Source organism: Schistocerca serialis, chromosome 12 (genome assembly GCF_023864345.2).
Source record: "Schistocerca serialis cubense isolate TAMUIC-IGC-003099 chromosome 12, iqSchSeri2.2, whole genome shotgun sequence".
NCBI lineage: Eukaryota > Metazoa > Arthropoda > Insecta > Orthoptera > Acrididae > Schistocerca > Schistocerca serialis.
Genome location: NC_064649.1, coordinates 11633880 through 11880337, shown reverse-complemented (window position 1 = coordinate 11880337; position 246458 = coordinate 11633880). Strand labels below are relative to the sequence as shown.

General features: G+C 43.3%; 1 protein-coding gene, 1 long non-coding RNA gene and 1 pseudogene across 2 annotated transcripts; 2 read left to right on the top strand and 1 right to left on the bottom strand.

The window, feature by feature from the left end:
- Positions 1-4038: 4038 nt before the first annotated feature.
- Positions 4039-4658, top strand: LOC126428406 (uncharacterized). The gene is made up of 2 exons (XR_007576827.1): positions 4039-4335; positions 4426-4658. It is a non-coding gene; the product is annotated as an uncharacterized LOC126428406 (long non-coding RNA).
- Positions 4659-17959: 13301 nt separating this feature from the next.
- LOC126428348 (aminopeptidase N-like) lies at positions 17960-191553 on the bottom strand. The gene is made up of 13 exons (XM_050090280.1): positions 191469-191553; positions 135464-135714; positions 130593-130763; positions 123876-123982; positions 109890-110039; positions 91819-92124; positions 87511-87694; positions 77193-77349; positions 59677-59758; positions 54115-54307; positions 42245-42440; positions 38546-38820; positions 17960-18151 (listed from the first exon to the last, which is right to left on the bottom strand). The coding sequence occupies exons 1-13, from the start codon at positions 191551-191553 to the stop codon at positions 17960-17962; spliced, it is 2349 nt and encodes a 782-aa protein (XP_049946237.1).
- LOC126428540 (5S ribosomal RNA) lies at positions 135876-135993 on the top strand (annotated as a pseudogene).
- Positions 191554-246458: the final 54905 nt, after the last annotated feature.

Below are 246458 nucleotides of genomic sequence, written 5' to 3'. Positions count from 1 at the left end.
CTCTCGGTCGTTAAGTGAAGGCCGTTACTCATTGCATGGTCCGTGGTGAAAGGAAATGACCAAAATTTGATATTCTCGGTACACTCTTGACACAGTGGATCTCGGAATATTGAATTCCCTAACAGTTTCCGAAATGGAACATCCCATGCGTCTAGCTCCAATCGCTACTCCGCCTCCAAGATATGCAAATTGCCGTATTACCGCCATAATCACTTCGGAAACCGTTTCACATGAATCTCATGAGTACAAACGACAGTTCTGCCAATGCTCGATACTATCACCATCTGTGTACGTGACTGTCGCTATACCTTGCTTTTTCTCACCTCAATGTACCGGGTGATCAAAAAGTCAGTATAAATATGAAAACTTAATAAACCACGGAATAATGTAGATAGAGAGGTAAAAATTGACACACGTGCTTAGAATGACACGGGGTTTTATTAGAACCAAAAAAACAAATGTCACAAAATGTCTGACAGATGGCGCTGTACAGCAAAACGTCAGTGACTGCGCATGACAATCGTGTGTAAAAGGAGCTATAATGGGAGAGAGAATCAGATGCGCCGGCAGTCGCAGCGTGTTGACGTTACCTGAAAAGGCGCTTTTAGTGAAGCTGTATTATGAGAATGGGGAATGTGCCAGTTCAGCGTTACGATCCTATCGCCATAGGAAGGTGATTCGAATGGGTAAAGGTCTGTTGAGAAATGCAGCTGTGGCGAAGTTCGAAGCCACGGGTTGTTTAGACGATAGACCCGTAGTGGCCGAGCGAGCACAAGGCGTAATGCTGCTGAGACAGTTCAGGAAGGAATGGAAACTGTAGCGGGTTCGTCTATGCACGGGGAAGTCAGCGCTCGTGCAGTCACACGTCGCACCGGCATTCCATACACTACTGTTTGGTTGGCACTTAGGCGTACCCTCCCATGCTATCCGTACAAACTCCATCGGCATGATGAACTGTTACCTGGCGATTTAGTGAAGCAGAGGGCATTTGCGTTTCAAAAGATGGCGGAAGATGACGATTGGTTGAGTAACGTGTTGTGGACCGACGAAGCTCATTTCACGCTCCGAGGGTCTGTCAACGCCCACAACTGCAGAATTTGGGCTACCGAAAATCCTAGAACTGTCGTGGAAACTCCATTGCACGACGAGAAAGTCACGGTATGGGTTGGAGTTACCACATCTACCGTTATCGGGCCTTTTTCTTAGAGGAAATGTGTGATTCTGGTTTTGTAACTGCTACCAAGACGGGTGAGAGGAACGCCGATATGTTACAGAGTCGCATCATCCCCAGCCTGGCTGATAAACACCTGCTGGAACGTACGATGTTTATGCAGGATGGCGCTTCACCCCATATTGCTAGACGCGTGAAATATCTCCTGCGAGCGTCGTTTGGTGATGATCGTGTGCTCAGACGCCACTTCCGTCATGCTTGGTCTTCCAAGTCCGTGCGATTATTGGCTTTGGGGTTACCTGAAGTCGCAAGTGTATCGTGGTCGACCGACATCGCTAGAAATGCTGAAAGACAACATTCGACGCCAATGCCTCACGATAACTCAGGACATGCTTTACAGTGCCGTTCACAACATTATTCCTCGACTACAGCTATTGTTGAGGAATGATGTTGGACATATTGAGCATTTCCTGTAAAGAACATCATCTTTGCTTTGTCTTACTTTGTTATGCTAATTGTTGCTATTCTGATCAGATGAAGCGCCATCTGTCGGACATTTTTTTAACTTTTTGTATTTTTTTGGTTCTAATGAAACCCCATGTCATTCCAAGGATGTGACCGAGCGAGGTGGCGCAGTGGTTAGACACTGGACTCGCATTCGGGAGGACGACGGTTCAATCCCGCGTCCGGCCATCCTGATTTAGGTTTTCCGTGATTTCCCTAAATCGCTCCAGGCAAATGCCGGGATGGTTCCTTTCAAAGGGCACGGCTGACTTCCTTCCCCGTCCTTCCCTAATCCGATGAGACCTCGCTGTCTGGTCTCCTTCCCCGAAACAACCAACCAACCAAGGATGTGTGTCAATTTGCGCATCTCTATCTACATTATTCCGTAATTTATTCAGTTTTCAAATTTATACTGACTTTTTGATCGCCCGGTATTTTAATGGCAGCCTGCTTTTACTGGTGATGTTTTATTTGTGGGGTGCTAAACTGCGCAGTCACCAGTGCCGTACAAAGTCCCATTTTTACACAGTGTAATGCAACCACTGTCACGAATGATGATGATGAGGATGAAACGATGAGGGAAACACAAACACCGAGTCCCCAGGCGGAGAAAATCCCCAACCCCGTTGGTTCATTCTTCTACTCTTGTTACTGCTGGGGTTTATTTATTAATTCGTTTTAGACCAATATTAGATACTTATAATTGTGGTTGATTCTTACTTTTAATTGGTTGTATAACTATGTTTATGGCCGGTTTGGGTGCAAATTTTGAATTTGATTTGAAGAAAATTATTGCTCTTTCTACTTTAAGACAACTTGGTTTAATAATAAGAATTTTGGCTATGGGTTATCCAAAACTTGCATTTTTTCATTTATTAGCTCATGCTTTATTTAAGGCTTCATTGTTTATGTGTGCAGGTTCAATAATTCATAATTTAAAGGATTCTCAGGATATTCGTTTTATAGGTTCAATTGTTAATTTTATGCCTTTAACTTCAGTTTGTTTTAATGTTTCTAGTTTATCTTTGTGTGGTATACCATTTTTAGCAGGTTTTTATTCAAAGGATTTAATTCTTGAGATGGTTTGTTTAAGATGAATTAATTGTTTGATTTTTTTTCTTTATTTCTTTTCTACTGGTTTAACTGCTTCTTATTCTTTTCGTCTTTTTTATTATTCATTATCTGGTGACAAAAATTTTTATTCTAGATTTTCTTTTGACAATAAGGGTTATTATATTTCTTTTGGTATAATTGGTTTATTGTTTGTTGCTGTTTTTGGTGGTAGCCTTTTGTCTTGATTAATTTTTCCTGTTCCTCATGTGATTACCCTGCCTTATTATTTGAAGTTTTTAACTATTACTGTGGTTGTTTTAGGTGCTTATTTGGGTTATCTTATTTCTAATTTTAATTTTTCTCAAAATTTATTTTCTTTAAGTATGCTTTCTTTTGTTAGATTTGCTGGTTCTATGTGGATTATACCTTTCATTTCAACTAAGTTTATTAGATATTTTCCTTTAAAATTGGGTTATTATTCATCAAAGTCATTTGATTATGGTTGAGGTGAATTATTTGGTGGTCAAGGTTTATATAGACTATTTATTTATTTAATTAGCTATATACAGGGTTGATATGATTCTAATTTTAAGATTTATCTTTTAACTTTTATTTTTTGAATATTTATTTTGGTGGTATTATTTTTCGTTTACTTAAATAGCTTATAATTAGAGCGTGACACTGAAGATGTTAAGGAAGTATTTTTACTTTTAGGTATTTATAAATATACATATATTATTTTTACAGTGAAAATGTAATGTTTTATTTAAACTATATAAATTTTAGAAATGTTAACGCAGTTTAACCGCTAATATAAAAAGTTAGCAGCTTTCATATTGGCTTTACATTTCCTTAATTGGAACTTTATAGTTCAATTATATTATTAACAGTAATACGCCTCTTTTTGGCTTCAATTAATAAGAATAAGGGTATTTTATTCACCAATCTTCCAGGTCGAAACTGACTGCAATATTTCGCTTCTTATTCTATTTAAGGTTGATTGATTATATCAATACTTTTTGAATGCAACCCAAATGTTATAGTTAACTACAACCCTTTATTCTGCTCATTGTAAGGCTCCTTGATTTCATTCATGGTATAGTCCACCTAATAATACTATAATAAAAAATATTGTTGATACTGTTCAGATTATAATGTCTGAAGTTTTAAAAATAATTACAATTGGAAGGATTAATGCGATTTCTACATCAGAAATTAAGAAAATTACTGCAATTAAGAAGAATCGAAGTGAGAATGGTATTCGTGCTGATCTTTTTGGGTCAAACCCACACTCAAATGGTGATCTTTTTTCTCGGTCATTAATTAATTTTTTTGATAATGTTGTTGCAAGGATTATAACAATTATTGGAATAATAAATCTAATAAAAATTCTTGTAGATAAGATTAGGATTGTTTTTCTTGATTTATATCAAGCTTTTTGATTGGAAGTCAAATGTACTATTTATACTAGAAAAACAATTATCTACCTCATCAATAAATAGAAATATATAAGAATAATCATACTACGTCTACAAAGTGTCAGTATCATGCTGCTGCTTCAAACCCAAAGTGGTGTCTTGGTGAGAATTGATTTATTGAATGTCGAAGTAGCAGCATGATACTGACACTTTGTAGACGTAGTATGATTATTCTTATACATTTCTATTTATTGATGAGGTAGATAATTGTTTTTCTAGTAGACATGTTGATAAGAAAATTGTTCCGATAATTACATGTAGACCATGAAATCCTGTTGCAACAAAGAATGTTGATCCATAAACTGCATCTGCAATGGTGAAGGGTGCTTCTCAATATTCATATGCTTGAAGTATAGTGAAGTATAGTCCTAGTAGTACTGTGAAGAATAATCCTTGTAATGCTTGAGTATGATTAGATTCTATTAGACTATGATGTGCTCATGTTACTGTTACTCCTGACGCTAAAAGAATAGCTGTATTAAGTAATGGAATTTGTATAGGATTAAAAGGTTGAATTCCTATTGGGGGTCATAATATTCCTAGTTCAATAGTAGGTGCTAGTCTTCTTCTAAAAAATGAAACAAAGAATAGTACTTCTGATGCAATAAATAAAATTATTCCTCATCGTAATCCAATTGATACAAATCCCGTATGTAGTCCTTGGTATGTTCCTTCTCGTACTACATCTCGTCATCATTGGATTATAGTTAGAAGTGTAATTCCAAATCCAATTATAAATAAGTTAATGTTAAATAGATGAAATCATTTTGCTAATCCTGATACTAGAACTATTGCTCCAATTGCTCCTGTTAATGGTCAAGGTCTGTAATCTACTAAGTGGAATGGGTGGTTTGAGTGAGTTGTTAACATAAGTTTAGTATACTTCTCTAGAATATAAAGTTCTTAAAATTGAGAAAACATAGGCCTGAATTATTGCTACTGCTGATTCTAGAATTAATAGAAGTATTTGTCCAATAATTAATAGTGAAATTAAGTTTATTGCTATAGATGGTCCTGTATTTCCTAGCAACGTTAATAGTAAGTGCCCTGCAATTATATTTGCTGCTAGTCGTACTGCTAGTGTACCTGGTCGAATGATATTTCTAATTGTTTCAATTAATACTATAAATGATATTAATGCAGGTGGTGTTCCTTGTGGAACAAGGTGTGCAAATATGTGATTTGTATGATTAATTCATCCAAATAATATAAATCTTAATCATATAGGTAAAGCAATTGCAAATGTTAATGCTATATGTCTTGTTCTAGTAAAGATGTAAGGGAATAATCCTATGAAATTATTAAATAGTATTATAATAAAGATTGAAATGAAGATGAATGTTGTTCCATTAAATGATTTTGGTCCTAGCAATGTTTTAAATTCATTGTGTAAGGTTAAGTTTAATTTATTTCAAATAATATTAATTCGTGATGGTGTAAGTCAAAATATTGATGGGATTAATAATAATCCTAGGAATGTTCTAGTTCAATTTAATGATAAATTGAAGATGTTAGTTGATGGATCAAATGTTGAAAATAAGTTTGTTATCATTTTCAATTTAAGTTCTTTATATCAATTGTTCTTTTTTCTGCTCTTTTAATAAGGTTTGGTTTAAATGAGAAAAAGTTTATTTGATTAAATAAAATTAATGTAGTCGAAAATATAATAAATAGGGAGAATCATATGAGAGGGGATATTTGAGGGATTTGGATTAGAATTCCCCATCAGAAGTAGTCGTTAATTTACTATTTTTTGGTTTAAGAGACCATTACTTACTTTCAGTCATCTGATGTATTTCAAGGTGTACTAATTATTTAGTTATTTTAGATTGACACTCTAATGTTATATATTTTAACTAACTCCTTAGATTATCTTAGATAATCACTTGATAAATAAGTTTACTGAAGTTCTTTCAATTACAATTGGTATAAATCTGTGGTTTGCTCCACAGATTTCTGAGCATTGTCCAAAGAATAGTCCAGGCCGGTTTATTGTAAATGTTCCTTGGTTTAGTCGACCTGGCGTTGCGTCAATTTTAACTCCTAATGCAGGCACTGCTCATGAATGTAGAACGTCTGATGCTCTTGTTAATACTCGTACTTCTGTATTTATTGGTAAAATTGTTCGGTTATCTACATCTAGAAGTCGAACTCCGTCGTTTTCTAGGTCTTGTTCTGGGGTTATACAAGTGTCAAATTCTACATCTATAAAGTCTGAATATTCATATCTTCAATATCATTGTCGTCCAATTGTTTTAATCGTAATTATTGCGTCTACTGAATCATCAAGTAAATATAGAAGTCGTAATGATGGTAGTGCAATAAAAATTAGTGTAATTGCTGGTAGTGCTGTTCAGATTGTTTCAATTAAATGCCCGTGAAGTATGTTTCGGTTTGTATAGGCAATGAATAATATGTAACTTAGGGCATAGCCTACAATTACTGTAATTAATAATAATACGACCATGGTATGATCATGGAAGAATGATAGTTGCTCCATTAATGGTGAAGCTCCATCTTGAAGGGATAAATTTGATCATGTTGCCATTAATTTTCTAATAAAAGGTCAAACCTTTATTTGTAGAGCTTAAATCTACTGCACTAATCTGCCATATTAGAATCTAGAAATTAATGGTAGTTCTGAGTAACTGTGTTCCGCAGGCGGGTTATTTTGCAGTCATTCTGTTGATCTTTTTATATTAGCTCTAAATATGATTGCCCGGTTTGTAACCATTCTTTCTCATATAATTACAATGAATAAATGATTCCTACAATAGAAATTGTGGACCCAATTCTTGAAACTACATTTCATGATGTATATGCATCTGGGTAATCTGAATATCGTCGTGGTATTCCTGCTAGTCCTAGGAAGTGCTGAGGAAAAAATGTTAAGTTTACTCCAATAAATATAATTGTAAATTGGATTTTTAATCATGTATTATTTATAGTTAATCCTGTAAATAATGGGTATCATTGAATAACACCTCCTATGATTGCAAATACTGCTCCTATGGATAACACATAATGGAAGTGGGCAACTACATAATATGTATCGTGTAATACGATGTCAAGTGATGAATTTGCTAATACTAATCCTGTTAGCCCACCAATTGTAAATAGAAAAATAAATCCTAGAGCTCATAATAACGGTGGATTAAATTTGAATTTAGTCCCATATAGTGTAGCTAATCATCTGAATACCTTGATTCCTGTAGGTACAGCAATAATTATTGTTGCTGATGTAAAGTATGCTCGTGTGTCAACGTCTATTCCTACTGTGAATATATGATGTGCTCATACAATAAATCCTATTAGTCCAATTGATAATATAGCATAAATTATACCTAGTGTTCCAAATGATTCAATTTTTCCTCTTTCTTGACATACAATGTGAGAAATAATCCCAAACCCCGGTAGAATTAAAATGTAAACTTCTGGGTGTCCAAAGAATCAGAATAGGTGTTGATATAAAATTGGGTCACCTCCTCCCGCAGGGTCAAAGAATGATGTATTTAAATTTCGATCTGTTAATAATATAGTAATAGCCCCTGCTAATACTGGAAGTGATAAAAGGAGGAGAAGGGCTGTAATAGCTACAGATCAGACAAATAAAGGTGTTTGATCTAGAGTTATACTTTCTGATCGTATATTGATTGCTGTTGTAATGAAGTTTACTGCACCAAGAATAGATGATACACCTGCTAAGTGCAGTGAAAAAATAGCTAGGTCTACAGATGCTCCCCCATGTGCGATAGCTCCTGCAAGAGGAGGGTAAACTGTTCATCCTGTACCAGCACCGTTATCTACTATAGAGGATGTAAGAAGAAGGGTAAGTGAGGGCGGTAGTAATCAAAAACTTATGTTATTTATTCGTGGGAATGCTATATCTGGTGCACCAATTATTAATGGTACAAGTCAATTACCAAATCCACCAATTATAATAGGTATTACTATAAAAAAAATTATTACAAATGCGTGAGCTGTAATAATGACATTATAAATTTGGTCATCTCCAATTAGAGATCCTGGTTGACCAAGTTCAGCACGAATAAGTATTCTTATTGATGTTCCTACTATTCCTGCCCATGCTCCAAATAAGAAGTATAAAGTACCAATATCCTTATGGTTTGTTGAGAATAATCATTTTTGCGGTAAGATGGCTGAATTTAAGGTGGTAGACTGTAAATCTACTTATGAGATGTTTCTCTCTTACCATACTTTAGGTCTTATATTCAATTATGATTCTAGACTGCAATTCTAGAGGTGTAAAATTTACTAAGGCCTAAAAGATTATTCTTTTAATTATAACTTTGAAGGTTATTAGTTTGTTTAACTTAAGTCCTTAGTATAATGAAATTAAGGTTGATGTTGAGATTAATCCTATTGTTGAAATTATTACTGTTACAGGAAGAATAATTCTTGATTTTTGAGACTTTATTTTTATAGATCACGAATTTTCTGTGTATGATATAATTAGGGCTGAGAATCTAATACGTATATAATAATAAAGCGTGATTGTAGTTAATACAACCATAATTGTTATAATAGTTGTTATGTTATTTTCCATCAATGATTGTATTACAATTCATTTTGGTAGAAATCCAAGGAATGGTGGTAAACTACCTAATGATAAAAGGGATAAGAATATTATGAATTTAATTTCAGTTTTTATATTTCTAGCTGAATAGATCTGATTTATAAAAAATAGATTTATTTGCTTAAATAATAGGACTATAATTAATCTTAATAGTGAATAAATAATAAAGTATAGTTCTCAAATGTTTTCTCTAACTGTTAGGGATCTAATTATTCACCCTAAATGTCTAATTGAGGAATATGCTAGAAGTTGTCGTAGCGATGTTTGATTTAAACCACCTATTGCCCCAATAATAATTCTTAGAATAATAATTGTTCAAATGAAAGTTCTTAGTTGAATACAATAAGATAATACTATTATTGGGGCAATTTTTTGTCATGTTATTAGTGTTAAACAGTTATTTCATCTTGAAGCTCCTATTACTTCTGGAAATCAGAAATGAAAGGGTGCAGCCCCAATTTTTAATAATAATCTAGATCTAATTATTATCGATGGAATAAATTCTGTTTCTCATCCTATTGGATACTTTATTTGAATCAGCAAAATTGAAAATAATAGTATTGTCGATGCTATTGCTTGGACAATAAAATATTTAATTGATGATTCATTTATTATTATATTTTTATTTCTTGTTAGGAGCGGAATAAATGAAAGTAAGTTGATCTCAAGTCCTATTCAAACTCCGAATCAGGAGTTTGATGAAATGGACAGGATCGTTCCTATCATTAATGTTGATAGGAAGAGAAGTTTTGTAGAGTTGTTGGTCATTAAAAAGGAGAGGATTTATACCTCTATAAATGGGGTATGAACCCATTAGCTTGTTTAGCTTACCTTTTTACATTAAGGTGTATGATGCACGTTAGTTTTTGATACTAAAGGAGGTAGTTTAATTCTGTCTTATGTAATTTTAATGAAGGTAATTTTATTTACTTGATTTACCCTATCAAGGTAACCCTTTAATCAGGCACTTCATTTATATTTAATATATAAATTAAAAATTTTTTTTAGAAATTTGTTTATGTATTATTTTGGTTATTTCTAATTAATTTATCTCGGTTAGGATAATCTAAATATATATTATATATAATAAATAATTTATATTAATATATTACATTTAATTAATTTTAAATACCTATAATGTTATTTTATAATTATTAAATGATTATTTTAATACATTTATTTACCTAGGATTATAGCTACTTATGTTTTTAGTTTTAAATAAGTTATTGTATTATAAATTATATAATAATATGTAAATTAATATTTAATATTATTATAATTGGATATAATAAATATAATTAATATTATTAAATATAAATAATTATATTAATTATAATAATATAATTTAATATATTATCTATAATTAGATTATTTAACTAATTAATATTTAAGTTAACTTAATATAAAGTTAATTTTATATTAATATCATATTTCATTAATTTACATAATTATATCAAATATATTTATTATATTATTTAATCTTTCTTTATTATTAGTGAAAAGAAAGATTAAATAAGAAAGAATATAATACATTTATCGGTATACATGTTCCATATTAATCTTTATTTATATATAATAGAGAAGTTGTTGTGGTCATTCTAGGGTGCGTTTCTTTTTTTTTTGTTATTTTTGTGTTTATTTTATTTTGTTTTTCTTTAAATATTTGAATCGTTTATTTTTTCTTATTTTTAAAAATTTTTAAATTTCTTATTTTGTTTCCAAAAGTTTTATTCTTGCTTATTTATTCACTTTTTCTTTGTATTATATGTAAGTTTTGTTAAACTAAATGTTCTATTTTGCAGTAATTTGATTTAATTATCAAGTGATTTTGGATTTAGCAATTGATTTAGTATCGGCATAATTCGTGCCAGCAGCCGCGGTTATACGATTGATACAAGTGAATATTATTGGTTAAAACAGTTATTTATATTTTTAGGGTTAAAATATAAATTTGTAAGGTGAAATGTTAAAATTTATTTATAGCTCTTTTTATGAATCTGTGAAATTTGAATAATAATCTAGGATTAGATACCCTATTATTTTAAGTGTTAATTATATTTACCTGGGTACTATTAGTTAAGGTCTTTAAACCCAAAGAATTTGGCGGTATCTCATTCCATTCAGAGGAACCTACCCCATGATTGATAATACACGATTTACTCTACTTAATTTATTTGTTTGTATATCTCCGTTATCAGAGAATCTTTTTAGAGTTATAATTCTCAAGATTTATAATTATAAAGTATTTCAGGTCAAGGTGCAGCTTATAATTAAGAGGAGGTGGGTTACAATAGATTTTTGTTTATAACGGATTTGATGGTGAAATACTGTTAATGAAGGTGGATTTGATAGTAATTTAATTTATTTAATTTAACTGATATTGGCTCTGAGGTGTGTACACATCGCCCGTCGCTCTCATTATTGATTATTCTATTTTATTACTTTAATTTAGCTTCAATTTAGATGAGATAAGTCGTAACATAGTAGATGTACTGGAAAGTGTATCTAGGAAGAGTTTCAAGATATAAATTATTAGTAAAGTGTTTCATTTACACTGAAAATTTTCCTGTGCAAATCAGGATATCTTGATTATTTAATTTATTATATTTATTTTTTGTATATTTAATTATTTAATAAAAATAATTTTGTCGAATTTTGTCTTAGTATATTTTGTAGAATTGATTTTTTATATTATAGTTTATTGGTAATGTATTTGTTTTATGAAATTTTATTTTAAATTTTTAAAAGTAGATTTTATTTATTGTACCTTTTGTATCAGGGTTTATCAAAATTTTAGTATTTACTTTACTTGTCTCGATTTGGGTTGATTTATAAATAATTTATAGTTAATGTATCATAATTATTATTAAATTATTTATAGAAATGAGATGTTAATCGTTTCCCAAGATATCTAGTTTCTTAAGAAAAAATTTAATTTTTTGAAGTTAATTGTTTTTATTTAATTTTTTAGGTATAAGTATTAACTTATTTATTCTTTAAGGGATAAGCTTTGAAGTTAATAACCTATAATTTGTTTTAATAAAATATAATAGTAAGCTTTAAACCAGCTATCTTTAAGATTACGTTTTAGTTCATTATTTTTATTTTTGATTTTATAATTATTTTAGGTTTTTTATTAAGATTATAAATTTAATTTTGAAATTTTTGTAATAATGATAGAATTAGTATATTTATTTGTATATAATTTTTACCTTGTTAATTTATTATAAGGAACTAGGCAAAATTGATTTCCGCCTGTTTATCAAAAACATGTCCTCTAGAAAATATTTTGAGGTCTGGCCTGCTCACTGAACAAATTTTTAAAGAGCCGCGGTATTTTGACCGTGCAAAGGTAGCATAATCATTAGTCTCTTAATTAGTGGCTGGAATGAATGGCTTGACGAGAAATCAACTGTCTCTTAATAAATTTTGAGTCAAAAGGCTTAAATTTTTCTTTAGGACGAGAAGACCCTATAGAGCTTAACATTTTATTTTTATATAGTTTTTTGTTTGTCTTTCTATATTTAATGATGATGTTTTGTTGGGGTGACATGAAGAATAAATAAACTCTTCATTATTATATCATTTATTTATGTTTGTTGTTTTGATCCATAATTTATGATCATAAGATTAAGTTACCTTAGGGATAACAGCGTAATTGTTTTTGAGAGCTCATATCGACAAAGCAGATTGCGACCTCGATGTTGGATTAAGAAAAATTTTGGGTGCAGTAGCCCAGTAATTAGGTCTGTTCGACCTTTAAATTCTTACATGATCTGAGTTCAGACCGGCGTGAGCCAGGTCGGTTTCTATCCTAAGATTATTAATTCATATTAGTACGAAAGGACCATATGGTTGAAATATTTTTTATTTTATTGATTAATACTAATTAAATTACTATTTTGACAGATTAATGTGTTGAATTTAGAATTCATTTATGTAGATTTTTTCTACAAATAGTATTGATACTTTATGATTTATTTATGTTTATTTTGAATTTTCTTTTATTAGTTATTTGTGTTTTAATTAGTGTTGCTTTTTTAACTTTATTAGAGCGTAAGGTTTTAGGTTATATTCATATTCGAAAGGGTCCAAATAAAGTAGGTTTTGTTGGAATTCCTCAACCCTTTAGTGATGCTATCAAGTTAATTTGTAAGGAGCAGCCAATTCCTATTATATCTCATTATTTACTTTATTATTTTTCTCCTGTTTTTAATTTAATAATTTCCTTGGCTGTTTGAGTGATTTTCCCCTACTTAACTTAAATATGTTCTTTTTCTTATGGATTTTTGTTTTTTTTATGTTGTACTAGATTAGGTGTTTATACTGTTATAATTGCTGGTTGGTCTTCTAATTCAAATTATTCTTTACTAGGTTCTCTTCGTTCTGTTGCTCAAACAATTTCATATGAAGTTAGTTTGGCTTTAATTTTATTATCTTTAATTATTTTAATTGGTAGTTATAACATGTTTGATTTTATAAACTATCAGCTTTATTGTTGATTTATTATTATTTCTTTTCCTTTAGCTTTAGCTTGTTTTGCTTCTTGTTTAGCTGAAGCTAACCGTACTCCTTTTGACTTTGCTGAGGGTGAATCTGAGTTAGTTTCAGGTTTTAATATTGAATATGGTGCAGGAGGTTTTACTTTAATTTTTTTAGCTGAGTATACTAGAATTGTTTTTATAAGAATGTTATTAGCTTTAATTTTTTTAGGTGGTGATTTTTATTCTTTTATATTTTTTATTAAGCTTGCTGTTATGTCCTTTGGTTTTATTTGAGTTCGTGGTACATTACCACGTTTTCGTTACGATAAGTTAATGTACTTAGCTTGAAAAAGTTTTTTGCCATTATCTTTAAATTTTTTTATTTTCTTTGTTGGTTTAAAGATTTTATTTATTTCATTTATTTAGTGAAATTTTTTAAGAAAAGTTAATAGAAGAGTTAAACTTCTAGTTTTATGTTTTCAAAACATATGCTTTTCCTAAGCTAATTAACTTATTATTCCTTAATTAGCTTATCTCATGCGTTTGCAACATGCACATTAATTAAGAAGTATGTAAAGTAAATAATTGTTAAGATTTGTCCTGTTATAATATAAGGTTCTTCAACAGGCCGTTTTCCAATTCATGTTAATAAGCATACAACAACTACTATAATTCAGAATAAAATCTGGTTGATAGGATAGAATTGAATACCTCGGAATGGTGTTTTATTATAAAATGGTAAAATTATTAAGATTCTAATTGATAGGAATAATGCAATAACACCTCCAAGTTTATTAGGGATTGACCGAAGAATTGCATATGCAAATAAGAAGTACCATTCTGGTTGAATATGGACAGGAGTTACTAATGGGTTGGCAGGTACAAAATTATCTGGATCCCCTAGGAGGTAAGGATTAATCAAGCACAATATAATTAATAATGATGTTATTAATACAAATGTAATAGAGTCCTTGAAAGTAAAGTATGGGTGAAATGGAATTTTTTCAATATCTCCATTTAGTCCTAAAGGGTTATTAGACCCTGTTTGGTGAAGGAAAAATAAATGAATTGCTGCTATTGCAGCAATAATAAATGGTAATACAAAATGGAATGTAAAGAATCGATTTAATGTTGCATTATCAACAGCAAATCCTCCTCACACTCATTGAACTAAATCTGTTCCTAAGTATGGGATTGCTGATAATAAATTAGTAATTACTGTTGCACCTCAGAATGATATTTGACCTCAAGGTAAAACGTATCCTATAAATGCAGTTGCTATAACTAAAAATAGGATTACTGTACCAATTATTCAGGTGTGTATGTATATATAAGATCCGTAATAAATTCCTCGTCCTACATGCAAATAAATACAAATAAAAAATATAGAAGCTCCATTTGCATGTAAGGTTCGAATAATTCAGCCATTATTTACATCTCGGCAGATGTGAACTACACTACTAAATGCTATTTCAATATTTGATGTATAATGTATAGCTGAAAATAGTCCAGTTACAATTTGAATTACCAAACATAGTCCTAGTAGGGACCCAAAATTCCATCAAAATGAAATATTTGTTGGTGCGGGTAAATCAACTAAAGAGTTATTAATGATTTTAATTAAAGGATGTCTCAATCGTAAGGGTTTATTCATTAGTAAATTATCTTATTTTACGAATAGGCCCCTGGTTAATGTTGGTGATTTTAACAACTGCTAATAGTGCTAAAAATAAATAAATTATTATTATTATTGTAATAATGAATGTTGGTCTATTATATAGTTTTTCTAAAGATATTGTTATTTCTTGATAATTGATTGAATTATCAATATTTATAGTTTCAGTGTTTTTGAAAAAGTCTATAAATATTGTTATATCTAAAATAATTAATGTTGATATGATAAATATTCATATTGTTGAGGTAATAATTATTGTAATTGATTTAGGTTGAAATATTTCGTTTGATGCAATTCTCGTAATATAAATAAATAGGACTAATATACCACCAAGAAATGTTAAAAATAAAATATATGATAACCAATATCTTTCCATTATTGTTCCTGTTATTAGTCCAACTAAAAAAGTTTGTAGGATAATGAAAAGCATTATTGATATTGGGTGTCTTAATTTAATAAAATTAATATTTATTACGTTTGATAGTGATATAATTATTATTTTGATCATTTCAGGGGTTAGTTTATTTAAAATATCGGTTTTGGGGACCGATGATGGGAAGCTTTCCACCTCTGAAGTTTTAAAAGCGGGGGCCAGACTTATCTCCGGTTTACAAGACCGGCGTTTTTTTTAAACTATTAAAACTAATGTTTATATTCTGTCTTTACTTCTTTATTGATTTATTTTGCTGGTGTCTATGTTTTTTCTTCTAAACGTAAGCATTTATTAATGGTTCTTTTGAGATTAGAATATATTGTTCTTTCTTTATTTACGTTGGTTATTGTTTTTCTTATTGAGTTTCATTATGATTATTTTTTTCCTGTTATTTTTTTGGTTTTTTCTGTTTGTGAAGGTGCTTTATGTCCTTCTATTTTAGTTTCAATAATTCGTTCTCATGGTAATGATTTTTTTAATTCTTTTGGTTTATCTTTATGTTAAAGTATTTATTTATAACTATTTTTTTGATCCCTCTTTGTTTAGTTAATAATTGTTGATGGTTGGTTCATTCTTTAATGTTTCTGTCTAGTTTTGTTTTTATGATTTGTGTTTATTCATATGCAGATTTAAATATGATTAGATATTATTTTGGTATTGATTATTTTTCTTTTAGTTTGATTCTACTTAGTTTTTGAATTTGTTCTTTAATAATTACTGCTAGAGGTTCGGTTTATTTAAGTTCTTATCATTCTAATTTTTTTGTTTTTATAGTTTTAATTTTAATGATTATGCTTTATTGTTCATTTGCTAGATTGAGCCTTCTTTCTTTTTATATTTTTTTTGAGGCTAGATTGGTTCCTACTTTACTTTTGATTTTGGGTTGGGGCTATCAACCTGAACGTTTGCAGGCTGGTGTTTATTTAATTTTTTATACTTTGGTTGCTAGATTGCCTTTATTATTAGTGTTATTTAGGGTTTATGATTTTTCTAATACTTTATATTTTCTTTTATTGGTTGATTTTGGTTCTTATTATTTTATGTTTTATGTTTTTATAATTCTTGTTTTTTTAGTTAAGATGCCAATATTTTTGGTTCATTTGTGGCTTCCTAAGGCCCATGTTGAGGCCCCTATTTCAGGTAGAATAATTCTTGCTGGTGTTTTATTAAAGATAGGTGGTTATGGTATTTTTCGTGTTATAAAGGTTATTTCTTATTTGGGTTTAAAGTTTAATTATTTTTGATTGTCTTTAGGTTTATCCGGTGGGGTTATTGTTAGATTTATTTGTTTTCGTCAGGTTGATTTAAAATCTTTAATTGCTTATTCTTCTGTTGCTCATATAAGAATGGTTATTGGAGGGTTGATAACTATGAATTGATGAGGTTGTATAGGTTCTCTTTCTTTAATGGTTGGTCATGGTTTGTGTTCTTCTGGTTTATTTTGTGTATCTAATATTATTTATGAGCGTTTAGGTAGACGAAGATTATTAATTAACAAGGGTATAATTAATTTAATGCCAAGAATGGCTTTATGATGATTTCTTTTAAGATCTTCTAATATAGCCGCTCCTCCTTCTTTAAATTTGGTAGGTGAACTTAGATTATTAAATAGAATTATGTCTTGATCTTCTTTTAGATTTCTTGCTTTAATTTTTTTGTCTTTTTTTAGAGCTGTTTATACTTTATATATGTATTCTTATTCTCAGCATGGTAATTATTATTCTGGCGTTTATACTTGTTCTCTTGGTTATTTTCGTGAATATCATCTTTTACTTTTACATTGATTGCCTTTAAATATTCTTTGTTTAAAGGGTGAGTATTTTTTTGTTTAGGTTGCTTAAGTATTTTAATTAAAAATGTTGTTTTGTGGAATCAATGATATGAATTTTTTCATCTTAGGCCGTGAATTTGTTTTCTATTTGTTCTTTGAGTTTTTTTTCTCTATTTTTTTCTAGAACTATAATTTTTATTTTGGGTATTTATTATTTAATAATTGATTATAGAGTTTTTGTTGAATGAGAGCTTTTTAATTTAAATGGTTCTATGGTTGTTATGACTTTAATTTTGGATTGAATGTCTCTTATTTTTATATCTTTTGTTATATATATTTCTTCTTTGGTTATTTATTATAGAGAGGATTATATATCGGGAGAAAAGAATATAAATCGTTTTATTATTATTGCTTTAATATTTATTCTTCCTATAGGGTTTTTAATTATTAGTCCTAATTTGATTAGAATTTTATTCGGATGAGATGGTTTAGGTTTAGTTTCTTATTGTTTAGTTATTTATTATCAAAATGTAAAATCTTATAGTGCGGGTATGTTAACTGCACTTTCTAATCGTATTGGTGATGTTGCTATTTTAATTTCTATTGCTTGAATATTGAATTTTGGCGGTTGAAATTATATTTATTATTATGATTTTATTTCTAATTCTTTTGAAATAAAGCTTATTACTATATTAATTGTTTTAGCAGCTATAACTAAAAGAGCTCAAATTCCCTTTTCTTCTTGACTTCCTGCAGCTATGGCTGCCCCTACTCCTGGCGCCCTCTCGGCTACTCACAGGTAGTTCTCGTCCGCGATGAGCTTGTCCAGCTCCTGGCTGGAGAACTCCAGGCAGCCGGGGGCTCCGGCGGCGCACTGCCACCTGGACACCAGCTCCCTGTGGATGCGGTCCACGTGAGAGTCGTCGTCCGTCTCCGCGTAGCCCAGCTGCGCCGAGATGTCAGCCAGGATGGTCCTCAGGTAGGTCTGCAGCAGAGAAAGAGGCGGAGCTGTCGAGACGCGGCCACACGTCACTGAGCAGGCGCCACACACCCTGCGACTGTAACGCTGCTGCTGTATCGCGACTTCGTGAGCTTCGCTGGCGAAACGGCTTCTGATGCTTGCTGGCCCACCGGATCGAACAGTAGGATTAGGAAATTTACTATTAAACTTCCAGGCAGATGGTTCAAATGGCTCTGAGCACTATGGGACTTAACATCTATGGTCATCAGTCCCCTAGAACTTAGAACTACTTAAACCTAACTAACCTACGGACATCACACAACACCCAGCCATCACGAGGCAGAGAAAATCCCTGACCCGCCGGGAATCGAACCCGGGAACCCGGGCGTGGGAAGCGAGAACGCTACCGCACGACCACGAGATGCGGGCTTCCAGGCAGATTAAAACTGTGTGTACGCGAGAGGCAAAGGTCCCGAGTTCGAATCTCGGTAGGGCACACAGTTTTAACCTCCCAGGAAGTTTCATATCAGCGCAGGTTGCGTCGGCCGCGGTGGCCGAGCGGTTCTAGGCGCTTCACTCCGGAACCCCGCGACTGCTACGGTCGCAAGTTCGAATCCTGTCTCGGGCATGGATGTGTGTGATGTCCTTAGGTTAGTTCTAGGGGACCGATGACCTCAGATGTTAAATCCCATAGTGCTCAGAGCATTTTTTTCTTGGTTGCTTTGAATGTCGGTATTTTTGTTTTCTATCTACATAAATGACCTTTTCGATAGGGTGGATAGCAATGTGCGGCTGTTTGCTGATGATGCTGTGGTGTACGGGAAGGTGTCGTCGTTGAGTGACTGTAGGAGGATACAAGATGACTTGGACAGGGTTTGTCATTAGTGTAAATAATGGCAGCTAACTCTAAATGTAGATAAATGTAAGTTAATGCAGAAGAATAGGAAAAAGACTCCCGTAATTTTTGAATACTCCATTACCAGTGTAGCGCTTGACACAGTCACGTCGATTAAATATTTGGGCGTAACATTACAGAGCGATATGAAGTGGGACAAGCATGTAATGGCAGTTGTGGGGAAGGCGGATAGTCGTCTTCGGTTCATTGGTGGAATTTTGGGAAGATGTGGTTCATCTGTAAAGGAGACCGTTTATAAAACACTAATACGACCTATTCTTGAGTACTACTCGAGCGTTTGGGAACCCTACAAGGTCGGATTGGGGGAGGACATAGAAGCAGTTCAGAGGCGGGCTGCTAGATTTGTTACTGGTAGGTTTGAGCATCACGCGAGTGTTAAGGAACTACTTCAGGAACTCGGGTGGGAGTCTCTAGAGGAAAGGAGGTGTTCTTTTCGTGAATCGCTGCTGAGGAAATTTAGAGAATCAGCATTTGAGGCTGACTGCAGTACAATTTTACTGCCGCCAACTTATATTTCGCGGAAAGACCACAAAGATAAGAGAGATTAGGGCTCGTGCAGAGGCATATAGGCAGTCATTTTTCCCTCGTTCTGTTTCGGAGTGGAAGAAAGAGAGAAGATGCTAGTTGTGGTACTAGGTACCCTCCGCCACACACCGTATGGTGGATTGCGGAATATGTATGTATGTAGATGTAATTTCGTTGCTACATGTTTATTTATCGATTGCCATTTTTTTTAGTTTACTGCCGCTGTTTGAGTTTACATATTGTCATTTTGTCATCTGAAAATAGTGAGCACTAGTAGAAAATGGAGTACACCTACACCTACATCTACATTTTAATCCGCAAGCCACCCAACGGTGTGTGGCGAAGGGCACTTTACGTGCCACTGTCATTACCTCCCTTTCCAGTTCCAGTCGCGTATGGTTCGCGGGAAGAACGACTGCCGGAAAGCCTCCGTGCGCGCTCGAATCTCTCTAATTTTACATTCGTGATCTCCTCGGCAGGTATAAGTAGGGGGAAGCAATATATTCGATACCTCATCCAGAAACGCACCCTCTCGAAACCTGGCGAGCAAGCTACACCGCGATGCAGAGCTCCTCTCTTGCAGAGTCTGCCACTCGAGTTTGCTAAACATCTCCGTAACGCTATCACGGTTACCAAATAACCCTGTGACGAAACGCGTCGCTCTTCTTTGGGTCTTCTCTATCTCCTCTGTCAGCCCGACCTGGTACGGATCCCACACTGATGAGCAATACTCAAGTATAGGTCGAACGAGTGTTTTGTAAGCCACCTCCTTTGTTGATGGACTAGATTTTCTAAGGACTCTCCCAGTGAATCTCAACCTGGCACCCGCCTTACCAACAATTAATTTCATATGACCATTCCACTTCAAATCGTTCCGTAGGCATACTCCCAGATATTTTACAGAAGTAACTGCTACCAGTGTTTGTTCTGCTATCATATAATCATACAATAAAGGATCCTTCTTTCTATGTATTCGCAATACATTACATTTGTCTATGTTAAGTGTTAGTTGCCACTCCCTTCACCAAGTGCCTATCCGCTGCAGATCTTCCCGCATTTCGCTGCAATACCAAGTGGAGAGATCGGAAGATTTCCGACATGTTCTTCAGTTTGAGTTGAACAGAGGGTTTACAGCAGCGGAGACAGCCAGAAATGTTTGCGCTGTGTATGGGGATAATGGCACTGGACAGAGCATGGCAATAAAATGGTTTTCTTGTCTTAACGAAGACCGTTTTGACATTACTGACTCACCACGTTCAGAAAGACCGTCTGATCGCTTTAATCCACAACTATCCACGTCCTTGCAGTCGAGAACTCGTAAATGTGATGAACTGTGATCATTCCACCATCTTGCGATGGGGAATGTTCAAAAATTGAATGTATGGATACCGCATGCTCTAAGCCCAAATCACAAAAATCAGCTGGTCCAAACAAAGACTTACGCGCATCCACAAAGTAATGTTATTCGTTTGGTGGAGCAGTGAGTGTGGTGTACTACGATTTGCTTCCACGAGGTGTAACCATCACTGCTGACTGTCAACAACTGTGACGTCTTGCAGACGCAGTCCAAGAACAACGATCAGGAAGACTGCGTAAGATGATGCTATTCCGCGATAAAGCCCTTCCGCAGTCTGCTAGACCGACAAAGGAATGGTTTGGGAAGTCATTGCGACCCACCTTATTCAACCTGATCTTCCGTATTCAGGTGTTCACGTTTTCCGCTCTCTATCTAACAACCTTCAAAGATCTTCGTTTCCGGATGAAAATGCTATCCGAACACGGCTCAACGAGTTCTTCGCCTGAAGACCTCTTGATTTCTACAATCGCGGTTTCGGGAGGGTACCCCAGCGTGTGCACACTGTTGTAAATACTGAAGGAGAATGGGTTACTGATGACTAAAGCCAATGTTATGTGTATCTCTCTTGTCTATTAAACTTATGGAAAATCTCTACAAACTTATGCACCAACCTAACACTTTCGGCGGGACCGTTACACTCATCGAATACCATGGCTTCTAGGAGTATTTGCGTACCTTTGCAGTTACCACTATCTTTAAGTGCAGATCTGCAACCAGTGAAACAAATACCTACGCCCAAATACCACTAGTGGTTCACAAGTTTGTACCATTCAGTCCTAATCTGCGTTCAACAAATGATCGTAGTAAATGCAGAAAAATCAATCGCTGCAATGAAAAGTGTGAAAGAAACATATCTTTTTTTGCACATCTTAGAGAGATAGTAAAACAATATAAAATATCACAAATATTAACATAATTGGTAGAAAGTTAATAGCATAATTGTAATAAATAATATACAACTAGAGACAGATATGGATGCGAATATTATAAGTGTGATAGTAGTTCTGTTTGCTACGTTTGATGACTGTTCCGTAGAACTGATTTTGATGAAATTTGTCAGTCAATTAGCTTGAACCCTGAGGAAGAGCGCAGGCTACTTCAGAGATTAAATAAAAATAATAACCGACCCCGCAGAGGCTGAAGTACGGAACAGAACATCTACTTTTACTCCAGTGAACTTAAACCATGTTAAAAAATTACCCAGGTGCGAGTAAGACTCGCACATTGAGGGTTCTGTACAAATCTAATTATGTATACAGGGTGGTCCATTGATAGTGACGGGCCAAATATCTCACGAAATAAGCATCAAACGAAAGAAAACTGCAAAGAACGAAACTCGTCTAGCATGAAGGGGGAAACCAAATGGCGCTATGGTTGGCCCGCTAGGTGGCGCTGCCATAGGTCAAACGGATATCAACTGCGTTTTTTTTAAAAAAAATAGGAACCCCCATTTTTTATTACATATTCGTGTAGTACGTAAAGAAATATGAATGTTTTAGTTGGACCACGTTTTTCGCTTTGTGATAGATGGCGCTGTAATAGTCACAAACGTATAAGTACGTGGTATCACGTAACATTCCGCCAGTACGGACGGTATTTGCTTCGTGATACATTACCCGTGTTAAAATGGACCGTTTACCAATTGCGGAAGAGGTCGATATCGTGTTGATGTATGGCTATTGTGATCAACGGCCGTGTGCTATGTATGCTGCTAGGTATCCTGGACGACATCATCCAAGTGTCCGGACCGTTCGCCGGATAGTTACGTTATTTAAGGAAACAGGAAATGTTCAGCCACTGTGAAACGTCAACCACGACCTGCAACAAATGATGATGCCCAAGTGGGTGTTTTAGCTGCTGTCACGGTTAATCTGCACATCAGTAGCAGACAAATTGCGCGAGAATCGCTAATCTCAATAACGTCGGTGTTGAGATTACTACATCAACATCGACTGAACCCGTACCATATTTCGATGCATCAGGAATTGCATGGCGACGACTTTGAACGTCGTGTACACTTCTGCCACTGGGCAGAAGAGAAATTACGGGACGCTGACAGATTTTTTGCACGCGTTCTATTTAGCGACGAAGCGTCATTCACCAACAGCGGTAATTTAAACCGGCATAATATGCACTATTGGGCAACGGAAAATCCACGGTGGCTGCGACACATTGAACATCAGCGACCTTGGCGGGTTAATGCATGGTGCAGCATTATGTGAGGAAGGATAATTGGCCCCCATTATATCGATGGCAATCTAAATGGTGCAATGTATGCTGATTTCCTACGTAATGTTCTACCGATGTTACTACAAGATGTTTCACTGCATGACAGAATGACGATGTACTTCCAACATGATGGATTTCCGGCGCATACCTCGCGTGCGGTTGAAGCGGTACTGAATAGCATACTTCTTTACAGATGGATTGGTCGTCGAAGCACCATACCATGGCCCGCACGTTCACCGGATTTCTTTCTGTGGGGAAAGTTGAAGGATATTTGCTATCGTGATCTGTGGTGTCACCGCCAGACACCACACTTGCTAGGTGGTAGCTTAAATCGGCCGCGGTCCATTTAGTACATGTCGGACCCGCGTGTCGCCACTGTGTAATCGCAGACCTAGCGCCACCACCAAGGCAGGTCTCGTGATACGAGAGAGCACTCGCCCCAGTTGTACGAGAACCTAGCTACCGACCAGATGTACGAAGCCTTTCTCTCTCATTAGCCGAGAGACAGAATAGCCATCAGCTAAGTTAATGGCTACGAACTAGCAAGGCGCCATTAGCCATACAGTGATTGTACTTAAAGTCTCCTGTGTATCGTCAAGATCGATGTACCACAATGATTGAGTAAAGTTAAGTATTAAACCTGCTCCGTACTTTTCTTCCTAACATTAATTACGTATCCTGTTCCAGTACTTCACGCCCGTCTGCGTTAGTCTAGCTTGCCTTTTCAGCCATCTCAACTTCACGGTGTCGGCCCAGCTACCGACACAACATTGGCGACGAGGGAAAAGAGTTCTTTCTGATTGCTTACATTTAATTGTGTCATGGCTTCGCCACATTCTCCAGATGTACTGTCCGAATTTTATCGCTTGCAGAATCAGCAGACGCAGGCGTTATTGGATGCCCTTGGACAGCTCGTCCAGGGTCAACGTGCGCTGCACACCGATGCGGCCGCCGCCGCTTCACCGCTACCGCAGCCACAACCTGCCGTTGCACCGCCTTTTAGGCACTACGACCCCAACCAAGAAACCTGGCACGAGTGGTCCCGCCAGTTTGCGTTCCACCTCGCTGCCTACAGAATTCAAGGTAAAGAGCGGCAGCCGTTTTTGCTTTCTTGTGTCGGTGTGTCCACATACCATGTGATAGTGAAATTGTTTCCCCGACGCGACGTAGCAACTCTGTCCTACGAGGAAATTTTGTCTGCATTAGATGCCTATTTCAAAGAAACAGTTAATGTGGTTGCAAAACGGTATACGTTCTTTCGTACAAAACGTACGGCCGGTCAAACTAATAGGGAGTGGGTAGCAACATTGCAAGGACTTACTAGGGACTGTGCCTTTGAATGTGACTGTGGTCTTTCTTATTCAGATACAATGGTGCGTGATGCAATTGCACAGAACGTTTCTGATGTTCGCATACGGGAGCAAATTTTGAAACTAGTTAATCCCTCCCTTCAACAAGTGATAGACATATTGGATAGACAGGACACACTTGACTGTGCTCAGGAATCTTTTGAAACTTCGCCAGCCGTGTGTAACATTAACCGGCCCGCTGGACGCGCTGCGCGGCCCGGTAACTGGGCCTCGCGCACGTCCGCACAGCTGCCGCCGCGCGCTCAGCCACGTGTGCCGCGCCAGCCCACAAATGTAGTGAAATCGTGCCCGCGGTGTGCTACTAGACATTCGCGTGAACATTGCCCGTCACGCCAAGCTATTTGCTTTTTCTGCAATAAGAAAGGACATGTTCAAAGTGTTTGCCAGAAAAAGCTCAGATCAGACAATCACAATCATTCCAGGCCCTTTGCTTCGCGCCGGAATCGAACCAAGGACACTCAGGCTCGTGGACCTTCGCCTATGGACATTCATGTCGTTAATTCCGCTTCGTCCAGTGACACTTTCTCTAACAGTAACTGTGTTCGTCCCACAAAAACTGTGCGTCGACGTCGCCGGAAATCACGTCAATTAGCAAGTGATTCTGTACCAGTGTCTGTTCCAATTGCACAAAACAGTCGCTCTTGTCGTCAGCAGGACAATAAACTTTTTGTGGACTTAGACTTTGAAGGCAAAGTGATACCATTCCAGCTCGATACCGGAGCTGCAGTTTCATTGCTCAATCATGACACGTACAAACAACTGGGCAAACCTCCGTTGCGTTCTGCAAATGTTAAGCTAACTACATATTCCGGACAGACAATTCCTGTGTTAGGACAGTGCAGCCTTCTTGCAACATACAAGGGACAAACAAAACTTGTGTCATTTTACGTTCTTCGTTCTTCTTCTGCAGTGAACTTGTTTGGTCTAGATTTATTTCAGTTGTTTAACATGTCTATTGTAAATCAGGTCCTCTCAGTGAATCAGACTGTGCCTACAGACAGTGTTTCTCAGCTGTGTGACGAATTTGCAGACATTTTTGCACCGGGCTTAGGTTGCGCTAAAAACTATGAAGCACATTTAGAACTGAAGGTAAACGCGCAACCGAAATTTTTCAGGGCGCGCAATGTTCCCCACGCATTGCGTGATGAGGTCGCAAGAACGTTACACGATCTCGAATCACAGGGTGTACTGGAACGTGTGCAAGCTTCTCTCTGGGCCTCACCCTTAATAATTTTGCCAAAACCTTCCGGAAAATTGAGACTTTGCGTGGACTTCAAGGCCACAGTGAATCCACGGCTAGTGACTGCTACTTTTCCTTTGCCCCGCCCGGAAGATCTTTTTGCTAAACTGTGCCCGGGAAAATATTTTTCAAAGTTGGACCTAGCCGATGCGTACTTGCAAATACCGGTGGACGACGAATCCCAGCGCGTATTGGTGGTTAACACGCATCTTGGATTGTACCGCTTCAAAAGACTGCCATTCGGGTGTGCATCCGCCCCTGCCTTGTTTCAGCAATATTTACAAACTATTTGTGCGTCGGTCCCTACTGCAGCAACCTATCTGGACGATATAGTGATCTCCGGACAGACAGAAGAAGATCATCTTGCGAACTTACGAACATTATTTCAGGTCTTGCGGCAAAATGGTCTTCGCTTGAGGAAGGACAAATGTGTGTTTTTTGCTCGTGACTTACCATACCTGGGACATGTCATTAATGCCCAAGGCATACATCCGAGTCCAGAGCACCTCCGTGCCATACAAGAATTGCCTTCCCCTCAAAATGTGAAACAGCTACAGAGTGTGTTGGGTAAAATTAATTATTACAATAAATATGTGCGCAATGCCTCTTCCATTTCAGCTCCGCTTCATCGCTTACGCCGTAAAGGTGTTCCGTTCGTCTGGACGACGGAATGTGAACGCGCCTTTCGCCAGTTGAAATCGGCGTTGCTTTCTAATACTTGCCTTACGCCATTCGATCCCCAGAAACCCCTTTTGTTGATGGTAGATGCATCGGATTTCGGGATCGGTGCTGTGCTTGCGCACAAAGTTGGCTCCCATGATCGCCCTATTGCCTTTGCGTCCAAATTGCTCTCGTCTGCGCAAAGAAATTATTCACAGATAGAGAAAGAAGCTTTGGCTCTCGTGTTTGGTGTTACTAAGTTCCATGATTTCTTGTATGGTCGTCACTTTACCATCATCACAGACCACAAACCTTTGACATCGCTTTTTCATCCGACCAAGCCTGTACCTCCACGTACAGCGCAGAAATTCATTCGCTGGTCTATTTTCCTCTCGCAGTACCGCTACGATATCTTGTATCGGTCCACTGCTAAGCACGGAAACGCCGATGCGTTGTCCCGTTTGCCTGTTGCTGAGGATAAAGCATTCGATTCTTCCGAACTTGCTTGCATGTTCATTGATTCGGAAACCGATGAAGTGGTCGAATCGTTTCCGATTGATTTTCGTCGTGTCACTACAGCCACAGCTGCTGACCCTGTCCTTGCTACTGTTTTACGTTTTGTTGCTACGCAATGGCCTTTGTCAAAGTCTCGGATCGAGGATCCGTTGGTTCGCCGATTTTTTGCTCACAAGGAGAGACTTTTTGTTCGACGTGGTGTTTTGTTGTTGCGTTCTGATAATGATCAGTCCAGAGTCGTGGTCCCACGTTCGTTACAGTCCTCTGTTTTACGGCTTCTTCACCAAGGACATTGGGGTATTGTGCGAACGAAACAACTTGCTCGTCAGCACTGTACTTGGTTCGGAATCGATGCTGCGATTACGAATATGTGTTCTTCGTGCCCGGCGTGTGCCGAACAACAATCCGCACCGCCGCGGAAAGTCTTTGCGTGGCCAAAAGCCACTTCCCCTTGGCAACGCTTGCACATTGATTTTGCTGGTCCATTCTGGAATGCTCGATGGTTGGTTCTGGTCGCCGCCTTCAGTAATTTTCCTTTTGTTGTCCGAATGTCTTCCACGACGTCCTCCGCCACCATCCAAGCGTTGTCTGCTATCTTTTGCATTGAAGGTCTTCCGCAGACTATTGTTTCCGACAATGGCCCACAATTCATGTCCGCAGAATTTCAGTCATTCTGCCAGGCCAATGGTATTCAACATCTGACATCCGCGCCGTTTTCGCCTCAGTCCAAAGGTGCCGCTGAACGATTGGTCCGGACTTTCAAGTCACAGATGTTGAAATTGAAAGAGTCGCATTCTCGGGAGGACGCATTGTTGCTCTTTTTGTCTTCGTATCGCTCTCAGCCCCGAGATGGTCGCTCGCCGGCTGAGTTGCTCCACGGTCGTCCTCATCGCACCTTGATGTCTTTGCTGCATCCGCCGCATCAGGTTCCTGTGCAGCGGCAGACTCCTGCTTTTGCTCCAGGCGACGTTGTATTTTATCGCAACTATCGAGGTTCACGGCGTTGGCTCGCAGGGCGCATTCTTCGCTGCCTCAGCCGCGCGATGTATTTGGTTTTGGGGGCCTCTGGTGAGGTGCGTCGGCATCTCAATCAGCTGCGCCTCTGTCGTCGCTCGGGTTCTGCCGCTCCCCGTCTGCTTTCAGCGACGGTGCCGTCCGGTCAGCGCCCTGGGGACCCATCTACTGGCTCGCCTCATCCCCAGGTGTTACCGACGATGCCTTCCATTTTGCCCCATGGCGACGCGCCGCCGCCGCCGCAGCAGCAGCAGCCGCCGCCGCCGCCGCTTGTTCTCCCGCCGGCGCCGCCCGCATTCGACGCTTCGTTGCAGCCGCCAAGCGCCTCCCAGGGTCACGCGCCGCCGATCGCTTCCCGTGACCAGCTGTCCTCCGCCATGGAACTCCCGCCCGCTCCGGACCACATGACGTCATCGCGCGTCGGCTACCCCGACGCAATGGAGGTTGATCCTTCGGTCCCTCCTGTCTCTTTACGGGCGCATACACCGCATGTTGACGTGCACCCTGGACTAGTTTTTCAGGCGTTTCCTAGCTCCCCTCGGACCGAATGGCCGGGTGCGGGTGGCACAGCCTCGCCTGTTGTTAGGCTCCCCACCTCATCGCATACGTCAACATGTGGTCCTCCCCACGGCGGGCGGAAGCCTTATCACACGACCGTTCGCCGATTTGCGGGGGAGGAATGTGGTGTCACCGCCAGACACCACACTTGCTAGGTGGTAGCTTAAATCGGCCGCGGTCCATTTAGTACATGTCGGACCCTCGTGTCGCCACTGTGTAATCGCAGACCTAGCGCCACCACCAAGGCAGGTCTCGTGATACGAGAGAGCACTCGCCCCAGTTGTACGAGAACCTAGCTACCGACCAGATGTACGAAGCCTTTCTCTCTCATTAGCCGAGAGACAGAATAGCCATCAGCTAAGTTAATGGCTACGAACTAGCAAGGCGCCATTAGCCATACAGTGATTGTCCTTAAAGTCTCCTGTGTATCGTCAAGATCGATGTACCACAATGATTGAGTAAAGTTAAGTATTAAACCTGCTCCGTACTTTTCTTCCTAACATTAATTACGTATCCTGTTCCAGTACTTCACGCCGTCTGCGTTAGTCTAGCTTGCCTTTTCAGCCATCTCAACTTCACGGTGTCGGCCCAGCTACCGACACAACATGATCCACCGACAACGCCTGACAACATGCGTCAGCGCATTTTCAATGCATGTGCGAACATTATGGAAGGCGAACTACTCGCTGTTGAGAGGAATGTCGTTACACGTATTGCCAAATTCATTGAGGTTGACGGACATCATTTTGAGCATTTATGCATTAATGTGGTATTTACAGGTAATCACGCTGTAACAGCATGCGTTCTCAGAAATGTTAAGTTCACAAAGGTACATGTATTACATTGGAACAACCAAAATAAAATGTTCAAACGTACCTACTTTCTGTATTTTAATTTAAAAAGCCTGCCTGTTACCAACTGTTCGTCTAAAATTGTGAGCCATATGTTTGTGACTATTATAGCCACATCTATCACAAAGCAAAAAAAGTGGTCCAACTAATACTTTCATATTTCTTTGTATCCTACACGACTATGTAATAAAAAAATGGAGTTTCTTATTTAAAAAATCGCAGTTGATATCTGTTTGACCTATGTCAGCGCCATCTAGCGGGCCAACCATAGCGCCATCTGGTTCCCCCCTTTAAGCTAGGCGAGTTTCGTTCTTTGTAGTTTTCTTTCGTTTGATGCTTATTTCATGGGGTATTTGGCCCGGCACCCCGTATAGACAGGTCTTCCCTTCTAGGAGTCCGGAAGCTCGATGATTTTTGCCTCTGATCGACATATACTGGCAAGATATCAGCCCGAGATTTTCGAGAATGTTTTAGTTCCAATAATACAAACCCCCATGCCTCATAGAAATCAGAGAAATCATTAAATACCTTAAGAACAATAAAGCACCAGGGGAAGACATGATAATTGCAGAAATGTGGAAAAGTGTGGATAATACAACTCAAGAAAAACTACTGGGAATAATCAATGAGATTTGGAGAACGGAACGTATACCGGAAGAATGGAAAACTGCATTAATCCACCCCATCTTCAAGAAAGGGGATAAAACCGATGCAAATAACTACAGAGGGATATCTTCACTTCCGGTAACGTATAAAATTCTATCTAAGGCCCTACAAAACAGATTGGAGAAACAACTTGATCAAGAAATTGGTGAATACCAAGCAGGCTTTAGGAAGGGAAGATCTTGTGTGGAGCAAATTTTAAACTTGAAGTTAATGATTAAATATAGACGATTAAGAGGAAAAGACATCTTTATCACGTTTGTTGACTTCAAGAAGGCGTACGACTCCGTTGACAGAACAACCTTGGTTAACATCCTTAGGGAGTTTGGAGCAGACAAGAAAACAGTCGCAATCGTCAAAGAAACACTTACGGATACCTATGCAAAAGTAAAGTTCCGTGGTGAGGTATCCAGACCATTCAAAATCAGAACAGGATTAAGACAAGGAGATGGGTTGTCACCTACCCTATTCAACTGTGTGTTAGAAAAAGTTATTTGAGATTGGAGGAAGAAAACGACTGAAGAAGGAATACAAAAAATCAGATTAGGAAGAATAAAGGATGGATTAGAAGCAGATTGCCTCGCTTTTGCGGATGACTTAGCGATTCTGGCAGGAAGTTTGGAAGAAGCAGTCAAGCAGATCAATATTCTGAATGAAACAGCAGAAAAAGCAGGACTGAAAATCTCCTTTGAAAAGACAGAGTACCTAACCAATGTAAAAGAGGCACCGAACAATATGATTACAAAGTATGGCCAGATAAAGAAGGTTTCTAATTTCAAATATTTAGGGGAAATCATCCAGCCCAATGCTTCAGATAAAGAAGGAAATAAAACAAGAACAAGAAAAATGGAAATGGCATTCCAGCTAACAAAGAATGTGTACAACAAGAAGTCAGTATCAATTAACGCAAAAATAAGGCACTACAACACTGTGATTAAGCCAGAGTGTCTGTATGCATCTGAATGTTAAGCAATGAACACTAACAAGGAAATGGAAGCTATAGCAAAAAAGGAGCGAAAAATCATTAGAAGAGTCCTTGGGCCGAGGTTTGAGAATGGGACTTGGAAGCTTAGAAGTAATAGAGAAGTGTATGACAAAATTGAGAAAGTGGGAGATACTATGAGGAAGAGAAGAGTAAGCTTTTACGCCCATTTGAAAAGAATGAATGATGAAAGGCTGACAAAGAAAATATTCATGTTTTTTGACAAGAACCCCAGAACCCAAATTACCTGGTTCAAAGAAGTCAAAGCAGACTTAGAGGAGATGGGTATAGGAGAAGATGATATAACCAACAGAGACTTAATGAGAGACAAAATTCAACATTTTGAAGGATTTGAAGTGAAGAAGAGAAGAACTGGAGGAACAGTGTGGACAGAAGACCGAAGGGAGCAGCACAGAGAGAGGATGAAGACATATTGGCAGAAGAGAAAAGAGGAGGAGCGCAATAGGAGAAATGTACATTGAAAAATAGTTGTTTAACGCGGTCCCTAGACGGCCAAAATCGGAATAAAAAAAAAAAAAAAAACAAACGTGACGAAGTCATGCACGAGGCTGCCAACCTCTACTATAATGATCAGCAGTTGTGCATTCAAGCTGACTAGACTGCAATGCTAAAAGTCAAACGTCAGGAAAGGAATGATTTTATTGCTCGTACGACGCCATTCGGAATTTATCTATCATCAGATATCCCGAAGCGATTGCTACACGTAGATATAGCGTTTGAAGTTATATGTGAAACTGCGAACGCTTCTTTCACATACAACTTCAAACGCCATATCTGCGTGTAGCAATCGCTTCTGGATATCTGATGATAGATAAATTCAGAGCTACTATCAATTTATAATATTGGCATCCATACCTGTCTCTAGTTGTATATTATTTATTACAATTTTACAATTAATTTTTTATCAATTATGTTAATATTTGTGAATATTTTCTATTGTTTTACTATCTCTCTAAGATGTGCAAAATAAGATTTGTGTCTTTCACACTTTTCATTACAGCAAATGATTTTTTTGCATTTACCACTATCATTTGTTGAACTCAGGCTAGGACTGAATGGTTCAAATGGCACTGAGCACTATGGGACTTAACTGCTGAGGTCATCAGTCCCCTAGAACTTAGAACTACTTAAACCTAACTAACCTAAGGACAACACACACATCCACGCCCGAAGCAGGATTCGAACCTGCGACCGTTGCGGTCACGCGGTGCCAGGCTGTGGCGCCTAGAACCGCTCGGCGACTCCGGCCGGCTAGGACTGAATGGTATGAACTTGTATTGTGAACCACTAGTGGTATTTGGGCTGAGGTATTTGTTTCACTGGTTGTAGATCTGCACTTAAAGATAGTGGTAACTGCGAAGGTGCGCAAATACTCCTAGAAGTCATGGTATTCAACGAGTTTAACGGTCCTGCCGAAAGTATTAGGTTGGTGCATACGTTTGTAGAGTTTTTGCGTCATATGAGCAGTAAAGGCTTGAGTTTTACCACTGCAACGCAGTCAGTCTGAATGGAAAACTACTGATTATATTAAATTCAAGTTTGAAATGACAAAAGTAATATTCTTTCCTGTGATACAAATTAACAATATTTTTATTTTTAACTTTTTTTGAGCTGTGAAACGTTGCTTCTTGCCAAACCTCGCAATTCTTGGTCGAACCCTATAGGTTCTGCCGAATTACCACGCAAACAAACTTGTTTTGACGAGTGAGTTTGCGAATATCAAAATATGTGGCATACACTACTCGCCATTGAAATTGCTACTCCACGAAGATGACATGCTACAGACCCGAAATTTAACCGACAGGAAGAAGATGCTGTGATATGCAAATGATTAGCATTTCAGAGCATTCACACAAGGTTGGCGCCGGTGGCGACACCTACAACGTGCTGACATGAGGAAAGTTTCCAACCGATTTCTCATACACAAACAGCATTTGACCGGCGTTGTCTGGTGAAACGTTGTTGTGACGCCTCGTATAAGGAGGAGAAATGCGTACCATCACGTCTCCGACTTTAATAAAAGTCGGATTGTAGCCTATCACGATTGCGGTTTATCATGTCACGAAATTGCTGCTCGCATTGGTCGAGATAAAATGACTGTTAGCAGAATATGGAATCGGTGGGTTCAGGAGGGTAATACGGAACGCCGTGCTGGATCCCAACTGCATCGTATCACTAGCAGTCGAGATGACAGGCATCTTATCCGCATGGCTGTAACGGATCGTGAAACCACGTCTCGATCCCTGAGTCAACAGATGGGGACGTTTGCAATAGAACAACCATCTGCACCAACAGTTCGACGACGTCTGCAGCATCATGGACTATCAGCTCGGAGACCACGGCTGCGATTACCCTTGACGCTGCATCACAGACAGGAGCGTTTGCGATGGTGTACTCAACGACGAACCTGGGTGCACGAATGGCAAAACGTCATTTTTTCGGATGCATACAGGTTCTGTTTAGAGCATCATGATGGTCGCATCCGTGTTTGGCGACATCACGGTGAAGGCACATTGGAAGCGTGTATTACCGGCCGTTTGTTGCCGAGCGGTTCTAGGCCCTTCAGTCTTGAACCGCGCGACCGCTACGGTCGCAGGTTCTAATCCTGCCTCGGGCATGGATGTGTGTGATGTCCTTGGCTTAGTTAGGTTTAAGTAGTTCTAAGTTCTAGGGGACTGATGACCACAGATGTCCCATAGTGCTCATAGCCATTTGAACCATTTTTTGAAGCATGTATTCGTCATCACTCATTGGCATGCTGGCGTATCCCTGGCGTGATGGTATGGGGTGCCACGGGTTACACGTCTCGGTCACCTCTTGTTCGCATTGACGGCACTTTGAACAGTGGACGTTACATTTCAGATGTGTTACGACCCGTGGCTCTACCCTTCATTCGATCCCTGCGAAACCCTACATTTCAGCAGGATAATGCACGACCGCATGTTGCAAGTCCTGTACGGGCCTTTCTGGATACAGAAAATGTTCGACTGCTGCCCTGCCCACACATTCTCCAGGTCTCTCACCAATTGAAAACGTCTGGTAAATGGTGGCCGAGGAATGCGTCACAATGCGCCAGTCACTACTCTTGATGAGCTGTGGTATCGTGTTGAAGCTGCATGGGCAGCTTTACCTGTACACGCCCTCCAAGCTGACTCAATGCCCAGGCGTATCAAGGCCGTCATTACGGCCAGGGGTGGTTGTTCTGGGTATTGATTTCACAGGATCTATGCACCCAAATTGCGTGAAAACGTAATCACATGTCAGTTCTAGTATAACATATTAGTCCATTGAATACCCGTTTATCATCTGCATTTGTTCTTGGTGTAGCAATTTTAATGGCCAGTAGTGTAAATTCCGTCACTTTCGATCCCATTGGCTTAGAAGTTTACATTTATTATACCGTCAAGGGGGGCCTGTAGATCTTAGCATGTGACATGAGTTGCTATTTGATACGTCCACCAGTTCCTCAGAAAAAGGGTTATAAACAGACAGACAGAACGACAGACCATGAGAGGGACCGACCGACCGACAGCCATACAGACAGACCGACTGACCTACCTACCGACCGACCGACCGACCGACCGACCGACAGACATGCCAACAGCAGACAGATCGATAGACCAACTGACTGACTGTCAGCCAGGCCAACAACAGATAGATGGATGGACCAATAGACCGATAGACCAACAGACAGACCGACCAACCAACCAACCGACCGACCGCCTGATAGGCCAACAACAGATAGATAGATCGACAGACTGACAGACCGACCGAGAGAAATATCGACCGACCGACTGACTGACAGACAAGCCGGCCGAGAGACCGTCAGAAGGACTACAAACTGATCCTATAGGAGTTCAGTTTTTAGCACTTGAGGTACAGAACCCTAAATATCTTAACTTATCTGTGCTATTTGTTTTCCTACAAAATCCATAGCTGCACTGTGGATAATTTTTGACTTCTCCTCATATTTCTATACGTCTTCCAGCATCAATAAAAATGTCTGGAGAAAAAAACAACATTGTTTACTTTGTAAATGACGCTCGTACGTCCACAACTGTTGTGAATTTTAGAGAAAGCCAGATAGATAATCGACCTTTATGGCTCAACATCAGTATCAAAATACGAGGGTAATGCCAAAAGTATGGTCTTTTTTGTTTCAGTACATAGACCTGTTTGCCGCGCTGGATTAGCCGAGCGGTCTTAGGCGCTCCAGTCATGGACTGTGCGGCTGGTTCTGGCGGAGGTTCGAGTCCTCCCTCGGGCATGGGTGTGTGTGCTTGTAATTAGGATAATTTAGGTTCAGTAGTGTGTACGCTTAGGCGCTGATGACCTTAGCAGTTAAGTTTTTACACACATTTGAACATTTTTTGAACATAGACCTGTTTATTTCTGCAATGGTTTACATCAGTTTACAGCTTGAACATCTATTTTTCGACATAATCACCACTTCTGTCGATGCATTTTTTGTAGACGCTGTGGCAGTTCTTGTACGCCCATGTCGTACCAGCTCGTCGCCATGCTCTTCAGAAAGTTATGAACCTCTTCTTTCACCTCGTCGTCGGAGCTGAATCGTTTTCCGGCCAAATGTTCTTTTAACCTACGGAACAGGTGACAGCCGGCCGCGGTGGTCTAGCGGTTCCAGGCGCGCAGTCCGGAACCGCGCGACTGCTACGGTCGCAGGTTCGAATCCTGCCTCGGGCATGGATGTGTGTGATGTCCTTAGGTTAGTTAGGTTTAAGTAGTTCTAAGTTCTAGGGGACTGATGACCACAGATGTTAAGTCCCATAGTGCTCAGAACCATTTGAACCATTTGAACAGGTGACAGTCACTGGGCGCCAAACTAGGACTATGGGTGAGTGATTATGTTCCACTGAAACTGTTGCAGGAGAGCAACGGTTTGCTGAGCGATGTGTGGGCGACCGTTGTCGTGAAGAGTGTGTAAGCCCTCGCTCAACGTTCCTCTTCTCCGGTTCTGAACTGCCCTTTTGAGTTTTTTCAGAGTCTCACAGTACCTTTCAGCGTTAATTGTGGTCACAGGGGGCATAAAGTCGACCAACAATACCCCTTCCCGATCCCAAAAAACGGTTGTCATTACTTTATGTAAGTCTGCAAGGTTTCGTGGTTATTAGCCCGCGACATGTTTCTTCTAAAATGTTCGACGTCTCGACCCCTCTGCAGGGCTCTTCCTCAGGATCTTTTGGTGTCCAATACTGCTAGAACACTCTGGCGGCCTAATAACCCAGAAGATTTTAACTTCAGCATCATGACTTTACCAGCAGACAGTGTTTGTTTGAATTTCCGCGGCTTTGGCGAAGAAGGATGCCGCCACTGGTGTGATTGTTTCTTGGTCACAGGTGTAAAGTGGTATGCCCAGGTTTCGTCACCCGTGACAATTGAGTCCAGAAAGTTGTCCTGTTCGGCTGCATGGCGGTGAAGAAATGCGCGAGAAACATCAACTCGTTGCCGCATGTGGTCCTCTGTCAGCATGTGTAGCACCCACCTTGCGCATACCTTCCGGTAGTTCAATGTTTCCGTTAAAATTCTGTGAGCGGTGCTTCGGGAAACCTCAGGAACCAACGTGCAGAGATCATCCAGGGTGATCCACCGATCTTCACGCATGCTTTGCTCAACCTTCAACACTGTCTCCTCAGAAATTGACGGTCTCCCGCTCATTTGTTCGTCGTGAATTACGGTCCGACCAGCTGCAAACTGTCTACATCACTTACGAACATGTTTGACATCCATGCACGACTCACCACACACTTCCGTCAATTGGCGATGGATTTCAATCGGCGCAGTGCCCTTTGCGTTCAAAAACCGAATAACTGCGCGCAATTAGCACTTGGTGGCGGTAACATCCAACGGAAGCTCCATTCGTCCACGAGACTCAGAGGGCCATAAACACGGGTTCCCAGGTCGATGCCGTGTTTGTTGACTTCCGCAAGGCGTTCGATACAGTTCCTCACAATCGTTTTATGAACAAAGTAAGAGCATATGGACTATCAGACCAATTGTGGATTGGATTGAAGAGTCATTCTCAATGGAGAGAAGTCTTCCGAAGTAAGAATGATTTCAGGTGTGCCGCAGGGGAGTGTCGTAGGACCGTTGCTATTCACAACATACGCAAATGACCTTGTGGATGACATCGGAAGTTCACTGAGGCTTTTTGCAGATGATGCTGTGGTCTATCGAGAGGTTGTAACAATTGAAAATTGTACTGAAATGCAGGAGGATCTCCAGCGAATTGACGCATGGTGCAGGGAATGGCAATTAAATCTCAATGTAGACAAGTGTAATGTGCTGCGAATACATAGAAAGAAAGATCCTTTATCATTTAGCTACAATATAGGTCGGCAAGTGGAAGCAGTTAATTCCGTAAATTATCTGGGAGTAGGCATTAGGAATGATTTAAAATGGAATGACCATATAACGTTGATCGTCGGTAAATCAGATGCCAGACTGAGATTCATTGGAAGAAACCTAAGGAAATGCAATCCGAAAATAATGGACGTAGGTTACAGTACGCTTCTTCGCCCACTGCTTGAATACTGCTCAGCAGTGTGGGATCCGTACCAGATGGGGTTGATAGAAGAGATAGAGAAGATCCAACGGAAAGCAGTGCGCTTCGTTACAGGATCATTTAGTAATTGTGAAATCGTTACAGAGATGATAGATAAACTCCAGTTGAAGACTCTGCAGGAGAGACGCTCAGTAGCTCGGTACGGGCTTTTGTTGAAGTTTCGAGAACATACCTTCCCCAAGGAGTCAAGCAGTATATTTCTCCCTCCTACGTATATCTCGCGAAGAGACCATGAGGATAAAATCAGAGAGATTAGAGCCCACACAGAGGCATACCGACAATCCTTCTTTCCACAAACAATACGAGACTGGAATAGAAGGGAGAAGCGATAGAGGTACTCAAGGTACCCTCCGCCACACACCGTCAGGTGGCTTGCGGAGTATGGATGTAGATGTAGATTCTCAACGGCTGCCAAGCTAAGACTGAGCGCCTCAGCGCGGCGTGCGCATGTTTACACACAGCGCGTGAAGCACTCTTCATAACAGTGTGACCGACTGCCGCATAAACAGAGTTCTGTACTTATAAAAAAAATATACCTTACTTTTGGGATTACCCTCGTATGTGACATAAATGGCAGTAGCTTTTGGTTTCATTGACTTAGAAGCTTACATTTATGACACTGCCAAGGAGCTGTAGATCTTAGTATGTGACATGACTTGCGACTTGATACGTCTACCAGCCCTGAGAGAAAGGATTTTAAACGGACAGACCGACAAGCAGACCAACCGACAAACAGACCAACCGACCGACATACAGATAGAGAGACAGACCGACCGACCGACCGACCGACGGACGGACAGATAGTCCGACAGACAAACAGTCCGACATTGTTTACTTTTCGAATGACGCTCCTACGTCCAAAGCTACACGCCAGATGGGGTCCTCGACATGTAGGGCGTCAGTACCAGAAGGCGGCCTGGCAGACCCACTCACCTGCAGCAGCTGCTGCTCCTCGGACTGCTGGAGCCTGGTGTCCAGGTAGGAGATGGCGGTGAGCGCGCTGTACCACGGCACGTACTCCTGCTCGGCGAACAGGTAGGCGGTGTTGTCCAGCGCGACGCTGTAGTCCAGCAGGCCGGCGCGGGCCAGCTGGAAGGCGTCGTCCAGGATCTGGGCGCGGTTCACCACCCCGATGGCCGAGTGGTCGGTCTGCAGCTGCGCCGCCAGCAGCGCCCAGTTGTCCGTGTCGTAGTTGACGCGGTAGAAGCCTGCACAGCCCCGCAGTCCGTCTACGTCCGCGTCTACATCCACATCTACCAACAGCTGTCAAGTTCACTATAGAGACCACTTACCTCAGTACCACCTGTTAGTAGTGTTTCTACCCGTTCAAATAACAAACGGCACACGCCAGTTGTAACTATTTATCCCTTTTACTACTGTTTCTTTTCAGAGTGAAAATCAGTAATGCTTGATTGTAAGATATGAACTTTCTCGGCCGGAAATGTCACAATAACCTCTACACATACACTACCTGCCATTAAAATTGCTACACCACGAAGATGACGTGCTACAGACGCCAAATTTAACCGGTAGGAAGAAGATGCTGTGATATGCAACTGATTAGCTCTCCAGAGCATTCACACAAAGTTGGCACCGGTGGCGACACCTACAACGTGCTGACATGAGGAAAGTTTCCAACCGATTTCTCATACACGAACAGCAGTTGACCACCGCTGCCTGGTGAAACGTTGTTGTGATGCTTCGTGTAAGGAGAAGAAATGCGTACCGTCATGTTCCCGTCTTTGAAAAAGGTCGGACTGTAGCCTATCGCGATTGCGGTTTATCGTATCGCGACATAGCTGCTCGCGTTGGTCGAGATCCAATGACTGTTAGCAGAATATGGAATCGGTGGGTTCAGGGGGTTAATACGGAACGCCGTGCTGGATCCCAACGGCCTCGTATCACTAGCAGTCGAGATGACAGGCATCTTATCCGCATGGCTGTAACGGATTGTGCAGCCACGTCTCGGTCCCTCAGTCAACAGATGGGGACGTTTGCAAGACAACGACCATCTGCACAGTTCGACGACGTTTGCAGCAGCATGGACTATCAGCTCGGAGACCATGGTTGCGGTACCCTCGACGCTGCATCACAGACAGGAGCTCCTGCGATGGTGTACTCAACGACGAACTTGGGTGCACGAATCGCAAAACGTCATTTTTTCGGATGAATCCAGGTTCTGTTTACAGCATCGTGATGGTCGCATCCGTGTTTGGCGACATCGCGGTGAACGCACATTGGAAGCGTGTATTAGTCATCGCCATACTGGCGTATCACTCGGCGTGATGGTATGGGGTGCCATTGGTTACACGTCTCGGTCACCTCTCGTTCGCATTGACGGCACTTTGAACAGGGGACATTTGAGATGTGTTACGACCCGTGGCTCTACCCTTCATTCGATCCCTGCGAAACCGTACATTTCAGCAGGATAATGCACGACCGCATGTTACAGGTCCTGTACGGGCCTTTCTGGATACAGAAAATGTTCGACTGCTGCGCTGGCCAGCACATTCTCCAGATCTCTCACCAATTGAAAACGTCTGGTCAATGGTGGCGGAGCAACTGGCTCGTCACAATACGCCAGTCACTACTCTTATTGAACTGTAGTATCGTGTTGAAGGTGCATGGGCAGCTGTACCTGTACACGCCATCCAAGCTCTGTTTGACTCAATGCCCAGGCGTATCAAGGCCGTTATTACGGCCAGAGGTAGTTGTTCTGGGTACTGATTTCTCAGGACCTATGCACCCAAATTGCGTGAAAATGTAATCACATGTCAGTTCTAGTATACTATATTTGTCCAGTGAATACCCGTTTATCATCTGCATTTCTTCTTCGTGTATCAATCTTAATGGCCAGTAGCGTAGGCTGTTACCTGCGCCAGGATTCTAACCACGACAAAACCCAGGCATCATAAAAACTTTGGAGGATAGGGAAGGAAAATCTGAGAACCAGAAACGCTTCACCCGGAATTATTGCTCACCAGTGCATTCCTCAAGAATAGTTATTCGTCCACTGAGGTAAAAAGAGCGTTAAGAGCGCAGCGCAAAAATTATAGTGATGCACAAGTGCCTGTGAAATCGGGAGCATTCCTGCCTTTCATTACCGGCGCTACTGATCGCAAAGGAAAAATCTGATCCGCCTTTCCCAAAGTACGTGACTCACTAAGATGCTATACTGTGCTCCAAACAAACTTTTATTCTTCAAATTGAGGCCTATGTCTGATACTAGTAAACTTCTCTTGGCCAGCAATGCCTTTTTTTTGTCAGTGCTAGTCTGCTTCTTCTGTTCCCCTTGCTTCGCCCGTCATTGGTTATTTTGCTTCCAAGACAGCATAATTCCTCGTCTACTTCGTGATCGTCAGTTTTGATCCTAAGTTTCTGACTACATTTGATTACCTTTCTGTTTTTCTGGTTTACTCTCAATCTATATTCTGCACTCAGATTGTTCATTTCATTCAACAGATCCTGCAATTCCTGTTGATCTTCATTGAGCATGCGAGTAGCAAAGTCATCAGAAAGTTTTACCATTGCTGCCCTTTCACCGGAATTTTAATCCCATTCTTGAACGAATCTGTTATTTCCGTCATTGCCTCTTCTATAGCTTACTTCTATTTTTCTCAGAATTTCTAACAAGTCGGACTATTTGAGATTATGGAATGTTTCTTCTAGGTCAACTATTCCTAAGAACGTGCTTTATTTTTCTTCAGTCCTCCTCCCATTACCAACTGCATCGGGTCTGCTTCTTTGCTGTCTTAATATTAACCTGATCGTCACCTAACGGGTCCTAAATTTCTTTTCCATTCTTCTCTACATTATTCTTCTCAGAAACTTGGATGCCTGAGCTGTTAAGCTGACTGTGCGATTATTCTCGCACTTGTCGGCTCTTGCTATTTTCGGAAATGCGGGGATGATACTTTTTCGAAAGTACGTCGTGACTGGCAAGAGACAGTTTCTACACACAGTTTTTTTTTTTTAGCTTTTAGGGGGGATTGCCTTCTCCCAGATGAAGGTTTTGAACTTGGTGGAAGAAGCGGGGTGCTTTTCCTGTTCTGTTTAAATTGTCTAATTTGGCCGTTCCATCACTTGATATAACACTAACTTTTCACCTGTTCAACCTTCCCTCCTTACACAGTTATATAAAAGGATGTGTATGTCCTACTCATTTTCATTGCCACTGTCTTGCTCTCACTCACAGTCAACTTGAATCGTTTAAATTTTTATTCCAGTAATGCAGTCTCTTATGAGGCTCGATTTCTGTCTCTCCCCAAATGCCATCAGAAAATCAACAACACTACATATTCGGTCGAGTAGCTCCTCAATTGGCATCACGAGGGTTAGTACACCCCGAAAAATGACGACAGCGCACGGCGGCCCGGATGGTCACCTTTCCAAGTGCCGGCCACGCCCGACAGCACTTAACTTCGGTGATCTGACGGGAACCGGTGTATCCACGGCGGCGAGGCCGTTGCCCCACCTGACATGTAAGGTGTCCAAATCCCTACGTCTCACAACACATACAAATTTTTTGGTGGCGTTTTGATTCACCTGTATGTGACGCCTCAGTAACGTGACCTGGAGTTTATTTGCAAAAGCGCGAAAAGGGCGCCCCCTGGTATGGAGAGCTCCACTCACCGACTTCCTGTATGTTGACGAGGAGCCAGTCGTCGGAAGCGACCGTAACAGAGAGCTGCGCCTCCCCCGCGTCTGCCGGCAGCCACTGGCGCGTCGCCGTGCTGCTGAAGTCCCCCTCCTGGCCGGTGGTGAACGTCAGCGGCACGTCCCACGAGCTCAAGCCGGGCTCCGCCCCCTCCGTCTGCAGGAAGCGGGTCTGCGGGGCAAAGAGTTGCAACACTTTGGAAGACCGTCCCGTCCGCCAGTGTCTAACGCTGCATCTATACCCACATCTGCATCTGCATCTGTACTGCTTTACAAACTGAGTGTACCGTCAAGGGGACGAGGTCGAAACGATAGGAAACCTCAGATCCACCAGAAACATAAAAGAAGTTTAAGATCGGCAAAAGACATAGGACATAGGACGTGTGACATCCACTTCGCGCTATTCGTTCACGAGACTCAGAGGGCATTAGACATGGGTTTCCAGGTAGATGCCATGTTCCTTGACTCCTGCAAGGCGTCCGATACAGTTCCCCGCAGTCGTCTAATGAACAAAGTATGAGCATTTGGACTATCAAACCAATTGAGTGATTGGATTGAAGAGTTCCTAGATAACAGAACGCAGCATGTCATTCTCAATGGAGAGAAGTCTTCCGAAGTAAGAGTGATTTCAGGTGTGCCGCAGGGGAGTGTCGTAGGACCGTTGCTATTCACAATATATATAAATGACCTTGTGGATAACATCGGAAGTTCACTGAGGCTTTCAGCGGATGAAGCCGTTGTATATCGAGGGGATGTAACAATGGAAAATTGTACTGAAATGCAGAAGGATCTGCAGCGAATTGACGCATGGTGCAGCGAATGGTAACTGAACCTCAATGTAGACAAGTGTAATGTGCTGCGAATACAAAGAAGGAAAGATCCTTTATCATTTAGCTGCAATATAGCAGGTCAGCAACTGGAAGCAGTTAATTCCACAAATTATCTGGGAGTAGGCATTAGAAGTGATTTAAAATGGAATGATCATATAAAGTTGATCGTCGGTAAAGCAGATGCCAGACTGAGATTCATTAGAAGAATCCTAAGGAAATGCAATCCGAAAACAAACGAAGCAGGTTAGAGTACACTTGTTCTCCCACTGCTTGAATACTGCTCTCCAGTGTGGGATCCGTACCAGATAGGGTTGATAGAAGAGATAGAGAAGATCCAACGGAGAGCAGCGCGCTTCGTTACAGGATCATTTAGTAATTGTGAAAGCGTTACAGAGATGATAGATAAACTCCAGTTGAAGACCCTGCAGGAGAGACGCTCAGTAGCTCGGTACGGGCTTTTGTCGAAGTTACGAGAACATACCTTCATCGAAGAGTCAAGCAGTATATTGCTCCCTCCTACGTACATCTCGCGAAGAGACCATGAGGATAAAATCAGAGAGATTAGGGCCCACACAGAGGCATACCGAGAATCTTTCTTTCCACGAACAATACGAGACTGGAAGAGAACCGATAGAGTTACTCAAGGTACCCTCCGCCACACACCGTCAGGTGGTTTGCGGAGTATGGATGTAGGTCTAGATTTGCCTACACTAGGTGCATATACCATCAACTTCAGAAAAAAAAAAACAGAACACCTTGAACGACTAGACCTAGGACGTTCATATTCAGAGGACAAGTATAGTATGTTCAGCAGAAATTACTAGCATTTCAGTCCCCTCCGCTCAGCATGACTCCCGTTGTCTAATCGCCACAGGGTACGCCACGGGCCCTGATAACTTGTTCGATATGTGATGGCATCGACGGCGAGAATGGTGTCCGGTTGTCATCCACGCTGCATTGACCTGGTTCCAAAGTTCACTGTGGTACTTGGGATTGGGTCACAGCGCGGCACCTCTCGTGTCACCATAGCCCACACGTTTTCGACTGGCGACAAGTTTGTTGATCTGGTGGACGACGGCAAAAGGCCTGGTATCCTGCGACACCAAGAAGGCACTCATTGCTGCAGCAACATGCGGTCGTGCATTGTCTTACTGGAAAATGGCGTCTGGCGTGTTGTGCAGAAAGGGTACGGCTACGGGTCGCAGGGTGTCATTCACGTAGTTCACACTGATCTCAAAGCCCTGGACACGCACCAACTGAGACTTCTGGTTGTACCCAACAGCACCTCACACCATAAGGCATCGATTCTATATGTCCTGTGTGAATGCAGTCACTGTCATTGTCTGCGGTGAACCAAAATGCGGCCACCAGTTTCAGACAAACAGAGCCTGGATTCGCCCAAAAGCACTGTCTGATGCCATTACTGTCCCCAGTGAAGTCGTTCCATACACCATTGCCGTCTACCATGTTTCTGCACATTCGTCAAAGGCTGGCGGAGAAGTGTACGATGCGCACGCAACCCGTACCGTAATAAACGGCGACGGACTGTCACCGCCGACAGTGTACGATACGCCGCACGGTCCCACTGTTGCGCCGGAGCCGAGGAGGCTGCAGACCTGTCCTGCAATGTCATTTGGATGAGGTGTCGGTCTTCTCTGGGGGGGGGGGGGGGGGGGGGCTGGGTGGTGCGACCTGAAACATCTCGTCGTGTACCAGGGCCTTCCGTCAACCATTCTGCACACCCCCGTTGCACAGCTGAAACACTTTGTCCCACACGAGCAGCAGTTTCCCGGATGGATGCATCACATCACCTCGTAGCAATAATGCGCGCTCTTTGAAACTCACTGATTTGACGGTACGGTTCGCGCATACGTCTGCGAGCCATCCCGCACGTGTGCTCAGGTCACACTGATCCATTACCTTCGGTTTATAGCAACCACGAAAGCCGCAGGCACGTTTTACCAGTGGGTGGTGTTCCGCCACGGTATCGAAAAATGGTTCAAATGACTCTGAGCACTATGGGACTTAACATCTGAGGCCATCAGTCCCCTAGACTTAGAAACTACTTAAGCCTAGCTAACGTAAGGACATCACACACAACCATGCCCGAGGCAGGATTCGAACCTGCGACCGTAGCAGACACGTGGTTCCGGACTCAAGCGCCTAGAACCGCTCGACCCAGCGGCGATATCGATGTTGACCGTGAACTCGCGGGCAGACATGGTTCAAATGCCAATCTCTTCTGCAGAACATTCTAAGGAACATGTCCTGTGAACATGGACGTCCTATCTCTTGTCGCTGATGGTGTTCCGTTTATTCTGTACACGACTGTAATATTCCTTGTAGTTGTGGACTGGTTTATATTGCAGTCACGAAAATAAGTGTTAACACCTGTCTGGTTGAACACAAGAGGAATTGCCACATGGGACATACGGATAAATCGGCCATAACGGAAAATGTTTACATCATAACAATTTTAACACAAAGGAGGCAAGTGTTAAATTAGATAAAATTTGGTTGTGTTGGACCGTAAGAACAGTCATCAGTTACTTTCAATCGAGAATGTTGGCATCACCGGTGATCACTTACTTTCAATTGAGAACGTTGGCATCACGAGAGACAATCTATAGCCGACGTCTTCTGACGGACTGTGTTGTCCTCTATATCGCCTATACACTGTATGTACGAGGGCCACTCCAAAAGAAATGCACACTATTTTTGTAAAAATACTGTTTTCATTCTGCATGTGTGAAAGTTTTACAGTGCGTAGATACATCCTCCCCGCTTGTTTTCAAACTTAGTTCAACCTGTTCCCGTGAGTGGCGCCGTCACAGCATGTCTTCAAGATGGCTGCTACATTTGACGTTCGTCAGAAGCAATGTGCTGCCATAGAATTCCTGTGCTGTGAAAACAAGACAGTGGGAAACATCCACAAGAGGTTGAAAAAGTTTTATGGAGATGCTGCTGTCGATCGCAGTGCAGTTAGTTGGTGGGCAAGCAGGTTACGTGATGAAAGCGGGCACGGCAATATTGAGGATTGTCCTCGCAGCGGCAGGCCTCGTACTGCACACACTCCAATGTGCAGAGAGTTAACGAATTGGTGACTGCTGACAGACGCATCACAGTGAACGAATTGTCACGCTACGTTGGGATAGCGGAAGGAAGTGTTTGCAGAATACTGAAAGTGTTGGTGTTAAAAAAGGTTTGTGCCAGGTGGGTTCCCAGGATGTTGACAATGGCTCACAAAGAAACAAGAAAAACGGTATGCAACGAACTTTTGGAACAATACGAGAATGGTGGAGATGATTTTCTTGGAAGAATTGTGACAGGTGATGAAACATGACTCCATCATTTTTCACCAGAGACGAAGAGGCAATCAATACAGTTGCATCATGCAAATTCACCCAAGAAAAAAAAAATTTACATCTTCTGCTGGAAAAGTTATGGCTACGGTGTTTTTCTATTCCGAAGGACTCTTGCTTGTGGACATCATGCCAAGTGGAACCACCATAAATTCTGATGCGTATGTGACGATACTGAAGAAACTTCAAGCTCGACTGAGTCGTGTTCGAACACATCGGCAAAATCAGGATGTTTTGCTGTTGCACGACAATGCAGGGCCACATATCAGTCAAAAAACCATGGAAGCGATCACAAAACTCGGATGGACAACACTGAACACCTGGCTCCATGTGACTGTCGTCTCTTTGAGAAACTGAAAGACTCTCTTCGTGGAACAAGGTTTGAAGATGATGACTCCCTTGTGCACGCTGCCAAACAGTGGCTCCAACAGGTTGGTCCAGAATTTTACCGTGCGGGTGTACAGGCGCTGGTTTCAAGATGGGGTAAGGCAGTTGAGAGGGATGGAAATTATGTGGAGAAATTAAAATATTGTTCCTAAAGGATGTATCTACACACTGTAAAACTTCAAAACATATAAAATAAAAAATGTATTTAAAAACAAATAGTGTGCATTTCTTTTGGAGTGGCCTTCGTATATACGACGCTCCCTTGAGTTGGAGCAGTTCGCCGCTTTGTCTCTGATGATGTTTCTTGCAGTGGGAGACGAAACGTTAGGAAGACGTTTTGTACATCGACCACAGCCTATCAGCTCGGCAGTTTCGAGTGAAGCTGCACGGGTGTTCAACCATATCTTGGTAACAATACAAGGTGGTGAAAAGAATTGCAACTTACTTTAAATGTTTAGGAATCTAAAACTGTGCACGTCATAAAATGCTGAAAACTTAGTATTTTAAGAATTCAATATATGCGAGTTACCAATGGATTCAGTAAACTCATAAAAACATGTAGGTGTAACGCCTTGAAAGGAGATGACATAGGATGATCACGTGGGCCCAGTCATTGGTAAAGCAAGTGATGGACTTCGGTTCATTGTCATGATCCTAGGAATAAGTCTGCAAAGTAGTGTGCATACAAAACACTCGCAGAAATCAGGCTGGAATATTGCCCAAGTGTATGTGAGCTCACTGTTCGGGTGCCCACTGGTCTTGTGACACGTTTGATGCGACTCACCATGACTCCCTCTCCTTCATCTCACGGCAGCACTTACGTACCATACTGCTGCTTACCATATCAAACAGGTACAACAGGTGATACTAAACGCATCTGGCCATAGGTTTGAGTTGTAGGTGAGCGTCATGGGACTGCTGAAAAACCAGAAGCAAGAGCTTCAAAGTACAAAAGTGCTCCGAGACCCATTTCATTCCCGGCCTAGGTGCAACTACGGAGACAGATTCACCTAACAACTGTAAACAAGAGATGTATGTGTGTGTACAACCAGTCACATACGAGCAGGGAGCGTTAAGTAGTGGACGTGCGGACGCAATGGGTCAACGATGCTACGTTACAAAAGTTAATGGAGCCATACCTCTATACCATGTGCTCAAGACATTCTCTAGACTGTTCTGCAGTAGAGACAAGCGTATTCAAAAGTTCGTCCCTGGTGAAAGCAACTAGCCACGGATGTCTGCTGCGATTTGACTGAAATGCGAGTGGTTCTTTTCTGGAAAAAATCATCACGGGTGGCCAGACCTGGTGTTATCAATACTACTACTATAAAACGATAAAGTACAGAAATTCACGTAAATGGTCATCGCTTCAACCGACTTTAGAGCCAATGCGACGCGTGAATTGAACAACATTCTAAAAGAGGATTTTTCTTACACCTTCACAAGGTTGTATCGATATCACGTGAGTTCTATTGAAGTGGGGGATAAGAACGTAGAACTTCTAAAGCATTAAAAGCTCCATCACAACGTTTCTACTTTTTACTGACGCGACGTCGAAACTTTTTAGACTGACGAGGCAAACGTCAGCAGTTCGATTACCATCACGGGTAGTTACAAAATACCACTGGTGCAAGCTGAAACATCGATATTTCAATATCGACACTGAAGCGCTTCATACATCGTAGCCGGCCGGAGTGGCGTGGCGATTCTAGGCGCTTCAGTCTGGAACCGTGAGACCGTTACGGTCGCAGGTTCGAATCCTGCCTCGGGAATGGATGTGTGTGATGTCCTTAGGTTAGATAAGTTTAAGTAGTTCTAAGTTCTAGGGCACTGATGACCTCCGCCGTTAAGTCCCATAGTGCCTAGAGCCATTTGAACCATACATGTAACATCGTGCTACACAGAAAGTATGGATCTCTGATAATGGCAGAAAAACCATGCTACTAGTTGCCACTGACAATAAACTTATCGTCAGTTAAACGAATGGTTTACTGAACATTTCCGGTGCTTAACATTTGCAGTTTTTCAGTCGTGGCCAACAGAGTGTGAGTGGTGGGGGGCGGGGGGGGGGGGGGGTTTGGCAATATTTTTGAAATAAGCAAAGCAGAAACACTACTGTTGTCATAGCTCATAGTCGACTAATGTCTTTCACTGTTCATCCAGTCGATGATTTCGTGGTGCTGGGTAGTGTGTACCATTACTGTTCTGTAGTTTTTTTAATTGCTCAAACTAACTTTCCGAACTGTATCAGCACATTTAACGTTAATGATACGAAATATTACAGCTGATCCACACAAATACAACTATGTATAGAAAGGAAAGGAACATATCCAAAAGTAAGATTTTTCAGATGATTGTGTTCGGTCTTTCCTTGGATAATTTTACCCTTTTCTTTCGTTACTTTGAATGATAATTGTTACGAATAATAAAACTTTGAATATTCTTTCATTTTCAGGTGATCTGTGTTAACACTGAAGGTGTTTACAAAGTGACTCGGCATTGGAGGAACGTCATATCAGCCAATGTGGGATGGCATCAAGTTTTTAATAATTTGCCGGCCACTTTGACCGAGCGTTCTAGGCGCTTCAGTCCGGGACCGGGCGACTACTACGGTCGCAGGTTCGAATCCTGCCACGGGCATGGATGTGTGTAATGTTCTCAGGTTAGTTACGTTTAAGTAGTTCTAAGTCTAGGGGACTGATGACCTCAGGTGTTAAGTCCCATAGTGCTCAGAGCCATTTGAACCATTTTTTAATAATTATTTTATTTTTAACACTTATGTTATTATCAAAGGTATTTCAAAAACGGAAAGAGAATTTCGCGTTATGTTAAATGTGACCTCAGCAATAAGAAAAAAATTATATCTGGATCATTACTGGAACTACCAACAGATAAGAAAGAAAGGATTAAGCTATAGGCAAGAAGTCGTGGGCTAAGTAATCTTAATCATTACTGTATTTATTCATTAACAAACACAATAGTAGTCGTTTTTCGGTGTCGATTTCTATGCCATTCTATAAATTCATCATTTAACATTGATATCAAAAATATTGAGATTTTGAGTTCGAATGTTATTGTGATGCAAATAATAAAACACCTCACCAGTGATGTATTTTTTCATCTTTAGCACGACACGTTTCAAAGAATATGTTCTCATTATGAAGTGCATTTGTTTACATATGTATTCTGTCTGATGTCTGTATGTGTGTTTCACTCCCTCTATTGCAGTGTACACTGGTACGACAAACGTCACGGGTTAACGACATGCGCATATACAGGAGGCGGTAGTGTCATTTGTACTCAGGTGATTCATGCGAAAACGTTTTCGACGTGATTGTGGCCGCACAGTGGGAATTAACAGATTTTGAACGCGAAATGGTAATAGGAGCTACTTGTACAGAACATTCCATTTCGGAAGAAGTTTGTGAATTCGATATTCCGAGACCCACAGTGACAAGAGTGTGGCGAGAGTACCACGTTTCAGGCGTCACTTCCCACCACGGACTACGCAGAGGCCGACGGGCGGCCTTCACTTAACGACCGTGAGCAGCGACATTACTGTGGAGCTGTCAGTGCTAACAGACAAGCAACACTGCGTGAAATAACCGCAGAAGTCAGTCTCCGTTAGGACAGTGAGGCGGGCGGAATCTGGTGCTAATGGGCTGTGGCAGCAGACGACCTAAACGAGCGCCTCTGCCAACAGCGCGACATCGCCTGCACCGCCTCTCCTGAGCTCGTGACCGTATCGGTTGGACGCAAGACGACTGGAAGACCCGTGACCTGGTGACATGGGTCCCAATTTCAGTTGGTAAGAGCTGACGGTAGGGTTCGAGTGTTAAATGATGAATTTATAGGATGGCATAGAAATCGACACCGAAAAACCACTAATATTGCGTTTATTAATGAAAAAATACAATAATAATTAAGATTACGTAGCCCACGACTCTCTGCCTATAAAAAGAAAGCAGTCCGTCTTCAGGCCACAAGTGGCCCATCGGGACCATACGACCGCCGTGTCACCCTCAGTTGAGGATGTGGTCAGCACACCGCTCTCCCAGTCGTTATGATGGTTTTCTTTGACTGGAGCCGCTACTTTTCGGTCGAGTAGCTCCTCAATTGGCATCACGAGGTTGAGTGCACCCCGAAAAATGGCAACAGCTAATGGCGGCCAGGATGGACACCCTTCCAAGTGCCGGCCACGCCCGACGGCGCTTAACTTCGGTGATCTCACGGGAACCGGTGTATCCACTGCGGTAAGACCGTTGCCACTCTGCCTATAGATTAATGCTTTCTCTCTTACCTGTTGGTAGTTCCAGTGATGATCCAGGTACAATTTTTTTTTATCTCATTGCTGAGGTCACATTTAAAATAACGCTAAATTCTCTTCCGTTTTTGAAATACCTTCGATAATATGATAACTGTTAAAAATAAGAAAGTAAATTATTAAAAACTTGATGCCATCCCACATTGGCTAATATGACGTTCCTCCATCGCCGCGTCACTTTGTAAACACCTTCAGTGTTAACACAGATCACCTGAAAATGAAAGAATATTCAAAAGTTTTATTATTCGTAACAATTATCATTCAAAGTAACGAACTGAAAGGGCAAAATTATCCAAGGAAAGCCCGAACGCAATCATCTGAAAAATCGAACTTTTGGATATGTTCCTTTCCTTTCTATAAATAATTATATTTGTGTGGATCAGCTGTAATATTTCGTATCATTACCGTTAAATGTGCTGACACAGTTCGGAAAATTATTTTGAGCAATTAAAAAAACTTCAGAACAGTAATGGTACACACTACCCAGCACCACGAAATCATCGACTGGATGAACAGTGAAAGACATCAGTCGATTATCAGCTATGACAGCAGCCAGTGTTTGCTCCCCCCCCCCTGCACACACACACACACACACACACACACACACACACACACACACTCTGCTGGCCAGGACTGAAAAACTGCAGATCTTATGCACCGGTGTTGTTGTAGGACATATTCAGTAAACCATTCGTTTCACTGACGATAAATTTATTGGCAGTGGCAACCACTAGGATGGTTTTTTCTGCCATTACCAGAGGTCCGTACTTTTTGTGTAGCCGTGGAGCCAGGTAATCGACAAGGCACTGTGCAAGCTGATGGACGCTCCATAATGGTATGAGCTGCGTTTATGTGGAATCGCCTGGATCCTCTGGTCCAACTGAACCGATCGTTGACTGGAAACGGTTATTTTCAGCTACCTGGACACCATTTGCCGCCAAACAGCGATGGAATTTTCATGGGTGACAAAGCGCCATGTTGTTGTTGTTGTAGTCTTCAGTCCTGAGACTGGTTTGATGCAGCTCTCCATGCTGCTCTATCCTGTGCAAGCTTCTTCATCTCCCAGTACTTACTGCAACCTACATCCTTCTGGATCTGCTTAATGTATTCATCTCTTGGTCTCCCTCTACGATTTTTACACTCCACGCTGCCCTCCAATGTTAAATTTCTGATCCCTTGATGTCTCAGAACATGTCCTACCAACCGATCCCTTCTTCTTGTCAAGTTGTGCCACAAACTCCTCTTCTCTCCAATTCTATTCAATACCTCCTCATTAGTTATGTGATCTACCTATCTAATCTTCAACATTATTCTGTAGCACCACATTTCGAAAGCTTCTATTCTCTTCTTGTCCAAATTATTTATCGTCCATGTTTCACTTCCATACAAATACTTTCAGAAACGACTTCCTGACACTTAAATCTATACTCGGTGTTAACAAATTTCTGTTCCTCAGAAACAGTTTCCTTCCCATTGCCAGTCTACATTTTATATCCCCTCTACTTCGACCATCATCAGGTATTTTGCTCCCCAAATAGCAAAACTCCTTTACTACTTTAAGTGATTTCCTAATCTAATTCCCTCAGCATCATCCGACTTAATTCGACTACATTCCATTATCCTCGTTTTGCTTTTGTTGATCTTCATCTTATATCCTCCATTCAAGACACTGTTCATTCCGTTCAACTGCTCTTCCAAGTCGTTTGCTGTCTCTAACAGAATTACAATGTCATCGGCGAACCTCAAAGTTTTTATTTCTTCTCCATGGATTTTAATACCTATTCTGAATTTTTGTTTTGTTTCCTTCACTGCATGCTCAATATACAGATTGAATAACATCGGGGAGAGGCTACAACCCTGTGCGCCGTGTTACCAGACCATAATTATTGTTCATGATGGGTTTGAAGAACGTTGTGGACAATTCACGTGAATGATCTCGTCAACCAGATCGCTCAACATCAATCCCATCCAACATTTATGGGACATAATCAAGAGGCCAATTCACGTACAAGCCAACGGCCTTACCACAGTGGTGTCGCTGGTTCCCGTGAGATCAACGAAGTTAAGCGCTGTGCTAGCACTCGGCTGGGTGACCATCCAGTCTGCCGGGCGCTGTTGGCAAGCGGGGAGCACTCAGCCCTTGTGAGGCAAACTGACGAGCTACTTGATTGAGAAGTAGCGGCTCCGGTCTCATACAGCTGGAAGAGTCCCTCCATATCCGCATCCAGTGACGTCTGTGGTCTGAGGATCTCAGCGACCGGTCGGTACCAACGGAGAAGTTCCGTCCCCGCCGCAGCTGCAGTGGTCCACAACCCCACGACGACTACCGCAGTCCACTTCACCCCTCCGTCACCCCACACCGAACCCAGGGTTATTGTGCGGTTCGGCCCCCAGTGGACACCCCAGGGAACGTCTCACACCAGACGAGTGTAACCCCTATGTTAGCGTGGTAGGGTAATGGTGGTGTACGCACACGTGGAGAACTTGTTTGCGCAACAATCGCCGACATAGCGTAACTCAGGCGGAATAAGGGGAACCAACCCGCATTCGCCGAGGCAAATGGAAAACCGCCTAAAAACCGTCCACAGACTGGCCGGTTCACCGGACCTCGACACAAACCCGCCGGGCGGTTCGTGCCGGGGACCAGGCGCTCCTTCCCGCCCGGAAAGCCGTGCGTTTGACCGCACGGCCAACCGAGCGGGCAGTTTTGAGTTTAGTTTTTAGTCCGTGCACAAACGCCTGCATCGGCAGCACTTCCTCATTTCTGGGCGGCTGTAGACCCAAAATGGCTCAACATTTCTGCAGGGGGCTTCCAACGACCTGTCCACACCACGTCGAGTTGCTGCACTACACCTCCCTAAAATGGGTCAGACGCAATGCTAGCGGGTGCCCCGTGGCTTTTGGCACCTCAGTCTGTGTACAGTAACGTCGGTCGTGCCTTACCTGTGTCAGGGTGACGGTCCCTGTATCGTAGTCCCTGGTGACGTTGACCAGTGGGTAGCCCGCCGTGTTTATCCACGGCCTGAGCGCCTCGCTGAAGCTCTTGCCGTCGGGCAGCAGAGGCTGGGGGTCGGCGTCGGCCAGCGCCTCCTCCAGGCCGGCCAGCAGGAGCTCGTCTGAACCCTCGCTCAAGGCGCTGCATCAAAACAGGTTGGTTGGTTGGTTGGTCGGTTGTTTTGGGGGAAGAGACCAAACAGCGAGGTTATCGCTCTCATAGGAGTAGGGAGGGATGGGGAAGGAAGTCGGCCGTGCCGTTTCAAAGGAACCATCCCGGCATTTGCCTGGAGCGATTTAGGGAAATCACGGAAAACCTAAATCAGGATGGCCGGACGCGGGATTGAACCGTCGTCCTCCCGAATGCGTGTCCAGTGTGCTAACCACTGCGCCACCTCGCTCGGTCAAAACAGGCACTGTGACACATCACCCCTGTTACTTTGTCTGTGTAAACGTCTCATCCATCAAGGCATTTGTAGTAGTAGTAGTGTTGTGACATTATTGTTCATATTTTTTTTAAAAAATTTGTAAATATTTTATTGAAACTGTTAAAGCAGAAGTAGAGACATCTTATTTGAAGTGAAATCGGTACTGAAACTCTTTGATAAGATTAAAATGAATGTACATATTAAGAAAAAGGGTGTAATATTTAGTTTTAAATATTGTAAAGATATCCCTTTGTTATAATTATTAAATGTAAAAGGGTGCTATAATGTAATTACGTATGTACTAGTTACTGGCACTCAGTTACTGTATGAGGTATGTGTAGTATAAAAGATGGTGTAGTTCCGTTAGGAACAGAAAGCTGTCTAAGCGTAGGAAAAGGTGGGAGCGGGAAAGTATGGCGCGCTTTGGCGGGCGCGAAGAAAGTCAGTCGGTGGCCAGTGACCTTAGAGGCAGCACGTACAGCGCCAGCATAGTGTGGAGTGCGCCATATTGTTGCATCTTGCCTCGGTTGGAAACTGCAGTTTATCACGGCCTGGTATGGGGAGGAAAACGGGATATTGATTATAAGATGGATCATCGCTATGAAGAGGAAATAAGTCCGACGTGCTTCCATTCTGGAAACATCCCCTAGGCTGTGGCTAAGCCATGTCTCCGCAATATCCTTTCTTTCAAGAGTGCTAGTTCTGTAGGGTTCGCAGGAGAGTTTCTGTAAAGTTTGGAAGGTAGGAGGCGAGGTACTGGCAGAAGTAAAGCTGTGACGACGGGGCGTGAGTCGTGCTTGGGTAGCTCAGTTGGTAGAGCACTTGCCCGCGAAAGGCAATGGTCCCGAGTTCGAGTCTCGGTCTGGCACACAGTTTTAATCTGCCAGGAAGTTTTAAGTCCGACATGGGTAACTGCTCTTGGCCGTTTAGGTATTAATGCAGTTGTTGCCACCGGCGCCACCGCCGCTGATGACAGCTTACAGGGTGCGACATTTCAGCTGTGTATCATAGTGTGCGCCAGGAAGTTGAAATGTGCTTTAAGAATAATAACCACCATCCAAATTAACAATTGTGTCCACCTGGTAATTTATCCCGCTCATGAACCAAGCAGTATCCTAACCTGGTACATGAAAATTCCGAGTGACCTGTATTCAGCCAAGACTGTGAAATCTTTAATATATTGTTGGCAAATCAGTGATTAATCAGTGAAATAATTGATGTAAATAATAACTGAGAATTTCATAATTAACGTTGCTATTATTTTCTGTGTTAAAACGATCACGTAAGGTTATGCGAGATTCAGAGACCACATTAGATAAATTGTTTACTGCTTTCACAATACGTATTAATGAAAGGAAATACTAAGTTGATGATTAATGGTGATAAATAGTACAGTTTATAGTGAATCAATGAAATGTTGAGTACCAAATATGTTGATGTAGAAACCCCCCCCCCCCCCCCCCCCGTCCAAATTTACTTTTGCTTTCATGAAATCAGTCTGTTTGCTTAAGCAATTGGGTACTGTAGTTTTGTTTCGAGCGGCTAAACTTTTCTTGTATTGCTGAACCATCTTTTATCTAAATCTAAAGTGAAGTCTGTTAGGTAAGCAGGGAGTTGCAATCTTTCTCACCTTCATTACGTGTGACTAATTAGACTGGCGAATAATAGTGTACCACCAACCATATATATTGTTATCGATGCAGAATAGTAGTCTAACTACTGTTATTTGCCATACCTCTCAACTAATGACTTATTTGAAGAAACGAGTTAAAGTCTGATGCTTATTCCTTACGTTAACACACACGGTTTTTACACTTGTTTTTGTGGTTTTGCTATCCAGATAGGTAACTGTATTTCTGTTTGTTACATTGCTTATTATTACATTTGGCTTTGCATGACAGTATGTTTTGTAAACCAATTCAGAGAATACATAATACATGCAAGTATTACATCTGGTTTTACAATCAGGATGGTAAATAACGCACACAAGTCAAAAGGAGGAATATTACAGTATGAGGGGCGTTCAATAGGGAATGCAACATATTTTTTTCTCTCGGACAATTTAGGTTGAAAAACGTATAATTTGTTGTGTGGCATCGTGGAGTATTCCCGTTTTAGTCCCTGTACTTTCATGAAGTTCTGATGGGTGGCGCCACTGTATGTAGCCTTCAAAATGGCTTCTGTGACGGAGGTGCTTTCCAAGCAAAGAGCTATCATTGAGTCTCTTTTGGCGCACAACCAGAGCATCGCAGATATTCAGAGGCGCTTACAGAATGTCAGTGCTCTGGAAAAGAACAAAAGCACGGTGAGTCGTGGGGCGAGGCAGCTGGCATCATCACAATAAGGTCGCACGAACACAGCCGTTCTGCCGCGTTCCAGTTGTCCTGCAGTGGTGGAAAGTGCGGACACTGTCATTCGACGGATCAGAATTGAACACCTCCCTGCTCAATACATCTCTCTTGGTAGTGATGACACACTCTTCCACCGGTTGGGGTACCCAGAGGTATGTGCACGCTGGGTTCATCGCAGAAGGCCATAAACAGCCTTGGTCCAATGAAGGATGCACTGCAGAAGAAACAGTACATGGATGATTGAGAGCTTACTGGTGCAACAAGTGGTTGGTTCTGATGTCGACCATCTGATGACATCATGCAGGCATATAGACCTTCCCAGAAAGGTGAAGTAAGGCCGTCACATTGATGGCAAACTGCGTTGAGGAATTGGTTTTTGTAGCCGAAAGAGGGGAGGGGGGAGGGATAGTGCAGTATTGCAGTCCTGCATAAAACCAACCTGCTTGCAGAAAAAAAGTGTGCCATTACATATTGAACGCCCATCGTCGTAGTAGTAGTGGGTGACAAAAACAAAGTGATTGACGGTGGAACAGGAGATGGAGAAATGTTGTCGGTACACTGCTATCGCCGGCCGCGGTGGTCTCGCGGTTCTAGGCGCGCAGTCCGGAACCGTGCGACTGCTATGGTCGCAGGTACGAATCCTGCCTCGGGCATGGATGTGTGTGATGTCCTTAGGTTAGTTAGGTTTAAGTAGTTCTAAGTTCTAGGGAACTGATGACCACAGCAGTTGAGTCCCATAGTGCTCGAGCCATTTGAACCATTTTACACTGCTATCTGCCTGCCCTGTAGGGATGCGGAAGCAACAGCTTTGCAATTCAGTACCGAATTCTTTCGTACGTTGACCCTTAACCGGCAGTAATTAATTGCACAATCAAAGAGAGTTATCACATTTCTGTACTTTTGAGGTACTAGCTGCAGTATTTTGCGTATTATAAAAAAAAGAGCAAAAAGAAAGAAAACACATGACGAAAGTGAATCACAACAGGTACGTTTACAAACACAGTGCGACCTATACCATTCTCTGATAGGTTGTTGATATGGTAGCTCTTCTGTAAACAACTAATCATCTGCCACCTTGTTCATCATCATCTTCGTTTTCCCTCTATCCAAAATCTAGTCGGGTTGGGATATCAATGGTACTTCGCACTTTACTCGGTCTTTCCACCCTTCTTCTTCCACAATTTGGTTCCGTAGCAGATTCCTCCTCCTTAACTCATCTTTATTGTGTTCATCCATCTTGTTATCGGTCTTCCACTTGGGCTCTTGCCCTCAGTCTTGAACTCCATCATTTTTCTTGGTATTCTACTCTCCCATCCTCTTCACATACCCAAACCATTTTAATCTATTCTTTTAAATTTTCTTAGTCAACTTCTCCACTCCAGTTTCCTTCCTACAATCTTCATTTTACATTCTGTCTCTCCTCCTCTTCCCTAGCATACTTCTCAGAAACTTCATTTCAGTGGATCGTATCCTACTCTCCTCTAGTCATAGTCCAAGTCTCTGAGCCGTAAATTACGAGATTATAGATGTGAAGTAAGTCTTGTATAGCACCAGCGTGCACTTCATTGGCACTTCCCTTCCTCACACCAAGCCCCTCACACACTGGTAAAACGTACTACTCTGTTGAATTCTTTTGCCAATTTCTGCCTCCAAACATGCATTCCCCATTAATACACTTCACAGATATTTAAAGTCGTCCACTATTTCAATATCCCATCCCTTAATATGAATTTGTCCCTTATCCTCTCTATCCGCTCTGGTTACCACCATGGTCTTGCTTTTCTCCACACTAAATTTCTTTCCATATTTCTCGACCTTATCATTTAAGATATCTATTTGTTTTGTACCTCCTTACTGCTTGTTCCCCACACCACAATATCATCAGCAAATAGTAACAGAATCATCTCCCTTCCTCTAAGGGCTTCTTTCGTCTCTTTGACTATTTCATCCATCACCATTGTAAATAGTAGTGGTGATATCACAGTTCCTTGTCTTAGTCCCGTAACATACTTAAACCATTCAGTTCTTCCAACTGGTCTCTGCACACAAGTAGAGCTTTTTTCATCCATTGCCTGGATGACTTCAAGTGTTTGCTTTCCAACTCTCTTTTCCCTGGGAACACTGCCATATGCTTTCGCTAGGTCGAGAAATGTCATCACCAGATCTTCCCCACTCTCCCAATGTCTTTCCATCAACTGTCTCATACGAAAGATTGGGTCCACTGTTGATCTACCATGTCGAAAGCCATACTGAACTTACCAAAAAACAGTCAAATGATATTCCACGGTCTTGGTATTTAATGTTCAATGAAGTTTTAAGTTAATACAGTAACATGTTAATTATTTACCCAGTACCGTTCCTACTCTACAATTTAGCTCTACTTGTAACAATTAACAAAGGTTTTTTTTCTTTTTTTTCAGCTGTAACGTAAACCAGTACTGACCATTTGAAAATGTTAAACATTTGGCACAAGCACGGAAATATTAATCAGACAAGGTGTTCATGGTGTAACACTCTTCATTTCCGCAACTCCAGTACGTAGCAGTGGGCCACATGTACTCATACCCTTTGATGTAGTCTAGGCCTCATTTCAGTGATACAGAATCCCAAAACACTTTTCCTTGCATCAGGTGTTGTTCCTTTAACGAAAACGCGATTTTCACCACATAGCAGTTGAATTAATGGCCACTGTATGACACAAGATAGACACAGAATGTAAACATGGTACTTACTTTGCCTTGAGATACCGACTAAGTCCATCGTAGAACACATCTGTTCCCAAGGCGTGCTGCATCATACGGATCACTGAGCCACCTACAAAGAAACGATACACAGTGCTTAGATCTCGTACACTCACTGTTTGTTTCCGAGTCCGACAAAAGTTGGTAAAGGCGTTTAGGCAGATCTCGACACAGTTGAGAAAACGCGCTATTGCCAAAACGTTATTTGGAGGAAAGAAGGAGTGCTCCAGCATACGTAGAAGTTCACTATATGTTGCTTACGCAACATGGATGGTACAGTGATTCGGAGCGCAATGTGAGCTGAGTACATAGACATACATAATGTGACATTTACTTACTAATAAATCTACCCAAGGGAAACACTTCGACTTTGATCAGCTTTGAATATGTTGTATTGAAATGAAAGACAGATATTTTTTACACGTACCCATGTAGTCATTAAAGGAGGTGAAACACTCCCACTCAAAAAAGAATTTTTCTCGAAGTACATCCCCTACTATTTTGTTTTTGATTTCGACATTTGACTAACATCAAAACGTATAGCATCGCTATTATGAAATTCAAACGTATAAGATGAAGTGGTATACCAAAGATGCATTGTGCATTTGTCAGAAATAAGGGAGAAGTATATATATATATATATATTACGTTACTCCGCGGCAGACCGTCAATGCACAGTATTACTCTTCGTTTTTGGAGCATCACCTGCGACCAGCTTTGCGAAAGAAGCGGCGACACTTTCTGCGCAACCCACCCGTCATTTTGCACGACAATTCGCGGGCGCATACAGCGCAAGCTGTGGCTGCTCTGTTCGTCGATGGGACTGTGAAGTAGTGTGCCATCCGGCATACTCTCCGGACTTAAGGGACTTAGGTCCTTGTGACTTTGATTTGATTCCGAAGATGAAGGAACCACTTCGTGGCATTCACTTCAAAACTGTTCCGATGATTCGACAGGCCGTAGACCGCTCCATTCGCACCATCATCAATAGAACAGGCTCTGCTAACGGTATACTACGCCTTTCACATCGCTGGCAACGGCTTCTACACAACGCTGATGACTACTCTGAAGGACAGCAACAGGTGCAAACATGTAACTCTTTTGTATCGGTTGTGAATAAATAGTTGCCACTATTTAAGTCCCAGGCCTCGTGTATATAGGGTGTTGTTGTTGTCGTCTTCAGTCCTGAGACTGGTTTGATGCAGCTCTCCATGCTACTCTATCCTGTGCAAGCTTCTTCATCTCCCAGTACCTACTGCAACCTACATCCTTCTGAATCTGCTTAGTGTATTCATCTCTTGGTCTCCCTCTACGATTTTTACCCTCCACACTGCCCTCCAATGCTAAATTTGTGATCCCTTGATGCCTCAAAACATGTCCTACCAACCGATCCCTTCTTCTAGTCAAGTTGTGCCACAAACTCCTCTTCTCCCCAATCCTACTCAGTACCTCCTCATTAGTTACGTGATCTACCCACCTTATCTTCAGCATTCTTCTGTAGCACCACATTTCGAAAACTTCTATTCTCTTCTTGTCCAAACTAGTTATCGTCCATGTTTCACTTCCATACATGGCTACACTCCATACAAATACTTTCAGAAACGACTTCCTGACACTTAAATCTATACTCGATGTTAACAAATTTCTCTTCTTCAGAAACGATTTCCTTGCCATTGCCAGTCTACATTTTATATCCTATCTACTTCGACCATCTTCAGTTATTTTACTCCCTAATTAGCAAAACTCCTTTACTATTTTAAGTGTCTCATTTCCTAATCTAATTCCCTCAGCATCACCCGATTTAGTTTGACTACATTCCATTATCCTCGTTTTGCTTTTGTTGATGTTCATCTTATATCCTCCTTTCAAGACACTGTCCATTCCGTTCAACTGCTCTTCCAAGTCCTTTGCAGTCTCTGAGAGAATTACAATGTCATCGGCGAACGTCAAAGTTTTTACTTCTTCTCCATGAATTTTAATACCTACTCCGAATTTCTGTTTTGTTTCCTTTACTGCTTGCTCAATATACAGATTGAATAACATCGGGGAGAGGCTACAACCCTGTCTCACTCCTTTCCCAACCACTGCTTCCCTTTCATGCCCCTCGACTCTTATAACTGCCATCTGGTTTCTGTACAAATTGTAAATAGCCTTTCGCTCCCTGTATTTTACCCCTGCCACCTTCAGAATTTGAAAGAGAGTATTCCAGTTAACATTGTCAAAAGCTTTCTCTAAGTCTACATATGCTAGAAACGTAGGTTTGCCTTTTCTTAATCTTTCTTCTAAGATAAGTCGTAAGGTTAGTATTGCCTCACGTGTTCCAACATTTCTACGGAATCCAAACTGATCTTCCCTGAGGTCCGCTTCTACAAGTTTTTCCATTCGTCTGTAAAGAATTCGCGTTAGTATTTTGCAGCTGTGACTTATTAAACTGATAGTTCGGTAATTTTCACATCTGTCAACACCTGCTTTCTTTGGGATTGGAATTATTATATTCTTCTTGAAGTCTGAGGGTATTTCGCCTGTCTCAAACATCTTGCTCACCAGATGGTAGAGTTTTGTCATGACTAGCTCTCCCAAGGCCATCAGTAGTACTAATGGAATGTTGTCTACTCCCGGGGCCTTGTTTCGACTGAGGTTTTTCAGTGCTCTGTCAAACTCTTCACGCTGAATCTTATCTCCCATTTCGTCTTCATCTACATCCTCTTCCATTTCCATAATATTGTCCTCAAGTACATCGCCCTTGTATAAACCCTCTATATACTCCTTCCACCTTTCTGCCTTCCCTTCTTTGCTTAGAACTGGGTTGCCATCTGAGCTCTTGATATTCATACAAGTGGTTCTCTTCTCTCCAAAGGTATCTTTAATTTTCCTGTGGCAGTATCTATCTTACCCCTAGTGAGACAAGCCTCTACATCCATACATTTGTCCTCTAGCCAACCCTGCTTAGCCATTTTGCACTTCCTGTCGATCTCATTTTTGAGACGTTTGTATTCCTTTTTGCCATCTTCATTTACTGCATTTTTATATTTTCTCCTTTCATCAATTAAATTCAATATTTCTTCTGTTACCCAAGGATTTCTACTATCCCTCGTCTTTTTACCTACTTGATCCTCTGCTGCCTTCACTACTTCATCCCTCAGAGCTATCCATTCTTCTTCTACTGTATTTCTTTCCCCCATTCCTGTCAATTGTTCCCTTATGCTCTCCCTGAAACTCTCTACAACCTCTGGTTCTTTCAGTTTATCCAGGTCCCATCTCCTTAAATTCCCACCTTTTTGCAGTTTCTTCAGTTTCAATCTGCAGTTCATAACCAATAGATTGTGGTCAGAATCCACATCTGCCCCTGGAAATGTCTTTCGATTTAGAACCTGGTTCCTAAATCTCTGTCTTACCATTATATAGTCTATCTGATACCTTTTAGTGTCTCCAGGATTCTTCCAGGTATACAACCTTCTTTTATGATTCTTGAACCAAGTGTTAGCTATGATTAAGTTATGCTCTGTGCAAAATTCTACAAGGCGGCTTCCTCTTTCATTTCTTCCCCCCAATCCATATTCACCTACTATGTTTCCTTCTCTCCCTTTTCCTACTGACGAATTCCAGTCACCCATGACTATTAAATTTTCGTCTCCCTTCACTACCTGAATAATTTCTTTTATCTCGTCATACATTTCATCTATTTCTTCATGATCTGCAGAGCTAGTTGGCATATAAACTTGTCCTACTGTAGCAGGCATGGGCTTTGTGTCTATCTTGGCCACAATAATGCGTTTACTATGCTGTTTGTAGTAGCTAACCCGCACTCCTATTTTTTTAATCATTATTAAACCTACTCCTGCATTACCCCTATTTGATTTTGTATTTATAACCCTGTAATCACCTGACCAAAAGTCTTGTTCCTCCTGCCACCGAACTTCACTAATTCCCACTATATCTAACTTTAACCTATCCATTTCCCTTTTTAAATTTTCTAACCTACCTGTCCGATTAAGGGATCTGACATTCCACGCTCCGATCCGTAGAACGCCAGTTTTCTTTTTCCTGATAACGACGTCCTCTTGAGTAGTCCCCGCCAGGAGATCCGAATGGGGGACTATTTTGCCTCCGGGATATTTTACCCAAGAGGACGCCATCATCATTTAATCATACAGTAAAGCTGCATGTCCTCGGGAAAAATTACGGCTGTAGTTTCCCCTTGCTTTCAGCCGTTCGCAGTACCAGCACAGCAATGCCGTTTTGGTTAATGTTACAAGGTCATATCAGTCAATCATCCAGACTGTTGCCCCTGCAACTACTGAAAAGGCTGCTGCCCCTCTTCAGGAACCACATGTTTGTCTGGCCTCTCAACAGATACCCCTCCGTTGTGGTTGCACCTACGGTACGGCCATCTGTATCGCTGAGGCACGCAAGCCTCCCCACCAACGGCAAGGTCCATGGTTCATAGGGGGGGGGGGTATATAGGGTATAAAGGGGGGGCGCTTAAATGTGGACAAATTAAACTTTAGTTTAAAAGCAAGTTTATTAAAACAAAATACAAATGAAAATGAAAATCCTTTTGCGTATAGGTAGTGCTATCTCTGAAGACTAACATTACTGGATGTAATCCCTTTCAGTCACAATGACCGCCTCCAGTCTCGTCCTCAAGGATCGTTGCGCTCTCGGAAACAGAGCTGTCCATATTCGCAAATGCTGCTTCGATAGCGGAACGTAGAAGTGCGTCATTAGGGTGTCTCGTCTTATTCATAACTCTTTCGACTACGCTCCAAACATAGCAGTCGAGGGGGTTCAAATCTGGGCTATTCGGGGTCCAGAACTGCTTTGACCAGAACTTGTCAGCGTTATCCGAGAGCCAGTTTTGGACTAAGTGGATCGTATGAGCCGGTGCGCCGTCGTTGTCTCCCCGAGGCCGTAGTTACCATCCACGGCTTAACGGCATTCATCAAAACTTGCAGGTAAACTTCTTTTGTGACAGTTTGATCCTCTTCAAAGAAATGTGGTGGCATGACATCACACCGAGAAGGTCAACCGCAGACTCTTCCGAGGCTTTAAACTTGGCCACAATATCGTAAACAGTTGATGTCTGCTACACAAAGAATCGAATTAACTCAACAGCGCGAAGGGTATCGATAATCGCGGCTCTTCGCTTGTACTCCACACTTGTCCGTAACCTCTCTGCCATTTTGAGGTTCTGACTGTTTACTAGGTGCCTACGGCTTCTCCAGTCGCGTCCTACGGCGGAACTACGATATGGCGGGATATTCAAACTAAAATTTGTCCGAATGTAAGTGCCGTATCTTGTACATATTAATTTTGGGAAATATAAAAATTACTTAACGGCTGAAAGCAAGGGCAAACTACAGCCGTAAATTTTCCTGAGGGCATGATTAAGATTATATGATGATGCCGTCCTCTTGGGTAAAACATTCCGGAGGTAAAATAGTCCCCCATTCGGCTCTCCGGGCGCGGACTACTCAGTAGGACGTTGTTACCAGCAGAAACAAACCTCGCGTTCAACGGATCGGAGCGTGAAATGTCAGATCCCTTAATCGGGCAGGTAGGTTAGAAAATTTAAAAAGGGAAATGGATAGGTTGAAGTTAGATATAGTTGGAATTAGTGAAGTTCGGTGACAGGAGGAACAAGACTTTTGGTCAGGTGAATACAGGATTACAAATACAAAATCAAATAGGGGTAATGCAGAAGTAGGTTTAATAATGAATAAAAAAATAGGAATGCGGGTAAGCTACTACAAACAGCATAGTAAACGCATTATTGTGGCCAAGATAGACACGAAGCCCACGCCTACTACAGTAGTACAAGTTTATATGCCAACTACCTCTGCAGATGACGAAGAAATTGATGAAATGTATGATGAGATAAAACAAAATTATTCAGATAGTGAAGGGAGACGAAAATGTAATAGTCATGGGTGACTGGAATTCGGTAGTAGGAAAAGGGAGAGAAGGAAACGTAGTAGGTGCATATGGATTGGGGGTAAAAAATGAAAGAGGAAGCCGCCTGGTAGAATTTTCCACAGAGCATAACTTAATCATACCTAACACTTGGTTCAAGGATCATAAAAGAAGGTTGTATACATGGATGAAGCCTGGAGATACTGACAGGTTTCAGATAGATTATATAATGATAAAAGAGAGATTTAGGAACTAGGTTTTAAATTGTCAGACATTTCCAGGGGCAGATGTGGACTCTGACCACAATCTATTGGTTATGAACTGTAGATTAAAACTGAAGAAACTGCAAAAAGGTGGGAATTTAAGGAGATGGGACCTGGACAAACTGACTAAACCAGAGGTTGTACAAAGTTTCAGGGAGAGCGTAAGGGAACAATTGACAGGAATGGGGGAAAGATGTACAGTAGAAGAAGAATTGGTAGCTTTGAGGGATGAAGTAGTGAAGGCAGCAGAGGATCAAGTAGGTAAAAAGACGAGGGCTAGTAGAAATCCTTGGGTAACAGAAGAAATATTGAATTTAATTGGTGAAAGGAGAAAATACAAAAATGCAGAAAACGAAACAGGCAAAAAGGAATAGAAACGTCTCAAAAATGAGATCGACAGGAAGTGCAAAATGGCTAAGCAGGGATGGCTAGAGGACTAATGTAAGGTTGTAGAGGCTTATCTCACTAGGGGTAAGATAGATACTGCGTACAGGAAAATTAAAGACACCTTTGGAGAAAAGAGAGCAACTTGTATGAATATCAAGAGCTCAGATGGAAACCCAGTCCTAAGCAAAGAAGGGAAAGCAGAAAGGTGGAAGGAGTATATAGAGCGTCTATACAAGGGCGATGTATTTGAGGACAATATTATGGAAATGGGATGTAGAAGAAGATGAAATTGGAGATATGATACTGCGTGAAGAGTTTAAGAGAGCACTGAAAGACCTGAGTCGAAACAAGGCCTTGGGAGTAGACACCATTCCATTAGAACTACTGACGGCCTTGGAAGAGTCAGTCCTGACAAAAATCTACCATCTGGTGAGCAAGATGTATGACAGGCGAAACGCCCTCAGACTTCAAGAAAAATATAATAATTCCAATCCCAAAGAAAGCAGGTGTTGACAGATGTGAAAATTACCGAACTATCAGTTTATTAAGTCTCAGCTGCAAAATACTAACACGATGTCTTTACAGACGAATGGAAAAAGTAGTAGAAGCCGACCTCGCGGAAGATGTTTGGATTCCGTAGAAATATTGGAACACGTGGGGCAATACTGACCCTACGACTTATCTTAGAAGAAAGATTAAGGAAAGGCATACCTGCGTTTCTAGCATTTGTAGACTTAGAGAAAGCTTTTGACATTGTTGACGGGAATACTCTCTTTCAAATTCTGAAGGTGGCAGGGGTCAAATACAGGGAAGAAAGGCTATTTACAATTTGTACAGAAACCAGGTGGCAGTTATAAGAGTCGAGGGGTATGAAAGGGAAGCAGTGGTTGGGAAGGGAGTGAGACAGGGTTGTAGCCCCTCTCCGATATTATTCAATCTGTATATTGAGCAAGCAGTAAAGGAAACAAAAGAAAAATTCAGAATAGGTATTAAAATCCATGGAGAAGAAATAAAAACTTTGAGGTTCGCCGATGACATTGTAATTCTGTCGGAGACAGCAAAGGACTTGGAAGAGCAGTTGAACGGAATGGATAGTGTCTGCAAAGGAGGATATAAGATGAACACCAAGAAAAGCAAAATGAGGATAATGGAATGTAGTCGAGTTAAGTCGGGTGATGCTGCCAGTATTAGATTAGGAAATGAGGCGCTTGAAGTAGTAACGGAGTTCTGCTATTTTGGGAGCAGAATAACTGATGATGGCCGAAGTAGAGAGGATATAAAATGTAGACTGGCAATGGCAAGGAAAGCGTGTCTGAAGAACAGAAGTATGTTAACATCGAGTATAGAATTAAGTGTCAGGAAGTCGTTTCTGAAAGTATTTGTATGGAGTGTAGCCATGTATGGAAGTGAAACGTGGACGATAAATAGTTTGGACAAGAAGAGAATAGAAGCTTTCGAAATGTGGTGCTACAGAAGAATACTGAAGATTAGATGGGTAGATCACATAACTAATGAGGAGGAATTGAATAGAATTGGAGAGAAGTTCTTGGTATAACCTGACAAGAAGAAGGGATCGCTTGGTAGGACACGTTCTGAGGCATCAAGGGATCACCAATTTAGTATTGGAGGGCAGCGTGGAGGGTAAAAATCGTAGAGGGAGACCAAGAGATGAATACACTAAGCAGATTCAGAAGGATGTAGGTTGCAGTAGATACTGGGAGATGAAGAAGCTTGCACAGGATAGAGTAGCATGGAGAGCTGCATCAAACCAGTCTTAGGCCTGAAGACCACAACAACAGCAACAAAAAGTTACTTGTGTTATATTTTTGTTTTCCTTCTAAATTTTGTCTATTTTTTGTTTTCAACCTATAGCCTTCTAAGATTTTGATACGTTATATTTGAAGTAGTTTGTACATTAGTGATGTAACATAATTTTAAATCTGTACAATAATGGGGAAGAAATGCTCAGTGGACTTTGATTTTATGCGCCAGGCACACTGGTTTCTAAATGATTGTTTCGCACCTTTAACGGTAGTATGAGCATGTATAAAAGATGTGTATGTGTCTTATTTTGCTCTGCACTGCAACATATTCAAAGTCGATCAAAATCGATGTTTATCCGTTGGACAGGTTTGTTTGTAGTTAGTCACGTACATAGTCTATAGTTCACTCAGCGCGATATACACTCATGCTCATAAATTAAGGATAATGCTGATACACGGTAAAACAATTATCTGGTGGGCGGCTTGCGGGTTTAAATCACCTCGGGGTATGACCATGCGGTGCATTTGACCTGCGGTCGTCGCACGGTGGCGCTGGCAGCAGTCCACACACACAGAGGTGTGTCGGTGCATGTCAGAGTACGGTGCAGCGAGTAAGTGTGCAGACGTTTTCAGACATGCTAATGGCGACTGTGTGTTGGAAATGGTGCAAAGAACACATTTTGATGACGGTATGAGCGGTAGAATACTAGGGCGACTGGAGGCTGGTCGAACACAGCAGGTCGTAGCACGGGCCCTTCGTGTGCCACCAAGTGTCATCTCAAGATTATGACAACGATTCCAGCAGACAGGAAACGTGTCCAGGCGCTACAGTACGGGACGTCCACAGTGTACAACACCACAACAAGACCGATATCTCACCATCAGTGCCCGCAGAGTATTGCAGGTAGCCTTGCTCGGGACCTTACCGCAGCCACTGGAACAGTTGTTTCCAGACACACAGTATACAGATGACTGAACAGACACGGTTTATTCCCTGGAGACCTGAAAGGTGCATTCCACTGACGCCTGGTCACAGGAGAGCCCATAAAGTACATGTTCACGGACGAGTCCAGGTATAGTCTGAACAGTGATTCTCGCCGGATTTTAATCTGGCGTGAACTAGGAACCAGATACCAACCGCTTAATGTCCTTGAAAGAGATCTGTACGGAGGTCGTGCTTTGATGGTGTAGGGTGGGATCATGTATTTCTTTGACAGAGGAAATGTAACAGGTCAGGTGTGTTGGGACATCATTTTGATCCAGTATGTCCATCTTTTCAGGAGTGCAGTGCCACCTTCCTCCAGATGGATGATAACGCACGGCCCCACCGAGCTGCGATCGTGGATGAGTACCTAGATACAAAATATATCAGGCGAATGGATTGGCGCGCCTGTTCTCTATATCTAAACCCCATCGATCACCTCTGGGATACTCTCGGTCAACGTATCGCTGCACGTCTTCAAACCCGTACGCCACTTCAGGAGCTCCGACAGGCACTGGTGCAAGAATGGGAGGCTATACCCCAGCAGCTGCTCGACCACCTGATCCAGAGTGTGCCAACCCGTTGTGCGGCCTGTGTACGTGTGCATGGTGATCATATCCCATATTGATGTCAGGGTACGTGCGCAGGAAACAGTGGCGTTCTGTAGCACATGTGTTTGGTACGTTTTTCTGAACTTACCACCAATACCGTGGACTTACAGGTCAGTGTCGTGTGTGTTCCCTGTGTGCCTATGCTGTTAGCGCCAGTTTTGGGTAGTGCCACGTTGTGTGGCACCACATTCTACAATTTTGCTTAATTTATGAGCCCTAGTGTATATTGTGATTATGTCCAATGGTAAACATTACAGAATATTAACATATTTTGTTTTTCCATGGGTATGCATGTTGCGCATTCGAAGTTCAGTTCACATAACACATAAAATTTAATAACACAAGTAAGTACTCCGACAAACGAAACATTGAAACTTCCTGGCAGATTAAATTTCATTCTAGAAACGAAACATTGCTTCCCTGCCCATCGCCACATTTGTCTGTTGCGGGGATGTAAAGTGATAGCGGAGGCACGTGGTATAGTCAGACCACCTGTCATAATCTTGAATAACCACCTGTGCAGTACAGGCGAGCAGTAAGAAAGTCAGTGAGGTTGTGGTAGGCACTGAGAGGCATGTGCAGCCATGCCAACTCCAGCTGCGCCATGTTTCTCGGTGGACGATCCGTGGTGCAGACACCGCAATCGAGGTGGTCCCAAAGATTGTCCACTTTGAAGCCGGGGAGTTTGGTGGACAGGGAACAGATAAAGTCATGTTGGTCCTCTTGCAACCATGCATGTTCACTGCGAACTGTATGGGTCGTCGCAGAGTCCTACTGGTTGATGCTGCGACACAGAGGATGAAACAAGAAGCATTTGGTGGACATGGTCCCCAAGTATAGACCCATTGTGCATTTCAGAGTGCCTAGATAACCCTGGGAATGCCACGAAGACAATCCGCAGACCAAGACGCTCTCTCCCCCAGCCCCAATCCAGGGCTGTACACGTCAACAGCCATCTGACCCGTGGAGCATAAAAGGCTGCCTGTCGTCACTCAAAGCACCTCCAGCTGCGGTGTTGGTTTCCTAATTCGAGTTTCTGTCCCCACTGAACAGGAGTGCACGAACCAGGCACCTGCTGTAGAGCTCCTGATGCAGCGTCGAATGGCCCTTAAGGAGACACTGTTGGTAGCCACTTGGTTCATCAAGACTGTCAAAAGTTGCACGTCTTTTTATACTTGGCATTCACAGTCATGTAGAACTTTATAAAAGACATCGTATTTTCTTTATTTCACGATTGCGATTTCGGCCTTAAGCCATTATCAAGTGAAGCTGAAAAATACAGAACGTTTTTAAACTATTTAACAAAATCGTTGTGTATCTCGATATTCTACCGATTACACAGGATAAAAATGCAATTGCGTGAGCATGTTATTTACAGGTTATGGCTATTAGGCCAGGTCAACCTAAAATGAGCTGACACATTTATATGTCGTTGTCATTGCCATTAAATACATTGTGACGCTGTTAAATAGTGCTAGCACACATATCCATATGTCATACAACTACATAGCCTGTAGACATGTTGGTTGGCCCATCACTATTCATATATGCACTAAATTGCAGCGGCAGATTACTGTTTACATGCTACTGGTAGCCGTTTTGGCGCGTAAACGGATTACGCTATTTTATACAACTGACGCTGAAAATACTTAGTACACTGTCGTATCATTATAGTATGCCATGTCGACGATCAGTTCGTCTACATCTACATCTACATCCATACTCCGCAAGCCACCTGACGGTGTGTGGCGGAGGGTACCTTGAGTACCTCTGTCGGTTCTCCCTTCTATTTGAGTCTCGTATTGTTCGTGGAAAGAAGGATTGTCGGTATGCCTCTGTGTGGGCTCTAATCTCTCTGATATTATCCTCATGGTCTCTTCGCGAGGTATACGTAGCAGGGAGAAATATACTGCTTAACTCCTTGGTGAAGGTATGTTCTCGAAACTTCAACAAAAGCCCGTACCGAGCTACTGAGCGTCTCTCCTGCAGAGTCTTCCACTGGAGTTTATCTGTCATCTCCGTAACGCTTTCGTGATTACTAAATGATGCTGTAACGAAGCGCGCTGCTCTCCGTTGCATCTTCTCTATGTCTTCTATCAACCCTATCTGGTACGGATCCCACACTGCTGAGCAGTATTCAAGCAGTGGGCGAACAAATGTACTACAACCTACTTCCTTTGTATTCGGATTGCATTTCCTTGATTCTTCCACTGAATCTCAGTCTGGCATCTGCTTTACCGACGATCAACTTTATATGATCAATCCATTTTAAATCACTCCTAATGCGTACTCCCAGATAATTTATGGAATTAACTGCTTCCAGTCGCTGACCTGCTATATTGTAGCTAAATGATAAGGGATCTTTCTCTCTATGTATTCGGAGAACATTACACTTGTCTACATTGAGATTCAACTGCCATTCCCTGCACCATCCGTCAATACGTTGCAGATCCTCCTGAATTTCAGTACAATTTTCCATTGTTACAACCTCTCTATATACCAGAGAATCATCCGCAAAAAGCCTCAGTGAGATTCCGATGTCATCCGCAAGGTCATTTATGTACACTCCTGGAAATTGAAATAAGAACACCGTGAATTCATTGTCCCAGGAAGGGGAAACTCTATTGACACATTCCTGGGGTCAGATACATCACATGATCACACTGACGGAACCACAGGCACATAGACACAGGCAACAGAGCATGCACAATGTCGGCACTAGTACAGTGTATATCCACCTTTCGCAGCAATGCAGGCTGCTATTCTCCCATGGAGACGATCGTAGAGATGCTGGATGTAGTCCTGTGGAACGGCTTGCCATGCCATTTCCACCTGGCGCCTCAGTTGGACCAGCGTTCGTGCTGGACGTGCAGACCGCGTGAGACGACGCTTCATCCAGTCCCAAACATGCTCAATGGGGGACAGATCCGGAGATCTTGCTGGCCAGGGTAGTTGACGTACACCTTCTAGAGCACGTTGGGTGGCACGGGATACATGCGGACGTGCATTGTCCTGTTGGAACAGCAAGTTCCCTTGCCGGTCTAGGAATGGAAGAACGATGGGTTCGACGACGGTTTGGATGTACCGTGCACTATTCAGTGTCCCCTCAACGATCACCAGTGGTGTACGGCCAGTGTAGGAGATCGCTCCCCACACCATGATGCCGGGTGTTGGCCCTGTGTGCCTCGGTCGTATGCAGTCCTGATTGTGGCGCTCACCTGCACGGCGCCAAACACGCATACGACCACCATTGGCACCAAGGCAGAAGCGACTCTCATCGCTGAAGACGACACGTCTCCATTCGTCCCTCCATTCACGCCTGTCGCGACACCACTGGAGGCGGGCTGCACGATGTTGGGGCGTGGGCGGAAGACGGCCTAACGGTGTGCGGGACCGTAGCCCAGCTTCATGGAGACGATTGCGAATGGTCCTCGCCGATACCCCAGGAGCAACAGTGTCCCTAATTTGCTGGGAAGTGGCGGTGCGGTCCCCTACGGCACTGCGTAGGATCCTACGGTCTTGGCGTGCATCCGTGCGTCGCTGCGGTCCGGTCCCAGGTCGACGGGCACGTGCACCTTCCGCCGACCACTGGCGACAACAAAGATGTGCTGTGGAGACCTCACGCCCCACGTGTTGAGCAATTCGGCGGTACGTCCACCCGGCCTCCCGCATGCCCACTATACGCCCTCGCTCAAAGTCCGTCAACTGCACATACGGTTCACGTCCACGCTGTCGCGGCATGCTACCAGTGTTAAAGACTGCGATGGAGCTCCGTATGCCACGGCAAACTGGCTGACACTGACGGCGGCGGTGCACAAATGCTGCGCAGCTAGCGCCATTCGACGGCCAACACCGCGGTTCCTGGTGTGTCCGCTGTGCCGTGCGTGTGACCATTGCTTGTACAGCCCTCTCGCAGTGTCCGGAGCAAGTATGGTGGGTCTGACACACCGGTGTCAATGTGTTCTTTTTTCCATTTCCAGGAGTGTATATTGTGAATATCAACGGTCCTACGACACTCCCCTGCGGAACACCTGAAATCATTCTTACTTCGGAAGACTTCTCTCCATTCGTGTGCTTATTATTTATGTAAAGTTGGCGAAATGTCACGCCAGCTGTATTTTAATTCAATGGGGGTGGCCCTGTGAGAGCGTGCCGCTCATTTGGAAAGTGTATCACCGCCCCTGTGATTCTGGTTATGCTAAATTAATACAATAAACCACGACAAAATAAATAACCTATACAAATTTAACTGTAATGAGTGGGCAACATAAGAATACCTACAAGTAACGATGTAACGATGTATATCCTTTATGTAAGTAAAACGGTGATCAATCTCCGTGTATTTTGTGTACGATGTATTACAAATAGGTTATGTAAGATATTACAGTGGCACAACGAGGGCACACTCTATGCTTCCTAGTACAGTCACTGGACGGCAATGGCGCTCAACACAGAGCAAAACAATATCTGTAATCCGTTTACGCGCCAAAACGGCTACCAGTAGCCTGTAAACAGTAATCTGCCGCTGCTGTTTAGTCCTACGAACATGTCTACAGACTATGTTGTTCTATGACATACGGATGTGTGTGCTTGCAGTATGTAACAGCGTCACCAATGTATTTAATAGCAATGACAACGACACATAAATGTGTACCACTGTGTCCCACCCTCTCTCCATCTCCACACTCTCCTCCTCCTTCCACCGTCTACCCCTCCCGGATGATGAGCTTCGCCCTGACATCTACCCTTCCTACCAACTCTAACCCCATCTTCCTGCCTCCTCCTCAGCGCTCCCTCTCCTCCCCCTCCCTCCTCCTGAGCGGCTTCCCCCTCCTACTCCCTCCCCCCTCTCTTGGGCCCCCTTTCAGTGTCTCTGCACTCCCTCCTGCCCTTCTTCATCTCCCGCCCCACGTGTATCCCGCCTCTCCCCTGCTGCCCCTTGCTCTCCCCTCCTTTTCCGACCTCTCCCCCGGCAGGTCCCACCTGGCAGTTTTGTACTTCACCGTGTGTGCTCCAAGTGGGTCTTAAGTGTGTTGTTCCGGAGTGTTTTTAATACTATGGCCGACTTTTAACCTGTGCATGTGCATTCAGTGTCTTCTTTGTGTTTTAAGACTCGCCAACTGTGTTTTTTAACTTTATGGTGACTTTTTTAACTGTCCCCCCATGAACGTCTCCCTGTCAGTGTATTTTTACCTCCATTATTTCCCCTTGCTCTGTTTTATGTTCCCCTTTTTTATCGCCTCATATATGTAGCATTTTATTCTTGTTTTAGTTGCCATGTCACTCGGCTGAAGAGCGGCGGATTGTGCCGCATGGGCAGGGGAATGAAACCACAACAAAGAAAAAAAAGACTTATAAATGTATCAGCTCATTTTATATTGACATGGCCTAATAGCCATAACATGTAAGTAACATGCTCACGCAATTTCATTATTATCCTGTGTGATCGGCAGAATATGAAGATACACAACGATTTTATTAAATAGTTTGAAAACCTTCTGTATTTTCAGCTTCACTTGATAATGGCCTAAGGTCGAAATTGCAATCCTGAAATAAAGAAATGTTACAGATACTGCCGTAAATGTGATGTCTTTTATGAAGTTGCACGTCTGTTCGCCTGTACACATGTCCACAGCCGCCTTTCACCCCTGTGATGTACAGCCCCGGTGCACCCCAACTGCTTCAGTGACGGTTTTGAATGGTGCCATTTTGCCATGCACTGATCCTTTAACCACAGCAGCATGTGAACAGTCTATAAGGTTACCGGTTTCTCGAATGTTTCCACCCCTTGTGCAAAAGCCAATGACCGTGCGGTTTTGTACGGCAGATAAGTCGCTCTATTTCCGCATTTGGACAACGACTGCGTTTTTTCCGCGCCCCCCCGGCACGCTTCATACAGGGTCTTTCCGTAAGAGCGAGCATAAATGTAACAGGATGTAGAAAATTCTCCACTGAAGAATTTGACATAGGGAACCTGGGGTCAGAGAAGGCAGCTTAAGGAGATATAGAAGTAAACTTCTCTACTGCTTTGTCTTCCATTGTTGTTTTCCAGATCCTTACAACTAACATAAGCACAAATTTAAAAGTACTCTGCTGTTTATTTGCTTGTACGCTTTTTATTTCCTGCAAGGAATTAAGGACGACGAGTCTGATTACTAGGAAGTCATGATGCAAGGTTTTCTCTACTTCACTTATGCATAAGTATTTAGAACAACAGGAATAGCCATGTGTGGGATGAGGAGAACCCTCAAGCCGTATTAGAATCGCAATATCAAGTACGTCTTGCTGTGAATATCTGGGCTGGAGTTGTAGGTGACAATCTGATTGGGCCACATCCTCTACCTGGCCATCTGAAAGGCCACCTGTACTTGAGATTTGTGCAAACAGTTCTACCTGAATTGCTGGAGAACGTACCCTCGACTCTTCGTGAGAGGATATGGATACACCTTGACGGTACGGTACACCGCCTCTCTTCAAGGTAAATGTCCACAACCTTCTCATTGCTGTATTTCTTGGTCGCTGGATTGGAAGGGGAGATCGTATGTCATGGCCTGCGAGGTCACCTGACCTGAACCCCTTCATTATTTCCTGTGGGGATATCTAAAGTCACTTGTGTACGAGACCCCAGTGGATATAGAAATGGCATTAGTTGACAGAACAGTATCTGCCTGTGATGCGATTTGACGCACGAGGGTGCTTCAGAGCCTTGTTCACCAGTGTCATACTTGCACTGACGTTGACTGCTGTAAGTTGCAGCACATTTTGTAAGATACAGTGCAAATGGTTTGTCCATGGTGTCCGTGGTGGTATTTGCAGTTAACTGTATAAAAGAGTACACAGTAAGGTGATTTTATTCCTATTATCTCCTGAATCTGGCTTCTCTGACCCCAGGTTCCCTACCTCAAATTAATCTGTGGAGCATCCTCTATGTCCTGTTAAATTTTTGGACACTCTTACTCAAACACCCTATATATACTCCACTGCTGCTAATGCCACCTGCACCTGTATTGGCTATTGCATTTTGATATCGAACATAGGCGGTGGTCACCTTCAGCTGAAAGGGCTGTGTACATAAGCGGGTCACAGATAAATGGGCATTTATTCCACCAACAGTACAGGCCGCAGATGGGGAAATCCACTGACACAGACGACTGTGACGAAGGCCATATTGTCATGCCTGGGAACGAGCATCTCACAAACTGCGAACCTGGTCAGCTGTTCACGTGGTGCCACAGTGAGGATCTGTGGAGGTCGATGAGGGGTGGCTGACAAGGTGTCCGATGCCTCATCACAGCATGTGGAGGTCAGAATTGTCCACTGCATAAAGCGGTACAGGCGGCGGTGTCTGGCAGAGCTAACGACTGAGAACGATGCTGGTGCAGGCACAAATGATTCAGTCCACATTTTTGAGAAATGTCGCTCTGTTGCAAACGAAGTCCATGTGTTCCCACGTTGACCCAATGGCATCGCCAACTATGACTCCCATGGGGTCATCGAGATTGGATCTACATCTACAGATACACAGTACTGCAAAACAGCTTACAGCTGTGTGATAACGAATCGGAAGCATTGCACCACGGTGACTTACCCTTGTTGTAGGCGATGTTGTTGAAGCGGGCCATCACCTCAGACGGGCTGCCCGCAGGAGCGGTGAGTGCCTGTGAAGAGCTGGAGGAGTCAGACGAGAGCCCGGTGTGCACGTACGTCACCACAAACTGCTCGTCCAGCTTCCAGTCGGTCTCCACCTGTCAGACCGAGACACAAGTCGTCAAGCCTCAATCACTGATGCATAACACCACTAAACGAGACGGGTAGCCCAGTGTCAACACAGTTCAGAAGCAGTGACAAAGTCTGGTAGTGTGTCTGATCATTCAAGTGTCTATGGGTAATGCTACCAAGGTTTTTTTTTTTTTTTTTGCATTGTAAGAGGGGCCCCAATTTGCACCACAATGTATCTGGTAGCTCAAGACCCATGAGACAATCAAACACTTTTCTGTCATTTAGCAGGGAGTCTGAGAGTACACTGTGTAAACTTTTAGATGGCAGACCTCTCCCTAGTCCTGAATCGGTAGAAGTCGGTAATCGTCTGGAGGCTTCGGTAGGCACGCAGTTTCGACTGCTGCCAACATTACGTAGCTGACTGTGTTGTACAAGGTAGCCATTATCGTCTGCTTCGTTATTGTTTTGCGCTGTACTGTTCTGCGTGTTTTTATTGTGAAGTTGTACTAAACATTATCAAAATGAGTGAAGAGGCAGTTGCTGGCCCATCTCGGGAGTTTTTTAGGAATACGCCCGTGGTTTTATATACTTTTTTTAACACGTTTGCGAAACGTGTTGCGAATAGTGTTAGTAGTGAAGAAATAATAGAACAAAACGTCATGTCTGACGCGGCACTTTTTCACGCATCTCGATGTTTACCACGTCATATCTCCTGAATTATATGTCGTAAAGAGACATAAATTTGCCGGCGCATTTACTGATATATGTGGATACTGTATGGGAAATGTGTTGCGATTAGAGTTAATAGTGACGAACTAATACATTAAAACGTCATGCCTACTGCGGCAGATTTACGGTATGTACTGAGAAAATGTAGTAAGCGACAACCTTTTTTCCTTTCATTATTTTGTGAGGGGTGTCAGCAAGAAAAATTTTCGTAAAGGTTTGAAATTGTATGTAACGTTTGTTGCTAGCCGCTAAGTGCTCTCATTCTCAAATAGTGGATGCATAAATCTGGGCATTTTCCCGCGGTAGCATCTCATTGTTTATGGCATCATATCTCCTCAAGAATGTGTCTTATTTCTTTTTTTTCGGCTAGGAACCTTCGTGGGCGTACGGACAATAAATCATAAAAATTTCATCGGAATCGGATGAATGGTTTGGGAACGCACAGAGGGCAGACATACATACATTCATTTTTATATATAGAGATTGATAGTTACTTTATACTATATGACCTTAAGTATATTTAAATTTTATAATTAATAGTTTAACATTGCAGGGAATGAAATAAAATCAAAAAGAAATTGCGAACAGTGGGAATCGAACCTGGGTCCTCTGCTTGACAAGCCTTTACCTAATCAATTGCGCTACGCATGCTACACTGACATAATTGTTGAAACATTGTCCATTATGCTTTTAGGGGGTTCGGAGTTTCATTGCAATCGGATGAATGGTTTGTGAGCGCATAGTAGACAAACACACATACATTCATTTATATATATATATATATATATATATATATATATATATATATATATATATATATATATATATATATATATATAGATAGATAGATTTTAATGTACAGGACGATTTCAGTTTCGTTTACGAACAACATTTAAAGCGAGTTTTACTTGCAAGCCTTTCGTCTGCTTTCGTGTGAGCATGACGCGCAATTTGTAGTGCCAGCACTGCAACTGGTAGGCGTGCCTTGTCCCTCCCCCCCCCCCCATCGGGTCGTCCCCCTCGCCAGCCAAAGCATGCTTCCTCCTCTCCCCGCACTCCCCTCACAACTCTGCCGTCTTACAGTTAACACACTGTATCTACCAACAGCATCAAACACCATCTCCAAAAATGATCCCCAAAAATTTAGTCTGTTAAAGAATGGGAACAGTCTGTACCACTGGGTGGAGAACATTGACCAGGGCTCAGAAGGAACCATACTGCGTGAAGATAGTGCACCACCGGCTGTCCATACCAAACGCTGCAACAATAATTCACCAGGTTCTCAGACAGTCCACATACAATCTTTGTCTGAAGGGTCAGTCCTTCAAAACAGTTCACTTTCGATCATTGGCCAGGAATGAAAACTACCCACAGGAAATCACAGAATTGCCATGTTACTTTTAACTGCACAATGAGTGAAAAGGTAGTCCCACAGATGGAGTGACTTACCCACTGTTGAGGCTAGACCACCCCCAGATTCTTACCTATTTTCTATACACTCACTCCAAAGAGTAGCACGTTTTACCACTGATAGGGTGTGGACACTGTCAACCAGTGTCCATGACGAACTGTACTGATTCGTTTAACTGTATAGAGAATGAAGAGACAGTGTACAGACCAGACTTCTATTGAGGCTAGAGTGCAGCATATTCTCAGCTATTTCGCACACAATCCATGGTCGAAGATTTTGATATTTTCAAGAGGATTACTTTCTGTTGATGGCCTAGACTAGAAACTGTCAAACTGTGTCGATGGAGAGCCACGTTGAAGACCGACCCACTGCTGAAGCCAGTATACTGCGGCCTCGGTTGCCAACAGTTACTAGTGTAGACAGCCAACCAGTGGCTGCAAGGGGCCACAGGGGAGCAGGTTCCAAGCATATGTACAGTGCACGAGGACTGAGAGTCCTAACTGACCAGATGCAGCTACTGACATACCTAGAGTTCCACTCGTTGTCATCCACTCCTCATGGATGCAATGGAGTTCGAATCAGACTGGTCGTGTTGCAGAGATGTCTCTACCTCGTTTGTCGACTTGCCTATGACAGTTGGCTGTTAACTACACCTCTCATGCCTTCTGTCAGTGTCTGTTCTCTGACCCCACGTATCAAATCGAGTGGTCCAAAACCGTAAGGGTGATTAAAGTGCAGTTTGCCACGGTGTATGTTCCGAGAGATAAGTGCTCTCAGGTACAAATGACGGGCACAGAGTGAAGGGCACGACACTACAAACAACCCACCAGCATACGCCACCATATACATAACTGGCAGACGACATAACAGTAATGTCAGACTAATTTCAGATTATGTAGTTGTGAGGTATTATTTGGAAAAGCTGTACAAATATTCACATAGATTATAGTAAGATGTTGTACAATAACTGGAAACTTGCTTCAAATGTTCAAAAATGTAAAATTTTGCGTTTCACATAATTCAAAATGTTTCCCATGAGTACAATATCAGTGAGTCACATTTGGAACCAGCAGACTCATATAAACATCTAGGTGTAATAAATGTTGGATTTTAAAATGGGATGATTACACAGACACAGGATCATCTGAAACAGATTTTGGTTCATTAGCAGGATAGCGGGAAAATGAAATCTGCCTGCGAAGAAGACTGAATACGAAACACCCATCTGACCCAACTTGGAATATTGATCAGTTGTGTGGGTGCCGCACCAGGTAGGACTAACAGGGGATATTGAATATGCACAAATAAGGGGAGCACGATCACAGGTCTGTCCGACCTATAGGCGAGATTCACCGAGATTCTGAAAGACCAGAAATGGCAGACACTTGCTCTTAGGTCGCAATTATTTCGCGAAAGACTGCGTACAAAATTTCAAGAGCCAGTATCAAATGAGGAACCTAGGCATGTGATGCAACCTCCTACATTTTACTCTACAGGGATTGTGAAGAAAATCAAAACCACGGGCACTGCTTGGTAGTGTCAGAGATGACCTCAGACTACAGTCTATTGGATATCTCGCCATTGAGGCAGGACGTAAAGGTCAGACACTGCATACTGTCGAAGAGTATTTCCAAGGGCGTCAATGACATACCAAAGTGTATGAGCCTAACAAGTCAGTAGTCGCGAAACACTACCTATCGAAATCATGTAGAAGGGATTACGGCCATACTGATTTTCTGACAGAGACATGCAACTTCTGGGACTGTCTCATTAAAGAATGGTCACACTCTTTCGCAAGGTCTCAGGACCCACAGTCAGTTTGGTTCCCACAACGAACTGATTTTGAGGCGAGGTGGAGGAACAGGATATGTGCTACCAGCACGCGTGGATCTAGGATATGAATCTAGAATAGGTCAACGAGACGTCAGGAGGAATAAGGGAGGAGATGCTGGGTGTGGACTTTGGACAGACTGGCAAATCAGAGGGATGGGGGACGGATGAAGGGCAAAAAAAGCACCACGCAGACCCTAAAGTGGTAACGTCATCAGCTCGACGATGGCAACGTGATCACTTGCTGAAGTATTGTGTCCATCGGATACTAATGTCCGACCATCCACCTATGATATATTTAGTCATGAAATACGCTACGAGAAGCTGAAGAAGTGTAACTAGTTACAGAATGCAAGGAGGCACTTAAGCGATCGTGCTCCCCACATATTCATACAGAATGTGAACGGTAAGACGGAAGTACCCTCTTCGATGCACTTTACAGTGTAAGCAGACTGCTGGAAAAAAATTAGTACATCTGAAAATGATGGCGTATACCACCTGCGAGATATTAAATGTACGGATAATCGTTTTCGGGATAGTAAATGTATTGATAATGGTTTCGGGGATAGTAAATGTACTGATAATGGTTTTGGGGATAGTAAATGTGCTGATAATGGTTTCGGGGATAGTAAATGTACTGATAATGGTTTCAGGGACAGTAAACGTACTGATAATGGTTTTGGGGATAGTAAATGTACTGATAATGGTTTTGGGGATAGTAAATGTGCTGATAATGGTTTCGGGGATAGTAAATGTACTGGTAATGGTTTCAGGGACAGTAAATGTACTGATAATGGTTTCGGGGATAGTAAATGTACTGATAATGGTTTTGGGGATAGTAAATGTACTGATAATGGTTTCAGGGATAGTAAATGTACTGATAATGGTTTTAAGGATAGTAAATGTACTGATAATGATTTCAGGGACAGTAAATGTACTGATAATGGTTTCGGAGATGGTAGATGTACTGATAATGGTTTCGGGGATAGTAAATGTACTGATAATGGTTTCGGGGATAGTAAATGTACTGATAATGGTTTCGGGGATAGTAAATGTACTGATAATGGTTTTGGGGATAGTAAATATACTGATAATGGTTTCGGGGATAGTAAATGTACTGATAATGGGTTCGGAGATAGTAAATGTACTGATAATGGTTTCAACGTCGTCCAGCAATAGCGTAGTGGAACAGCTGCCAGAGCGCCATCTGTGCAGTGCGTGGCTCGCGCTGGTGCCATCTCTTATTTTACATCCTTTTTTCTGCATGCTGCCACCTCGTTATGTTAGTTTCAATATCTGTTGTCACTGTGTTGCTGCATGGTATGCCCGTGAGAGGCAGCAGCAGCGCCTATCGATATAGCCCTCACGTGTTATCTTTGCTGGACTGCTATTACTTCCTGGTGGTCGTCTCGTGGAGTGAGTTGGAACATGCCAGGAGTGCAGTTCCAACCTCCCAGCCGGAGAGTTGGAACGCAGCACTAATTCAGCCAGATGGAGCAGCAGTGAGGCCCGGATGTCCACGGCTCGTCCGACAGTTGCCGCCACACATTACTTGAGCGAGGGACGATCTTCGTCGCTCGGTCGTCCTACCGGACGACGTGATTTGACTCGCCGATCGGTTATGGGTTGGCTGTGTGTGTGTATCGACTCCCGATTTCTCTTCGTGATTGCACAGCCACTGCTTAGTGTCGTTCAAGTCTTCATGCAAGTGATTGTCAAACTATGTGTGCAGTTGGTGTCATTTCCACCATTGGCAACTTGTTTTAATATGTTGTCAGCCTACTGGCAGTGAGTCGGGCGGTTGGTGTGGATCAGCCAGGAAATCTCCGCGTGGCGCAGTGGACCGCGCTCGCTGGCCGTCTCTACGCAGTGCCGGAGTGTGTGGGAGCCGTTCCGATTGCTATGGGGTTCGTGGTTCACCGACCCGGGACATCAGAATTGAGAGGTGATTTAATTAGCGAAGCCAGTCAGTTCACATTGTGCCGTTGGCTTCCATGGTTCGCTGTTTGGGGGGGGGGGGGGGGGGGTATTTCCGTGAGCAACAGCGAGTGATCGAGTTGGCGAAGGTCAGGCCACCATCCAGTAGAGTTTAACTGTATTTCGGTTATTTGAAGTCCAAGTTCATCAGCGGAATTTTCCGCCTTGTAGCCGTTAGCGTTCCGGTTACCTGCCCTGGCCGCTGACGCAAAATTCAGTAAGTGTCCTTTCCAACAAGTGTGTGTAGATTTGACAGCTTATACGTACTTGCTTGTGGGTGGTTACGCCTTTTACGTTTTGGCTGTAGAGTTCCTTCTGTACTGGTCGGGTGGAAAGCAAGTCGTCTTGTCGGTGGGTCCGCTGACTGTCTCTTGTTTGGGTTCCTGGCGGATCGGATATAGTTAGGCCGACTACCTGTTCCCATAAGCAAATGTTAACATTTCAAGTGCAGACCGACCCCCGGAAACTTCTGAGCGCCGCTGGCTGTACTGCCTTTTCTTATTGGTGTTTGATTGTGTATTTTAATGGCTCGTAGCTGATGCTTTGAATTTGTATGCTTTTAGTTGGGTTTTAAATAATGGGCCTTCAGCCGTTTTAAAATTGAAAATTTCTTACTTGTTAACTCTTGCACTGTTTGGGCCTTCAGCCTCATTTAATTTTTTTTTTCTGGATAAAGCTTTGGGCCTTCTGCCTTTGAACATTTACTGTGGTTGTGTTTTTAAATAATGGGCCTTCCGTCGTTTTAAAATTAAAATTTCTTACTTGTCAAGTCTTAGATTGTTTGGGCCTTCAGCTTCATTTCAAATATTATTTAAGGATAAAACCTTGCGCATTCTGCCTTTTGAAACTTTGTTGTAGTTGTATTTCAAATCATGGGACTTTAGCCATTTTAAAAATTAAAGAGGTTGTGCCCTTAAGCCATAAGACTGTGTGACATATTCAGCCCATAGTCAAGCTCGGAAATTTGCGCTGTAACGTTTGGGCAACTAAATAAAGTTATATGTGTTCGAGCGTAACTGACAGCGGATCATTTTTGGCCCCTTTCCACAATTCCAACTGCCTGTTCTGGCCTGCGGATTTAACCAGGCGTTTCACCTTTAATATGGAATGTCCACAGCGAGAAGGTTCAGTATGGTGCAAATGGGTGAGGCAAGCAGGGAACCATGCTGTGGAGACAAACTCGTCCTTTCTTCAGCTAACTGAGTCAGTTTGAAAGGGACCAAATTGTGGCATTTCGAGTAGCAGGACAGTCCTTCCGGAGAACTGCCACACAACGTGCTGCATCAGTTGTGCAACGATGTTGATGTCAGTGATTGCGTTAACATCCCCATACCTGCAAAGTTCTGGATGTCCACACAGTACAGACGACCGTCATGGTCGTTGTATTGTAAGGGCAGCAGTCGCAGACCGTACAGCTGCCGCAGCACGGGTAAGACAGCTTGTGAGTGCAGACGTGTCAACACAAACTGCTGCGAACCGGATATTAGCGGTGAAACTATGGGAACGCACACCCACTCCACAACATCGACATGCACAGCTAGACTGTGGCATCAGAGGGTCACTTGGAAGATGGATTGGTGTGCCGTGATCTGTTCTGAAAGCAGACTCTGCCTGTACGCAAGTTACAGTCGCTTGCGCATGTGTCATAGTCCTGGTGCATTCGTCGAATACACACTGGCCCCACCCGGGGCCTTGCGATCTGCGGTGCGATAAACTACAACTCTCTAACACGTTTGGTATTTCTGGAACGGGCGCTATCCTGCGCTCGGTACGTGCAGAATGTTGTTACGCCCGCTCTCGGAAGGTGAGGTGTTGTTCTGACATGATAATGCCCCCCTGCACACTGCCCATGAAACTCAATGTATTCCGCAAGATGTGCAGCAACATCCACGGCTAGCACTATCTCCAGACTTGTCTTCAATCGAGCACGTGTGGCACGCGATGGGACGAAAAGTGATGCCTGCGACTCGCCAACTAACAGCTCTTACAGAACTACATTAGCAGTTGGACAAGGCGTGGCACAGTGTACCTCATGACGGAATTCGCCATCTAAGCGATCGACTGGATGCCGGAGTCAGCACCTGCGTTGCCACGCATTTAGACTACACCACTTACTAATATGAGTCTATCTATCGCTTGAGCCTTGTCCCGCAGTTACGCAGGGCCAGCCATCGTTAATCGGACTTGGCATGTTGATGTTTAAGGAGTGGCCGGATGCCCCTCCTGTACCCCCCGGGACGGAATTAGTGTACCCCAGCTGTCTGCGTCGAGTGGAATCCATGGAATAGTGCGAGCGTGTTCAGATGTCTGCGAGCTGTGGAACTGAGGCGGAACATGGGGACCATCCCAGTTTTCACCTAGAGGGATGTGGAAAACCGCCTAAAAACCACATCTAGGCTGACCGGCGCTCGTAGTTAATCTGCCGGGGGGATTCGATCCAGGGACGGCGTGCCTACCCGAGTCCAGGAAGCAGCACATTAGCGCTCTCGGCTACCCTGGCGGGTCACTTACTAATATGACTGTCTCAGCACATATCGATATCTGGTACCTCAGAATCGCTTCTGCTATTTACGAGGGCGGTTCAGAAAGTAACCTCCGATTGGTCACAGTGCGGGTTGTGGGGGGAGTAGCGACGCCATCTGTGCGTTCACGCACTCAACAGGACAGTCGGCATCAAGCCGTGGTCGAGTGAACGTCGTAGCTGCGCTAGTTTAGTTTTTGTGGCAGTTTGAAATGTGTGCTGCAATAGAAAACCCCGCCAAATGTGAAGTGCGTGCTGTCATAAGGTTTTTTTACAGCCAAAGGATATTCTGCAGCAGCTATTCATCGTGAGCTTTGTGCCGTGTACGGACCAAGAGTTATGAGTGAAGGAGTTGTCCGTGAATGGATACGTTTATTTAAAAGTGGACGAGAAAACGTTCATGATGAAGAGAGGAGTGGTAGACCATCATTGGTGACTGACGAACTCGTTCAGACAGTTGATGCAAAAGTTCGTGAAAATCGACGTTTCTCAATGTCGGAGTTGTCTACTGGTTTTCCACAGATTTCTAAGACTCTCTTGTACGAGATAGTGACAGCAAGATTGGGTTACCGTAAGTTCTGTGCACGATGGGTGCCCGAAATTCTTACCGACCACCACAAAACTCAAAGAATGGCCTCTGCATTAGACTTTCTGTCACGTTATGAGGACGAAGGAGAACCATTGTTAAACAGAATCGTGACCGGTGACGAAACCTGGATTAAGTACGTGAACCCCGAGACAAAAGAACAATCAAAGATGTGGGCACATTCAAATTCGCCTACCAAACCAAGAAAAGCCTCGCAAGATTTTTCTGCCAGAAAACTGATGGCAACGGTGTTTTGGGATGCCAAAGGGCTGTTGTTGGTTGAATTCATGGGACGTGGTACGACCATTAATCAAGACGTGTACTGTGAAACAATAAAAAAGTTACGACGGGCTATACAGAACAAATGCCGTGGTATGCTGACTTCCGGTATCGTTTTTTTGCACGATAACGCCCGTCCTCACTCTGCTCGCAGAACAACGGCCCTTCTTGAGTCCTTCAAGTGGGACGTTATCAACCATCCACCTTACAGCCCAGACCTGGCGCCAAGTGATTATCACCTCTTCATGCATTTGAAGAAATGGCTCGGGTCACAGCGGTTTGATGACGACGAAGAGCTCAAAGATGTGGTCACAGGCTGGCTCCAGGCACAAGCGGGTGATTTTTATGCAGAAGGAATTTCAAAGCTTGTGAAGAGATACGATAAGTGCCTCAATCGCTATGGAGACTATGTAGAAAAATAGTGCAAAGATGTAGTTGTAAGATGTATATATTAAGATATTTTTATTTAACTTGGTGTATTTTTTTAAATCAACCGGAAGTTACTTTCTGAACGGCCCTCGTATCTGTAAATGTAATCAATTTATGCACTCCACATTCCCTGTTGCGACAGTAAATCTTGAGTTAATTGGAAACCTCTAAAAGGGTGGACTATTTTTTTTCATCAGTGCAATTAGGTGTAGATGTAGATAGTACGAAGAGACATCAAATACAATAAACAAAAACAATGTGTCTCGTGAGTGGACGTGTTGGACTGTGGTTTGACCCATCCTTGGATCAGGTAAGGTAGCACTCTGATCTACATAAAAATGTGTGTACTTTTTGAGAATCAAACTTTGTCCTGCCACCTCTGAACAGCCCTGGAGGCTGTATAACTAGTGGCGCTGAAGACTCACCTCTTGCGTCGCGAAGTACTCGAAGAAGGTGGCGAAGCCCTCGTTGATCCAGATGACGTCCCACCAGCGCGGGCTGACCAGGTCGCCGAACCACTGGTGCGCCAGCTCGTGCGCGATCACCGTCGCGATTCTCTGCTTGTCGTTCTCGTCGGACACCTGGTCCGCCCACAGGATCAGCCGCTCTCTGGAAACGTACGGTCACCAGATGTGCATTTTCAACTACTCGCGGCGTAAAGAATAACCCACGCAGTTTCGGGCATTCAGCCGAGCGAATACGCTGAAGAGCCAAAGAAACTAATATCGTGTAGGGCCCCCGCGAGCACGCAAAAGTGCCGCAACACGACGTGGCATCAGCTCGACTAATGTCTGAAGTAGTGATGGAGGGAACTGACACCACGAATCCCTCAGGGCATCTGAACAGCACGTTGCAAGGCATCCCAGATATGCTCAATAATGTTCCTGTCTGGGGAGTATGGTGGCCAACAGAAGTGCTTAAACTCAGAAGAGTGTTGCTGGAGCCACTCTGTAGCAATTCTGGACGTTTGGGGTGACGCATTGTCCTCCTGAAATTGTCCAGTCCGTCGGAATGCACAATGGACATGAAAGGATGCAGGTGATCAGGCGGGGTGCTTACGCATGTCTCGACTGTCAGAGTCGTATCTAGACGTATCAGGGGTCCGATAGCACTCCAACTGCACACGCCCCACACCATTGCGGTGCCACAACGAGCTTCGACAGTCCCCTGCTGACATGCAGAGTCTATGGAGTCATCAGGTTGTGTCCATACACGTACACCTCCATCTGATTGATACAATTTGAAACTCATTCGACCAGGCAACATGTTTCCAGTTATAACGTCGGTGTTAACGGGCCCAGGCGAAGGTTAAAGCTTTGTGTCGTGCAGTCATCAAGGGTACACGAGTGAGTCTTCTGCTCTGAAAGCCGATATCGATGATGTTTTGCTCAATGGTTCGTAGGCTGACACTTGCTAATGGCCCGGCATTGAAATCTGCATCAATCAACGGAAGGACTGCACTTCGTCGGAGATTTGATGTTTTACCGGATTCCTGATACTGACGGTACACCCATGAAATGGTCGTATGGGAAAATCCCCACTTCATCGCTACCTCGGAGATGCTGTGTCCCATCGCTCGTGGACAGACTATAAAACCACGTTCAACCTCATTTAAATCTTGATAAAGTGCCATTGTAGCAGCAGTAAACCATCTAATAACTGCGCCAGACATTTGTTGTCTTATATAGGAGCTGCCTACCGCAGCGCGTATTCTGCCTATTTAACATCCCTGTATTTGAGTATGCATGCCTATACTAGTTTCATTGGCGCTCCAGTGTATCACTTCTTAAACTGATATTTCGGCCGCGTACCGTCCAGCCATCCTCAGAGTCAGCCCCAAGACTGATGACGAGGTGCGTGCCATTACTGGCAACTGAACCCACATCCTGCACGTGATAAAGTTCTAAACATGGCTGCGTAGTCAGCGACCGTTTATAAACTAAAGCAATTACAGCCCTTGGTCACAAAATTTAAGCATTTGATCAGGTTTCGACACTTCTATGCGTGTCTTCAAAAGAAATTAAATACTCAAATTGGCCTATAACATAAATGCAAAATTATGGGAGAACATTTTATGCAAAAGTCTAAGTACTGACTAACGGTACAGGAAAGAAACAGTACTTACATGTCACGTATAACATACGAGGGTCACTCCAAAAGAAATGCACATTATTTTTGTAAAAATACAATTTTCATTCTGTATATGTGAAAGTTTTACAGTGTGTAGATACATCCTTCCCGCTTGTTTTCAAACTTAGTTCAACCTGTTTCCGTGAGTGGCGCCGTCACATCATGTCTTCAGCATGGCTGCCACACTTGACATTCGTCAGAAGCAATGTGCTGTCATAGAATTCCTGTGCTGTGAAAACGAGACAGTGGGAAATATCCACAAGAGGTTGAAAAAGGTGTATGGAGATGCTGCTGTCGATCGCAGTACAGTTAGTCGGTGGGCAAGAAGGTTACGTGATGAAAGCTTGAGGATTGTCCTCGCAGCGGCAGGCCTCGTACTGCACACACTCCAATGTGCAGAGAGTTAACGAATTGGTGACTGCTGACAGACGCATCACAGTGAACGAATTGTCACGCTACGTTGGGATAGGGGAAGGAAGTGTTTGCAGAATACTGAAAGTGTTGGTGTTAAAAAAGGTTTGTGCCAGGTGGGTTCCCAGGATGTTGACAGAGGCTCACTAAGAAGCAAGAAAAACTGTATGCAGCGAACTTTTGGAACAGTACGAGAATGGTGGAGATGAATTTCTTGGAGGAATTGTGACAGGTGATGAAATATGGTTCCATCATTTTTCACCAGAGACGAGGAGGCAATCAATGGAGTGGCATCATGCAAACTCACCCAAAGAAAAAAAATTCAAAACCACACCTTCTGCTGGAAAAGTTATGGCTACAGTGTTTTTCGATTCCGAAGGACTCTTGCTTGTGGACATCGTGCCAAGTTGGAACCACCATAAATTCTGATGCGTATGTGACGATACTGAAGAAACTTCAAGCTCGACTGAGTCGTGTTCGAACACATCGGCAAAATCAGGATGTTTTGCTGTTGCACGACAATTAACGGCCACATGTCAGTCAAAAAACTATGGAAGCGATCACAAAACTCGGATGGTCAACACTGAAACACCCGCCTTACAGTCCTGACCTGGCTCCATGTGACTATCATCTCTTTGGGAAACTGAAAGACACTCTTCGTGGAACAAGGTTTGATGATGTGCACGCTGCCAAACAGTGGCTCCAGTACGTTGGTCCAGAATTTTACCGTGCGGGTATACAGGCGCTGGTTCCAACATTGCGTAAGGCAGTTGAGAGGGATGTAAATGATGTGGAGAAATTAAAATATTGTTCCTAAAGGACGTATCTACACACCGTACAACTTTCAAACATGTAGAATAAAAAATGGATTTAAAAAAAAATAGTGTGTATGTCTTTTGGAGTGACCCTCGTAGATATCAACCGAGGAGGGCTTCAGCGACAAAAATTTAAAAAAGAATATGTGGAAGGGGTTACACTATGGGCTGCTCATACATATAAGCCCACAGGTAGCAACACACTGAGGCGCCCGCGTTAATATGTGCGGGCAGGTGAAAATTACACCAAGAGTGCCATCTAGTAGCCAGAAATATAAGTAGGCTACTTAACATTTAAAATACAGGCAGCTGGACGTTAAGATGAACAGTATTTAGTACGTGAACTAACAGGCAAAGTTTTATTTGACAGCAGCAGACATGGTAACATTTTGTTTATGTAAAAACTTAGAAATACAGTTTGAAGACTGAAAATTGATCAACAGTACAAAAAGCACCAGTACTTACATGTCAGGTATAAAAAAATATTAAGCGACAAAGCTTTAGCCACAATTTTGAAGTAAAATGCGTGGATAGCGAGCCACTATGGGCTGCTCGCATATGTCGAGCTACAGGTAGCGCCACTTCCTAAAGAAATGTTGTGTTTTCTGTGTGAGGGGCTTATTAATTGATTAACATCAGTAATATAACTTACATCGGAGTGCTCTCCAGCTCTAGTGCGAACCTTGCAGAACTAGCACTCCTGAAAGAAAGGATACTGCGGAGACATGGCTTAGCCACAGCTTGGCGGATGTTTCCAGAATGAGATTTTCACTCTGCAGCGGAGTGTGCGCTGATATGAAACTTCCTGGTAGATTAAAACTTCTTTCAGGAGTGCTAGTTCTGCAAGATCGCAGGAGAGCTTCTGTAAAGTTTGGAAGGTAGGAGACGAGATACTGGCAGAAGTAAAGCTCTGAGTACTGGGCGTGAGTCGTGCTTCGGTAGCTCAGATGGTAGAGCACTTGCCTGCGAAAGGCAAAGGTGCCGAGTTCGAGTCTCGGTCGGGCACACAGTTTTAAATACCAGGAAGTTTCATTTCACAAGTCAATTGAAAATAAATCTCTACTTTTGTTGCACATTCAGCGGAATTCTCTTTAGATGCCAACCAGAGGTGACAGACTTTTTTGAATGGTCACCATGCAGCTGTGGGCGTGGAGTGGCTTCACAGTATTAGAACGGCACTCCCCCCTCCCCCCTCCAGCACTCGGCATTTCCCCTTCAGCGCCTGCCCGTAACCCCCACCACTACCACGCTGCCCGCTTGTGTCCTGCTCACCACGTAATTGTGCACGGACTCTGCTGAGTGTTACAAACCTGCTGACGTCGAGCGCCACGGTGGCGGACGTTTCCCAGCCTGCAGGCCACTGAAGGTCGTCATTACCTGTATGTGGCGAGGCCCCAGTTCTCCATGGCGCCGGCGCTGAAGTCCGGGATGGCCACGTTGTCCAGCTTGTCGATGGTTTCTGTCTCGTAGGGGACGTTGACCAGCCGCTCCATGGTGTCGATGATGGGCTTGGTGACGCTGGCCGCGTACTGCCCGTCCTGAAGCACCTGCTGGCGGGCCCAGACGCCGCCCAGCTCGTCCGCCACCTCTGTGAACTGCGACACGACGAAGGCGACGAGGTAGCTGCTCATGGGGGGCGTCGGCTGGAACACCAGGTACTTCCTGCCCACGGCAGCGTCGTCCCTGCAAGGGTCAGAGAGCGACGTTTATAGGCCTCACACAGAAAGTGTCGGTTCCGACAGAAATACCGTACGTCATGTAGGGACTCAAAGGACCGTGAGTAGAGGAAGCTAGGAAGAACCTGCTAGAGCACTGTGGACAATGGAAGACCAGTACTACCATCTGCTGGGGACTCTCACAAACTTCGCGGCACCAAGTGAATGTCTCAGCGCAAAGCACATACTTGTATTTTTGTCCAAGGTGAGTGAATTTGCTTGGAGAAATCCATGATAGACACTGCGCAGTCTTACAAATATACACTACTGGGCATTGAAATTCCTACACCACGAAGATGACGTCCTCCAGACGCGAAATTTAACCGCCAGGAAGAAGATGCTGTGATATGCAAAAGATTAGCTTTTCAGAGCATTCACACAAGGGTGGCGCCGGTGGCGACACCTACAACGTGTTGACACGAGGAAAGTTTCCAGCCGATTTCTCATACACAAACAGCAGTTGACCGGCGTTGCCTGGTGAAACGTTGTTGTAATGCCTCGTGTAAGGAGGAGAAATGCGTACCATCACGTTTCCGACTTTGATAAAGGTCGGATTGTAGCCTATCACGATTGCGGTTTATCGTATCGCGACATTGCTGCTCGCGTTGGTCGAGATCCAATGACTGTTAGCACAATACGGAATCGGTGGGTTCAGGAGGGTAATACGGAACGCCGTGCTGGATCCCAACGGCCTCGTATCACTAGCAGTCGAGATGATAGGCATCTTATCCGCATGGCTGTAACGGATCGTGCAGCGACGTTTCGATCCCTGACTCAACAGATGGAGACGTTTGCAAGACAACAACCATCTGCACGAACAGTTCGACGACGTTTGCAGCAGCATGGCCTATCAGCTCGCAGACCGTGGCTGCGATTACCCTTGACGCTGCATCACAGACAGGAGTGCCTGCGATGGTGTACTCAACGACGAACCTGGGTGCACGAATGGCAAAACGTCATTTTTTCGGATAAATCCAGGTTCTGTTTACATCATGATGGTCGCATCCATGTTAGGCGACATCGCGGTGAACGCACATTGGAAGCGTTTATTCGTCATCGCCATACTGTCGCATCACCCGGCGTGATGGTTCGGGGTGCCATCGGTTACACATCTCGGTCACCTCTTGTTCGGATTGACGGCACTTTGAACAGTAAACGTTACATTTCAGACGTGTTACGACCCGTGGTTCTACCCTTCATTCGATCCCTGCGAAACCCTACATTTCAGCAGGATAATGCACTACCGCATGTTGCAGGTCCTGTACGGGCCTTTCTGGATACAGAAAATGTTCGACTGCTGCCCTGGCCAGCACATTCTCCAGATCTCTCACCAACTGAAAACGTCTGGTCAATGGTGGCCGAGCAACTGGCTCGTCACAATACGCCGGTGACTACTCTTAATGAACTGTGGTATCGTGTTGGAGTTGCATCGGCAGCTGTACCTGTACACGCCATCCAAGCTCTGTTTGACTCAATGCCCAGGCGTATCAAGGCCGTTATTACGGCCAGAGGTGGTTGTTCTGGATACTGATTTCTCAGGATTTATGCACCCAAATTGCGTGTAAGTGTAATCACATTTCAGTTTCAGTATCATATATTTGTCCAGTGAATACCCAATTATCATCTGTATTTCTTCTTGGTGTAGCAATTTTAATGGCCAGTAGTTTATTTATTCACAACCGGCTTCCATCACTGATCATCTTCACAGTGGAAAAATGTTGTGGCAACTTCACATGTCATACATGCTGCGTCTTGTGTGTTAACCTACTGGATGTTATAGCGACCGAGCAAGGTGCTGTCGACTTTAGAATTTTTAGCATATTGCAGCCCCGTCAGCAACTGTGATAGACTAATATATTGAAAAGTCCGCCTCAGTTGCGAAAATTTTCTGGTCTTTACTCAGGTTTCGGTTAGATTAATCTTGCCTTCTTCAGAAGCATAAAATTACTATAATGCCAGAGTAAGGAACAGTAAACATTAAAAATTAAAATCTACAGTACCGTGGTACCATGTCGAATTAAAACTTCTTAACTGAAGTCTAGTGCCGGCATCACTTCACACGCGGTCGGTTGCCAGCGGCAACTACGTTGGCACTGACCCTTGCACTGCTTTAATTTTTAATGTAGGTTGATCCTTACAAAGATGAAGACAGCAACCAGCCACTATAAATACTGCTATTTATTTAAGTAAATAGCGCCCTAACCGGTTTCGAACTGTCAAGTTCATCATCAGACGGCTGTTCACAAGGTTTGCAAGATACCCTTTACATAATCGTCGTCAGTTTACGATTATGTGAAGGGTATCTTGCAAACCTTGTGAACAGCCGTCTGATGATGAACTTGACAGTTCGAAACCGGTTAGGGCGCTATTTACTTAAATAAATAGCAATATTAATAGTGGCTGGTTGCTGTCTTCTTCTCTGTAAGAATGAGACTATATTAATTGTACACAGCCACGTTCTCACCATGTCAGTTCTTTAATTTTTTATGCCGGCCGAAGTGGCCGTGCGGTTCTAGGCGCTGCAGTCTGGAACCGCGATACCGCTACGGTCGCAGGTTCGAATCCTGCCTCGGGCATGGATGTGTGTGATGTCCTTAGGTTAGTTAGGTTCAACTAGTTCTAGGGGGCTAATGACCTCAGAAGTTATCCCCCATAGTGGTCAGAGCCATATAATTTGTTTTGTTTACTGTGCCTTACTCTGGCATTTGATAGTAATTTTATACTTCTGAAGAAGGCTAGATTAATCTAGCGGAAACCTGGATAAAGACCACAAAATGTTCGCAACTGAGGCGGACTTTTTAATATATTATTCCTGTGGACTTACTGCTGCTACATGGTTTCATGTTTTCAATGCTTTCGGTTTTCTTAAGCCGGTATTATGGCGTGGAGAATCTTTTTCTGGCGTTTGCCAGTCAGCTACGGCGTCTTTTATGGTTAATTTTTCCACTGTGAAGATGACCAGCGATCGAAACCGGTTGTGAATAAATACACTCCTGGAAATGGAAAAAAGAACACATTGACACCGGTGTGTCAGACCCACCATACTTGCTCCGGACACTGCGAGAGGGCTGTACAAGCAATGATCACACGCACGGCACAGCGGACACACCAGGCGTGAATGGAGGGACGAATGGAGACGTGTCGTCTTCAGCGATGAGAGTCGCTTCTGCCTTGGTGCCAATGATGGTCGTATGCGTGTTTGGCGCCGTGCAGGTGAGCGCCACAATCAGGACTGCATACGACCGAGGCACACAGGGCCAACACCCGGCATCATGGTGTGGGGAGCGATCTCCTACACTGGCCGTACACCACTGGTGATCGTCGAGGGCACACTGAATACTGCACGGTTCATCCAAACCGTCATCGAACCCATCGTTCTACCATTCCTAGACCGGCAAGGGAACTTGCTGTTCCAACAGGACAATGCACGTCCGCATGTATCCCGTGCCACCCAACGTGCTCTAGAAGGTGTAAGTCAACTACCCTGGCCAGCAAGATCTCCGGATCTGTCCCCCATTGAGCATGTTTGGGACTGGATGAAGCGTCGTCTCACGCGGTCTGCACGCCCAGCACGAACGCTGGTCCAACTGAGGCGCCAGGTGGAAATGGCATGGCAAGCCGTTCCACAGGACTACATCCAGCATCTCTACGATCGTCTCCATGGGAGAATAGCAGCCTGCATTGCTGCGAAAGGTGGATATACACTGTACTAGTGCCGACATTGTGCATGCTCTGTTGCCTGTGTCTATGTGCCTGTGGTTCTGTCAGTGTGATCATGTGATGTATCTGACCCCAGGAATGTGTCAATAAAGTTTCCCCTTCCTGGGACAATGAATTCAAGGTGTTCTTATTTCAATTTCCAGGAGTGTAGTATGTAAAGGAGAATGAAAATCTAATAGTTATGGGGGACTGTAATTCAGTTGTACGGGAAGGAGTAGAGTAAGAGGTTATAGGAGAATATGGGCTTGGGACAAGGAATGAGAGAGGAGAAAGACAAATTGAGTTCCGTAAAAAGTTTCAGCCAGTTATAAAGAATACCCTCTTCAAGAATCACAAGAGGAGGAGATATACTTGCAAAAGGCCGGGAGATACGGGAAGAATTCATTTAGATTACATCATGGTCAGACAGAAATTCCCAAATCAGATAGTGGATTATAAGGCGTACCCAGGAGCAGATATAGACTCAGATCACAATATAGTAGTGATGAAGAGTAGGCTGAAGTTCAAGACATTAGTCAGGAAGAATCAATACGCAAACAAGTGGGATACGGAAGTACTAACGAATCACGAGATACGCTTGAAGTTCTCTAAGATTATAGATACAGCAATAAAGAATAGCTTAGTAGGCAGTACAGTTGAAGAGGAATGGACATCTCTAAAAAGGCCATCACAGAAGTTGGGAAGGAAAACATAAGTACAAAGAAGATAGCTGCGAAGAAACCATGGGTAACAGAAGAAATACTTCAGTTGATTGATGAAAGGAGGAACTACAAACATGTTCCGGGAAAATCAGGAATACAGAAATACAAGTCGCTGAGGAATGAAATAAATAAGAAGTGCAGGGAAGCTAAGACGAAATGGCTGCAGGAAAAATGTGAAGACATCGAAAAAGAAATGATTGTCGGAAGGACAGACTCAGCTTGCAGGGAAAGTCAAAACTATCTTCGGTGACATCAAAAGCAAGGGTGGTAACATTAAGAGTGCAATGGAAAATCCACTGTTAAATGCAGAGGAGAGAGCGGATATGTGGAAAGAATACACTGAAAGCCTCTAGGAGGGGGAAGATTTGTCTGGTGTGATAAAAGAAGAAACAGGAGTCGATTTAGAAGAGATAGGGGGTCCAGTATTCGAATTTGAATTTAAAAGCGCTTTGGAGGGCTTAATGTTAAATAAGGCAGAAGGGATAGATAACATTCCATCAGAATTTCAAAAATCATCGGGAGAAGTGGCAGCAAAAAGGCTATTCATGTCGGCCTGTAGAATGAATGAGTCTGGCGACATAACATCTGACTTTCGGAAAAGCATCATCCACACAATTCCGAAGCCGGCAAGAGCTGACAAGTGCGAGAATTATCGCACAATGAGCCTAACAGCTCATTCATGCAAGTTGATTACAAGAATAATATACAGAAGAATGGAAAAGAAAATTGAGGATGCGCTACATGACCATCAGTTTGGCTTCAGGAAAGGTAGAGCCAGGGGAGAGGCAATTCTGACGTCGCGGTTGATAATGGAAGCAAGGCTAAAGAAAAATCAAGACACTTTCATAGGATTTGTCGACCTGGAAAAAGCGTTCGACAATGTAAAATGGTGCAAGATGTTCGAAACTCTGAGAAACGTAGGGATGTGCTATAGGGAGAGACGGATCATGCACAATACGTATAATAGCCAAGAGGGAATAATAAAAGTGGACGACCAAGAACGAAGTGCTCGTGTTGAAAAGGGTGTAAGACAGGGATGTAGCCTTTCTCCCCTACTCTTCAATCTGCACATCGAGGAAGGAATTACGGAAATAAAAGAAACGTTTAGGAGTGGAATTAAAATTCAAGGTGAAAGGATATCAATGATACGATTCTGTGATGACATTGCTATCCTGAGTGAAAGTGAAGAAGAATTATATGATCTGCTGAGCGAATAAATAGTCTAATGAGTACGCAGTATGGATTGAGAGTAAATCGAAGAAAGACGAAGGTAATGAGAAGTAGTAGAAATGAGAACAGCGAGAAACTTAACTTCAGGATTGATGGTCACGAAGTAGATGAAGTTAAGGAATTCTGCTACCTAGGCAGTAAAATAATCAATGACGGACGGAGCAAGGATGCTATCAAAAGCAGACTAGCTATGGCAAAAAAAGGCATTCCTGGCCAAGAGAAGTGTACTAATATCAAATATCCGCCTTAATTTGAGGAAGAAATTTCTGAGAATGTACGTCTGGGTTACAGCATTGTATGATAGTGTAACATGGACTATGGCAAAAAGGAACAGAAGATAATCGAAGCGTTTGATATGAGTTGCTACAGACGAATGTTGAAAATTAGACGGACTGATAAGGTAAGGAATGAGTAAGATAAGAGAATCGAAGCATTTGAGATGTTGTGCTATGGACGAATGTTGAAAATTAGGTGGGCTGGTAAGGTAAGGAATGAGGAAGTTCTACGCAGAATCGGAGACGAAAGGAATATGTGGAAAACACTGATAAGGAGAATGGACAGGATGATAGGACATCTGCTAAGACATGAGGGAATGATTTCCTCGGTACTAGAGAGAGCTGTAGAGGGCAAAAACTGAAAAACTGTAGAGGAAGGCAGCGACTGGAATACATCCAGCAAATAATTGAGGACGTAGGTAGCAAGGGCTACTCTGAAGAATGTGGCAGACACCCAAAGAAGCCAGCGCGACCAGAGTTGTCAACAGGGCACTGTGCAAGCTGCTGGTGGATCCATAATGGCGTGGGCTGCGCTTACATGGAACAGACTGCATCCGGTTATTACTGACTGGAAACGGTTATTTTCTGCTGCAAGGAGACCGTTTGCAGCCATCCACGGAGTTCGTGTTCCCAAACAAGGAAAGAATTTTTATGGATGATAATGCGCCGTGTTACCAAGCCGCAGTTTTCCGCGACTGGTTTGAAGAACACTCTGGACAATTCGAGTCACTGATTTTGTACCCAGCTGCCCGGCATCGAATATTTATGGGAGATAATCGAGACGTCAGTTGGTGCACAAAAGCCTGCATCGGCAACACTTCCGAAATTATGGAATGCGATAGAGGAAGCATGCCTCAATATTTCTGCAGGGGACTTCTAGCAACTTGCTCAGTCCCTGCCACATCGAACTGCTGCACTACGCCGGGAAAAAGGAGGTCCGACACGATGTTAGGAGGTGTCACGTGACTTTCGTCAACTCAGTGTACATGCAGCGAGCTTCAAAATTACACCTACAACTTCGAGGGGTTGCAGAAGGTGTCTTGAGGAACAAAATGAGGTTAGAAATCCGTATTCGGAAACGTCATCCGGTGACGCTACAGAGCGTCGAAATTATAGGCGTCGGCACCTGCATATACAGGGCCGTCCATTGATACTGACCAAATCTAATTATGTATACAGGGTGGTCCATTGATAGTGACCGGGTCAAATATATCACGAAATAAGCATCAAACGAAAAAACTACAAAGAACGAAACTCGTCTAGCTTGAAGGGGGAAACCAGATTGCGCTATGGTTGGCCCGCTAGATGGCGCTGCCATACGTCAAACGGATATCAACTGCGTTTTTTAAGATAGGAACCCCCATTTTTTATTACATATTCGTGTAGTACGTAAAGAAATATGAATGTTTTAGTTGGACCACTTTTTTCGCTTTGTGATAGATGGCGCTGTAATAGTCACAAACGTATAAGTACGAGGTATAACGGAACATTCCGCCAGTGCTGACGGTATTTGCTTCGTGATACATTACCCGTGTTAAAATGGACCGTTTACCAATTGCGGAAAAGGTCGATGTCGTATTGATGTATGGCTATTGTGGTCAAAATGCCCAACGGACGTGTGCTATGCATGCTGCTAGGTATCTTGGACTACATCACCCAACGTTACGTTATTTAAGGAAACAGGAAGTGTTCAGCCACGTGTGAAACATCAACCACGACCTGCAACAAATGATGATGCCCAAGTAGGTGTTTTATCTGCTGTTGCGGCTAATCCGCACATCCGTAACAGACAAGTTGCGCGAGAATCGGGAATCTCAAAAACGACGGTGTTGCGAATGCTACATCAACATCGATTGCACCCGTACCATATTTCTATGCACCAGGAATTGCATGGCGACGACTTTGAATATCGTGTACTGTTCTGCAACTGGGCACTAGACAAATTACGGGACGATGACAGCTTTTTTGCACGCGTTCTATTTGGCGACAAATTGGTATTCACCAACAGCGGTAACGTAAACCGGCATAATATGCACTATTGGGCAACGGAAAATCCACGATGGCTGCGACAAGTGGAACATCGGCGACCTTGGCGGGTTAATGTATGCGACGGTATTATGGGAGGAAGGATAATTGGCCCCATTGTTGTTGTTGTTGTTGTGGTCTTCAGTCCTGAGACTGGTTTGATGCAGCTCTCCATGCTACTCTATCCTGTGCAAGCTTCTTCATCTCCCAGTACCTACTGCAACCTACATCCTTCTGAATCTGCTTAGTGTATTCATCTCTTGGTCTCCCTCTACGATTTTTACCCTCCACGCTGCCCTCCAATGCTAAATTTGTGATTCCTTGATGCCTCAAAACATGTCCTACCAACCGATCGCTTCTTCTACTCAAGTTGTGCCACAAACTTCTCTTCTCCCCAATCCTATTCAATACCTCCTCATTAGTTACGTGATCTACCCACCTTATCTTCAGCATTCTTCTGTAGCACCACATTTCGAAAGCTTCTATTCTCTCCTTGTCCAAACTAGTTATCGTCTATGTTTCACTTCCATACATGGCTACACTCTATACAAATACTTTCAGAAACGACTTCCTGACACTTAAATCTATACTCGACGTTAACAAATTTCTCTTCTTCAGAAACGATTTCCTTGCCATTGCCAGTCTACATTTTATATCCTCTCTACTTCGACCACCATCAGTTATTTTGCTCCCCAAATAGCAAAACTCCTTTACTTTACTACTTTAAGTGTCTCATTTCCTAATCTAATTCCCTCAGCATCACCCGATTTAATTTGACTACATTCCATTATCCTCGTTTTGCTTTTGTTGATGTTCATCTTATATCCTCCTTTCAAGACACTGTCCATTCCGTTCAACTGCTCTTCCAAGTCCTTTGCTGTCTCTGACAGAATTACAATGTCATCGGCGAACCTCAAAGTTTTTACTTCTTCTCCATGAATTTTAATACCTACTCCGAATTTTTCTTTTGTTTCCTTTACTGCTTGCTCAATATACAGATTGAATAACATCGGGGAGAGACCCCATTGTATCGATGGTAATATAAATGGTGCAATCTATGCTGATTTCCTACGTAATGTTCTACCGATTTTACTACAAGGTGTTTCACTGCATGACAGAATGGCGATGTACTTCCAACATGATGGATGTCCGGCACACAGCTCGCGTGCGGTTGAAGCGGTATCGAATATCATATTTCATGACAGGTGGATTGGTCGTCTAAGCACCATACCATGATCCGCACGTTCACCAGATCTGACGTCCCCGTATTTCTTTCTGGGGGAATGTTGAAGGATATTTGCTATCGTGATCCCCCGACAACGCCTGACAAAATGCGTCAGCGCATTGTCAATGCATGTGTGAACATTACGGAAGGCGAACTACTCGCTGTTGAGAGGAATTTCGTTACACGTATTGCCAAATGCATTGAGGTTGACGGACATCATTTTGAGCATTTATTGCATTAATATGGTATTTACAGGTAATCACGCTGTATCAGCAAGCGTTCTCAGAAATGATAAGTTCGCAAAGGTACATGTATCACATTGGAACAACCGAAATAAAATGTTCAAACGTACCTACGTTTTGTATTTTAATTTAAAAAACCTACCTGTTAGCGACTGTTCGTCTAGAATTGTGAGCCATATGTTTGTGACCATTACAGCGCCATCTATCACAGAGCGAAAGAGGTGGTCCAACTAAAACATTCATATTTGTTTACGTACTACACGAATATGTAATAAAAGATGGGTGTTCCTATTTTTAAAAACGCAGTTGATATCCGTTTGACCTATGGCAGCGCCATCTAGCGGGCCAACCATACCGCCATCTGGTTTCCCCCTTCAAGCTAGACAAGTTTCGTTCTTTGTAGTTTTTTTGTTTGATGCTTATTTCGTGAGATTTTTGACCCGGTCACTATCAATGGACCACCCTGTATATCCTCCTATATCCAGAATGACTCGCTAATGGCGTTACAGCTTTTCAAGGACGATGAACAAGGATAAAAGTATCGATCTGCGGTAAAGGCCGGGCTTCGGAAATAACTGGCTAGAAGGTTATAAGCGAAAGTCGTTTCGATACCTCTGGCATGTACTGGTACTGTTGTTAAGATTAAAAGGTAGGCAACTTTCGAAGGTGATAGTATGGCCCAAAACAAGAAAAAAGTCTGGTATACATGGGCCTTATAATGCATACCTTACGAGCTCTGAGCACTTGTTCAACAGAGGAAGCGTGTGTTTCTCAGTAGCGAAGATGAACAAGTGCGCAGAGCCGCTGAGGTATTCTTTTCAGGGCCCAAGTTTACTGCACATTTTTCCTTGTCTTGGTCCATACTATCACCTCTGAAAGTTGAATACCCTACATTCTTAGCAACTACAGTACCGGCACATGTGTTCCACTGCCACAGATATCATAACGACTTTCCCTTGTAAGTTTCGACTCGTTCGTTTTAAGAGCAAAGATCCTTACCTCAAATTAGTAAATTTATGCTTCTCCATCATCGCTGAAAGTTTGTAGCATCAACACGGAATCACCCTCTACATACGAGTAGATGCATTTACAGGCGTCGGCGGCTGTAACTTTGACGCTCTGTACCTTTGGTTCTGGACACGGGTTCCTATCCTCATTTTGTTCCTCAAGACATCTTCTGCATCCCCCTGAAATTCGTCGGTGTAATTTTGAAACACCCTGTACAAACAGAACTGATGTTAACTGTCACGAATAACACATTGAGCAAGTCGGACATAATGCAAAAAGTCTGAGGCGATCATATAAGGAGGTTGTCAACTCGAATCTAGATCTAGAAATGATCCAACATATATTGTCAAATTTAACTAGTTTTACATGCATTTAACCGGCGAAAACTGTAATTTGAACCTATTCGGTTAACGTACTGTTTGAGTTCCGTATACACAGCTTATTTCGTAACTCTGCCTTTCATTAAGGACGTCATTACCGTGTCTGGTCACATGAGTTTTATCTCTATTTCTTCTAGGATGTTCAATAATCTACCTTGTCATGCCTTGTAACAAATGATGATGTTTTCAGTGATATCATTACTAGAATGCTTGCACTCTCTTAAATGAGCATCAAATGCGGAGGGACTGGATTCACGAACATTAACATTCTAACATATCCACCACCTTCCGTTCCGTGACAGTAGTGTCCTGACGAGGCAGTGTGACCGTTTCTCATTTGACGGCTGGAAGAAGTCCAAAGTGCCGCCTGTGTACTGTGAGATGTGACAGATGTTGGATGCTATCAGGATCACATACACATAGCTATATTTATATTCTAAATATTCATGGCGCTCTTTGTTTTCTGCACACACAGCAACTTTGACATAATCGAGATTGTATAACTGACACATACATACTTTGATGTGGACATAAATAATGTTTAAGTACAAACAACTTACTGGTGACGGCAGCCGCAGCTCAGACATTGTGAATAACGACACCAACACTCAATGCTCAATAACCATTCAAATGATCACAAAAATCACAAGAATTAAAAAGTCAAGAATGATGAGGTGCTTTATTCGCAACTGCCAGTTTCACATTAGTGTAGACATATCTTCACGTTTATCTGTCACGGATACAAATCACCGAGTGAAATTTTTGAAATGGTAGAAGTGCAGAACCAAAGTACTTGCATTAAAAAAAAGTTGACAAGTACTCACAACAGTTATATCTGCATAATGAGGATAATGGAATGTAGTCGAGTTAACTCGGATGATGCTGAGGGAAATAGATTAGGGAATGAGACACTTAAAGTAGTAAAGGAGTTTTGCTATTTGGGGAGCAAAATAACTGATGATGGTCGAAGTAGAGAGGATATAAAATGTATGCTGGCAATGTCAAGGAAAGCGTTTCTGAAGAAGAGAAATTTGTTAACATCGAGTATAGATTTAAGTGTCAGGAAGTCGTTTCTGAAAGTATTTGTATGGAGTGTAGCCATGAGTGGAAGTGAAACATGGACGATAAATAGTTCGGAAAAGAACACAATAGTTTTTGAAATGTGGTGCTACAGAACAACGCTGAAGTATAGACGGTAGATCACATAACTAATGAGGAGGTATTGAATAGAATTGGGGAGATGAGGAGTTTGTGGCGCAACTTGACTAGAAGAAGGGATCGGTTGGTAGGACATGTCCTGAGGCATCAAGGGATCACCAATTTAGTATTGGAGGGCACCGTGGAGCGTAAAAATCGTAGAGGGAGACCAAGAGATGAATACACTAAGCAGATTCAGAAGGATGTAGGTTGCAGTAGGTACTGGGAGATGAAGAAGCTTGCACAGGATAGAGTAGCATGGAGAGCTGCATCAAACCAGTCTCAGAACAGAAGACAACAACAACAACAACAATGTACATGGACAATTATGGAGTCCCAGCTTTCAGGGAGTTAAGAATTAAATCACATTGGTACACTGCCATATCAAAATTGAGTACATCCAAAAGATCCTTGTCAGAATGTACAAAGCATAACTGCTGAATGAGTCAGGCCTAGGCCTCCACTGACGTGAAACCGATAGTTGCGAATGAAGCATCCTCATACAGCCTTGTGGGTTTTGGAGAAACCTCGTCAATCTTGACTTTGTAATTGCTGTAATTTCTGTGATAGTTTGAATGGTTATTGACTGTTAAGTGTTGTTACTGTTATCACAAATTTAAGTAACCTAATAATTCTACACTGCTGTATACAAACGCTATTGTGTTATAGATACCAATATGTATACATCTGCTTGTTTGTTCTTTGTGTCAGAGGGCACTGTCTGTGGGTTCTGTGCCCACATACTGTGCTGGCAGTTAAATATTTCACATGCATCTCATGGCTCACAGGAAGATACCTTTTAACAAATACTAACAGACTGCAGAGCAGCAAGAATACAAAATTTTCAGATATTAATAATTATGGCCACATTTTACAATCAAATTCCTTTGCAAAAGGAATAACTGAGTGCATATACAACAGTAAGGTTCTGGGTCTGTCACAGTTGGTATTCTAGAACATGTCATCCACCATTTCACAGACCATCTATCAAAACACCTGAGTGATAAGATTTCACCTAGAAATATATTTTCTGAGCCGTTTGACGCATTTGAGTGAAAATAACAACGTTCTTTTCTACAAACTTGAAGTTTAAGGCTTTTGAGGTATAATGATGAGAGTTTCACTATATATTCAACTGACTGGATGCACAGGGCAATATTAGATGGCACATATAGTTATCATGATGAATCTTCTTCTTAATGGGGACAATTAGTATTGGTGCTCCACAGGGGTCACTTCTGGGTCCATCCCCATTCTTGCTATTTAGAAATGACATTCCATGTTACAGTGACACAGAGAAATATATACTGCTCATAACAAACCTAGTTCATTCGATTGCGTACAAGGCAACCTATAGCATCAGTAGTAAAAACACATCAGGCTCAAAAGAAAATATGTAAAACTAAGCATTCAAAATTCTTCATCAGAACTTGAATTGAAAATCATACATTACAGATCATCTCAAATGCTTGAGTTCAGCAACATTTGCTGTACAAGGAATTGCTGATTTCGGTAATGAAAGTATTACAAAATTAGTTCACTTTTCATACTTCCATTGACTGATGTCGTAAGGAAAATGGGGCAATTCCACACATAGACACAATGTATTCACTGCACAGAAATATGCTGTAAATGTAATATCCGATGTCCATCCTCGAATTTGATCTAGGCGACTGTTTAAAGATCTAGGATTACTAACAACAGCCCCACATTCCATATACTCTTCTATCACATTTGTTTTTAACAATCCTTCAGCAGTAGTATTCATAAATATGACACAAGAAACCACATTATCTTCCACTTTAATCTTACAGCCAGAAAGTACCAAACCATGCAACCATAAAATATTTGACTTCAATAATTAATGGTGTGGCAGATAAAGTTTGAAAAAAAACTGACACTATTATACGAACTGTTCTGTTCCAAGGATAAATTTTTCAGTGATAGTATGTACATTGTTGGGTTACTTTTATCGAATTTTGTTGTAAATTAAGATTAAAACAAAAAAATCTGTTATTTAAATGATCAGCATGTAGTCATGTTCCCACAGAGAAAATATATCTTATTTGTGAGCATACTGACACATTATGCACCATCATGAGTTGTCACAAACATGATCGTCCAAGAAAACTAAAATTAAAAATTAAAAGTAAAACTGAGGCCCCAGAATAATGATAAGACGAAATTGAAGCCTCTTCCGTTCCAGTGCCTTCTGGATTCTAGGCAATTCTGCATTAAGTACAATCTACTAATTGAGGACGGGCATCCAGGTGAAACGACCAAACAGCCAAAGCCTCCATTCCCTGGATCCAGTTCGCTCACTGGTAGAAGTACTGGGCCACCTCAGTCAGGGAAGTAGATAGCATCCAAATTGTTACTTCGTCTACAAACTGTCTTCTGTTCTTAAGTGCTACTTTCTGTGATATTGCACAATCAGTGCCACACAGGGGGTCGTCATCGTCGTTGATCTGAAGCTGGCAGTACGGGTGCAGTGGCTGTCCACCAGTGGTCGATACTGCATCGAGCGTCGTCCAACATCAAGTGGCGCGAGGCCCTAGCGCTACCAGGGTGCTGCAGCGGAAACTGCAGTTTTTTTTCTTTCTTTTTTTTTAAAAAAAGTCATCAGTCTTCTGATTTGATGCAGCCCGCCATGAATTGCTCTCCTGTGCCAACCTCTTAATCTCAGAGTAGCACTATCCTTTTTTATTTGCTGGATGTGTTTCAGTCTGTTTTCCAGTACAAGCTCCCTCTACAGTTATTCCATGGTGTCTTAATAGATGTCCTAGCCTCGCCTCCCGTCTTCTTGTCAGTGTTTTCCATATATTACGAGGGTGAGTCTAATGAAAACCTTAAATATTTTTTAAAAATATTATTGATTATGCACAAGTGATACAAAGCTGTATCACTTTTCAACATAATCTCCCCCACGCTCAATGCAAGTCCTCCAGAGCCTACAAAGTGCATAAATTTCTTTAGAAAAAAATTCTTTTGGTAGTCCGCGCAACCACTCATGCACCGCGTGGCGTACCTCTTCATCAGAACGGAACTTCGTTCCTCCCATTGCGTCTTTGCGTGGTTCAGACATATGGAAATTATTTGGTGATGAGGAATGGCGCCGTTCCTTGCTCGCTCTCTTCGTTTCCGGTTGTTGGAAGTGAACCCAGGTTTCGTCACCAGTAACGATTCTTGCAACGAAGCCATCACCTTCTCGTTCAAAGCGCCGAAGAAGTTCTCCACAAGCATCAACACGTCGTTCTCTCATTTCAGGAGTCAGCTGCCGTGGCAGCCATCTTGCAGACACTTTATGAAATAGGAGCACATCATGCACAATATAGTGTGCTGACAAGACTAATGTGTAAACATGCTGCAATGTCACTCGGCGGTTTTCCTTCACTATGGCTTCAACTGCTGCAATGTTCTGTGGAGTCACAACTCGTTGTGCCTGACCTGGACGAGGAGAATCCTCCACTGAAGTCACACCGTTTGCGAACTTCCTACTCCATTGTAGACTTGCTGCTGTGACAGACATGCATCACTGTACTGAACCTCCATTCGTCGATGAATTTCAATAGGTTTCACACCTCCACTATGCAAATACCGAATAACAGAACGCTGTTCTTCCCTGGTGCAAGTCGCAAGTGGGGCGGCCATCTTTATACTGATACTGCGACGGTATGAGTGCATCTGCACTATGCTGCCACCTAGAGACCATTCTGCACGCTGTTTGTAGCACGCTTACCAAGTTACTGGATAACGGCGCGAAATTTCGATTTGTTATTACAAATTTAAGGTTTTCATTTGACTCACCATCGTACTTTTCTCTCCGATTCTGTGGACAACCTCCTCATTCCTTATCTCATCAGTCCACCAAATTTTCAACAGTCATCTGTAGCACCACATCTCAAATGCTTCGTTTCTCTTCTTTTGTGGTTTTCCCACAGTCCGCATCTCACTGCCATACAATGGTGTGCTCCAAATGTACATTCTCAGAAACTTCTTCCCCAAATTAAGACCGATGTTCGATGCTGGTAGACTTCTCTTGGCCATTACTTTCGTCTAGCTTCGATTTACTCTCAGTCCGTATTATGCACTCATTAGACTGTTCATTCCATTCAACAGATTGTAATGATTCTTTATTTACGTGACCATTACGGCACCCCAACACCAGTTCTCGATACCAATAATGTACTGCTTATCTGCGAAGTAACAGACATATTTTTGTGACAATATTCACATTTGGTTTTATTAATGTATAGGTACTCCGATGTATCGATATATTACAGTGGTATGGTTCTTTTGTGTATTCATTTCTGTGAGATTGTCATAATCTTTGACTTACTTGTAACCGTTTTGGTGCGAATGCGCACAGAGAAGTCTTTGTTTCACTTTGCAGAAGTTAAGTTGTTATTTCGCTTTGTAAAAGGTCAAGTCTTGGGTTTGGTTAAAGTGGAAATTAAATATATGGAGACTGATACAAAAACTTTCTTGATGATGTGACAATTAAGAAGAAGTATATGTGAATTTACAAGAAGTTTAATAAAAATGTGGATCGTGAACACCAAGTCAAAAACTATTTCTACCATACCATTGTTCTGATCTGGGATTGTTAGATCATTAAGAATTTCCTGAAAAACGCATTTGTTAGGTCTTCAAATATTGCTAAAATACAGATCTGGACCTTCTAGCAGTCAAAGTGGAATCACCCTAGAATCAACAAGATGAGCCATAACAACTTCGACGAGATTTACGTGGGAATCCATTCAAGATAAGTGCCAGAATTAATGAGTTTTTTACAGTGACTTCACCATTTCCGTTCTGACGATACCATCCACTGTCAATAACTTTGTTGTTGCCCGATAAAGCCAACATATGCTGCGTGAGCAACATTATTAATCTGAGTGCTAACCTACTTTGCAAGTGGTGATATCGTTAGAAGATCCAGTAATTCTTGTGCAGTTTCTCTGTGGACAGCAATGACATCAGTGTGCCTTATCATTGATATCATTTCACCGCGAATTTTAATTCGAGTTTTTAAATTTTTCATTTTGCAGTTAATCGCCAGATACTCCCCATTTAATCTTCAGGTCCCATCCAGTGTACTCTACAGCGATTCCAGTGGAGATACTTTGCACTTCAGTGACGTACATTGCTATTCACTGCTTACCTCTCCACAGATACGTCAACTCGCGGCTAGGACTGTCAGCTTCGTGGAACGTAACCTCTAGTCAGGCGCAAAAGAACTCTTGTACAGAGATTTACAATTGTGCATGTAAAGGACATCACTAGGGAAACAATTTTACATTGCAACACAAAAAAATGGTTCAAATGGCTCTGAGCACTATGGGACTCAACATCTGAGAACTTAGAACTACTTAAACCTAACTAACCTAAGGACATCACACACATCCACGCCCGAGGCAGGATTCGAACCTGCGATTGTAGCGGTCGCGCGGTTCCTGACTTAAGCGGCTAGAACCGCTCGGCCACACCGGCCGACCATTGCAACACATGTAGATCTTCAGCGTACAAGTTGAGTATTAACAGTTTATGTATTTTATACTGATGTTTGTTATTCATTCCATGCTTGATTTGCGGTTCAATTCCCATGCTGTTTCCAGAACAGAAATGTATTTTGTACCTGTGTCTACCACATGGACACACATCATTTGGTGCCGATTCTAAGTGAAAATGTGTGAAAGCCAAATAGGGGCGTTAGACATCTGGACTTACATGGTAGAATTCAACCGGGTGTTGAAGAGCACATTGTAGCTGGAGGGGACGCTGAAACTGAAGGCGAAAGGCGCCTTGATGGCTGGCTCGTCGTAGCAGGGGAAAGCGCGCCGGGCGTATGTCGGCTGGAACTGCGTTGTCCCGAGCCACCTGGCGACAGAAGCACACACCACAAATTAGTTGTTGAACTTCTGCCCCATCTACCCCACACTCACTGGTTCGGCGTTGCAGAGGAAAGCGTGCCAGTACATCGGGCGGAAACGAATCCTGCAGAGTCACCTGGTGGCAAAAAACACACAAGAAATTAGTTGTTGTACTTCTGCCACATCTATCCCCTACTCACTGGCTCATCATAGAAGGGGAAGAGGCGCCAGGTGTATGTCGGCGGGAACTGTATTGTGCTGAGCCACCTGTGGGCAGAAGTGTACACATATAGTTAGCTGTGTGTCCTCGGAGTCTTTCGTAGCAGCATACATGCATAAAGCATTCTCGGTTTTTTCGATGGCCATCGAAAGCTCGAGCATTTTATTCGAACTGACGCAGCTGGAAAACCGAGAACGTTTTATTCATATAGTTAGCTGTTGTACTCCTGCCCTGCCTCAACCTCACTCTGTTTACATTGCACAGCTTCTCTGCTTCTGTCTCTCATTAATTCGTACACTGTATTTTATACATGCCATCAACAAGGAGAGACTTTAGGAATGACTGCCTAGTCAAAGTACAGATTTATTTAATTTATTTATTAGTTCATTTACTTCACCTGGCATACAGACCCTCTCTTACATCTAACGAGACATCCTTATTGAATTACAAATATTATAAGTATAGTTCAGGAGCAGTACATAATAATACTAATTATTATTATAATTATAGTTATAATGGTACATAACAAATGAGCTATGATACAAATTGGAAATTTTGGAAATTTGTGGTAAGTTCCTATGGGACCAAACTGCTGTGATCATCTGCCCCCTAGGGTTACACACTACTTAATCTAACTTAAGCTAACTTACGCGGAGGACCACACACACACACACATATGTACGCACACAAACACACACACACACATGCCCGAGGGAGGACTCGAACCTCCAATGGGGGGAGCCAGACGAGGCGGCTACCCTGCAGAGCGAGCCAAATAGCATCCAGTTTAACAGTGAGGAGGAGAGAACAAGACATGCAAAAGAAATGGACGATTAGCACCATCATTATGGTAGACGTCACTGTCCCAGTAATATCAGCGTTAAATTGGAAAGCACCGGATCCAACCCCACATGTAGAATTGCTGGCACAAACGCTTCAACACACGTACTTCACTGTGTAACCCGGCACCTTTATTCAACAACCACTTATTGGACCAAAACGCCCCATAAGGTTCTAACATGCCTTTTAGCAACAGAAGGAGACCCAACAGACTCGCATAAATACTGGCCTATCACATGCTTATGCAAAATGTATTATGAGATCACATCAGATTCAAACAAAATTATATATACTGAAATTTGATGCAAATCACTTTGGGAGCATATGACCAGAGAGTCTTAGCGAAGAAATCTCGAGTTGTTAAAGGTCATCTGGACACATATTCTGTTTTACTAGAGCAAGCAGTGGATGACAAAGTGTAATGTGTATACAGTCTTCATTACTTACAAAAATCATTTGATTCACTTCCATCTACATGGCGTACTGAAGTTCTGCAGATATACAGGGTGGTCAGAAACTGCCAATAGAAATTTAAGGGTGTTGCAGGGTAGGTTGTGCTGAGAAATAACTGTTAACAAAAATCTCGATACGTTACGCCATTTCCAATTGAAACTGGACAATCAGGCCGCTGCGCGAATTCAAATGCCCTCCAGAGAAGGCGTCCCAAATGTGTTCTTCGTTTTGTTTCCTGGAGCCGAACAAGAGTGCATTACAGGAATTGGACTTGAGACGGTAGTAAGAACCGAACCCAAGCCAAAGGCTGAGTGGCCTTGAACTCTATCTTCCATGTCACGAGAGGAACTGACATTAATTGCATTTGGCGGGCCGCTTGAATTTGTGTGTGCAACAGTCTTATTGGCTAACTTCAATGATAAAATGCTCAGAATCGGCAAAAGTATCGAATTTCTTTCTTATTTCTCAGCGCAACCTATCCTGCAACACCCTTACAAGCTCAACAAACGGAAACATGGTCCGTAGCAAGTTGTAATGCGATCTTTATTTAATCGAGCGATTAGCTAATTACCATGTTGTTACACATAGAGCAAAATACAGACTACGATCTTAAAAAATGTCACTGCAGTCAGGATCCTTTCGTAAAATGAAGGATTATGGCTACTTTTTACTTGTAATTAACAGTGATGTGAAAATGACATGAAATACAAATGTTACAAACGTGTTTTACAAAGACGCTTACTCCAAACTGGAGCCGGCCGGAGCGACCGAACGGTTCTAGGCGCTACAGTCTGGAACAGCGAGACCGCTACGGTCGCAGGTTCGAATCCTGCCTCGGGCATGGATGTGTGTGATGTCCTTAGGTTAGTTATGTTTAAATAGTTCTAAGTTCTAGGGGACTGATGACCTCAGCAGTTAAGTCCCATAGTGCTCAGAACCATTTGAACTCCAAACTGGCTAATCGCACGATTAAACAGACATCGCATTACAACCTACCACGAACCATGTTCACGTTTCTTAAGCATCTGGAGGCTGTAGATTCCCACAAATACAAAAGTTTAACCCTTACAAGCTTTACTCACAGTTTCTGACCACCCTCTATTCGGTAAACAACTCCATCATCAACGCAGTGTTGTCCACACACATCTAGACCCCAAATGCAACAAAATGTACCAATACAGCAAACAAGGATCAAGAGAGAGAGGGAGGGAGATTTCAGAAGGGCAGCTTAAGACCCTTATACACTAAATTGAAAAACTCATTAGATAAACACATCAAAAAAGCCCTATGACAGTTTATAAAGTTAGAGAATGTGCTAGTGAAGGTTTCCTTAAAACAGTGGCACTTACAAATGGAACTAATGGTTTTAGAAAATGTGGAATTAACCTATTTCATGTTAACATTTTCGATGAGTCGGATTTTCCTATGTCTTTAGTTTCAGACCACTCTCTAAATTCTGATGGTGCGCCTAACCCAGCAGAACCACTGGAATCAGAGAGATGTGTGTGCCCTCCAAACACGTAGAAAGGTGATATGCAAAATGTTGAAGCATATGTCTCACTGAAGGAGTTTCGTGATTTCCCAAAAGATCCTCTCATAAAAACAAATGGACACTCAAAACAGAGAAACATCATATTGTCTTAAACACCTGAGAAGGCGACTGCAGAAAAAAATTTGAGGAAAAGGGTGAAGTTAGAAGAAAATGAGAAAAGAAATGAGAAGAAAGCAACACGAAGATAACTCAGAAACGTGAAAGGAAAAGGGCTTCAAGCGGAGGTGATGGACAAGGCGATAAATATGTCTCATCTGATCAATCAGAGTGCAGTTCATCAAAAGATTTTTTTTTTATTTGAACTGGGATGTTGTGTGATTGGCGATTATATTTTGTTATAATTTCCAATTGATGTGTTTTCATACTTTAAGTCCTGATCCGTGGTAGTGATGAATATGTGGTCTCGTACCTTCCAAAAAACTAAAATAAAAAGAGGTTTTGCATTCCCTTAAGCAGAAGACTCTGTTGTGTGTCACGTATGGACACTGCAATGATTGTGCGTTGTCTATGGCTGAAAAACACTATGTCAGTTTTCGTAGACTTGATTTTCACAGAGCAAAACGTATTTTCGATTAATGCTTGTATTTATATTTAACACTGTATTAATGTTTCCTTTGTGATCTAATCTATTCAAGCATTAATAAAGCAAAAATCGTAACTGTTTAACTGTGTATTATACAGAGTACATAGTAAAACATTTGCAGCATATTTCAAAAATTACAGGTTCATTTATTAATTAGCTGCCAAATCATTTTTGTTTCACTCCAAAATGTTGGCAAATAAATTGTTCTTTCTAAAAAATATTTTATTCTGTAAGAAGTGATTTCTACAAAATAATCAAAAATGTAATTTTTGTTTCACCGTGTACCACTCTTCCCAGCTACAAAATCTCAGGTTCATCTTCGGAGGCAATGGTTATGAGATAAAGATGACTGACAAACCAACGGCGAGAAAGGATGAAAGCAATAGCGAAGAACAGAAACAAAACACCGCGCTATTACACGGGGTAATAGAGCGAGAGTGCAAAATTCTCCTCTGAGCAGGTATTAGAGCTATTTTCCGAGGCAGTAATGAAATAAAAACATGTCCTCTGCTCAAAGAAATATGCAGCCGACAAGTTACATGCTGCTGGAGTTTACGAAATCAGCCGCGAGCGTGGACTACTGTATACAGGCGAGATGGGGCGACTGATTAGCACACAGACATCGGAAACATGAAATATATACTCGTCAAAGTGACACACGAAGTCAGCAGTGGCGGAACACGAGGGTGACAGCTGCAGGCAGATAACATTTCACGAATTGCGCGTACCAGAAAAACAGCCACTTACCTTGAGCAGGAAGATTAGAGAGGCGTTAGAAACAGCCAGGGGACCCGCCGACGTGATTACAGATGGCGGGTGCAGACTTGCTGCGTCTGGGTTACCACCGGCAGTAATAGCGCTACAGGAGGGTAGCTCATGTGAAGCAACACACACATAACACACGCACATAACACACGTTGGCGAGCGGAAAACCACAGCGGCCGAAGGTAGAATACACGCCTCAGCCGACGAAACAGGCAGCAAGCAAACAGCGCTACGTCACAGTTGTCGCCCGTTTCTCTTTTGTCTATATCTACCAGTGGCAAGAAGTAAAGCAAATGCCAATCAAAGACGTCTGTTTCTATCAATGGCAAGAAATAAGGCTAACACCAATAATGGGCCCTACACAGGCACCAATTTGTCAGCCGACCGACAGACCAATGAACCAACCGACCGACCAACCGACTAATTTCGTGTCAGCCCACACCCGTCCCGACCGACTTCACACAGCGATTACAGCCCTGTTGTTGTGTTTACGATTTACGAGGTGCTGCCTGATTTTACACAGAAACGGAGAAAAAGAGAGACAGAAAGGTGTTGGCAAAGAGACTGCTAATGCGAGGGAAGAAATTCACGCACGTTCTGTTACTTAAGCAGCCGCGAGCCACTGTTTTTCGTAACTGTCTAATAAAGGATTTATCACGCATTTCGGAGCTGCTGAACACAATCAAACCATTATTAATGAAATTGAATATACACTCCTGGAAATTGAAATAAGAACACCGTGAATTCATTGTCCCAGGAAGGGGAAACTTTATTGACACATTCCTGGGGTCAGATACATCACATGATCACACTGACAGAACCACAGGCACATAGACACAGCATGCACAATGTCGGCACTAGTACAGTGTATATCCACCTTTCGCAGCAATGCAGGCTGCTATTCTCCCATGGAGACGATCGTAGAGATGCTGGATGTAGTCCTGTGGAACGGCTTGCCATGCCATTTCCACCTGGCGCCTCAGTTGGACCAGCGTTCGTGCTGGACGTGCAGACCGCGTGAGACGACGCTTCATCCAGTCCCAAACATGCTCAATGGGGGACAGATCCGGAGATCTTGCTGGCCAGGGTAGTTGACTTACACCTTCTAGAGCACGTTGGGTGGCACGGGATACATGCGGACGCGCATTGTCCTGTTGGAACAGCAAGTTCCCTTGCCGGTCTAGGAATGGTAGAACGATGGCTTCGATGACGGTTTGGATGTACCGTGCACTAACAGTGTCCCCTCGACGATCACCAGTGGTGTACGGCCAGTGTAGGAGATCGCTCCCCACACCATGATGCCGGGTGTTGGCCCTGTGTGCCTCGGTCGTATGCAGTCCTGATTGTGGCGCTCACCTGCACGGCGCCAAACACGCATACGACCATCATTGGCACCAAGGCAGAAGCGACTCTCATCGCTGAAGGCGACACGTCTCCATTCGTCCCTCCATTGACGCCTGTCGCGACACCACTGGAGGCGGGCTGCACGATGTTCGTGCGTGAGTGGAAGACGGCCTAACGGTGTGCGGGACCGTAGCCCAGTTTCATGAAGACGGTTGCGAATGGTCCTCGCCGATACCCCAGGAGCAACAGTGTCCCTAATTTGCTGGGAAGTGGCAGTGCGGTCCCCTACGGCACTGCGTAGGATCCTACGGTCTTGGCGTGCATCCGTGCGTCGCTGCGGTCCGGTCCCAGGTCGACGGGCACGTGCACCTTCCGCCGACCACCGTCGACAACATCGATGTACTGTGGAGACCTCACGCCCCACGTGTTGAGCAATTCGGCGGTATGTCCACCCGGCCTCCCGCATGCCCACTATACGCCCTCGCTCAATATCCGTCAACTGCACATACGGTTCACGTCCACACTGTCGCGGCATGCTACCAGTGTTAAAGACTGCGATGGAGCTCCGTATGCCACGGCAAACTGGCTGACACTGACGGCGGCGGTGCACAAATGCTGCGCAGCTAGCGCCATTCGACGGCCAACACCGCGGTTCCTGGTGTGTCCGCTGTGCCGTGCGTGTGATCATTGCTTGTACAGCCCTCTCGCAGTGTCCGGAGCAAGTATGGTGGGTCTGACACACCGGTGTCAATGTGTTCTTTTTTTCATTTCCAGGAGTGTAGTCATGAGAGAGGCTGTAGACCGCATGGAGAAGCTGTTAGCTAGATGGTGATTTCTAGCGACTGGCAGAAGTTTAAAGGATATCAAATTCACTGCTGTTGTATCCCCACAATTATTAACGAAAATGGTTCCTGAAACCTGCAACGAGATTTGTAGCTGACTGAGGAAATAAAATCACGGTAAATAAAAGTAAATAAAATAGCAGATAATCACGTAAACGTTATTAATTTATGCATGTGTGCAGCAAGAAAGATGACCTGTGAGTTTAAGAAACTCATTTCAGATTCTAGGAAGGAAGACCACACATGGTGCTAGTGCATTGTAATGTAATAAATACAACAACAGATACAAAATAAATGAAGCGTTTAGCAAATGTTAGAACTGAGAAAAAGAATCTCACATTTTGCTCTTCATAGCAGACGGCTGGATACAGGCAGAACCTTTTTAAAATTTAGAACAATAAATCAAGCATATCTTATGAATTAGCGTCCTTTGAATGTCAATATTTCGGTTTTTCCCATAAATATCGGAAATAAGACTTAGAATCATAAATACAGCAGCTCGACGAACTTGTACGCTATCTACGTGCCACACGAAACCATTATGGATTCATTAAAAATGAAAAAAGTGCTTCTTTTCTTGTATCTGTATTTTTATACTCCTCAATGTAGGAAAAAGATAGATTACCGGCGCTAGATGCTAGAGTTGGTGGTCGTGTGTGCGTGAGGCGTGCTTGTTTGTGTGTACGTGTGTGTGTGTGTGTGTGAATGTTGTGTGATTGTCTCTCTTTGCTGACGAGCTCTAAAGCTTGAACACCGCTCACCAGTGTGGGATCCGTAACAGATAGGACTGATTGAAGAGATAGAGAAGATCCAACGGAGAGCAGCACGCTTCGCTACAAGATCATTTAATAATCGCGAAAGCGTTACGGAGATGATAGATAAACTCCAGTGGAAGACTCTGCAACAGAGACGCTCAGTAGTTCGCTACGGGCTTTTGTTGAAGTTTCGAGAACATATCTTCACCGAGGTGTCAAGCAGTATATAGCTCCCTCCTACGTATATCTCACTAAGAGGCCAATAGGATAAAATTAGAGAGATTAGAGCCCACACAGAGGCATACCGACAGTCTTTCTTTCCACGAACAATACGAGACTGGAACAGATGAGAGAACCGATAAAGGTATCCAAGGTGGCCACCGACACACACCGTCAGGTGGCTTGCGGAGTATCGATGTAGATGTAGATGTAGACGTGAGTGTCTTTTAATAGTGCATGTCTGCAACTTGACGTACCTTCTTTATGGTAAATAGCAACCTATCTCTTCCTACATTGTTCATATTCCTGCTTGTAGTTTCCATTGTTTGATTCTTATATTCCTCGCACGACGTGTCCGACAAACATCTGGAGTCTTTATAAATTTCTCCAGAAACTTTGTCCTTAAGGTTTCGTCCACCTCGCATCCTGTCATGTCTATGAGAACAGCATCTGTAAGTAGGCTGTTTAGGTTTTTATGTTGGTAACGCAGTTGGATGTGAACAGCGCATAGCGTTGCGCAGTTGGAGGTGAGCCGCCAGCAGTGGTGGATGTGGGGAAGTGAGATGGCGGAGTTTTGAGAGCGGATGATCTGGACGTGTGTCCATCAGAGAGAGTAAATTTGTAAGACTGGATGTCATGAACTGATACATAAATATTATGACTTTTGAACATTATTAAGGTAAATACATTGTTTGTTCCCTATCAAAATCTTTCATTTGCTAACTATGCCTGTCAGTAGTTAGTGCCTTCTGTAGTTTGGATCTTTCATTTAGCTGACAGTATTGGCGCTCGCTGTATTGCAGTAGTTCGAGTAACGAAGATTTTTGTAAGTGATTCATGAAAGGTATAGGTTATTGTTAGTCAGGGCCATTCTTTTGTAGGGATTATTGAAAGTCAGATTGCGTTGCGCTAAAAATATTGTGTGTCAGTTTAGTGATGATCACAATAAGTAACGAGAGAAATGTCTGAGTACGTTCAGTTTTGCTCAGGTGTTTGAAAATCAAATAAGGTAAGGGGTTTACCAGCACAGTAATTCACTAATTTTTCAAAGGGGACGTTTCATATGTCGACCCATAGCCGAGGATACCTCACTGGAATCTTCTGATTTTTCTTGTAGTTTGTGTAATTATTGTAGCTATTGTTTATTGCTAGCGCGTAATTGTAGAGAGAATCTTCTTTGTAGTTGCAGTTTTTCATTGTTGTACAGTAAAACAGTTGTGGCATGCATGTAGATTTGCACCAAGTATTTCGCAGCTGCGCTTGCAATTAACGAGATATTATTTTCATTGCTATGCTAATGTGTTTTCTTGTTTTTGCTCTTCAAATTGTGCTTTTCTTGTTGTGTGAAATACGTGATAATTATGGCGTGTGAAAAACGTAACATTAGGCTCCAAAGTAAACTGAGAAATAATACTGACGACGAGCGTAGCATGCCAGCACCGCTGTGTAATGAATTAACAGACAGTCAACGTAGTAATTTGGTAACTGTGCATAGGGAAATGAAGCGGGCAGCAAATAATGGTGTAGGCAGTGAAACAATTAGTGAACAGGGAAGCATTATAGATCGATCGGTCAGCAACAGCTCGCCTCAGGATTCCGAACTGACAGGACACAATCTTGCAAATACTGTAGACTCAGGTTTTGCGTCCTCACTGTTTTCTCAAATAAGTCAAGACACATTTTCTGCTTTTCGAAATGCAAATATTGCCGCTTCAAATGCACTGCCGAATAGCACTGCGGAACACGTTTCAGACACAAGTGCATTGTTATGATAATTAATGCAACAAATGGGACAAAAGCTTCAAAAGTTACACACAATGGAACAAAATCTTCAAAAGTTAGTCACAATGGAACAAAATCTTCAAAAGTTAGTCACAATGGAACAAAATCTTCAAAAGTTAGACACAACAATGGAACAAAATCAGAGACAAACACAGCAACAGCTTCAAAAGTTAGACTCAATAGAACAAACGCTTGAATAAACACGTGAAGGTTTAACTGCTGAGTTACTTAAAATCTCATCGAAACGTCAAAAAGTCTGTAATGACGTAAAAACATAAATTTGTGAGCATTTCCAACCTATTTTTTCGCGTCATGAAAATGCATTGCAGATCACGAAGCAGCCATAAAAGGACTGCAAACTATTGTTCGCGAAAATCATGACACCTTGCAAGTTAAAATTGACTCAGTTGCATCCATCGATTCGGTTACGCGACTTGCAAAAACTAAGGAAAACTTAAAGGACACAGTAGATGCGATTTCAACACAAATGGACACACTGAAACTTGGTTCAGAAAAACACACTGAGGAAATAAGTTCACTGTCGGAGAAAGTAGCCGAACTTTCAGATCAGTTCACTAACTTATCTACAAAGGCAGATGATGATCTGAATGACACAATACCTGTAGCCTTCACTGACACTGAAGAGTATGAACAAATTAGAAAATTCAAACAAAATCAAAATCAAATCAATACACAGTACAAAAGAGGAATCCGTGAAGTACAAGATCAGTTGGCACAAGTAATACAAGAATTACATATTTCAGAGGAGACTCGCACTCCAATACGGGAATAGGGACTTAGAAATCCGGAACAGCCACAAAATAATAACACAGGGCATTTCGGAAATTATGAAATAAATTGGCAAGGTGCACCGAATTTTGAGATGGAACCGCCGAAAAGAAGTAACAATGACCGATATGTGAATCGCCGACATGATGATTTTGACAATAAGCTGTTCATTACTACACGTAAATTCAAAGCATTTAAGAATTCTGACATATATATAGTATATACAGGGTGAGTCACCTAACATTACCGCTAGATATATTTCGTAAACCACATCAAATAGTGACGAATCGATTCCACAGACCGAACGTGAGGAGAGGGGCTAGTGTAATTGGTTAATACAAACCATAAAAAAATGCACGGAAGTATGTTTTTTAACACAAACCTACGTTTTTTGAAATGGAACCCCGTTAGTTTTGTTAGCACATCTGAACATATAAACAAATACGTAATCAGTGCCATTTGTTGCAATGTAAAATGTTAATTACATCCGGAGATATTGTAACCTGAAGTTGACGCTTGAGTACCACTCCTCCGCTGTTCGATCGTGTGTATCGGAGAGCACCGAATTACGTAGGGATCCAAAAGGAACGGTGATGGACCTTAGGTACAGAAGAGACTGGAACAGCACATTACGTCCACATGCTAACACCATTTTATTGGTCTTTTTCACTGGCGCACATGTACATTACCATGAGGGGTGAGGTACACGTACACACGTGGTTTCCGTTTTCAATTACGGAGTGCAATAGAGTGTGTCCCGACATGTCAGGCCAATAGATGTTCAATGTGGTGGCCATCATTTGCTGCACACAATTGCAATCTCTGGCGTAATGAATGTTGTACACGCCGCAGTACATCTGGTGTAATGTCGCCGCAGGCTGCCACAATACGTTGTTTCATATCCTCTGGGGTTGTAGGCACATCACGGTACACATTCTCCTTTAACGTACCCCACAGAAAGAGGTCCAGAGGTGTAAGATCAGTAGAACGGGCTGGCCAATTTATGCGTCCTCCACGTCCTATGAAACGCCCGTCGAACATCCTGTCAAGGGTCAGCCTAGTGTTAATTGCGGAATGAGCAGGTGCACCATCATGCTGATACCACATACGTCGACTCGTTTCCAGTGGGACATTTTCGAGCAACGTTGGCAGATCATTCTGTAGAAACGCGATGTATGTTGCAGCTGTTTGGGCCCCTGCAATGAAGTGAGGACCAATGAGGTGGTCGCCAATGATTCCGCACCATACATTTACAGTCCATGGTCGCTGTCGCTCTACCTATCTGAGCCAGCGAGGATTGTCCACGGACCAGTAATGCATGTTCCGTAGATTCACTGCCCCGTGGTTTGTGAAACCCGCTTCATCGGTAAACAGGTAGAACTGCAACGTATTCTCTGTTAATGCCCATTGACAGAATTGCACTCGATGATTAAAGTCATCACGATGTAATTGCTGATGGAGCGACACATGAAACGGGTGAAAACGGTGACGATGCAGTATGCGCATGACACTACTTTGCCTCAGTCCACCGGCTCTCGCAATGTCCCGTGTACTCACTCATGTGTGGGTTCATGGCAACAGCAGCTAACACACCAACTGCACCCGCTTCTCCTGTGACGGGCCTGTTACGGACCCGTTTGCGTGCTACGACCATACCTGTTGCATACAGCTGGCGGTAGATGTTTTCCAATGTGCGGCACGTTGGATGCTCTCTGTCCGGGTACCGTTCTGCATACACCCTGCAGGCTTCAGCTGCATTTCGTCGACACTCGCCATAGAGGAGTATCATCTCCGCCTTTTCAGAGCTCGAATACACCATGGTCACAGTTCCTACAACACTACAATATCACAGACGTCTGGTAACACGGTGTGCTACAGTTGGTCTGCGTGCGGAGACGAATGCAGAATAACTATAGCAGCAAGCGCTACATGCGGACACTGCGACAGCTGGACCAAACCACAACAGTGCACTACAGCCACACTCGTAAACACGGTCGTCATCGTAAACATGTCCCTGCAGATGCTGCTCGCCGACCGTGGCCCGTGTTTGTTACAACACGCAACTGAACGTCGGAGGTTTCAAGTTCAAAATGGCTCTGAGCACTATGGGACTCAACATCTGTGGCCATCAGACCCCTAGAACTTAGAACTACTTAAACCTAACTAACCTAAGGACATCACACACATCCATGCCCGAGGCAGGATTCGAACCTGCAACCGTAGCAGTCGCGCGGTTCCTGACTGAGCGCCTAGAACCGCTAGACCACCGCGGCCGGCCGGAGGTTTCAAGTGTCAACTTTAGGTTACAATATCTCCGGATGTAATTAACATTTTACAAGGCAACAAACGGCACTGATTACGTATTTGTTTATATGCTCAGATGTGCTAACAAAACTTACGTGGTTCCATTAAAAAAAACGTAGGTTTGTGTTAAAAAACATACTTCTGTTGATTTTTGTATGGTTTGTATTAAACAATTACACTAGCCCCTCTCCTCACGTTCGGTCTGTGGAATCGGTTCATCAGTATTTGATGTGGCTTACGAAATATATCCAGCGGTAACGTTAGGTTACACCCTGTATATAGTATATATATTACGACTTTTGAACACTTAAGGTAAATACATTGTTTGTTCTCTATTAGAATCTTTCATTTGCTAAGCCTATCAGTAGTTAGTGCCTTCAGTAGTTTGAATCTTTTATTTAGCTGGCAGTAGTGGCGCTCGCTGTATTGCAGTGGTTCGAGTAACGAAGATTTTTGTGAGGTAAGTGATTCGTGAAACGTATAGGTTATTGTTAATCGGGGCCATTCTTTTGTAGGGATTATTGAAAGTCAGATTGCATTGCGCTAAAAATGTTGTGTCAGTTTAGTGATGATCAGAATAAGTAAAGAGAGAAATGTCTGAGTACGTTCAGTTTTGCTCAGGTGTTTGAAAATCAAATAACGTAAGGGGTTTACCAGCACAGTAATTCACTAATTTTTCAAAGGGGACGTTTCACATCTAATACCGAGAGAAGTGACAAAAGACGAACTTTTGTTGGGCGGTTGGCAAGACGGCAGTAGGCACGGCACAATTTGTTGGGCGAAGGCATCGACTGATGGATAATCCTACCCGCCTGAAATCCCTAGACACATCCAATTTGTCGGTCCGTCGGTTGGTTGGATGGTTGGTCAGTGCTTGTGTATGGCCCTTAAGGGCCTCTTAAGCCCCCTCCAACTGATTCTGAACACCCTATAGAATACGAGAACAGCCTCTTCCACCATTGTATTAGAAATATAAGTTTCCCTTATTCAACAGTTAACAAAATACCCTGAGGAAGACCATTCGCAACAGAGGCCGAAACGGCGGATAATTTTACACATTTACAATGTGGGCAAATACCCTGAAGAATCTCGTTGCCGTTTCGCTGATGTGTCAGAGATCCACGGAATTCCGAGTGTGGGAGTGACTAGGAGTGACAGACTGGAAGTTGCGGTTCCTTGAAGACAAGCATTCCTCAGGTGGGATGAAGTACCAAGATCCGCCTCAGAACAGGGCACTGTCCACTAGCACAAGGGCCCCCACTCTCTACAGGATCTAATCATCAGTCAGTGACATGCTTCAAGAATCTTGTGGACGGAATTCTTCGCCAAACTGTCGGCGTTACCAAGGCTAGAGACTAGCGAGCTGTTTCTTGTTGCGGCGGCCTCTGTACTCACTTGGTGACGCCGTCCTCGACGTAGTAGCTGCGGTAGAAGCCGTACATGTCGTTCCACAGCTCGCCCTCGTAGCTGATCTCCACCACCAGCTGGGTGCCGGCTGCCACCTGCCAAAGTAAACAAGCGTTGGGGTCTTGCCATTGTGTTGGTGCGTAAGTCCATAGACTTCTTCCATAAATTTAATAAACACGACAAATACAAATAACAGAGACTCTTGGGTCAAATGGCTCTGAGCACTATGGGACTTGACTTGTGAGGTCACCAGTCCCCTAGAACTTAGAACTGCTCAAACCTAACTAACCTAAGGACATCTCATACATCCATGCCCGAGGCAGGATTCCAACCTGCGACCGTTGCGTCACGCGGCTCCAGACTCTAGCGCCTAGAACCGCTCGACCACTCCGGCCGGCAACAGAGACTCTAGTCATCAATAATATATTCACGATTTGCGACAGTCAGCGCTGGGCTAACTTTTCGATTCCACGACTGCAGGTAACACGTGGTTTTGAGGCGAGGAACTGGTCGGGCCACGTTCGTAGCACATTCATCTGGAAAGCGAGCTCGTTGAAGGTTGTTCGACAGTGGAAAATCAGTCGGCGCAAGATCAGGTAAATAAGATGGGTGCGGAATGACTTGCCAACGCACTCCTGTGCAGTTGTTTTTTTGTCAGTGTAGCAGAATGAGGTCGGGCGTTTCCGTGGTGCTGCACCGCTTCATGCAGTCTTCCTGGTCGTTGTTCTTGGACCGTGTCTGCGAGACGTCTCAGTTGTTGACAATAAATGTCAGCAGTGACGATTACACCTTGGTGAGGCAATTCGCAGTACACCACACCGTCGCTGCTCCACCAGATGCGTAACGTTATCTTTTGTGGGTGTGCGCAGGTCTTCGTATGGGGAGTCGCTGCTTAGTTTGGGGTCAACCATTCCTTTCTTTTCCTTATATTAGCATAAAAGCGCCACTTCTCGTCAGCACTAATGGTACAGGATATGAACGGTCGGTGTTGTTCACGGGGCAACTGACGACGAGCAAGCAGATGATTTTTGTGATTTTGGTTAGAGCATGCGCCAGATTTTTGGACTTTCCCGCCGGACGGGGTGACCGCGTGGTTCTAGGCGCTACACTCCGGAACCGCGCGACCGCTACGGTCGATGGTTCGAATCCTCCCTCGGCCATTGATGTGTGTGATGTCCTTAGGTTAGTTAGGTTTAAGTAGTTCTAGGGGACTGATGACTGAAGTTAGGTCCCACAGTGCTCAGAGCCATTTGAACCATTTTTTTGGACTTACCCCACTGCATCTGAGTGTCTCTCGCTGGTTTAATGATGACAGTTCATCACATTTGCCAGTTCTCGAGTACACTGACGTGAATCATTTTGGATTAATGCTTTTAAACGATTTTCATCAAATCCCGAAGACCTCCTGAACATGGAGAGTCACCAACCTCACAACGATCCTACTCAAAACGGGAAAACCGTTTTCTTGCCGTGCTCTGACCAGTGGCATTATCCCCATATACGGCTTATTGTGGTTGCCTCTGCTGCTGACACCCCTCTGTTGAACTCAAACAGAAGAATATGTCGGAAATGTCCTCATTTCTCATCTTTCTGGCGCCCATATCTCCACTCACGACCTCCAACTGACGAAATCATAATATGTAAACTCAAACAGCAATAGTGAACAACAAATAAAAATTTACCATTGACAAATAAACTCGTAGCAATCGGAATACCAATATGCAAAACGAAAACGCTACGAACGTATTCACCAACCAAATAATTTTCCAATCCACCAATGTGTTCAAGAAATTATTGCTCCCAATATTGCAGTTCGCAAGATAACAAGGGAGCAGGTAAGCTGTATAGAACGAGAGGCTCATTTTTCATTTGTCAATCATAAACAAGGCTTTCACAATAATCGTTAAATGTTGTCCCGAAAAGTAACTCAAATTTTAACCAGGAAGACAGGTACCGTAGCTTTAGAATTGGGTGTACCCCAATGACTGTTGTCCGATCTAATGTGCAGAAAACTGTAACTTAGGGACTGGTGATTAAAGAAATTTCGGCAACGCAAAGACCTAAAGGATGGGACACAGAAAAAGGAAGAATAAAAGGACATAAATTTTCAGTTAATTATTTAATTTCACGTTCCATCGATAATATTGCACGATAAATCCTAATAATGTGGAATGATTCTATTTAAATTCCATTGCAATTTAATTTGTGAATCTGGCTAAATGTGTAACATTTAGAAGGGTTTTTCCATTTTTTATTTTTTTATGTACAGATTTTTCTCAAGAAGAGAAATCTGTTAAAATCGAATGTAGATTTAAGTATTTGCAACTCTTTTCTCAAACTATTTGTCTGGAGTGTAGCCATCTAATGGAAGTGAAACATTGACGATAAACAGTTTAGAGAAGAAGAGAACAGAGGCTTTTGAAATGTGGTGTTACGGAAGGCCGGCCGCGGTGGTCTCGCGGTTCTAGGCGCGCAGTCCGGAACCGTGCGACTGCTACGATCGCAGGTTCGAATCCTGCCTCGGGCATGGATGTGTGTGATGTCCTTAGGTTAGTTAGATTTAAGTAGTTCTAAGTTCTAGGGGACTAATGACCTGAGAAGTTGAGTCCCACAGTGCTCAGAGCCATTTGTTACGGAAGGATGCTGAAGACTAAATCTGCAGGTTACGTAACTAATGTGGAGGTATTGAACAGAATTAGGGAGACGAGAAATTTGTGGCACAAGTTGAATAAAAGAAGGGATCAGTTGATAGGACACATTCTGAGTTAGTTAGGTAATTAATTTTCCATGGAGCATTTTCCATGCTAAATCATAATGATGTAGAATTAGTTATTTTACATTCCCATAGCAAAATCATTTGTAAATACGGCTACGTGCTGAAGATTTATAAGGTTCCTTTTATTTTTCTTTTATTTAATTTTCTTTAAATATGAGTTGGTAATTCCCCATCACCTTTTGCACATTACAGCAATAGAAATTCTTCTACGGAATAGAAGGAGTTGCCAAGGAGAAACTTTTTGAGTTTGTTTTGAAATTTTACTTTGCTATCTGTCAGACATTTTTTATCACCGGGTAAGGGATCAAAAATTGTTGTTGCAACATTGTGCACGACTTTGTTGCGCTATAAACAACCTTAATCTGGAGCAGTGAACGTCATTTTTCCTTTTCATATTATAATTATGTACATTTTTGTTTCTTTTGCAGTGGATTACTTACAACAAATTTCATGAGGCAGTAAATATACTGGGAAGCAGTACTCACAATGCCCATCTCCTAAAATAGATGTCTACAAGACGATCGTGGGTGAGCACCACACATTATTCTTACGGCTCGTATTTGGGCAACAAAAACTTGTTTCTTAAACATGATCTACCCCAGAACATCAATCTATATGATATTACCGAATGAAAATATGCGAAGTATGGTAATGTACTGATTTGGCTCTCTCCAATATATGCAACGACTCTAAGCATAAATTTGTCTGAACTGAGTTGTTTTAGGAATTCCAAAATGTGCTTTTCCCAATTTAAATTTTCATCAGTGTGGACTCATAAGAATTTTGAAGTTTCCACTCTACTACCTCCTCACCTTATATTACACCTATCACTGGTACGGTATCTGAATACGTTGTGTTATTTTTAAAATTGAGGCCGAGACCATTTGCAGAAAACCACTCAGTGATACTTTTAAGAACACTGTTTACCGTTTTGTCTGTTTCTGTATGTGTGTTTGGACCGATTACAATACTAGTGTCATTTGCAAAAAGAACGAATTCTGTTTGTTGTGCATGAGACAGAAGATTGCTTCGATATATGTGGAACAACAGTGAACCTAAGATTGATCCTTGGGGAACCTCACAAGTGATTTGTCCCTTACTATGGATTACGAACAAAGATGGTAGACTGGTACAACTGCACTCAGATGCAAGATACAGGCTCCGCTTACAGTTTCTAGTTCTGCAAGTTGTTATCATAAGTCAAACAGGTGTTCTTCACCCTTCGGTGAGCCTCACTGCTTATTTGCAAAGCTTTTTGGGCTGTGATCATTGTAGCCATCAGCTATAATGTTTTTCTGATAGCAGACATTCTCACGGCCACACGTCGTGCAGTTACTGGAGATCACGCCAATTTCCAAATTTCTCAAAACGTTATAGCTTGGGGAAAAGATAAGATTTCTAAACTCCATGCCGTTTATTGTATTAATTTGTAACAGAGTAAGACAGTTAATTGTAGAAACGAAGACTGCAGTATTTTACAAGCAAATAAAATTTGACTTTTCGTTATTCCGCCTGATATGTAGGGCTGTATAACATCTACAAATAATACTTAGTACAAACGAAAGCGCGCGTTTAAGGGTTATGAATGACGAACCATACATGCAATGAAGGACTGTATGCTTTGCGATTCTTAAGAACGTTAACGACGATTTATAATGTAAGACGAGTCGATGTTTAGAATGTTTGGTGTAGTTATTTAGTATACCTCACTTCTAACCAGCATGCAGCATCAGCCACAGGTACTGGGCAAATTTTTCAATTTTTCTACGTGGGTTGTACGGTGTGATCGTATGCAGTTAAGTAGAACCTGAAGATGCGATTAATGTCGTGAAACCCGGGTAGTGTATTTTCCTTTATCCAAATAAAGGAAGTTTGTAATTACAATTGCAGCAAATATTATTCACCATGAATAGTCCAAGTATCACTTGTGGATGTCTCACTAAGAATGTTTTATTGCAGCCCAGTTGTTTGTATTTACTGAGTTTCGAAATAGATACGTATCAGAAAACCCCTGAATCTGTAAAACATCGATGTGTAAACCAGCTTTAAACGTCTGAATGTTTTACATATCAGTTAATGTGTTAAATGTTTGACGTTAAGCCTGAAAGCCAGAAAAAGTTTAGAAAAGCTTTGAAACAATGTTTAACGTTTGTTGGATGTCGCTAATGGCTGTCAGTAATTTGCCGCTCCGTTTTTAGTGAAAACTAGTTCTTCACGTACCTCAATGTTTATGGTATTATATCTCCCGAACTATGAGTCATACAATGCTACAATTTTGCAGGTAAATTCAGTGGTGTGTGTGTGTGTGTGTGTGTGTGTGTGTGTGTGTGTGTGTGTGTGGACACTGTCTGCACAACGTGTTACGAATACACTTCGTAGTAAAGAAGTAACAAATTAAAACATCATATTCGATGCTGAAGTTTTACTGCACGAGCGGCGAGAATGTAGTGGGAGATGAAAACTGTATTCCTTTCATATCTCGTGCGAGGTGTCAGCGAGAAAAAGTTCCGTGAAATTTTTAAATTATGAGCAAAGATTGTTGGAAGTCCATATGTGCTCACAATCCCAAATACAGGCTCAATATAGTCTGCGTAATTCGTGTGTTATGCTGCCTCAAGATATAAAAACAATTTCTATCGCCGATACTTGTCTTATTGTGTCAAACTTGTAACATAATATTACACCTCTTAATGAGTGGATTATGACAGCAACCTAAATTTTCTGATTGATTCAGTACTCATATCAACACTGAAAAATCAAATTTTTTTGTCCTTGGAAGCCACTAAATTATTATTCTCGAGCAAGAAACATACAATTTTACAGAAGCCATACACACACACACACACACACACACACACACACTGTCCCCAGTACTTTGCAACCTCCAAGGCGCTTGGAGTGGCTTGCAGGGGATCGTACTTCGTGCGGGATGTAGGGCACAAAGGGCGCTGAAGCATGTGGCTTGTGGTTTGTCCTTGTCCACAGTCACTGGACGTCTCTTCTGTTACGAAGCCCCATCTCTTCTGGTTGCCTCTGGATCGTGCAACACCTGATCGTAACCTGTTTAAAGATTTCCACACCAGCCATCTTTCATTGTGTCCAGGTGGTAGTTCTTCAGCTTCCAGCATCCATCGCCACGTCGACTTCTTCCATAACTTCAGCCCTGCCTTCTCTGGTGAAATGGTGAGCTTCTCTGATGTTCTCAGGAAGCGTTGCTGTGGTGCCCGTGCAGTGGATGAGAACTGTTCTGTTCCACTTTCAATCTCTCCTTGGTGGCAGCCACTGCTCTGCATACCCACGGTGGCCCTATTGCAGCCAGGTAGTAGAGCACAGCGGCTGGGGTCGGTCTTAAGCAAACTGTAATCAACCTGCAGGTTTCGTTGAGAGCAGTGTCTACTTGCCTGGCACGAGATGACAGACTGGGGAAGCGTATTCGGGAGTAAAACAGCACAGTGCGTTTGCAGAAGAGCGAATAGTGTGTGGATGTGAGCCCCACTGTGTCCCTGATAGTTTGCAAATTAGGTTGTTTCGAGTGCAGATTTTCATTTTGGTTTCCTTGCAGTGGGTTTTGAATGTCACAGTTCTATCAAGAGTGACTCCCAAGTATTCAGGGATGCGATGATTCTGCAATTGGATGCCTGTTCGTTTAACATGTAGCTCACGATGAGCTTACCTGTTTCTTAGGTCAAAGGCACACACTTGTGTCTTCTTCTTTCACCTCCTTCATTTGTGCAAAGCCATTTGAATGACCCAATAAATGTGTGAAATATATGACATATGAATACACAAGCGAATCATGGGCAAAAAGTTAGTAAATAAATTAATAGAGTTACAGAATCGTGCAGGTACATCACAGGTAGGGATTTTTTTACATGTGGATCCTGAATACAACAAGTAGTTTGGCTTGTCACACTGTGTCAGTGCCTTACCTCTTCTGCCAACCTGATATAAAGAAACTGCCTGTCGTCGCCAGAGTTCTCGTACGTGCTGTCGATGTGCTGGACGTCGTCGCCAGAGGTCTTCACAGTCAGGGTGGTGATCTCCAACCCGTCGTTGTGTAGAGTGATGGTGCTCGTGTTTTCTTCCACGGAAACGTCGATCTGAAAGATGGAGGCCAATGTGTATGAAGTTTAGTAGCAGGCCTCACAAACGGTATCTATAAGTATTATTTTTAATACGTTTCAGTTTTCACCATGAAGGATAGTTATTCAATATCTTCTAACTGGAGGGCCCAGATAAATACCACATTAACTGGAGGTGGACGTGATGGTGCCACAAAAGTATCTTACCACTGGAGGGCCCACATAAATACCAGATTAACTGGAGGTGGAGCTGATGGTGCCACAACAGTATCTTACCACTGGAGGGCCCAGATAAATGCCAGATTAACTGGAGGTGGAGCTGATGGTGCCACAACAATATCTTACCAATGGAGGGCCCACATAAATACTAGATTAACTGGAGGTGGAGCTGATGGAGCCACAACAATAACTTACCACTGGAGGGCCCACATAAATACGAAATTAACTGGAGGTGGAGCTGATGGTGCCACAACAGTACCTTACCATTGGAGGGCCCAGATAAATACCAGATTAACTGGAGGTGGAGCTGATGGTGCCACAACAGTATCTTACCACTGGTGGGCCCAGATAAATACCAGATTAACTGGAGGTGGAGCTGAGGGTGCCACAACAGTATCTTATCACTGGAGGGCCCACATAAATACCAGATTAACTGGAGGTTGAGCTGATGGTGACACAACAATATCCTACCACTGGAGGACCCAGATAGATACCAGATTAATGGGAGGTGGAGCTGATGGTGCCACAACAATATCTTACCACAGGAGGTTCCACATAAATACCAGATTAATGGGAGGTGGAGCTACTGGTGCCACAACAATATCTTACCACTGGAGGGCCCACATAAATATCAGATTAACTGGAGGTGGAGCTGATGGTGCCACAACAATATCTTACCACTGGAGGGCCACGTAAATACCAAATTAACTGGAGTTGGAGCTGATGGTGCCACAACAATAACTTACCACTGGAGGGCCCAGATAAATACCAGATTAACTGGAGGTGGAGCTGATGGTGCCATAACTGTATCTTACCACTGGAGGGCCCACATAAATACCAGATTAACTGGAGGTGGAGCTGATGGTGCCACAACAATATCTTACCACTGGAGGGCCAAGTAAATACCAAATTAACTGGAGGTGGAGCTGATGGTGCCACAACAATATCTTACCACTGGAGGGCCCACTTAAATACCATATTAACTGGAGGTGGAGCTGATGGTGCCACAACAATATCTTACCACTGGAGGGCCCACATGAATACCAGATTAACTGGAGGTGGAGCTGATGGTGCCACAACAATATCTTACCACTGGAGGGCCACGTAAATACCAAATTAACTGGAGGTGGAGCTGATGGTGCCACAACAATATCTTACCACTGGAGGGCCCACTTAAATACCATATTAACTGGAGGTGGAGCTGATGGTGCCACAACAATATCTTACCACTGGAGGGCCCACATGAATACCAGATTAACTGGAGGTGGAGCTGATGGTGCCACAACAATATCTTACCGCTGGAGGGCCTGGATAAATGCCAGATTAACTCGAGGTGGAGCAGATGGTGTCACAATTTGGAATACACTCTAACACAAGGAAACATGACGCACCATGAAGGAATAGGACAGTAGTCGGTAGATGTGATGTACATGTGCAGGCAAACAGATTATTACTATTTTAGAAAAAAATCTGTGATACATTCAAGAAAAAGAGCTTCTGAAATTGAGCGAGTCAGTAATGCGTTGGTCCACTTCTGGCCTTTATGCAAGCAGTTATTCAGCTTCGCATCGAGTTGTTGGATGTCCTCCTCGTGCCAAATTCTATCCAACTGATACATCAGATCGTCGAAATCCCGAGCTGGTTAGAGGGCCCTGCCCATAATGCTCCAAACCTTCTCAGTTTGGGAGAGGTTAGGCGACTTTTTTTCGTAAAGGTAGGATTTGGCAAGCATGAACACAAGCAGTGGAAACTATCACCATATGTGGACGGGCATTATCTTGCTGAAATATGAGCCCAGTATCACTTGCCATGAAGGGCAGCAAATCGGAGAGTAGAATATAATCAACGTACCACTGTGGTGTAAGAGCGCCACTAATGACCATCAAAGGGGCCCTACTATGAAGAAAATAGTAGCCCAAAGCATCACTCCTGATTGTCAAACCGTTTGGCAGGTGACAGTCAGGTTCCTATCCCACTGCTGTTTTGGGCGTCTGAGACACACCTTCGCTGTTCATAGAAGCTCAGTTCGTAGGACGACTCATGACTAAATTCTACTCCAGTCAATGAGGTTCCAGGCTGAATGTGTCTGAAACCACTAGCCTCTTGGTATCAATGGTAGTCAACGCAAGAGGTTCCGCAGGCACAGTCCCCTTTCTGTGAGCCAGCTGTCAATGGTCCTTTTGGTCACTGAAGCTTCAGCTGCATGTCAGATCGATGACAATGATCAGTCTGGGATTCTGAGTTCTCATGTTCTGTTGTGTCTCTAGGTCGACCACATCCTTCACAACGTTGTGTTCGACCTCGATTCACCCATTTCTGCCAACATTGTCGAATAGTAGCATCGCTCCTGTTCAAATGTTGAACGACTCTTCGGTTACTCCAACTGACTTCTTTGAGCCCAACTACACCTCCTCTCACAATTGGTGACCACTGTGTATACTGTTCACGCACCTGTCTGCTAGTAATAGCTACTGTCCAACTGAGTATGCATAATCAAATTTGCAGAGACTTAAGCCCTGGGATCGACGTGTCCCCTGTTTATTATCCTTGTCAACTATGTGATGAAACTACACTGCAGCGTCACGCATTCATCCATTAGACGCCAAAGTTTTCAATTTTGTATTTTCCGCCGATAGCTGTATGAATATCAGTTTTGTGCCCAATTTGCGTAACTCCTTTGTAGTATGCCCTTTTTCTCACATATAGTTAAAGTAATCTCTCTATCTTCTTCCAGAAGATCAGCGGTTTTGGGATTTGATAAAGACGACTTAGAGTTGCGCAACGCAGGTGTTTACAGTATTCCCTGTGAAGGTGGCAAATCTTTTACGGGGCGCTCACAGTGCATGGTCGCATTACAGAACCGCAGTGGCACACTCGCTTTCTTCAAGCAAATAAGTCCACTACCGCTTAGACTGTACTTCCACTGGTCATCAGATGAAATATAATGAAGCAACAATTGTGGCCCATATGTCAAACTTCTGGAACTGAATCATCAATGAATCAGTCGAATAAGACTGTTTGAATCTCTCATCACTGGTTTCGATTTAAATTCTGCATGGGCCCTGATTGCAGAAAAACTTCGTAATCTGTGTAATCGTCGTCGTCGTGTGATCTTACAATCCAAAGACAATCGTTCTGATATCGGAGAGGCGAGCTTTCACTACAGAATGCGCGCAGAGCAGCGCACACGCTTAACAGCAGAAGCACATGATCTTAAGCAACTCGTGCGCAGTGCCCTTAGCAACACGGCACATGTGCTGGCGATATTATAAATAGGGATGCATGTTCAATTGCTCGTCAGTATTCACCTGAATATGGCCAGAAGACTCTGTGCCGAAATATCATACCAACAAGTTACAGCTAGCAGTTCGCAAGAAATTTTATAGAACAAAAAGTGTATTGCTTTCTCGTATGTATATCTTGTGGAAAGACCATCGACAAAAAATAAAAGATATTCGAGCCCACATAGAAGTTTGCCAACCATCCTTCTCCTTGTAAAAGACTTGCAACTGGAGTGGGAAAGGGGGAAGCAACAGAGGTACATGAAGTACTATCTGAAAGACGCTGCAGGGTGGCTTAAGGAGTGTAGAAGTAGATTTAGGTCGAAGATGAAGAAGAAGTGTGGACCAACTACTGAACCTTGTGGGACCCTCCATGTACCTTTTGTTTCTGGGATGTAGCAACAATAGGTTTGGAAGTAGGTGTAGCTGTAGTTAGCCGGCAAACTTCTACTTCTCCTGAGGCTACCAGTAACATACCTTTTAATGGAAGTTATTCACTTAATCTGGGCTGCTTGCAAGAAGATGGCACACTGGTCCCGTCATTGTTCTGGAATACCTTATCGAAGGTAAAGAGCAAGTGTCGACCAACTACTGAGGCTTGTGGGACTGTATTTACCTCTCCTAATCTAGGTAGCCTGCAAGTAGGTGACATGCTGATCCTGTGATTGCCCTGAAATACCTTCGAAGGTGAAGGACAACTGTGTACTAACTACTGAACCTTGAGGGACTCTCCATGTACCTTTTTTAATGTGGGCTGCCTGCGATTAGATGGAACATTGATCTCGTCATTGTCCTCAAATACCTTATCGAAGGTGGGGAACAAGTGTGGACCAACTACTGAACCTTGTGGGACTCTCCATTTACTTTTTGCCCACTTCTTAGCGTTTTACTGTGGGCTGCCTGTAAGTAGATGTCACACCCACCAAATATTCCTCTGGAATACTTTATTGAAGGTGAAGAACAAGAGTGGACCAACTTATGAACGTTGTGGGACTCTCCAGTTGCTTTTTTGTTATCCCCTCCCTTAGTGATTTAGGGCAGGCTGCCTGCAACCAGGTGGCGTGCTGACCACGACGCCGACCTGTAGCACCTCACTGAAGGCGACAAACAAGAGTGGACCAAGCACTGAACCTTGTGGGACACATTTTTTCATTTTACTTTCTTTTTTTATTGTGAGCGTTTCGAGACAGACTGACTGCGAACGGGTGCCGTACTGACCCTGATGTTACCCTGGAAGGCGAACTGGTTGCCCTCCTCCTCGCCCAGGTGCACAGACAGCGTGACAGCGTAGGCGGTGGGCCGGGTGTCCGTGGGCAGCAAGTAGTCTTCCTGTGCCCTACTGCTGGAGGGCGTCGCGCCGCTCTGCCGCTCCAGACTCCACGGTGACGCCGCCCTCGCGTCGGCGCTGCCGAAGACACCCACCAGCACCAAGGCGACGACCGACGCCAGGCACAGGCGCCGCGACGTAGCTGTCAACAAAAGCACTAGAGGAATGCAAAAATAAAGCATGGCAGCAGTGTAGTGGAGACAGAATGCCTCAGCACAAGTGAATACCTAGCACTTGATTATAAGTTAGACACACTAGAAATAAACTGGCGGAAAAATTTACTACACCTGATGACAGTAATCGGGCAATGGTCTTGCTGCAGTGGATACACCGGTTCCCGTCAGATCACCGAAGTTAAGCGCTGTCGGGCGTGGCCGGCACTTGGATGGGTAACCATCCGGGCCACAATGTGCTGTTGCCATTTTTCGGGGTGCACTCAGCCTCGTGATGCCAATGGAGGAGCTACTCGACCAAATAGTAGCGGCTTCGGTCACAGAAAACCATCATTACGACCAGGAGAGCGGTGTGCTGACCACACGCCCCTCCTATCCGCATCCTCAGCTGAGGACGACACGGCGGTCGGATGGTCCCGATGGGCCTGAAGATGGAGTGCTGATGACAGTATACACCACCTACTGGATAGTAAATGTACTGATAATGGTTTCAACTTCGTCCGCCAACAGACAGCGTAGTGGCATATCTACCAGAGCGCCATCTGTGTCTACCCTTTAATTGGGAATACTCACAGCCAGAAGACTCATTGTGTTACAGACCAGTGTAGGAAGCTGGCAACCATACCACAGAGAAGTGCTTCCTACAGCCAACTTAGCAACTTTGAAATGGGTCAAATTGTAACCTCCCGAGTTGCGGGTTGCTCCTTTCGGAGAACTACCAGGCAAGTAGGGTGTGCTACACCAATTTCTGAACGATGCTGAACATTTTTACACACATAGACGAGGTTCTGGACGTCCACGTAACACAGACGCCTGCCAGGACCGTCGTATTGTAAGGGTGGAAGTGGCAGATCGTACAGCTACCACAGCACAGACGTGTCAACACGAACTGTTGAGAACCGCTTTCTAGCAGTGGGAGTACGGGCACACACACCTCTACCCAGTGGGAAAATGGCTGAGGCTGCTTCCTGCTCCACAGTGAAACACGCGTGCGGAAAACGGTTGAAAAGTGCCGAGAAATAGGTTGTTCTTAACGTTTTTCATAAATTTACAGAAAAAGTCTGAAGTTCTTCGAGGGACTGTGCTTGATACAGTTGATATATAAATACAACTGGATGTTTAGCGCAATCGGTAGCGTAGTAGAATGATAATGTGGAGCAGTTCATGAATCGCTGGTGGAAGTATTTTTTTTTTTTCGATTTCAAATACTAAGATTTCGTAATTATAAAATGTATCATAATTTTCATTAATAATGCACGTCTTCTCGTTTCTAATTACATATTGCACGTGGAATTCACGTCTCTATTTGAAATATAAATTCTTAATTATCGATATTTTTATGAAATGTTGTTGATAAATGTTGCTTTAAATACGAAAAGAATTTCATTTTTAGGACAAAAATCAAAAACCAGATACTCTCCATTCGGACCGTGTTCATTGTTTTATGCCTCAGATGTAGACTCGTAGGAATCTGAGTGATAAAGGTCATAGAAACATAAAAAGCAATCCTTTTCACAGCATCGAGCACACCATACAAATGCTGCCTTTTTACATTTGTCAATGTACCATTACGATATGAAAGCAACCAATCTGATCTGGAGCCACATTAAGCGATTTGTTGCGAGAAACAACAATAGTGTTAAGCCGCCAGACGTACGACACCAGATGACAATTCCAGAACTGAAATGTTTTTCTCGGATCCGGATAAGGAAGAAGCTCAGAGATTACCAGACAATGACTGTAATTAATGCCTTCAGTGGCTTTAGTACTCACAATGCGCAGAAATCCATGTTGTTTGCTTTTGTATCAGACATAGGTCGCTCAGAAAAATTACCCTGTGTTTAAGCTAGGAATTTTCATCACTCCTGTTTTTGATTAGGTGTGAACGAGAGCATTTTATGCTTTCCGTCTGGTCATCTAGGAGCCGTGCCGTAGTGCTGGAGTTCTGCCGAATGTTGTCTCATTCTGTTTAAAAATTAAATGACATTCGAAGCTACATTGTTTCTACGTTAGTCTCTTTTTACTCCTGAACTGAAACTGCTCACGTCATTGCAGGAGCCGGCCGGGGTGGCCGAGCGGAACTAGGTGCTACAGTCTGGAACCGCGCGACCGCTACGGTCGCAGCTTCGAATCCTGCCTCGGGCATGGACGTGTGTAATGTCCTTAGTTAGGTTTAAGTAGTTCTAAGTTCTAGGGGACTGATGACCTCCGATGTTAAGTCCCATAGTGCTCAGAGCCACTTGAACCATTTTTTTCATTGCAGGTTAGTTGGACCTGCTTTCCAAGTTTAATGCGCCGGTAAAGTTGTTGTCCCGCATTATCGCTCAGTCTATGCTCGTGTAACGCAGCATAAAACATCTGACTGTACTGGACACAGCTTGGCTTTCGCTCCACGTGAAACGAAATCCAATGAGATTCAAGCAAACGCGGAAGAATACGTGGTGTAACGTGTACATCAGACTTATGATGTACAGAGTATAGACACTCGGGCTTTGCGATGACTACGATGATAGGGTAGCAGTCTCTCAACCTTACGGAGGACGTCTGAGATAAAGTCGTTAATGCTGAGTCAGTCTGTAACGGAAGGTCTCGAATGGCCGTTCTAGAAACTATGCCGAGGTCCTTGCACGTTCGTGTCGAATCCTTCACTGGACACGTCACTAACAGACAGATAGCAACTGAAGCACAAGGTAAAGCAATCAAAACAGTGTTTCACAAGCGGCCACTCTCGCTGTGAGATTAGATAGACGGCCATCCGATGGCTGCCATCTCCGTAGATAAGCCTTGGAAGTTAACGCTCTTTGTCTTTCTTCCGATGGACCAATTTTGAGCAACCTTGTGTAATCGAGCGTTTACATTACAGCACACATACGCTAAAGTTGAAGATTACCGGACGAGGAAATAATTCGATGCTAATATGTGGCTGTCCTGGAAATGTGCGTGATAGACGGTGTATATACGTTGTTGTTGTTAGTTTTCAGTCTGAAGACTGATATTATGCAGTTGCTGAGGATTGTCTCCTAGAGTGCTAGCCTCTTCATCTGTTCGTAGCTACCCCTACACTTTAGTAGCAAGTCCTTCGGATTCCCCCGCCTCCGACGCACACACACACACACACACAGATATATATATATATATATATATATATATATATATATATATATATATATATATACCGGGTGACCAAAAAGTAGGTATAAATGTGAAAGTCCGCAGCTCGTGGTCGCGCGGTAGTGTTCTCGCTTCCCGCGCCCGGGTTCCCGGGTTCGATTCCCGGCGGGGTCAGGGATTTTCTCTGCCTCGTGATGGCTGGGTGTTGTGTGGTGTCCTTAGGTTAGTTAGGTTTAAGTAGTTCTAAGTTCTAGGGGACTGATGACCATAGATGTTGAGTCCCATGGTGCTCAGAGCCATTTTTCTTTATAAATGGGAAAACTTAATAAACCATCGAATAATATAGATAGGTAAAAAATGACACACATGCTTGGAATGACATGGGGTTTTATTAGAACCAAAAAGAAATTATTGCTAGAGGCGTGAAAGATCTCTTGCGCGCGTCGTTTGGTGATGATCGTGTGCTCAGCCGCAACTTTCGTCATGCTTGGCCTCCCAGGTTCCCAGACCTCAGTCCGTGCGATTATTGGCTTTGCGGTTAACTGAAGTCGCAAGTGTATCGTGATCGACCGACATCTCTAGGGATGCTGAAAGACAACATCCGACGCCAATGCCTCACCATAACTCCGGACGTACAGTGCTGTTCACAATATTCTTGCTCGACTACAGCTATAGTTGAGGAATGATGGTGGACATATTGAGCATTTCCTGTAAAGAACATCATCTTTGTTTTGTCTTACTTTGTTATGCTAATTATTGCTATTCTGATCAGGTGAAGCGCCATCTGTCGGACTTTTTTTGAACTTTTGTATTTTTTTGGTTCTAATAAAACCCCTTGTCATTCCAAGCATGTGTGTCAATTTGTTAGAATCTATCTACATTATTCCATGATTTATTCAGTTTTCAAGTTTATACTTACTTTTTGATCACCCGGTATATATATATATATATATATATATATATATATATATATATATATATATATATATATATATGTCTTCCGTCTGCTACATACACTACAGGGTGTCCATAAAGTCCCTTTACAACTTGAAAACTTTGTTATAACTCCAGTTGTTGAAATATTTTAAGAAAATTTCTTTTATTGTAATCACTGTTTACTAAAGTTTTTATATACACTAAAATAATGTGCTTCACATTATTGATGGAAGGAACTCAACCTCTATAAAACGACAATCGCCGGCCGGAGTGACCGAGCGGTTCTTGGTGCTACCGTCTGGAACCGCGCGGCCGCTACGGTCGCAGGTTCGAATCCTGCCTCGGGGATGGACGTGTGTGATGTCCTTAGGTTAGTTAGGTTTAAGTAGGGGACTGATGACCTCAGCAGTTAAGTCCCATAGTGCTCAGAGCCATTTCAACCATTTTAAAATGGCAACTCCTCAATAGAAAGCTCCATGTGAGTCCTGGCTGACTGACACAAAATCGGATATTCAGACTCAACGAAACTTCAGGACGAAGTACGGAAGAGATCCACCATCGCGTCCTTCAATCCGTGCATGGCACGAAAAATTTGTGGAGACAGCGACATTGTTGGATAAAGGGAGGAGCGGGCGATCAAGAACATCCGAGGAAAACATCGATCGCGTTTTTAACGTCTTCACTCGTTCACCTGCGAAGTCCATCCGCACTGCTGCCAGACAGTTGCAACTACCACGTTCAACTGTGCATAGGGTCCTCCACAAGAACTTACGGCTGTACGCTTACAAAGTGCAACTGTTACAGACACCTGAGACAAATGACAAGCCAACAGAGAGAGTTTGCATTCATCATGCTGGAACGCCTTTCGGAGGGGGAAGCATTGTTTCAGTGACGAGGCAACTTTTCATCTTTCTGGGACATTAAACAGACACAATGTGAGAATCTGGGGATCTGAACACGCCTATGTGACTAGAGAGCTCCACCGGGATAGTCCAAAAGTGAATGTGTAGTGTAGGATCATTTGCAACCGAATAATTAGACCATTTTTCTTCAAAGAGTCAACAATTACTGCAGATGTTTACCTCGACCTTCTGTTCGAATATGTAGCACCACAGCTGACTGACTTACAACCAACCATCGTTGGGTAAACAAGGGGTGGGAAACTGCAATGCAGATGGGTTGCTACTTCTTGGTCTATGTGCTGAGCACGAGCTTTTCATCTCCAATACCCAATTCCGTTTGCGTAACCGCTATAAGACCACATGGATGCACCCACGCTCCAAACATTGGCATCTTATAGACTACGTTATTACGCGACAGCGTGACAAGAAAGACATTCTCATCACAAAAGCAGCACTAAACATCGATGAGTGCTGGACGGACCATAGACTTTTAGTCAGCCGTTTGAGAGTACCAAAGTATCGCAAGCCACGATCCCACTTTTCAAACCCACCACGCAGAAAATTCAACATAAGCAACCTGAACAACAAAAACGTTCGCTCACACTTCCAAGACATACTGTCTGAACAACTTAACAAAGCTCCAGCAACCACAGATGACGTCGAACAAGAATGGACCACATTAAAGAACATCATCAAAGAAACTGCTGAGAATGTTGTTGGTTGTAGTGCACGGAAAAGAAGTGACTGGTTTGATGACAATCACGGAGAAATCCAAGCCATCATCAATGCAAAGCGGGATGCTTACCTATCCCTTGCTCAAGATCCATCCTGCGCAGAAAAGAAAGCACACTTTCAAGAACTCAAGCAGAAATGTCAAAGTGAAATACAAGTAATCAAGAACAAATGGTGGCAACAGAAAGCCACAGAACTCCAAAATCTTTCTGATGCAAGGAACCTGCGTGGCTTTTACGCTGGTATTAAAGAGCTGTATGGACCTATCCGCTCCTCATCAGGAGCACTGAAAGCTGCTGACAACTCCACCATTCTTACTGAAAGTCAGGACATCTTAAATCGTTGGAATGAGCACTTCAGCTCTGTTAAACAGCCCTTCTACTGCCGCTGGAGATTTTCTCAAAAATGTCCCACAGCACCCTCCAAAACCCTGGCTGGCTGATCCTCCAACTTTTCAAGAATTTTGCAAGGCACTCAAGAGTGTGAAACCTGGGAAGGCTCCTGGACCTGACAGCATCCCGATGGAGCTTATTGAGGGTGGCGGCTTGCCTCTAAAAACTAGACTCTTCTCACTCATTCTATTAATGTGGGAAACCCGCAAGGTACAAGCTGACTTGAAGAACTCCACAATTGTCACCATCTTCAAAAAGGGCGACAGAAGCGTCTGTGGTAACTACCGGGGAATATCTCTACTCTCTGTCACTGGAAAATTTTTTGCAAGAATCCTTTTAAATCGCCTCCAGACACTTTCAGAGACTATACTACCTGAGTCTCAATACGGGTTTCGACCTTCAAGAGGGACAATTGACATGATCTTCTGTGCACGACAACTACAGGAGAAGTGCAGAGAACAGCAAAAGCCTTTACTACTTGTTTTCTACGATCTAGAAAAGGCCTTTGATACAGTTCCCAGAGAAGCCATGTGGATGGTCTTAAAACGCTTCGGCTGCCCTGAACATTTTGTTGACCTGATTGAGGCTCTCCACGTTGATATGACTGAACAGGTCCTCTGCCAGAATGAAATGACTGGTGAATTCCCAATAACAAGTGGGCTTAAACAAGGATGCGTTCTTGCACCTACATTATTTGCATTGTATCTGGCAGCTATGCTTTACGAGACAACCGTAAACAATGCAGGAATAGAACTAAAGTACAGGTTTGATGGAGGATTATTCAACCAGTCCAGACTCCATTCAAAAAGGTTCACCAGTACCACTCGTGTGACAGAGCTGCAGTATGCTGATGACAATGCCTCTCCAGCTCATTCACCTGCAGTTGCAGCTGTCAGTTGATTCCTTCAGCAGGGCGTACGAACGATTTGGTCTCTCCATCAATATTCCAAAGACAAAGGTGATGGCGCAGCCAACTCCTGGCTCCTCCGTTCCTGACTTCAGCATATCCATCTATGATACACTCTTGGAACAAGTGGACCATTTCCTCTACCTGGGAAGCATACTGTCATCCAACTGCTCATCTGGAAAAGATGTGGAGAATAGATTACGTGCTGCACATGTAGCATTTGGTCGTCTTACAAAGCGTGTCTTCCTGAATAAAGACCTAACACTGTACACCAAACTGATGGTGTACAAAGCTGTAGTCATTTCCACCCTGCTATATGGTTGCGAAACCTGGACGTTATATCGCTGCGATCTGAAGAAACTAGAACGCTTCAACCAACAGAAGCTAAGATATATCATGAACCTGAAAGGGGATGACTTCATATCCAACACGGCTGTTCTAGAGAAAGCAAAAATGCATAGCATGGAAGCTCTTATCATTGGGCATCAACTCAGATGGGTCGGACATGTCCAGCGGATGAAAAATGACAGACTTCCACGCCAAATGCTGTACAGCGAAGTGAGCACAGGTAAAAGGCCACGAGGTGCCCCTCTCAAACGTTATAAGGATCAGTACAAGAAAAATCTGAAAAACTTGAACATCGATCCGAGTAACTGGTCCACAATAGCAGAAGACCGAAGTCGCTGGCGCTCAGTTACCTCAAATGCTCTTCAAAACTTTGAGCTGGAACGTCGAAGAATGGAGAATGACAAACGCCAGAGACGTAAACTCCTCCAGGCTCAGCCACGTCCTCCACCTTCCATCAGCTGTAATGTCTGTGGCCGCCTGTTCCACGCTAGGATTGGATTGCTAAGCCATCAACGACACTTCCACGCCTGAACCGTGACAAAGGAAATCTCAGGAGAGAAATGAAAACTCGGATACGAGTATCAGCCGACGACCCGTTTCCCAACAAGATGGTGCACCACCACATTGGGGACTGCATGTTCGTCGGTACCTCAATGAAACATTTCCAGGCAGATGGACTGGGAGGGATGGACCAATTCCTTGGCCACCGCGTTCCCCAGATATCACTCCTTTGGAATTTTTTTGTGGCGGTATGTAAAAGATTTCGTGTATCAAGCAGATACGGGACACTGCTCACTTGAAGCAAAGGATTCATAATAGCATTGCCACCATTGATGACGCTATGCTACAGGGAACATGGTAAGAAATCAAGTACCGTCTTGACGTGCTTCGTGCAAGTAAAGACGCCCGTATTGAGGTCTATTAAACACTGCTAAAAAAACGTTTATAAACACTGATTACAATAAAAGAAGTGTTGTTAAAATATTTCAACAACTGCCGTAATAAAATTTTGGAGTTGTAAAGGGGCTTTATGGACACCCTGTATCACTTGATACCTCGGGATGTTTACCTCCAATGGATTTCTCATTTTAACCAAATACTGCCATCAATTTCCTCTCTCGGCTATTCCACTGAATACTTTCTCACTGCTTAGACAAACCTGCTTTGCTTTTTTAAAAAAATTCAGATGACTCCCTAATAATTACTGTTTTAGAATCGGTATGTAACGCTGATTCTGAAAATTACTTTGCCGGCCGGTGTGGCCGTGCGGTTAAAAGGCGCTTCAGTCTGGAACCGCGTGACCGCTACGGTCGCAGGTTCGAATCCTGCCTCGGGCATGGATGTGTGTGATGTCCTTAGGTTTAATTAGTTCTAAGTTCTAGGCGACTGATGACCTCAGAAGTTGAGTCGCATAGTGCTCAGAGCCATTTGAACCATTTGAAAATTACTTTCATGTTTCTCTATCATACCGGGATGGTAAGATTTTAACTAGTTCAAGCACAAGTATATTCTAGGATAAAAATACTACATAATAAAATAAGCGACGCACCACGAAGAAATTATCGCAATGAGTTGGAAATAAGTATGTGACATGCAATGGAGCCGGCCGCTGTGGCCGAGCGGTTCTAGGCGCTTCAGTCCGGAACCGTTCTGCTGCTACGGTCGCAGGTTCGAATCATGCCTCGGGCATGGATGTGTGTGATGTCCTTAGGTTAGTTAGGTTTAAGTAATTCTACGTCTACAGGGTGATGAGCCCAGATGTTTCACAGAGGAAGACCGCACTGCAGTTCCTTCTCAAAATCCTCGCACAAACGAAAAAATGGCTGACATCGAAATAAGTGTCCAAGGAATAGAAAAGCAACTGGAATCACTCAACAGAGGAAAGTCCACTGGACCTGACGGGATACCAATTCGATTCTACACAGAGTACGCGAAAGAACTTGCCCCCCTTCTAACAGCCGTGTACCGCAAGTCTCTAGAGGAACGGAAGGTTCCAAATGATTGGAAAAGAGCACAGGTAGTCCCAGTCTTCAGGAAGGGTCGTCGAGCAGATGCGCAAAACTATAGACCTATATCTCTGACGTCGATCTGTTGTAGAATTTTAGAACATTTTTTTTCACGAGTATCATGTCGTTTTTGGAAACCCAGAATCTACTATATAGGAATCAACATGGATTCCGGAAACAGCGATCGTGTGAGACCCAACTCGCTTTATTTGTTCATGAGACCCAGAAAATATTAGATACAGGCTCCCAGGTAGATGCTATTTTTCTTGACTTCCGGAAGGCGTTCGATACAGTTCCGCACTGTCGCCTGATAAACAAAGTAAGAGCCTACGGAATATCAGACCAGCTGTGTGGCTGGATTGAAGAGTTTTTAGCAAACAGAACACAGCATGTTGTTCTCAATGGAGAGACGTCTACAGACGTTAAAGTAACCTCTGGCGTGCCACAGGGGAGTTTTATGGGACCATTGCTTTTCACAATATATATATCAATGATCTAGTAGATGGTGTCAGAAGTTCCATGCGGCTTTTCGCGGATGATGCTGTAGTATACAGAGAAGTTGCAGCATTAGAAAATTGTAGCGAATGCAGGAAGATCTGCAGCGGATAGGCACTTGGTGCAGGGAGTGGCAACTGACCCTTAACATAGACAAATGTAATGTATTGCGAATACATAGAAAGAAGGATCCTTTATTGTATGATTATATGATAGCGGAACAAACACTGGTAGCAGTTACTTCTGTAAAATATCTGGGAGTATGCGTGCGGAACGATTTGAAGTGGAATGATCATATAAAATTGATTGTTGGTAAGGCGGGTACCAGGTTGAGATTCATTGGGAGAGTGCTTAGAAAATGTAGTCCATCAACAAAGGAGGCGGCATACAAAACACTCGTTGGACCTATACTTGAGTATTGCTCATCAGTGTGGGATCCGTACCAGATCGTGTTGACGGAGGAGATAGAGAAGATCCAAAGAAGAGCGGCGCGTTTCGTCACAGGGTTATTTGGTAACCGTGATAGCGTTACGGAGATGTTTAGCAAACTCAACTGGCATACTCTGCAAGAAAGGCGCTCTGCATCGTGGTGTAGCTTGCTCGCCAGGTTTCGAGAGGGTGCGTTTCTGGATGAGGTATCGAATATATTGCTTCCCCCTACTTATACCTCCCGAGGAGATCACGAATGTAAAATTAGAGAGATTAGAGCGCGCACGGAGGCTTTCAGACAGTCGTTCTTCCCGCGAACCGTACGCGATTGGAACAGGAAAGGGAGGGAATGACAGTGGCACGTAAAGTGCCCTCCGCCACACACCGTTGGGTGGCTTGCGGAGTATAAATGTAGATGTAGATGTAGATGTTAAGTCCTATAGTGGTTAGAGCCAATGAACCACTTCTACATGCAAGGAAAAGGGCTTCACAAATTAAGTCGATAACGCGTTGGTCCACTTGTGGCCGTTATGAAAGCACTTATTTGGCTTCACACTAATGGACAGAGTTGTTGAATCTCCTTCTGAGGCATATTGTCCCAAGTTCTGTCCAGTTGGTTCGTTGGATCGTCCAAATCCCGAGTTGGTTGGCGGTTCAAGTGGTTCAATGGCTCTGAGCAGTATGGGACTTAACATTTGAGGTCATCAGTCCCTTACAACTCAGAACTACTTAAACCTAACTAACCTAAGGACATCACACACATCCATGCCCGAGGCAGGATTCGAACCTGCGATCGTAGCAGCAGCGTGGTTCGGTACTGAAGCGCCTAGAACCGCTCGGCCACAGCGGCCGGGCTGGTTTGAGGGCCCTGCCCATAACGCTCTAAACGTTCTCATTTTGGGAGAGATCCGGCGACCTTGCTGGCGAAGGTAGGGTTTGGCAGGCACGAAGACAAGCAGTGGAAACTCTCGCAATGTACGGGTGGACATTGTCTTGCTGAAATGTATACCCAGGATGGCTTGCCTCGAAGTGCAACAAAACGGGGAATATTCATCATCGACAGACCGCTGCGATGTGTGGGTGGCATTGATGAGAACCAAACGGGTCTGCTGTGAAATGAAATGTCACAACAAACTATCACTGCTGGTTGTCGGGCCGTATGGCAGGCGAGGGTCACGTTCGTATCCTACCGATGTCTGAGGCTGTTCCAGACACATCTTCGGCGTGGAGTCCCGTTGAATCGTCTTCAGCAATGAGTCCGAACTCAGCCCCGATGACCAGTGAAGATGTGTCTGCAGATGCCCTGGACAGCGGTGGAATACCAGCCTAACTGTTGCCCACCATATGGCCCGACAACCAGCACTGATGGTGAGGCTTACCATCTCTTTTCTTATCAGAACTCCTTTGGTTATCATCCGCGACAGCCTTGCAGCACAGCGGTACATCGACGACATTATACGCCCTGTTTTGTCGCACTTCATGGGAAACCATCTTGGGCTTACATTGCACCAACATAATGACCGCATACACACGGCGAGAACTTCTACTGCTCGTCTTAGTGCTCGCCAAACCCTATCTGTACACCAGGAAGGTAGCCGGATCTGTCCCAATTGAGAACGTTTGGAGCATTATGTGCAGGGCCGTCCAACCAGTTGGAATTCTGACGATCTAACGCGCCAACTGGACGGAATTTGGCGCAGTACTACCCAGGAGGGCGTCCAACACCTCTGGCAATCAATGGACATGCGAATAACTGTACAACAGCCAGAGGTGGAGCAACATGTTTCTGACCAGCTCAGGTGGGGCACTTTCTCTTCCATGAGTCATCCATTTTTTATGAAATTGTTGTAAGGGTCTACGGGTTGCACGCAGCCGTACGGTTCGGATACGCGCTCGCCAGACGACCTGTCTGGAATGCTGACGATCTGTTTGGTCAGTAGACGCGCGTCCGTCGGCAGTGCGAGGCAGAGAGAGTGCGCGACTGGCCGCCGTCCGCAGCGGGCAGTATTAACTAGCGCGGCCCCGGGCGCGAGTATGTCTCTTCTCTTAGCTCACCATGGAGCCTTCCGATACGACCGTAATTAGCAGGTGTTAGGGTGTCAGACACAGTGATGGGTGCGCGTAGCGTGCGTGTTTTATAATCCGCCTTTGTTAATAAAACTGTTTGGACCCACTTCTCGTGTCCGCGTATTGCCATACCTCAAGGACGCACGAGCTACAAATCCTGACAAAATATTCGTCTAATCATCATCCGGGGCAACAACACATACTACCCACTTACACTGTAAACATTTGTTTGTTTGAACATGTGCTTCACATCTACCGATTTCCATCCCATTCGGACTATTCCTGCCTGATGCGCCTTTTATGGTCCATTGATAATGACCGGGCCAAATATCTCACGAAATAAGCATCAAACGAAAAACTACAAAGAACGAAACTCGTCTAGCTTGAAGGAGGAAGCCAGATGGAACTATGATTGGCCCGCTAGATGGCGCTGCCATAGGTCAAACGGATATCAACTGCGTTTTTTTTAAATAGGACCCCCCATTTTTAATTACATATTCGTGTAGTACGTAAAGAAATATGAGTGTTTTAGTTGGACCACTTTTTTCGCTTTGTGATAGATGGCGCTGTAATAGTGACAAGTGTATAAGTACGTGGTATCACGTAACACTCCCCCAGTGCGGAAGGTATTTGCTTCGTGATACATTACCCGTATTAAAATGGACCGTTTACCAATTGCGGATAAAAGTCGATATCGTGCTGATGTATGGCTATTGTGATCAAAATGCCCAACGGGCGTGTGCTGTGTATGCTGCTCGGTATCCTGAACGACATCATCCAATTGTCCGGACCGTTCGCCGGATAGTTACGTTATTTAAGGAAACAGGAAGTGTTCAACTACATGTGAAACGTCAACCACGACCTGCAACAAATGATGATGCCACGTTTGTGACTATTACAGCGCCATCTGTCACAAAGCGCAAAAAGTGGTCCAACTAAAACATTCATATATCTTTACGTACTACATGAATATGTAATTAAAAAAGGGGGGTTCCTATTTAAAACAAACGCAGTTGATAGCCGTTTGACCTATGGCAGCGCCATCTAGCGGGCCAACCACAGCGCCATCTGGTTGCCCCCTTCAAGATGTACGAGTTTCGTTCTTTGTAGCTTTTTCGTTTGACGCTTATTTCGTGAGATATTTGGCCCGGTCACTATCAATGGACCACCCTATATATATATATATATATATAGGGTGGTCCATTGATAGTGACCGGGCCAAATATATATATATATATATATATATATATATATATATATATATATATAGGGTGAGTCACCTAACGTTACCGCTGGATATATATCGTAAACCACATCAAATACTGACGAACCGATTCCACAGACCTCCTCTCCCCTCTCCTCTACCTCCTGTACATGGCGGATATGCCCCAACCCCCCCCCCCCCCCGACAGTACACCTCTTGCAATATGCTGATGACACCGCATTCCTCGCCCTCGCTCCTACCCTCCAACGGTCCCAACGCTTTCTCCAGACTCACCTTGACCTTTTTGCTGCATGGTGTAACCAGTGGCTCCTGAAACTCAATCCTTCCAAGACCCCCACTCGCTCCTTCCGGCTCCTGGATTTCTCCCTTACTGTTTGCGCACGTCCTGTCTGCCTCACCCCCACCCTCACCTACCTTGGCCTCACCATTGACCGTCACCTCACCTGGATCCCTCATCTCCGCTCCATCCAATCCAAAGCTCACAACCGCCTCCGACTCCTCAAACTCCTCTCTGGCCGGACGTGGGGGTTGCACCCCTCTACCATCCTCCACACCTACAAATCCTTAATCCATCCCATCCTCTGTTATGCCAGTCCTGCCTGGATATCTGCCCCCCACAAATTCTATAAGTCCCTCCAGATCCTTGAGCATCATGCACTCCGCCTCGCCTTCCGAATACGCCTCCCGTCCCCCACGCGGATCCTCTATGATCTCATTCCTTTCCCCCATCTGCTCCTATTCCTCGAACATATCCGCATCCTCTACACCTCCCGCCGTCTTGCACCCCCTCACCCCCTGGTAGCTCCTCTCTTCTCCCATCCCCGCCCCCTGCCACATCTTCACCATTGTATCCCCCCTACCCTCCATCTCTACACCCTACATCTCCTTTCCCAAGGTGGCTTCCGTCAACTCCCCCTCCCGGATGATGCCCTCTCTCCCTCCATTTATCCATCCTATCAACTCTGATCCTCACTCCCCCTCCTTTCCTCTGTCCTTTCCCTGGGCTCCCTCTTCCCCCCCTTCCGTCCTGTTTTCTCCCCACTAAACCTCTCCCAACCTCCCTTCTCCCCCCCCCCCCGAGTCCTTTTGTCTTCCTCTCCTCTGCCTACCCCACTCCCTGTCGCGTCTGCCCCCCACCCCTCTTATGGGTCCTCCTCCTCCATCAGCTCCTATCCCGGTTCTCCCCTTCGCTTTTACTCTCCTTTCCCCCCTTTTTTTTGTTTTCCCATCATCTGTCCAGTTTCCCCCCACCTGCTCTCGGCTGTGGTATGTCGCATTTGCCAACTTTTACGTGCAGTGTTCCAGTGACTATTCAGTGTTGTTCGTCTTTCTTGTGTTCCGAACAGAACCCATGCTGTCGCTAGGTGTGAATTTTTTGTCTTTTGCGAACAAAATCCAGACTGTCGCCGTGTTTTTTAATTGTCTGTCTATTGTTTTACCTGTCCGCTTCGTATGTATTTTATTAGCTTCATCATCCCTCTGTTCTTTGTTTTAAGTTCCACAAATTCTTTTCGCCATGTTACTCTTTAAGTCTCCGATTTTATCGCCTGTTTTTATTATTATATTCTCTTCATTTTTATCATAAAGTCTGTAGGCTGAAGAGTGGCATACTAAGCTGCTGCCAGCCCGCCCCCCCTTCGGGGGAAATTGAAATTCAATAAAGGAAAAAAAAAAGAAAAAAAATTCCACAGACCGAACGTGAGGAGAGAGGCTAGTGTAATTGTTTAATACAAACCATACAAAAATGCACGGAAGTATGTTTTTTAACACAAACCTACGTTTTTTGAAATGGAACCACGTTAGTTTTGTTAGCACATCTGAACATATAAACAAATACGTAATCAGTGTCGTTTGTTGCATTGTAAAATGTTAATATATATATCTATATATATATATATATATATATATATATATAGAAGAAACTATTTGAGTTATTCTGGATAACCTTTCTAGGCACCGGCGTCTGTGCACTGATGAAATTGTCGACATTATAACTCTTCTTAGGCTTTTGACTTCGTACAATTACTTCCACTTCAGTAACAAATTCTATAAGCAGTCGGATGATTTTGCGATGGGTAACCGTTTTGCGCGCTTTCTTGCTGACACATTCGTAAAGTACTCGGAGTGTGACTATTTCACCCGGGTATCCACCTTAAAAAAGAAGAAAAAAAGAAAAAAAGAAATTTTACAGACGATATGTCGGTAACAAGAATAGTGTTTTACGGTGAATGATCGGATATTATGCTCCTGGTTTAACAATCCTCATAGCAAAATAACCTCTACGCATGAAGCCATAAATAGCAAAGGTATTCTCAACTTCCTTGATTTGCAGCTTTGTCTCAGTAATAATGTCATAAAATTTGACATTCATCGCAGGACTTCCATGAGCGACTCAATTATACACGCTACGTCGTGTGAGCTACGTCGTGTGATCCTTATCACTACAAGATGACCTATTTCAGATCAGTAACACAGCGTATCACTGAAATTCCACTTACAGCTAAATCTATTACAAAGGAACTGGTGAACCTGAAATATGTCGCTTTTTGTAACGGGTACCGCCCCTCCATCATTGACAAATTATACACGCAGAAAACATCGCCACGCGAACGACAAACCACCTACAACTCCAAATTACAGGCTTGCTAAGATTCCATGTTTAGGTAATGTGTCTTACGCCATAGCTAAACTCTGTCATTATCTCATTATAGGAATGGTGTATACCATCTCCAATAAAATCTAGTAGCTTCCATGTTTGGGTAATGTGTCCTACGCCATAGCTAAACTCATAGCTATCTCATTATAAGAATGGTGAATACCGTCTCGAAAAAAATCCAGTATCAGTACATTCACAATGAACGTCCCCAGAAAGATAAATATGCTGCCTCTGGTGTATATATGCTCGAGTACTGTGAATGTCAAGAAGCTTATATTGTCAAGACGGGAAGGGCTTTTGAATGTAGGTTTCAGGAGCATTTGCTGACTAAGAAGAGGCAGGTTAAGCATGATTCCGCCTTCTCTGAGCACCTTAAATCCAATGGCCACCAGCCACCTACCCTCGGAAACAGGGTTTTGCACCACACGGCCAAAGGTAGACGCTCAGTCTGCTCGAAGAGATTTGAAATTGTTAAACAATCACCCTCTAAGAAGTACATGTCACTCAATGATCAGTTATCAAGCAAGAATTAGGTTTTCTATGATTGAATGTTTCTCATTTTTAAATAATTTATAAGTTTTTTGCTTTTTATTACCAGGACCTTGGTCGCTTGTATGTGTATGCAGTTATACTTTATCTTTTTGGCAGTCTTACCTTTTAGCCATAAATTTGTAGTCTAATCTTCTTTTTATTGCTCTACGTATTTTGTTTCATTATCCTCTCGCTCTGCTTTTGAGCGTAAGGATTTTGTATGTCTCTGTGCATCGCTTTCGCTGCATACATTGTGTATATTCCCATATGACTTATTACGTTTTATTTATTTCGTACTTTATCCATTAGTATTTGAATTTTACGCCGTTATCGCACTGTAAACCCGACGGCAGCGCCGCATGGCGACTAACGTTAGTACTAGCCCAATACGTTGCATGAGCCGCTGTCGGTGTTAATGCGGACGGGCCTCTGGGACCGCCGTAATGTCCGGCTGTTTACAGTTCGCGCACGAAGTTCTTAATTGCTGCGTAATGGCGGCTGATTGTTACAAACCAGCGGTGTTGTGTTTCCTGGCGGCGCGGCACCCATAAATTGCTAGAAATTATTCAAATGTTCAAAACGTTGATATGACGGATCGGAAGCTTACTTTCAATAATAACGAGGCTAACATTTCATACATGTATTATTCATTACAACTTACACACCTTCTCAACGTATATGACTCTATCTCCACGAATCGCGAAAATGAAAGTAAGATAGGAAACGTAGCGGCTATTACGACCGCTTCTTTTTTAGAACAAGAGGAGATATTATCATCTGTAGTTGCAGTTGTCAGGGATGGTGCCTATAGTGTTCAGACTGTGTAATGAAAAATAATTACTGTACGCGTCAGACAGTTTCGTAATAAGTAACAAAAATCACGCAGTCTTTAATGTCCAGATGTGGAGACAATATACATGCGTTTTACGCAATATCGTGCATTCTTGACAAATGTTTTTGGCAGAAAATTTCGATTCTGTAACGTGAGTTACAATGCGTTTCTATATATAATTTTATTCGGTCGGTTTTTGAGGCTTATTTTGGTTTTACAGTAGTCCAGTACAGGACCACGCCAGATTTTTTGTAATATCGTCGTCCCCTTATACTTTCAGATAACCTGATCTAGACGAAAAGAAGCGTCATTCTTGAGTTAATAAACATTCTGCAACCTACGACTGTTTTTTAATAGTAGCAATAGTAGGTTGAATGGAATAATTTTTTAGGAACGGAATTCTTTTAATCATAGTGCATACTGTCTCGTTTTTGCGCTTCTCGGCAGGTTTCGCTTTCTATAGGCTGTCTTTGCAACATACCCCACGGAGCATTTGGAGCCTGCCCATTATGCCTTTGTTGGTCTGTAATTTGCTAGGTAACGGACGCCGTTCGCATTTTCCACTACGAGATTTCCCAGTTCGTATCTTCATTGTCGACCTAGGTCTTACTGACTCATTTTAAAACCGTCTTTTGCTACGACTAAAGAAAGATTTTCTTGCGCCGTTTCTTCCGAGCGAGATGGTGCAGTGGCTAGCATATTGGACTCGCATTCGGGAGGACGACGGTTCAAACCCTCGTCCGGACATCCTGATTTAGGTTTTCTGTGGTCTCCCTAAATCGCTTCAGGCAAATGCCGGGATGATTCCGGTGAGAGGGCACATCTGACTTCCTTCCCCACCCTTCCCTAATCCGATGGGACCAATGACCTCGCTGTTTGGTCCCCTTCCTCAAAACAAACAACCAACCAACCAGTGACATTTTTGCATCGTTCTCATGTAGCAATGCCACATCATCGGCGAGAGATTAGGCAGTCTACTGCGGTGTTGTGCTGTATTTTGTACCCAGTCGGCTCATCTTCAGTAACTACTGTTTTGTTCACTTTGTTGGATCACTTTATCCAGCAGCAAGTTGCACAGGATCGGTGACAACTTATCTCCTTCAGGAACTTCTGTCTTTCTTTCAAAGCCTTCCGATGCTGTACTTCGGTATCTGACCCTAGGATCGGTGCCTTTCAAGGTGTCCCTTGATGTAATTCTTGTGTTACTGTGTCCATTGCTTGGCACCGAGGACATTCACAACACATTCCTGTCCGCGTAATCGTAAGCTGTGGTACAGTCCACTGCAGTGTTCCTACCTTCCCTGCGCCGGTGTTCCAGGAGCCTTCTGAGTCCAAAAGTGCTGCTCGGTACAGTTCCTTCCTTTTCGGAATCGACTTCGATAGTCTCCACTCCTTGACTCGAGCTGTTCTTCCGCTCTGTTCAACAGCTATCTACAGGGAACCCTGTAGACGATCTTCATCAGTGCGGTTCTTCCATAATTATCCAGAGCCTTTTCATCGAACCTTCTTATGTACTGGAATAATGACGTCTTTTTTCCAATCTTACGGTACGTTTCTATTTTTTCAGATGCCCATTATTATTTTGTACATGCTGTCTTCTGTCGCTGGCCCATCACATTTTATTTCCTCAGCGCAGATTAGAGATGGTAGTTACCGCTTTTTCCCACGCCACTTTAACCTGAGCGTTAAAACCCCTCAAAGTAACCGGTTTCTGAAATAACAGAGTTTTTTTATTCCTATTTTGACATCATTTGTTTGAAGTCACATTATGTCATCAAAAGTATCCGGACACCTGGCTGAAAATGACTTAAAAGTTCGTGGAGCCCTCCCTCGGTAATGCTAGAATTCAATATGGTGTTGACCCACCCTTTGCCTTGATGACAGCTTCCACTCTCGCGGGCATACTTTCAGTCAGGTGTTGGAAGATTTCTTGGGGAATGGCAGCCCATTCTTCACGGAGTGCTGTACTGAGGAGAGGTATCTTTGTCGTTCGGTGAGGCCTGGCACGAAGTCGGCGTTCCAAAACATCCCAAAGGTGTTCTAAAAGATTCAGGACAGGACTGTATGCAGGCCAGTCCAAATAACTGTCATAGTACTTGCAGTGGATGCTGATGCAGTTTGGAATTCCTGCGTGGTGGTCTGGATGTCTGCCTGTTGCACATTACGCCGCTCTTCAACTGTCGGCGTTCTCTGTCAATCAACACACGAGGTCGGCCTTTACTCTTTTGTGCTTACGTGTCCCTTCACGTTTCCGCTTCAGTATCACTTCGGAAGAAGTGGACCTAGGGATGTTTAGGAGTGTGGAAATCTCGCGTACAGACGTACGAGACAAGTGGCACCCAATCACCTGACCACGTTCTAAGTCCGTGAGTTCCGAGGAGCGCTCCATTCTGCTGTCTCACGACGTCTAATGACTACTGAGGTCGCTGATATGGAGTACCTGGCAGTAGGTGGCAGCACGATGCACGTAACATGAAAAACGTATGTTTTTGGGGCTGTCGGATACTTTTGATCATATAGTGTACATCCTTCTCTCCTGTTCACCATCATACCCTTTCACAAAGGGCTTCCTCGCTTCATAGGTCTTTTTACCTTCGGCGCCTTAAAGAAAGCTCGTATCTTGTTTTGCTTAAATGGGTCTGCTTCTTCCAGATTTTCATTACACATATTGCTCCTGCCGCTTCTTGTTATTTTAGCAATCGTTCTTCTCGTTGTGTAACAGATTTTAAAGTCCCTTTGTTAGTTGCCTGTCTAATCCTCCAAGCTTTTCCTCTAGACTCAACAGCTTCTTGATGCTCACCGATTCAACACTCGTCTTTCATTCCCTTGTTCCTTAGGACTGGTCGTTCAAGCTCCCTTTGTTCATGTTCCTCACTTTCTCTTATACATTTTAAACTGTAAGATTCCTTGCAAATTCATCCTTGAGTCTGTTCAAAAGTTCCTTAGCTGCATTTAAATTTCAGACTTCCTTATTTTTTTCCTTTTCCTCTTCAGAACTTCCATCCTTTCCTCCTAAACATCGAACAGTGGTGTGTCATCGCACTTTGATATCACAGTCCCCTCTACCTCTCCTCCATCTGATTAGTCCCGATGGAAGCACTGACCTTGCACTTCACTATAATGTTCCTGATTTCCAGGGGAGCAGTCAATATGTGAGTGCTGGAAACGGACTTTTAAATTAAAGTTACGAGTGTTCCAGCGAAGTTTTGACGTACTCGTGTAATTTGGATTTTTCTTATTCCGTAGAATGTTTTCACCAACTGACCTGAAGGCAGTCCCTGCACGTTTCTCTTTAATATTCACTGCATTCTCAAACTGGTGATCCTTCATCAGTTTGAGACTTTGACAACCAACAATAATTCTAGCTTTCAATATTTAATGACTAATGAAAGGAAATTTTGTATAAAGGTAGTTAATGTAGTCTGTCTTGTAGAAATGAACATTCAGACTGCTTCATTAAGCCCAGTTTGAAGTGTAACGGCGGAAGCAATACTTTGCGTGCGTTTGCGTGTTTTCTACAGGCGCCTTGCGCAAGATGATTTTATGTCCAGGCACACGATTTTATATCCTGGCACAAAAGTCACCGATTTGGCCAAATTTTTATACTCGGTGCTTTTGCTTTGTCCGACTACCCTACTTATATAAAAAGGACGTCGTTTTCGTGTTCCAGTTTCCTTTCCTAATAAAATTCCTGCAACTAAAAGTGAAATAAACTCTATTCCATTATGAACAAACTGTACATACTATTAGATATGTGCACGGCTTAGTAACGTTTTTGTTTCGGTGTTCGTATTCCGGTTGTTATAGGTTTATCTAGCAATTATCATTTTTTATCTGTAGTTCACTGTTTGAGTTCACACATTGTCATTTTGTTGTGGACGCTAAAAAATGGAGTACCAAGTGGATAAATCGGAACATTTCCGACATATTCTTCTGTTTGAGTTTAATAAAGGGGTGACAGCAGCGGAGTCACCCAGAAATATTTGACCCGTGTATGGGGATAATGCTATTGGACAGAGCACGACAGGAAAACTGTTTTCGGCCTTTAATGAGTATCGTATTGACGTTAGTAACTCTCCATGTTCAGGAAGATCGTTTAAACGCATTAATCCACAATGATCCACGCCAGTGCACTCGAGAACTCGCAAATGTGATGCACTGTGATTATTCCACTATCGTGCGACTTTTGCAAGCAATTGGTACAGTTTAGAAATCGGGTGAATGGGTACCACATGACATAAACCAACATCAGAAAAAGCAGCGGATGATCATATGTGCATCCCTGCTTACTCGTCATCAATTGGCCCATGATCAACAACGATTCCTACCCAATGTAGTTACTGGTGACGAGAGATTATGTCCTTCTGCTCACATAAGGGAAAGGAAGGAATGTTTCATCACAATCAAAGCAGCAACTGGCTGTACAAAGATCTACACCCACCCACAAAAGATAATGTTATGCATCTGGTGGGTCAGCAACTGTGTGTTGAACTACGAATTGCTTCCCCGTGGTGTAACCATCATTTCTGACATTTTTTGTCAACAATTGAGGTATCTTTTAGAGACAATCCTAGAACGACGACCAGGAAGACTGCGTGATGTAATGCTACTCCACGGTAACGACCGCGGACATTCTCCTAGAGCGACAAAAAACTCTACACAGAAGTTGGTTTGGGAGGTCATTCCGCAGCCACCTGATTCTCTTGATCTTGCACCCTCAGATTTTCACCTTTCCCGCTCTCTATCGAATAACCTCGCAGGAACTTCATTTCCAGACGAAAATGAGCACAGACTTGACAGACTGTTGTAAACAGCGAAGAAGAATAACTTATTGACGATTAAAGTCTCTGTGACGTACATCTGTTGTATTTCTGAAACTTACAGAAAAACGTTGCGAACTTACGCACTAGAAGAAAACTAATTAAACTTCTGAAATTTGCATAAATGGGTTATTTAAGCTCACACATTTATTTTCACTCATCTGATAATATGCAGACTGTTATCTGCTACACCAATCTAATCTTCAGCGTTATTCCATAGCGCCGCATTTCAAAAACCGTCGCCCAAAGTATACAGTTAAGAGCACACATTTGCTTTCAGTTCTCTGATAACATGTAGACTAGAGTTATCTCATCCAGCCAGATAATCCAGCATTATGCTGTAGCACCACATTTCAAGAGCGTCTGTTTCTTCCTTTCCTGAACTGTTTGTCGAGCACATTTACCTTCCGTGCACGACTGCTATACTGCAAACAGTGACGGCCATGTAACAACCAGTCGCGAGAACTCCGAAATCCGTAGGGTTTGTTCCGTTAAGACTGGAATACAGCCACCAAATAATTGACGTCGTGGTAGGTGGAGAGGTTGGCTCAAGAGAGGAATTCGTGGCGGGCCGCATCAAACTTGTCAGAAAACTAACGCCCCAGAAAAAGAAATAAATATTTGAAGACATAACATTCTAAAGGTGTTACGGACTAAGGGTAATGTTCTGAGATGTAAGAAAAAGAAAACAGTATTGTATAACATACCAAATTACACGCATGTTTCTACAGTATTAAACATTTATCATCATCCAGGAAATACAAACTGTACTGCAAGTCCAGAGAAAATTGCTTCGAATCGGCCAGAAAAAGAAAATTCGAAATTTACCGCTGAATGTGTCTAGCATACTACTTAGACTGAAAGGGCTGAGTCCTACAGGGTTATCATGCTATAAAGATTGACAAAACATATCTAAACATAAATATCTTAAGGCATGTGAACAATACAAAACAAAAATCATCAGTTTGCAGTATCATTAAGCAAATCAGTGTAATGTGGCGTAAACGGTACCATAGTAAGCAAGTCCTTTCTTTCAGCAGACAAGTTGTGTATGACTCAAAGAGCCAACAGTTTTGCCTCTCATTACGATGTGTACCCTTTTCCAACGTTCAATGCTACTGAATGTTCTTTTGATGTGCAGTATTCCACGTGAGATGATTTTAATTTGTGCAGCTAAACTGTTGTTGCGTCGATGACTTTATCAGCACCAGTCTGGAAATCAGTAAAGTCCTTTTTCTCCATTCTGAACGCGTTGGATGTTGAAGATGGACGTGCTGAAATAATTACTCCTTGTAAATCATCAGGTACATAACTACCTTCTTGCACTTTTCTGTTAACACGAAGTTTCTCTCACAAGATAGGAAACTGCACGTACTTAAGTTATATGCAGTCAGGTAGGGCACGAGGCACTAAGAACGTGTACATACACAGGGTGTTTCACATCTCATGTTACACACTTTTAGAGGCTGTAGAGAGGACTAAGTACATAAAGTTTCGCACAGGAACACACTCCCGAAAATGTCATCCAACGACGTTCTTCGCGTCGGCGCCTGTAAATGTGTGTATTAACAGAATGATTCTGTGATGATGTAACAAACTTTCAGTGATTATAGAGACTGATACATATATTAATCTGAGGTAAGAATCCCTGTACCGGAAACAAAAGAGTCGTAAATTTTAAGCGAAAATCATTCTGATACCTCTCAGTGAGGAATACATGTACTGGTATCGTTCTTGCTAAGATTGTAGCTTAGGCAACTTTCAATGGTAGTAGAATGGACCAAAACAAGAAAATAAACTAGTAACCAGGGCGTCTAAAATGTATACCTGAGCCGCTATGAGCACTTTTTTAATAGAGGAGATGTCTCTCACAATGGCGAAGATGAAAAGTAATCATAGATCTTGTTGTTGTAGTGACCTTCAGTCCAGAGACTGGTTTGATGCAGCTCTCGACGCTTTTCTATCCTGTGCAATCCTCTTCGTCTGCGAGTACCTAATAACTTCATAGCTCTTAAGGTATGCATTTTAGATCCCATGTTTACTGAACACCTCTTCTTGTTTTGGTCTGTCTTACCACGTCTGGAAGTTGGCTACTCTACAGTCTTAGAAACAACTGTACCAGTACACGTATTGCACTGTCAGTAGTCTGAGAATGATTTTGGCTTGTAACTTTCGACTCGTTTGTCTCCGAACCAGGGACCGTAACCTAAAATTCATACATCTGTCCTTCCTCACCGTCCTTGAAAGTTTGTAACACCATGCAATCACCCTGCATATACAGGGTGGTCCATTGATCGTGACCGGGCCAAATATCTCACGAAACTACAAAGAACGAAACTTGTCTAGCATGAAGGGGGAAACCAGATGGAGCTATGGTTGACCCGCTATATGGCGCTGCCATAGGTCAAACGGATATCAACTGCGTTTTTTCAAATAGGAACTCCCATTTTTTATTACATATTCGTGTAGGTAAAGAAATATAAATGTTTTACTTGGACCACTTTTTCCCTTTGTGATAGACGACGCTGTAATAGTCACAAACATATGGCTCACAATTTTAGACGAACAGTTGGTAACAGGAAGGTTTTTTAAATTAAAATACAGAACGTAGGTACGTTTTAACATTTCATTTCGGTTGTTCCCATCCGATACATGTACCTTCGTGAACTTATCATTTCTGAGAAAGCATGCTGTTACAGCGTGATTATTTGTAAATACCACATTAATGCAATAAATGCTCAAAATGATGTCCGTCAACCTCAATGCATTTTGCAATATGTGTAACGACATTCCTCTCAACAGCGAGTAGTTCGCCTTCTGTAATGTTCGCACATGCATTGACAATGCGCTGACCCATGTTGTCAGGCGTTGTCGGTGGATCACGATAGCAAATACTCTTCAACTTTCCCCACAGAAGGAAACCCGGGTATGTCGGATCCGGTGAACGTGCGGGCCATGGTATGGTGCTTCGACGACCATTCCACCTGTCATGAAATATGGTATTCAATACCGCTTCAACCGCACGCGAGCTATGTGCCGGACATCCATCATGTTGGAAGTACATCGCCATTCTGTCATGCAGTGACACATCTTGTAGTAACATGGGTAGAATATTACGTAGGAAATCAGCACACATTGCGCCATTTTGATTGCCATCGATAAAATGGGGGCCAATTATCCACCCTCCCATAATGCCGCACCATACATTAACCCGCCCAGGTCGCTGATGTTCCACTCGTCGCAGCCATCGTTGATTTTCCGTTGCCCAATAGCGCATATTATGCCGGTTTTACGTTACCGCTGTTGGTGAATGACGCTTCGTCGCTAAATAGAACAAATGCAAAAAATCTGTCATCGTCCCGCAATTTCTCTTGTGCCCAGTGGCAGAACTGTCCACGACGATCAAAGTCGTCTCCATGTAATTCCTGGTGCATGGAAATATGGTACGTGTGCAATCCATGTTGTAGCATTCTCAACACCGACGTTTTTGAAATTTCCGATTGTCGCGCAATTTGTCTGCTACTGATGTGCGAATTAGCCGCGACAGCAACTAAAACACCTACTTGGGCATCATCATTTGTCGTGGTTGACGTTTCACATGTGGCTGAACACTTCCTGTTTCCTTAAATAACGTAACTATCCTGCGAGCAGTCCGGACACTTGGATGATGTCGTCCAGGATACCGAGCAGCATACATAGCACACGCCCGTTGGGCATTTTGGTCACAATAGCCATACATCAACACGATATCGACCTTTTCCGCAATTGGTAAACGGTCCATTTTAACACGGCTAATGTATCACGAAGCAAATACCGTCCGCACTGGCGGAATGTTACCTGATGCCACGTATTTTAATTTGAAAATCTACCTGTTCGTCTAAAATTGTCAGCCATATGTTTGTGACTATTACAGCGCCATCTATCAAAAAACGAAAAAAGTGGTCCAACTAAAACATTAATATTTCTCAACTTACTACACGAGTATGCAATAAAAAATGGGGGACCCCTTTTTAAAGATGCAGTTGATATCCGTTTGACCTATGGCAGCGCCACCTAGCGGGCCAACCATAGCTCCACCCCCTTCAAGCTAGACGAGTTTCGTTCTTTGTAGTTTTTTTCGTTTTATGCTTATTTCGTGAGATATTTGGCCCGGTCATTAACAATGCACCACCCTGTATATACATTTGCAGGCTGCGGAGCGTATAACTTTGACGCTGTATAGCGTCACTAAATAACGTTTACGGACAAGGGTTCATGTCTAACACTTGATCCAAGTCCCCTCTACAGCCTCTATAAGCGTGTAACATGAATGTGAGAACACGGTTTTTGGTTTTCCCCTAGCAGTTGTCATCTCAAATCACAATTATCCTTTTGTTCCCAGTTACATTTAAGGTACTTTTAGTGCAATTCAGAACACAGAATAGACATGGTATGTTAACTCCACGGAACCTTCCACCCCCATGCCACAGTTACATTATGGCCTCACTTCTGTCATTTGCATGAGCACAAAAGTTGTAATATGAGACCTGGCGCACGTAGAACGTGTCAGAGTGTACGTAAGAGTTGGAACGAACAATACCTGTTGCAGTTCGACTGCCAAGGTACAAGTGTTACTACCAAAACACGACGAACGACAAGAAAACTACACTACAGGCCATTAAAATTGCTACACCAAGAAGAAATGCAGATGACAAACGGGTATTCATTGGACAAATATATTATACTAGAATTGACATGTGATTACATTTTCACGCTATTTGGGTGCATAGATCCTGAGAAATCAGTACCCACAACAACCACCTCTGGCCGTAATAACGGCCTTGATACGTCTGGGCATTGAGTCAAACAGAGCTTGGATGGCGTGTACAGGTACAGCTGCCCATGCAGCTGCAACACGATACAACAGTTCATCAAGAGTAGTGACTGGCGTATTGTGACGAACCAGTTGCTCGGCCACCATTGACCAGACGTTTTCAGTTGGTGAGAGATCTGGAGAATGTGCTGGCCAGGGCAGCAATCCAACATTTTCTGTATCCGGAAAGGCCCGTACAGGACCTGCAACATGTGGTCGTGCATTATCCTGCTGAAATGCAAGGTTTCGCAGGGATCGAATGATGGGTAGAGCCACGGGTCAGAAACATCCGAAATGTAACGTGCACCGTTCAGAGTGCCGTGAATGCGAACAAGAGGTGACCGAGACGTGTAACCAATGGAACTTCATACCATCACGCCGGGTGATATGCCAGTATGGCGATGACGAATACACGATTCCAATGTGCGTTCACCGCGATGTCGCCAAACACCGATGCGACCATAATGATGATGTAAACAGAACCTGGATTCATCCGGAAAAATGACGTTTTGCCATTCGTACACCCAGGTTCGTCTTTGAGTACACCATCGCAGGCGCTCCTGTCTGTGATGCAGCGTCAAGGGTAACCGCAGCGACGGTCTCCGAGCTGATAGTCCGTGCTGCTGCAAACGTCGTCGAACTGTTCGTACAGATGGTTGTTGTCTTGCAAACGTCCCCATCTGTTGACTCAGGGATCGAGACGTGGCTGCACGATGCGCTACAGCCATGCTGATAAGATGCCTTTCATCTCGACTGTTAGTGATAAGAAGCCGTTGAGATCCGGCACGGCGTTCCGTATTACCCTTCTGAACCCACCGATTCCATATTCTGCTAACAGTCATTGGATCTCGACCAACGCGAGCAGCATTGTCGCGATACGATACACCGCAGTTGCTCAAATGGCTCTGAGCACTATGGGACTCAACTGCTGTGGTCGTAAGTCCCCACACCGCAGTTGCGATAGACTACAGTCCGACCTTTATCAAAGTCGGAAACGTGATGGTACGCATTTCTCCTCCTTATACGCAGCATCACAACAACGTTTGACCAGGTAACGCCGGTCAACTGCTGTTTGTGTAAGAGAAATCGTTTGGAAACTTTCCTCATGTCAGCACGTTGTAGGTTTCGCCACCGGCGCCAGCCCTGTGTGAATGCTCTGAAAAGCTAATAATTTGCATATCACGGTATCATCTTCCTGTCGGTTAAATTTCGCGTCTGTAGCAGGTCATCTTCGAAGTGTAGCAATTTTAATGTGCAGTATTGTATTACATTCGGGAGTTGAACTGATGTACTTGATTCCTGATTGGCGAGCGCTTTGTCATGAGGGATCTTTGGGAAGCGCCTCCTTGCAGCAGGACTAGGGTCACGTGTGGCTCTGACCAGGCTACCGCTGACATCCTGACACTGCCGGGTATGGCTGCTCTGGAGTGGTTGAACAGCTGACTGCAGCGTGGAATGGCGGTCTGCGGTCTTCAATAGGTGAGGGTAGGTATTGTTTGTCTGTGAGTGGTGGATCTGGCGAGCTGCCTATTCCACGCTCCTCGTGGTGTAAAACAACTGCCCTGATCAGCAAGACTAGGGACTGGGGAAATAAGTTTCCTTTAATTTACGTCTATGTTCACAAACTTTTCGTTAACAGATTACCGGCATCGGTCTTTAATGACCGTCATCAGATCTGTTTCATAAAAACAAAGTCCTAATGAAACAGATCTGATGATGGTCATTAAAGACCGAAGCCAGTAATCTGTTAACAAAAAGTTTGTGACCATAGACGTATATTAAAGGAAACTTATTGCATATACGAGTCACTGTTTTTTTCGCGACGATGTCGCAGCTTGTGGGACTGGGGAAACTTTGGGTCAGTCTATACCAGGCTGCCATTCGGCAGCCTTATGTTCGAGTTTGCTTTGGTGGATACAAACATGAATTGCCGTCACAGGTGACAACAGCGTGTACCAATGTGACCGTCTCGACAGCCATTATTGTGAGACATGTGTTTCTCTAGGTCTGAATTTATGATAAATACTGGGGTGAGAAAAGTTTCGGGATACCTCATAACAACTTGTCGAACCTTCTTTTTCCCGGAGTAGTGCAACAATCTACGTGGTACGGACTCGACAAGTCGCTGGGGGTCCCCTGGAGATCTGGAGATATAATGGGCCACACCGCTTCTACAGCAGCCCGTCAGCCCGTAACTGCGAAAGTGTTGCAGGTGCAGGATTTTGTGCACGAATTGAACTGTCGATTGCGTTCCGTAAATGTTCGATGGGATTCATGTTACCCGATCTGGACGGCCATATCAGTCCAGGACGTTCTTCAAATCAGTTACGAACAACTGTGGTCCGCTGACTTAGTGCACTGTGCTCCATAAAAAGTCCAATGTTGCTTGCGAACATCAAGTTCATGAATGGCTGCAAATGTGAGACCTGAGTTTCTCCTGTCGTCAAATAACTTCCGGAAATTCAGCCAGGTAACACGTTCAGCGACCGCCGATGTTTCGGCGGGAGAACGCCCCGCCATTTTGAAGGCAAACCGTAACGGACAGGCGACGTACATGCAAATTTAAAACCTCGGTTCTTGGACTGATGCAGGAAAGATGACACACACACACACACACACACACGCACACACACACACACACACACACACACACACACACACACACACACACACACTGAACACTAATGCCACCAAAGGTGACCAAAGTCAGAGCTATCGATAGTGAGACTACGAAATCGCAGGTGAGGTAGCGTTGACTCTGTCCCTCTGTTTTTTCGACAAGAGAGAGAGCCGGATTCCAGAGTTTAAACAAAAACCTCCACCCCTATTAACGAGGTTGCTCGCTAATTTAATCTCATCTGCCTCCTTAATAACACTGTCCCAATAACTGGACCTGCATGCCAATATCTCGGTGTTATTATTTAACATGGGGTGACCAGTATCCAAGCAATGTTCGGCAATAGCAGATCAACTTGGCTGTTGTAATCGTGTGTTCCGTTTATGCTCAGTACATCGGTTCTCCACGATAGTTTGATCAATAAATGCCATGCCGCAGCTAAAAGGAATGCGATATACACTCGCCTTACGCAGTCCAAGATCATCCTTAAGAGAACTCAAAAGCGCCCCAATTTTAGATGGAGGTCGGAAAACACATTTCACATCGTATTTCCGTAAAATACGACCGATCTTGTTGGAAGTGTTTCCCACGTAAGGCTATCTCACCCGGGAGTTCCTAGTCTCACTATCGATAGCTCTGACTTTGGTCATCTTTGGTGGCACTAGCGTTCATTGTGTGTGTGTGTGTGTGTGTGTGTTATCTTTCCTGCTTCAGTCCGAGAACCGAGGTTTTAAATTTGCATGTACGTCGCCTGTCCGTTACAGTTTGCCTTGAAAATGGCGGGGCATTCTCCCGCCGAAACATCGGCGGTCGCTGAAAGTGTGACCTGGCTGAATTTCCTGAAGTTATTTGGAATGCTGCAAATGGTCTCAAAGTAGCAGAACACAACTATTTCCAGTCAACGATTAGTTCCGTTGTACCAGAGAACCTAGTTCATTCCATGTAAACACAACCCACACCATTACGGAGACAGACCAGCTTGCTGCACAGTGTGTTGTTGACAACTTTGATCCACGACTTCGTGGGGTCTTGGCCACAATCAAACCTTAACATCATCTCTTACCAACTGAAATCGGGACTCGTCTGACCATACCACGGTTTTCCAGTCATCTAGGTTCCAACCGATGTGGTCACGAGCGCAGGAGAGGCGCTGGAGGCGGTGTCTGTGCTGTTAGCAGAGCCACTCGCGTCGGTCGTCCGCTGCCATAGACCATTAACGGCAAATTTCAGCCCATTTCCCTAACGGGCACGTTCGTCGCACGTCACACATTGACGTGTGCGCTTATTTCACGAAATGTTGCTTGTCTGTGAGTACTGACAACTCTACGCGAACGCCGCAAGTGAAGGCCGTCGGGCATTGCGTTGTCTGTGGTGAGAGGCAATGCCTGAAATTTGGTATCCTCGGCACACTCTTGACATTGTAGATTCGGAATATTGAATTCCCTAACAATTTCGAAAATGCAATGTCCCGTGCGTCTAGTTGCAACTAGCATTTCACGTTCAAAGTCTGTTAATTCCCGTGGCGCTGTCATAGTGAAGCATAGCGCCTTCGCATCGCTCCTGTCACTTGTTAGGACGATATCGTCATCGGCATGAGTCATCGACAGATGTCACCAGCTGACATGGACCTGAGCTACAGAGCTGCACGTAGTTGCACTAGTAGGCGGCAGAGGTCAGCAGTTGACGGACAGTGCTAGCAGTCGTAGTCAAAACAATGTTGTAAAGTTATGTTTGACTAATATTTAATGTATTTGCATAATCATAATTGTTTATATGTGTAGTAATTAGCAGTGTGAGTGTTGTATGAGTGAAGAAGAAGTAAATGAAAATTGTTTTGTTTATTCACAAAGTACCAGTTAAATTATACAGGGCATTTACTATAATTAAATGTGCAGTCAGTTTATGTTACCAATAAATCGTGAGTAGAACACAAATTAATCGGTAATTTCGGAAGGAGTAATTTTATATTTGATACTTTTCTAAATTTATTTATTTAGCAATTGCCATAGAAAGAAATGTTTTACTGTGATTGGTCATTGAAGTAAAGCGCGGGTTAGCGTCGGATAATACTGCAACCTGATTTGCTGTTTGTGATATCAGCCAATCAGAAAAATGCAGACTCGCGCCAGTCTATGCTGGGAACAAAGCCTTTGGTGTGATCTAAGTCAGTCGGGGCTGAGGGTTCGAACTAGTTACATCTCACTGAAAGGAGCTCCGAAGAAAGTACTGTAAAATCGCGGAAAAATGCTAATTACGAGTTCGCGAAGTAGTACAAAGTGTATTTAAGTGAACGGTATAGTGGAAGTCGTGTGGAATTTCGGACGGAATATCAGAATTATTGCTTTTGACTGTTCGTTAAAACCGCGTGGCGTGTTGTTCGGTCTAAGACTGGAACAGGTATTACGTGTAGAGCAGAGTGCACAACATTAGAGCGAGAATTTTCATAACTAAACGACCCGGTGAACTCTATTAACTTCGGTAACGGGTGTAAATACCATAAGCTGGCTATGTGTGTGATTGTGGTGTGCGTGGGAACTTTACATTGTGTAGACACTTAGTACAGACTTGGCAGTATTAACTGTGACCTTTATCGTAAAAATACACCTGAAAATTTACATTGCCAAGTTAAAACTTTTATTTCAGTACTAGCCACATCCCGTTTACCGGATAATTCTATGTATGTTGCGACCTGCAGTAGACAGTAGTGGTCTGGTATTTTCTACCACAGCTTTTAGCTAGACAAATGAACATTGATGGACACTGGCAGGGCGGTAAAAAGTAACGTGCCGCGCCGCAACAGTCACGTCGGAACCCGTATCACATGTATCAAGTGAGTACAAATGATAACTCCGCCAATGCACTGACCTTTTATCCCTTGTGTACACGATACTAGCGCCGTCTGTGTATGTGGGTATCGGTACCCATGACATCTTTCACCTGAGTGTACTCTTACAATGGTAAGCCTTTCTTTTTCGTGCTGTGTATGTACTGTTGTTTGCATCTCGTGTGCCTGCATAGTGACCGGAGCTCTACATAGAAGATTTCTTACTGCAGAGCTTCATAAAGTTTCACTGTCTCTTCAGTTTTCGTTCCAATGACTTCATGGTACTGTACGGAACGGCTCGTGAATGGAAGCAGTCAGCATCACCGCAGTTTATTAGCTCTGATCATGAATGAGTGAGTGGCTTCAGCTAAATCACGTTGAGCACCAGGAGAAAGTTGTTGGCTCTCTCCCTCGTCCAACAGAGGTAGTGTTGTTGATAATTTTTCAGGATTATATGGCCATGGTCCATGGAATACTTCTATTCCTAACGTTTCGTCCAATACTACGTTGGACATCCTCAGAGGTATGGCTGGTCCAGTCGGCAGGACTCAACAGGACCAGCCATACCTCTGAGGATGTCCAACGTAGTATTGTATGAAACGTTAGGAATAGAAGAATTCCATGGCCCACGGCCATATAACCCGGAAGAATTATCAACAACAGTACCATTCGGTCGTGAAAGCCTTCATTGTATCAACAGAGGCAGGTTATGGAGAGTATAGGCAGGGCTACACGGCATTAGGGTGCTGTTTTTTTTTTTCTGTCGTGCTCACATTCTCTGTCGCCGCTTGAGGTCCATCACGCTGGCTCACAACGGCGGGCTTCGTTCCCACAGCGCCGTGGTTGGACTGCGGCCGCTTGTTGCTGGGTGCGGTTAGAATTGCAAGGTCGGTTCCTGGCGGTTACGCCAGAGTGAGGTATCCGCTCGTGACAGGCAGTAAATCATTAATTATCGCCGGTGTCACTGGCTTAACGCGCTTTAGCGGCAACAGAGGCTTATGTTGAATGTAGCGACAAGTGTCCGGTGTAGCCAACTCGGTCTGCACCTCACCGCACTGCTGTCTCTGTATGCGATGATCCTCTGAGAAGTGCTATGCTTACAGGGAAACTAAGGCATTGGGAAGCAGAGCGTCCGTGTGCCAGCAGTTAAAGAAAGAAAAGAAAAGAAAATGAAGAAAAAAGAAGAATAAAAAATAAAGAGAAGCAAAAAGATAATATTGGTTAAAAACAGTCTTGGTGGCAATTTTATTTAATTTTTTTTTCCAACTACGCGTTTCGCCTTATTCAGGCATCTTCAGGTTGATCTACACACAAAGCAGAGAACAGATGCATCTAGTTAAGAATCGCGATTGCGTTGTGCAGACTTGGATAACCTAAAAGCGTGTATAAACAGAGCAACTACTGAAAGAGCAAATACCTTAATTTAGTATTTCTTAAAACGATCCTTTAGAGAGTGTAGGCAAAGGGCATCGTCGAATACATCAGGCCAACATCGCCTTCGTTAAACTCAGTAAAAAATAGAAATATAAAATAGTAAAAACAGATAAGAAAATTTACCAGTGATCGGACAGATATGTAATCATACTGCCGAAACCTGATGATAAGGCCTTGCCTTTTCTAGATGGACGCGAGTGACTCCAAGTTTTGCATAAGGCGTTCCCGTTTACAGGAGCGAGTAACAGAATAAGATGGGGGCACCACAGCGTCGTGTGCTAGTACTGACGCCTAATACAGAATCACCTAAATACGTGGCGCTGCCACGCAGCTGCTGGTGTGTGTATCCGGTTTACGATCTCCCATTCTTACCAGCAGCTGTGTGCCAGTATTTGATCTGTTTATAGATGCTTTTAGGTTATCCAAGTCTGCACAATGCGATCGCGATTCTTAAATAGATGCATTTGTTCTGTTTTCTATGTAGATCAACCTGAAGATGCCTAAATAGGGCGAAACGCGTAGTTGGAAAAAACAACTTAAAATTGCCACCAACACTGTTTTTAACCAATACTGTTAAGCACTGCTTTGCTGTGTGGCACATATGGATTGGAAGAATTTCTAAGGCAAAAGATAGAACGAAAGAGGGGAAAAAGAAAAATAGAAATAGAAGAAGAAAAATATGAAAAGACATTTAAAAAAGAATAAGGAAGGAAGAAAGAGAAGACAAAGAGAGAGAAAAGGGAAAAGGAAGGAAGAAAGAAAGACAGAAGAACAGAAAAGAAGAAGAAGAAAAATAAAGAATAAAGAAACAAGAAAAAATTAGGTGAAACATAAAGAGAGATGTTTAAAGGAGAATAAAGAAGACAGAGAGAAGGAAAGGAAAAAGAAGTGCGGAAAAAAGAAAACCTGGAAAGCAAAAAGAACTAAGTTTAAAAAAGAATAAAGAAAAAGAAGAGAGTGAAAGAAAGAAGGAAAAAGAAAGACAATAAGTGAAAAAGAGAAATAATGGAGGAAAAAGAGAAGAGAAAGAAAAAAAGGAAAAAGATAAGAACTGGTGAAACAAAGAAAAAAGGGGTCACTTTGTCTGGCTGCTAGGCAGAGAACTTGGGATCTCTTCGTCGTACTGCCTCTGGTTTATCCTCGGTGAGGCAAGTGGAACGGGGGCCCCTCACCCTCGTGATGACAGCTGAGGGGCCGCTTCAGTGAGAGGCGGCCACTGCGTGGTCTGCCGATCCGGCCGCGGCCGGCAGAGTTGCCTGCTCGCGTCACAACGCATCCGAGTGGCGCTACAGGCGAGGGATGACACGGCGGTCGGTCGCGCCCAGAACGCGGAGCTTTGTGTTTCCTTCAGTGCGCCAACACAGTGTGTAAACGTACTCCAGTGGACTGCATTTTACTCGACAGAACTCAAAACGTTATCCGCATCAGCCGAAACACTCTGCTTATTAGAGTAAAATACATAACACTGAGCAGCAACTTCTTTACAACGAAAAAAAATCGCAGTGCCAAGGAGAATGTATGCGATGTAAATGAAGGTCAGTAGCTGTGCTCTTCTACATCTGAAGGATGCCACTAAGAGAACGCACACCAGGTACACTTTAAATACCTGCTGTAACGGTCGTGAGCGTTGGTTACCTTTGAGACTGGACGTGGTGAGATGATGTTAGTCTAGATTGTCTTTAAGGGGGCGGGGGGGGGGGGAGGGGGAGGTAGGACGTCAAACGGGTGTTGACGGGCCCAGGCGAGGCGTAAAGCTTCATGTTGTGCCGTCATCAAGGATGCAAGGAGTGGGCCTTGGGCTCCGAAGGCCCATATCGATGATGTTTCGTTGATTGGTTCGCACGCTGACACTTGTTGATGGCCCAGCATTAAAATATGCAGGAATTTGCGGAAGACTTCCACTTCTGTCACACTGAACGATTCTCTTCAGTCGTCGTTGGTCCTGTTCTTGTAGGATACTTTTCTGGCAGCAGCGATGTCGCAGATTTGATGTTTTACCGGATTCCTGATGTTCAGGGCACACTCGTGAAATGGTCGGACGGGAAAATCCCCATTACGTCGCTACCTCGGAGATGCTGTATCCCACCGCTCGTGCGCCGACTATAAACACCACATTCCAGCTCACTTAAATCTTGATAACCTGCCATTGTAGCAGCAGTAACCGATCCAACAACTGAGCCAGACAGTTGTTGTCTTATACAGGCGTTGCCGACCGCAGCGCCATATTCTGTTTACATGTATCTGAATACGCATGCCTATACTAGCTTCATGGGCGATTCAGTGTGTTACAGTGACATTACCTGTTTGTAAGAGATGCTGGATGTGGTGCCCATGGACACCCAGGCATCGCTGAGTTCGTGTGATAGCGATACTAATAAAGTGTTGTAAGTATGGAGATGTCATGCTGTTAATTTATTTAGTAATATTCCATTCAGTATCATCAATTGTGCGCTGGTTTTCAGTATACACTTTGCTTTGTCAGGCTGCCCTCCATTCAGAGGCTGTTGCACGCAGTGACTGTTACATTGACTTGTAAATAATATATTTCAGCTATCTGTCGTCCTTTTGAAATTTATTGGCAGATCTAGATTTCAGCTACCGACCAACAGGCATTACATGCATCGATCAAAAATGATAGCGCATTGAGAATGGCCAGTTTCTAGCTGAAATCTAGACCTGACAAATGAAGCCCGGCCTCATCTGACATGAAGTAGAGCAAGGGGTCCAAGTAGCCGTTAGCGATCGACTTAAACAGCCGCTTACAGAAATTTCCTTATTTTTACTAAGCCTCATATTCTGTCGATCGCCCATTTCTCTGCACGTTCTGAACAGATCCGGAATAGTGCTGTTAGTGAGGAGTTTCCTATCAAGATACTTCATCTGAAAATTTCTTTACATTCCCCTTTTCATGTGAGCCTCCACAATATCAGTTCACTGTTCCATTACAAACTGACCCAATTCTGTAATAGCTCAACAATACGAGATTCTCACAACAGTTGAGGCACAAACAACCAGCTGCACCCAGCTTTCCGGTAAATTGCAGTGTAGCCAACGTTCAAGACAATGTTACCACTTCACAAGCAACTCGACCAGAGATGATTAAATGGAACCTGAGGCGTACCGGTTTTATGTGGGACACTCTGTAGATTAAAATGTTAAACTTCATTCACTGAACGACCGTCGTACAAAACATTAGCATTTCAGAGCAACCACGCAACGTATGTACCAGTAACGCCATCTATCATTCTGGAATGCCATCTATGTTCTGTCTGTCCGTAGGAAACGACTATGCAGTGGGATTACCATTTAAAGCAATACATACACAAAGGTAAATAGCGATAAGAAATGAAACGAAGTGCTGTTACTTTGTATTGAGGCACAACAGAACACCATTCCCTTATACCAAAGTAATCAGAATGTATTCTTGAACAACCTCCATATTTCTCTCCAACGTAGTTCAGCCTGGATGTGTGAACCCAACAACTGCGAAAAAGTAATCGAAAAGCAAGTAGTTAGGTGCTGCCTCGGAAATGGCCACGGAGGGTTAAGCTGAGCCGCAAAGAAATGATTGATGACTTCAAAGTCGCTGGGAACTTTGTCTCTAAAAAAAACTCTTGCCTCTGCTGTAATCTTATCTCCGAAAGGCCTCGAGGATTTAGGCTGGATCGCGTATGTGGGATAATGGAACTGCTGAGCTGAAACTCCGTACAGCGAGAGATAAGCACCGGCAGCTGTGCGGCCCATTCCCAACACCCATCGTTATTCTTACCCGTTGTCGATAAATCAATGTCTCCAGGTCAATTAGAGAAATCATCGCCTGTTGTGTGACAGGTCTAGGTGAAACGTTTAATCCTGCGTAGCGGGCTGGAAAATTGGTGGACGGTAAAGAGAGTAAAATGAAACGTCTGATGGGCGTTTTTACTGCAGAGTACGTTTTGAAGTTTCGTTTGACCCCGACAGTCCCTCTGCGAGGCTCGAGGTCATCGAAGCAGTGAGTAGGAAGGAGAGGGCGACGACCAACACCAGCGTGCCGTTGGCTATGGGCCGTTACAGCCCGGCACATGTTGTTGTTGTTGTTGTTGTTGTTGTTGTTGTCTTCAGTTCTGAGACTAGTTTGATGCAGCTCTCCATGCTACTCTATCCTGTGAAAGCTTCTTCATCTCCCAGTACTTACTGCAGCCTACATCCTTCTGAATCTGCTTAGTGTATTCATCTCTTGGTCTCCCTCTACGATTTTTACCCTCCACGCTGCCCTCCAGTACCAAATTAGTGATCCCTTGATGCCTCAGAACATGTCCTACCAACCGATCTCATCTTCTAGTCAAGTTGTGCCACAAACTCCTCTTCTCCCCAATCCTATTCAATACCTCCTCATTAGTTACGTGCTCCACGCATCTAATCTTCAGCATTCTTCTGTAGCACCACATTTCGAAAGCTTCTATTCTCTTCTTGTCTAAACTATTTATCAACCATGTTTCACTTGCATACATGGCTACACTCCATACAAATACACTCCTGGAAATTGAAATAAGAACACCGTGAATTCATTGTCCCAGGAAGGGGAAACTTTATTGACACATTCCTGGGGTCAGATACATCACATGATCACACTGACAGAACCACAGGCACATAGACACAGGCAACAGAGCATGCACAATGTCGGCACTAGTACAGTGTATATCCACCTTTCGCAGCTATGCAGGCTGCTATTCTCCCATGGAGACGATCGTAGAGATGCTAGATGTAGTCCTGTGGAACGGCTTGCCATGCCATTTCCACCTGGCGCCTCAGTTGGACCAGCGTTCGTGCTGGACGTGCAGACCGCGTGAGACGACGCTTCATCCAGTCCCAAACATGCTCAATGGGGGACAGATCCGGAGATCTTGCTGGCCAGGGTAGTTGACTTACACCTTCTAGAGCACGTTGGGTGGCACGGGATACATGCGGACGTGCATTGTCCTGTTGGAACAGCAAGTTCCCTTGCCGGTCTAGGAATGGTAGAACGATGGGTTCGATGACGGTTTGGATGTACCGTGCACTATTCAGTGTGCCCTCGACGATCACCAGTGGTGTACGGCCAGTGTAGGAGATCGCTCCCCACACCATGATGCCGGGTGTTGGCCCTGTGTGCCTCGGTCGTATGCAGTCCTGATTGTGGCGCTCACCTGCACGGCGCCAAACACGCATACGACCATCATTGGCACCAAGGCAGAAGCGACTCTCATCGCTGAAGACGACACGTCTCCATTCGTCCCTCCATTCACGCCTGTCGCGACACCACTGGAGGCGGGCTGCACGATGTTGGGGCGTGAGCGGAAGACGGCCTAACGGTGTGCGGGACCGTAGCTCAGCTTCATGGAGACGGTTGCGAATGGTCCTCGCCGATACCCCAGGAGCAACAGTGTCCCTAATTTGCTGGGAAGAGGCGGTGCGGTCCCCTACGGCACTGCGTAGGATCCTACGGTCTTGGCGTGCATCCGTGCGTCGCTGCGGTCCGGTCCCAGGTCGACGGGCACGTGCACCTTCCGCCGACCACTAGCGACGACATCGATGTACTGTGGAGACCTCACGCCCCACGTGTTGAGCAATTCGGCGGTACGTTCACCCGGCCTCCCGCATGCCCACTATACGCCCTCGCTCAAAGTCCGTCAACTGCACATACGGTTCACGTCCACGCTGTCGCGGCATGCTACCAGTGTTAAAGACTGCGATGGAGCTCCGTATGCCACGGCAAACTGGCTGACACTGATGGCGGCGGTGCACAAATGCTGCGCAGCTAGCGCCATTCGACGGCCTACACCGCGGTTCCTGGTGTGTCCGCTGTGCCGTGCGTGTGATTATTGCTTGTACAGCCCTCTCGCAGTGTCCGGAGCAAGTATGGTGGGTCTGACACACCGGTGTCAATGTGTTCTTTTTTCCATTTCCAGGAGTGTACTTTCAGAAACGACTGCCTGACACTTAAATCAATACTCGATATTAACAAATTTCTCTTCTTCGGAAACGCTTTCCTTGCCATTGCCAGTCTACATTTTGTATCCTGTCTACTTCGACCATCATCAGTTATTTTGCTCCCCAAATAGCAAAACTCCTTTATTACTTTGTCTCATTTCCTAATCTAATTCCCTCAGCATCACCCGATTTAATTCGACTACATTCCATTATCCTCATTTTGCTTTTATTGATGATCATCTTATACCCTCCTTTCATGATACTGTCCATTCAGCTCAACTGCTCTTCCAAGTGCTTTGCTGTCTCTGACTGAATTACAATGTCATCGGCGAACCTGAAAGTTTTTATTTCTTCTCCATGAATTTTAAAACCTACTCCGAACTTTCCTTTTGTTTCCTTTACTGCTTGCTCAATATACATATTGAATAGCGTCGGGGAGAGGCTACAACCCAGTCTCACTCCCTTCCCAACCACTGCTTCCCTTTCATGTCCCTCGGCTCTTAAAACTGCCATCTGCTTTCTGTACAAATTGTAAATAGCCTTTCGCTCCCTGTATTTTACCCCTGCCACCTTCAGAATTTGAAAGAGAATATTCCAGTCAACATTGTCAAAAGCTTTCTCTAAGTCTACAAATGCTAGAAACGTAGGTTTGCCTTTCCTTAATCTTTCTTCTAAGATAAGTCGTAAGGTCAGTATTGCCTCACGTGTTCCAATATTTCTACGGAATCCAAAAAAATGGTTCAAATGGCTCTGAGCACTATGGGACTTAACATCTACGGTCATCAGTCCCCTAGAACTTAGAACTACTTAAACCTAACTAACCTAAGGACATCACACAACACCCAGTCATCACGAGGCAGAGAAAATCGCTGACCCCGCCGGGAATCGAACCCGGGAACCCGGGAACCCGGGCGTACGGAATCCAAACTGATCTTCCCCGAGGTCAGCTTCTACCAGTTTTTCCATTCGTCTGTAAAGAATTCGCCTTAGTATTTTGCAGCTGTGACTTATTAAACTGATAGTTCGGTAATTTACACATGTGTCAACACCTGCTTTCTTATGGATTGAAATTACCATATTCTTCTTAAAGTCGGCACATATGAGGAAGGAAATACCCCGTGTACCACTGAAAGGAACCATCCCGGCATTTGGTTTGATCAGTTTACGAGAGCCAAAGAAGATCCTAACCGCAGAGGTCAGAGAGCAAGATTATGGAGCCAGCACGTGCGCTCACACAAAAGTTTCTGTTACCAGAATTGTTTAACAGATGACATGGAACAGAGAGTTGTCAAAAATATTGAAATACCACGAGAAATGTATTATACAACATAAATACAGAATCTATTCAAGTCTGCATGTTGGACTTTTGTATTTGGCCACGTACGGTAAATGTACAAAGGCGTCGGTACGTTGCAAGTCTCAATCGTGGTCAGAACAATCTCCTGTGTAGTCGTGAGTGCACTGCACTGAGGTGACGAAAGTCGCGGGAGAGCGATGTACACATGTACAGATGGCGGTGGTACCGTGTGCATTGACGGAACTGTCATTTGTACTCAGGTGATTCGTGTGAAAAGGTTTGCAACGATTGTGGCCGCACGACGGGAATTACAGCTTTGTGCCATGACCTGATCAGATGATTCCCCACTTGGGAAAAGCTGATAATGGTAGGGTGAGACTGTGGCTAGACCCAACGAAACCATGGACCCAAGTTGTAGACAAGACACTTGGAGCTAGATGCTGCGGCGAAATAAATAAAAAACATTTGAATTTATTGGTTTTTTGAAAAGAGGAAAAATTATGGATATGGAACTGTAACTTTAGAATTTTTGAAAGGCTTTTTTACGGATTGTATTGACCGGCTTGAATGCGGACAAATACAGTGCTGCGTGAAATATGCCTGTAATATAATTTACCATTCCGATTAATTGCATTTTGAATTCTACGTCATTGTTGATTTAATCAGAGTTCTCACCTTAGACGTAGAATTAGTCCTTCTGCCACAATATTAATTCATCTGTCGCCATCGATGTTCTTCTCTTTGTTGACCGTGTGTACCATCATGAGTCGGCATCGGTTCACTTCACGAAGACGGTGGAAACCAAGGAATACAATGCTACGTCACTTTAAATAATTTTCGTAACACTTCGATACTTTTCACTAATTTTTATTCACAACACAATAAGACTTGCTGTGCTCGTCGCACAAACCATAATTACTAACTATATGGCTGCCTTTCCGCACAGTCCAAAAAATCACGTCCATCCTCCATAAGGCAACAATCGAAAGTGTCTCTTAGCTCCTTCTTGGAGTATGAAACAAAAGAGAATCCAATGTGAACATTACAAAGATTATAATCTACATGCCTCTCAATTTAATCTTTGGCGCAGCTTTTAAGGTAGTGTATGTCTCTGCGTCGGAATGTGTCATTACAGTGCACTGGACATTCCATTTCGGAAATCGTTAGGGAATTCAGTATTCAGAAATCCACAGTGTCAAGAGTGTGTCGAGAAGATCGCATTTCACGCAATACCTCTCACCACGGAGAACGGAGAGACGGTGGGCCTCCACTTGTGTAGAGTTGTCAGTGCTAACAGACAAGCAATACCGCATGAAATAAGCTCAAAAATCAGTGTGGGACGTGCGCCGAACGTATCAGTTAGGTCAGTGAAGCGATATTTGGCGTTAATGGCTACGGCAGCAAGCGACAGACGCTAGTTCTTTTGCTGATAGCACGGGCTCTTGACAATATCGACTGGAGCCTGGACGACTGGAAAATGTGGCACGATCAAAGGATTCCCAATTTCAGTTGGTAAGAGTTGGAGGTAACGTTCGAGTGTGGCATAAACCCCACGAAGTTATGCACCCAAGTTGTCAACAAGGGACTATGCAACCTAGTTATGGTTCTATAATGGTATGGGCTGTGTTTATATAGAATGTACTGGATCCTCTGGATGTTCGGCCACTTGGACACCTTTGGCAGCCATTCATGGATTTCATAAGTGCTTCTGGATAGCATTGAGAGGTCAGCTTACTACAGGGAAAACCACTTGAGACCAAATCCTGGAAAAACACAGTCTTGCGCTTTCCATCTGAAAAACCGGGAGGCAGCTAGAGCCCTCAAAATCACCTGGGAGGAAACATAACTAGAACGTTGTACGTACCCCAAATACCTAGGGGTCACCTTTGACCGTGTATTAACGTATAAGAGGTACTGCCTAAATACCAAGCAAAAAGTGGCAGCCAGGAGCAATATCATCAGAAAGTTAACAGGCCCAACGTGGGGAGCACACGCCAACACTGTGAGAACGTCTTCCCTTGCATTGTGTTACTCTGCCGGAGAATACGCAAGCCAAGTGTGGTTCAATTCTTGCCATGCCAAAACAGTTGGTGTCGTTCTTAATGACACTTGTCGTATCGTCACCGGGTGCCTGAAGCCTACTCCCCTGGATGAACCGTACAGGCTCGGGGGAATTGCATCCCCCGACAGACGCCGAGAGGTAGCAGCAAAAAGTGAGAAGAGAAACTTCTGAAGCTGTGGCTATCAACCAGCAAACCCACAACTAAAATCCAGAAAGAGCTTCCTCAGATCTACCGAGGCTCTAGTTGGGGCGCCACAGCAATGCCGAATCGAACTATGGCGTGGAAGGCCTACATCGACATCTACATGATTACTCTGCAATTCACATTTAAGTGCTTGGCAGAGGGTTCATCGAACCACAATCATACTATCTCCCTACCATTCCACTCCCGAACAGCGCGCGGGAAAAACGAACACCTAAACCTTTCTGTTCGAGTTATGATTTCCCTTATTTTATTTTGATGATCATTCCTACCTATTCCTACCTATGTAGGTTGGGCTCAACAAAATATTTTCGCATTCGGAAGAGAAAGTTGGTGACGGAAATTTCATAAATAGATCTCGCCGTGACGAAAAACGTCTTTGCTTTAATGACTTCCATCCCAGCTCGCGTATCATATCTGCCACACTCTCTCCCCTATTACGTGATAATACAAAACGAGCTGCCCTTTTTTGCACCCTTTCGATGTCCTCGGTCAATCCCACCTGGTAAGGATCCCACACCACGCAGCAATATTCTAACAGAGGACGAACGAGTGTAGTGTAAGCTGTCTCTTTAGTGGACTTGTTGCCTGCCAGTACTGTGGGATGGATTACACCAAGCGAAAGACTACCACCTGGCTACACAGAGAATCGGAGTACATGGAGATCCCTCAACAGAGTACGCTCGGGTGTCACGAAATGTAAGAGCAATCAGACTAAATGTGGTTTCCCAGAGGAGCCGCCACTCTGTGAGTGTGGAGCAACGCAGACGACCTTCCACGTGCTCCAGTGTACCCAATGTCCAGCAACATGCACAACAGAAGACCTGCTACATGCAGCCCCAAATGCAATAGAGGTCGCTAACTTGTGGGCCGCAAAAGTGTAAATAATTGTCTACTAAATATATATACACACGACATGTAAATATTGTACATTACTTTATACATAGTAAATGCTTCTGACACGAAAAAAATATGCATTTCATGTTCCCAAACAGCGATGGAATTTGTGGATGACAATGTGGCGTGTCACAGGGCCAAAATTGCTTGGGACTGGTTTGAAGAGATTCTGGACAGTTCGAGCGCATGATTTGGGCCATCGCTCTACATGAACCCTTCGAACATTTATGGGACATAACCTAGAGGTCAGTTCGTATACAAAATCCTGCACCGGCAACATTTTCGCAATTATTGACGGATATAGAGCTGGCATGGTTTAGTATTTCTGCAGGGAACTTCCAACGACTTGTTGACTCCATCACACGTCGATTTGCTGCACTACACTGGCGAAAGAGGATCCGATATGATATTACGAGGTGTCCCATGACTTTTGTCACCACGCTGTATGTCGCACTTAAGTAATTCGAATATGGACAACATGTAGGTGCTTGTATGCTGCCTGCTTCCCTAACCAGGAGAACCAAAGTGTTTTGTGTTTCAAAAGGCTCAGTGTCGAAGATTTATGCTGTAGACAGGGAATGCAGAACAACATTATTCGCTAAGGTACAACGCGGACGACAGTTTCTGCTGAAAGACGGGCATTAAAAAGGAATGTTACGAAAAGTAAGAGGAAAACAGCTGCAGAACAGAATGTCACAGCCTAGCAGGATTAGCCGAGCGGTCTAAGGCGCTGCAGTCATGGACTGTACGGCTGGTCCCGGCGGAAGTTCAAGTCCTCCATCGGGCATGGGTGTGTGTGTTTGTCCTTAGGATAATTTAGGTTAAGTAATGTGTAAGCTTAGGGACTAATGACCTTAGCAGTTAAGTCCCATAAGATTTCACACACATTTGAACATTTTGAACAGAATGTCGCACTCGCAAACCATGTCAGATCAAAATATCACGAAGGGAGTTCCATAAGCAGAGAACTGCAGGGCGAGCTGGAATAGGGAAATCAATCATCGGTGAAGCAAATGCCCGTAACAGCAAAATGTGGTGCAAAAGCCACGAAACCTGGACCATGGAGCAATGGAGGAAATTCATTTGCACGGATGAGTCTTGTTTATACAGTTTGCAAGTTTCGACTGTTTTTACCTCTGGCATAAGTCGTCCTCAGACTACGATGCAGACTGTGCTGGTGTAAGCTGGCGCCAGCAGACTATGCGGCATAGAGGTTGCGAGAAGATCGCTAGACGTCAACGACAGACTCGCAGGAAACGCGCCGCCAACGGCCGTTGCAGACTGGAGGGCCAGTCTGTTGGATCGAGTGAGCTAGAGTCTGAGGCACGTGTCGCAGCCAGCACGTAGAGACCAGAGTAATGTACATGGCAGGCTTTGTTCTTCAAACAGCAGTGAGAGTAACGTGGACTATTGGAGAGGGCTTGTACCACACAACTAACTAAAGTTAAGTAGATTTCTTATTCTTAGGAATGAAGAACCCAGTTAATAAACGAGATGCGACCATAAAGTAATGAGACTGATGTGAAAAAAAAAAATGTTGCTTACCGTTTTAGTCAAGTTTACTGTTGTCTCGTTCAAAGTACTTCCCTTCTGATTGCACACACTTTTTCCAGCCCTTCTTCCATTGATCGTAACATTTCTGGAAATCTTCTGTAATACCCTTCAAGACCCTCGTTACAACTTTTTGGACATCTTGTGTTGTTTGAAAATGGTATCCCTTGACCGCCGTTTTGATTCTTGGAAATAGAAAAAAGTCGCACGGAGCGATGTCTGGTGAATAAGGTGGCTGTGGTAGTACTGAAATTTGTTTTGAGTTTTAAAAAATGTGAAGTAGCAGGTATGATAATACCGAGAAATTTAACATCAGAATTGGGGATCACGAAGTAGGCGAACTTAGGGTTCGAATGGCTCTGAGCACTATGGGATTTAACATCTGAGGTCATCAGTCCCCTAGAACCAGGGGACTAACCTAAGGACATCACACACATCCATGCCCGAGGCAGGATTCGAACCTGCGACTGTAGCGGTCGCGCAGTTCCAGACTGAACCGCCTAGAACCGCTCGGCCACATCGGCCGCCTTTTGAGTTTAAAAATTGCTCTACTGACAGAGCAGTATGGGATGGTGCATTATCGTGATGCAGAATCCAATTAACAGCAATGTTGGCACGGACACGAAGAACTCTTTTACGACGTCTTTTTAAAATTTCTTTGTAGTAATATTGATTAACTGTTTGTCCAGGAGGCACCCACTCATTACGAACAATTCCTTTGGAATCAAAGAAGCACACAAGCATGCATTTCACTTTTGACTTTGACATGCGAGCTTTCTTTGGTCTGGGTGATCCCTTTGAGCACCATTGCCAACTTTGGTGTTTTGTCTCTGGATCGTTCTGAAAAAAACAACTTTCATCACCAGTGATAACACACCTCAACAATTCTGAATTGATTTCCGTTTGCTCTAACAGCGGCTGTCACATTTTTTCGTGTTTCTCGCTGTTGTGGTGTAAGATTTTTGGGGGCCATTTTTTGCACAAATCTTTCTCATACCAAGATCTTCAGTTATTATTAGACGAACCGTTTCTCGATTGATGTTCAGTTCTTCTGCAATCATTTTCACGGATAACCTTCCATCAGATCGTACGAGTTCACGCACTCTGGCCAAGTTGACATCCGTCCGCGAGGTTGATGGTCGTCCACTGCGGTCTTCATCTTCAGTATTCGTTCTGCCTTCACTAAACATTTTATGCCAACAAAAAAACTTGAGCTCTAGACATAACCTCATCTCCAAAAGCCCTCCTTAATCTTACCGTAAGTTGCCGTCGCGTTTTCACCCAATTTAACGCAAAAAGAAATGGCATACCGTTGCGCAGTATTATGCGGTTCCATTTCCGTGGCGAGAGACACAAACCCAATTTAACTTATTACAGCACAACTCACGACTGAGCAGTTGCATCGATGTGCCACTTGTACTAGAAGCAGCTTATATACCAAGGTCAAAGATATTGTGCCTACGCAAGCCTGCAGGGTAGCCACATCTTGCAAGGAAAATCAGTCTCATTACTTTACTGTCGCACCTCGTATGTGTGCAGTTTGTGTAACAGAAATAGGATACTGGCCACCAAACAAAAGCTCTCCTTGCTTCCCATAGTACAAGAGACAACGATGACATAAAACAGATTGCTTGTATGGAGTTCAGTGAAGATTTGGGCAGACATATCATGGTATTTCATGGGCTCCACGGTCACACTGCAAGGATAAAGTGACTATTTTGGGTGATCAGATCCATCCCACGATAGACCTTCTGTTCCGTAATGGCGATGCTGCGATCTAAGAGGACAGGACCCCTATTCGTGCAGCTCGCATCATCTGGGACTGGTTTTGCGGGTACGAGGAATGAATTTTCGCATCTCCCATGGCTCTCAGCATTTGTGGTCTACTCGCAGAGAAGAGAGCACGGTCGCTATCTAGCTCCATCATCGTTATCTAGAATTGTCACTATTTTGCAGGAAGAACAAGATTCCCTTCAAACCATGCACGACCTGTATTTATCCATTGCGAGATCGCTAGAAGCTGTTTCGAATGATAAAAGTTTTCCTCTACCCTATCTTGCCACGGTAACGTTTTGTGTTTTTGGTGAGTCCATACTCCAGTAGCTTCTGTTAATTGCTGTCTCGGGTATAACTCGCAATACGTAGACAACATTTTATCTGCTACTGTAACTTAGCTTTCCTTTTCATATGACTATTCAAAAGGAAGAAATACATAAATGTGACGCTCTACTTAAGATATTAAGTAGATAAAATCAAATTAGCAGATTACTTAAGTACCAGCCGACAGAATCTTAATTACAACAGAATAGCCTTCTCCAATGGGAAAAGAATTCTTCGATTGCAACATGGGATGCGACAGAGTGTACAGATAAATATCTCGGACTACGTTCTCGGCGCGATATCCATCTTACTCGCCGCATTCCTGATACGGGCAGCTAAACAACAGATGGGTGTCCCAGGTGACACACGTCACCCCCTCCTTCAGGGATCTTGTGGCACTCGGCCCACTCTGTTCGCCTAAGAAATCGAGAGCGGTGCAGACAAAGACGCCCTCGCAGGGCGCCGTGTCCCTCGACTTCCGGAAGACATTCGACACGATGCAGATGGCAGGAAATAATCAGATGTAAAAGTAACACTAAGAATTCACACGGGACTGTTGCTGTTGTTGTGGTCTTCAGTCCTGAGACTGGTCTGATGCAGCTCTCCATGCTACTCTCTCCTGTGCAAAGTGTATTCATCTCTTGGTCTCCCTCTACAATTTTTACCCTCCACGCTGCCCTCCAATATTTAACTGGTAATCCCTTGATGCCTCAGAACATGTCCTACCAACCGGTCCCTACTAGTTACGTTTTGCCCTCCCCAATTCTATTCAATACCTACGCATTAGTTATATGATCTACCCATCTAATCTTCAGCATTCTTCTGTAGCACCACATTTCGAAAGCTTCTATTCTCTTCTTGTCTAAACTATTTATCGTCCCTGTTTCACTTCCATACAAATACTTTCAGAAACTACTTCCTGACACTTAAATCTATACTCGATGTTAACAAATTTCTCTTCTTCAGAAACGCTTTCCTTGCCATTGCCAGTCTATATTTTATATCATCTCTACTTGCTCCCCAAATAGCAAAACTCGTTTATTACTTTAAGCGTCTCATTTCCTAATCTAATTCCCACAGCATCACCCGATTTAATTCGACTACATTCCATTATCCTCGTTTTGCTTTTGTTGATGTTCATCTTACATCTTCCTTTCAAGACACTGTCCATTCCGTTCAACTGCTCTTCCAAGTCCTTTGCTGTCTCTGACAGAATTACAATGCCAGCGGCGAACGTCAAAGTTTTTATTTCTTCTCCATGGATTTTTATTCCAGCTCCAAATTTTTCTTTTGTTTCCTTTACTGCTTGCTCAATATACAGAGTGAATAACATTGGGGAGAGGCTACAATCCTGTCTCACTCCCTTCCCAACCACTGCTTCCCTTTCATGCCCCTCGACTCTAGTAACTGCCATCTGGTTTCTGTACAAATTGTAAATAGCCTTTCGCTCTCTGTATTTTACCCCTGCCACCTTCAGAATTTGAAAGAGTATTCCAGTCAATATTTTCAAAAACTTTCTCTAAGTACAAATGCTAGAAACGTAGGATTGCCTTACCTTAACCTATTTTCTAAGATAAGTCGTAGGGTCAGTATTGCCTCACGTGTTCCAACATTTTTACGGTATCCAAACTGATCTTCCCCGAGGTCAGCTTCTACCAGTTTTTCTATTCGTCTGTAGAGAATACGCGTTAGTATTTTGCAGCTGTGACTTATTAAATTGATAGTTCGGTAATTTTCACATCTGTCAACACCTGCATTCTTTGTGATTGGAATTATTATATTCTTCTTGAAGTCTGAGGGTATTTCGCCTGTCTCATACATCTTGCTCACCAGACGGTAGAGTTTTGTCAGTACTAGCTCTCCCGTGAGTAGTTCTAATGGAATGTTGTCTACTCCCGGGGCCTTGTTTCGACTCAGGTCTTTCAGTGCTCTGTCAAACTCTTCACGCAGTATCGTATCTCCCATTTCATCTTCATCTACATCCTCTTCCATTTCCATAATATTGTCCTCAAGTACATCGCCCTTGTATAAAACCTCTATATACTCCTTCCACCTTTCTGCCTTCCCTTCTTTGCTTAGAACTGGGTTTCCATCTGAGCTCTTGATCATACAAGTGGTTCTCTTTTCTCCAAAGGTCTCTTTAATTTTCCTGTAGGCAGTATCTATCTTACCCCTAGTGAGATACGCCTCTACATCCTTACATTTGTCCTTTAGCCATCCCTGCTTAGCCATTTTTGCACTTCCTGTCGATCTCATTTTTGAGACGTTTGTATTCCTTTTTACCTGCTTCATTTACTGCATTTTTACATTTTCTCCTTTCATCAATTAAATTCATTATTTCTTCTGTTACCCAAGGATTTCTAATAGCCCTCGTCTTTTTACCTACTTGATCCTCTGCTGCCTTCACTACTTCATTCCTCAAAGCTACCCTTTCTTCTTCTACTGTATTTCTTTCCCCATTCCTGTCAATTGTTCCCTTATGCTCTCCCTGAAACTTTGTACAACCTCTGGTTTAGCCAGTTTATCCAGGTCCCATCATCTTAAATTCCCACCTTTTTGCAGTTTCAATCTACAGTTTATAACCAATAGATTGTGGTCAGAGTCCACATCTGCCCCTGGGAATGTCTTACAATTTAAAATCTGGTTCCTAAATCTCTGTGTTACCATTATATAATCTATCTGATACCTTTTAGTATCTCCAGGGTTCTTCCATGTATACAACCTTCTTTCATGATTCTTGAACCAAGTGTTAGCTATGATTAAGTTATGCTCTGTGCAAAATTCAACCAGGCGGCTTCCTCTTTCATTTCTTAGCCCCAATCCATATTGACCTACTACGTTTCCTTCTCTTACTTTTCCTACTGTCGAATTCCAGTCACCCATGACTATTAAATTTTCATCTCCCTTCACTACCTGAATAATTTCTTTTATCTCATCACACATTTCATCAATTTCTTCATCATCTGCAGAGCTAGTTGGCATATAAACTTGTACGACTGTAGTAGGCATGGGCTTCGTGTCTATCTTGGTCACAATAATGCGTTCACTATGCTGTTTGTAGTAGCTTACCCGCACTCATATTTTTTTTTTCATTATTAAACCTACTCCTGCATTACCCCTATTCGATTTTGTATTTATAACCCTGTATTCGCCTTACCAAAAGTATTGTTCCTCCTGCCACCGAACTTCATTAATTCCCACTATATCTAACTTTAACCTATCCATTTCCCTTTTTAAATTTTCTAACCTACCTGCCCGATTAAGGGATCTGACGTTCCACGCTCCGATCCGTAGAACGTCAGTTTTCCTTCTCCTGATAACGACTTCCTCTTGAGTAGTCCCCGCCCGGCGATGCGAATGGGGTACTATTTTACCTCCGGAATATTTTAACCAAGAGGACGCCATCATCATTTAATCATACAGTAACGCTGCATGCCCTCGGGAAAAATTACGGCTGTAGTTTCCCCTTGCTTTCAGCCGTTCGCAGTACCAGCACAGCAAGGCCGTCTTGGTTAGTGTTACAAGGCCAGATCAGTCAATCATCCAGACTGTTGCCCCTGCAACTACTGAAAAGGCTGCTGCCCCTCTTCAGGAACCACACGTTTGTCTGGCCTCTCAACAGATACCCCTCCGTTGTGGTTGCACCTACGGTACGGCTATGTGTACCGTTGAGGCACGCAAGCCTCCCCATCAACGGCAAGGTCCATGGTTCATGGGGGGGATCGAAAATATATTACTGAGATTTCAATTAGAGAGGCTCCCAAGAACCAATAATGTCAAACTATGTCAATGCGCTTAATTTATTATTGAAACGTATTTCGCAATGACAACAATCATCGTTCTGTTTACGATGTTCTAGTTAACTGCTTGCATGGAATCGTTTACTTCGATAACACTAAAGGGTTACTTTAGGAAAACAGAACGCAAGTTTTTCGTGAAAGTGCACTTTTTTATGTCTTGCGATCGTCATTTTGCTCATATTGAGAAACAAGAAGCTAACTGAGTGTGTGAATTTCCGGAAGATTTAGTCAGCCTACGCACACTATAACATTCACAGTGACTGTTAACAAAGAACGAGATTTTCAAAGCCTAAAGTCGGCTGCTTAAATAACATGAAGTACACTAATGTGCATATTTCAAAAGCACAGTGGGTCAGACCGACTGCTGAGCAGCTAGGGGTACTGCAAGTTCGGTCAACTTTGAATGCAACGGAAGAGTTCAAGGAACATTACATCCTGAAGTGGAACGTAAAGCCATCTGGTTTTCAACAGGCACAGCTGGAAACACTACGCAATAAACCTAGGTTGCCTGAAGGAAAGAGAAGGGATTTAGGTAAAATGTTTCCATTTGAAAAGGAGGAAAATAAGTGGTTTTACGTTACCAGTACTTTGTGAAATGAGTGAAAATGAATGTGATGGCATTTATGTCGTTATTTTCTTCAGATTTTGCATAATTTTGCTCTTAAATCTACTGACCTAGAATAAAAACGCATAAATCACCCGAAACCTGTGTAGTTTTTGTGTTCGTGTAGCTATCCCCAACTTCTGCACATTTCTCTAAATGAGATTTCTGGCACTTGAGCGAGTCTCTACTTACATGCCACAAATATCTGACACATTAACTCGTTTCTAAAGTGACGAGGCATGTGAAGCTGTTTTGGACACGACTCTTCAAGGAATCAGTGGTTTAGTGATTACAATCTAACCGAGTTAGCTGATAGACATCAAATTTATATGGAGGTACTATGCAGCAATCGAGCATCGAGACGCCTGTTTTCCAGGAAGGAGGTTCCCAAACCACGTCCATGTCAGAGACTTTATGGCCGCCTCCCTGAAACAGGATCCCTCAGACCACACCCAGGGGAAACTGGTGAATCTCGCAGCGCCCGTAGTGTACAATCTGAGGAAGCTGTGTTTGCAGCCAACTGAGGGGAAACCCAACACCGGCACACGGTCCACAGCTGTGGGACTCAATACCTGCAAGGCCAGTGTGTGGGAAGTCTTGCACAATGCGAGCATATAGCCATTCAAGAACAGAAGGTACAACACCTGTCATCCCGTTGAATTTTACCAGTAGTATCTGTTCCAAAATTTAAGCAAACCTGACTTCCAAATATGTATTATTTTTGTACACTCACGAGGCTGCCGCTGTACAAGGTTAAGGATACAGTAGTCGTGCCTCGAAGTTGTATACCCTAAGACAACTCGTGCGTTCCACCATCAACAGAGATTCGCGATAAATGTGTGCGCTGGTGTTGTTCACAACCTTCTGATTGGGCCGTGCCCTCCTAACATACTCGGTGAAGGAAATTACGGTGTCCTTAATGTGTAAATTACCACCGGAAACGTAAGATTACCTCCCCCTGGCAGTCGGGTAACGATCTTGCGTCCAGGTTTTCGTTGCTGTTAGACAACATATAGGCAGTGTTTTGCCCAGTTGTTGGATTGAGAGGGTTAGGCCAGTACCGCATCCACCGCTTTCTCTCGACCTGACTGCTACAATTTCTTTTTGTGGTGGGAAATGAAGCGTTTGGTGCGCGAGACATTGACAGACATTCCAAAAGGAGCTGGCCGCTCATCCGGCTGAAGCTGCCGCCATTATTCTTGAGACACCTGCTCGCTCTTTGCGCGCTATACGATCATTAGTGCTCACATCCCAGTTGTGCATTAATGTAAACAGAGGGCAGTTTCAGCGACATCTGTAAACAATATTCACCACAAGGCAGTATGAACACTGCCTCTGAACATTACAAATGTCAAAACCTTCAAGGAGCCCCAGCAGGGCAACTGTTCACTTGTGACATTTGTGTCACACAAAAAAGTGTTTCTTTTTACCTCCTCTAGTAACTCTACATATCTCTACATGTAGATTTTTTTTGCAACTTGTATGTTGTGTAGGTGCAGTAAGAACGGATAACTCGTTGAAGAAGGCCCTAAGAGATTAAAGAACACGCAGTATTCTCACAGCTCGCTTTACAATCAACACTTACTTCGTGAGTGGAGCTAACCCAGAAAGGTCTACCATACCACCTTAATGAGTGCAAATACAGATGTGGTAATATGTTCATCTGTTTTGCTTCCAAAAGAAGAAAATTATGCAAATAGAAAAAGTTGTCGTTCTTAAGAGTTTAAGAAGCTGAATAATATAGTTCGTCGTGTACGGATTTCGATCGATACGCACAGGCAAAAATTTAGACAATTCTGTGATATCACTGGTTGTCGTTAATGAGCCACATTATTCGTTGGCGCTATTCTCTTGGCTGTACACATCCAAAAATATCAAGAATTTATTCTGTTCATCACACAAACCACATTCTTTACAGCACCTCTGTCATCAGATAAAGGTATCAATATACTTGACGTACGTTAAGGAAAAGTTCGTTGATATGCAGGGTGCTTCAAAAGCAACTGTACACGGTTCGTATGTGTAATGCGTGCATCAAAATGAGAATAAATTTCTAAATTAAGTTTTGTCTAAAACTGTTTATTTCAGAGTTATGCAACAGAAACGACACACAACTGATTGTTTTCAGAAAGAAACGACGCGAATGGGCCCGAAATTCAACAAAGCTACTTACTGTACGTGTACCCCAGAACATGTTCAAAATGATACCCGTGGAGACGAAAACAGTGACGTACTCCATTTGCTAGCGCCCTCGGAATATCTCAGCCTCGGTTCATCTCATTCGGCACAGTTGCACTGCTATTTTCGTTTGGCTGCTGTAGTTGTGCTACATTATCGATTCCAACAACATATACGAGCTCTTCGAGACACCCCCGAAGATAGAAGTCCAGCGGGCAAAGATCCGGATATCTGGTGGGCTAAACAACTGACCAGGCACCACGTGTCCACTTACAGGGATAGATAATTTCTTGCCTCCAGACTGCACTGTACAAGGGGCACCGCTGACAAAGAGACATGAGCCGATATGCAGGCGAACACGACACGCGAGAAGCTTGTACTGGCCCATCATGTATAGCCTGCCACAAATGACATTGAGCAGCATAGCTCGGAAATAAAACAGTGTCAGACAAAACTTTGTTTAACATTTAACTCTTATTTTGATCCGTATATTTCATCCACGAAGAGTGAACAGTTACTTCTGAATCAGCCTGTATGTAAGTACAAGAAATGGATCCAAAATTGAACCCTGTGGCACTGCATTCTCACTCTCTCTCCTTTTTTTTTAACACCATTCATTAGAGTTTTTCTTGCTTTTCAGCGTCGTTTGAATAATAAGGTAACAATTTCTTTGCATTCCTTTCTCCACATATGATGGAAATCAGTTGTTTGTAACAACTTTAAATATACAAAATTAGCTTCTTTTCGAAAGCTGTAGCTACACAATCAAATCCTTTTGGAAGATCGAGAGGTAAAATAAAATTCCAGCTGGTGCTATTTTGCTGTTCAAAGACTGGCAAATTTTCTGAATAAATGTTTCAATAGCGTCTGCGTAAATGCGTGGCAATGGCAGCTACCGGAGTTTCTTCTCGGGTTCTAGTGCGCTTAGACGCGTCCCGCGACCATTAACTAGGGTGCGGCAACTTACCTGCGTGCAGTCGGGTCATAGCGACGAAGCGTCCGTTGCGGCTGTGCTCTGCAGACCCTCGGGACGAGAGATCAGCGCTGGCCATCCCTTTTATGTGATCGATCGCGCCTATCAAGCGATACACGAAGATTAAGCGGCTATCGGAGGCCACGTTCCGTCTCATCGCCTGATCAGAGTCGCTGATAACGCCTCGGCAGTGTCTGTATTCGTTAATCTGTTAATAAAGGAAATAAATTTCCTGCACGTGTACGCCATATTTGTGAATATTTCGTGAACGAAACCGTCGAGACCGCTTAGTAAAATTTCTCTCTGTTTTACGTCGTTTCAGCTATTTCCATCATCAGGTGAAAACTTCGAACATGTAGAACAAGCTTCAGCGTCAACATCGATAACAGATAATAGTTTGGTTTGGTGATGTACGGGGTGTTTCCGTAAGAGAGTGCGAAAATGTAACAGGACACAGAGAATGCTCCACTGAACAATTTGAGGTACGGAACCTTAGGTCGGAGATGCCAGCTGTAGGAGATAAGGAAGTAAACTTGTCTACCGCTTTGCCTAGCGTTACCATTTTCCAGCATATTTACAACTAAGATGCGTACAAAAATGAGATTTTCAGTCTGCAGCGGATTGTGCACTGATACGAAAACTTCCTGGCAGATTAAAACTGTGTGCCGGAACGAGACTGGAACTCGGGACCTTTGCCTTTCTCGGGCAAGTGCTCTACCACTGAGCTACCCAAACACGACTCAAGACCCGTCCTCACAGCTTCACTTCTGCCAGTACCTCGTCTCCTACCTTCCAAACTTTACAGGAGCTCTCCTGCGAACCTTCCAGAACTAGCACTCCTGGAAGAAAGGATCTTGCGGATACATGGCTTAGCCACAGCCTGGGGGATGTTTCCAGAATGAGATTTCCACTCGGCAGGTCTCGAGTTCGAGTCTGGGTCCGACACACAGTTTTAATCTGCCAGGAAGTTTCATATCAGCGCAGAGTGAAAATCTCATTCTGGAAACATCCCCCAGGCTGTGGCTAAGCCATGTCTCCACAATATCCTTTCTTTCAAAAGTGCTAGTTCTACAAGGTTCGCAGGAGAGCTTCTGTAAAGTTTAGAAGATAGGAGACGAGGTACTGGCGAAATTGAAGCTGTAAGGACGGGTCGTGAGTCTTGCTTGGGTAGCTCAGTGGTAGAGCACTTACCCGAGAAAGGAAAAGGTCCTGAGTTCGAGTCTCGGTCCGGCACACAGTTTTAATCCGCCAGGAAGTTTCAAGATGCGTACAAGTTAACGCGTACTGTCCTGTTCTTTACATGTATTCTCTTTATTTCCTGATTACTAGGAAGTGATGACGCAGGTCTTGTTTACTTTACTTGTCCATAAGTTGGTACTGATGTATCGTATTTACATTGCCCGATGACTAAGTGCTATGAACCAACGACAGGCCCATTCATTACTCAGTACAATACGATGCAGTAGTACCGGTACAGTTTCGCAGAAATCAGACATGCACCTTGTGTGGGGGGAAGTACGTTGCAATGCTTTCAGTGCTGAAAGGCTGTATAGGGAACGATTTCCTAACAGGCACCATCTGTCGCGACGAGTGATTATTTCTCTCGATCGACGAATCTGGTTCATTGGAAAGAAGAAAAGAGAGACCTGGCAACATGAAGACCACTCGCACACCCGATTTTGAAGATGATGTGCTGGGACGTGTTGCAGCGGTCGCCACTACAAGTATTCGTCGCATTGCACGTGAAATGAGCACTGTAAACATCTACATCTACATTTATTCTCCGCAAGCCACCCAACGGTGTGTGGCGGAGGGCACTTTACGTGCCACTTTCATTACCTCCCTTTTCTGTTCCAGTCGCGTATGGTTCGCGGGAAGAACGACTGTCTGAAAGCCTCCGTGCGCGCTCGAATCTCTCTAATTTTACATTCGTGATCTCCTCGGGAGGTATAAGTAGGGGGAAGCAATATATTCGATACCTCATCCAGAAACGCACCCTCTCGAAACCTGGACAGCAAGCTACACCGCGATGCAGAGCGCCTCTCTTGCAGAGTCTGCCACTCGAGTTTGCTAAACGTCTCCGTAACGCTGTCACGCTTACCAAATAACCCTGTGACGAAACGCGTCGCTCTTCTTTGGATCTTCTCTATCTCCACCGTCAACCCGATCTGGTACGGATCCCACACTGATGAGCAATACTCAAGTATAGGTCGAACGAGTGTTTTGTAAGCCACCTCCTTTGTTGATGGACTACATTTTCTAAGGACTCTCCCAATGAATCTCAACCTGGTACCCGCCTTACCAACAATTAATTTTATATGATCATTCCACTTCAAATCGCTCCGCACGTATACTCTCAGATATTTTACAGAAGTAACTGCTACCAGTGTTTGTTCCGCTATCATATAATCATACAATAAAGGATCCTTCTTTCTATGTATTCGCAATACATTACATTTGTCTATGTTAAGGGTCAGTTGCCACTCCCTGCACCAAGTGCGTATCCGCTGCAGATCTTCCTGCATTTCGCTACAATTTTCTAATGCTGCAACTTCTCTGTATACTACAGCATCATCCGCGAAAAGCCGCATGGGACTTCCGACACTATCTACTACATCATTTATATATATTGTGAAAAGCAATGGTCCCATAACACTCCCCTGTGGTACGCCAGAGGTTACTTTAACGTCTGTAGACGTCTCTCCATTGGCAACAACATGCTGTGTTCTGTTTGCTAAAAACTCTTCAATCCAGCCACAGAGCTGGTCTGATATTCCGTAGGCTCTTACTTTGTTTATCAGGCGACAGTGCGGAACTGTATCGAACGCCTTCCGGAAGTCAAGAAAAATAGCATCTACCTGGGAGCCCGTATCTAATATTTTCTGGGTCTCATGAACAAATAAAGCGAGTTGGGTCTCACACGATCGCTGTTTCCGGAATCCATGTTGATTCCTACATAGTAGATACTGGGTTTCCAAAAACGACACGATACTCGAGCAAAAAACATGTTCTAAAACTCTACAACAGATCGACGTCAGAGATATAGGTCTATAGTTCTGCGCATCTGCTCGACGACCCTTCTTGAAAACTGGGACTACCTGTGCTCTTTTCCAATCATTTGAAACCTTCCGTTCCTCTAGAGACTTGCGGTACACGGCTGTTAGAAGGGGGGCAAGTTCTTTCGCGTACTCTGTGTAGAATCGAACTGGTATCCCGTCAGGTCCTGTGGACTTTCCTCTGTTGAGTGATTCCATTTGCTTTTCTATTCCTTGGACACTTATTTCGATGTCAGCCATTTTTTCGTTTGTGCGAGGATTTAGAGAAGGAACTGCAGTTCAGTCTTCCTCTGTGAAACATCTTTGGAAAAAGGTGTTTAGTATTTCAGCTTTACGCGTGTCATCCTCTGTTTCAATGCCATCATCGTCTCGGACTGTCTGGATATGCTGTTTCGAGCCACTTACTGATTTAACGTAAGACCAGAACTTCCTAGGATTTTCTGTCAAGTCGGTACATAGAATTTTACTTTCGAATTCACTGAACGCTTCACGCATAGCCCTCCTTACGCTAACTTTGACATCGTTTAGCTTCTGTTTGTCTGAGAGGTTTTAGCTGCGTTTAAACTTGGAGTGAAGCTCTCTTTGCTTTCGCAGTAGTTTCCTAACTTTGTTGTTGTACCACGGTGGGTTTTTCCCGTCCCTCACAGTTTTACTCGGCACGTACCTGTCTAAAACGCATTTTACGATTGCCTTGAACTTTTTCCATAAACACTCAACATTGTCAGTGTCGGAACAGAAATTTTCGTTTTGATCTGTTAGGTAGTCTGAAATCTGCCTTCTATTACTCTTGCTAAACAGATAAACCTTCCTCCCTTTTTTTATATTCCTATTAACTTCCATATTCAGGGATGCTGCAACGGCCTTATGATCACTGATTCCCTGTTCTGTACGTACAGAGTCGAAAAGTTCGGGTCTGTTTGTTATCAGTAGGTCCAAGATGTTATCTCCACGAGTCGGTTCTCTGTTTAATTGCTCGAGGTAATTTTCGGATGTGCACTCAGTATAATGTCATTCGATGCTCTGTCCCTACCACCCGTCCTAAACATCTGAGTGTCCCAGTCTATATCTGGTAAATTGAAATCTCCACCTAAGACTATAACATGCATCGTGTGGCGAGTACTCCATGAACAACAATTACAACAGTATCAGCCACAACGAGTCGGTGCAATGCTCGTGACTGACTTTGCAGCAAGGGTCGCATTGTGTCAGTGGTTGCTCCAACTATGGAGTGATCGGCCAGATCGCCTCCAAACCGTGCTGTTTACTGACGAGACCTTATTTGATAGTGACGGTATTTCCAACAGCAGGTATAGCCGTATGTGGGATGAGAAAACCCTCAGGGTGTAGTAGAGTCACACCATCGAGCACACCATGGAGTACGTTTTGCTCCGAATATCTGGACCGGCGTTGTAGGCGACAACCTCATTGGACCACGTCTTCCACCTGGCCGTGTGAATGGTCACCTGTACTTGAGGTTCGTGCAAAGAGTAAGTAGTGTAAACAATAAAGACACAGTAATGTGTTTTTACTTCTATTATATCATTAAGCTGCCTTCTCTGACCCCAGGCTCCCTATCTCAAATTGTTCGATGGAGCACCATCTATGTCCTCTTAAATTTTTGCACTCTGTTACGAAAACAACGTAATAAATAAGGAAATACAGGGTGTAAGAGAAAAGTACTATATACACTACTGGCCATTAAAATTGCTACACCAAGAAGAAATGCAGATGATCAACGGGTATTCATTGGAGAAATATATTATGCTACAACTGACACGTGATTACATTTTCACCCAATTTGGGTGCATAGATCCCGAGAAATCAGTACCCGGAACAACCACCTCTGGCCGTAGTAAAGGCCTTGACACGCCTGGGCATTGAGTCAAACAGAGCTTGGATGGCGTGTACAGCTGCCCATGCAGCTTCAACATGATACCACAGTTCATCAAGAGTAGTGACTGGCGTATTGTGACGAGCCAGTTGCTCGGCCACCATTGACCAGACGTTTCCGGTCGGTGAGAGATCTGGAGAATGTGCTGCCCAGGCCAGCAGTCGAACATTTTCTGTATCCAGAAAGGCCCGTACAGGACCTGCAACATGCGGTCGTGCATTATCCTGCTGAAATGTAGGGTTTCGCAGGGATCGAATCAAGGGTAGAGTCACAGGTCGTAACACATCCGAAATGTAACGTCCATTGTTCAAAGTACCGTCAATGCAAACAAGAGGTGACCGAGACGTGTAACCAATGGCACCCCACGCCATCACGCCGGGTGATACGCCAGTATGGCGATGACAAATACACGCTTCCAATGTGCGTTCACCGCCATGTCGCCAAACACGGATGCGACCATCATGATGCTGTAAACAGAACCCGGATTCATCCGAAGAAAAACGACGTTTTGCCATTCGTGCAGCCAGGTTCGTCGTTGAGTACACCATCACAGGCGCTCCTGCCATTGATGCAGCGTCAAGGGTAATCGCAGGCATGGTCTCCGAGCAGATAGTCCATGCTGCTGCAAACGGCGTCGAACTGTTCGTGCAGATGGTTGTTGTCTTGCAAAAGTCCCCATCTGTTGACTTAGGGTTCGAGACGTGGCTGCACGATCCGTTTCAACCATGCGGATAAGATGCCTCTCATCTCGACTGCTAGTGATAGGAGGCCGTTGACATCCAGCACATCGTTTCGTATTACCCTCCTGAAACCACCGATTCCATATTCTGCTAACAATCATTGGATTTCGACCGACGCGAGCACCAATGTCGCGGTACGATAAACCGCAATCGCGATAGGCTACAATGCGATCTTTATGAAAGTGGGAAACGTGATGGTACGCATTTCTCCTCCTTACACGAGGCATCACAACAACTTTTCACCAGGCAACGCCGGTCAACTGCTGTTTGTGTATGAGAAATCGGTTGGAAACTTTCCTCATGTCAGTACATTGTAGGTGTCGCCACCGGCGCCAACCTTGTGAATGCTCTGAAATGCTAATCATTTGCATATCAGAGCATCTTATTCCTGTCGGTTAAATTTCGCGTCTGTAGCACGTCATCTTCGTGGTGTAGGAATTTTAATGGCCAGTAGTGTATTTGGAATGGCCAGTAGTGTATTTGGAGCCAAATGTCTGCCAAACATGGGCTCTAAACGGCATACCATAAGAGCTGTGAGCACTCTCTCACTTTCGACATTGTCGAACGCACTTCCACTACAAGCTCTACGCTATTACGAATAGCCTACGTTGTTGTTGTTGTTGTGGTCTTCAGTCCTGAGACTGGTTTGCAGCTCTCCATGCTACTCTATCCTGTGCAAGTTTCTTCACCTCCCAGTACTTACTGCAACCTACATCCTTCTGAATCTGCTTAGTGTATTGATCTCTTGGTCTCCCTCTACGATTTTTACCCTCCATGCTGCCCTCCAATGCTAAATTTGTGATCCCTTGATGCCTCAAAACATGCCCTACCAACCGATCCCTTCTTCTAGTCAAGTTGTGCCACAAACTTCCCTTCTCCCCAATCCTATTCAATGCCTTCTCATTAGTTACGTGATCTACCCACCTTATCTTCAGCATTCTTCTGTAGCACCACATTTCGAAAGCTTCTATTCTCTTCTTGTCCAAACTAGTTATCGTCCATGTTTCACTTCCATACATGGCTACACTCCATACAAATACTTTCAGAAACGACTTCCTGACACTTAAATCTATACTCGATGTTAACAAATTTCTCTTCTTCAGAAACGCTTTCCTTGCCATTGCCAGTCTACATTTAATATCCTCCCTACTTCGACCATCATCAGTTATTTTACTCCCTAAATAGCAAAACTCCTTTACTACTTTAAATGTCTCATTTCCTAATCTAATCCCCTCAGCATCACCCGATTTAATTTGACTAAATTCCGTTATCCTCGTTTTGCTTTTGTTGATGTTCATCTTATATCCTCCTTTCAAGACACTGTCCATTCCGTTTAACTGCTCTTCCAAGTCCTTTGCTGTCTCTGACAGAATTACAATGTCATCGGCGAACCTCAAAGTTTTTACTTCTTCTCCATGAATTTTAATACCTACTCCGAATTTTTCTTTTGTTTCCTTTACTGCTTGCTCAGTATACAGATTGAATAACATCGGGGAGAGGCTACAAGCCTGTCTCACTCCTTTCCCAACCACTGCTTCCCTTTCATGCCCCTCGACTCTTATAACTGCCATCTGGTTTCTGTACAAATTGTAAATAGCCTTCGCTCCCTGTATTTTACCCCTGCCACCTTCAGAATTTGAAAGAGACTATTCCAGTCAACATTGTCAAAAGCTTTCTCTAAGTCTACAAATGCTAGAAACGTAGGTTTGCCTTTTCTTAATCTTTCTTCTAAGATAAGTCGTAAGGTTACTATTGCCTCACGTGTTCCAACATTTCTACGGAATCCAAACTGATCTTCCCCGAGGTCGGCTTCTACCAGTTTTTCCATTCGTCTGTAAAGAATTCGCGTTAGTATTTTGCAGCTGTGACTTATTAAATTGATAGTTCGGTAATTTTCACATCTGTCAACACCTGCTTTCTTTGTGATTGGAATTATTATATTCTTCTTGAAGTCTGAGGGTATTTCGCCTGTCTCATACATCTTGCTCACCAGACGGTAGAGTTTTGTCAGGACTGGCTCTCCCAAGGCTGTGAGTAGTTCTAATGGAATGATGTCTACTCCCGGGGCCTTGTTTCGACTCAGGTCTTTCAGTGCTCTGTCAAACTCTTCACGCAGTATCGTATCTCCCATTTCATCTTCATCTACATCCTCTTCCATTTCCATAATATTGTCCTCAAGAACATCGCCCCTGTATAGACCCTCGGTATACTCCTTCCATCCTTTTGCTTTCCCTTCTTTGTTTAGAACTGGGTTTCCATCTGAGCTCTTGATGTTCATACAAGTGGTTCTCTTTTCTCCAAAGGTCTCTTTAATTTTCCTGTAGGCAGTATCTATCTTACCCCTAGTTAGATAAACCTCTACATGCTTACATTTGTCCTTTAGCCATCCCCGCTTAGCCATTTTGCACTTCCTGTCGATATTTTTGAGACGTTTGTATTCCTTTTTGCCTGCTTCATTTACTGCAATTTTATATTTTCTCCTTTCATCAATTAAATTCAGTATTTCTTCTGTTACCCAAGGATTTCTATTAGCCCTCGTCTTTTTACCTACTTGATCCTCTGCTGCCTTCACTACTTCATCCCTCAGAGCTACCCATTCTTCTTCTACTGTATTTCTTTCCCCCATTCCTGTCAATTGTTCCCTTATGCTCTCCCTGAAACTCTGTACAACCTCTGGTTCTTTCAGTTTATCGAGGTCCCATCTCCTTAGATTCCCACCTTTTTGCAGTTTCTTCAGTTTCAGTCTGCAGTTCATAACCAATAGATTGTGGTCAGAATCCACATCTGCCCCTGGAAATGTCTTACAATTTAAAACCTGGTTCCTAAATCTCTGTCTTACCATTATGTAATCTATCTGATCCCTTTTACTATCTCCAGGATTCTTCCAGGTATACAACCTTCTTTCATGATTCTTGAACCAAGTGTTAGCTATGATTAAGTTATGCTCTGTGCAAAATTCTACAAGGCGGCTTCCTCTTTCATTTCTTCCCCCCAATCCATATTCATCTACTATGTTTCCTTCTCTCCTTTTCCTACTGACGAATTCCAGTCACCCATGACTATTAAATTTTCGTCTCCCTTCACTACCTGAATAATTTCTTTTATCTCGTCATACAATTTCATCAATTTCTTCATCATCTGCAGAGCTAGTTGGCATATAAACTTGTACTACTGTAGTAGGCATGGGCTTTGTGTCTATCTTGGCCACAATAATGCGTTCACTATGCTGTTTGTAGTAGCTAACCCGCACTCCTATTTTTTTATTCGTTATTAACCTACTCCTGCATTACCCCTATTTGATTTTGTATTTATAACCCTGTAATCACCTGACCAAAAGTCTTGTTCCTCCTGCCACCGAACTTCACTAATTCCCACTATATCTAACTTTAACTTATCCATTTCCCTTTTTAAATTTTCTAACCTACCTGCCCGATTAAGGGATCTGACATTCCACGCTCCGATCCGTAGCCCATGTGGAATAATAAACCTCTAGTATGACTGTATGTGCAAAGATAAGACTATTAGGTTGGTTTATAAGTTCGCAGAGTTTTTGTTTTGAATATTGGAATTCCGGCTACTATGGACTTATTTATCGACTGTCATTTTATATTTGTAATTCAATGTTCTACCTGAGTTTGGCTGGCTCTGAGCACTATGGGACTTAACAGCTGTGGTCATCAGTCCCCTAGAACTTAGAACTACTTAAACCTAACTAACCTAAGGACATCACACACATCCATGTCCGAGGCAGGATTCGAACCTGCGACCGTAGCAGTCGCGCGGTTCCGGACTGCGCGCCTAGAACCGCGAGACCACCGCGGCCGGCTCTACCTGAGTTTAAACACTGTCATTTCGCCATCTGGAGATAGTGACTTTGGTTGTGGTCGCTAGAAAAATGAGTGCCAGCCTGAGAAATCCGATCATTTCCGACATCATCTTGTGTTCAAATTGAATAGGGCGGTGTCAACAGCAGAGGCAGCCAGAAACATCTGCGCCGTGTATGCGGATGACGTCATTGGTCAGAGCACAGCAATAAAATGGTTGCCGGCCGGTGTGGCCGAGCGGTGCTAGGCGCTACAGTCTGGAACCGCGGGATCGCTACGGTCGCAGGTTCGAATCCTGCCTCGGGTATGGCTGTGTGTGATGTCCTTCGGTTAGTTAGGTTTAAGTAGTTATAAGTTCGAGGGGAGTAATGACAGTAGATGTTAAGTCCCATAGTGCTCAGAGCCATTTTTTTTAATAAAATGGTTTTCTCGTTTTAAGGAGTAACATTTTGACTTTAGTGACTCTTCACGTTCAGTAAGACCTTTGGGATTTTATGAAGATCGTTTATAAGCATTTATCCACCATGATCTACGTCAGCATCGTCGACAACTGGCAGATGTGTTGAACTGTGATCATCCCACCATCGCGCGACATTTGCATGCAATGGGGAAGGTTCAAAAAATCGGGTGCGTGGGCATTGCTTGCTCTAAGCCAAAATCACAAAAATCAGCGGTTGGCCGTATATGCGTCTTTTAAACTTCCCGGCAGATTAAATCTGTTTGCCCGACCGAGACTCGAACTCGGAACCTTTGCCATTCGCTGGCAAGTACTCTACCACTTGAGCTAGGTTCGCAGAAGGGCTTCTGTGAAGTTTGGAAGGTAAGAGACGAGGTACTGGTAAAATTGAAGCTGTGAGGTCGGGTCATGAGTCGTGCGTGGTTATCTCAGATAGTAGAGCACTTGCCCGCGAAAGGCAAGGATTTAGAGTTCGAGTCTCGGACCGGCACACAGTTTTAATCTGCCAGGAAGTTTCATATCAGCGCACATCCAGTGCAGTGTGAAAGCTTCATTCTGTATGCATCTCTGTTTGCTCCTCATCAATTGGCTCGTGAGCAACACCGATGATTCCGTTACTGGTGAGGAGAAATGGTGACTTTAAGATAACATAAGGAAAACAAAACAAAGGTTGAGTCAAAAAAGCAGCAACATCCTGTGCAAAGACCTGCACGCATCCACAAAAGATAATGTTATGCATCCGGGGAACAGCAAAACTGCGGTGTACTACGAATTGCTTCTCCAATGTGTAACCGTAGCTGCTGACATTTATTACCGAAACCTGAGGCGTTTTGCAGACGCAGCTCAAGAACAACGACCAGCAAGACTGCGTGAAGAGATGCTACTCCACGATAACGCCCGCCTACACTCTGCTAGACTGAGAAGAAGCACTGTACAGCATTGGATTGGGAAGTCATTCGGCACCCACGTTACTGACCTGATCTTGCACCGTTATATTTTCATCTTTTCCGCTCTCTATCGAACAACCTTCAAGGAACTTTCTTTCCGCGTGAAAAAGCACTCGGAGCACGGCTCGACGAACACTTCGCCTGAAAATCACTTCATTTCTACAGTCATGGAATCTGAACGTTGCCCGAGCGTTGGCAGACTGTTCTAAATAGTGAAGGACAACATGTTATTGACGACTAATTGCTCCTACGTGTATCTGTTATGTTTATTAAACTTGTGGAGAATCGCTACGGACTTACGCACCAACCTAATGCAATGTGAAAGAATTGCACAAACTTACCGCAGCACCACGTGGTTCCATTATAACTAACATACGCGCTGCACTCGCCCACAACTGTGAATACAGTCTGAAGTAACAACACTGACAGGTGATTCGTGCGTGCTGTATCCATGGACAATAACAGAGCCACGTGTCATCTGTTTAGTTCTTTCTGTAGGCCATTCCCCCCCATGAACCATGGACCTTGCCGTTGGTGGGGAGGCTTGCGTGCCTCAGCGATACAGATGGCCGTACCGTAGGTGCAACCACAACGAAGGGGTATCTGTTATGCTCTGGGAAATGAAATAATCTTTGGAACGGTGCCCTGTACACTGTAAAATATCCAGAATGCAGGGTATCTACCTGCGCCAGTACTCAGCCGTGTTTTCGAGCGACAAGCACACTCCAGCTACGTGGCTCCTACAACGGAGGATCGTTCAAAACCTCTCTACATTCGTAATCCTGTTGTGGTGGAACGAATGGGAGAAGACCCTGGAACTTCCGTAGGGTATGCAGAATTTCAGCGTCTCTAGGGATTAGTCATCCTCTGGTCTGGCCGATCATGCATATGGTTGGCCGATTGGTTGATTCGAGGAGGGGTCCAAGCAGGTCATCGGTCGCGCCGGATTAGTGAAGGATGGGGAAGGAAGTCGGCCGTGCCCTTTCAAAGGAACCATCCCGACATTAAATAAATAAACGTAGTGTGACTACGGCCTCCCATCAGGTAGGCCGTTCGCCGATTGCAAGTCTTTCGATTTGACGCAACTTCGGCGACTTGCGCGTCGATGGGGATGAAATGATGATGATTAGGACAACACAGTACCCAGTCCCTGAGCGGGGAAAATCTCCGACCTAGTCGAGAATCGAAACCGGCTCTTAGGATTGACTTTGTCGTGCTGACCGCTCAGCTACCGGGGGCAGACATCCCGACATTGGCCTGAAGCGATCTAGGGAAATAACGGAAAACTAAACCAGGATGGCCAGACGTGGGTTTGAACCGTCGCCCTCCCGAGTGCGAGTCCAGTGGGCTAAACACTGCGCCATCTCACTCGGTGATCATGCATGAAATGCTGCTATACCCATATGAAGTACAACATGTCCAAGCCTTTCGACAACAGGCTCACCCCGCCAGAAACCTGTTCTGCCAGTAGACTTTCCAAATATAAGGTAAAGATCACATCTCACAACAAAGGTACGTCTCACAGACTTGGCTGGTTTGATGCAAAATGGGATTGCCAATTTCCGTAACCAAGAAGTGCAAAATCCACAAGCAGTTGAAAAAGCAAGACATCAGAACCGATTTTCAGTTAATCCATGGGCCGGAATTAGTGATGATAAACTAACAAGCCTTCAAATGCTGCCCTACAGCCTGAGTGGTGCAGGGTATCGTCAGTGGCTACCAAACAACTTGGCTGTCCAGCTATAGGAGGTACCATTCCAACAACGGCTGGAGATATTTTCAGACAGTGTGTGATTCCGTAAAACGTCGGACTGGGGCATAACTTACCAGGAATGGGAACCATGCTGAGCACTTCCTTTAGGGTATAGGCTGGAGTACCAGTTCATTTTCTCGTAATACCCGAGAACGCCTCACGCCTACATTTAATGGGCGACGGATTGGTCAGGGAAGTCCAGTGCGTTTACCAGCTCGTTCCCCTGATCGTCACCCCTCAGATTATTGGTCATGGAGTGACTTGAGATCTCCGGGGTATGCAAGTTCCATTAATGATGTACAGACACTACAGGAACGTATCACAAATGCCTGCCAGAGAAACCATATAAAACCTTGAATTTTCTTCGTACAGTGCGTGATTTCCTAAAACGTCCGACGGAGATATGACTTACTAGAAATGGTCACCATGTTGACTACTTCCTTTAGCTTATGCAATATCAGGTAGATTCCTGTTTCACAGTAACAGAATAACGTGTTAGTTATTTGTTTACTACATTCTGTAGGTTGTTTGTAACGCCAAAGAGGTTGCAGCAGAACTGTGTTTCACAGCAGAGAAGATGACGAAGTACTCATAGTTGTGGAGGTATTCATTTTAGATCGCTCATTATCTGGTCATTTTTTTTTTCATATTCCAGTCCACACTACCGCCTATCAAATATGCAACACATACCTTTTTTCTACACTCTTCATCTTAAGCAAAGTACAGCGGATGGCCAAAATAATGTGCACATCTGTACTTTCTTAGGAATGGTTTATTAAAAAGACGTTGGACCGCCATTTGCCCGTAACACAGCCGCGATTCTTCTTGGAATACTGGCAGTGGAATGTTGTGCCACTGTTCGATCAGAACCTAACTCCTGTAGTGACGGGGGAGGCGGAAATCTGGTCCGGAGTCTGCGCTCCAATATCGCCGGCAAGGGTTCCATAATGTTCGAGTCCGGGGATTGTGCTGGCCAGGGAAGACGCTGCAGTTCGGTTGCATGCTCCTCATACCGCGATTGTACTGTCCTGGCTGTGTGAATGGGTGCACTGTCGTCCTGAAATATGGCATCATTGATGGGGAACATCGTTTCAATCGTGGGGTACAACTCATCACCTAAAATGTTCACGTAATCGTTGGCTGTAGCACGGCCTTTGTGAGCAATGATGCGACCAGCAGAATACCACGATATGGCTGCCCACACCATAGCACTTCCACCTCCATGCTTAACAGTTGGAACCAAGCAGCCATCACTGTAGGCTTCTTTTGGCGTTCTCCAAACATAAAGCCTGCCCGACGTTGGAAATAACGAAAACGTTGACTCGTTGGACCGTATGATGTGCTTCCACTGATCAGCGGCCCAGGTTTTATGCTCCTGACACCATGTTTTACGCTTCTTTGCGTTGGTTGGCGTCACTAATGGTTTCGGTATAGCAGCTCGTCCATGAATATTCGCTTTATGGAGTTGCAACGTGGTGTTTACGTGCAAACCGGTGACAAGTGAAATAATAACAAGTACAGAGGACTTGCAAGATACAACTAATTTATTACTGATCAACAGTTAAACCCAAAGGGCACAGTATTTACCAAAAATTTTTTACAAGTGTCTCTTATTCACAAGTCAGAAAAATACATTACGCAACACCTTTCTAATTGAATTATGTGCAAACAAGAACTTCTTATAACTTCTATACTAACTGTAAGCACTTCAGTAATAAAAAGTAAAATGAATTTCATTTAACAAAGGGCACTTGAGTAATAAAGGTGAAATAAGTCTCTTTTACATAGGTCACCTGGGCAAGCGCAATAGGACAATTCAGATAATTTCCAATTTCGGCTACCCATAAAGTATTTCTCTTTAACATGTACGTAAGTTCAACTCCCACTGCACGTAAGGTATAATTCAGAACACTAGGCGCTTCAGTTTGGAACCGCGTGACCGCTACGGTCGCAAGTTCGAATCCTGCCTCGGGCATGGATGTGTGTGATGTCCATAGGTTAGTTAGGTTTAATTAGTTCTAAGTTCTAGGCGACTGACGACCTCAGAAGTTAAGTCGCATAGTGCTCAGAGCCATTTGAACCATTTGACCCAGAACTAGTCTCCTTCCTTTATGGTTGTGAAGGTAAATATATAAGCAGTATAGCAAACGGAACAGACGCCTTGGCGTCCCAACGCAAAGGAAACTTAATGCAAGATCCCCACTCACTGCAACCCGAAGAACTCAGTGGCCGCCATATTGGTTGCCATTTTCCCCGCTGCCAAAAGAACCTCTCGTTCCCTCTGGTACTGGTCGGCCAAGGCGTCGTACTCCGGACATCGATTTAGACATGGACTAGGTGCCAGCTGCAGTGCTGCAATGCCCAAACACACAGCGACAGCCAAAAGAAACAATTGTTAACAGTCCCAGAATACAGTAAGATAAAATTCTGCGAAGATACATCCATCAAGACAAGGGCAAATTAAAAATGGTTAAAAGAATTAACTGTAGACCTCAACTTTCAAAATATGTAAAATTTCCCCAACACAAACAGACTAGTTTTAAAATGGAAACGATAAGACAAAGCATAATATTATTACACCAGTACGTCGCAGATACAATGCAATATTGGCACTCATAAGAAAAGGTAGAAGCTAGTGATAACACGGGTATGCCCGAGTACAAAACTAGAAAGCTTGAATGTCTACTTCTTCAATAGACGGCTGCGTGGTACATAGTTCAACTCCACTAGCCAAAATGGATAACATATTGCTCAGCGTCCTGTGTAGGAAACCATGACCAAGTCACGCCTCAAGAACTTGGAATAACAGGCCAGCTTCCGCACTCCGAGCCACATACACTGGTCAAATCCAGCTAACTGCACGCAAACACAATTTTCACTCTCTCAGCAGCGACACGCACCGGCCGTTCCGAAGCAAAACCCAGTCTGGCCGCCAGCCCACCACCACCATCACCGGCCAACGAGGCAAAGATAAGCAACGACAGAGGGAAACAATCGATCCGGGTGAATCGAACAGAGAAAGCGACTGGCGCCAGCACCTCCCCACGTATCAGAGTTCTCAGCGGACAGTGTCGATAGATACGTGGTCTCCAAGATGGCTACTGAGTTCAGCAGTCACTTTAGCCGCCGTAGTTTCGTGCTGTTTTGATACAATTCGTGTTAGCGTACGACGACCTCCGTCATTTAGATTTGATTTGTGCACTCTATTACGTTTACACTAGGATTTATTTCCACGTTTTTTGTATGCTGCGATGACTGTTAAAACAGTTGCTCTTCAAACATTGAATAAGTTGACTATCTCGGTTACTGATGCTCCAGCTAATCTGGCCCCCACCATCTGCCCTCTCTGGAACTCTGTCAGGTCTTTCATTGCACGTCGACCTCGGCCCCTCTGCTCTGAAAGCAAATACGAAGAGTGCACTACTCGTAAACAGCCTGCACTGATTCCTTATCCATACTGAATTCGCACAGTCCAGCGCGACCCGTACCTTACCTGCGTTGCTGACCGTCAAACACAACCATCCCATTACTGCCACTGTTCACATTATTTTGCCTAACCCCTGTATATGGGGCAGTCTACTGAAAACTGAACAGCCACCAAGACGGGTCCTGTGAATGGTTCCATCCAAAAGTAATCACCCCACGCGTTAAGACAATATTGCGACTGCAAGACGAGACGATCAGTTCCAGTTTCGTAGAACGTGGACGGCTGCTGACGGATCCACAACTGCACCCACTTCTGCACACCACTGAAGTCGCAAATGGCGGTGATCTGGAGTCAGTGTACTGCACACTACAGGCGTATGGCTTCGAGCTGCTATTGAAGTACTCGCTTTGTACACTACTGACCATTACAATTGCTACACAAAGAAGAAATGCAGATGATAAACAGGTATTCATTGCACAAATATATCATACTAGAACTGACATGTGATTACATTTTCACGCAATTTGGGTGCATAGATCCTGATAAATCAGTACCCAGAACAACCACCTCTGGCCGTAATAACGGTACTGATACGCCTGAGCATGGAGTCAAACAGAGCTTGGATGGCGTGTACAGGTACAGCTGCCCATGCAGCTTCAACACGATACCACAGTTCATCAAGAGTAGTGACTGGCGTTTCAGCAGGCAACGCCGGTCAACTGCTGTTTGTGTATGAGAAATCGGTTGGAAACTTTCCTCATGTCAGAACGTTGTAGGTGTCGCCACCGGCGCCAACCTTGTGTGAATGCTCTGAAAAGCTAATCGTTTCATATCACAGCATCTTCTTCCTGTCGGGTAAATTTCGCGTCTGTAGTACGATCTTTATGGTGTAGCAATTTTACTGGCAAATTATTGAACATAAGTGTTCCTGAGTAGTGGACCCCTTTTTGAGCTAAAGTAAGTGCTTTCAAGTCCTTGTGCAGATCATTTTTGTTCCTGGTATTGTATGTATGAACTGAGCTGTTTGTTGGAAAAAGAGATATATTATTTAGGACAAATTTCATTCAGGAGTAAATATACTGAGAGGCAGCAGTTAGCATACCTAGTTCTTTAAAGAGGTTTCTACAGGACGTGCGTGAATTTACTCCACAAATAATACGTATTACGCGCTTTTCGACTCTGAAAACTTTTTTTTGACTTGAAGAGTTACCCCAAAATATTATACCATATGACATTATGGAATGAAAGTAGGCAAAGTATGCAAGCTTTTTCATTTTTATGTCGCCTATGTCTGCTAACACTCGCATTGCAAATACAGATTTGTTAAGGCGTTTCTGCAGTTCTGTGGTGTGCTCTTCCCAACTGAATTTATTATCAAGTTGTAATCCCAGGAATTTAAGCTTGTCAACCTCTTCTATCTGCTCTTCTTCGTATTTTATATATATGCTGGGTGGAAATCTCTTACAGGTTCTGAATTGCATATAGTGAGTCTTTTCGAAGTTTGATGTCAGTGAGTTGGCTTTAAACCATTTATTAATATCCATGAAAACATCATAAGCAGATCTTTCTAGAACTACACTTGACATACTATTTATTGCAATACTTGTGTCATCTGCAAACAAAACGAACTCTGCTTCTGGCAGTGTAACTGATGAGAGATCATTAATGTACACAAGAAAAAGCAATGGCCCTAAGATGGATCCCTGTGGGACACCACATGTAATTTCTTCCCATTCTGATGATGACTGATAACTTAATTCACTAGTCCCTTGCACTGACACCCTTTGTTTCCTGTTAGTGAGGTATGACTTGAACCATTTTGCAGCACTGCCCGTGACAGCATAGAATTCTAATTTACTTAAAAGGATGTTGTGGTTCACACAATCAAATGCCTTTGACAAATCACAAAAAATACCTGCTGCTTGTAATTTGTTATTTAATGAAAAGTACATTTTCAGTGTAGGTGTAAATAGCCTTCTCGATATCAGAACCCTTCAGAAATCCAAACTGTGTTCTTGATAATATGTTATTTGTGGTCAGATGGTTGAGCAGCTGCCTGTACATTACTCTTTCTAAAATTTTTGAGAATGCTGGCAACGAGTACACGAGTAATTTATTTGTGTATTAACGAATGAATCTGTAAAACAAGTGATGTTTCACTTAGTTGTGAAATTGTTTGCGTTATCAATATCCTCTTGAGTCTTTCTGTGTCTCGCTTTGGTGCTGTTTGTACGTTTCCGTCCTCTGTTGGAGGCCAGACGGTATCGTTTAGTTGGTATGGTTGTGGTTGTTTGTCTTCTTCTTGTGCCACTCGGTTTCGTAAGCGTTGCCTGACCACTAGTGGCAGCAGCGGCGGTTGACGATATGTAGTAACTGTTGCTCTATCTTTGTGGCGACGTCGTTGTTTTGCCAGGTCGTGGGAGGGGACCAGTTCGGTTGGGAACTCAGGAGGAGCCAGGTCCGCGCAGTGTCAGAACACGCCGGGACCGCTGGCGGCGCGCATGGACTGCCGGATGGCAGGGCTGTGGTCGCGAGGGTGCACGACCTCGTCGTAAACCGGATCCGGCAAGCCTTAAGATGAGTGCATTTCAATCCCAGCAGAGAGACCTCCATCATAGTGATATCTCGCGATTCCCCAGTTACTTGGGTTCGTGTTGCTGCTCGTAGTATCGCCGAGGCAGGGAGCAGCGAGTGCAATGCTTGGGGAAGTCGGATCTGATTAGGTTTTCTCGACTGTTATTACTGTTTACTGCCTTCAACTTGTTTCAATTTGTTAAGTTCAACAAGCGGTAATTTTTCTTGCCTGGTGGCCGCTAATGCCCCAGTTACCCGCCCTGGGGGTTAGTGTGTGTAACGGCAGTGTACGTTTCCTCGCCTTGCCCCTGCTGTCCGGTAAGGTGTGTAGCTTTGACAGATTTCTTGATTGCGGGCCGGTGGGTGATTCTTGTACTCTGGTGGTAGTGGTTCCTTTCTCGGTCTGGGCGCTCTAAACATAGTAGTCTGGGGACGGAGTGCAGACCGCCGGTTCTTACGTTGAGGCATTGTTCCATCGTCGCATTTGGTTTTTCGGACGTCAGGTAGCTTCAGCAAGATTACCATTAGTCATTCGTTAGACTGCCAATAGTCTGAGTTACCATCTTGTGAAGTGAATGCAACTCTTGGCTGCTTACCACATCGCTCGCGGAAGTGTTTGTTGCCGGACCTTCTCAGAGGTCGATTCCTGGATCACCGTCTGGATCAGTTGCTCGTTGTTTTAAAATAACTTTTACTATTGTTTGCTGTTTTATAGCAGGTTTCAATTTTTTATACTATTGCCGTTCCTGGCGTTTAAGGCCTTCAGCCGTGATTGTGGTCATTTTCCTTAACATTGTAATTTGGTATTTGTACTTTAGCAGTAAGCCCTAAAATCTTATTTACTGCCATTCCTGGCGTCTGATTCCGTCTGGTGTGTTTGTGGCTACTTGCCTTTAATACTTCAATACCTGTAATTAGTAAGTTGCAGCGAGTTTTAAGCAATTCTTAATTTATTGCCAATCCTGACGTGTAAGGTTTTCTGCCCAGATCACAGTGGCTCGCTTTTAAAACATTATCTGTTGTATCTGTATTTAATGGTGATTTGCTAAATTGTAATTCACTGAAAACACTATTATTTACACAGTTGTTTATTCCTTCATTAATAACGTGTGGTATTTTTATTTATTGTTGAGTGTGGATTTATTGGTTTAAAATAAATTGTGTGTAACTGTAAAAGGCAACCAATATTATGTGATTACGGCCCCATCCACAAGCGTACCCGAATCCTGCCTTCCCTTGACTACCAGGTCTCAGTTTTCAAATGGTTTTAGCCGTACAACGGTTCCGACTCAAAATGTTATCTATTCACTCCGCTGTACAAGTCCTGGAAGCCTGTAACGGGCATGTCCGAACACATTGTGTATGTTATCTGTCACACAGTTCAATTTCCCGCCGCTAGTCGGCGCTACTGCTGCTGTCAGTGGCGGCCTATTCAAAAATCAAAGATGGAGAATGGCAGGAAATTCTAAAACCTACGATGGAGCAGGAATTGAAGAATGCAAGATGGCTGTAGTTGCAAAATTTGGTATGCACTGGAACAGAGCATAGTGAACAGAGGCGGAGAAAAAAAGGATTGGGAGAGAACGATCCGCAATGCAACAGCATGGAATGGAAGACTCGTAATGGAATGGCTCGGAACCGGCATCGGCATAGAATGAATCTAAACAGTGAATCGTCCCCTTTGAAAAATTTATGAATTACTATGCAGGTTAACCCCTTACGTTATTTGAACGTACTCAGACATTTCTCTCTTTACTTATTCTGATCAACACTAAACTGACACACAATATTTTTAGCGCAACGCAATCTGACTTTCAATAATCCCTACAAAAGAGTGGCCCTGACTAACATTAACCTATAGCTTTCACAAATCACGTACCTCACAAAAATCTTTGTTACTCGAACTACTGCAATACAGCGAGCGACACTACTGACAGCTAAATAAAAGATTCAAACTACTGAAGGCACTAACTACTGATAGGCATAGTTAGAAAATGAAAGATTTTGATAGAGAACAAACAATGTATTTACCTTAACAGTGTTCAAAAGTCATAATATATATAGCAGTTCATGACATCCAGTCTTACAAATGTACTGTTTCTCATGGACACACGTCCAGAACATCCGCTCTCAAAACTCCATCTCTCTCTCCACATCCATCACTGCTGGCGGCTCACCTCCAACTGCGCAACGCTACGCGCTATTAACAGTCAACTGCCCAACACTACAATAGCCAACAACAATGCAAACCAGCCACAGACTGCACACAGCACAGTCAGTGATTTTCATATAGAGCGCTACGTGGCGTTACCAACATAAAAACCTAAACAGCCTACTTACATAGCCCCCATGCTCCCCACAAAATGGTTTACAAATTGTTTTGGGCAGTGGCCAATTCAGATTTGAAAAAAATTTTTCATAATTACAATAACAAAGATATCAAATGCACACACTTATTGATACACTGTTGGTCAAAAGCAAAGATTTTCTCACAGTCGATACAGAGAGTCCTGATCATTCATCAAAGTATTAATTACAATTTTATGCACAAAGTCTGAGCACTAAAAGAAAATGCACACGGAAGTAGTGGATTTCCATGCAGTCTTGAAGAACTAGTGTTGTCCTTTCAAAGGAAAGACAGTGCTGACTCTTGACATGCAGACAGGTAATGGGCCAGATTAGATTAGATTAGATTAGTTTTCGTTCCATAGATCCGTGCTGACGAGATCCTCATGGATGTGGAACATGTCAATTTTTTTTTAAGCTGAAATAACAATACTAATAGTATGAATATATACTATACATCATTTGTTTCTATTAAAAAATTCGTCAATGGAGTAGAAGGAGTTGGCCACTAGTAAGTCTTTCAGGCTCCTTTCAAACTGATCTTTATTTGTAACTAAATTTTTTATGTTTACTGGCAAATTATTGAAGATGAGTGTTCCTGAGTAGTGGACCCCTTTTTGAACTAAAGTAAGTGCTTTTAAGTCCTGGTGCAGGTCATTTTTGTTCCTGGTATTGTATGTATGAACTGAGCTGTTTGTTGGAAAAAAAGTTATATTATTTAGGACAAATTTCATTAATGAGTAAATATACTGAGAGGCAGTAGTTAGTATACCCAGTTCTTTGAAGAGGCTTCTTCAGGACGTCCGTGAATTTACTCCACAAATAATACGTATTACACGCTTTTGGACTCTGAAAACTTTTGTTTGACTTGAAGAGTTACCCCAAAATATTATACCATATGACATTATGGAATGAAAGTAGGCAAAGTATGCAAGCTTTTTCATTTTTATGTCGCCTATGTCTGCTAACACTCGAATTGCAAATACAGATTTGTTAAGGCGTTTCTGCAGTTCTGTGGTGTGCTCTTCCCAACTGAATTTATTATCAAGTTGTAATCCCAGGAATTTAAGCTTGTCAACCTCTTCTATCTGCTCTTCTTCGTATTTTATATATATATGCTGGGTGGAAATCTCTTACAGGTTCTGAATTGCATATAGTGAGTCTTTTCGAAGTTTGATGTCAGTGAGTTGGCTTTAAACCATTTATTAATATCCATGAAAACATCATAAGCAGATCTTTCTAGAACTACACTTGACATACTATTTATTGCAATACTTGTGTCATCTGCAAACAAAACGAACTCTGCTTCTGGCAGTGTAACTGATGAGAGATCATTAATGTACACAAGAAAAAGCAATAGCCCTAAGATGGATCCTTGTGGGACACCACATGTAATTTCTTCCCATTCTGATGATGACTGATGACTTAATTCACGAGTCCCTTGCACTGACACCCTTTGTTTCCTGTTAGTGAGGTATGACTTGAACCATTTTGCAGCACTGCCCGTGACAGCATAGAATTCTAATTTACTTAAAAGGATGTTGTGGTTCACACAATCAAATGCCTTTGACAAATCACAGAAAATACCTGCTGCTTGTAATTTGTTATTTGATCAGTTAAGTACATTTTCACTGTAGGTGTAAATAGCCTTCTCGATATCAGAACCCTTCAGAAATTCAAACTGTGTTCTTGATAATATGTTATTTGTGGTTAGATGGTTGAGCAGCTGCCTGTACATTACTTTTTCTAAAATTTTTGAGAATGCTGGCAAAAGTGAAATCGGTCTGTAGTTTGATGGTATCTCTTTATCCCCTTTCTTGAATAGAGGCTTAACATCTGCATATTTTAGCCAGTCAGGAAATGTCCCAGTTATAATTGACTGGTTACACAAGTAACTTAGAATTGTACTAAACTCACAAGAACATGCCTTAATTAGCTTTGTTGATATTTCATCGTACCCACTAGAATGCTTTGTTTGTAAAGATTTTATTATGGACATTATTTCTTTTGGTGAAGTGAGTGATATATTCATGTACTTGATGCTATTTGTGAAGGCTAGTTTCAGATATTCAAGGGCATTAGTTACTGATCCTGAAAGTCCCATTCTATAAGTAACGGATAAAGTACTTGTTAAATAGATTTGCCACACTATGCCCATCAGTTACTAATGTGTCATCTACCCTTAGTGCTATTTGCTCCTGTTCCTTTCTGGTTCTACCAGTCTGCTCTTTCACTATATCCCATATTGTTTTTATTTTGTTCCCTGACATTGCTATCTTCTTCTCGTAGTGCATTTGTTTAGACGTCTGAATTACTTTTTTTAATGTTTTACAGTATCCCTTGTATTTAGCTAAATCATCAGCATTGGAGCTATTCTTGGTCGACAGATACATTTTACTTTTTGTCTTACAGGACAGAGCAAACCCACAGCAGGGTCAGTCGAAATTTTGAAGAATATTGGTAGGTAGGTCATCACAGAGCAGACCCACTGTAGTCCTGTTAGAGATTACGGTATTGGTGGACCATCAAAGATGCAGACCCACTTTAGTCCTTGTCGTGTCCATTTATTATTACTGTTATCGCGGAATTGCGACGGATGTGACCTGTAATTGTTGTGCTCCTGTTTTCGTGTTCCGTGATTGTCAGTGTCAATTTCCAATTCTTGTAACAGTCCCTGAAAAGCTTCAATGTCGTCTGTGCAACGTCCTGTCAAAATAATATGTCGTAAATGTTAAGGCAATTTGATTAAGCAAATGTGGATGAGTTCTGAGGGGCTGTAAGGGTGTGACAGGTACTGATTCTTGTGCAACATGTCTTCAAAATATTTCACAAGACTGGTAAATTCAGATTGTTCGAAATGTTTCATCATTATGATGCTATGTTTTACTCAGTCTTGTGTTGCTTGAGACCAATATGCTGAGAGGAAGGAATGATAAAATTCTCCTTCACTGTGGCAATCGTGAATGACCGATCGCATTCTTACAGCTGGTTCATTCTCTAAGTAGCCACACATAAATTCTAATCTGTACTCTAATGACCAGTTGGGAGGAAAACAATGAGAGAATTGATGAAGCCACGCTTGTGGATGAATGTAGTTACCAGAATTCTTAAATGTTTTGAATTTATGTGTAGTAATGAACAGCTTATAGTCAAAATCATCGTGTCGGCGAGTCGTATATCGGTCATTGTTACGTCGTGTCGGCGGTTCCATCTCAAAATTCGATGCACTTTGCCAATTTCTTTCATAATTTCCGAAATGCCCTGTGTTATTATTTTGTGGCTTTTCCGAATTTCTAAGTACCTCTTCCCGTGTTGGAGAGCGAGTGTCCTCTGAAATATGTAATTCTTGTATTACTTGTGCCAACTGATCTTGTACTTCGTGGATTTCTCTTTTGCGTTGGGTATTAATTTGATTCTGATTTTGTTTGAATTTCTTAATTTGTTCATACTCTTCTGTGTCAGTGAAGGCTACAGGTCTTGTGCCATCAGATCATAATCCACCTTTGTAGATAAGTTAGTGAATTGATCCGAAAGTTCGTCTACTTTCTCCGATAGTGAACTTATTTCCCCAGTGTGTTTTTCTGAGCCAAGTTTCAGAGTGTTCATTTCTGTTGAAATCGTATCTACTATGTCCTTTAAGTTTTCCTGAGTTTTTGCAAGTTGCCTAACCGAGTCGGTAGATGCAACTGAGTCAGTTTTAGCTTGCAACGTCTCATGATTTTCATGAACAATAGTTAGCAGTTATTTTATGGCTGCTTCGTGATTCTATAATGTATTTTCATGCCGCGAAAAAATAGGTTGGAAATGCTCACAAATTTGTGTTTTTACGTCATTACACACTTTTTGACATTTCGATTCGATTTTATGTAACTCAGTAGTTAAATCTTCACGTGTTTGTTCAAGCGTGGTGTGAAGATTTTGTTCCATTGCGTCTAACTGTTGCTGTGTTTGTATCTGGTATTGTTCCATTGTGTCTAACTTTTGAAGATTTTGTTCCATTGTGTCTAACTTTTGAAGATTTTGTCCCATTTGTTTCTGATTTTGTTCAAGTGTTGTGTCTAGCATTTGTAGCCTTTGTCCCATTTGTTGCATTAACTGTAATAACAATGCACTGGTGTCTGAAACATGTTCCTCAGTGCTATTCGGCAGTGCATTTGAACCGGCAATATTCGCATTTTGAAAAGCAGAAAATGTGTCTTGACTTATTCGAGAAAACGGTGAGGACGCAAAATCAGAATCTACAGTATTTGCAAGATTGTGTCCTGTCATTTCGGATTCCTGAGGCGAGCTGTTGCCGACCGATCGATCGATAATGCTTCCCTGTTCACTATTTGTTTCACTGTCTACGCCATTATTTGCCGCCCGCTCCATTTCCCTATGTACAATTACCAAATTACTACTTTGAACATTAGTTAATTCATTACACAGTGGCGCTAACGCACTGCTTTCGTCTTCACTGTCATTACTCAGTTTACTCTGGAGCCTAGTATTAAGTTTTTCACACGCCATTATTGTCACAATATTTCACACGATAACACAGAACAGCACAATTTGAAGAGCAAAATAAGAAAACACATTAACATAGCATTGAAAATAATATCTCGTTAATTGCAAGTGCAGCTGCAAAATACTTTATGCAAATCTACATGTATGCCACAACTGTTTTACTGTACAACAATGAAAGACTACAACTACAAAGGAGATTCTCTCTACAATTACGTGCTAGCAATAAACAAAAGCTACACTAATTAGACAAACTACAAGAAAAAATCAAAAGATTCCAGTGAGGTATCCTGGCAGGGTCGCCACATGAAACGTCCCCTTTGAAAAATTTATGAATTACTATGCAGGTTAACCCCTTACATTATTTGAACGTACTCAGACATTTCGCTCTTTACTTATTCTGATCAACACTAAACTGACACACAATATTTTTAGCGCAACACAATCTGACTTTCAATAATCCCTACAAAAGAGTGGCCCTGACTAACATTAACCTATAGCTTTCACAAATCACGTACCTCACAAAAATCTTCGTTACTCGAACTACTGCAATACAGCGAGCGCCACTACTGACTGCTAAATAAAAGATTCAAACTACTGAAGGCACTAACTACTGATAGGCATAGCTAGAAAATGAACGATTTTGATAGAGAACAAACAATGTATTTACCTTAACAGTGTTCAAAAGTCATAATATATATAGCAGTTCATGACATCCAGTCTTACAAATGTACTGTTTCTCATGGACACACGTCCAGATCATCTGCTCTCAAAATTCTGCCATCTCTCTCCCCACAGCCACTACTGCTGGCGGCTCACCTCCAACTAAGCAACGCTACGTGCTGTTTACAGCCAACTGCCCAACACTACAATAGCCAACAACAATGCAAACCAGCCACAGACATCACACAGCACAGTCAATGATTGGCGTTACCAACATAAAAACCTAAACTGCCTACTTACAACAGATCCAAATTTTATTCAAGAATGGGACAGAATGGAACGGCTACGAACAGAACAAAATGCATCACAACGGAACAGTATTGATCGAAATTTGATACAGATTAGAACAGAATGTATCGGATCGGAATGGAACGGATCAGAATGGAATGAAACGGAATTAATTATTGTAGTTTTCTATCAGCCCATCTTCGATTTTTTTTAAATATCCCTCCACCAACATCTTGGGTTTTTAGATTTCCTGTTATCGCCTGCTTGAATTTCTAAATTTTCCGTGAACGTCATCGACTGCAGCACCACCACCGCAGGGCGCACTAGCGGTGGAAACTTGAACAATGTGCCATAACATATATATGTTGCATTGCTTATTGTTCAATAAGCAATGCAACAAATTTTTTATTGAAACGTGCGCAATGCAACATATTTCTTTTTCTCAAAGCAGGTTGATTTTATTCGTGATTGCATTATTTCGTATTATTCCCCCACTCTTTTCACCACAAACTCTATTTTTAAACATAATTTTCGTTCAGTGAGACGTCCTTACACTGCCTTACTGCGAGCATCTGCAGGCCCGCATATTGGTCGACGTCGGAGCCAACAGCTTTGTGCATCAATAACCACCTCATCATTCACTTACTGCTTCCCGCAGATTGCATCCTTCATTGGGCCGAAAACGTGCAAGTCGGAAGGTGCGATGTTCTGACTGTAGGGTGGATGAGGAAGAACAGTCCAATGAGGTATTGTGAGCTGCTCTCGTGTGCCCAGACATCTGTGAGATTGTCATGGAGAAGGAAAAGTTACTTTGTATTTTTGTGGCGACGGACACCTGATATCGTTTCTTCAGTTTTATGGAGGTAGCACAGTACACATTTGATCGTTGCGCCATGAGGGAGGACATCGAATAGAATAACCGCTTCAGAGTCCCAGAAGGTCGTCGCAATGACTTTATCGACCGCTTGTGCGGTTTTCAACTTCTTATTTGGAAGAGAGGTGGCGTGGAGACTATTCATGTATTGCCGTTTTGTTTCCGATTTAAAGTCATGAACGTATGTCTCATCGCCTGTGACGATTTTCGACAAGAAATTGTCAAGATCAGTCTCGTAATTCGCAAGCAATTGCTCAGAGATGGTCCTGCTTGCCCTTTATGATCTTGCGTTAGGCGGTGGGGAAGAGTACCCCAACTGGCGGACGAGTGTGTCAGCACGACCAACAGAGACTCCAGTTGCGCACCGAGGTGTGGGATTGTGATCGGTCGAGCACGTCAAATGAGAGTGTCCGCACGCCCCAACACTGGAGGAGTCACAGCTGTGTGTGGCCAGCCAGTACGCTGGAGATCGGAGAGGTTTGCCCGACTTCGTTGCGATGACGGACGCTACGCCCAACGACTCACCGTGCTTTTGTTCACAGCCGATTCTCAGTAGACGTTCTGCTAGCACCTACGGATACATGTGATGCTCTGGGTTTCGGCCAGAACAAACCCAGCGATTTGCGTGGAAGGCACTTCTGTTGCAGACCCGTTTTGAAGGTTATATATTGGGCCGCCACGTATGGGAATTTCATTGAACTACAGGGGCTCAAGCGGGGATATTCCACAATGTCCCACAACAAATTTCGCGTTTTCTTAACCAAAACTATAGAAGAAGAAAAAGTGTGGTCCGTTAGTTATTGAACGCTCCTCGTACATCGGTATACTACAGACAACATTTCAAATCGTAACAGGCTTTGTGTGGATCACGTAACAGTTGAGCCACGCAGATTACTATATTGCTTCTCCGAGAAAATTTTAGCTTAGCTACAGCTTCAGTGGGTAGAGCTGTTGGAAACTGTATACACTCGCTATTGAGTAAGGAATACGTGCCGGCCGCTGTGGCCGAGCGGTTCTAGGCGCTTCAGTCCGGAACCGAGCTGCTGCTACGGTCGCAGCTTCGAATCCTGACTTGGGCTTGGATGTGTGTGATTACCTTAGGTTCGAGGTTGGCAGCCCTGCAGCCAAGCGACTAGCGCGAGGTTTGGTGTTCTCGTAAAGATAAGTTATTTTAGATTATAAAACACATAGATTAGTACTGATTACGTGGTAAATAAGTGTATTAGTGTGCCGTTTAAGTGTACCATTAAAGGTTTCATTTCTCATTACGTAATATAGCAGAAAACGCGAAAAGACCGTACAGTCGTATTTTCTGTTTACGTTCTGCTGCAGCAAATCTATAGAATTTCGTTTAGTTGTTCCTTGCTCTCTCCAGCAATTTAACTTAGCGTACCTCTTCATTATTTAACTAGCATTTCCGGAAAGTAGCGTAAAGTTTAACTTGTTGTTTCAGAAACTTTGCACTTTTGTTTTTGTTTACACACAGTTGCGTATAGGCCAAATTTGTGTAACCATATTTTCGTGTTTATCTGTAATTTAACTGACTTATTCTTAATAAATTATTACGTTTATCATGAGTGAAAAGTGCTTGACTTGCCGTAGAATTGTTAGGTCGGGGCTTTGGTGTGATGGGTGCTGTAGTTTTTTCCATGTGGGTGACTGTAGTGGCGTGGGAATAGGGGAAGTAAATGAGACTCATCAGTGGTTTTGTAGGATTTGTAGTAGAGATAGGAAGATACTGGAACAGGAGGGGAAAATTGCCGCCCTTCAGGCTGAGTTAGACAAGGCCAGGAGAGATCTTGACAGGTTAAGGAGGGAGAAGGGTAAAGAGAGGTGGGAAGTGGCAACAGGCAACAGGAGGAACAGGCCTAGAACTTTGTCTGACAGCTTTATGGTGAATGTGGAAAATAGATTTGACCTGTTGCTTCAGTTAGAAGCTGGTGAGCCTCAAGCAGTTACAGGTGTAGACAGGGCACAACAAACTTTCAGCAGCAAATTGAAAAGTAAGAATGTAGGGAAATCAGTAAAGAGGAAGAAAGTGTTGTTGTTAGGTAGTTCCCATGGAAGAGGTGTTGGCCAACTCTTGCAGGATGAACTAGGATCAGAATACCAGGTCACCAATTTTTTTAAACCTAGTGCTGGTCTGGAGCAGGTGACAGAGGATTTAGGATCACTTTGCAAAGATTTCACTAAGGAAGACACCGTGGTTATAGTGGGTGGGGCAGGTAACAGTATTGACAGAGATCCTGGGTACAGCATAGAGTGTGACCTGGCGAAGATTGCATCAGCATCGAGGCATACCAGTGTTGAGTTTGTATCTGTTCTTGGGCGCCATGACCGACCTCATTTGAACTCTTCTGTCAAGAGAGTTAATTTGGAGCTGGAACGGCTGCTCATGTCGGGTGCGGGGTCACACATTGGTGTGGTTCATGTTGATTCTGTCAGTAGGTGGGATTATACTAGGCATGGCCTTCACCTCAACAGGAAGGGGAAGGGTAAATTGGCTGGGGAAATAGCAGGAAAGTTAAAGGGGGGAGGCACTGTCATGAGTGGTAAAATACCAGTGGTTATAGGATTCAGAAAAGACCCTTTTTTAGGGTAGGGAGGACAGAAAGAAAACAAATTTTAAGAGAGGTTAGAACTGAGACAAACCTTCAGTTTGAGAAAGAAATCAAAAAACATAATTCCAGCTTATTACATCAACATAAACAGCCATTGGTTAAGAATTTTCAACTGTCAGCAGATATTTTAACTCCATCCAATTTTAAGTCAGTCAATGTGAAATGTCAGCTATCTTTATTGCATCAAAATATTCGAGGACTGAGAAATAAAATTAATGAATTAACTATCTGCATAGATGAATTAGAGTCTTCAAACCCAGCTGACATAATCTGCCTCTCTGAACATCATGTGACCACTGGTATAGAACTTTTAAGTGTTACAGGGTTTAGGTTAGCATCTCTCTATTGTAGATCAGAAATGGAGAAAGGAGGAGTTGCCACATTCATCAGGAACTGTCATAAATTTAAGAACATAGACATTCATAAATTTTGCCTAGAACAGCATATGGAAGCATGTGCAACAGAATTAGATTTTCACAAAAAATCTTTCATAATATTAAGTGTATATCGAGCACCTGCAGGTAACTTTAATCTGTTTGTAAACCACCTTGAAGCTGTACTGGCCCATTTAACAACCAAAAACAAAGAAATAGTGGTTGCTGGTGATTTCAATGTAGATTTCCTTAAAGACTCTCCCAATAAGAACCTATTTGAGTTAGTAACACTATCATTCAACTTAATTCCCACAGTAAAGTTCCCCACTAGGATAACCACTTGCTCACAAACAGCCATTGATAATATCTTTATAGAAAAGTCAAATGAACAAAATTATATTACAAAACCAATAGTCAATGGCCTCTCAGACCATGACATGCAGTTCCTTCTGTTAAATGTTAATACTGAACAGGATATAAAATTTGTTAAATCTGAGCTCAAGAGGGTAATCAGTAAGCCAAAAATTGATTATTTTAGGACACTCCTCAGAGACATTCACTGGACTGATGTTTACAGTGCTCATGGCATGAATGAAAAATATAACATTTTTGCTAATAAAGTGCTTACCTTATTTGAACACTGCTTTCCCCCAAAACTTACCAAGGTTAGAGCAAAGTCTACAAAGAAGCCATGGATTACTCGAGGAATAGGGGTATCTTGTAAAACAAAAAGAAAACTGTATCTGTCAATCCGAAACATTTCCAATGTTGATGCTATAGCACATTATAAGAAATACTGCAAAATATTAAAGACTGTAATACGGATGTCAAAGCAAATATATTACAAGGAAAAGATAGTCATATCAGATAACAAAATAAAGACAATATGGGATATAGTGAAGGAGGAGACCGGTAGAACCAGACATGAAGAGGAACAAATAGCATTAAGAGTAAATGATGCATTGGTGACAGATGTGTATAGTGTTGCAGAACTTTTTAACAAACATTTTATAACTGTTACTGAAAAGATGGGGTTGTCAGGTTCGGTAGATGCTGCTATGGATTACCTTAGACCAGACATTTCAAGTAACTTCCATAATATGAATTTGACCCTCACTACCCCAACAGAAATAATGTCCATCATAAAATCTTTAAAATCAAAAACATCTAGTGGGTATGATGAAATATCAACAAAGTTAATTAAAGAATGTGATTCTGAGCTAAGTAACATATTAAGCTATCTGTGTAACCAGTCGTTTATCAGTGGAATATTTCCCGAATGGCTGAAATATGCTGAAGTTAAGCCACTGTTTAAGAAGGGAGATAAAGAAATAGCATCAAATTTCCGTCCAATTTCACTGTTGCCAGCATTCTCAAAAATTTTCGAAAAAGTAATGTACAGTCGTCTTTATAACCATCTTATCTCAAATAACATACTGTCAAAGTCACAGTTTGGATTTCTAAAAGGTTCTGATATTGAGAAGGCTATCTACACTTACAGTGAAAATGTACTTAATTCATTAGACAAAAAATTGCAGGCAACTGGTATATTTTGTGATCTGTCAAAGGCATTTGACTGTGTAAATCACAATATCCTTTTAAGTAAACTAGAATATTATAGTGTAACAGGAAATGCTGCAAAATGGTTCAAATCTTATATCTCTGGCAGGAAACAAAGGGTGTTATTAGGAAAGAGACATGTATCAAGCTATCAGGCATCATCCAACTGGGAACTACGAGGGCGGTTCAGAAAGTAACCTCCGATTGTTCACAGTGCGGGTTGTGTGGGGAGTAGCGACGCCATCTGTGCGTTCACGCACTCAACAGGTCAGTCGGCATCAAGCCGTGGTCGAGTGAACGTCGTACCTGCGCTAGTTTAGTTTTTGTGGCAGTTTGAAATGTGTGCTGCAATAGAAAACCCCGCCAAATGTGAAGTGCGTGCTGTCATAAGGTTTTTTACAGCCAAAGGATATTCTGCAACAGCTATTCATCATGAGCTTTGTGCCGTGTACGGACCAAGAGTTATGAGTGAAGGAGTTGTCTGGGAATGGGTACGTTTATTTAAAAGTGGACGAGAAAACGTTCATGATGAAGAGAGGAGTGGTAGACCACCATTGGTGACTTGCGAACTCGTTCAGACAGTTGATGCAAAAGTTTGTGAAAATCGACGTTTCTCAATGTCGGAGTTGTCTACTGGTTTTCCACAGATTTCTAAGACTCTCTTGTACGAGATAGTGACAGCAAGATTGGGTTACCGTAAGTTCTGTGCACGATGGGTGCCCAAAATTCTTACCGACCACCACAAAACTCAAAGAATGGCCTCTGCATCAGACTTTCTGTCACGTTATGAGGACGAAGGAGAACCATTGTTAAACAGAATCGTGACCGGTGACGAAACCTGGATTAAGTACGTGAACCCTGAGACAAAAGAACAATAAAAGATGTGGGCACATTCGAATTCGCCTACCAAACCAAGAAAAGCCGCGCAAGATTTTTCTGCCAGAAAACTGATGGCAACGGTGTTTTGGGATGCCAAAGGGGTGTTGTTGGTTGAATTCATGGAACGTGGTACGACCATTAATCAAGACGTGTACTGTGAAACAATAAAAAAGTTACAATGGGCAATACAGAACAAATGCCATGGTATGCTGACTTCCGGTATCGTTTTTTTGCACGATAACGCCCGTCCTCACTCTGCTCGCAGAACAACGGCCCTTCTTGAGTCCTTCAAGTGGGACGTTATCAACCATCCACCTTACAGCCCAGACCTGGCGCCAAGTGATTATCAGCTCTTCATGCATTTGAAGAAATGGCTCGGGTCACAGCGGTTTGATGACGACGAAGAGCTCAAAGATGCGGTCACAGGCTGGCTCCAGGCACAAGCGGGTGATTTTTATGCAGAAGGAATTTCAAAGCTTGTGAAGAGATACGATAAGTGCCTCAATCGCTATGGAGACTATGTAGAAAAATAGTGCAAAGATGTAGTTGTAAGATGTATATATTAAAATATTTTTATTTAACTTGGTGTATTTTTTTAAATCAACCGGAGGTTACTTTCTGAACGGCCCTCGTAATTACATGTGGGGTCCCACAAGGTTCCATTTTGGGGCCCTTACTTTTTCTTGTGTATATCAATGACCTTTCATCAGTAACATTACCAGATGCCAAGTTTGTTTTGTTTGCTGATGATACAAACATTGCAATAAATAGCAAATCAAGTGTAGTCTTAGAAAGATCAGCCAATAAAATATTTGTAGACATTAATCACTGGTTCCTAGCCAATTCTTTGTCACTAAACTTTGAAAAAACACACTACATGCAGTTCAGAACTTGTAAGGGGTGTCCCAAGAGTATATGTCTAACATATGATGACAAGAAGATAGAAGAAGTGGACGGTGTTAAATTCTTGGGATTACAGCTTGATAATAAATTCAACTGGGAGGAGCACACCACAGAACTGCTGAAGCGTCTTAACAAATCTCTGTTTGCAATGCGAATTTTGTCAGACATAGGGGATATAAAAATGAAAAAGCTGGCATACTATGCTTACTTTCATTCCATAATGTCATATGGGATTATTTTCTGGGGTAATTCATCAAGCCAAGCTAAAGTTTTCCGGGCACAAAAACGTGCAGTAAGAATTATATGTGGTGTGAACTCAAGAACATCCTGCAGAAGCCTGTTTAGGGAACTAGGGATACTAACTACAGCTTCCCAATATATTTATTCCTTAATGAAATTTGTCATTAAAAATATATCACTTTTTCAAACCAACAGCTCAATTCATGGAATCAATACTAGAAATAAGAATAATCTTCACAAGGATTTAAAGTCACTTAGTCTTGTACAAAAAGGTGTGCATTATTCAGGAACACACATTTTCAATAACTTGCCAGCAGCCATAAAAAGCTTAACAACCAATGAAATTCAGTTTAAGAGAAGCCTAAAGGATTTATTGGTGGCCAACTCCTTCTACTCCATTGATGAATTTCTGAGGAAAACCAACTGATTTGTATATAAGTACAACATAACTTCTGCACAATTTCAGTGCAGTAATGTGTTCACTGAAAATTTGTGTGTGTGTGTGTGTGTGTAAGTATAATCTAACTTCTGCACCATTTCAGTGCAGTAATGTGTTCATTGTAAATAAGTATTACAGTAGTTGTATTACATGTTTCTTACCTTATAAATAAATATAAAACTTTTTTATTTTAAATTCAGTGCAATAGTATTTGTAAAATGACTCTTAGTGTTCATTAAAAAATGACGATCATTCCACTTGGGACCTGTGGAATGGTACATTAGCTTATTTGTTTTAGTTTAAATATTTGTCATGTATTGTTGTTTTTCTGACATGTTCCACATCCTGGAGGACCTCCTCACTACGGATCAATTGGAATGAAAGTAAATCTAATCTAATCTAATCGTTAGGTTGAAGTAGTTCTAAGTCTAGATGACTGATGACCTCAGATGTTAAGTCCCATAGTGCTTAGAGCCATTAGAACCATTAAGGAATGCGTAATGATCTTGAAGCATCGTCTCGTTACTCCCTGGAATGTTTTGTTACTCACATGTTTTCTTCTCAACAGGCAGCTCGCACCCGCCTCGTGCAGAGTAACTAATTGATATATTTCTCTATTTTCTTACTCTCAGCGAACGCTCATCGATGAAACCTTTTTCTTATCCTGATGTCTTCTTATCCCGATGCAGTTCTTGACTGCTTCGATTCGACACAATGTTTAAGCCAGCAGTTCGTTACTCTCGTGTAAGATCGACAAGCTGTGTCCTGCGAGTACGCGAGCATCAAATGGCGCGAGCGACTTAGTCTTCAGCTGTCCGTATATGACAGCTAGCAGTTACCTACATACGTTTCTCACTATTCGTTCAAGTCGCATGTAAAATTAAATTCTGATTTGAGCTGAATGGAGAGATTATTTTTATTGGAAGAAAATAAAATAAAATGTTCGTATGGCATTATTGGTCTAGAGATTCCATCCTGGATAATTCAGCCGTCTGGTGCGAATTTTTCCATTTGACGACACTTCGGCTGAAAGTGACTAATTAGTTTTCGTTATATAATAATGCGTAGTTCTTTCTAATGGTATCTGGTGTGTATTTGGTAATGTAAAGTTGAACTCGTGATTAGGGAAACAAGCGCGTATTTAAGTTCGCAAGTAATCTCGTAATTCTTGAAAAGTGAACAGCAATGATGCAAAAGTTAATCAGAAATGCAACATTAAATTGTGTACTGCAACGATCGTGGGGAACGTACTGTCTGTTCTTTTGAATTTAAGAAAACTGTTAGCAACAATACAAGGAATTTGATATATCAAATACAATAAACTACCAAAAATGTCCTGTCTGAAATATATGTTAGTGTTGAAATGTGATTGTATCACACACAAATTATAAATGACCTACCTGTTTCCGCAATGAATAAACACTATACTGCCACTATCTCCAAACTACTGCAGCAGCTGCTGATATGCTAGATTTAAAAAAAAAATTAAAACTACTAGCAACGCAATGTGCAATATGTAATTTAAACTGCAGAGACAACCACAAAACTTCTGAGCTAATGAATCTCGTTACTGCAGAGGTCATTGTGAATTAACGTTCGTTGCTGAGAAACTCGGGAAAGCAAAATTACGTATGTGAAACTTGAAATAAAGAGATGTATGCTGATTGATGGAAAAACAATAAAGTATTAACAAAAACAATAAAGTATTAACAAAACTTTGCGTCAAAAAGAAACAATATTTTAACACTTGTAAGGTTAAAAATTGTGTGTGTTGGTTCCGGGCGAAGAAGCGATGGAGAGTAACTCAGAAGATCTATCCTTGGGTCCAGAGCTTTATTTGAATCTTGCCGAAACGTGGAACGCTGGAGGTCACGGAAGTGCCTTCTTCTCAGATAAGACGTGTTTTCTCTACACATGTATAAAAGACAATGTGCTGACTAGCTGGTTCATCATAGGCCAACCAAAACCGTTAAGAATAGAAGCCTGAAATTTCGAGAGCGTTTAACCCTATACTATAGGCGTCGATTAAGAAGTGATTTTTAGAAATCACACCCCTAAGGGGCGAAAAATGGGAAGGAAGATTTTTGAAAATATGTCACTGCTAAGGTGATTTTATAGCTAGAACTAAGAAAATTGATATTTTATTTCTCTGTCAGTAATAAAAAAGTACAGGCTTCAGCGTTTCTGGAAATTCGAACACTAAGGGGGTAAAACAATGGGTAGCTTTTTAAATAAATTATTATTTAATTAGTAATAAGGCTAAATCATGGGAAAAACGCGTTTGTGTTTTTTGGAAAGTAAACACCTAAGGGGCTGAAATACAGAACGAAATTTTTTATAAAAATATTTCTTTACATTAAAACATTTTTGAAGCCAAATCTACGAAAATTGCCAATTGACTGCTAAAGGAATATGTGTTAGGGGATGAAAGTTTGTATAGGAATATCACCACAAAATCTCATAAAGGACTAGATTGATAAAATCTTCCGACTCCAGCGACCGGAATAGCAGTTTGGTCATAAGTACCTAACGAAAGGGCCATGCTACAGCAGTTATAATCAATGTAAAAAGTTTCGAAGATGTTGCGATTTTTGAAGTACATGGAAATTCGATTAAAGGAAAACGAAAAATCTGTGCAGACCATACAGACTACACAAGCGAAGCAGGGGGCGTCAATGTATTTAGAGAAACGTTGAACACTGCAATCTTCAGTGTTTCTACACAATATTAAGGCATTTTAACATAAGCTTTTCAGAATATGTAAAAATAAAATAAAAACAATACAGTATAAGTTGGTGAAAAAGTAGTTTTAATTTTTCCCGCTATAAAAGAAATGCTATCTGAAGAACAATCACCACTGCATTGAAGCCACTTTGACAGGCGGTGTCGAAAATACCATCCACGTTATTCTAATAAAATTGTCCATGTTGCGTGTTGTGTACGAAAAAAGCCGGCCAGTGTGGCCGAGCGGTTCTAGGCGCTTCAGTTTGGAACCGCGAGACTGCTACGGTCGCAGGTTCGAATCCTGCCTCGGGCATGGATGTGTGTGATGTCCTTAGGTTAGTTAGGTTTAAGTAGTTCTAAGTTCTAGGGGACTGATGACCTCAGATGTTAAGTTCCATAGTGCTCAGAGCCATTCTACAAAATTTCTCTGTCTAATCTCTTTGCGCATAGGATCTTCTCTCATGAGATTTTTTGAATATATCGAATAGGGGAATTTTAACAATTTATAATTATAATTCTGTAAGGATAATATAAAATCCATGCAAAATTCCAAGCACTTTGCCCCGTACATCAGCCTACACTCGTCATTTCAAAATTTGCTCTTGAGTCAACATTCATTGGACTTACAGAAATGTGTACAAAATTTCGTAGTTCCAGCCTTCATAGATTCTGAGAAAACGGTACATAAACGTTTAAAAAAAGATAATTTTTAGAAAACGCTTTTTTTTTACTTAGGTCAGCTCTTCAAAAGGCACCAGATTTGTACTCACGGTCCTCTTGCCTTTCAATGCTTCTCAAAGTTAAAATCTGAGTTGGTAGGCCGCGTCGTATTTCCTTATAAAATAATCGACGTTTCGACCCCTCTGCTGGGATCTTCTTCAGGATGTTGTAGTGTCCACTATTGTTAGAACACTGCAACATCCTGAAGAAGATGCCAGTAGAGGGGTGGAACGTCGATTATTTTGGAAGGAAATATAACGCGGCTTAACAACCCAGAGGATTTTAACTGCCACAAAAGCCTGCTAAGTTACTTCTTGTTTCTTGTTCTGACTTCTTTCCTTTACCAGGTCTTCAACTGAGTTTTGAGCCGCAGAGAGGCGCTGTAAATCAGTTTTTCTTAAGATGTCTTGAGAGACGTTTCCTATTTTAAAGTGCATTCTGTCTAAGACCTTCTTCCTCCATATGTTTCAATCATTAAATACAAAAACTACGCCATAATCCAAGACTTGAGGAATTCTCCGTCTGTAGCACAAGGCATAATAAGAATAGCGTCTTCATGAACAAACAGCTGCTTCGTTATTGTTTCTAAGGTACGGAACAGAGAGAGAGATGGTCTATAAAACCAGGGAGTATATATCACAGCCTTCCAGATGTGTCCTGTAAAAGTTTGCTTGAAAGCAATCCATGGAATCGTTATTCACCGAGCTGGTATTGAACCGTTGCTTTTCAAACACTTCGCAGGCGATTTCATCATTGAAACTTTGGTAACTTATTGTCCTTGAGTTCTATTAGTAAACAAAAATTAAACTGAAAATTGGCATTTTCGGTGAATTTCACGAACGGTCCCCTCCTTAATGGCAACTGAAATCCGACAGCCAGAACAGCATTTCTAGAATCGATATTGCAGTTCTCACGTAACCAACCAGAAGCGGTATTGTGAAATCGGTTTACGAAAACCAGACGTTGCAGTCCATGTAAACATGGTAACAGGAATGACAACAATAGAGCTGTATATATTTACCTGTTTTCTGAGGACTGTTTACGCTGCAGAATCGCGTAAGGAGGGTCTCCGAAGATCACGTCTTTGACAATCGACAACAGTCTTTGAAAAGCAGCTGAACTACCGTACCAGCTATGGAAATGAGCGTTTGGCGTCATTGGCCGGGAGGCCCCTTAAGGGGCAGGTCCGGCCGCCTTGGTGCAGGTCTTACTACATTCGACGCCACATCGGGCGACCTGCACGCCGGATGGGGATGAAATGATGATGAAGACAACACAACACCCAGTCCCTGAGCGGAGAAAATCCCCGAACCAGCCGGGAATCGAACCCGGGCCCCTTAGGACGGCAGTCCGTCACGCTGACCATTCAGCTATCGTGGCGGACATCGGCTTATCAAAACGTGTCGTGTTTCTGCAGTCTCTCTTCGTGTGCGCGTTCCCTTTTTGGTAGCACGGACTTTGTTCACAGGCAACCGCCACATACTGATGCATAGCCAGCAGCGCCGCGTCCATCTTTATTCTTATAGTTTTAAGCGAAACCTAATGTAAATATTGGAAATGAAAGAAAACTATGTTTCGGTTTGTGAGGAATGTGACAGCTTTTTTTTTTATTTCCTGTTCAAATGTTCAAATGTGTGTGAAATCTTATGGGACAAATGTTAAGGTCATCAGTCCCTAAGCTTACACACTACTTAACCTAAATTATCCCAAGGACAGACACACGCACCCATGCCCGAGGGAGGACTCGAACATCCGCACAGTCCATGACTGCAGCGCCTTAGACCGCTCGGCTAATCCCGCGCCGCTCTATTTCCTGTGACAATACTCTTATTGTTTGCTTCGTTCCATAAATTCAATATAAAATGCGATGCAACAAATACGAGAATAGTAAAACATTCCTTTATGCGAGAGGCGTTCAATAACTGATGAAACACATTCTTTTCTGAAAGCAGGTTGGTTTTATTCAGGATTACAATACACCATATTATTCCCCACTATTTGGCCGAAAAACTCCATTTTTGTTCGAGCCGGCCGGAGTGGCCGCGCGGTTCTAGGCGCTTCAGTCAGGAACCGCGTGACGGCTACGGTCGCAGGTTCGAATCCTGCCTCGGGCATGGATGTGTGTGATGTCCTTAGGTTAGTTAGGTTTAAGTAGTTCTAAGTTCTAGGGGATTGATGACCTCAGATGTTAAGTCCCATGGTGCTCAGAGCCATTTGAACCATCCACTGTTCGACTCCGGATCCAACGTCTTGCAGCATCAATATCTTATTCATCATCGACGTACTGCTTTCCGCGAAGTACAGCCTTCATTGGACCAAGTAGATGGATGTCGGAAAGTGCGTGATCCAGGCTGTAGGATGCATGAGGAAGAACGGTCCAGTGAAAATTTACGAGCTCCTCTCGTGCGAAAAGACTTGTGTGTAGCCTTGTGTTGTCATGGAGACGAAGTCCGTTTCGATTTTTGTGGCGACAAACACGCTGAAATCGTTTCTTCAACTTCCTGAGGGTCGCACAATACACTTCACATTTGATCGTGAGGGAGGACATCGAAGAGAATGCCCCCTCAGTGTCCCAGAAGATCGTCGCCATGGCTCTACCGACCGCTTGTGCGGTTTTGAACTTCTTATTCGGAGGAGAGCTGGAGACTTCAAGGATTAGCGTTTCATTTCCGATTCAAAGTGATGAACCCATGTTTCATCGACTGTGACGATGTTCCTCAAAAGTTCTCACAAGCAGGCTCTCCATGATCATCTGTTAGTCGGCGAGAAACCCAGCTGCCACACACCTTTCAGTCCCCCACCTGGTAGACGAGTATGTCAGCCTGAACAACGGAGACGTCCACATGAGAAGCGAGGTGACTGTGACCCGCCGATCACCTCGAATGAGAGTGTCCGCACGTTTCAACACTGCAGCAGTCACAGCTGTATGCGTCCGGCCGGCACGCAGGTGGAAAGACAGGTTTGCGCGACCTTGTCGCTATGATGACAGACTCGCCGTGCTTTTGTTCACTGCCTGATCTCAGTGGACATGCTGCAAGCGCCTGTGAATACCTGCGATGCTCTGATTTTGCGCCAAAAGAAACTCGATGATAGCTGCCTCCTTGGAATGCTCCTACATTACAGTCCCCATTTTGAAGGGTACATAAAGCAACTCCACCTATTGGGAGTTGACGAAACAATAGTGGCTGAAGGGGAAATATTCCACGAGGCTCCGCAACAAAGTAGGTATTTTTTCAATCGAAAGTAGCCGAGAAAAAAATGTGCTGCGTTACTCAACGAACTCATTACGCATCACCTGCACTGTTGAGAAGCGACCTTATTTCGAGTATTAACTCTAACACCCAGTCCGATCACTGGTTATTTTCCTTGCTTCCATTACAAATGGACTTTTCCTTAGAATCTTTCCACATAATGAATGCGCATTATGTAATTATTTCTATGGTATATCCTATTATCGGTATTGTAGTCTGTTCGGCATCTCTCTGATTCGTGTGGTGTCCTGCAGAGGGATTCCACGAATCCTAGAAAATGTTTTCAGACGTTCAAGTTTAACATATGACAACTTGTTACGAAACAATGCATTGCCATGTTGCAAGAGAGCTAAAAGTGACTCACTTTTTTTATCTATCACAATAACAATGTCATTCAAATGATAAAAACAAAACACAAAACGGCAGCGTAAGTCTAACGTGTTAAACACAGTTTCCGTTTGTTGAGAGATGTTGCGCAATCAGGTGTAAAATTCCGACTCACGGTTTTCAAGTTCATATACAGCTATCACAAACACTCAAACCGATTTCCTAACTGTTTTTCTTGTTTGTCACGTCTACCATTCTACAACAATCGGTTTTCGGCTGCGTGTAGACGTTTTGCCACATGAGTCGTGACTGGGTTGTAAGATAATTATTTGTTTTTTAAACTGTCAGTTGCTACGGACGAACTGGTTTCTTGCGCAGTGCAAAAAAAGATCGTTGTGCAGTATTTCTTTTCTCTGTGATGTCATCGTACCAGTTAACACACATGATGTGATTGTTACGAACGTGGGACATTGATCCACGTGTCACTGTTAAGAGCGTGATACCACAAGGACCCAAAGTGACACAATAAAAATATTCATCGCAATATAAGGGAAATCGGTATTAATAGAAAATAACAAAATAATGAAAGATGCCGTTTCATATGACTTGTAAATGTGTTCGGAATTACAGAAAACGCATGTTTGCGCAAAGCTCGCATCGAAAGGAATCCAAAAACGGCTAGCGGCAGTCCAGACTTGATAATTTATCTATTCGGTAACCATTATACACTGAAGCGCCAAGGAAACTTGGTATAGGCATGCATATTCAAATACAGAGATACGTTAACAGGCAGAACACGGCGCTGCAGTCGCCAATGCCTGTATAAGACAAGTGTCTGGCGCAGTTGTTACACCGGTTACTGCTGCTACAATGGCAGGTTATCAACATTTAACTGAGTTTGAACGTGCTGTTATAGTCGGCGCACGAGCGATCAGACACAACATCTCCGAGGTAGCGATGAAGTGGGGATTTTGCCGGACGACCATTTCACGAGTGTACCGTGGATATGAGGAACCCGGAAAAACATCAAATCGACGTCTCTGCGGTCGGAAAAAGATCCTGCAAGAACGGGACCAACGACGGCTGAATAGAAACGTTCAACGTGACAGAAGCGCAACGCCTCCGCAAGTTGGTGCAGATTTCAATGCTGGGCCATCAGCAAGTGTCATCGTGAGAACCATTCAACGAAACATCATCGATAAGGGCTTTCGGAGACAAAGACCCACTCGTCTACCCTTGACGACTGGACGACACAATGCTTTACGCCTCGCCTGGGCCCGTCAACACCGACATTGGACTGTTGATGACTGGAAACATGTTGCCATGTCGTATCCAAGGTTCCCGGGTGTCCAGCCGGATCCGATCGTCGAAGTTCCACGACATTTCGGCGAATAACCGTTCCGCCATCATCAGGCGGAACGGTTATTCGCCGAAATATCGTGGAACTTCGACGATCGGATCCGGCTGGACACCCGGGAACCTTGGATACAGCACATTCGCCGGGAAAGCCTCAGATCACATGTTGCCATGTCGTTTAAAATTGTATCGGGCAGATGGAGGTATACGGGTATGGAGACAATCTCATGAATCCATGGACCCTGCATGTCAGCAGGGGACTGTTCAAGCTGGTGGAGGCTCTGTAATGATGTGGTGCGTGTACAGCTGGAGTGATATGGGACCTGCGATACGTCTACATACGACTCTGACAGCTAACACGTACGTAAGCACCCTATTTCATTACCTGCATCCATTCTTGCCCATTGTGCACTCCGACGGACTTGGGCAGTTCCAGCAGGACAATGCGACGCCCCACACGTCCAGAATTACTACAGAGTGGCTCCAGAAACACTCTTCTAAATACCTCCGCCGGCCACCAAAGTACTCAGACATGTAAATTATTGAGCAAGTTGATGTTCAGAAGAGATCTCAACGTCTCGTACTCTTACGGATTTATGGACGGCCCTGCAGGATTCATGGTGTCAGTTCCCTCCAGCGCTACTTCAGACATTAGTCGAGTCCATGCCACTTCGTGTTGCGGCACTTCTGTGTGGTCGTGGGGACCCTACACGATATTAGACAGGTCTACCAGTTTCTTCTGCTCTTCAGTGTACTATGTGTGACCACTGCGTTAAAGAAACTCATAATACAGTTACGGGGACACGCCAAAAAGTAATGCTTCCGAATTTTTTAAGCCAAAACTCTTCAAGATTTTTAAAAATAAAACCAGGTGTATTAATATTATACATCTTTATTCTTCATGCCAACATAGGTATTTCTACACACACTGGCGACAAATACATTTCTCTCAAAGAGAGACCAGTTTTTGATTTTGGAAAACAGTATAAAAAATTCGTCGGCATTATTTTGCAGCACGCCCTGGTACATATTAATGTGTAACGCATGTTACGATTTTATCCCGACGTTTTCAAGAAAATCTAACGCGTTTTTTACGTTTCCATGCCTCAATAGGTAAAAATGGAACCCGTATAGAATCCCTTTTTTGTGTGCCTGTCTGTCGTACTGTTAGAAACCGTTTTTCTCAGGATTGAGTTGACGTATCAACTTCAAAATTTGTCACATACTAAGGTCTATGATCACTTGGCAGTATAATAAACGTAACCTTCTAAGTCAATGAAATCGAAAGATACGTCTATTTATGACACATATTTTTGTACTCGAAACTCACTCACCAAAAGTCAGAGAGAACTTCCCGTTGACGTATGATCATAAAATTTGGCAAGAATCAAGGTTTCACAGTAAAAGTAAAGGAAAAATGGGATAATTGTTAATTTCTAATTCTGTCATACGAAAAACAATTATTTTTTCATTTGTTATCCGACTGGCCATTTGTTGAGACCCCTTTTTCGCAGCAATGGATAGACGTATCAAATTCAAATGTACGCCACGTTCTAAGGTCTGCGGTCCAATGGTGGTGTAGCGACTTTAAGCTTCTGAGTCACTGCAGTCGAAAGATGTGATGTACTTTGATACTCGTAAACGCACTCATTACAAGCTATTACGTATTTCCCATGGAAAAGATCGTAAAATTGTTAATTTGAAATTTTATCACACAGAAACATAATTCTTTTGTTACCCGACTTCAGACTTTAAAACGTTCTCGAAAGTATTGGAATTCCCGGGAGCGGTATCTTGTCAGTATCAACGTCGATAAGAGGCAAGAATAGTCGAGGTCTTTCAGAATGAGATTTTCACTCTGCAGCGGAGTGTGCGCTGATATGAAACTTCCTGGCAGATTAAAACTGTGTGCCTGACCGAGACTCGAACTCGGGACCTTTGCCTTTCGCAGGCAAGTGCTCTACCAACTGAGCTACCGAAGCACGACTCACGCCTGGCACTCACAGCTTTACTTCTGCCAGTACCTCGTCTCCTACCGACGAGGTACTGGCAGAAGTAAAGCTGTGAGTGGCAGGCGTTAGTCGTGCTTCGGTAGCTCAGTTGGTAGAGCACTTGCCCGCGAAAGGCAAAGGTCCCGAGTTCGAGTCTCGGTCGGGCACACAGTTTTAATCTGCCAGGAAGTTTCAGTCGAGGTCTTTGATTTCCGGAATAGATGAACTGTCTGTATGCACACATAAGTTGGTACTTAGCACTCAGAGTGTGGATCCCATTCGCAACTGGCCATTTTTCCTTTATGAGAAACATGAATGCTGATCTATTTACTCAGCATGCAAAACCGAACTGTTTGGAATAGACACTATCTCCTGCGTAGAATACTAATTTGTAAGCTACTATGGAAACCAAACCAGTGGCTGGTGAGCCGCTGTAAGTCTCCTAAACGTTGGATTTAAATATTGTTCGGTTAGTCAGCACTTCGCACTACTTCTACAATTCACGTGAGGTAAGTCAGTGTGATGAAACAGTCAAAAAATGGTTCAAATGGCTCTGAGCACTATGGGACTTCACATCTGATGTCATCAGTCCCCTAGAACTTAGAACTACTTAAACCTAACTAACCTAAGGACATGACACACATCCATTCCCCATTGCAGGATTCGAACCTGCGACCGTAGCGGCCACGCGGTGCCAGACTGAAACGCCTAGAACCGCACGGCCACACCGGCCGGCGATGAAACAGTTCCACACTCATTAAATGGAATGAATAACATTTTCAAATATACACTCCTGGAAATTGAAATAAGAACACCGTGAATTCATTGTCCCAGGAAGGGGAAACTTTATTGACACATTCCTGGGGTCAGATACATCACATGATCACACTGACAGAACCACAGGCACATAGACACAGGCAACAGAGCATGCACAATGTCGGCACTAGTACAGTGTATATCCACCTTTCGCAGCAATGCAGGCTGCTATTCTCCCATGGAGACGATCGTAGAGATGCTGGATGTAGTCCTGTGGAACGGCTTGCCATGCCATTTCCACCTGGCGCCTCAGTTAGACCAGCGTTCGTGCTGGACGTGCAGACCGCGTGAGACGACGCTTCATCCAGTCCCAAACATGCTCAATGGGGGACAGATCCGGAGATCTTGCTGGCCAGGGTAGTTGACTTACACCTTCTAGAGCACGTTGGGTGGCACGGGATACATGCGGACGTGCATTGTCCTGTTGGAACAGCAAGTTCCCTTGCCGGTCAAGGAATGGTAGAACGATGGGTTCGATGACGGTTTGGATGTACCGTGCACTATTCAGTGTCCCCTCGACGATCACCAGTGGTGTACGGCCAGTGTAGGAGATCGCTCCCCACACCATGATGCCAGGTGTTGCCCGTGTGTGCCTCGGTCGTATGCAGTCCTGATTGTGGCGCTCACCTGCACGGCGCCAAACACGCTTACGACCATCATTGGCACCAAGGCAGAAGCGACTCTCATCGCTGAAGACGACACGTCTCCATTCGTCCCTCCATTCACGCCTGTCGCGACACCACTGGAGGCGGGCTGCACGATGTTGGGGCGTGAGCGGAAGACGGCCTAACGGTGTGCGGGACCGTAGCCCAGCTTCATGGAGACGGTTGCGAATGGTCCTCGCCGATACCCCAGGAGCAACAGTGTCCCTAATTTGCTGGGAAGTGGCGGTGCGGTCCCCTACGGCACTGCGTAGGATCCTACGGTCTTGGCGTGCATCCGTGCGTCGCTGCGGTCCGGTCCCTGGTCGACGGTCACGTGCACCTTCCGCCGACCACTGGCGACAACATCGATGTACTGTGGAGACCTCACGCCCCACGTGTTGAGCAATTCGGCGGTACGTCCACCCGGCCTCCCGCATGCCCACTATACGCCCTCGCTCAAAGTCCGTCAACTGCACATACGGTTCACGTCCACGCTGTCGCGGCATGCTACCAGTGTTAAAGACTGCGATGGAGTTCCGTATGCCACGGCAAACTGGCTGACACTGACGGCGGCGGTGCACAAATGCTGCGCAGCTAGCGCCATTCGACGGCCAACACCGCGGTTCCTGGTGTGTCTGCTGTGCCGTGCGTGTGATCATTGCTTGTACAGCCCTCTCGCAGTGTCCGGAGCAAGTATGGTGGGTCTGACACACCGGTGTCAATGTGTTCTTTTTTCCATTTCCAGGAGTGTACTTTCTGGAACCATCTTTCCGCTACTTCTTAAGAGTTCATTGACGCCCATAAGAAAAACGTTCACTCTCTAAATTAGAAGTATTACAAAGACAGTAATAACGTCATTGCCTCGTGCTGGCAGAAACGAGGCAGCAGTTTCGCCGTCAACATTATACGTAAGACAGCTGACGGTGGAAAGACCGGGGTTCGGTCGGACTAGCAAAATCGATTCAGAGATGTACACGGTTTCCGAAATTCGGTTCTCATTCTTTCCAAATTACGTCATGTGCAAAGATGGTGCCTGGAACCCGAGAGACCGGCCGCGGTGGCCGAGCGGTTCTAGGCGCTTCAGTCCGGAACCGCGCGAACGCTACGGTCGCAGGTTCGAATCCTGTCTCGGGCATGGATGTGTGTCATGTCCTTAGGTTAGTTAGGTTTAAGTAGTTCTAAGTTCTAGGGGAGTGATGACCTCAGATGTGAAGTCCCATAGTGCTCAGAGCCATTTGAACCATTGGGAACTCGACAAGTTCTGACAGCAGAGTATTACCTAAGGTCAAAGGTTTTTACAGTGGAAACAATACGCAGGTGCAGCTAAACACTTTCAGTTCTCTTACTGTCGCGTCTGTTATTTGTTATTTCATTACTTATAGACGCAGATCACTGCCCAACTACGATTCCTCCACCTTGTTCGTTATTTCTAGCGTTTATTTGGCATTGCCACAGAATATTTTCTACAACTAATTCTAGAGTGGTCTGAATAGTCTAGGGGGTACGCCAAATTTTTCCTTTGGGCTGATGAAGAAGAGCTGACTCACGTCACGTTTGAATGTGATAAAATTCATCACCGTGAATCAGTAAAACTACATAAACACAGCTCTAATTCTGGTGTACCGACTTGCCAGAGGACAGTGTCACTTCCCAGAGACATAAATGTGAAGAAGCTACAAGTTATTTTAGTATTCCAACACAATTTTAATTAATCTTCATGTCGGCCTCAATTGAAGAGAGAAAACGTTCTAAGCGCCAAATCTCACATTTATCGGGAGAATAGCATAACAATTTATCCCTGTTTGTAAGAACTGACTTGTAACCACAAAATTGAGAAGGTGTTCTGATACCATGGAAGTACATTGAGATGAGAGGTCATGGTGTACTTCCTAATATCGGGTCGGACCTCCTTTTGCACTTAGCAGAGGAGCAACTCGACGTAGCAGAGACTCAACAAGTCGTTGGAAGTCCCCTGTAGAAACTTTGAGGCATACTGCCTCTGTAGCTGTCCATAACTGCGAAAGTATTGCCGGTGCAACATTTTGTGCACAACGTGACCTCTCGAAAATGTCCTATAAATGTTCGATTGTATTTATGTAGGGCGATTTGGGTGGCCAAACCATTAGCTCGAAAGGACCAGAATGTTCTTCAAACCAATCACGAACAGTTGTGGTCCGCTGACATGGCGCATTGTTGTTTGGGAACATATAGTAAATAAATGGCTGGAAATGGTCTCAAAGTAGTCGGACAATTTCCAGTCTATGATCAGTTGTTTTTTGGAAATTTGTCGTAAGGCCTTATGGGCCCAAACTGCTGAGGTCATCGGTCCCTGAGCTTACGCGCTTTTGAAACTAACTTAAACTAACTTAAAGTAAATTAAATTAACTTAAACTAAGGACAACACACACAGACACACACACACACACACACACACACATGCTCGAGGGAGGACTCGAACCTCCGACGGGGGCAGCCACGCAAACCGTGCAAGGTGCCTGAGACCGCGCAGCTACCCCGCGCGGCAATGATCAGTTCAGTTGGACTAGAAGACCGAGTCCATTTCATATAAATGCAGCATACATCATTTTGGAGCCACTACCTGATGGCAAAGTGCCTTGTTGACAACAGGGGTCCATGGCTCCGTGTGGTCTGCGCCAGACACGAACCCTACCATCAGCTCTTACCAACTGAAATAGGGACTCGTCTGAGCAGGCCACGGTTTTACAGTCGTCTAGGGTCCAACCGGTACGGTCGCGAGCCCAGGGGAGACGCTGCAGGCGATGTAGTGCTGTTAGCAAAGGCACTCGCTTCGGTCGTCTGCTACCATAGCCCACTGACGCTAGATTTCGCCGCACTGTCCTAACGGATACCTTTGTTGTATGTTCCACACTGATTTCTGCGGTTACTTAACGCAGTGTTGCTTGTCTGTCAGCACTGACAACTCTACGCAGACGCCGCTGCTGTCTGTCGCTAAGTGACGGCCGCCGGCCACTGCGTTGCCCGTGTGAGAGGCAATGCGAGAAATTTCGTATTCTCGGCACACCGTTGAGACTGTGGATCTCGCAATATTGTATTTACTAACTATTTCCGAAATGAAATCTCCCATGCGTCTAGTTTCAACTAACATCCCGCATTCAAAATCTTTTAATTCCCGTGCGGCTATATGTTGTTGTTGTTGTTGTGGTCTTCAGTCCTGAGACTGGTTTGATGCAGCTCTCCATGCTGCTCTATCCTGTGAAAGCTTCTTCATCTCCCAGTACCTACTGCAACCTACATCCCTCTGAATCTGCTTAGTGTATTCATCTCTTGGTCTCCCCCTATGATTTTTACCCTCCACACTGCCCTCCAATACTAAATTGGTGCTCCCTTGATGCCTCAGAACATGTCCTACCAAACGATCCCTTTTTCTGGTCAAGTTGTGCCACAAACTTCTCTTCTCCCCAATCCTATTCAATACTTCCTCATTAGTTATGTGATCTACCCATCTAATCTTCAGCATTCTTCTGTAGCACCACATTTCAAAAGCTTCTATTCTCTTCTTGTCCAAACTATTTACCGTCCATGTTTCACTTCCATACATGGCTACACTCCATACAAATACTTTCAGAAACGACTTCCTGACACTTAAATCTATACTCGATGTTAACAAATTTCTCTTCTTCAGAAACGTTTTCCTTGCCATTGCCAGTCTACATTTTATATCCTCTCTACTTCGTCCATCATCAGTTATTTTGCTCCCCAAATAGCAAAACTCCTTTACTACTTTAAGTGTCTCATTTCCTAATCTAATTCCCTCAGCATCACCCGACTTAATTCGACTACATTCCATTATCCTCGTTTTGCTTTTGTTGATGTTCATCTTATATCCTCCCTTCAAGACACCATCCATTCCGTTCAACTGCTCTTCCAAGTCCTTTGCTTCTCTGACAGAATTACAATGTCATCGGCGAACCTCAACATTTTTATTTCTTCTCCGTGGATTTTAATACCTACTCCAAATTTTTCTTTTGTTTCCTTTACGGCTTGCTCAATATAGAGATTGAATAACATCGGGGAGAGGCTATAATAATGTCGAAACACTTTTAGATAAATCACCTGGGGATAAATGGCAGCTCTGGCAACGCACTGTCCTTGTATACGTTGTGTGCACGATACTGCCCCCGTCTGGATACATACACGTCGCTACCTCATTGCTTTTGTGACCTCAGTGTATGCTCCTCACCGCATCCCTGCAAGAAAATAATGCTACAAATTAGAAAAAAATGTACTTTATTGAGCTCTTCCTAAGTGCCATACCAGAAACCCGAGTGCGCCTAAATGCCATCAATAAACGTGAGGTTCCAAGTGGGATTAATGAGGCACTTACTTGTATTTGTGGGAGGGTAAGTAGAACTTTATCCCACAAAAACCATTTGTCGTACGTTTTATACACTACTGGCCCTTAAAATTGCTATACGAAGAAGAAATGCAGAAGATAAACGGGTATTGACTGGACAAATATATTATACTACAACTGACATATGATTACATTTTCACGCAATTTGCGTGCATAGATCCTGATAAGTCAGTACACAGAACAACCACCTCTGCCCGTAATAACGACCTTCATACGCCTGGGCATTGAGTCGAACAGAGCTTGGATGGCGTGTACAGGTACAGCCGCCCATGCACCTTCAACACGATACCACAGTTCATCAAGAGTAGTGACTGGCGTATTGTGACGAGCCAGTTGCTCGGACACGATTGACCAGACGTTTTCAATTCGTGAGAGATCTGGAGAAAGTGCTGGCCAGCGCAGCAGTCGAACATTTTCTGTATCCAGAAAGGCCTGTACAGGACCTGCAACATGCGGTCGTGCATTATCCTCCTGAAATGTAGGGTTTCGCAGGGATCGAATGAAGGGTAGAGCTACGGGTCGTAAAACATCTGAAAAGTAAGGTCCACTGTTCAAAGTGCCGTCAATGCGAATAAGAGGTGACCGAGAGGTGTAACCGATGGCACTCCACCCATACCATCACGCCGGGTGATACGCCAGTATGGGGATGACGAATACACGCTTCCATTGTCCGTTCACCGCGATGTCGCCAAACGCGGATGCGACCATCGTGATGCTGTAAACAGAACCTGGATTCATCCGAAAAAATGACATTTTGCCATTCGTGCACCCAGGTTCGTTGTTGAGTGCACAATAGCAGGCGCTTCAGTCTGTGATGCTGCGACAAGGGTAACCGCAGCCACGGTCTCCGAGCTGATAGTCCATGCTGCTGCAAACGTCGTCGAACTGTTCGTGCAGATGGTTGTTGTCTCGAAAACGTCACCATCTGTTGACTGAGGGATCGAGATGTGGCTGCACGAGCCGTTACAGCCATGCGGATAAGATGCCTGTCATCTCGACTGCTAGTGATACGAGGCCGTTGGGATCCAGCACGGCGTTCCGTATTACCCCCTGAACCCACCGGTTCCGCATTCTGCTAACAGTCATTGGATCTGGACCAACGCGAGCAGCAATGTCGCGATACGATAAACCGCAATCGCGATAGGCTACAATCCGACCTTTATCAAAGTCGGAAACGTGATGGTACGCATTTCTCCTCCTTACACGAGGCATCACAACAACGTTTCACCTGGCAACGCCGGTCAATTGCTGTTTGTGTATGAGAAATCGGTTGGAAACGTTCCTCGTGTCAGCACGTTCTAGGTGTCGCCACCGGCGCCAACCTTATGTGAATGCTCTGAAAAGCTAATCATTTGCATATCAGAGCATCTTCTGCCTGTCGGTTAATTTTCGCGTCTGTACCACGTCATCTTCGTGGTGTAGCAATTTTAATGTCCAGTAGTGTATTTCGAGCTAGACGCATGGACATTCCATCTCGCAAATCGTTAGGGAATTCAATATTCCGACATCGACAGTGTCAAGAGTGTGCCGAGAGTACATTTCAGGCACTGCCTCTCATCACGGAGAGCGCAATGCTGGCGGCCTTCACTTAACGACCGAGAGCAGCGAAGAGTTGTGCGTACTAACAGAGAGGCAACACAGAAATCAGTATGAAACGTACGGTGAACGTATCTGTGTGGACAATGAGGCGACATTGTGCGTTAATGGGCTGTGGCAGCAGACAACTGACGCGAGTGCCTCTGCTAACAGCACATCACCGGCAACACCTCCTGGGCTCGTGGCCGTGTCATCTGGACCCTAAACGACTGGAGATTCGTGGCCTGGTCAGATGAGTCGGATTTCTGTTGGTAAGAGCGGACTGTAGAGTTCGCGTGTGGCGGCAGATCCCACGAAGCCATGGATGTAAGTTATCAACAGGGCACTGTGCAAGCTGGTGCTGTCTCCATGATGGTGTCTGGGCTGTGTTCACATGGAATATCGACTGAAAATAGTTATGTTCTACTACTTGGAGACCATTTGGCCGGCCGCAGTGGCCGTGCGGTTCTGGGCGCTTCAGTCCGGAACCGCGAGACCGCTACGGTCGCAGGTTCGAATCCTGCCTCGGGCATGGATGTGTGTGATGTCGTTAGGTTAGTTCGGTTTAAGTAGTTTTAAGTTCTAGGGGACTGATGACTTGACGTCAGATGTTAAGTCCCATAGTGCTCAAAGCCATTTGAACCATTTGAGACCATTTGCGACAAACTACTATCGAATTTTTATCGATGACAACACGCCTCGTGAGCTGGCTGCAACTGTTCGCGATTGGTTCGAAGAACATTCTCGATAATTCGAGCTTATGCGTTTGGCCACCCAGATCGCCCGGCATGGATCCCATCGTACATCCATGGTCATTTCGTGCACGACACCCTGCACCGGCAACACTTTCGCTATTATGGACAGCTGTAGAGGCAGCCTGGCTCAATATTTGTGCAGTGGACTTCAAACAACGTCGAAATTGCTGCACTATGCCGAGCAAAAGGCGGTCCGACACGATATTAGGAGCTGTCCCATGACTTTTGTCACGTCAGAGTATAATATCCCTTTCTTAGGCGTCTGCAACTGGGGGAGTGGGGCGAAGGTGTTCACTTTCCTGGCGCACCTCCAGGAATCTGGAGTACACCGTTTTTATTCATTACAGAACTCTCGTACACTTCTAGAAGTCATTTCTCGTGATTACGACAAACCTTTCGTTTACCCAGTTACGGCGTTATGGCACTGGCTGATCCCAGTGAGACAACAGTATGGCTTAAACAATTTCTGATTGTCTGGTTGCCACAATACTCGTGAAAAATTACGTCGTCTCTTTCGACAATTCTGCGAAATCAGTACAAAGGCAGGGTTGCTATGAAAGTAATAGTAAAATGTGTGTAGCATACTGAATTTATTGTGAACGTAATAGACGCGTATAAGACACAAACAATCGTGATGGAATTACATAGTTTCTTTCATAACAGGAGTAGCAAAAGAAGGCGTTTGCATTTCCGGGATGGAAATTGTTATAGGGGCACTCACTGGCTGTTTTGTCACTACACTCTTAGTTCAAAAATGGCTCTAAGCAGTATGGGACTAAACATCTGAGGTCATCAGTCCCCTAGAACTTAGGACTACTTAAACCTAACTAACCTAAGGACATCACACACATCCACGCCCGAGGCAGGATTCGAACCTGCGACCGTAGCGGTCTCGCGGTTTCACGTAATACATTAAATCTCATAAAATTTATTATTCCATTTGGTTACTAGTAGGTCATGCTTCTCCAATATAGCGGCTGATCAAAAAGTCAGTACAAATTTGAAAACTGAATAAATCACGGAATAATGTACACTCTTTGACATAAAACTTGACCGGCGGCCGGCCGCTTCAGAGGCTAAGTCCGCGCCGATCGCGACATGGGACAAAAAAACTGGCCAACTCGCTAATTCTCTAAGTCCGGTTATCTGCACAATCTGGCAACACTGTAGACTGCGGCACTTCCTGGAGGAAAACTTGTCCCACGATAGAGAAACTCTAGGCTGATTACGCCTGTGGTCTAGCGGTAGCGTGCGTTGTTTCTGTTTATAATGTCAGTGGATCGAGAGCAGCTGGCATAAAATATTTTTATAGCCTCTTCTGTCTGAATGCTGAAGACGTGAATGTAATGGTAGCGCAGATTCAATCTATTTCGCTTTGTGACACACCGATATCAAAATTTTATCCAGTAACGATTTTGCGGCAGATTTCCTGCAGACTGTCCTCCTCTGGACGCCGTATGCGGCAAAGCTCCGGGATCCATTTGCTGGCTACTGGCAGCGGCCGTGGCGACAGCAGCTGCGCTGCACTCCCCCGTTCTTTATCGAAAGCGCCTGCTACCGCTCATCGCTTTTGATGATTTAAAACGCTTTATTATTAAATGTTGCTCCACAGAAAATTTCTACAATTTCCATTCACGCTCAAAAGCAACGCAGACAGACGCCCTGATTAGTAGGCGGGTATTATATTACATTAATCGGCAAGAGCTGAGTATGGCCCGAAATTAATTTTATAGACTGGGACGAAATGAAACCACCTCACTACATTCGATGAAATTATAAATGCTTCATACCTCGTTTCTTTTCCTTTCAAACTCAATTATTTGTGCAACTTTTGGTCAATGTTTGGATGTTTTCGTCAAGCCAGAGTGAGCGTCTGTTGTGTAAAGTGTATTACAGTTCATGTTTCATTCCTTATGGTAAGTCTATGCGATAAACTGTGTGAATACCTTGCAATGCATGCTCTGTAGCAGTGCAGGAACACTGCAAATTTGGAGTTCATGAAGTATTTATTGTTGATCGGAAGTGATAGTTAAGGTCATCAGATTTAAACCAGAAAAATTTGTCGTTTTG

Bases quoted from the DNA above. Each gene is read 5' to 3' on its own strand.
- LOC126428348 (XM_050090280.1), bottom strand. From the start codon at position 191,553: ATGGCCAGCGCTGATCTCTCGTCCCGAGGGTCTGCAGAGCACAGCCGC. The intron at 54,308-59,676 runs GTAAGTACCATG...GTTTTGATGCAG, and splicing joins AGTCGGTATCTCAAGGCAAA to CGCCTTGAGCGAGGGTTCAG. The intron at 38,821-42,244 runs GTGAGTGGAGCT...GGGGCTGTGCAG, and splicing joins CGTCAACATACAGGAAGTCG to GCTTCTACCGCGTCAACTAC.